This window comes from Mauremys reevesii, linkage group 3, assembly GCF_016161935.1.
Source record: "Mauremys reevesii isolate NIE-2019 linkage group 3, ASM1616193v1, whole genome shotgun sequence".
NCBI lineage: Eukaryota > Metazoa > Chordata > Testudines > Geoemydidae > Mauremys > Mauremys reevesii.
The window spans coordinates 91,406,103-91,675,655 of record NC_052625.1 but is presented as its reverse complement, the minus strand read 5'-3'; the positions used below and the strand labels follow the sequence as shown (position 1 = coordinate 91,675,655).

At 42.3% G+C, this 269,553-nt stretch overlaps 7 protein-coding genes, 2 long non-coding RNA genes and 2 other non-coding genes across 18 annotated transcripts; 6 read left to right on the top strand and 5 right to left on the bottom strand.

The window, feature by feature from the left end:
• The first annotated feature begins 2,644 nt into the window (after window positions 1-2,644).
• Window positions 2,645-17,281, top strand: ACAT2 (acetyl-CoA acetyltransferase 2). Of its 2 annotated transcripts, none has more exons than XM_039529631.1 (9): window positions 2,645-2,800; window positions 5,181-5,315; window positions 7,749-7,930; window positions 9,619-9,736; window positions 10,763-10,906; window positions 12,234-12,356; window positions 13,246-13,400; window positions 16,014-16,124; window positions 17,034-17,281. In XM_039529631.1, exons 1-9 carry the CDS (start codon window positions 2,743-2,745, stop codon window positions 17,199-17,201), a joined length of 1,194 nt encoding a protein of 397 aa, XP_039385565.1. In that variant the 5' UTR covers window positions 2,645-2,742; the 3' UTR covers window positions 17,202-17,281. The 2 variants fall into 2 exon arrangements, with proteins under 2 accessions (XP_039385565.1, XP_039385566.1); XM_039529632.1 differs by lacking the exon at window positions 2,645-2,800 and adding an exon at window positions 3,403-3,529.
• A 164-nt stretch (window positions 17,282-17,445) lies between these two features.
• TCP1 (t-complex 1) lies at window positions 17,446-33,634 on the bottom strand. Of its 2 annotated transcripts, none has more exons than XM_039529628.1 (12): window positions 33,440-33,634; window positions 31,257-31,342; window positions 28,370-28,498; window positions 26,816-26,913; window positions 26,443-26,553; window positions 24,530-24,711; window positions 22,532-22,658; window positions 21,037-21,212; window positions 20,087-20,210; window positions 18,652-18,844; window positions 18,123-18,286; window positions 17,446-17,764 (listed from the first exon to the last, which is right to left on the bottom strand). In XM_039529628.1, exons 1-12 carry the CDS (start codon window positions 33,504-33,506, stop codon window positions 17,548-17,550), a joined length of 1,674 nt encoding a protein of 557 aa, XP_039385562.1. In that variant the 5' UTR covers window positions 33,507-33,634; the 3' UTR covers window positions 17,446-17,547. The 2 variants fall into 2 exon arrangements, with proteins under 2 accessions (XP_039385562.1, XP_039385563.1); XM_039529629.1 differs by lacking the exon at window positions 33,440-33,634 and adding an exon at window positions 32,870-33,083.
• LOC120402484 lies at window positions 19,888-20,021 on the bottom strand. Its single transcript, XR_005597265.1, has one exon. It is a non-coding gene; the product is annotated as a small nucleolar RNA SNORA20 (small nucleolar RNA).
• LOC120402485 lies at window positions 31,716-31,850 on the bottom strand. The gene has a single exon (XR_005597266.1). It is a non-coding gene; the product is annotated as a small nucleolar RNA SNORA29 (small nucleolar RNA).
• Window positions 33,635-41,217: 7,583 nt separating the features above from the next.
• On the top strand, window positions 41,218-45,418 carry MRPL18 (mitochondrial ribosomal protein L18). The gene is made up of 4 exons (XM_039529633.1): window positions 41,218-41,484; window positions 42,886-43,069; window positions 44,344-44,578; window positions 44,937-45,418. The coding sequence occupies exons 1-4, from the start codon at window positions 41,418-41,420 to the stop codon at window positions 45,006-45,008; spliced, it is 558 nt and encodes a 185-aa protein (XP_039385567.1). The 5' UTR covers window positions 41,218-41,417; the 3' UTR covers window positions 45,009-45,418.
• Window positions 45,419-47,381: 1,963 nt separating this feature from the next.
• On the top strand, window positions 47,382-66,299 carry PNLDC1 (PARN like, ribonuclease domain containing 1). Of its 4 annotated transcripts, none has more exons than XM_039532207.1 (19): window positions 47,382-47,498; window positions 51,231-51,288; window positions 51,409-51,482; window positions 53,662-53,695; window positions 53,828-53,951; window positions 54,886-54,974; window positions 55,273-55,373; window positions 55,981-56,060; window positions 57,181-57,318; window positions 58,388-58,457; window positions 58,786-58,871; window positions 59,551-59,606; window positions 62,003-62,067; window positions 62,524-62,577; window positions 62,797-62,839; window positions 63,624-63,723; window positions 64,860-65,035; window positions 65,197-65,295; window positions 65,844-66,299. In XM_039532207.1, exons 2-19 carry the CDS (start codon window positions 51,239-51,241, stop codon window positions 65,914-65,916), a joined length of 1,512 nt encoding a protein of 503 aa, XP_039388141.1. In that variant the 5' UTR covers window positions 47,382-47,498; window positions 51,231-51,238; the 3' UTR covers window positions 65,917-66,299. The 4 variants fall into 4 exon arrangements, with proteins under 4 accessions (XP_039388141.1, XP_039388140.1, XP_039388139.1 ...); XM_039532206.1 differs by lacking the exon at window positions 47,382-47,498 and adding an exon at window positions 47,581-47,769 and having other exon boundaries at window positions 63,624-63,690; XM_039532205.1 differs by lacking the exon at window positions 47,382-47,498 and adding an exon at window positions 47,586-47,769.
• An 18,034-nt stretch (window positions 66,300-84,333) lies between these two features.
• Window positions 84,334-177,855, top strand: IGF2R (insulin like growth factor 2 receptor). Of its 2 annotated transcripts, none has more exons than XM_039530072.1 (48): window positions 84,334-84,514; window positions 94,524-94,657; window positions 106,764-106,888; window positions 109,131-109,229; window positions 109,779-109,905; window positions 110,993-111,113; window positions 113,472-113,586; window positions 116,439-116,601; window positions 117,090-117,270; window positions 118,611-118,714; window positions 119,231-119,398; window positions 119,751-119,888; window positions 120,345-120,488; window positions 121,727-121,861; window positions 122,364-122,514; window positions 123,337-123,514; window positions 124,290-124,405; window positions 125,026-125,188; window positions 127,834-128,013; window positions 129,235-129,336; window positions 130,277-130,378; window positions 130,990-131,167; window positions 132,969-133,136; window positions 135,854-135,997; window positions 137,238-137,416; window positions 137,871-137,958; window positions 139,525-139,734; window positions 140,674-140,804; window positions 142,620-142,717; window positions 143,912-144,048; window positions 144,842-145,032; window positions 145,811-145,937; window positions 146,499-146,621; window positions 149,742-150,004; window positions 151,092-151,298; window positions 152,611-152,754; window positions 156,222-156,383; window positions 157,058-157,265; window positions 157,758-157,904; window positions 158,465-158,699; window positions 159,870-160,006; window positions 160,967-161,081; window positions 165,608-165,754; window positions 167,467-167,651; window positions 168,713-168,899; window positions 170,147-170,302; window positions 175,474-175,543; window positions 176,068-177,855. In XM_039530072.1, exons 1-48 carry the CDS (start codon window positions 84,372-84,374, stop codon window positions 176,482-176,484), a joined length of 7,443 nt encoding a protein of 2,480 aa, XP_039386006.1. In that variant the 5' UTR covers window positions 84,334-84,371; the 3' UTR covers window positions 176,485-177,855. The 2 variants fall into 2 exon arrangements, with proteins under 2 accessions (XP_039386006.1, XP_039386007.1); XM_039530073.1 differs by having other exon boundaries at window positions 84,335-84,514; window positions 119,234-119,398.
• Window positions 177,856-180,731: 2,876 nt separating this feature from the next.
• Window positions 180,732-203,432, top strand: LOC120401405 (solute carrier family 22 member 2-like). The gene is made up of 10 exons (XM_039531365.1): window positions 180,732-181,275; window positions 190,060-190,163; window positions 191,412-191,566; window positions 194,902-195,070; window positions 196,179-196,293; window positions 196,929-197,035; window positions 199,341-199,555; window positions 200,055-200,163; window positions 202,060-202,172; window positions 203,329-203,432. Exons 1-10 carry the CDS (start codon window positions 180,859-180,861, stop codon window positions 203,430-203,432), a joined length of 1,608 nt encoding a protein of 535 aa, XP_039387299.1. The 5' UTR covers window positions 180,732-180,858.
• An 8,073-nt stretch (window positions 203,433-211,505) lies between these two features.
• Window positions 211,506-238,426, bottom strand: LOC120401468 (solute carrier family 22 member 2-like). Its single transcript, XM_039531514.1, has 11 exons — window positions 237,998-238,426; window positions 230,116-230,219; window positions 227,815-227,969; window positions 226,062-226,230; window positions 222,395-222,509; window positions 221,732-221,838; window positions 221,339-221,553; window positions 220,242-220,350; window positions 218,595-218,707; window positions 216,467-216,566; window positions 211,506-211,627 (listed from the first exon to the last, which is right to left on the bottom strand). The coding sequence occupies exons 1-11, from the start codon at window positions 238,412-238,414 to the stop codon at window positions 211,561-211,563; spliced, it is 1,671 nt and encodes a 556-aa protein (XP_039387448.1). The 5' UTR covers window positions 238,415-238,426; the 3' UTR covers window positions 211,506-211,560.
• A 1,659-nt stretch (window positions 238,427-240,085) lies between these two features.
• On the bottom strand, window positions 240,086-244,973 carry LOC120400365. Its single transcript, XR_005595776.1, has 3 exons — window positions 244,937-244,973; window positions 240,821-241,043; window positions 240,086-240,128 (listed from the first exon to the last, which is right to left on the bottom strand). It is a non-coding gene; the product is annotated as an uncharacterized LOC120400365 (long non-coding RNA).
• A 154-nt stretch (window positions 244,974-245,127) lies between these two features.
• On the top strand, window positions 245,128-254,812 carry LOC120400076. 2 transcript variants are annotated; one of them, XR_005595517.1, is made up of 4 exons: window positions 245,128-245,224; window positions 245,607-245,652; window positions 248,826-248,946; window positions 254,420-254,812. It is a non-coding gene; the product is annotated as an uncharacterized LOC120400076 (long non-coding RNA). The 2 variants fall into 2 exon arrangements; XR_005595518.1 differs by lacking the exon at window positions 254,420-254,812 and adding an exon at window positions 250,091-250,236.
• The last annotated feature ends 14,741 nt before the right edge of the window (window positions 254,813-269,553 follow it).

The following is a 269,553-nucleotide window of genomic DNA, read 5'->3' as shown; positions in this document are numbered from 1 at the left end:
TTCCCTTCACTTTCTCCAGACAAAAGCTGGTGAGAGGTACAAATATCTGGGCTACTTTAAACTAGGGATTGAAATCAGTCTCTCAGAAGCACAGTCTACCACCATCTTCCACTTGCTGTTTGAATAGTTGACTGGTCATACCTCTATGTTTGTATCATCTGAAAATAGTTTCCTGAATCATAGCAAATGTAGGCAGGCAGGGTCACTCAGAATCATAATGGGGAGAGAAACACCATTCATGTTGATGTTGTTGGGGATGAAAGGTAGAAAGCTTCCATCTATACACTCTTAACTTTTTTTAAAATTCTAGCATTGTGCACTTTGCCTGACCACCCTATGTAAACTTCCAGAAACATGCCATGATGATCTACTAATGCTTATGCCACCATTGATTCATAACCCTTTCTCTTAATTTACCTCTGGGCACTATGGGCACATGAGTTACATGAATAGCTCCTGCAGCATTTGAAAGACCAAATTATTTAAATCCCTGAATCTCTTCAACTTTTGTCATCTTGATCATAAGTACCTGCAACGTAAGATGTACAGCTGCACACATAGTCACAATAACAGCACCCACTGGAGACTTCTCAATCCCAAACTGGTACCCAGGCAGCTGACCAGTAAATATCAGAGCAGGTAGCTTCAACAGGGCAACTGGCCACTCTCTTTCCCTCAATCTTATGGTCTGGTCTTGCAGCATCACCAGAGCCATAAAAAATTGTTGTTTCTTATATTGAGGTTATGTATTTACGATTGTTTGTCCCAGGTCTTGACGACACTCTGGTCCTGCTAGTCTAGGGTTGTAGTCCAGGATCAAAAGTGGCACTCTCCCTACTGAATATTATCCTCAAGTAGTACATGGAGAAAAGTCTTCCTTAGGTAGTTGTGCATGACCATTACAACAACTGTTAACTGACTGGGCCTGGTCTACACTACAGAGATAGGTCAATGTAAGGCAGCTTACATTGACATAACTCTGTGAGCGTCTACACTAAAATATTGCTCCCCCTGATAACTCACCTACTACATTGACTTAATAACTCCACCTCCATGAGAGGCATAGCATCAATGTTGATGTAGTCAGGTTGACGCAGTGTCAGAATAGACACTGCGTTGCTTACATCTACTGTTGCTGCCTTTCAGAAGCCATCCCACACTGACAGTTAAATCGGTGCAAGCGCTTCTAGTGAGGACGCACACCACTGACACAATAGTTTGGACATGCAAAAAACATTTAATTACTGTGGTGGCTATACATCACCATAACTTAGGTCAACATAATTTTGCAGTGTAGACATATGATTGGTCTGTGGCTATCTACAGGCACTGTTGGAACACTCAGCCATCTTGCTGCAGCTGGCCCTGATGCCTCACAATTACTTTTCAATAGATATAGCAAAAATATTCTCTGCTGAGCAAAGAGTGAGAACCAAGACCCAGATCCTCAAAGGTATTTAGGCTTCTAACATCCACTGATTTCAGAGTGGAATCAGATTTCACTGTAATTTCAGTGAATGTTAGGAGCCTAAATACCTTTGTGGATCTAGGCTTGAGTATTTATAGCCACTGTTTTGAGAAAAAGACTTGGAAATTATACTAGTGCCTGGAGGCTTATTGGAGTGGCCTTTCAAATTAGGAGAATGATACCTCTTTTCCTACAATTCCCTGTGCTCCCAGGAGCCCATTCTAAATCTCCCATAGGCCACTACTTCATGGAGCTGTTTCAGGAACAGAGATTGGTACTCAAAAGCCAGTGCAATTGCAATGATATAGTGCAGTGCTGAAATGGATGCAGGCAGAATTGCATCCTAAACTGTCATTTTATCACAAACCTCATGATATTTGGTGGGTTTTTTTGGTGTTTAGCCTCAGCCCCAAGTGTCAAGTGATTATATAAGAATGTCAGCTTTCATTGGGGAGAAAAAAAGCCTAAAGCCTTTATGGCTATGGAGAAAAGCTTGAAAATGTCAACCCTAAAAGCTGAAAAAAAATAGTAGGCAAATTAAAAGAAACCACCATTTAGTATTTTTGTTTTAAATCTCATGATTTTTAACCCAACCCCATCGCCTTTGAGGGCCTGACTCATGATTATTAATACTGGAGTTGCCAATATGGCATGTTCAGGCCTATGTCACACTTAAATATAACCAAGCCAGGATTATATTTAACTGTGTATAACTGTAGCATAGATGGAGCAGGATTATGTCTCGGGTAGCAAGGCTGAAGTGCTGTCTGCAATCCAAATAGGTCCAGCCCACGCTACAGCTTTTAAGGATGGTGTCAGCAATCAGCAGCCTCCTTAGCCCTAAGTCAGTTTTATCTGTCATGCAGCCTGGCCCAGTCCTAGGAGACCATGAACTGGGCACCCCCTCAGGTGACCAGATGTCCCGATTTTATAGGGACAGTCTCGATTTTTGGCTCTTTTTCTTATATAGGCTCCTGTTACACCCCCCCCCCCCCCACCCCTTGTCCCGATTTTTCACATTTGTTGTCTGGTCACCCTAGCACCGCCTGCCCTAGGACAAACCATCTCCCTTTTGGAAAAACAGGAGAGAAGGTCACGTGGCCTGTCCTACGGCTACACTCCTCCCCCGTGTCTGTCATGTGATGCGCCTGTTTCCCTAGTCTAGCGCCTCCCTGCCAAAGGTGGGACTGGAAGAGCAGGCTCAGAGTTAGTCGGGCGGGCAAGCAGCGAGGCGGCGGGAGAGGAGCAGGGTTGGGAGTCCGGCTGTCGCCACCATGAACGCGGGAGGCTCGGAAGCGGTGGTGCTTGTTTCTGCTGCAAGAACCCCTGTCGGTAAGCGGCTCCATCGTGCGGCAGAGCCATCCCTTCCCGCTGCCCCTTGCAGAAGCTACAGGCGGCGGTGGCGGGGGAGCTGGGGCGTTGATCCAGCGGCTGCAGAGGGCAGGGGGTCCCTGTGTGCTCTTGCACGCGTGTGTGATCGCGGGGGCCTCCTTTTTCTGCACGGTTTGGGCGAGTGCATGTGTGTGCGCTCCGCTCAGAGGCTGCCGTGCAGCCCCGCGGACGCTGCTGGAAGCGGCGGGAGAGGGTCGCTTAAGGCGCTGTGCTGCTTTGTTGCCCCCTCCCACCAGCCGGGTGGGTGTGTTTCTGGGGCACGCGAGGGGTGCTGCCCGTAGGTTACGGGGTGCTTTGGGGAGCCTTGGAGACGGAGGGTGCTATAGACGTGCACTGTCCTTTGCTAGTCTTATTTCTGTGAATGCGGCTCGGGGAGAAGGCAGATGCTGCTGAGCTGCTCGCTCCCATCCTTGCCGCAGCGTAGGGCCAGCAATGTGGGCGAAGGGAGACTCCTCCCAGGCCCTGCGCTTGCCTTGCACTGATTGGACACAAGCGATAGAGCCACGCTGTAAGGAGGTTTGCTGATGGCTTCGCCGGCGTCCTCCGTGGTTGCTCTTGCTCCGATTGGGTTACGCAGGGTAGAACCATAACCGGCTGCCCGAGACGCTGTAACGTGTCTCATTCAGCAGCATCGGGGAGTCCAAAGAGGAGGAGCTGATGTGTTACTAGGTTCGTTGCATCCGGAGAAGTGGGTATTCACCCACGAAAGCTCAAGCTGCAAAAGTCTGTTAGTCTATAAGGTGCCACAGGATTCTTTGCTGCTTTTATAGGTTTGTTTTGTTTAGTGTGTGGGTTGTATTAAAGAGAATAATACAAACAATCCCTCTTCGTTTGGCCTGAGGCCAGCACTTTCTGTGGGGGAAGGTCTGTAAGGTAAACATGATGCAAAGATTCAAGGATGTGCGTAGCATGCACATAACATACCAGCCAGTATTGGAGAGGTATAAACAAAAACACTTAAAGAGAAGGACAAGGGCTTTCTCATTTCAATGAAATTCCTTCTGTGAAGGAATAAGTGGCAGTGGCGCATCTGGCCCCTGACCAGATGATTTGATAAAGGTGACTTGACCGTTATCCTCTTTGTAAAGTCCTGTTTTCTTGAAGTGTTTTATTATGCTTGTTCTAGGCTAATCTTAGACTGTTAGGTTACCCATAGCCATTTGTTTAAGGAATTGGTAAACTGAGATAAAGCGTGTCCAGTCTGTCTAGAATTTCTTTGAACACTACTTCATAAATATTTTTGATGATTTTATCCTATGTTCTCTCTGACTCCTGTACCATTATATTGTTCATAAGTAGTTTTTTGAGGGAATATTCTTTCCCCTCCAAGGTACTGATGGGAGAGGTAATACTCAAGTGTGACTAATTAATTCAAAAAACAAATCTATATTGGACAGAATAATATTAAAATACATAAAAACGGTGTATACCAGCCACCTCTCCTTCCTGTCCTGGATGGATTAATTAAAGATTTTTTCCAAATAGAATGTAAACTTCTCAGATAGTCTAATGATTTTTTTCCATCTCCTTTTTTGAGAGAGTGAGAAAATAATATAAACAAAGTAGATAGTGATTCCTAAATAGAACTAGTTGGGGTATATGTAGGGGGGATTCTAAGGACACAGTAAGGAATGATATCCTGGAAAAGTATTTTATGGTTTGCTGATATTTAGGTCAGATAGTTACATTTTAAGCTCCCCACACAGTTTTTGGCTAGATCAAATGGTGATCCTAGAAGACTTTTTTTCAGTCTGGAAATTGCATTCCTTCCTTTTTCCCCCTAAACATAGTATTCAGTTGAAATGACACTCCTGAAACCTTACTTTTCCCCCACAACTTCAGCTTCCCTCAAAGAATTAACCAAAAGAAAGGCATGATAGACTTTATGACACACCACAGCACTATACTTCTAAAGAACACTAGGCAGAATGAAACATGGGTTTAGAAAGACCCTTTAGCAGGTAAATAATTCAAATATTCTGCTGATGTACTGTGTCTTTGAAATGTAGATTAGACTAGATCAGGTAATGGCTCTAGTTGTTGAATATCACCCTTGAGTTCCTTCTGTTCTTGTGCTGCTCTGATCAATGTAAACTAGATATTTTATTTCCTGTGTTCTTTTCCTCCTGCATTGACTCTGACTTGAGAAGGAGCAAAAGGAATCCTAAAGGCAAAAACTAATTCTCTCTCTCTCAAGTCGTCAAGTGAAATCTTGGGCAATATTTTCTCAGAATCTCTTTTTTTGGAGTCCTGGCGTTCAAAAAAAAAAAATAGTAGTATGACACTGACATAAAAATCTAATTGTTTGTTTTTTATGTAGGCTCCTTTAATGGTGCCTTGTCCACAATGCATGCCCATGAACTGGGCTCTGTTGTCATTAAAGAAGTACTGAAGAGGGCAAATGTCAATCCGGAAGAAGTGTCTGAGGTGATATTTGGACAAGTCTTGACAGCAGGTATTTTTTTAATGAATTCTTCAACACTTGTACAAAAAGGCATTGGAACTAAAAGATTTTTTCCGTTAGTTTTATGATGAGAGACTATCTAGTGCAGGGGTGGCCAAACTACTGCCCACGGGCTGGATCAGCCCCTCAGGGCTTTGGATCCGGCCCATAGGATTGCCACCTCTGTGGTGCCATGGGCCCTGCGCCACTCTGGGAAGCAGCTGGCACCACATCCCTGCGGTCCCTAGGGGAGGGGGGGCAGAGAGCTCCACACTCAGCCCTTGCTTGTGGGTACCTCCCCCCAAAGCGCCCATTGGCCGGGAATGGGGAACCGCGGCCAATAGGAGCTTCAGGGGAGGTACCCACAGACAAGGGCAGCGCGTGGAGCCCTCTGCCCTGCCCTCTCCCCCCCGAGGCTGGCCCCGGTGCGTGTGGAGCTGCTCCAGGTAAGCGGCGCCGGGCTGGAGATTGAATCCCTCCTGCACCCCATATCCAAACTCCCTGCCCTGAGCCCCCTGCTGCACCCTGCATCCCAACCCTCTGCCCTAAGCCCCCTTGTACACCCACATCCCTCCTCTGCCCCAACCCCTTGCCCTGAGCCCCTTCCTGCACACTGCACACCCTCCCACACCCTGCCCCAGCCCTACATTCATGGCCCTGGATGCCAGATGTGGCCCTCGGGCCAAAAAGTTTGCCCACTCCTGATCTAGTGGAATATTGTAATTATATTTGATGGGATTTGTTCTCTGCTATACAATCAAGTCTCTATTTTACTGTTCCATTGAAATATGTGAATTTTAAAATTTTCATTTTAAGAATAGTATTGATTAATATTGTTGGAATTTAAAGACTGAAGAAAGCAGATCCTGACTTTACCCCTAACCTTCTTTCTGGACACTGTGCATAGAGCCGTAGATATCTAACTTATTTTTCTTTTTAATCCTTTTAAAGAGGAATTATCTAAGTGGGTATGTAACACTAACCACAGACTGTCACCTTTCACTATTGTAACCAGCCTCCTCTCATGTCCTTGTTAATCATTGCTTGCTATGTTGAGTCTGACTTTAACTGGAAACTCCTCAAGGCAAAGAGCTGCATTGCATCTTTCTGTAATGCACTATATACACCTGTGATGCTTTAGAAATAATCCTTGGGTTAAAATCCCATAAAGAGAAGCTTCAGATTATTTTGATTTGATGGAAATGCAGCTGTTAAAGGAGACCACTTTAATGGCTTCTTACATGGCTTTGGGTTATTTGAACTGTAAATTCTAATACACATGCCTTTATCTGTTTTCTTTAATTTAAAATAGAGCTCAATTCTTTGTCTCCTATATTATGTAATTCACTGAATGGTGTGCACACTCTTCTTTTATTAGTGACTTTTATACAAAGGAGCAGGCACTGCTTTGGCCTGGAGACATGGAGTTGAAGAATGCTTTCTTTAATATGCAGTACTTCCATTCTCACCATCAGAGGTTACAGAGCAAAGAATGAAAGCTTTTATGACTCTTGCTATATGCTTGAGCTTTTATCCATTTCCTAAGGGGTATATGGTAATATTTGGCCATTCTTAACTGTCGTGTAGAATATCCAAGAAGTTTGAGCTAGTAGTAAATAAAACGGCATATGTCTGTTTAGTTTAATAAAAAAAATAATAGTTAAGTCACACATTTGCCTGAAATCTGTAACCAATGGAAAGCAGGCTGCAAATATGAATTATTTACAGCAAATTGTGGAAGTATCTATTTTTGCAAATCTTTTACCTGTCTTTGCTACAGATAGCAAATAAAACTCATATCCAAAGATATAATCCAGTGACCAAATATAACAGACAGGACCTTTGCCATAAACTGCAACTGGTTCCCCTGACTCTTGTGTCTGTAGTATAGATAAAGCCCTCTCTGACAAAGACCGCAGCAGCGCCTGGTAGAATAGAGTTTTCTGTCTGCTCTGCTCTGCTTTGAGTTCTTCAAAGGGAATCGCAACACCAGTGCATGGGGAGAGCTTGCAACAAATCCTTATTGCACATTGTGATGGATGTGCTGTTGCTCAAATTAAGCTGTGTGTAAGGGGTCTTTAAAAAAAACAAAACAAAAACAAAAAAACTTTCCTGAGAAATCACGTTAGGCAACTACAGAATCCCACTTGGAAGAGTGCTCTTCATTTCTAACCATGAAAGTCATGTGAGCAAAACCCTCTGGTGTCAGAAAGCAGGAGAACTCCCATGAGTTATCCCATTTGTAAAAAAGACCTTATAATTTTCTTCCTCTTGTCCAATAGGAGCTCAGTTAGATAACGCCTCTTAACCGCCATTCATCGCTGGGAATGAACTCAAAATGTGTGTGTGTGTGGGGGGGAATCTCGCTGTCACTTCTCAAGAGTAGCAGAATGTATATGTTGGCCTACTTACGTTTGCATTTGTTCAGATCTGTAATTCTTGCAGGTGCTGGTCAGAATCCTGTACGGCAGGCCAGTGTTGGTGCAGGAATCCCATATGCTGTACCAGCTTGGAGCTGTCAGATGATATGTGGCTCAGGTCTGAAAGCAGTATGCTTGGGGGCTCAGTCCATATTGACAGGAGATTCCAGCATTGTGGTGGCAGGAGGCATGGAAAGCATGAGCAAGGTGAGGCAATAGTCTCTTTTGGCAATAACAAAGGGTCACTCATGACTTCAGGTTTACTATTTGATTTTAAAACTTGAATAATCTGGTAGGAAAATCTTCAAAGAGGAAATGTTTTGCACTTTTCCTTTGTTTTTTGGACAACTGGAACTCTTAATGAGCTCAACTGGAGTTGCAAGTGAGTAACAATATGGAATTAGTCTATGTATTTGTTGTCCATTTATTTTTTTTGATTTAGGTTTTTGTTTTTCCATTGCAGATTAAACTTCGTTAAAAGTTACCACTACTTTTGTAGACATCTCTTTTTTTAATACATCTATTGTATTTGTCCTCTTCCCCTAGCCAATACCTCTTTAGTGATTGTGAGGCAGAGTTGTCCTTAAATGCTTTCTTTTGAAATTTCAATACTGTCAAGAATTTCTTCTTTCATTAGTATCCTCCAACTATCCATTTGAGCAACCATTTTTTTCCCCCCTAGTGAGACTATTTCTAGATGTAATCTAGTAAACATTCATATATAATGAATGATATAAAATGAAAGTCAGGATATAGTTGTAGTGGTCCATAACTTGGATTAACCCTTTACTGAAATTCAAAATGTGATTTAGGAATTTTAGTATGACAGATCTAATAAACTGACCCTGTTATGAGGCTGCACGTGATGTGAAAATAATATTGTGTACACTATTGATGTATCTATTAAGTGTTCCTGCTTAAAATCTAGAAAGAGGAAATTCAAAGAGAGATTCACTTAAGGCCCGATCCAAAGCCCATTGTAATCAATGGGAATCTTTTCACTGACTTTGTTGGGCTCTAGATCAGACCCTTTGGGCCCAGTCCTATAACTCTTACTCACCTGAGTAATCTGATTTAAATGGGACCATCTGGAACCTTAGTGAGTAGAAATTAAACTAGTGCTGATATGAACCGTTTGATCAGAATGAATCCTTCTGAACTGAAGCTAGACTACTTGACAACCTTTTTTCTTGAGCGTTGCTATTTAGGATGATAGATACTGACAAATAGTTTTTGGTGGTGGGGATACATTTGGAGTGATTATAGAAAACATTAAGATAACTTTGTAAATTCTGATAAAATTGCTTATTTCTCTATGTCCATGCTCTGGGGGTGAATTTAGAGTGTCTCAAGTTTCTAAACTTCCTTAGTTGACAATAATTATAAATGCAATGTCTGGCTTAAACAAAGAGGGAATGGAAACGTTGGAGACAAGATTGATTGAACTTTAATGTATAGTTCAAACCTATTTTAACGTCCCTCCATCCCCATGACAGTGAATGGTTTACTCCTGGCAACAGGCAAAGGCAGTATTGCTTCTTGCTCTGCAGGAGGCCCAGGTGCAGGAGTAATCTGAAGCCTACATTTCTCATATGTGAACTGTCTGTTCTCCAAGGGCCACCAAGTGCCTTCTGCTGACTCACTTTCAGATTGAAAACCTTGGAATGAGAGAGTTCACTTAGTGGTTGGAAAAACCCCAAAACTAATGGGTGTCCCCTCCTCTGCTGGTTATTCTGGGGGTCTTTTATTCATTATACTGGAGAGGATTCCTTTTGGCCATCAGATCAAGGTCAGACTTTTTTATGAAGGGATTGGATGTGAGATGGGGCTTTGCTGGGAAGAATTAACCATACCATTTAGACTTCTAAATTTGTCTCACAATATCTTATTTACAGGCTCCTCACTTAGTACATATGCGAGCTGGAGTGAAAATGGGGGAGGCCTCATTGCAGGACAGTATGATCTGTGATGGTCTTACAGATGCATTTTACCAGTATCACATGGGTATAACAGGTAAGTATTTAGCAGTTAGACTCCAAGACTTTAAGGTCAGAAGGGACCATCATGATTTTCTAATCTGCCCTTCTGCACATTACAGGCCACAGAACCTCCTGCAGCCACTCCAATAACTCAGCCAGAGGTTATGGGCTTACTACAATTTCAAGTTACAGAGAATCCACCATTTACTCTAGTTCTGAAACGTTAATTGTAAATTAGCAAGGGTGTGGGAGTGCAGTATAAACAAATTCTGGAAACTTTAATGTATGATTTTAAATATACTTCAAGGCAATAGATATGAAGCAATAGTTAAGAAATGGACTGTATCTACAAGTTCACATTCATTTTCCCTTTTGCGAGTTACCATATTACAAAATTGACTTGGAAAGAATACTTCCTATCTGAGCTAACACAGTTAGTTGTGAGGAAAACATTTTTTGGTCTGCCGTACCTGTTTCTCTCTTCAGCATGTTGTCCCATAATACTCTATATCAGATGATAATGATATAATGCTTTGCAACAGATATCATCTAAAATTTAATCTCTGTGAATTCAAATTTTAAATTCCTTTTCCCCAAACATCTAAGTACAAGGACAGAATACTGGAGAACATGTATGAATGTGTAGGAAACAGTTATGCACTGGAAGAGGTAATTCAACCTCTGATTTTATGAAAATAGTGTATCATCTATGGTACAGTCTTTCCAGGGTACAGTTGCTGCAGAGATGTTTGAACATAACTGTTCAGAGCAATAATGAACACTTGATGATTTTGCTTGCTCAGAATTTTTTCTTTAAAGCGACTCTGCATGGAGATCAAATATGGAAATATTCAGCCCCAAAAGAATGTAGCAGAAAGTCACGAGGGAGTGAAAACAGGAGTTCAGAATGAACACTGTTCTGTAAGCTTAACTACTGACTGCTACCCCCAAACACAGTCTAATTGGCGTGCTGGAATTTTAACTTAAGATTTAGCAAACTTGCTGCTAAGAGTAAATGATCTATTTTTTTTCTTAAAACTGGCATTTTGTTTTATTTCAGCTGAAAATGTGGCCAAGCAATGGCAAGTTAGCAGAAGGGAACAAGACCAACTTGCTGTACAGTCACAGAACAAGGCAGAGTGCGCACAGAAAGCTGGCTACTTTGATAAAGAGATTGTTCCTGTTCTTGTGCCTTCTAGGAAAGGTAGGGTGGGTGGGTGTGGGTGTGGGTGTGTGTAATTAAATAAATAAAAACTGGCATTGGAATATCTGGCACTGACTGTCCATTCAAGTTAATGAATGGTGTCTTTGTGGAAAACCTATTTTACAGACAGGAGGGCTCCTCTTTTCAATCTTTAAGAAAGGGCCAGGCTTCCCCCATTGTTGATTTCTTTGAAGTGAGAGAGAGAAGGTGGAAGAACACCGATGTATGTTCAGAATTTCCAAATGTAACTCAGCAAATATATGAAATATGATTGTTACTGATCCTACAACCCCTTCTTTCTGGGTGGACCCCTGACTTCAATGGGGTTCCTGCCCACATGGAGCCAGTTGTAGAATCAGGTCCTGAGTATTATGCTAAGTTTAAAACATGTTCACACTCACCATGATGTTCAGTGCATAAACCTCCCTCACTGGTGAAAGACATAATGAAAAAACCTAGAGGGTCATTCTGTTACACCCAGTAGTTTGTGGATTTTCTCAAAGCCTGTCACATTCTTAATCTTGTTTCTTTCTTTCTTTTTTTAAAGTCTTGGGGTGCCTTTCTTTGTATAGGCAGGCCCTTTGACAGTTGACTGATTCCGGGATCCACTTTTGGGTGGGGATGGGAGGAGAGTGCCACATCTTTTGTGCTAACCTCACACTCCTTCCATTCATTAGTCTGTTGAACTCCCAGAGCATATCATAGCATTTCTTTGCACTTAATGGACTTTGTGAAATAGGTTTGGAGTTAGCTTAATGGCACGATATGTGATTACTAACTGCACAGTCAGTAAAGGGAGAAGGAAAAAGCCCAAGCTGAACCATGAAAGGTTTCTGGATAATATTAATGTGGCTTGACTCTCTCAAATTTTAAGAACCCTACAAGTATCCATTCCAAAAGAGCCAGCCTAGCAGAAAGATGGTTAGGAAATAGCAGATAGGAGAATTGCTTTTGAACAGGCAGGCAAATTTTGCAGTTGGGGCTTGTTTCAGAAAGCCCAGGTGTAAAGTAGCCATACATACTGCTACCAGCACCTGGAAAGAAATCAGCCTCTAAAGGAATAAGAGATTATGGGGCTAAAATATAAACTTGAAGTTCTTGTATATTGTTGTTATAACCCTGACAGTTATGAACTGGAAAAATTAAACACATCCCTTCCTCCCTCCTTCTTCACTCCCAGTTGTGTAAAATATTCTTGACTAGCCACTCCTTAGAAGTTACTCTCTGTAGTCTTTGTTCTAGAGGCTATTTTTGTCCATTTAGAACCCCTTTACAAATGTAAAATTGCATGGAATTGATCTCAAATTCATGTCTGACCATTTTGTAGGTCCTGTAGAAGTTAAAACAGATGAGCATCCTCGCCATGGAAGCACCTTGGAAACAGTAGCGAAGTTAAAGCCTTGCTTTCTGACCGATGGAACTGGGACAGTAACTGCAGCTAATGCCTCAGGTTTGTAGATGAGTAAAACAAAATGCAGTAGGCCAGCAATTACAAGCAGCGCAGGATTGTGTTTGCATCATATACAGTGTGTACTACTGTACAAGGAAATACAGCCCTGAGTTCAGGTGCACATGTGAGAACTTGCATATGCGTGTGTGCTTTCTCCCTGCTATACTGCTATAGTGAGATGTTGTGCAGTGGAGACTAGATTTTTGCAGCAGTGCCAGAATTCAACCCGCAACAGCCTGTCATGACATGAAGTTGTCAGTGCTTTTATTACTGACATATTTTGGCAGTGTCCACATTCCCTAGTCCCTCATATTTCTATTTCTTAGTCTAACTGTATTTAGATCATTCCTGTATTCCTCCCCTTTTCATTTCCTTATCTTGGTATTTCTGCTTGTTCCACTGTAAAATGAATTCCTCCACACTAGCCATAAATAGGAAAATAAAACACCCAACACTAAGAAGTCACCATTATCATGGAACTAAACTTTTCCATGGTGGTCTCAATGCCTTCTTCCATGCTGCCTCCTATGCTTACCATATGCTTCCAAAATCTATTCAGCACAGCCATCACCCTTTCCTTTCCACTCTCAGTAAAACCTTGCTTCCACAGCATCACTTACAGAAAGTAAACATCACATAACTCCCTAATCTGAGTAACCTTTGGCTGGCCAATGTAAACTGTCATATCGCCACCAAAACCAATGGGGCTATACTGACTTACACCAGCCTCGATATATATAACCTGTGTCCTCTCTTGCTTGTCAAGCCTATAATTTAGACTGACTCTTTAGCAGAGAGACCCATCATCTGCTTACCGAGAAGAGTCTAACACAATCACAGTTGTAGGTGTTTGAAAATAATAAACTGAAAGCAATTCATTGTTCTGCAGGTGTGAATGATGGGGCTGCAGCTGTCATTCTTATGAAGGAGTCAGAAGCTGCTAGAAGAGGTCTTGCACCTTTGGCACAAATTGTGTCTTGGGCTCAAGTGGGTTTAGACCCTTCCATCATGGGAGTAGGACCCGTCTCAGCAATAAAGAAAGCTGTAAGTAATATCAGAAGAAACATTACTGTTCACTTTGAAATACTTGTTTAAGACATGTCTCCCCTTGACTGTCCAGACTTAGTTTTTCTCAAAGAAATGCCAAAAATGTAGCACCAAACAATTCTATAATGGAGACAGTGACAAACAAGATTTAAAGGCAGGAGAATTTGTGAAGCGTTGATTCTTTTTTGCTAGGGCTAGTATCTGTATTGTTTTCAGGGACGTTTATAAATGGATCAAAAGTAGAAACAAGCCTAGTTTATGGAATGCCTCCCAATTGTCATACACAAAGCTTTATCTTAACAGTAACTCTTCTAAAGGTGAACAACAAAGGTTCTCTTTAATTGGGTTTATGGCCTTTTTTTTTTAACCTCTTAGAAATATCAGGAAAGGTAAATTTCTTTCCTGATGATTTCCTTTCTGCTAGTATAGTAGCATCTCCCACAATCGTGATACATATGGGGTATTCCCCTCCTGGCTGCTGTTTCTGGATGCAGTGTGCTTATAGCCATGTTGGTCCCAGGATATTAGAGAGACAAGGTAGATGAAGTAATATCTTAAGACAGTTCAAAGCTGTAGCACAGCCTGTGCTAGCTATGCCCCCTTTTCTGGCCTGTTGCCAGACGATTCATTCCAAAGCTGTGTAGAAACTTGTTGAGTATGACTGGTAACAGTGACTACAAAGCCAGTAACCAATATACAGTACATTACAGCCAACAAGCATAGTTATCAAAATTAAATACTGTCCCTTGCCTAGGAAGCCACCCAGGGAGGGTAGAATTGTGGGAGACACTGCTAGCAGAAAGGAAATAATCAGGGTGAGAAATTTAACATTGTGCAGTTCAGCATCTTCCACAGGTCTGATACATATGGGAAGTAGTGAGTAGTGAACAGAAATAGAGAGGGATGAGAAAAACAGAATGATATGATGAAGACCCCTCAGAGTTAACTTCCCAAAATGGCAATGCCATTACCAGAGAAAGTCCATTTCATAACAGCTGATAAAAGTGTTAATTGATGGACATGTTGCTGCCTTGCAGATTTCTGTAGTGGAAGCACAGCCCTTTCTGTGCAGTTGCAATAGGTCTTTTGGAGTGCACCTAGATGCCATCTGGAACAGGAGCACCTGATGCCTTGTTTGCCTCAATAGTGCATAGCGGGATCCATCTAGGAGGTGTTTGCATCAGAGAACTCAGGTTTTTTTTAAACATTTTCTTTTCCTTTTTGAAGCTTTTGGCCCACTTTGTAGGTGTTGCTGTTCAGCTGTGGCCATTTTGCATCTTACTTTATGCAATGCTCTCTGGATATCTCTCCCTTAATGGCCTCCCCCTCAGGATGTCACTCCCCTTGCCTGGGAGAGGGGGTTTCATCTTTGGAATTCCCTGACTTGCGCTGGAAAGGAGCTGAGCACGGGTCTTGCTTTTCTCCCTCAGGAACTTTGGACCCATTTTAAGACTTTGGGGCTGGGGGGAGACAAGGACCTGGTGCCCTTTAAGGGTTTTTCTTTCTGGTCCTGTTATGACCCAGGACTCATGCTGAGCTGCCTGGCTGAACTCATCCTTGGAGTCTCTCCCCATTCTTCATCTCCAGATCAGGCTTTTCTGTTTGTCATGGCTTCCTGGAGCAAGGGTGGGAACCCAACATGTCTGTCTGACTCAAAGCCCTGTGCCCTGGCAGTGCAAAGTTTGAATGAGAACAGGCAGAGCCCAATTCATCTTCCAAAGAGCCTGTAAGCTGCCTTCCAAATAGAACACTGCTTGGATTTAGCTCAGAGTTTGCACAACAGCTTTGCCATGCCTCAGAAGGGGCAGGGAGGTGCTGTGATACTGGCTCCAGATAGCTGAGATCACCCCACTGATCCAGGAGGGAGAAGAAAGGCTGCATGCTACTGCCTGTAAAAACAGATGTAATAAGTTGGCAAAGGTAAGTCAGGCACAAGGTGATCCATCACTTGAAGGCAGAAGATCTGACAGCAGGCCAGAAAAGGGAGCATGGGTAGCATGAGCTGTGCTACAGCTTTGAACTGTCTCTGGAGACTATAAACAGGAGGCGGACTAGCCCATCCATATCAGAATGGTGTCTGGGAGACATTGAGTTGCAGAAGATGAAGTCTGTTATTTTCCAAAGTAGATAGATCTGGGCTATACCATTCTCTTACTCTACACTTCCACTCTTTGAAAACGTACTTCTTGAGCTTCCTCTTCCAAGCTCCATTGGTACTGACTGTATGCTAGTAACCCCAGCTGTAAGCTGTTTGCCATAGTGATCTTTGTCACAGGTGGCTCCCTGAACTAACCCAGTGATCACTATGGCAAACAGCTTACAGCTGGGGTTACTGTAGAGCTACTGAAATCGTTCTCACACAACTGCCTCAAAGAGTTACATTTTGTAATCCTGTATAGGCTAGTGGATATTGGCTAACTCTTCTGTAACTCTTGCATCCTTTAGATTAATCACTAAAGTTGTAGGTAATGAGCCAAAAGTTACAGAAGAGAGTGTTAGGCCACAATAATCTCTCTAGTCAGAAACCAAAGTTGTGAGGGGACAATGGCCCTCCAAAAGCCATTAAAGTCCAGTCTCCTTGTTTCAATTATATTTAACATTATCTCCTAGGTTGATAAAGCAGGTTGGACGCTGGACCAAGTTGACTTGTTTGAAATTAATGAAGCCTTTGCATCACTAGCTGTAGTAATAGCTAAAGAACTGAAATTGAATCCAGAGAAGGTATGTAAAGGGAAAACCCAGCAATTCTTTTTATTATATGGAGAAGGGCGGTCACAAGCTGCCAGCCTCCCCCTCAAACTCCATTTTGCCTCTAGCATTCATAATGGCATTCAATACAGAAAAGCGTTTTTAATTTGTAAGGGGGGAGTTGCAGTAAGAGGCTTGCTCTGTGAAAGGAGTCACTAGTACAAGTTTGAGAACCACTGTACTAAAGCATAGTGGCCTTTAATCTTACTGTACATGAGCTTTACTGCTACAGCAGGGGATGTATGCTATCATCTTAAAGTTTGGATAGTTCTTGTAACAGTTACACTGACAGTCTACGCCTTGTGAGAATCTTTAGGTAATTCTGGTTTGCATCTGTGCCTGCACTTCAAACTCAAGTTTTTTAGGGCCTGTTTCCTTTGCAGAGGTAGCACAAGTACTCCTGTTCTTTTTGCAGATGTACTGATGTAATTCAGGGCATCATTTGAGAACTAAAGGTATTCTGCAAACCATTGTCAGAGGGGAAGTAAGACCATTAAGTATAAGGAGGGTGTTGGTTAGAACTAAAAGTGAAGTCCTCACTATTTTTGTACTAGTCAGTGTGGTCTAAACACCTGACAGTCACTGTTTTCTTTCATGTGGTGCCACATGTCCAGAAAATACCTCAAGGAAACAAAGCCTGAACTACCGGTCATTAAAACTATCTCAATTTATTGGAAGGATGTTTATTTCTTATTTGCAGTAGTGGTGGAGCCATGTTGGTCCCAGGTTATGTGAGACACAAAGTAGGCGAGGGAATCTCTTATTAGCCCCAAGTTTGTTTACCTTTCACCAACTCAAGTTAGACCATTAAATGAGTACCCTCACCTACCTTGTCTTTTTCTTATTATCCATATGACAAATAAGGCTGATTTTATTTTTCAGGTTAACATTGAAGGTGGGGCTGTTGCCCTTGGTCATCCTCTAGGTGCCTCTGGTTGTCGTATTCTTGTTACTCTTCTGTATGCACTGGAACGAACAGCTGGAAAACGTGGTGTTGCTGCTCTTTGTATAGGAGGAGGGATGGGAATAGCTATGTGCATTGAAAGATGAACAGTTTTTTTCTCACTGCTAATGTATAACAATTTATAGAGTGGTTTCAGCTTACTAATAAAACTATGGTATTAACTAAATTCACTTTGTCTAAATTGTAAAGTTACTAAAAACTATGAAGTTAGTCATTTGAAGTAATTAACTTTAGCAGGGAGGATGCGATAAATAGAATTTACAACCCTAAGCTCTACCTCTGAGCCCTGGTCTTACTGTGCTGAATGAAAAACAGAAACTTGACAGCAAGTTCTCTTGTAACTACACCCATTTTATTAACATACACACTAGGTACAATACTGGGAAGAAGTGTAAGATGAACAATTAAACAGTAACATAAATAAAAGCCAGACTAGTTCTCAAGTGCTCCAGAACGAACAGCATCTTCGTAACACCCGCCTCTATCATCTTTGCTTTCAGGATGCAACTTAATAAGATCATCAATTCGTAGAATAGTAATTGCAGCTTCTGTTGCAAATTTCAAGCTCTTTACTTTGACTACTGTAGGCTCAAACACACCAGCTTGTTTGTTATCACGAGGTTTCCCATTGATTAAATCAAGACCAATCCTGCAAGAAATGAATTAGACAAGTCTAATTTGTTGTATAGCACATAGGTGCTAGGCACTATGATAATGCACATAATTTGGCTAAAGTTAGAGCATAAACTTCTGAGGATTGCCACTATGCTTATCTGAAGGAAAATAAAGTTTCCCAGAGCAAGCTCATAGTTCCTAAATTATGGTCCATAGGAGCAGCTAAACTACACAACAGGAGAAGAATGGAAATGCAGAGAAAAGTAAATGTACACTATATTTTGTAACAGGACTTCTACACAAGCAGTCAATATTTACAAAACTCATAAATAGAGCCCTCCACTTAAATGCAACCCCTTTCACTTCTATTAATTGTTTGAATGGATACTTACCATTTCAGATTTTTACGTTCTGGGTTAACTTGAGCCTCATTGTGAAATGCTCTCAGCTTTGCAACAAGATCTGTGGCATCCTGGGCAGCATTTACTGCTAAGGTATTTGGAATAATTAAGAGAGACCTTGCAAATTCTGCAATAGCAAGCTGTTCACGTGATCCCTAAATGAGAAGGAGGAAGAGTTATTTACTTTGAAACCCATCAAGCCAATTCATGCAATACAAGAGGAAAAATACAGCCATAATTTTAGAGCACCACAGGCAGGTAGACACAATCTATACTGAGTATGAACAATATAGGGGGAAAAGAGATGTAGGGAGAGGAAGAACTGCTCTGTTCCCAGCGCTAGGTTATTTCTTAGTTGTTTTGAAGACTGAAGTTAATATTTTGGTGTATTAAAATAGTAGTTCAAGATCTGGCAGAACCAAACTCAAAGCACTTAAAAGCGAAGTTCATGCATCAGAACCACCACAACAAAAAGTTTTAGTGTTATGCAATGAAACGTTATTTTGTGAGCTGCACTTACCATGCTGGTGGCATAATTTTCAAGATATATTGAAAGTGCTGCCTCTACAGCACCACCACCTGGTACCACAGACTTAGACTCCAATACTCTTTTAACTACACAAAGAGCATCATGTAAGGATCTCTCCATTTCATCACACATGAAGTCATTGGCTCCTCGTAAAATAATTGATGCAGAAGTACGAGCCTTGGTACTGTCCAAAAACAAGGAAAAGTCAGTTAACTCATGCTTCTATCTTCATGCAGATCAGAAAAACTCTTCTGGAGAAAAAGCTTTTCATTTTTATCATCTCATTGCTTACAGCTAGGTTCCTCAAACATTTAATGTAGGATCTTACTCCTAAAGGGGTTATATTATCTCTTGCAACATCTGTAGGTAACCCTTCAGTTCACATTAACCCCTCAGACAATCCCAGATATTCTCTCCTGGCTAATGCATTTTGATTTGCTCACCCTATCAGAAAATTCTTTACCTCTCAGGAAGAAAGGCAAGGCATTTCCACACCATGGGAGTGAGGTAACGAAAACTGTCATTACCAGTCATAGAAATGCATGCATTTTAAACATACATTTACTGCCACTAGGGATTTTAGATAGCACTTTTGTTTTTTTACAGCCTCTCAATTCCTCTGCTAGATTCCTCACTACCACTCCTGGATTTCTTTATTCAACATACAAACTCAGTGCCTGTAATCTACTCAACATCCTGGAGAATGTCTTTTAGTCTCATGAAACTGAGGCCACCAGAAAACATGGGAAACAGACTAAGTGTGTAGACATGTTTTATGATGAGGCAGATCAAGGCACAAACATGTTTCCATTCACATCACTGTGGCATACCAAAATCATAAAAGGGAAAAGGAAAAATGCACTCAGTTAGGACCTGCTGCTCTTGATATTCATGTGACAATATTAATTCCTTCCATTGAATGGGTTTAAATCAGCACCAAAAGGTTATACAGAGCTAGTTTTAATCAAACTTTAGTATGCAGCATTTTCAAATCTAGGTAGTGTCAAAGACGACACAATATAACCACTCCTCTATAACTATTATTACTAGTAAAGCTGATTATAATACAGTTACACCATTCTGTCTGGATTTTCCTCTACATTTTCACACATCAGTATTTAAAAAAGTAATTTCTATAGTTCTAGATAAAGAATGTCTTTGAATAGCTTAAATCAACTACACAACAACAATAGGACAAGCTGATAGACTAACTGGTATGATTGAGAAAGATGTCCAGCCCTAGCAATGATGGTGAAACATCGGTTGTTTCATCACAAATTTACAATGGCCTTATTATACTCTATCCCACGCGTATAACTGCTCATAGCATTGAGACTGCATGGCAGTAAATAAATGGGAAGTTATAGCTTAAAGGTTTAGCAAAATAGTTTCCAAGGCATGATGTACTCTAGAAAAGTGTTCTTACTTCTTGATTAAAATCAGTTCATCATCACAAATTCTCTCTTGAACCACCTCTTCTGCCTGTCCCAGCATTGATGCCTCATAGCTTTCTTCACCTTCCAGATTAGCCAGAGACGAACAAATGATTGCTTTAAAACAAATGCAAAATTGTGAAGTTAGTGTGGAAAATACCAACTCATTGTTATTTATCAACCTCACACAACAAATGGTTTTACTTTTTACAGAGCAAAACAGAATGGTAATAGTCATCAGTACGCCTTAACATTAAGCATAAATGCAAAATTGAGCATTTCTAATCCAGCCAACAATTGAGGGAAATAAATAGGCCCTACCTTCCTTTTTAAGTCAGTTACTGTATTTTATAGTCCCCCTTAGTCTCTCTGGGTTCATTTTTACTCTATCTTTACAGCACATATTCTGTATTAATAGAAGTTTTCACACTGCTGCTAAAAACAAGCTACACACAGTTTGTTCTGCAAGGTTCTAACGAGACAAACTATCAAAATCTCTTTTATATGATCCTTAAAAGGCATTTTGGGAATGAATAATTTTATACTATAGATGGAATTTTTCTTAAAATTCACAATCACTACAGAAAGTTGGAAATTAGATTAACTAGACTTCCATAATCCCCATTTTATGGAAGTCTAGTTAACAGAGACTTCTAGATAAGATATAATGTGGTTGTGTCCCGTGGCATGACAGAGCCTTCCATATGCCAGCCAACATCTCCCCTCACTGCACATCTTCAGCAGTCACAATTTTTCAGTGGTTCCTCTTTACTTAGTGAGGTGCTCCTTGTCAGGGCATTGTAGCACCTGAATGTTTTCTATTCCAAGTATACTTCCTTATCACTCTGTATGTGGATCAGCCCAATAGTGCTCAGGGAACTGGTTGCCAACAGCTTTGGAAACACTATATATTACTGAAAGTCCACAATACATACATACATACCTCCTGCTGCTTTAGCAATGCGTTTAAGGTCCTTTTTTAAAACTCTGCGTACTGCCATTGCACCAGCATCCACAAAATATTTCAGACACATATCATCAATGCCACCAGTGGTTAGAACAACATTAGCACCTGTGGCCAGAATCTTCTGAATCCTCTCTTTAGTGATATCTGACTCTCTGCAAAAGATAACAGGCACATGTTTACTTATAACCAAAAATTATAAAAGTGGGATTAAAAATCGACTAAATAGCTAAACCATACACAAACATCTGAATAATTAGCAGTAGTGCAAAGCTAAAATTTCTAGGGAGAAAAGGAACCATCACATCAATATATGACAGGGTGGATAAAAATTGATCATTTAAAAAAAACAAATATATTTAAATACAAAAAGTATTTCTATTTTTAAAAATAAGCCTATTTGAAATGAGATTTGAAATTATGATAATCTACGTTAAAACCTAAATTTACTATAATTTAAATTTAAAAGTATTAAGGAATGTTTCCTGCCTACGTTTTAAAGAAAGTGAAACCACTGAACTCGTGGAAAACACTGGCTACACACTAGAGTCTGAAGTGCTGAATGAGCTTTTGACAGCAGTAACCCATTCCACAGGCTCAGAGAATATTTTATTCATTTCAGTTTTTTCAACAACTAGTACATTCAAAGTTAAGAAACGACTAGACGTTGAAAAATCATGAAGTCTTGTTTCCTCTCCTGACCTAGGAATAAAACTGTGTGTTGAGAGGATGAGATCTACTCATTCTAAAATACCGAAAGACTTGGTGGGCAGAAATAATCAGTTCAATTCATTAACTTCCTTTGTTTAATAAATCAGTTTTGAATTCAAAACATGTTTTGATAAAAAAATTTATTTAATGAATAAAAGACTTTACAATTCTGTTTGTGCATTTTAACTGAATTCCCGTTTCTATCCAAATGCACCAACACAAATCACATGCAAAAAAAAAAATCTTAACAAATGCATCATTCATCAGTTAAGAATCTGAATTAATGCAGGTGTAAGCTAGATATTTGCTTAAGCATACAGACACGGTGTACCCACCTGGTTATTGCCAAATATAGTGTACAGGCTATATTTTAGTGGCCACCAACCAATAAAAGAATCAATCTTTCTTTAGGAAAATAAAAAGTACAAACGTAAAACACTGTACATTAATTATTTAAATCAAAGTTTCCTATATTTGCTGATATAAATCAATCCAATCATTGATTCTAAATAATGTAACTGGTTTTTGCTTCATAATTCAATACAATTATATAGTCCAACTGAACACAGATTATCCAAATACATTTTAATCAAGTTATGATCAATGTTTTCCACCAGTATTTTATATTGAGATGTGTTATTTACCTCTGTAGTTAATTTTGTTGCCTATTACACTCTTCAAAACACCCATACACCCAGTACATAATTAAAAATACCAAAGTTAGTTTGAAAATATGCTCATTTGCTTTAAAAACCCAACATACCTCTGTCTAATCTGGTCGAGTTTCTCTGGATCTGTGATCAGCACCTGAACACCAAGCTTCATTTTTGTTTTCTGCAGACTGAAGTCAAGACAGGCAATCTTTGCATTAACTATCCTCTTGGTCATACCTATATAAAAATGGTATTTTACTCCATGTTGTTACAAGTAAATATTAATAAAAAATGCTTAATAAAATGAAAATACTTGTGATGTATTATTTTACTTTTTAGATTTCTAACACACACACAATTACCCATCTAAGGCTGTTTTTCCCCCCTGCAACTCTTTTCACAAACACACTTGGGAAAATGTTATGACAAGAACAATGAAAAGGGTAGTAAGACATTCTTCAATAGTTTGTTACATTGTTAAGCTAGAAGTTCAAGATGTATTAGTACCACAGGTAAAACTGACCCTTTGGTATCCAGTGTAATCACTATGTAAATCTACAGAGAACTCTGATGTATTTAGCAGGGCCCTACTAAGGTCCCAGCAAGGGATAAACAAACATGTTGATTTTAAACAGAGCAGAACATGTCAAAATATGGTAACCTAATTCTACGGACAGTAGCCAATTTCCTTGCTTTAACACTGTCCACCTTTGAGGCCCTGCACTGCAGTCAACTATCCTCAAGCTAAGGAGGGCGGAATGGAACTCCCTTAGGTGACATTTATTGCTGCTCACTTATTTGCTAGATAGGCTGAGCAATATAGTCAACCTCTCCACTAGCAACTTAACAGCAGCCTCTGCTGTATTCCAAACTTCATCATTGAAATGCACATTCCTTCAACACTGACTACTAAAGCCTCGCAAGTTTTACCTGCCAGTGTGATTTCTTGACATATACAAAGTGCTGCACAGTAACTGATGTAATAAACAATGATGAGACAGTCACAAAATTTAGACTTCAAAAACATGCTTTTAAAACCTTATGGGCAATAGAAATATTTCCTTGAGTCTCTCTTAAATTGCAAGTTTTTAAATAAATAGTTCACTGCAATGTATGCATTCCAAATGTAAGTTTTGTACTAGCTCCTGATAACCTGAGATCTACTAAACACTGATTAGAGCACCAGATAAGCGATTATTTCCATCATTCACATGCAAGAAAGTGACAGTGAACAGACTAAACATTTAAAAATCTATATGACCTTAGATCTCATTTAAAAAATCCTTATTGAGACAAGATTTCAAAGCCAAATACGGACTTCAGACATGAATGCAAGTTTCACTGAAGTCCTTAGTAGCAGCCCATGAGTTTCTGGGAGAATTTGGACCTCCGTGTCTGCTATTTTTCTACAGATGGGTAGTTAGAAACTGTTATTTATTTGATTTAAACTGCTAGAGTAATTTTACAAAATTTCAGAAAAACACAGCCTTCAACTGGGAACCAGGATAGTGTTTCAATGACACAAATATTTAACATGTAAATTATAAGACCATGTAAAATGGGAATAATTATCCAAGTTGTGTCAACACTGAAGTACAATGTAGCATATTAAAGCAACCACCATAATATTTCTGTTTGGGTTTTATACCGTGGTGTGTCACTGCAATACCTAAGTTCCTTTTATATAAAACACAACAGCAGAGCCCATAGACTTCACAGAGTCTGTCACTTCTCACTTTTGGGGCAAAAAAACCTCAGCTTAGGGCAGGTCTATACTTACCTGCCGGGTCGATGCGTAGCATTCAACTTCTCGGAGTTCGAACTATCGCGTCTAATCTACGCTATTCGCGTAGCTGAAGTCGCGTACCTTAGTTCGACCCCCCACCCTAGTGTAGACTAGGCCTTAGAGTAGGGTTTGGTTTTATTTAAGAATGTATTCATTTACTTATAAAAAGTTGTTTCAAGGTTGTTTTTTATTTTTCTAAACAAACAATAGTTTATTAGCCAATTCTTCACATCACTAGAAACATCCACATAAGAGCAATATTCATAAACAAACTTCAGTCATTCTGCTCACTGAAGGCATATAAAACAAAATCTGAGCTTACCTTGTGAGCCCACCACACAGTTCAGTGCATAACCATTTACAAGAATACTCTCTTTCTGGCTACGCCCATGTGCCTTCAAAACGTTAATGGAACTGATTGGATATTTGGCTTGACCCTTTTGATCTGTGAATTTAACTGCAAGCACAGCATCCACCACCATGTTGGCAAAGAAGTCACCATCACTAAAATACTGTTAAGGCTAAAATGAGCTACACAGAGACAACTAGCATAATATAAATTGACTTTAATGCTAAAAACAGCATTTATAGGCTGCCTTATATTAACATGCCTTTAAAATAATCCTTGAAGTATCTCTGAGGTAAAATTATTAATCTCATTTTACAGCTAGAAAAAACTAGGATGGGGTTTAAATGTTTTGTCCAAAGCCACACTGCAAATCAGTGGCAACGCCAGCACTAGAACTCAAGTGTTCCTGACTCCCATTCTCAAGCAAACTGTACAAAAAAAAATCCCTTTTGTTCACAGAGAATTTTACAAGTTGTTCCAGTAATTTCTTCTATTGTGTCAACAAGCAGTTAATATCTGCATATGATACCATCCACGGGCATGGCACTTAAACAGAAAGAACAAGTAATAGTTAATTATAGGCTTCTAACACTTGTATGTCTTCCTCATTTGTACGTATTCATGTGGCTTCACTCTAAACCAATGGTCCTCAATATTTTTTCATCATGCATCCCCATACCTGATCCGCCCCCTTCCCCGGGGGGAAGAGGGTAGGCCCACGGTCAGGGCCTGGAGCTGAGGTGGGGGCAGAGTGGGAGTGGGTGGTGCTCCTGCCTCACGCTCCTGTGGAGGCAGACGTGAGCCCTGCCACTCCATCACAAACGTTCCTCCATGCCCTCATAGGGGGGCATTCCCCACAGTCTGGGGGACTACTGCTCTAAACCCCGGAACATCAGTTGAGATTGACATCTGACAAGCCTCCAAGCAGATTATAAATAAATACATTAAAATTAAAGATATGACTTAAATAGAAAATATAAAATGTATTATTTGCATACAATATGACTGTTTTGGAAAGCTCAGAAGAAATGTCAAGCCCACATAACTGGATTACCAGTAAATTTTTAAGAATATCAAATTATTTCATGTTTTCACAATGATAATATATTTGCTACATACAAAACTGTTTACACAAAACTTGTGCACACACAGCCTATTTTTGCCCGCTTTATCCCAGTCAGATCAGAATCCTGAATTAGTGACCAGTTTTTCAAAAGAAACAAATGGATGTCATAAGCAAGTAACCATCACTGAACTACAGTAGGAAGACAGACTGCAAGAAGGAATGTTGCCTGGAATAATGGAGACATTCTTAGGATTAGTGTGGGTGATCATCTGCTTGAATGCTTTACAATTTTTTCTCTATCTAATGCAAAATATAAGCTATATGTTGGCTAAGGTGGAATGTGGACTGAGTCAGAGTGGGCTTCACAGGGGCAAAGCACCGGGCAGCCCCAGGAAGGAGAAATGGGTTATGTAGTAAATGGCAAAAAGAGCATTTTTTTAATCCGTTATACTAAAAAAAACAACAGGCAAACTCACCAGAGTTTTGTTTTTAAAGAAACATAAGATTGGTAAAGACAAGAAAAATTATAGGCAAGGGTCACAGCACATCATCATGTTTTCTACAACTATTAGGGGGGATGAAAACCTTTGAACAAGCAGGGTTTGGTTTAGTAAACCAGAATACACCTTTTATGCCAAGTTGATACCAAGAACAAGTTTTCACAATGGAGTTATAACTCGTAAGTGTTTATAATGAAAAAGGATAAGAACTAATAACTGCTGCCATGGGATTTAGAGTGGATACTCAAGCTCTGCGCAGTAATATCCCTCATTTTCTTAATTTTAAGATTCCAAATTATTATTACCAAGTCAAAGGATACATTCCTATGATTTTGGAGGACATTGATGTTTTAGCTGAATTAATAAGGCAGTCACGGCCAAGTTCATCTGTGTTAATGATGAGATTTTCATTGATGTAGCGAACTGCCTCCCTGTTGAATAAAAACCAACATTTCAAGAACAATTTATCTCTATTCCTTGTTAGTAGAATTTCCTACTGCGGGGACATGCAGACTAAATGCTGAGTTAGAATCAAGTTGACAAGCCACCACCACCATTTATCAGCTTAGAAAAAAAATCCTGTATTGTCAGTGATAATGAACACAGGATTAAGGTAAAATAAGTGTCCACTGGGTATAATGAAACACTAGAGTTGCAAAATACAAATATTTCCGCTGAAATAGATTATCTTACTTGCAAGCAAGACGATAGCCACCAATAACAGAGGTGGGATGAATTTTCTGCTTGACCAATTCATCTGCATTTTTCAGAAGTTCAGCAGCAATAATTACCTGTTTGAAAAGAGGAAAAAGATTCACTGAGAAAATGGGCAAGTCTTAATATTAACAGTAGTTCTTGCTCCAACGAACAAATAAGTGAAGAATATGAGAAGTTCCCCATCATTTAGATTAATTAATGAGTAAAACCATTCTAATTCTAGTTAACTCTGAACTGATTTTAGGGTTCTGATACGAGTTGTCTGGAATCAGCTGATGCTATTCCATTGATTAGTCCACCTATGTTTCAATTTTTTTCTCAGGGGTTGAGAATTAAGAACTTGTTCGACCCAGAAGCTACTCTCAAATATAACTACAAGAAGGGGAGGAATGATCATTCTCAAATTGCAGCCAGTAAGTAAAGAATAACCCTTTTCCAGAATGCAAGCCTGCTTAGAGATGCTAGTTTTTGTACAGGGTCTCCCCTCATTACTCCGGTTCAAGGAACTACTTTGTCAGGGTTCCCTCCCCACTCTGAACTCTAGGGTACAGATGTGGGGACCTGCGTGAAAGACCCCCTAAGCTTATCGCCACCAGCTTAGGTTAAAAACTCTCCCAAGGCACAAATTCTTCCTTGTCCTTGGAATGGTATCGCTGCCACCACCAAGGGAGTTAAACAAAGATTTAGAAAAAGGACCACTTGGAGTTCCTGTTTCCCCAAAATATCCCCCAAGTCCCTTCACCCTCTTTCCTGGGGAGGCTTGAGAATAATATAAGAACCAAATAGGTTAACAAGGTGGGCACAGACCAGCCCTTGGGTTTTTAGGACACTAAAAACCGATCAGGTTCTTAAAAGCAGAACTTTATTATAAAGAAAAAGTAAAAGAAGCACCTCTGTAAAATCAGGATGGAAGGTAATTTTACAGGGTAATGAGATTCAAAACACAGAGGATTCCCCTCTAGGCAAAACTTTAAAGTTACAAAAAAAAAAAAAAAAACCAAACCCCAAACACACCAACATACCACACCAGAACTAACCCTCCCTTTTAGCCTAGGGAAAATTCACAAGCTAAAATAAAAAGATAATCTAACACATTTTCTTCCTATTACTTACAATTTGTAATCTTAAATGCTTAGTTCAGGTATGGCTTTAGGAGATATATTTCCTCTGCCCTGATTCCTCGCTGACCCAGAGAGAACACACAAGAGAAACAAAACAAAAAACTTCCCCCACAGATTTGAAAGTATCATCTCCCCTTATTGGTCCTTTTGGTCAGGTGCCAACCAGGTTATTTGAGCTTCTTAACCCTTTACAGGTAAAGGAGGGATTTTATGCTACCCTTAGCTGTATGTTTATGACATGCTTCAAAGCAATTTTCACAGTTTGCACTGGGGCAGATGCATTTGAAATCTGTTGTCACATGATGAAATGGTCCAGTTTTAATCCGCACAGTGTCAGGATTTATAATGATATGCCAAAAGCTACATTTGATGACTTTCAGAATGTCTGCCTGTAAAACTTTCTACGTACCACTGAGGTGGTCCCATCTCCAACTTCTTGGTCTTGCAGTTCTGCCAGCTCACACAGAACTTTTGCAGCAGGATGTTCTACCTCCAGCAGCTTCAGAATGGTTGCACCATCATTAGTAATGGTCACATCCTAGTTTTAAAAAAACAACAAACAAAAGATTGATACTCATAATAATTTATTTTTAAACTTTATGAAACTATAAAATATGAGAAGACATTTTAATGACAATGGTGGGGAAGAATTATGCCTAGTGTAATATCATGCATATTGACCATTTACCTTAAGAGTTTACTTTGTCTTTTTAAGCCAAGTCTTCAATACTACAACCATACACATGTAATCACACGACTAATCCCCATGAACCATGTGTTGCAGGATGGGAGCCTTGGCACACAAGAATATGCATGAGCTTTTAGACAGTAGAATTCTTTATGTTATATAAATAAGAACTAAGGAAGATTTCTTAAATGTAGCTTGAATATCTTTGTCTATTTTTAACCAATCATTTTAAATACAGTTATTTACAAATCTCAGTTTAAGCTAATGTGCAATATTACCTTTTATTAATTACATAAGGCTATCTCACTTTGCCTTTCAGGACAGCACAGCAGAAAGATTTAAATCAGATTATCACCTGGTCTAAATATTTGAAAATGGGATGTGGTTCTATCTTATTACAAACATTAGCCAATGCAAATTATGTACAACAGTACCTAATTCTAACATATGTACAACAATTTAAAAACAGCATGCATGTCAAGAGCAGCAAAAATAAGTTTTATTTATTCTGTGTGCTGTTCTAAACAATGTTAGTACAAGTTGTGACTTTTCACCCTATAGAAATATGCTTATGAATGTAAATATGACATAACGGGAATATGTTTTATACTAGATATGCCATGTAACATATCTGTGCAAAGGTTATGTTGTTCTGCATGTATTCATTCTATTTGTATGACTATCATTCTTGTATCTGAAACTAGAAATATGAAATATAACTCCGAGGTCCTCTTGTAATTATGCAAAGTGTGGGAAATTAATAGTGGTTTGGAATCTTGATGGCTCCCATTAACCAGGACAATTGACTGCAGATGGCTCTGTTTACTTGCAAGCCTTCCTGTGAGTCAGGCTGGGAAGAATGAAGGCTTGGGGGTCTCACAGGACATGTGACCATGTCACCTGGTACTGGAATCCATCTTAAACCTGAGGCTTTTCCATTTAGAAGGAGTGGGGACCCAAAGAGACAAAGGATTCCCACCTTGTGCCAAAGCTATATAAGGGTGTGTGTCACAGGTTCCTTCCCTCTCATCCCTGTGCTCTCTGCTTAGGCTGGTCAAAGAAAAGGGTCCCAACGCCTCTTTCAGGTGTCTCACCTGTGTCTCGTTATTTACTGTGCTTAGTGCAATCCCAATTCGCCCAACAACAATCCTCATACTGACCCTTCCCGGGGTCTTCTCATCCTTGAGGCCACCTGCAGCCGGTAGAGAGAGAGCTGCAGTCCCCCCCATCTTCTCCCCTGGCTAGCTTCCCACTGAGCCTCTCTCTGGACTCATATCTCCTCCGTCACCAGCCCCACTGATGCCCAAGTCTGCCCTTGTTAGGGCCTGCAGCTGAGCTCCTTGCTGAGCATCTGGGTCCCCCCAGGAAAGGGGGGGGGGGGCGGCACACCTTTAGCAGGGCATCCAAGGGGTTTATACCTCTGCCCTGCCACAGGGTAGAACAGAACAAAAGGGGTTGCAGTCATGAGAAATCCCCTAGCTACTGCCTGAGCTGGAACGAAGACTGTACCAGGGGAAAGGAGTGGGCCCAGACTAGAAGGAGGCTAGTCTGTCAAAGAAGCTTATTGGAACATCTCTGAGCATGAGAGTTAGGCTTCGACTTGCGTATTTTATTTTATTTTGTTTGGTAATTTACTTTGTTCTGTCTGTTATTACTTGGAACCACTTAAATCCTACTTTTTGCATTTAATAAAATCACTTTTTACTTATTAATTAACCCAAAGTAAGTATTAATACTGGGGAGAGAAGGAGAGAGAACAGCTGTGCATCTCTCTCTATCAATATTACAGAGAGCAAACAATTTATGAGTTTCCCCTGTATAAGCTTTACACAGGGTAGAATGGATTTACTTGGGGTTTAGACCCCATTGGGAACTGGGTATCTGAGTGCTGGAGATAGGAGCACTTCTTAAGCTGTTTCAGTTAAGCCTGCAGCTTGTGGGGGATGTGGTTCAGACTTGGATCTGTGGTTGCAGCAGGCAAGTGTGTCTGGCTCAAACAAGGCAAGGTACTGAAGTCCCAAGCTGTCAGGGAAAACCGTCTGAGAGGTAGTTTAGGCATATCAGGTGGTAGTCCAAAGGGGGTTTCTGTGATCCAACCCATCACACAAGTATCCACGTGAGAAAAAAAGTTTATTGAAATGCAAACGTATTTGCATATGAGCAAGGAGTTAATTCTGTTATAAAATAAGGGAGCACATCATGGATGAAGTAACAGTTAACTATAGTTTACAATTAAGGCTTTCTTAAAAAAAAAAAGAATAAACTGAAGACAAATAGGGATGTAAATATTTAAAAAGTTAATCATTTCAATGATAAAAATTATATCGTTTAACCAGTTAACTGATTAAAGGGAGATGGGCTGGGGCTGCTCCAGCCAGCCCGCCTGGAGCAGGGGGTTAACGGTGGGTTAATGACAAAATGGAAAAAGAGGTCAAACTAACAAATGTATATTAGAGCCATGAAGCATATTCTAGATGGAAACACTTTACAAAAAAACAGACATGCCTTCAGCTGAAACAGAACAGATCACAGTACTAATTTACAGTGCAAGTTTGTTAATACGTAAGCCCTCTTCTTAAAAGTTAACATGAAAGACATGCTTACTTACACCAATATCATCCACCAACATTTTATCCAAACCAACTGGACCAAGAGAACTCTTCACAATGTTGGCAATTGAAGCTGCAGCCATAACTGTATAAATCAAGCAAAATAAAAATATATAATTATTTCTTCCCAAATATCTATTTTAAGAGCAGTATATTTTTCTGTCAGCAGATTCTTAATTTCAGGAACCTGAAATAAAACGACTCCTTATTTAGACTCCAATTCTGCAAACAAATTTGCCAATCTGCCCAGGAAAGTGGGGAAAAAAGAGGTGGCTGAGTAAGGGTCCATGACCTCACTTGATTGCACGATCTGGACCGTTGATACTACAAAATAGCAGTTTCATGACTGGAACAAGTAAGGTGTCCAAAGGATGTTGTTTTGGCTACTGAAATAACCAAAAAACTTCAGAGGTCAAAGAAATAAATGATGTCATTTGGTTGGTCATTCAGAATCTTTTCATTCTGTGTTCTGCCATTTCATATAGGAAAAAGATATTGTCAATCTTCTCCTTCAGACTTTGGCAGTATTGTCTCTATCCCATAAGCATAGCCACTCAATCTGTAAATTGAAGAAGTGGTAGTCAAATGGGAAGGGTCCAGTTTAAATCTGATCTTTCCTTTAAAGCTTTAAATGTACCAATCTCGCTCGTTTTTTGTTTCTGGAGATCAATCCTTTACAAAAAACAAAAACATTTAACTGCTATTTCCCAAATTTGCTCTTAATATCAGAGGCTTCCGTAGACTTTACTAAGATATGTACCACTTTTCTACACCTGATGTTTCTACCCACACAGCATCCATTTCAAAAGCAGCTGGTTTTTGCTCATCATGCAGGGCTCCTATAATTTATCTGAAGCACTGAGACAGATGGTACAAAGAATCTTTTTGAGGACTAAAACTTAACACTGCAGATTCCAGACTCACCAACATTTCAAAGAGATCATTACAGCTATGGGAAAGGTGAGCTAATGAGCTAGTGAAGTAGTAGGGAGCTACATCTAAGCCTGTCTTTGTCATGCACCAGGCTTGATCTAGCCCAAATGAGCTCATGCCCAGAATCTCCAAAGTTGTGGTAGTGAGCCACACCCCCACCCAATACCTTTGAGGATCTGGGACCAAAGCTTTATATGGAGCTGTATTATTTTCACACAAAACTAGTCTATCTACCCCATTGTTTAATTAACACATCTTGATTTTATACTAGCACTAAGGACCACCTACTGTTATTGGCTTATTAATTGTCAGTGACAGGATGGAGTTAAGAAAATGTCTCAACATTATTTTTGATCCTCAGACATATTAAAACAGAATCTATGCTATAGAGGGTGAGAAACTCAGTCTTCAGGCTCTTAACTTGCATATGCAACAAGCCTTAATCTTTGGAAGTCATTCATAATTTACATTCAATAACACTAATAATCTTTTGTAGGACACACACAAGACTGGTCTCATGTGGGCAAAAGCTTAAGAGTACCAATATCAAGTTTTACCCATTTGTAGCGTTAATCTTCAGTGTAACTACAAGGGCCACTTTTCACAAATTCTACCCAACCGGGAAGCAAAGCCCCGCGTGGGGGAAGCGGCTGTTCATAAGATGGTCACTATTGCTCACCGGTAGGCCAGACGTTTCAGTGACAGTAAACATTCACGGCACACGATTACCGATTTCTCGCCCATTTCCCCACAGCGAGCCGCAGTCCCGTCTGGCCCAGGCCATGACCTAGGCGGGGTAAGTCTCACACCGCTTTGCCCCGAGTCTCTCCTGCTCAAGGCGTGTCAAAAATGGCGGCCGGGGCGGTTCACGTGAACAACGAGCTCGGGTTCGCCGAGCCCCCTACAGGGAAGCGGGCTGCGAACAGCAACGCGACAAGGGCGCCCCCGCGCGAGGGCCGCCGCGGGGAAAGGAACGGGCCCGGGAACAGCCACGAGCTGCTTCTCGGCAGCCACCGCCCGGGCCGAGCTCTGAGCGCGCCAAGATGCGGCCGGGGCCGGCCCTGCCTCGTGCTCCGGCCGGGGCGGGCCCCTCCGCGGGCTCGGGCGCGTAACGATGGGGGGGGGGGTGTAAAGGGACCCGCAGACACGCGAGCTTGAGAGCCGGGGCCTGGCCCCTCCCCGAGCCCGGGATCCTCTGCTACAGGAACTCCCCGCCCCGCCCTGGGCCCCCGCTCCGTGCAGCCGTTACCGTTCTGGCCGCGGATCGCCTCCCCGGAGCTCCGCTCCCCGAACACGGCCAGCGACCCCATCTCCATCTTCCCCGCGCGCAGAGAGGCCAGACGGCGACACGCGCGCGCTGCTGCAGGAGAATCCGCCGGTGACGCCGCAAGGCTTGCTGGGAAACTGGCCCCTAACCGCAGTGTCTGATGGGGAGGGGACAGAGCAGAGCAGGGCAGGGAGGAAGGAACGGCGATGAATCATGATGACGTTAAACAGTTTTGTCCAATCCAGCAGCCCGTTACAATGCGGCCCAGAAGGTGCCTAGATTGAAGGTAGTGATTGGATTCTGAGATTAGCAATGCGTCTGCTCCCTGAGTTTCCCCCCATTCACGTTGCATGTCACAGTTATTTTTCTCCTTCCAGGAGGTTCTAGAAGGGGTGGGGGCGGGGTGCGCTCCCCTCGGAGGGGAGGGCTGGGCTAGGCACGCCCAGCGCAGGGAAGGTGGTTCCCAAACTAACCCTTTCAGACCCCCCTTTTACTAAAATGTCAAGTCTCATGAACCCCTCTTAAAAGTGAATATTTCCAGGGATTTTCCCCTTTACCTGAGTATAAATTATAAAAGCAGTGAGCTTGGACATGCAAAATTTGTTTTTGTGACATGCTTATTATGCACTATTTATTATTTATCATTACAGTGTTTTTATTACGTTATGAAAATGGCAACACTCTTCCCAGATCTCACTTCCGTAGCTTGTATCGAGGCTCCTATGTTTCATCAAGGAGCATCAGATGTGAAACAGCATGAAGGTATTTAAGAAGCCAACGCAAGGAGTTCCTTCTACACAAGCAGTCAGGTCTTGAGCAGTCCAGGCAAACAATGCAAGTTACAACAAAGCTTAAACTTGTTCTTCATAATAATTAAAAAAAAAATACTAGCTGCCTATTTAATTTTAAAAACAGCAAAAAATATCCACCTCCCTCTCCATTTCTTATAAGGAGTCTTAAAGTTTAAATCTCCTCAGTGTGATAGAGATGCTTGCTTTGATCTGCTTAGCTCTTGGAAGTCCAGGAGCTCTGGGCTGCTGGCCCTGTTCTGCCCAGGGTCCCTAGGGACAGCTCTCACTGCCTGTGACATTATTGACATACCGTAATCTGGGACCATATAGAACATGGTTGCAACCAAGGTCCTGTAGTGGCACCAAATCTTATGTAAAGGGGGTCAATATAAGGTGTCTAAGGCCAGGTTATGGGTTGCTGGTTATGATTATGCTGTCTATATGTATGTATCATTTTGTAGTTGAAGTTATGAGTATTGGCTCTATACCAGGGGTCTCAAACTCAAATGACCCCGAGGGCCGCATCACTGACACGCCCCCTTGCTGCCCCTGGCCCCACCCCCAATCCACCCCTTCCATGAGGCCCCACCCCTGCCCTGTCTCTTCTCCACCTCCTCCCCTAAGCGCGTGGCTCCCCGCTCCTCCCCCCTCCCTCCTGGCGGCCTGGCCCCGGCGGGTCCCGCTTCCCTCCCCCACCCCCCGGCCTGGCCCGGCGGGTCTCGCTTCCCTTCCCACGGCCCGGCCCGGCGGCTCCGCTTCCCACCCAGGCCCGGCCCGGCTCCGCGGCTCCCGCCCCTTACCTGAGCGCGTCTCCGGCGAGGCCTGAGCTTCGTCCCGCTCAGAGCCGCGGGGTGGGGGGGCGGGGCGGTGGGCTTCACGCCGAGCGCAGCGCGCAGCCCAGAGCTCCCAGCCCCGCCCCCTCCCCACGCAGCTCGGATCGGGGCGGGGCTCAGGCGCTCGGACGGAGACTCGGCGCTCTATGCGCCGAGGCTCCAGGAGAGGGGCGGAGGTGGGAGCCTCCGCTTTTCTCTTGGGGGCCCCTGCGGAGCCCGGGGCAAATTGCCCCCTTTGCCCCCCCCTCTGGGCGGCCCTGGGGAGCTCCGCGGGCTGCAGGGAAGAGCTCCGCGGGCCGCATGTTTGAGACCCCTGCTCTATACTGTCTGTATTTCAAATTAGTGCTGTGATTCTGGGAGACATCCCAGACAAGTTGGTGTTAGCTCTGCCTAGCCTGCTTGATGGCCCATTAAGCACCATCAGCTACACAATTGACCCATGGAGAGGAGGCAGATACGCCTTGTAACTCAGCAAAGTATGCAGGGACTTGCCCATGTGACTCCAGCCTCCATTTTGCTGTAATTTTCCACAGTAAGAACAAAGAGGTTCTTCCACCAGGAAAAGACTATATAAGGCTGATGCCTCATCTCCATCTTGTCTTCAATCCTGCTTCTTACCTCTGGAGGAACTTTGCTACAAACTGAAGCTCTGAACAAAGGACTGTTGACCCATCCCAGTGGGGGATGTACTCCAGAGACTTGATTTAAACCTGCAGTTTACTTCATCACTGCTACAAGCCTGAACTAAGAACTTTGCCATTACTGTATGTAATTGATTCCATTTAACCAATTCTAGATCTCATCTATATCTTTTTCCTTTTATGAATAAACCTTTAGATTTTAGATTCTAAAGGATTGGCAACAGTGTGATTTGTGGGTAAGATCTGATGTGTAAATTGACCTGGGTCTGGGGCTTGATTCTTTGGGATCAAGAGAACCTTTTTATTTTATTGGGGTGTTGGTTTTCATAACCATTCACCCCTAGGATGAGTGGCACTGATGGTGATACTGGGAGACTGGAGTGTCTAAGGGAATTGCTTGTGTGACTTGTGGTTAGCCAGTGGAGTGAAACCAAAGTCCTCTTTGTCTGGCTGGTTTGGTTTGCCCTCAGAGGTGGGGAAACCCCAGCCTTGGGCTGTAACTGCCCTGTTTAAGCAATTGCTCCTGAATTGGCACTCTCAGTTGGGTCCCTCCAGAACCGCACCATCACACTGCCATTAGGGATTTTTTTTCCCAAGAATCCCCAATAACATTGCGTGAACCCCCAGGGGTTCACAAACACCAGTTTAGGAACCACTGCTTCACAGGGACAAAGCCACTGCCGAGACAGCACCTCCCCTGCATGGCATGAGCGAGTTTCAGTGCCTGTCTCTGGGCGGGGCCCAGCGTGCCCCCGCCCTCATGCCACACACACAAGGGGCTGGCCCAGCAGGGCGCAGTCCCTGGGGGCTCAGTGCTGAGTGGTTTGGACGCTCTCAGTCCCACATGTTCGTGTCATTGGGCTTCACCTAACAGTGAGGAAACAAACTGCAGACTAGCTTCGCGCCCGCTGGCAGTGGGTCCCGGACCGTGGAAGCCCTAGATCTGCCAGGGCCACGCCGCCCCAGGCCCACGTTGACCCTCCAATCCCTGCCCCTTCTCCAGCGCCGGGATTGTTGGAAACTGCAAGTGTCCTCCCTGGACTTGGGAGGTTTTAACTGCAGGAAGCTAAGGTGTTGCCTTAGTAGTCATAAAACTAGCCGATGTCTTCTTGCATGTTAGCAACAAGGCACAGGGCTAATTCCCTAGTACTTGGTGTAACCTTGGAATTGAGCAGAGCGGAGCCATTATCATCTTCAAAAGTAATCCAATACAGTTTTCATAGTTTTTCAGTAGTCTGCAGCCCCACGAAACTGCATTTTAGCTTGATAACTAATTGCAAAATTAACCAAATGTACAGCACTACCCAACACTTCAGTCAACCTAAGAATAACAAGCTCCTTTAATTTTTCTTTTGTTATTAATATTAAAAAATATATATTAAATAAAGAGCCAGAAGTCATCTCTGCTTAATCTAGCCCCCCTTTGAAATTCCCGAAAATGCTGGTGGAGTCACCTTGCCTTCCTTCTCTAATTCTGGCCTTAGTGAGGTCACACACAGATCTGAGAAGGCATAATGTGCTTGGGTAAATTCTAGTTTGAACCAAGCTGTCCTGAAATGTCTGATTGTAAACTTCAAACCAGCTTTTGATTCTACCAAAGGCCACATAGAATTTCTCATTGAGTACTTTATATTTAAAAATTAGGCAATCAAGAATAATGTTCTCTATGGTGGAGCAACACTCCCATTTCTGTTCATCTTATTCTATAGTAAGATTTTCTTGATCTGCACAATCTCTGTCTGCCCCAGATATCTCTTGTATACATTTTAGATATTTCATCAGCTAAGTATCAGAGGGGTAGCCGTGTTAGTCTGGATCTGTAAAGGATAAATGGACACAAATCAGATATTAGGAATGGCAATATACAAAAACATGTAGGAGACACACAATAGCAGATTTAAAGGTAGTCATCCTGCAGCAAAAAAACTTCAGGACCAGACTTCAAAGAGAAATTGCTGAGCTCCAGTTCATCTGCAAATTTGACACCATCAGCTCAAGATTAAACAAAGACTGTGAATGGCTTGCCAACTACAGAACCAGTTTCTCCTCCCTTGGTTTTCACACCTCAACTGCTAGAACAGGGCCTCATCCTCCCTATTGAACTAACCTTGTTATCTCTAGCCTGCTTCTTGCTTGCATATATATACCTGCCCCTGGAAATTTCCACTACATGTATCCGACGAAGTGGGTATTCACCCACGAAAGCTCATGCTCCAAAATTTCTGTTAGTCTATAAGGTACCACAGGACTCTTTGCTGCTTTTTCATCTGCTAAGATAATTTCTATCTCCATTTTTAAAGATAGGATAATAAGACTTAAATGCTAGCCTGTAAGGCTAATGCTTGTAGAGTGTATAGCTGTAAACAGATTTAATGAGAAATAAAGAACTAGTGACAAGTATATACAAATCTTATTTAAATTTTTTTAAATGTAAATTGTAAAAAAATATATAGAAATTAAAAGTAACTTAAAAATTGTATCTAACCTGACCAGCCTTTCAGCAAATTCACTCAATATGAGCTGCCTACTAACTAGTAAGGAAGGAGAAATAAAAGACACGCTTTTGAGACATCCCATCCTGTGCATAGATGGTTCCCTATTGGAGAAATGGCAGGGATTCAGGAAATTTCACTTAATCCCCTTTTCCTAGAGCAGTGGTCACCAATTGGTCGATGGCTATCAACTGGTTGATCCTAGAGGATCTCCCAGTTGATAGCGATCTTTGGTGAAGAAGTGGGGCTGCCGCTAAGGCAGGCTCCCTGCCTGCCCTGTGTGGGTGGGTGGGTGGGTTGTCTTCCTCCATGTGCTGCTCCTGCCTGCAAACACTGCCCCTGCAGCTCCAGTTGGTTAGGAATGGGGAACTGTGGCCAATGGGAGCTGCAGGAGCAGAGCTTGCAGAGAAGGGCAGCACACACAGCCACACGCTCCCCACAGGGGTGTGTTGGCCCCTTCCAGGAGCAGTGTGGGGCCTGGTAGGCGAGGAGCCTGCGTTAGCAGCAGCTACGCTGCACCACAGACCACTGGAGGTAAGTGCTGCCCAGCGGGAGGCTGCAGCCTAACCCCCAGACCTGAGCCCCCTCCTGGAGCCAGTACCACAAACCCCCTCCTGCACTGCAAGCCCCAGCCATGAGCCAGTACCCCAAACCTCTTGCACCCCAACCCTGAGCCCCCTCCCAGAGCTAGCACCCCAACCCTGAGTCCCCTCCTGGAGCCAGCACACCGTTCCTCCTCCTACACCCTGTAAGCTGTTGGTCGGGGCTCAACTCTCCGGCTGGCGGGAGGGGAGCCACACCGACTCGCTTCTTGTCCCCTCTAACTGGTGGGACAGCAAGACTTCAGACGGCAAGACAACACCTCCTGTTCTCAGGCCCTCTGGATCAGGGGGCGGGGCTGAATAACAATAGTTCGAGGCAGGCCCAGGCCCTCTGGAGCAGGGGGCTGGGTGACAACAGTCAGCCTCAACAGGGCCAGGCCCTCTGGAACAGGGGGGGCTGGATAACCACAGTTCAATAGGAGCCCAGGCCCTCTGGAGCAGGGGGCTGGGTGACAGCAATCAGTCTCAATAAACCCCAGGCCCTCTGGAACAGGGGCTTGGGTAACAGCAATCAGTCTACAAGCCCAGGCCCTCTGGAGCAGGGGCTTGGGTAACAGCAATCAGTCTCAATAAACCCCAGGCCCTCTGGAGCAGGGGCTTGGGTAACAGCAATCAGTCTCAATAAGGCCCAGGCCCTCTGGAGCAGGGGCTTGGGTAACAGCAATCAGTCTCAATAAGGCCCAGGCCCTCTGGAGCAGGGGGCTGGGCCGGCAGCAGTACAAATAGGCCCAGGCCCTCTGGAGCAGGGGGCTGGGCCGGCAGCAGAACAAATAGGCCCAGGCCCTCTGGAGCAGGGGGCTGGGCCGGCAGCAGTACAAATAGGCCCAGGCCCTCTGGAGCAGGGGGCTGGGCCGGCAGCAGTACAAATAGGCCCAGGCCCTCTGGAGCAGGGGGCTGGGCCGGCAGCAGTACAAATAGGCCCAGGCCCTCTGGAGCAGGGGGCTGGGCCGGCAGCAGTACAAATAGGCCCAGGCCCTCTGGAGCAGGGGGCTGGGCCGGCAGCAGTTTACAGGGCTCAGGTCCTGGTGGCAGGAGCTGAGCAATAACAATCGCTCAAATTAGTGCAGGCGTCTGTCTGCTCTGGGGTGAGGGGGAGACTGCCACCCGCGAGTGGGGTGGCAGGGGGGACACAGGCCCACCCACTCCACTGTGTCCCAGCCCGGGGCCCTATTAGCGGCTAGCACGGCCGCTGGTCAGTGGGGTCCTGACCGAAACACACCAACATGGGCACCTAGGTGCCTATAGCCTGACCGAGGTCGGCTATCCCCGGGCTACAGTCCATCTCCCCCTCCGTGGGTACCTGCTCCTCGGTCGCCGGGAGGTCGGGCCAGTCCATCTGCATGGGCTCCTCGGGACCAGGGCTTGGGGGCAGGTCCGGCAACTCCTGCTGGAAGTCCGGTCCGGCTGCCTCCGATGGCTCCTCCGGGTAACAGCAGGGTGGAAGCGGCGGCGGCGGCTCCTCCTCGTACCGGGCGGAAGGAAGTCCAGGCGGCTGCTCCGGGTTCCGATCCCGGGGAAGTTCCGCAGGTTCCTCTTCGTACCGGGCACGGGGCAGCGGGGGCCAATCCGGATCGCCGCCTCGGGTCCTGGAGGGTTCCCAGTCCGGAGCTCCCGCCGGCACATCTGCTCGCGGCGGTGGCTGGCTCCTGACTGAGGTCTGGCGTTCTCCTTTTCTACTTCCTGTCCCGCCCCTTGACTTCCGGGGGGCGGGGACAGGAAGTGGTGACTCAGCCCAGCTGGGCTTCTGGGAGGGAGCGCCCTCTGCTGGGCAGGAGGGGAGCCACACCGACTCGCTACACACCCCAACACCCTGCCCCAGGCTCAGCCCAGAGCCCCTTCCCACACTGCAAATCCCTAGGCCCCAGCCCAGAGCTAGGGTGACCAGATGTCCCAATTTTATAGGGACAGTCATAACTTTTGGGTCTTTTTCTTATACAGGCGCCTATTACCCCCTGATCCCCATCTTGATTTTTCACATTTGCTGTCTGGTCACCCTACCCAGACCCCACCCCCTTCCCCAGCTCAGTGAAAGTGAGTTGAGGATGCGGGGGAGAGTGAGGGAGGAAGAGAAGGGGAAATGCAGTGAGCGGGGTGGAGCTTTGAGGAAGTGGTGGGGTAGATCCTAGGGTGCCCTTAAATTCAAAAAGTGATCTTGGGTGTAAAAAGGTTGGAGAACATTGTCCTAGCGCTTTGGTTTATTTCTGGCCCGGGGACTGAGGGGGTGAGCCACAGCAATCCGAGGCAGGCGCTTGTCCTCTACCACCTGCCTCCCGTGAGAGCCTACAAAGGCTAAAACCGTTCCCGGACCCCAGGAGGGAAACGCCGCTGAGCACGAGGGTTATTGGGGGCACAGCGAGCTCGGACCCACCCCGCACGCAGGCGCTGTGCACGTGGGGCGCCTGCGTCTCGCCGGGGCCGGCTGACCCCGCTTAGCTCCGCCCCCGCTGTGGAAGGGCGGCTGCCATGGGCGGCTGGCGCTGTGAGGGCGGAAGTTAGTTGTCTGCTTCCGGAGCAGCCGAGCCGGTCGGTTCAGCAAAGATGGCGGCTCCCAGGCGGCAGTGAGTGCGGGGGCCGTTTCACCGCGACTTCTGCCCGGCCACGATGGCGCTGAGGAGCCGGGGGCTGCTGCTGGGTGCCGCGGCCGGGAAGCTCCAGGGAGCCGGAAAAGGTGGTTCCCCGCGATTGCCCGCACCCGCCCCTGGTACCCCCGCGATGCTCCGCCCGCGCGGGGCTGGCCGGGCCTCGGGTGCCAGCGCGCCAGGGCCATGGGCGAGCAGCGAAACAAAGTGTCACCGACGCTCAACGCGCTGGTCCCGGTATCCCGCTCTGGGCTGCCAGGCGGACGGGAGGCTTCCCGGGGCGGCCCCTGGAGGGTGGGCGCGAGACGTTTGTTTTAGGGACTGAGCCTCTTGCACGGGTCGTGCCCCAGGCTTAGTGAGCCGACCCGCTTCAGGCCGGTCAGCTCTGGCCTGGGACAGCGCATTGGCAGGGAGCCTTTCACGGAAACACGGGTGCTTTAGGAAGATCTGTTGGTTGCAAGCTTTCCTCTGGGTTAGGGCGAACCCAGTGCTCCAGGAAAGTATTGGGAATACTCTGTGCCGGTAGGTGCTGCCTTTGGTACCAAGGCATTTAGAGGAATGCAAGAATCACCATACACAGACTAATTGTTAATCTAGTTATTTGTTGTGTTTCTGATGCCTCCCTGAACTAAATGCTTCAGAAGAAGGAGCAAGACACCCTGTAATGAGTCATAATAGTATAATTTGCCTACATGGGGAAGCTTTTCCTAGATTCTTACTGTGGTATCTGAATGCCAAGGTCTTTCCCATATGTGGTTACTGAAGATCCCAGTGGCACATTTTTATAAGAAGGAATGTTAACATTGATAGCATTGACATACCTAAATGATGCTTGTATCCCTCTTCTGAATATTCTAACTTTTGGTTCCTGCCCAACATTGTTACACAGCTGTGCACTGTCAAACAGTTACTTCACCCCAGAGCAGCTTGAATATGAATGGATAATGAAGTGATCTATGTACGCAAATCTTACTGGACCCTTCAAAATGGAGGGCACTATTCATTATAAACAGTGATCAGTTTCTATTAGAAGTTTTTCTGCATCATGAAATTATCCAGTTTTGACATTTGCAATCTGCACATACAACTGTCCAGCTAGAAATCAATATTGCAAATCAGGTTTCAACTACGTTGGCAAAGGTGTCTAGGATGTCTTTATTCAGTTACCCAGGCAGTTGCCTGGGCAATTACTTATTTTTATTAAGAATAATTTTTTAATCTTTATATAATCTTTCTGTCATTTATGCCTTTGGGTTATAGGCACAAAAAAACTGTCAACTCACTTTTGCAGACCGTAAGTGGAAATGTGGTATGCCTTCTGCATTCAAACTTACAACTCAGCCCACATATTGTGGAAAACTGTTCAGTTCCGCTAAGATTTTCACCCAAAATCTTCAGCTCACTAATTCTACATTTCAGGCTTTGTAGACTCAATCTATGTATTCTGTGTATATTCTAGTTCTTTCTTCTTTTCCTGATTTTCCCCCAAGGGCTTCGTTTCATATCTGCTGTAGCCAGCTTCAGAACCACTGAGGGTGAAGTGGACACAAAGGAAAATGAGGTTGTTGCCCCAGATTTCATCAACCGAAATCCTCGTAACTTGGAGCAGCTGGCACTAGCAAGGAAGGAACGGGGCTGGGAAACAACATGGCCCAAGAGAGAGTATTGGCATAGGTGAGTCAGAAATCTGTTAACAATAGTGCAGGCTTAACAAAATACATCTAGATTGTAACCTTAAAGTCATAACTCCCACACTACAATATTTTTATTTAGATTCAGCTGAAGATTTCACTCCATTCAGAAAACAAGATACACCTTAAAGTGTGCTGAGCACTTGCCATCTGAAAATCGGGGCCCTTAAAGATGTTCAAGTTGGGCAAGCAAAATCACTAATCGCTCCTGAGACTACAGGCCACAGTGTTTTAGTGTACCAATAAATAGAAATATTAGCAAGTTAGAATTCTCTGCTGTTGATTCCAAATGAAATAGAAAAGTTGTGAATGAGCTTTTAATTCCAGAGAAATATCTTGTTTTCTGAATAGCTCTGAAATCTTTAGATGAATATAAGTAAACATATTGTGTGGGAATTATTGCTTTAAGGTTCCACTTATAAAAGTCTGAATACCTCAGTGGACAAAAAATACTTACAAATGAGAATAACATCAGTGAAAAAAAAAACAAAACTTGCAAACTTTTGAACAAGCAATAACGTTTGCAGCCTTAAAACGTGTTTCAGAAGTTTTACTTAGAGTTCTAGTTACCTCTTCAGAGTGTCTTTTGCTTCTGGGCTCTGGTATGGAAAAAAAAAAAAGGTTCAGAATCCCGGCACCTGATATTTCCCCTAATAGTGTCCCGTAAAAGACAATATTTAGATAACAATTACTTTTAAAAATCCATGAGTCAATGTTAAGGTTGTTGTAGTGCTTTTCTTTCTACTTGATAAGTGAAAACCACAAAATGTATGATGTCCTTGACTATTTTCCTTGTTTTAAAATTTAGAAATGATGCCATAGTCACATATATTGTAACTTATCAACTTTTAGCTTTTTTTCCTAAAAGTTTTGTTTTCAGAGTTGTAAACAAATAATCGTAGAAATGTAGGGCTGGCCTCAAGAGGTCATCAAGTCCAGTCCTCTGTGCAGAGGCAGCACCAAGTAAACCTAAATTATCCCTGGCAGGTGTTTGTCCAACCTGTTCTTAAAAACTGCCAATTATGGGGATTTCACAACCTCTCTTGGAAGCCTGTTCTGGAGTTTAGCTATCCTTATAGTTAAAAAGCTTTTTCTCCTATCTAACCTACATCTCCCTTGCTGCAGAATACTGAAGCTGTCTTTCTTTCTGTGTGACAGTCTAAAATAACAAATAATTAAATGGAGTTCTTGAGCAGTGATTTGTTATTCTGTGATTAGCTTTCATGTTCCTTGATACTTATTTTTCCCCTCATCCAGACTACGGCTTGAGCGGACACAGCACTATGTGGAGGCCTTTGTTGAGCATTGCAGTGGGAATGTCATTGTCTCAGCCTCCACCCGTGAGTGGGCCATAAAGAGACATCTGTACAGTCCCAAGGGAGTGGCGGCATGTGAAAATATTGGGCGTGTGGTGGCACAACGCTGTCTGGAAGCAGGAATCAACTTTGTGACCTTTAAAGCTGTTATCCCGTGGGAATATCACTGTGACTCGGTAAGCATCCGTCTCCTTGCACTTGATTTCTTTACACAAATTTTACTGCTCTTGAACACTAAAGTGATCCTCAGGTGGCTCAAGCAATGTACCTTAACCAAGAAAGAACTACACAGTCCCCTCTTCTTTCAGCTCAGAGCCATGTGGACATCCTACCAGAGCATCTTATCTCTGACAAGCAACACCTTCTTCTGTTGTTGCAGTTCAGGGGGCCTCCATGGCTTTGCATCTCAACACTAATTTGTAGGACCCCTGTTATTCCAGTACTGGCAGATTTAATTGGTGGGGGGACGATAGGGGGGATGAAGACTACTTTAAACCTTCATATTTTACAGCTGTTTCCCTTCTTTAAAACCAGATCCAGCGATTTCAAAAGGCTGTGACAGATGGTGGTGTCGTCGTGGGTGAGCCTCGAAGAATCTATCAATAAGATGAAGACGGTGGGCAAAATTTCTTATAAAGGACTGTCAAACAACTGCTCTCATACAGGAGTGGGCAAAGAAGTAATTCAGGCCCAGAGCTGGGACAACATGGAGCATAGCATCTTATTATAATAAATAAGTGATGCTGATTTTTTTCTTTTTGTTGACTTCAACTCTAACTTGTTCAAAGATTTTAAGGCTAGAAAAAATCATTATGATCTAATCAGGCCACAATTTCACCCAGTAACTACTCCTTCAAGCCCATATCTTGTGGTTGAGCTAGATCAAGTCTAGATTTGTAGACATCCAGTTTTGATGTAAACTTCAGGTAATGGAGAATTTACCACATCCTTTGGTATATTTGTCAATGGTTAATTACACTCACTTTGTTTAAATAAAATTTAAAAAAACCCTTGCACTTTATTTCTAATATGAAGTTATGTAACTTCCAGCTATTGGATGCCTTTAATCTATCTGACAAAGATCACTACTATTTGGAATCTTCTCACCATGCAGGTACCTATAAGAACTGACTTGACATATAAGCAAAATATATTGCACTTCCCCAAACCAGTCTTGTAGCCCTTTTTAATCCTTTCCAATTCAACATCGCTTCTGATGTGTGGACACTAGAAGCAGAAAACATGTAATGATTTTCCCAGTGCTATATACAGAAGTAATTTCCCTATTTTACAGTACTTTGCTTATGCATCCAAGAATCACATTAGTCCTGTTAGCCACAGCATCCCACTGGGAGCTCATGTTCACTTGGTTATCTGTCATGATCCCTGAATCTTTTCTAGAGTCGCTGGATTACAGTCCACCATGCTGCAGGTGTGACCTGCATTTTTCTTTTTCCTAAATATGACCTTGCATTTGGCTTCATTAAAACACATGTTCAAATGAGCCCAGTTTGTCAAGTGGTCCAAGGTGCTCTGTGTAATTGACCAGTCATTTACTACTTGATGCAAAAAACAGGTGAGCTGCAAACTTTAGCGACACTGATTTTTATATTTTTCAAATCATGAATAGATAATGGAATAGTACTAGCCCAAGAAAAGATCCTGGTTAGATGCCACTAAAATGTAGCCCCTTTTGGGTGATCATTCCTCACCTTTAGAAATGTATCAAGTGTCAGTTTTAAAATCCATGGAGTAATGACTTTTAAAAATTGTTCATTATTAATTTAAACTCCTTACAGAAATGGAAATATAGCAGTTACCTTTAAAAAACTAACATAAGCATTCATAGTATATTGTGATCTATGCTATCAAACTTTAATTCTTTACTGATTATTTTCTATATTAGTCTTTCCATGATTTTCCCTAGGATCAGTGGCAGACTCACTGGCCAATAATTACCTGGGTCTTCCCATTTACCTTTTTAAAATATTAGCAAAACCTTAACTTTCTTCCAGTCCTCTGGAAAAATTAAATGAGGCCAGTGAAAGTCACCAATTGAAAGACTTTTTTTTAAAACTGATTGTAGAAGAGAGAAACCCTAAAATGCTGTAGATGTTATTTGATCTTACAACATTAGGACAAATTTATCTTCAGTTTCCTGTATACCGCATAATTTATTCTCTTCAAATTTGTATCAGTGGGGTTAGCTCCCAAAGCTAGAAGCTTTATGTGTTTCTTGCCGTAGTGTCTTCCAGCAGCTGCTATGGCTTTGGTTATGGTTTGGTGGCCTGTTTTTCACAGAAAGTTAATTTTGTATGTTTCTATCTTAAAGAAAATCCTTCAAAAGGAGGCAGACAGAATCTCTGCAGCAGCAGTATAATATACCAGCAGCTGTAAAATAATTTAGTGCCCTCTGTTGGGAGAGGTTGCTGTTGTAATGGGTTGGAAGCCTGACTTTTTGGAACCATGGCTGTGGTTGGGGAACTCCTCTTCTCTGCTCCTCTATTATTATTATATGTCAAATGAGCCACAGCATCAAACAGTTTAAATGCTGGAACAGAAAAGAGCATTTTGCAACCATGCAGTTTATAATGCCCTTACTTAGGTTCCTGGTTAAATTCCAGCTCCCTCCCTCTAGCTTTAGGAGCAAATCAGTGCTTGTCCTTTTTAGGGTGACCAGATGTCATGATTTTATAGGGACTGTCCCAATTTTGGGGTCTTTTTCTTATATAGGCTCCTATTATATTCTTTTAAATTCCTTCCCTGCCCGCACACGCTGTACAGAGAGAGACGCGGCTGGCAGTGGCACAGATTTGTATCTTTCCCCATCGCTCCCAAAGCCCTGCCCGTGAGATGGGACAGGGACAGAGGTCGAGCTCCCTGCTCCAGGGCATCTTCCCGCTTCGCGCCAGGCTCCCGGGTCAGGGGGGAGGAGACCTCGGAGCGACGCTCCTTCCCCTGCGATCGCTTCCCCGCCCGGGCATGGCAGGGGGCGGCGCCGAGCCGCCTGTGAGTGCGACGGGGGCTCCCGGCCCTGGTTCCAAGGGCGGCATCATGGAATTACCGTGCAGCCGCCGCCGCGGGCTCCCCTCGCGGGTAACGCGCCCCTGTGGAGAGCGGAGCGCAGCCCTTCAGGCGGCGGCGCGGCCCCTTTAAGAGTCGGAGGGAAAGAAGGGAGAGGACGGTGCTCACGTTACTAACCGAGCGCTGATTCGCTGCTGTTCTTGTCAATCAAACGGGCGTGCCCGTGAGGCGCTAGTTGTGACCGAGCAGCGGGCGGCAGCGGCGGGCATGGAGCTGGGGGCCGGGCAGTTCGCGCAGAGCCTGCCCCGCCTGCGGGCGCTGGTCCTGGGCTGTGACTTCCTGGGTGAGCGGCCCCGCCCGGAGCAGGGCGGCGGGACGGAGCTTCCCTGCAGCAGGGGGAGGAGAGGCGGGACCGCCCCCGCCGGCTCTGGGGCTGCCGCTGGCCTCCCCGCCGGGCTCGCTGCCCAGCGCGAAAGTGGCTGTTCACACTGGGCCCCGGGAGCCGGGCAGCCGGGTCCGCGCCCTGCGCGTGTGACAGGCCAGAGCCGAGAGCCAGTGCAGTGGCATCACCTCACCTGGTCACTTGCCTTTGGCCTATGGTGCCAAACCGTGCAGGGTGTACCCCGAGGAGCTCAGCTGCCAGATCAGGGCTTGACTAATGGATTGGTCTTTCCTGGCTTGGCCCGGCCCCCAGTTGATAAATACTGTTGTCCATTTGTCCCCTGACTTTTTCCCCAAGCCCTCTTGCATTCAGGGGTATTGTGCATTGGAACAATTTGTATGGTGGGTGCTGAGAACCATTGATGGAAACCACTTCAAGCCAGGGGCTGCAGCAGCAGTCCTAGTTCCAGCACCTATGCTTCTATTGCCAAATGTGACAAGGGAAATAGGATTTTTCCATTTCCATTGAATACTGCGGAGAGAGGCATAGACACAAAGTTGGGTCTTTTTGTGCAGTAGATATCAAGGAAAAAAACCTGGGTGCTGCTGAAGATGTGTGGTACCCTTCAGAAAGCCTATAGAGAAACCTCCTAAATACATCTAGAATGGTACAGAAGTACTGTCAAAGAGGAAGCAGAAAAGTACTAAAGCAAAACTGCCTCTTCTGCCTCTATATGCATCTAATCATTTTTTTTTTTTGGCCCTCTCTGTATTGAAAGGTAGGTAGAGCCAGTTATAATCATGTATGGAAAGGATTGCACCGTGGTAACTAATAAGAATAATTTTTATAAGACTTAAGAATTCTTTTCCCCTTCCATCCCAATTCCATTGATCTCTGCTATCTCACTTTGCCTCTTCATCATGAATGATTACAACAAGGGATTGGAAAAGGAGTTCAGTCTTAAGCTTTGTCTGCAGTATAAAAGATTTACCAGTGTAGCTATGTATCTGAGTTCTTTTGCTGGCATAGCTTATTTTGTTCAGATAACTGGTAGAGCAGAGTGTCTCAAGCTTTACTGCCATAGCTGTCAGTTAGGAATGTGAAAAAAGTCACACATGGTGAAATAACTTTTGCTGGCATGATGTCATTTGGAGAGGCAAATTAATGCCTTTAACAGCACAAGGAGTTCTTCTGCTAGCATAAACTGCATCTCTGCTGCAAGGATTTGCCAGTATAGCTATACTTTATAGTGTAGACGAGCCACCGTAGATGTTTTTTCCAGTTTTCTATATAAGACTTGAATCATCATTAGTGTGTATATCTGGGGTGGGCAAATTGCATGCTGTGGGCCAGATCCGGCCCATCAGGGCTTTGGATCCAGCCCACGAGATTGCCACCCCCGTGGTGCCGTGGGCCCCGTGCCACTCCCAGAAGTGGACAGCACCACATTAATGGCCCTAGGGAAGGGAGGTGGGTGGGAGGGCAGAGGGCTGTGTGTGCTGCCCTTGCCTGCAGGCACTGCCCTCCGCAGCGCCCATTGGCTGGGAACGGGGAACTGGGGCCGATGGGAGCTTCAGGGGAGGTACCCGCAGGTGAGGGCAGTGCATGGAGCCCTCTGCCCCCCTTTCCCCAGGGGCTGCAGGGATGTGGTGCTGGAGCAGCATGGAGGCAGGGAGCCTACCCTGGCCTCTGTGTGCACTGCTGCCACCCTGGTGCTGTTCCAGGTAAGCGGTGCTGGGCCAGAGCATGCACCCCGCACTCCTCGTGCACCCTAAACTCCTGCCCTGAGCCCCCTGCTGCACCCTGCACCTCTCATGCACCCTAAACCCCTGCCCTGAGCCCCCCTCCAGCACCCCGCACCCCATGTGCACCCTGAGCCCCAAAAAGTTTGCTTACCCTGGTGTGTATCGTATCACAGTTAGTGTACAGTGTCCCAGTAGGAAAATATGTCATGTGTTTTCTCCCACTCTCTCCTCCATTGTCCTTGAAATGTTCCCCTTTTCCCTGATCTGTAAATGAAGCACAAGTTACTTTCCATTCAGTAACCGTTAAACAGGAGGTAAGGTTGAGAGTCGAATACATATGTAACTTAAAAGTAAAAATATACAACCTTAGAAGGATGTTGTAGTTTTCTTTTTTTTAAAAAGTTCAGCATTAAGATTAAGCCTCAAATTATTGGAAAGTATGGGAATGTACAACTGAGGCATCCAAACAACTTGTACTCTGTGGTGATGCTTGGGGTGGATGGAGAGACTAGGGCCAGGTCTACACTACAAAATTTTGCAGGCAGAGCTATGTTGGTCAGAGGGGTGATGAGTTCTGATTTCTGGCCAACATATCTAGCTTAGACACAGTTATACCAGCAAAACTGGTATTTTTTTATAGTTAACTGGTATTAAATATTTATGTTGCTGGCGGGGGCTGGCATAAGCTCAGTTCTGCCAGTATAAGCTATGTTAACATTAGGGGTGTGTTGCCAGTATAGTGTACCTGTATAGCTATATCAACAAAGTGCTCCTTGTGTAGACCTAGCCTAGGAGAGTTACTTTATCCATCCATATAACATTTTAACCTCAGTTGTAACTATGGATACTAGAGTGCATTACTGTTAATTGTCCATTTCCTGTCCCTGGTCTTTGCCTCTGCTGTGCCTCCTCAGATAGACAGTGTGATTGCAATCTTTCCTGTCAGTGATTGTCACTAGTGAGGAATAGTATAGAAAATCATCTAACCAAACTACATCTCACAAGGATGTGAAAAGCGACAGGGAGTCCTGTAGCACCTTATAGACTAACAAGTAGTGGAGCATAAGCTTTCGTGGGTGAATACTCACTTTGTCAGACGCATGTCTGTTTGTGAAAGTACAGTTTCAGATTAGGAATGTATACTTCTAATTTATGTAGAGATAAGATTGTCCTATTAATATAGAAAAGACAGAAAAATCTACAATATGTATGTACTGGTATTTTAAACTGCTCCCAGAAATAAAGCTTCAATTTTGGGTGAGAACGTTAGTGAATGCCAGATGGAGAATGAGCCCAGCTTGTGTTTGCATTGCTTGGTCTTGGTGAGCTGTTGTTGGCCACAGTGGTGCTGATTAAACATACTTTTTTTCCTTTAGGCCCTAACATGCTATGCTGTCTAATGCAACTATATGTTTTAATGCTACATTCAGGGATGAGTAAACATCAAATGAACTTCCAAATTGTGAAGTACGCTCTTTGTTTTGAAGGAGTAATTCCCTACCCAACTGCTGTCTGGCTGAATAATTCCTGGGTTAAGGGGAGAAGTTGGGGGGATTTAATTTTCTTAGTACTGTGTTGGGAATTTAGATCACTCCTTTGTCCATTTGTAGTTGGTACAAAAGGCTGGAGAAAGGCAGTCACGTTTTGGGATTTTTTTTTTGTCTTCTGTCTCTACAGGGCTCGATATGGAATTCACAGGTTTACATTCAGTCTTTCCACAAGGCAAGCAGCCCAGGTAAAGATGTTACATCCAAAATGTGATCTAGTGAGTTAAAATAATGGTAGAAGTTGCTGTGAGAAAGTAAAACAGTACATCATGGGAGTATTCCCCCCACCCCTTCTGATCATTTAACAGTCTCTTCGATTCACCTGCTGAGTGGTATCTGAAGGCCAGACGGAGTGTTCAGAAGTTCACAGTCAATCAGCTCGGTGAGATCTTTTGTTCATTGTTGTCAGAAAAGATAAAATTCCACTTCTTCCTAAGTATTTACTAGCATTTCACAAACTAGTTGAATTTGGCTAACACATAGCATCTATAAAAAGCGACAGAGTCCTGTGGCACCTTCTAGACTAACAGACGTATTGGGGCATAAGTTTTTGTGGGTGAATACCCACTTCGTCAGATGAATGCCATGAAAGCTTATGCCCCAATACGTCTGTTAGTCTCTAAAGTGACACAGGATTCTTTGTCACTTTTTACAGATCCAGATTAACATGGCTACCCCTCTGATACTTGACACATAGCATCTAGTCTACTAGAGGATTGTGGGACTTTCTGGGAAGGATAAAGGTTTGCAATTCTGTTTTTGCTTGTCTGCTGTGTTTGCACTGGTTGTCCTCTGTACTAGATCCCTTTTTATTAAGGAATAATGTCATCAGCATACATACGTCTTAAGTAGTTTAAAATCAGGCTGGCTATGCAAGAATTTTCAGTCTACTTTATATTGCTGCATATTTGTTTTAAAAAACACTGTTAAGGTATCTGTCATCTTTAAAGAAAAATGTAATAGAAGTCAGTCATTCTAGGTTCTGTTCCAGACTCTGTCATTGACTTGCGGTGTGACTGTAAAGCATGAAATATAATCTTTCTGTGCCTTAATAGTCTCACCTGTTAAATGGAGGTAATACCTAGCTCACATGTTTTTGTGAGGGTTAATGTTAATAAATCACTTAGATTCTCAAATGGAAGGTACTAGAAAATATTATTTTCTCTAAGGTTAGATAATGAAATATTCTGCTTTATAAAGCTTCATTTTGTCTTCTGGCATTTTAGGTTGCTATTGTAGGGGCTTCTCATGAGGACTGAGGTATTCAGTTTGATTTGGGGGAGACAGAAATGAGGGCATATCAACTTTTTGGCGATGTCACTAAATAAAGGCCAGCTAGATTATGATCTCTGAATCTGCTACCTGTGCTGCAGAGTGTTTTGAACCAATGTAGGGATGCGAAGGAGATATTTGAACCTTCTGTGCTGAAGCCCCTGCTGGCTGAAAAGGTAGTGTTGTTCTGGAAGGAGCTTCATTTTTTTCCTCATCCATTTACACATCTGTGTAGATTGACCCAGTTAAAGCATGTTTTCACTTTGCAGTACAGGTATGTCTGTCCCTGAAGCATGTTGAAGGTGCCCTGCCAGGGGGAAAATGCACTTGTGCCTTATTTCTTTTATGACACACAGAAAACTTAAGTTTTTTTTTCTTGCTCTCTTTTTAATGTTTTTCTGCTTACTTTTTACATTAGAAATTCAGGACCTGTCTAAATTTCCTATGCTGAAAGACTCTATGATGACTCAAAAACTAGTGAAATTCTGACACCACAAGAGACTGAAAGCTGAGAAAATTAGAAGTACTAAGATATTTAGTTAGATGGTGTAATTTTTTTGGTTAACATCTGTTTAACTTCAATGACTAATATTTTGAATTAAGAATGTCTTTACTGTAGATTCAACTACCTTTTCTAGTCACACTGTGAGCTGTTAGTACGCCTCCTCCAAGGCATCTTCATCAATACCAAGGGAAAACAGGAATTGACATTTCTAATATTTAAAAACAATAGGGTAGGACCGTTCCTTTTTAGGGTGTTCAAAGGGGGAGTATGTTTCATAATGAAATTAATTAAAGTTCCAAATGCCATCTTTAAACATGGTTTGCAGGTCATCTTTAAAGTCTGAGATTATGAGAACATTTATTGTGGTCTGAGGAGATCAGTGTAGTGTTGTAACCAAGTCCCCCAACACTTTTGTAGAGTAGAAAGGCCTGTAAACCTACAGCACAGTTTGTAGCTTTCAGTAATTTTCCTCTTCTCTTCCATTGCTTAGTCTCCTTTCAGTAAGGGCTACTTCTTTCTGAAGATTAATTTGTCTTCCCATTGAGCCCTAAAATCTTATTTCTGTTTAACTATCTGGGAACCCATGTTCATGTCTTTGTAACCTGGCAGTGATCTGGAGGTTAGTAAAATTCTAGTGCAGCAGCTTTAGTAAATGACTAAAATGGCATAGCGAGGAGAACTCCCGCATCCGCTATTTAATTTTCACAATATTAGTAAACAGGAAACCGAGGAGACCCAGCTGGCCCTCAATACTAAGACTTCAGTTTGTGTTTGTTTCTTTCAGGGTTGTCTATATTTTCAAATGAAGAATCAAACAAGTAAGTAAAAATAAAGTATTCTTTCTAAATAAACTCATAGCTGTCTTTTATGACAGAGATAATGCAGTTGAGATTCCTTTGTGCAATTGTTCCTCCTGATCCTGTTTTAGACCTCTTTCTTTTTCGTTGTAGGTATGTTGCACACTCCTATAACTTCTTCCTCTTCCCCACAACATTTGGAGTCATGGACTCTGAATTCTCTTTCCAGGCATCTAGCATTCAGTTCCTGACGCATTACAGTTTTGATTATAATAAGGTACGTTCTCTGTTGTAAGTAACTAGAGCAGAGGAGGCGTGTGTAGTTATGGGGAAGTATTAAGGAAAAATATCCCCAAACTCTGCATTCCTTGTGTAAGCAGCAGCTTGCTACATTTTCAGTACAACGGCTGCTTTGAATACTTCGTTTGGGTTTGTTTTGTTATGTGTCAGTAGCAATACAGGGCTTTGGACACTGCTGTTCCATGACCAGCGGGCAGTAACCACATCTTTGGCAGTGGTTACTAAACTGAACCCCTAACTAACCCTGTGGACCCTGTACTACTGCTTCACATTGTTGCAGTTGATCACTGGGCACCTCTTTACTGTCCTGTGACACCAACCTTAGCTGCCACTGGCCATAGGGCACCTCCATGTACTTCCCATCTCCTTATCAGCAGAGGATTGCCTATCTTTACTTGTATCCCGACACAGCCAGTCTTTGAATAAATGAAGCATATGATAAGTCAGGGAGTGAAGAAAAGAGTACCCAGTTGAAACGGCTGGAGAATTTAATTAAATCAAATGTAATTAAAGAGCTGGAATTTGTCCTGCAAACCTGGATTAGAATCCTGACACTGAGTACTTTCTCTGTCAGCTCTTAAATAATCACAAATGGTCAGGACTTCAAATTTCATGCACAATCTTTCATAATTCAGGTTTTCTCCTCTCTGTACCTGTGAATCCTTTGGAATCATAAAATAAAACCTTTCCCTTCCTTTGCATATGCATACAAGTTGGGTTACTGGGGAACGTTTGACTTTTTTAGAAAATGTTGGGAAGCATTTTGAGAAAGGAGTGGGAAAAGGCCATCATATTAGAAATGGCACAGATTTCACAAATAAAGACCAATTTTGAGGGTCCCTGTCCTCATACTATTTTTCTAATTTAACACTTTAAAATCCTATGATAAACCCCTTTTCCCCCCTGTTCAGTTTCTGAAAGATGGAATCCCATATACGAATGAGGTACAGGAGAAGAAACTTCAGCAAGGTCTCTTAACTGGAAACTGGAAAGTTCGCAGGTAAAGCTCCAAAGTTCCAAAACCATTGCTCCTCTAGTGACTTCTGTTAGTATTTGACCTTTACTTTTCACTCAATTTACGCTTTATAGGAATACTGAAACTGACATAATGTCTCACTGCCATTTCTGTTCCCTTGGGGAATATATAGAATCTGGTGAACGGTCACAGGATGATGCTGTCAGTTGCTCCACAGAATGACTACAGCAGGAGGGAAGGGGGCCTCCTCTGTAAAGCAGAGTCTTGCTTGTGACTGCTTTTGCAGCTTTCTCACTTTTTTTCTTTTCTGATCTCATTTCAGCACTTTGGACAAGGATAAAGTGAAAAAGGTGATTGATGATGTGACACGCTGGGTGCCATCAGCAGAAGAGGGAGGCTCTATGGTTTTACATGATATTAGTGGTATGAAATGGGATTCCTTCCTCATTTGTGATTTCTCAGTGGCTGCAGCACCTTTTCTGAATAGATGGGGATTGCTGCTTGTTCAGCCCACTTACATAGGTGCCTGTATTGTAACACTCTTGCTTTTTCACTTTTAAAAAAAAACATACCCAGCCCACCATTGCTGCTGCCAAGCCTTCTGGCTCTGGTCATGTTTTCATCTCTGTGCTCTGTTGCTGCTTTTTCATCATTATGATGAGCTCTATTGTGGAAGGGTTTTTTTTTTCCTGGAGATTGTTTGGTATCAATGGCTGTTTCTGGAATTGAGGTGGATTTTCCAGGGCTGGGAGTAGTAAGGCTGACAGCTTTTCTTGTTCTAAGGTTTTCTGGCTCAATTTTGTGCCACTTACATTGAATATATATCTTAGTACATTTCCAAGGTATTTTTAAAAATAATTTGAAATAGGTATGACTCAAATTGTCAGCCCTTTTTTCTGGATTGTTGTATGCCATAAATATTTAATTTTTATCTTGCTTTCCACACTATTTTATTCTTCCATTGAAAAACATTCTTATTCTACCAAGCAAACTTTTCCTCACCTTTAAGTCTTTTGGTTTCTGGTCTCAGGTTTTCAGATATTTGAGGTACAGCTGATTCTGAGACAGGCACTTCCAGATGTTTGGACAGAGCCTTTTGGAGACCAGAAGGTAAGTTGGAAATGAAGCCCTTTGGAAGGTAGGACTTCAGTTTAGATATGTGTGTGCCTGTTCTTCCTGCTGTGACTCTGAAATCTTGTTTATGCTTTAATGGAAAGGTTCCTGGAAGAGGAGGGAGCTTGCAAAGGAACCGTGCCACGGGGCTGAACCAGGTTCCCTTTTCTGGGATCCTATGGGTTGGGAAGCTTTGGCTTCTGTTTCTCTCTCAATCCCAAAGCCTCCTCTTCCAGAAGGATTGCTCTTAGGCAAAGTCTGAAATGACTCAGAATTTCTAGGCTTCTCAAACCCACTCCCTCATGTGTCCACAAAAGCGAACACATGGTCTTCAGTAGTTGCTTTTTCATTGTTAAACTGTCCCTTCTATTAGCCTTGGAGACTTTCACCTGTTCTGTTGCTGGTTTGTTAGAACAGTAATATTACACAGCCTTTCTCATCTAGGTCATCAGCTTGAATCTGACATGCTGTTTATTGAATAAAAACAAGGGCTATTGGGTGACCTATTCAGGAAACAAGTGGTCTCAGTCCAGATGCCAGAGAGAAGCTTAAAAATATCACAAAAATCAATATTGCAACTAGCACTCTTATTGTTCTCAAACAGAGGCTATAGATGGGACACATTTCCTGAGCTCCCATTTCACACCTACATGTGTGCCCTCAGAGTTAGCGTTGATGCATTTTGGTGTGAGGAAACCTGCACTGCTGTTGTCCCTGCTATATCTGTTTTATGGATAGAGGGCATCTTGTTTCAGCATTGTCAATGGAATATCTATTACTAGCCCTAAGAGCACTTAAATTCCATACCTACCCACTCACATCCTGAAACAGGCAACCTATTTTATGTCCACCATCCTTCTAGCTAAGGAGGCCTGGAAGTAACTCCCTTCAGAGTTAGTTTCATTTATCTCCATTGATCGCCATTCAGTGATGGAAGAAAGACAGTCTTCACCTTCTGCATTGAAGTGCTGTCTCCACAGCCTTGGCAGTCTGAAAATTGAACCTGTTTTCAGCATTAACACCGCTACCAGACAAGCTGCTTATATTTGTGTGCGCGTGCGTGTGTGCGCGTGCGCAAGGTTATTTCTTCAGAGTTGTAATAACTCTTTTCTTGCAGGTGATGGTGAAAAAGGTGAGTCCACGGCATCGCTGGTGTCTGGAGAACTCTTCTTATGACTGCTGCCGAAAGGAGCTCGTTCTTCTCTCTGCCCGGGGTTTCACCAACCTCTTCCAGACTCTCGTTGAAGCCAAGAAGGTGACGCTCACCATCTCTTTTCCCACCTTTGGAATTCTTGGATCGTTACCATAGTAGCGGGTGGTGGTGGAGTATGCAAGATGTTTTGTATGGAGCTGAGTAAACAGATTCAAAGCAGTGAGTGGCTGCACAGACTGGCTTCATTAACCCCTTCACACTGTCAGTAAAACAAGTTAGTGTTTAAAGTGTAATTTTTGGCAAGAAAAATGGCTATTAAACATAGCAGATCTGTTAATTAAGCAGATGTGCTTTAAGTGTATTCTGTTAAAACCTTCTTACTTTATTGATCCAAAAATCAGACTTTACTGTGTTGCATTCCTGATACCCTGCAGAGCAAGCCTGCCTGCTGGAGAGCGATCTAGGCTCTGTTCTGACTCGTTCATTTCAAACAATTTGTAAAAAAATCCAAAAGTTCAGAAGTAATAAAACCTGTCACATTTCAAGACATAAGCCGCCATCTGAGAGTTAGTCAGATACATTCCTATGGGTAAGTTATTCCACTTTGACATAATTATGCATTTGCAGATTCCTCTAAAACATATGGTTCTGGCCACTGTCAGAGCCAGCACACTGCACCACGTGGACCTATGGCCTGATCAAGTATAGGAATTCCTGTGTTCCTAGCAAAATTGTTGAATAAGATCCAATTTCTTTATCCCTGGTGATGTATAGGGCAGAAAGACCCCAGCTGGGTGCTGAGATCCCAGAATAGGTTTGTAGATCTGACAACCAAAAAAAATCTCTCTGGGCCAGCTAGCCCAGACAGATTTTTAAAGGCTATAGTCTCCCCTTCCACTCTTTTCCCCCCCCTCCCCCGTTCCTCAGACCTCTTTTAAACAAAATGCTACCAATAAATGCCCCCCTCACCCTAAGGTTTAGAGAGCAAACCCAGCTGGGGATGATATTGGCCTCACTGTGATACTGTTTTAGGCCTGGCTGCTTTTGAAGAGGCTTGTATGGGTGTTACCCATGTAGTAAAGAAGTTGGGCTATTGGACATGTCTAAAGTTGGTCACTTGACCTACCTTCTGTAAGAACATGCTGATACTGTTTTATGTCTCTCCCCATAGCCAATGGTGGGACACAACATGCTCATGGACCTTCTGCATCTTCATGACAAGTTTTACAAGCCCCTCCCAGGTAGTGTAATCTTTAGCAGCATTCAAATGCTGGTGCACCTCTCCCCAAAACAGCTTTTTCAATAGTTGGGCAGAAATGCAGCACAGCACAGTGATAATCATTTACTCCGCATAGTGTGACTGGGCTGATGCTAGATAACTGCACTGTCTCTCCCACCTCTAGGGCAGGACCTGCTCCGTGCAGAATGCTCCCAGTGTACTTCTCCTGTGGGGCATAAGACCAGAAGGAAACTTTAACTTTGTATAGTCATAGAGTGCTGAGTTTCCTTTTTCTCAGTTCTGTAATATTTTTTTTCTGAATGTTTGCTTCTTTATTGTTTTTCTTTCAGAAAGCTATGAGGAGTTTAAAAAGAATATTCACAGCCTGTTTCCTGTCCTCATAGACACCAAGCATGTAACAAAATCAATCTGGAAGGTAAGATATGAAAGTTTGTTTTGGGAAATAAAACTTGCCTCACACTTAAATGGAAAGAAGGTCCTGATCACACTCTGGTTATAGAGCAGGGACCAGTTTTAAATGTTGCACTAAGGTGGTGGTCCCCAAACTTATGTCATGCCCCACCCCCCTTACTGTAATGTAATCTGTCTGCGCCTGAGCCTGGAACTGTGGCTGGGTCGTGGCTGGAAGCTGTGGCCGGAAGCCGGGGCCTCGGCTGGGGGTGGGGCTGGAGCTGGAGTGGAGCTGGGGACAGAGCATGGCTGGGTGGCACTCTCTCCCGTCCCCCATAGGGGCTGGCCTAAGCCCACCCGTGCTCCCGCAGAACGTTCTTCTGTGCCCTCAGTGGGGGGCACCCCACAATTTGGGGACTACTGCACTAAGGTATCTTGCTTCCCTGATGAAAGGACTCTGGAACTTATCCTATGTCTTCATTACCACCTTTAAATCCTCTTTCCCCTGGAGCTGTAATACTGCTTCTGCCAAGCAGGTGGGCCAGCAGTCTTTTCCCTTCTGTAGTGGTGAGTGGTGGTACCTGCACTGTTTCTATCACACAGCATGTTTTAGATGGTCTGGCTGTTTTGGTTTGTTTTCTGATCCTGTGGTTCCTTTCTTCCAAAACACCACATCAGAAATGTCTTGCCTTGTTTTCTTACAGGAATTTCAGTTTCCTCGAGCATCTAACCTCCTAGAAGTTTATGAAATCCTGTGCAGGTGAGCACTGAATTCTGGGGATTTGAGCCCTACCAGCTGGTCCATGAATCATCTTGGGAAGGGTATTTCAAAAGTCAGTCATGAAATATTTTTATATATATATTTTTTTCTTTCTTGCTGTACTGTGGGTTGAGATTGTTCAACCAGTTTCCCTCCTTTCTAATCTGGCTTTAACATCAGAGGAAGTTTTACCTATTAGACCTATAATAGTCAGTACATTGTTTAAAATTCCTCCTTTTGAATTATTCAACCAGTATTAAATTAGGATGGAAACTGGCTTACGTTCTGATGTAGAAATATATATAGCAAACTAGATCCTATGCTGAATTCTAGAGGATAGGATTGCTTAGAGGATTGATAATGGGCTCTGAAGCTTTCTACCATTATTTCCCTGATCTTGAATTTAGGCTAGGGCTGGGGTTGGCAGTAACTTAATACTATCTCACCACTGCATAGGATCTTAAGTGGAATGAGTTTGTAAGCTCAGGGCAGGTCTACACTATGGGGGAAAGTTGATCTAAGCTATGCAATTTGAGTTATGTTAGTAGGTAATTGAAATCGATGTAGCTTAGATCTACTTACCATAGGGTCCACACTACGCTATGTCGACGGGAGACACTCTCCTGTTAACTTCCCTTCCTCTTCTCATTCTGGTAGAGTACCAGAGTCGACAGGAGAGTGATCTGCGGTCGATTTAGCGGGTCTTCACTAGACCCTCTAAATCGAGCCCTGGTGGATCGATCGCCGATACACCGGTAAGTGGAGACAAGCCCTCAGCCTAGCTGAGTGAACAGGTGTCCGCTACAAATGGCACTCTTGTTAGCAGAATGGGTAGAGTGTAAGGACTGGACACTATAATACTACTCATCTATAGATGTGTTCCTTCCACAGACAAAACACCATGCCAGGATGCCATGCCATGGTGAGAGCCTTGTGTTGCTACTGTTTGTGCTGGATCTGCTCTGTGGATAAATAGAGTATATGAGTGCTCTCAAGCAGCCACCTTTTATAATACTAACCTTACTAACTTCTTTTTCATAGTGGATGTCCAGAGTCATTGGGAAGTTTTCTCTTGTTCTGGGCGACTTCAAGAATCCTAACTTTTACCCTCTTTATTGGCTTTTCCAAAAGCCCTGCATCAAGACAGCCTTCCCTCCAGAGCCAATCAGTTAGCACCTCTCCTTGGAGTAGTCTGTTTTTACTGATCCTTATTCACACTTTTGTATGCAAGTAAAACACTCTGCTGCACTTGAACATGTTCTGGGTAGGGTATACAATATCAGCATATACACCCAGAGTGAAACATGTGGGAATTTGTTTCCAGTAAGGAGAGGATGCACACGTATGCAGCTGCATGGGTCCCTATTTGCCTCTGCAGTCACTGATGTAAGGGAAGCCATTAAAGGCAGTGTGATTGGCTTGGGATATGGGCTGCTATTTTTTTTAATAGTTCAAAACAGGAGAATCCTGTTGCCCAAACTCATGTTCTCCTTGCACAGATGTTAAAGGATCTTTTTCACAACCAGAATAGGATTCTCTATGCTGCCTTCTGATGTCTCCCCTGCATATAACCGTCTTTACCAAATATGAGTTACAGTATTGGGGGCATGGAGTGAGGGAGGGAACTTCGAACTAGCCTGCCTTTAGATCTCTGTGGAAGTCTTGCCTGTTGGGCCAGTGTGTGGAGTGTGGGCGTCCACACAGCCAAATGGGCAGGGAAAACAACCAACCTTCAAAGTCTGAAGCAGCCATAGTTTTAGTTGAGATTATAATCCCTTCTGATTTTTTTGTAATCTATGGTATATGTAATATGTAAATTGGGAGCGTGGGGAGGTGTGCAGACAGCCTTCAGGATACTTGAGTCTAGGAGAGGAAGTCACAAGCACAAATCTACTTCAGCTGTATTGTGCAGGGTAGAAGGCTCCTACATTTGTTAACTCCATATACCTTGTTTCCATGCCACAAACTTGCCTGGCTCCTAATCTCTGTGTGTGGATTTATGCAGATCTCTCTGGCACAAGTTGGTACTTCTGGACTATTCCACGTGTTCTCCCCCCCCCCCCTCCTTTTTTCCTTCCAAATATCAGTCAAGAGCTAAGAATTGAAACCTCTGGGATAAGTTTTCAAAGTAGCCTGCAGGGATTTGAGCCATGTGACTTCCTTTGTTGGTGGTGAAAATTAAAGAGTTAAGTTGTTGGTTGCACTGCTTTTGTATTGTATGGCTTTATTCCTTAATGGTAGAGAAACTTCTTTTAAGAAATCTCTTTAGCAGTTGTGTTAAAAATGGAAAGCCATAGAGATTACTCTGACAGGGCAAGAGCGTTTGCTGAAAATTTCCCCCTACCCTTAGGCATAGGGGAAGAATGAAAATTTACACTTCACATTTTCTCCCACAGTGACCTAAATCCCACCAACCCCACATGTCCAGTGATTGCCCATGCAAGTGACTGTTTAAAATATGGTATGTTCTGTGCAATGAAGCAAATTTTCATTTCTGTATAAAGAGTTTTTGTTTTATTCCATGGGAATCCTAATGCAAGGCAGAAACAAAGCTGTAAGTAGCATAATGAACACGTGCAGGGGAACCTGTCCATTCACACCTTTAATGCCAGTCCTGACCTTTTATAAATGCAAGTTTGCTCTAATAAACCTTTAGATGTGATGCCATCTTTTCTTCAGCCACTGGTCTAACTGTTGCCTCCTTGGAAGTATCATTTTGAAAGCTCCTGAGGAGCAGCAGAGACTGCAGGGGTATAGGGATTCTGTGAGGGGGGGGTTAGAAATAGTAAGAAGTGCAAAGATGAGAGGAAAACTGGATAATCTGATGCTTGTTGAGAGAAGGATTATTTTGACCCAAAGTAGTTTGCACAGTGTTCTAGAGATGTTTCAATTTATTTTCCATTTTTTGGACTCTTAGCTGACAAGCAATCCCCCCATGAGGCGGCCTATGATGCATTTCTCTGCGGATCAGGTAAAACCTGACAGTTCTTAAAGGTTTAATTGTTAGAATTCAGGAATTGCTTTCCTTCCACTGAAACCATCTTCATTCAATTGTAGTTAATACAGGTACTTGTTACTTAACGATAAACTGCCAAATTATCCATATATATAATTCTTTAGAATTGAACATTTGCTTAGCTTTTGTTTCTGCACTCTTGTAATGTCACCTCTTCATTGTTCCTCCTTTTAGTTCTTTTGAAATTAGCTCACTTGCTCCTGGGCAGAATGCCATGGTGAGTGGTGTTTATGAACTTCTTTGCCTTGGGAATTACCTTGCATTCATAGCTCTTTTAGAAAATAGCTGTCAGTTTGTGATTTTTCCATTCAACAACTTTGTCCAGTTTTTGAATAAAACATTATTCAAAATGCCATTACTCCAAGTAATTAGCTTGTTATATTATAAAGAGTTTTTTGTCTCGAGGCTGAAACCTTGTTTAAAAAAAATAATCTTGAGGGGTTTAATGGCCTGGGAGGCTGGTAATGAAATTGTGCATCCTTCCTTCTTTTGGTCATTGTTTCAAATCCAGCTCAGACTGGTAGTGATCAAATGGTCTTATCATCCTACAGCAATGGGGAAACGAACTGATGGCTTTAGTCAAGTTCCTAGTGAACGTTTGTCCCCTTCCCACTGTTTGGTACACTTGTTGGCTTCTGTTGAGAATAACAAGGGTGTTATATGGGTTTTGAGCAGCGCTATCCTTGCACCAGTAGATGTGGTCTTGCCCTCTGTTATGATTGAGGTATACGGGCAGGGGGGTTCTGGGGAAGCTTGATCTGTCCTGTATGTGCTGTATCTGTTCTGTACACAGAGGAGTTCATACTTCAAGGCTGTTAATCTGTTTCCTTTTACCAGCACTGTATTCACATTCTAAATAAATAAATCCTTCGTACTTCCCCTGCTCCTGTTCCCTTAAAGGTCTGTTGTAGCTAGGAGTTCCCTAAAGCTGTAGTACTGTGCCATTTCCCTATAGTGTAGATCACTGAATATTTTTTTTTTAATTTTGTTTTCCAACATAGTGACACACTGGAGACTGGTTCCTCTTTCTCTCAGTATCTCAATGCATTAACCAAGTACCTGAACCAGGTGAATCTGATCCGAGCTGGCGTTTCAACAATCGTGAGTTTAAAGTGCATCATGTTTACCCTCATTGTATGTGAATCCCCAGATGCATAAGCTAGTAGGCTATCTGCTCATTCACATGAATGAAAGAAAATGCCAGCTGGTGTCTGGATCTTCATCTGCTGGTGACTTCTCAGTGTCAGTCCAAATAGCATTTTAAAAAAACAATTGTGCTGAATTTTTACCCATTTATATTCATTTTGTCACCAGTTACAAATGGGCTAGGGCCTTGTCTACACCACTGCTGAAGTCAAAGTAAGTTACATTGCTGCGAGGTATAAAAAAAACTACCTCCACCCCCCCCCCCAAGTAATGTACTTAATGTGCTGTCTACACTGTACTATGTTGGCAGGAGATGCTCTGCTCTTGACATAGCTTCCGCCTCTCATTGAGGTGGATTAATGACGTTGATGGGAGAGCGTTCTCCCGACTTACTGCATCTTCACCAGACCTGCTAAATTGACGCCACTGCATCAACTGCAGCAGCACCGATTTAGCGCTGTAATAAAGACAAGCCCATAGTCTTTTAACTGCAGCCAAGATGCCTCTTTCCCCATTTCAGCACCTATAACGAGATGAAAATACAGGAAGCACTCAAAGGTGCTCATTTGTATTAAAGTATCCCTACTTCCAGGCTTCTGATTCCTATAGTTTGTTAGAGGATAGGTTGTTGCCTTGGATTTTTATTTTCACATGCATTCTGGTGACTTAAATTTTGCTCTCATGGTTCATGCCCACAAGAGCCCACAGATGAAAAAATACTTCCTTGTATTCGCAGCAAAGAGTCTTGTGGCACCTTATAGACTAACAGACGTTTTGGAGCATGAGCTTTCGTGGGTGAATACCCACTTTGTGGGCATTCGACGAAGTGGGTATTCACCCACAAAAGCTCATGCTCCAAAACATCTGTTAGTCTATAAGGTGCCACAAGACTCTTTGCTGCTTTTACAGATCCAGACTAACACGGCTACCCCTCTGGTTCCTTGTATTGTACAGGTGGGTATTACTTAGTCACTCGGTCACTTTTTGCCTGTTGTGTTTAATGATCTTAAATATCACTTTTAGTATTTCCACAGTCAAATGTGGATTAAATTTGAGAGTCTCTGGCTTAATTTCACTTCTTCATTTTCCAGAATTTCTCTGGCACAGATGTCCCTACCCAACGTCCACCTCTTCTGATTGCCAGTGTTCGGGGATGGCCTGGGGTGGATGAAGAACAGATATATCAAAAGTTAAAAGCTCTGTGCAAGTTTGATGTCAGACGACTGACTGAGAACCAATTTCTGTTGCTCTCCAATAAATTTAAGGAGTAAGTGATCAAAATTCTAATTCTTCACCCTCTCATCCTCTCCCCCCCACTGTCCCTATTTGCCCTCTTGCTCCAGTCCTGCTGACTTTTAGTTAAGGGGATGCAGTAAGAGCTGCATGCAAGATGTATCTAATGTAACGCAATTATGATTTATTTCTTAGTGTCAGGCTTGTTCTGCGAGATTATAAAGCTCACTCTAATCTGCGGATTTCACTCTATCGCCACTGGAGACACTCACCGCAAGCAAACTGCTTGCTACAGTAAGTGATGATGCTCTCCTGTGCCTTCTGCTGTGAGTCAGGAATAATATTCCTTCCTGAACTAGCTTGCCCTGCATCTTTGTATGAGAAACAGTTAATTACTCTTAAGTAATGTTGCACTGTAGATCCATCATGAAAACATGTAATTCAGAAGCAGGCTTTATGCGTTGGTTTAGAATGGTCACACTGTAAATGATCTTCCACCTCTGGGTTCCAATCTTGACTTGGATTACCAAGGAAATGTTTTCTTGTGGCCATCACCAAACCATCATGCTGTCATAATTGACAGATGCTGATCTCTGAGGCCCATTACTGGAATACCCAGTGTGGGGAAGGGTAAAGCTGTATTGAAAGTTCAAATCTGGAATATTAGGGGCAATTACAGGTTAAAATTCCTATGTTTTGTTAATCCAGTAATATAGTAGTGCAGATGGAGGGAGACTATTAGCTCTGATCCAGCTCAGGGAGGAGTCTCACTTTCATAATCACCCAACTAATCCCAAATGTAAATAGCCTAATAACATTTTAACTTTCGTCCCCTTTTTTAGAATTTGTGGGATTGTGGCATCGTGGTCTCTTCTGGCCTTTGTGATTGGAGGATCTCCATGGTATGCCATGTAAAAGATTATCTTCTGGAGCAATCTCAGGGACATCTTTCCTATCTATGTGCTTGTCACCAGGATGCCTGTTGTGGTTTTTTGTTTTTTTTCTTACACTGTTAACACAGTGATGGTCAGTAAAAGGCATTTAACATTGGGTTTTTTGTTTGTTTGTTTGCGTTCAATCACAAAACAAAATCTGTGTTTAAGGAGACTCTCGGGTTTTGGGAATCAAATTTGAAGGGGAAAATCCTCCTGGTTTTTAAAATATATTTATTAAAGAAGTACTACTATACCTCTTCTTCATGTGCAAGTGGACCAGAGAATCCATTGTCTTGATGAGACTTTTATCTTGGTCCCTGTTTATTCTTCAACAACATTAATAAACCAGTTCTATTTCAAGTATTGTGTTGCCATTAAAGGCTGGTGTGCACAGGCTCATGTTGTGTTTTTTTGGAAATCGTTAAATAGAAGGAGCTACATTAACTTTAATTCCATTTCAACTGAGGGAAAGGTATTGCTGTTCACCAGATAGAACAGGATAAAACTGATGGAGAAATAATTCTGCAGGCTCCTGAAAGGTTTTCAAAGACAATAAAATAAATGTCAGGTGACTTCTGTGTGTATTTTTAAGCATATGTTAGCAAGAGAATGCCTTGACAGTAACATGTGCTACGCTGATCAGTTTTTCTGATATGGATGAGTGAGTGGGATTCAGTCCAATGACTGCTGCCCTCTACTCTGAAATTTGGTAAGCCCAACAATCGTATAAGTCTTTCAAAGGAAAACAGCCTTTATTTCTGGCCTTGGTGCCTGTGTGCCACACTGAACGATTCTCAGGGACTGGGGACACTGTTCATCACAGAGAGACCAGCTTCAGGGTTTCCTCGTCTCTTGGCACAAAACTCAACCTAAACTTGATTGGGAATTCTAGGGTACAACTCTAACCCACTTCTCCCTGGGTGTGGAAGGTCCTCACACACGAGGAAGAGTTTGTGCTGCGGAAAGTTGAAGCTGAATATGGGAGGGACTCAGCTCTGTGGGGCTCCCTCCAGCATAAGGAGCAATGGGGGTTAGGTCTCCATTGCCTAGATCCTTCCATCCATGCCTCCCCTCTGCAGGGTCAGAAGAGCACTATGTAGTTTGCTGCAGTAGGCTCTTGGGGGCAGTTCTGCAGCTGGCCCGGAGGGAAGAATTCTTCAACAAGCCAAGCACCGAGCCAGGCTCAGAGCTTCCCGTTTGAGCATAAGAACAAACTCCAAAGGCAAAGATAGACGTGGGAAGTATGTTAGCATATGGGGGTCTTTGGAAGACACTGGTTGAATGGTTTGTTAACTTATGGGTGAAAATATTCAAATCCTTCAACTAACTCCATAAAAACACACCAGGCTCCAGTGACTGAAGACATGTAGGTGTGGTATTTCTAGAAGATTACTCTGACGGTGGTGTCTGAGTGCTGAAGTGATAACAGAAAAGTAACCTTCTCCCCTTCTGTTTAGTGCAGACCTTCTCTTTCCTAGTACCTCCTCATGTCCAGAACAAACCTATAAATCAGTATAGTCAAACCATGATTGCCTTCATTAGTTTCAAGACTGCTCAGCTGTTATGCTGTAAATACAGGCCTCATACAGTATGCTATGACCAACACTTAAGTGGGTCCAGGGAAGCCATTGAGAAGAACTGGTTCCATAATAAGAGCAGTTTATACTAGAACAGGGGTTAAAAACAGATGCATAACAATATTCAGGTTACATGGGTGTAAATATCAAGTGCTGTTTGCTTACAAGCTAAATTACATGGGCTTTCAACCCCTTTACTATTGGTGTCGTGAAGAGACGTACTGTATTTTCAGGTGTGGTTTCTAAGCTCTGCCAGCAGTATATTGTACAGTCTTTTCTTATTTCTTAGGTTAGTGCTCTCATCAGGCCATTAATTTGCTTTTTGTGACACCTTAGCAGCTGAGGTTGGCTGGTGGTGGTCCTTTATGTCCTGCTGTTGGTAAATCAGTATTTATTATTTCTGTCGCAGTGGAGCCCATTGTGCTAGGAGCTCTACAAAGCAATAAAACAGTCCACCCAAGAAAGTTCGCAATTAGTTGTAGAGCTGTACCAAGTACACAGGGGTGCACTGAAGATGGTTTAGCCACATATAAGTGGTACTTTAGGCAGCAGTGAAGTAAATAAGCTACTGCTACTTTTGTAAACCTTTCTTCAGTTTTAGAGCTTTTATACTTACAGCTTCATTAATCACATTTCTCCTTTTGACAGTTATGTTATCTGACTCTTTGTTGGCTTGAGAACTTGTTTTCTTATAAATACAAAGAACAGAATGTTCAATCTGGGGGCAGATGGGCAAAAATTCCAGTTTGGGTTTTTCTGTGCCAGTATGCATCATTCTGTGCCAGTATGCATCATTCCAAGTAAATGAACAGCTTATCTGAGGCTCTGGGTACATGTCGTCAGGCCCCCCCACCCTTCTGTCCCTCCCTCCCTCCCTCTGTGAAAGCAATGGCAGACAATCGTTTTGTGCCTTTTTTCCTGGGTTACCTGTACAGATGCCATACCACGGCAAGCATGGAGCCCACTCAGCTCAACGCAGCAGTCATGAACATTGTAAACACCTTGTGCATGATCATGCAGTTTATGCTGAACCAGAACCTGCAAAACCAGGCAAGGAGGAGGCGGCAGCGCGGTGACAAGAGTGATGAGGACATGGACACACAATTCTCTCAAACCACGGGCCCCGGTTCTTTGGAGATCATGGTGTTGATGGGGCAGGTTCATGCCGTGGAACGCTGATTCTGGACCCGAGAAACAAGCACAGACTGGTGGGACCGCATAGTGTCCCCTGCCCTGAAGCGTAGACACCAAAATGAGAGCAACCCTCACAGTTGAGAAGTGAGTGGCAATAGCCCTGTGGAAGCTTGCAATGCCAGATAGCTACCAGTCAGTCGGGAATCAATTTGGAGTGGGCTGTGGGGGCTGCTGTGATGCAAGTAGCCAAAGCAATCACTGAGCTGCTGCTACCAAAGGTAGTGACTCTGGGAAATGTGCAGGTCATAGTGGATGGCTTTGCTGCAATGGGATTCCCTAACTGTGGTGGGGCGATAGATGGAACCCATATCCCTACCTTGGCACCGGAGCACCAGGACAGCCAGTACATAAACTGCAAGGGGTACTTTTCAGTGGTGCTGAAAGCACTGGTGGATCATAAGGGACATTTCACCAACTTCAACGTGGGATGGCCGGGCAGGGTTCATGACGCTCGTGTCTTCAGGAACACTAATCTGTTTAAACGGCTGCAGCAAGGGATTTACTTCCCTGACCCGAAAATAACCGTTGGGGATGTTGAAATGCCTATAGTTATCCTTGGGGACCCAGCCTACCCCTTAATGGCATGGCTCATGAAGCCATACACAGGCAGCCTGGACAGTAGTCAGGAGCTGTTCAAATATAGGCTGAGCAAGTGCAGAATGGTGGTAGAATGTGCATTTGGACATTTAAAGAGATGCTGGCACACTTTACTGACTCGCTCAGACCTCAGCCAAACCAATATTCCCATTGTTATTGCTGCTTGCTGTGTGCTCCACAATCTCTGTGAGAGTAAGGGGCAGACATTTATGGCGGGGTGGGAGGTTGAGGCAAATCGCCTGGCTGCTGATTATGCTCAGCCAGACACCAGGAGGCGCTGCACATCAGAGAAGCTTTGAAAACCAGTTTCATGACTGGCCATGCTATGGTGTGAGAGTTCTGTTTGTTTCTCCTTGATGAAAACATGCCCCCTTGATTGACTCATTCCCTGAGTCACCCACCCTCCCCCCTTCGATCACAGCTTGCTTTCAAAGAAAATAAAGTAACTATCATTTAAAAACCATGTATTCTTTATTAATTGATTATAAAAATAGGGAGAGAACTGACAAGGTAGGGGTGTGGGAGGAGGGGAGGAGGAAAGGAAGGAAAAGGCCACTTCAAAAGTTGTTGAATGACAGCCTTTTGGTTGGGCTGTCCACTGGGGTGGAGTGGGTGGGTGCACAGAGCCTCCCCCCACGCATTCTTACACGTCTGGGTGAGGAGGCTATGGAACTTGGGGAGGTGGGAGGGCAGTTATACAGAGGCTGCAGCGGCACTCTGTGATCCTGCTGCCGTTCCTGAAGCTCCACCAGACACCGGATCATGTCCGTTTGATCCTGTAGTAGCTGCAGCATTGCATCCTGCCTCCTCTGATCTTCCTGCCGCCATCTCTCATCTTGAGCGTCCCTCCTGTCCTCACGTTCATCCCTCCTGTCCTCATGTTCGTTGGCCACTTTCCTGTACTGTGATACCGTGTCCTTCCACTTATTCAAATGAGCTCTTTCACTGCAGGTCGACTGCATGATCTCAGAGAACATTTCATCTCACGTGTGTTTTTTTCACCGCCTTATTTGAGATAGCCTTCGGGACAGAGGAGGGAGGCTTGAAAAATTTGCAGCTGCGGGAGGGAAAAAAGGGAGAGAAGTATTTAAAAAGATACATTTTACAGAACGTGTATACTTTTTCACGGTGAACAGCACTATTTACATTACACAGTACATGTGATTTCGGAACAAGGTTGCATTTTGCGTCTTAATATTGAGTGCCTGTGGCTTTGGTGTTAGAGATCAGATGCGGCACCGGGCAACAGAATTTGGCTTGCATGCAGCCATGGTAAGCCTTTGTCTTTCGGCTTCTGCAACCTTCATAAAAGCAGCGCCCTCCTTTCCCATACCAAGCAAAGCCCGTTGAGTGCTGCGGTTTTTGTGTTAACATGCAGCAGCAGAAAACAAACTAACCTCCCCACCAATCCAATTCTCTTGGATGATCACTTTACCCCTCCCCCCACCACGTGGCTGGTACCAGGGAGGATTCCTGCTAGCCACACCTGAACAGCTGAGTGCCAATGCCCCGCCCCTCCCTCCCTCCCCCACTGCTTGGCTAACTGCAGGGAAGGATTTCTTTTCAGCCACAGGCAAACAGCCCCGTAGGAATGGCCACCTCTGTACCCTTAATTAAATTCCCGTATTTCAACCAGGTTACCATGAACAATATAACTCTCCTGAGGATAACACAGCGAGATAAAGAACGGATGTTGCTTCAATGCCAGCAAAAACCGGGACCATATGCTGCCAGGCTTTGTCATGCAATGATACCAGATTACTTGCTACTAGCATGGCCAGGGCCGTCCAGGGGCGGGCAAGTGGGGAAATATGTTGGAAGGGACATGTATTCAGAATATAAACATTCAAAAGCTAATCAAATATATACCAGGGTCAGGGCCACCCAGAGGGGGGGCAAGTGGGGCAATTTGCCCCGGGCCCCACAGGGGCCCACACGAGAATGTTGGAAGCTCCTCCCCGCCTCCACCATCCCCCGGCGCCTCAGCGCACTGCGTCCAGGAGCGGCCCTGGACAGAGCTAAAGCGGCGTGGCTCCAGCGGGGTCTGAGATCCTCCCGCTCAGAGCCGCATGGTAAGGGGGCGGGGCTGCGAGCTGCGACCGAGCGGCGAGAGCTCAGGTCCTGCTGAAGCCACACCGCTGTAGCGCTGTCTAGGGCCGCTCCTGGACACGGCGCCCTGAGGCTCCGGGAGAGGCGGGAGGCAGGGGTAAGCAGCATGGTAAGCAGGGCTGGAGCCGGGGGGGATAAGAGGCAGGGAGTCCTGGGGACAGCCAGGGAACAGGGAGGGGACAGATGTGGAGAATGGAGAATGGGTCACAGAGGGATTAATATTATTTACCCCTCTCTTCCACTTACTGTAAAGTGCTCCAGTTTTTCATTATCAAAGAGAGAGGGGCTGGGGAAAAGGCAAGGTTACCCTTGTATCTTCCCAGCTCCTCACCAGCATCCCTTATACCCTACCAAAAGTGCCTTATGACAACCTCCTCTCCCAGTTTTTCACTTTGAAATATGATGATCCTGCAGGGGTGGAGGATTCATGCACGGGAGTGAGCAGGGGCAGATTACAATCTGCAGTTCCACCACTTATTTTGGGCACTAATCACCAGTGAGAAATGCCATAAGAAAGAATGGAAGGGCAGGGGGCAGCTCTAGCAAATCTGGGCCCCCGTCTAAAGCCATTTGATTGGGCTCCTGGTTAAAAGGACCGAAATCCAGTGTGCAACATTGTCCCTCCCCCCGACTTCAGACTTCTCTGCCATGCCAGCTAGTGACAGGAGCTGTGAAATGTCCACGAATTGGGTCAGGAGCAGGGTGAGCAATAGGAAGTATGTTCAATAAGGACTGGTAGTGAGAAATATCTTGTACTCCACGCCCTATGGCACTAGAGTAGGAAATATCTCACTTTTATTTCAATCTCTCCTGTGCAAAGTGAGGTCTCCATGAATTCCCAGGAGACCTTAGGTTTGGCAGCATTGCCTGAACTGGCCCTGTGTGAGAAACAGATGGAGACATGTCTGTACTGGGAGGAGGTTTCCATGGAGCAGCCATGTTGAGAATTGAGAGGTGTTTATCTGTACATTCTACAATCTGGTACTGATGTCATTGCCCAAAACACCAATCAGCTACTACGTGTGCCATTTTGTGGGCTTTTTCCTGTCTGGTCACTGCAGCAGAATATCTTGTGTGCAGAGATACCCTAACAGGGGGGTTGGATAAGCAGGGCCGACTCCAGACCCCAGCGCGCCAAGTGCGCACGTGGGGCGGCATTTTAACGGGAGGGTGGCAGGCGGGTCCGGCGGAGCTTCCGCAGTCATGCCTGCGGGAGGTCCAATGGAGCCGCAGGACGACCGGACCTCCTGCAGGCATGACTGCGGCGGGTGCGCTGGTCCTGTGGCTCGTGTGGACCTCCCGCAGGCATGGCTGCGGAAGCTCCACCGTAGGCGCGGGACCAGCGGCAAGTCTGCGTCAGGTCCCGTGCAGGCGCGGGACCGGCGCCCGGCAGCACGAGTGGCGCGGCGCGCCGCCCTGCTTGGGGCGGCGGAATTTGTAGAGCCGCCCCTGTGGATAAGGGGCAGGGAGTCCCAGGGACAGTCAGGGGACAGGGAGGGGGCAGAGGTTCTGGGGGGAGGGCGGTCAGGTGATGGGGAACAGGGGGTTGGATTGTGGGCATTCTGGGGGTCTGTCAGGACTCAGCGGGGGGTGTGTTGATAGGGGTTGGGGCAGTCAGGGGACAGGGAGCAGGGGCAGTTCATTGGGGGTGGGGTCCTGGGTTGGTGGTTGGGGGGGTCTCGGGGGAGTGGTCACGGGACAAGGATCAGGATGGGTCAGGGATTCTGAGGGGGGCAGTTGGGGGGTGGGAAGTGAGTGGGGGTTGGATAGGGGGCAGGGCCAGGCTGTTTGGGGAGGCACAGCCTTCCCTACCCTAAAGCTCATTCAACAGTTTGAGGCTTGTGGACAGCTATTTAACACAAAGATCCAAGCTGTTATCTTTTCCCTTAGGGCTACCATCTCTTTCACTTCTCAAATGCCAAATTATAGTCTACATTTAATTTCAGTGCCATAGGGAGATTCATGTCAGGGGAGGGTAGCTTCATTTAAAATTAGCCACTTTAGATTAACAGTGATAGAGCCAAGGGGGAGGGATCACATGAGAAGAGCAATATCCTACACCACCTACCTCCTTCCCAACCCTACCGAGGGAGATTCCCCCTCCCCTGCATTCCCCGAGGCTCCAGAGGGGATAATTCAGTGGTTCTCAAACTTTTGTACTGGTGACCTCTTTCACATAGAAAACCTCTGAGTGCGACCTCCCCCCGTTTTAAATTAAAAACACTTTTTAATATATTTAACACTATTATAAATGCTGGAGGCAAAGCAGGGTTTGAGATGGAGGCTGACAGCTAATGACCCCCAGTAATAACCTTGTGACCCTCTGAGGGGTCCTGACCCCCAGTTTGAGACCCCCTGGGTTAATGTAATTTTAGCACCCTGTGTCCATTCACATGCATGTGCTATTTTGAGCATTTCAGTTTTCACAACATAGGCTCATCCCAGATTCTGGAACAAGCTCAAATGCTCAGTTCATGGAGTATGTACATAAGCTATACTAAAGACAAACCCACAGTAACTGTCTACAGTTTGTGAGGGACCCCATGGAGCCAGTCTCTAGGAAACAGATACATTCATGGAGGTTAAGTCCATTAATAGCTATTAGCCAGGATAGGTAAGGAATGGTGTCCCTGCCTCTGTTTGTCAGAGAGTGGAGATGGATGGCAGGAGAGAGATCACTTGATCATTACCTGTTAGGTTCACTCCCTCTGGAGCACTTGGCATTGGTCATGGCTACTGTTGGTAGACAGGATACGGCGATGGATAGACCTTTGACCTGATTCAGTATGGCCATGGGGGAAGGGATAGCTCAGTGGTTTGAGGATTGGCTTGTTAAACCTGGGGTTGTGAGTTCAATTCTTGAGTAGGCCACTCAGGGATCTGGGGCAAAAATCAGCACTTAGTCCTGCTAGTGAAAGCAGGGGGCTAGACTCAATGACCTTTCAGGGTCCCTTCCAGTTCTAGGAGATTGGTATATCTCCAATTATTATTTATTTATTCTTATGTTCTTATTTTCTAACCCAAATGAACCCAAAGTTATGGAGTCAAGTATCAGAGGGTAGCCATGTTGGTCTGGATCTGTAAAAGCAGCAAAGAGTCCTGTGGCACCTTATAGACTAACAGAAGTTTTGGCACATGAGCTTTCTTGGGTGAATACCCACTTCGTCGGATGCATGCAAAGTTATGGAGACAGATATGAAGCAAGGAAGCCAGCAGAATATCAGAAACCTGGAAAAATCTCTGACTGGATGGGCTCAGGTGTTTGGTCACAAGCCGAGGTGGTTCAAAAGTTTTGGATTTTTTTTAAGCAGAATTTTTGTATTGTTTCTTTAAACAATCAAACACAGCAAGCAGCAAATATTTGGCCACACACTTCTGAAACCCCAAATTGGCAGACTAATTTCAGCTTTTCAATTAAGAAAAACACAAATTTTGAAGGAAAAGCAGACATTGTCCGTGATTTTTTCTGCTTTTTAAAAACCCCTAGTTTTCAATCCAAAAAAAGTTTTGATGCAAAATATTTGTCCAACCCTTTAAATGAGCTTTAGTGCCTTTTAGCACTAGCTGATGCTGAGAACCAGTGATACCTTGTAAAGGTGACTTGAAAAGAAATTTTCTCAAAACTGGGTTTGTGACAAGATGCGGAAGGTTTTAAAATGTTTATTTTTCCTAGGGCCGCCGGAGGGGAGGGGGGACAACTGGGGCAATTTGCCCCAGGCCCCGCAGGGGCCCTCATGAGAATATAGTATTCTATAGTATTGCAACTTTTTTTTATGGAAGGGGCCCCTGAAATTGCTTTGCCCCAGGCCCCCTGAATCGTCTGGGCGGCCCTGACCAGGGTGAGGCAGATCTAGACAGCAAGGGCCTGAGACAAAGCCTATTGAAGTCAGTGGGCATCTTTCAGTTGAGTTCAGTGAGAGCTGGATCAGGGCCCAGCTGTGCAAGATCCAAGGTTTTAAATGAACATTAAAATAAAGGGAATTGTTTGTATTATAGTACAGATGCCTACCCTTTGGTGTAAGAATAATTCCCTTCACTGTAGGTATCCCTGGGTGAGATTCTTTTGCCTGTGTTATGCAGGAAGTCAGACTAGGTGATGCATAGATTCCACAGCCAGAAGGGACCAGTCTGATAATCAAATCTGATCTGCTGTATAACACAAGCCATAGAACTCCCCCAAAATAATTCCTTTCGAACTAGAGCGTATCATAGTGGTCCTTTCTGGCCTTAAATTTACAGAGACTGGTAAAAATTACACCAATAACAGCAAATGAGCTTTTTTTTCTTATTAAGACCAGATCAAAGGATTGATTGATTCCTATAAAGTGACCATACGAAAGGCTAAGTATTCTCACACATGTGCCTATGACTCCCAAGGAGGTTATAAAACTGTCTTCTGAGGAGTATAACATTTTCTATCATATCTAAGATACCTTTAAAATAATTATGTTTCCAGACATCTGATTGTGAGAACAAACTTCCAAAGGTAAGTCAGCAATAATTAGGTTTATAAAATACTGGGAAATATGCAATTAATACATATTTATAGTATAAAATATTATTTTTATATTGGTAGAATAAGAACTTATAAAATGTATATTCATATAATGTAATATATATTTTGTCAATATATGGCACAGTTTTTTTAAATTAACAAATTATTATGTTTGGGTATTACAACATTTTAATTTCTCAAATTTGTTGAAACAATGCAAAAAAATTATGTGAGGTGGAAATTACATGAGAAAAAAGATGGGTGGTTTGAGTGTCATGGAAAAAAAAAGGTAAAATGCCCTCTAATAGTAAACAAACTTGTTATTATTAATGTATTAATGAAAACTGAGGGAATATCAGAAACTTCACTGCTGACCACTGCTGACAATTAGCAAATACATTTAGCAAGAAGGAGTCATTCATTAAATATGTATTTTTAATCAATATTAAGGGATGCTGTTTGTGGCCAGCAGTTTGGGGTTATTAAAGGATATAACTCTTTCATCTTAAAGATATGTTTAATTTAAAATCTTATAGCAGTTCTCTTTAGAAATACCTTAGCACACCACCAGCTAATCTAAAACTGTTAAAGTATAACAGAAAGTATTCAGATAACAAGGTACAGAGAAAAATGCCAGCATTTTAAAAATTGTGTCAGAGCTACAAAAATCTTTCCCCAGTGAAAATAACAATAAAGAAGAAAATGAATACTGGCAATGAAGATATTTTCAGTCCATTAGCAATTTGTTTGTTTTTATACAATAAGCTACATTGTTAGTTCTGCTAAGGATGCTAGGGGGATTTGTGTTACATGGACTTATTGAAGCACTGTGTAAATAACAGATATTATAGTGATGGGCACTCATAAACATGAGAGATATGATTAGACAAGAATGTATTTTCAAGGCACACAGGGTGGTGCAATTGAAAACAAATGCTCATGAGTAAAACTGTACAAAAAATTGGACCTAGACAATTTCCATCCCCAAGAGATTAATAAACAATGGAATACTAGTTGCAGGCAAAATACTCTCCCTTTATTTCTGGTATACAGTATGCAGAGGAAAAAAATAAAACATATTGCCTTCATAGATTTGATGTAATACTGTCACCTTGTGGCAATACCATGATATCACATTTGTGCTATGTCTATATAGCTTTGCTTATAGCAGCGGTTCTCAAACTGTGAGTCACGACCCCAAAGTAGGACCCCTGGGGTCGCCAGGGCTGGTGTTAGACTTGCAGGGGCCCCGGGCTGAAGCCCGAGCCCCACCGTCTGGGGCTGAACCCCGAGCCCCACCACCAAGAGCCAAAGCCTGAGTCCTTGGGCTTCAGCCCTGGGTGGCAGGTGGGGTTCAGGTTACAGTCATCCCGCCTGGGGCTGAAGGCCTTGGGCTTCGGCTTTGGCCCCCACTCCCAGGGTCGTGTAGCAATTTTTTTTCTCAGATAGGGTCGTGGTGCAATTAAGTTTGAGAAACCTTGGTAGGGTACTCCACAAAGGAGCCCTTGGTCTTTGAGAAAAGCTAGGCAGTCTTAAATGACGAGTCACAGAACAAGTTACAGACCACAGATGCACCTAATTGGGCTGGGGTTCGCTTTTTGTTTGGTTGTTACTGTTACATTGTGTTGTTTTGCTTTCTTTTATTTTTACTTGGTCACCAGGAAACCAATTTTCTGAGTAACCGGTAACAACAAATTAATCTAGATTGGTCTTGCTGGGGCCAGTGAGGTTTTTCTGTGTCCAGGGGGTATACAGGAAGCTAGAAGGCTTTGATTTATAGCTTTGACTCTTAACTGTAGCTGAAGCTGGTTGCTTTGGGGAAGGAGTCTTGAGGATATGTCTTATCTATCCAGTCAAATCGAGGAGAGGATTCAGAAAGGGATATCAATCTCTCAGATGGGATGAGTAATTCTGATCTATAGCGCCTGCCTCAGGAGGAGGACAGTGTAAGGGCTAACCTGGCATTAATTCCCAGGATATTTGTGCAGCCAGGCTCTGCAGTATAAGCAGTTGTCACAAATTCAGAAGAAGATGGAGAATGTTGGAGATAATTAGAGCTGAATGAAAAGTGGAAAAACAGTTGCAAAAAAGGTAAACATTTTGAAGTTGTTTCTGTTTTGCAAGGTTCGAAATGGAAAAAAAATATTTTTAGACATTTTTGTTAAATATTTCCCCCTCAAATTTTTTAATTTTATTTTTTCAATTGTCCCTCTTTCACCCCTTTCTCCCTCCTTTCCCCTCCTTTTGCTGCTGAGTGCAATAAAATGAATGATGGTCAGATTTTTGTCTTGTCATTCATTTTTTAAATTTTTTTCCTTTCGCATCCTTCAGAACGTCTCCAACTTTAGAACAGTTACTGAGTGGCAAATGGAAAAAGTACACTTTAACTCTGCCATATGGTAACTTTTCACAACATCAACATGTTTGGAAAAGTCGTCGTCTTCTTTCTTTTTCTTCATTTTTTCCACAGCCCAGAGCGTTTTGAAAAGTTACATAGTAGTTAAAACAAATGAAAAATTAGAAAAGTGAACCTCTTCCTTCAAACCCTAGCATCATTCATTCTATGGGATTCAGTGGCTAAAAGGAATAACACATAGAATGGGGTGAAAGGTGAAACCCCCCCAAAAAACTTCCATTGACTTCCAGGGGTCCAAGATTTCACTCAGTAATGCTGTACTCATAGCTGAGAGCCTGTGCTGTCTCACGGATATGGCAGTTGGCCAGGTAATCCACCATCCATGTAGTCTCCCTCATACAACCAAAGGAATGCAAAGTAGCTGCAGAGTAAGGATGGTGATTGGTTGGGTTACTTCCACTATCACAATGACCCAGGAGTCTTGGCATGGCATAAATAGATCACATGGGTGTAATGCAAGAACTCAAAATATCTGAGTTCTTAAAAACTGGATAATAACAGATCATGAGTCCCAGTGAAGATTGATCCTGGTGATATTCTGAACAAAAAGAACTCCCAGACACGTTTATAGTTGTTTCCATGGCTTCACAGTGACTCAACAGACGTTTTAGGCTTCAGAATGACCCACAGACAAATGACAATAATAATCTTATATAGAGATTCCTTTTGGTCTCCACACTTTTCTTATTTTGTGGCCCAGTTATACCCAACTCACTGTGTTGCAAAGCTGGGTACATTGTGGCAGATAGTCTTGAAGAGATGCCTGGAGAGCTAATTTCTGACAACTCATGCAGAGGAAAGAGGAGAGATTCCTGCAACAGCTGCCACAAAGAACTTGGAGGCTCTTTTGGCTTTGGTGGGCATCAAGAAGAATAATTTCTACGATGACCCAAAGGCTTAGAGAATGGGTCTCAGGACATCAATAATACCTAGTGCTGTCTCCTGGCACAGAGGGCAAAACAGCACCCTTGTCAGCAATGTACGCAAAGTGCAGTATATAAGAATTTGCCCTGCATCAGGGCATGAGGTTAAATTCAGCAAATTTAGAAAAAGTTGATTTTACATTAGAGTTTCATTGAGCAATACCAGCTGGATTTGGAAACGTCATATTATCCTTGTAAAGGCATTGAGAGGCCTAAACCAAGGCCTGTGAAACAAGGTCATCAGACCCTGTTTGCATTCTTGTAATATTGTTTTAAACTAGTATAAAGTAGGCTAAGTGGGCATGACTGGGGAGGTACCCTTATCAGAGGTTTAGCCTTTGAAAAATACCATTACCAGGAGCAATAGAAAAGCAAAGAAGGAGAAGCAAAGTGAAGGGAAAAGTAAAAGTAAGATAAGACTAAAGGGAGAAAGAGACTAGAGAGAAAGGAGAGAGTGAGTGAGCGAAAGAAAGTGAGAGATACTGTAACAGTGACAATAGGTAGGTAGAAAGCGTGAGACTCTGTGAACGGTGACAGTGAACAATGGGATATGTGATTTTTAGAGACTAGAACTGACCGGAGAGGAATCCTATGAAGAGTTCTGTGCCTTAGAAAGGCTGGAAATAATTATTTTACTATTGTAAAGTGTTGAGAAAATTAGTGACTAAGTGTCCTAACCCCACCTGAGAAGAAACTTTCCTGAGCCATGGAGAATTTATAGTAAAAATGCCCCTTGAGACAGAGAGGGGTTTTGCTTCCTGATTTTTGAAAAGCCACAGACCAGATGTAACTGTCATGGGGAATTGAGACATCACTTTGGAAGAAAACACTTAAAAAGCAAACTATACCTGAGAGCACCTTCGCACAATGACCTAGGAAGCATGATGAGCCTGATATTGGCCATAACATCTGAGACCAGACCAGACCAGGCCTGAGGAAGGACCCCAAAGGACTTGTCCATCCATAATCTATGATATCCGGCCTCCTAGGAATCAGCCACAACCCGAAGTTTTGAACCTGAGCCCAAGATACTAGAGACAGACTAAAACCAAACTTAACCCATGCATGCCATGTCTCAGCTGCTGAAAAGGAAAAGGCAACTATTGGATTAAGTTTATGGAATATTTTTAATGTGTTACCATTTCTATAGTTTCTGACTTACTGAAAGACTGCTGAAGTGCCAATTTCATGACAGGTAAATGCTTTAATTATTATTTATACAAATGTATTTATAATGAATTATTCCATTTAATAGGGTGCCTCAAAATGATTTAAGATAGATAGATTTCAATGGGAGTATTGAATGATCCATGTGCTTAAAATAAAGCATATGTGTATTTTGTTTGCAGGCTCAGTGCCTATATCCATAGGATTCCAGCTAGCTGAAGTCAGTTATACCTTTTAATTTGATTTTAAAGGTATCAGAAATTTCAATGTATATTTAAATACTTATGTAATTTTATAACTACCTTGCTATATTTTAACCTTGATTTTGCTGGTAGGCTGATGATGCTCATGACTGCACTGCACATACAGGCACAATTTTTTTGTTTTTCTAAGGAGGGCCAGATCTTGCAAGCTGCTCTTCATGGACTTCTGTTTGCTAGGAACACCACTGACATCATTAGGGCTTTGTGCATGTGCAGGGGTCGGTGTATGTGAAACAGCTTGCAGAATTGGGAACTAGATAAGGATAAACTTCTTAATTCCTTTATTGGATTACAGCTTTGGGTTTGTCCTTTTCAGATAACATAACCTAACTGAATTGTGATAAATTCCTAGACCCTGAGCCTCCAAAGATTTACACATGTGCTTAAAAGTTAACCAAGTGAATAGTCACATTGATTTCAATGGAGTTAGTCACGTGCTTAATGTTAATCATGTGACTAGCTTCACTGAAGTCAGTTAAGCATATGCGTAAGTCTTTTCAGGTACAAGGCCCTACTCAACTTTATAATTTAAATAGTTAATCTGATCATTCAAATTAGAAGTTACAGTATGTCTGTCTGCACTGCTATTAATTCTGGCATAACTATTTGTTTTGGTAAATAAACACAGAATTTATTGATAGGTGATAACAAGTCTGCACTGCTTTGTTTAGAGTGCGAGATGTAGTAGTAAGAGTGGCTTTTTTATTTTATTTATTTATTTATTTTCTTTTGTGGTGAATTCAGCATAGCAGATACATAACTTTGCTGAAAATCTTAAAGTAAAACTCAGTATTACCTAATCATTCAAAAATCATGAGCCAGAACCTCCCCACCCCCATGAGATTGCCTTAAAAATAAAAGGTTCTGGATTTTTTTTTATTTCTCTTCTGAGCCTTTGGGTTCATGTTTCCAATCTTTTCTCCACAACCATGCTGGCTGCAAACTTGTTTAAAAACAAAACAAAACAAACAAAAACAAACAAAAACACCCAACCAACCATCTGATATTCCCACATAATCACAAAGCGCCAGAACTGGGGCTTTAACAAAAACACCAAAAATCACAAGGCTCACAATAAAATCATGAGAGTTATTAACCCTGAATCTTATAATAAGAGAAAACTGTCAAGGAAGATAACATTTAAAGTCTGACAGCTTTTACTATGCCCCTTTAATTTTATCACAGATCCTGACCAGGTATACGTAGAATGCTGTTTCATGCCTCAGTTTCTCCCTCCAGTAGTGGGACCAGAGGTGGGTGCCTTTAATCTCCCAATCCTGCCTTCATCAGTTTAGGACTCTGCTCTTGGGCTAGATTGTGATATTCTTTCTCACGTTGAATAGTGCCTTATACCATGAGTAGTCCCGGTAGGACTGCTTGTGGAGTATTGTATTATTCAATATGAACTAGGTTATTATAATCTTGCCCCTGGTTTGGAGTCCCCCTGGTCAAAATGATGCAGGATGCGAGGCAGTAGGGTTGGGGGAAAAGAGAAAACACTTTCAGTGATGTGTCTTACACATTTTATATTTCTGTTTGTTTAAATTCCTACTGGAGAGTGCTGATAACTACTGGGCAGAATTTCTTTCCATAAATGCCAGCTGTCACTCTTTGGGAGGGATAAGTCTTTAAATGTTTGTTTCCATTTTCTGGCTGTCACTCCAGAATGCTCTCCATCTAAAGTGTAGTTCAATAGCATTATAAGGTATGTCTCTATTTTTTTTCTTGTGTCCCTATTTATAACATATGCCTGGTAGTAACTGATTGTGCAAGTCAGAGTCTACTGGCTCTGCTGAGATAAACTGAGTGTAGATGGCAACAGGGGATGTCTCTTCTACTTCCCTGTGAGAAAAATGCCGTGGTGTGCAAGCCTCCACTCCGTCCCCAAGTTTGAAACAAGGTATTGTTTCTACATCATCTTGGCTTTCCTGCTGTAGTAATAATCGTTGCAGCTGTCATTTAACCACAGACTTGCTGGCAGGTCTCACCCATATGGTATTAGCTTTCAGTCTCTCCCAGTGCTGAAGAATTTTGCTATGTGTGAATTGTTTTTAATCTTTTTATTTATTTATTTAGGAAGTTCTAACAGGTTTGCAAACCGTTGCCATTTAAATATAAAAAACAAAACGATAATCATGACAACAGTGAGCTTTTGTTTACAGAAACATTATACAGGAATAAATGAGTCATCAAAAATCTCACTTAACATTTTAAAAAAATTTCCACCATTCAACTTCTCATAGCTGATCTCAATGTGTTTGGTATGTGTATGCATACTGTTTGGGTTGTGTATATGAGGGAATGCACATGTGTTTGTGTATAGATATGATGTGGGTTTGTCGTGGATGTTTGTGAGGGTAGGTGTTGGGGGATTGTGGGATGAGTTTATATGTGTAGTTGGTTGTTGGGGTGTTGAAAGTAGCAGATGAGTATGTGGGATGTTTAAAGAACAGAGTGTGAGTAAAGGCAAGGCTCTTATGGTGTGTGCATGTGTGTGAGGGACTGAGTATGTATGTCAGGGGCTGTTGGGGTGTATGGGTAGCCCTGTGGTGGCACAATAGCTGGGGTGCATGTGTAGGAGTGGGAGATGCTGGGTGTGTGTGTGCGTGTGTGGAGACTGAGGGCATGTGATTGGGGGCATGTAGGGCAGTGTAGAGGTTGAGTGTGTTACTGAGGTGTGGGAGCTGGGTGTGAGGTGTTATTAGGGTGTATGGGGGCTGAGTGCCCGGGTGAGATGTCACTGGGGTGCATGGGGAGATGCAGTGTCAGTGGGGTACATGGGGCCTGAATGCCTGGGTGAAGTGTCACTGGGCTGAATGGAGGGGTCTGTGCTGGGGTGTGTGGGGTGCTTGGTGGGGGGGGGGTGGAGTGCCCAGGTGAGGTGTCAGTGGGGTGTGGGGAGGGAGGGCCCGGGGGAGGTATCAGTGGGGTGTGTGGTAGGCAAATGCCCGGGGGTGGTGTCTGTGGGGCATGAGGGGGTGTGTGAGTGCCCAGGGGAGGAGTCATTGCAGTGTGTTTGTGTGTGTGTGTGTGTGTCTGGGGAGGTGTCAGTTGGGTGCCCAGGTGAGGTGTCAGTGGGGTGTGTGCCCGGGGGAGGTATTATTGGGGTGTGTGGGGAGATGAGTGCCCGGGGGAGGTGTCAGTGGGGTGTGTGTGGGGGTGAGTGCCCGGGGAGGTGTCAAAGGGTGCGGGCCGGGGGGGGGGGAGGTGAGTGCTGGCGGTAGAGTGACCAGATGTTCCAATTTTATAGGGACAGTCCTGATTTTTGGGTCTTTTTCTTATATAGGCTCCTGTTACCCCCCACCCACTGTCCTGATTTTTCACATTTGCTGTCTGGTCACCCTCCCTGGGGGCGTGCCTGAGGGAGGTGTCAGGAGGGTGGGGGGGCGTGACTGGGGGACGGGGGTGTCACTGGGGGAACGTGCCTGGCTGCCTGTGAGGGATCTCGGGGCGGGGGGGGGGAAGCTGGTGCGCGGGGGCGGGGTCGGACACAAGCCCCCTCACCCCCCCCCTTCGCCGGGTACCGGCGCGGCCGCGGCAGAGCCTGTCACGCCCATGACTGGTCACATGACCCGGGAGTCACATGAGCGGCCGGGGGTGGGGATCACATGACCCCCCCTTCCTCTCTATCATGTCCCAGAGGCAGCGGCGCCCGCCAGTTCCGGCTCCGCTCTGAGGCCCCCGCGCTGCACCCATGAGACGCGTCGCCCGCGGCTCGGGGCCTGCCCCGCGATGGCTCCCCGCGCCCCGCCTCCCGGCCTGGCCGCTCCTGCTTCTGCTCGCGGGGCTGCGGGGAGGCGGCGAGGCCCAGAGCCTGGACTTGGAGCCGCTGTGCAGGTGGGTTTCCTCCGCCGGGGCGGGGCTGGAGCCCCCAGCCAGCCCCGTGGCGTTAAAGGGAGAGTCCCTGAAGAGACCCCCGCTCCCCCCCCATCCCTCACTGAGCTGCAGACGCCTCTAAAGTGGCAGCGAACTGGGGGGCGAACGGGTGGCCGGAGCTGCTGGCTCCTTGCCTGTCAGATGAGGTCCTTGCCTCTCATGCTCGGTTATTTGTGTGCCCTCCCCCGCCCCCACCATTTGTGGTGTTGTGGCCAAACTCTTTCTTGTGCAATTGCCTTTTGTTTCCTTAGGCCCAGTCCTCAGGGGCCACGGCCTTTATTGCCTTCACCATCTGCCTTGTGTTGTGCCATTAAACAGCCCTGCGTTTCAGCTGTGGTGACTGCATAATGGGGGGCTTGACCCTTATGTGCAGTTTGTGACTCTGCTAGTAGAGTGCTTTGGGATCCTCCCTGATTGGTGTCTAAGGAGACTGCTGCTATGATATATACCTGTGGAGAAAGAGTGGGTAATGTTTGAGGTTACAAGATGCTTGGTCTCCTTATATTACCCTTTGTTTTTGTAGTTCTGAAGTAGGTAAAGGGGGGGGGGTGCCCAAGTCACTAAGTGACTTAGGCTCCTAAGTCCCATTTTCAAAAGTGACTTGGACACTTGAAATTTTCACCCAGATTGTTAGGGTTTGTGTCCTCTCAGAGGAGACCCTTAAATATGAGTAGTTAGCTCTGCTTTTGTGTCAGTGATCCCATTGTGCTTATTAAGTTTGGTTTTGTACTAGTATTTTTGATTAGTTTTCCTCCTCCCCATGCCTGTGCCATGGCCTGGCTGCTGCCCTCTTCCCTGGAGGTGACTGCTTTCTACTAGTTTCAAATATATCTAAATTCATTTAAGTGTGCTTGGAACGTTTGGGATCAAAGGAACTGTGTTAACATAATATATGGCTTCTGCATGCATAAATTCTCTCTCTCTGAGTCCACTCAAGCAAGTTGTTCCAGTTGCCAATTTCAGTGGGTGTCAGGCTAAACAGGGGTGAGAAAAAATAAAACTGATACTGGGTGTAGCTTAGTGTGTAGCAGCTGCTTGTGAACTAGCTTTTTTCCCCTCTGGGTTAGAGATTCAGAAGTTGAAATTTATAGGTGTCTTTGAGTCACAAATGCTTTCCAGGTGCTGGGGATGCTGGAAGTAGGAGCACTGGGAGTATGGCAGCACCTTCTGGTTTGAAGTAGGCTTCCATTACATACAGAGTTTATGGTTTTGTTCAGTGTCTTTCAGCATCCCCACTATAAACATTGTTCCAGTGCCCCTGTCTGGTGCTCTGTGTGGGTGTGGAGAGACAGTGCGGCTATACACTTTTAGTTACACAAGGATGAATGTAAAGGCTTATGCTAACCCAGAGTGTACAGTAGTATCATATTAGTATTTTGGTCCTCTCTTCTATGTACTTTCATCTCACAAATCGTTTCAATGAACAATGTAGGTAATCAGCTTCTCTGCTAGAAGTTTTGAAGATTTGTCCTGTTAACATATGTTATCATAAAACAGTTGGTCTCAGATATTTCTGCAGAAGCCAGATTATATATAAATATATATGTATATGTATACAGCTTCTCCTGTTTAAACAAGCTAGAAATACACTTAGAAATCAAAGTAATTTAAGGTGTGAAGGAGGGGTGAGTTAAAGTCTAGTTCTACTCTAAAAATCAACACTCTAAAAACTGTTTTAGTACTGATGAATTCTATGGCTTAATATACGAGTTGCACAAAAAATAACTGTAGGAATGAATTAAAATATGTTGTCGATATGAGTCTTTTAAGATGGTCAGCAAGTACACAAACTCTGCACAAGCTTACCTACTATGGGCATGTATGCAATGGATTTCTCCTTCTCAGGTGATTACTACATGTGTTCAAAAGTGCTATGGGCCTTGCTTCTCCTCTAGTCAATAATACATTTTATTTGATTATTTTCTTGCATTACAGTAGTACCTAGGGTCCTCAATCATAACAGGAGTTTGAGTCACACTAGGTACTGTACAAAGACATAACACAGACAAGCCCTGCTCCAAAGAGCTTTCAGTCTAACTACAAAAGTACCTTTTCAAAGCTATATTTCTAGGAGGAATATAGTCCAGGATTGCTTGGTTTTCATGTTATTTCAGCTCTGAATAATTCAACTACCATCACTCACAAAACAGAACTCAGAAAATGAATACACATCATTCTCTTGAAGCACACATGCACATCTTCATTTGTGTAAGATCTCCAGTAAAAGCTAAATATTTTCTTCAGCATTGGAGGGGTTATCCAGTGCTCCTGTCTTCCCCATTGGAGATGCAGCTCTATCAGCAGGAGCAGGGTCCAGCTGGCCCTACGTGCACCTGGCATCAGTGGAAACAGCAGGGGATACTAAGAGTCTTTAAAAGCAGCAAAGAATCCTGTGGCACCTTATAGACTAACAGACGTTTTCCAGCATGAGCTTTCGTGGGTGAATACCCACTTCTTTGGATGCAAGTGGTGGAAATTTCCAGGGGCAGGTTTATATATGCAAGCAAGAAGCAAGCTAGAGATAACGAGGTTAGTTCAATCAGGGAGGATGAGGCCCTGTTCTAGCAGTTGAGTGAAAACCAAGAGAGGAGAAACTGGTTCTGTAGTTGGCAAGCCATTCACGGTCTTTGTTTAATCCTGAGCTGATGGTGTCAAATTTGCAGATGAACTGGAGCTCAGCAGTTTTTCTTTGAAGTCTGGTCCTGAAGTTTTTTTGCTGCAGGATGGCCACCTTAAGATCTGCTATTGTGTGGCCAGGGAGGTTGAAGTGTTCTCCTACAGGTTTTTGTATATTGCCATTCCTAATATCTGATTTGTGTCCATTTATCCTTTTCTTTAGAGACTGTCCAGTTTGGCTGATGTACATAGCAGAGGGGCATTGCTGGCATATGATGGCGTATATTACATTGGTGGACGTGCAGGTGAATGAACCGGTGATGGTGTGGCTGATCTGGTTAGGTCCTGTGATGGTGTCGCTGGTGTAGATATGTGGGCAGAGTTGGCATCGAGGTTTGTTGCATGGATTGGTTCCTGAGCTAGAGTTACTATGGTGCGGTGTGCAGTTACTGGTGAGAATATGCTTCAGGTTGGCAGGTTGTCTGTGGCGAGGACTGGCCTGCCACCCAAGGCCTGTGAAAGTGTGGGATCATTCTCCAGGATGGGTTGTAGATCCCTGATGATGCGCTGGAGGGGTTTTAGCTGGGGACTGTATGTGATGGCCAGTGGAGTCCTGTTGGTTTCTTTCTCGGGTTTGTCTTGCAGTAGGAGGCTTCTGGGTACACGTCTGGCTCTGTTGATCTGTCTCCTTATTTCCTCGTGCGGGTACTGTAGTTTTGAGAATGCTTGGAGGAGATTTTGTAGGTGTTGGTCTCTGTCTGTGGGGTTAGAGCAGATGCGGTTGTACCTCAGTGCTTGGCTGTAGACAATGGATCTTGTGGTGTGCCCGGGATGGAAGCTGGAGGCATGAAGGTAGGCATAGTGGTCGGTAGGTTTTCGGTATAGGTAAAGAGCCTTTAAAGGGTCTGGGGCCCTGCTGCTCCAGCCACTTTCCTGCTTCCTCCCAGTGGGACTTTTGGTCACTCTTTTCATTTTTCAGATAACTTCTTTCAATTTTTAAAAGGTGAAAGTGAGGCCATGACCCCTCCCTTAAGTCAATAACCACCACCAGGAACAAGGCCACCTTTGGGCTCTGTCCTCTTATAAGAAAGGAGCCCCTGGCCCCAGCTCTGCTCCTCCAGGCTACTCTGCCATCTGCTGGTGAGGAAGCCACATTTCAGCTCTTTTTTAGTCTTGTCTGAGTAAGTACTATTCTCTTCCTCCCTCTTCTGCACTTCCCTCCCAAATCAGGTAAGAGCAACAGGGGTGTCATGACAACAGACAGATTATTTAAAGGAAACTGATGTATGATGCCACTGACACTTCCTCTTACTGGGCTCAGTCCTACTTATTATTGTTGACATTTATTATGGTTTCCACTGCTGTTATGCTGTAATGCTTCCAGAGCACCCACCACTATTCCAAGAACACACTACTCCAGCTCTCCCCATTCCCAGGACTCAGCTAGGTTAGAGCTCCAAAAGATATTCAACGGACCTGTCTTTCCCATGACATCTTGGAAATCAGACCCCCATTCCTCCACTTGGCACATCCCTTGGCAACATCTACTACTTCTCCTATCACAGTCTGAATTGGGAGGAGCTGTCCAAGGAAACAAAAGCAGAAATAAGAAACCAGATTGTAGACATTTTCGTATCTTGTTTCCTTTTTTCTCTTAGAATATTAACATACTCATCACAAACATATTGCCTTTCCTTGTATATAGCTTACTCTTATCCAATAATCCGAAGTGGCTGGCTGATAAATCACATATAATTTTTGTTGTTGCGACTTAACAGTTATGAAAATCTTGCTGTGGTAACTTGTAGTGAAAAATAGCATCTAATTGTAAGTTTAATTTAGTTCTGTCTCAATTATTATATGCTGCAGAAAAACTACTAGTACAATATAATGCTACAAACATAACTTGTAAATTTCTCGATTGCTAACTGATCCCATGATAAGGGCTTGGGTATAGCAGGTCTCTCAATCAGTTTAACTTTTGGCCAGTCTCTCTTGCTGGAACACTGGAACCATGTCTCCTTCTCACTGGTCCTATCACACCCTGTTCGGTGTTCAAAGCTGGGCAAAGTAGAAAGAACATTTTTCAAGGTAGAAAAATAGTGTATAGAACAGCCCGCCTCCAAGTCTTCACAGGCACCACAAATGTGTGCTCTGTGGTTCTCTGCTTGTTCCTGGTGCTCTGTTGGTTAGGTTGCTTGTGGAATCTAGGAGCGAAGGGAAGCTTCTTATGGAGAAACAGTCTTCCTTTCTAAATCATATTCTTTGGCTTTATAAAATTAATTTAATGGTTTCCACCAGCTGTTCTTTTTCTTTTTTCTTTTTTTTTTTCACATGTTTAGCCTTAACTGTGCGAGGTAAAAATCTTGCTTTCAGAGAGTGTCCCTTTAAGCCAGTCACCTTAAATCTGCGTGATTGTCACAAGACTTACCAGTTAAATCGTTAAGCCTACTATACTTTGGACAAGTAGAGGAAAGAGTCTCTCTCCATACCTTCAGTTTGTCTTGTGTATCTGATTGCACTCTGGATACAGTTCAAACTCTTTCCCAGTTTGTTTGCATCTTTCACACAGCAACAGAGGAGAGACAAATCCTTTTTAAGGAAAATTTATTATGAAGTCACAAAATAACCTGGGGACAGATTTAGTATTGAAAACTACTTCTAAGTAATTATTCAAAATTATTGAATTTCAAAATGATGTTTCTATACAACAAATACTTTCAGGGCAATCTTGAAGGAAAATTATCCCTCCCTCCCTCCCCATTGCAAAACAGCTTCTTCCTGGACTTTTAAAATTGTTTCTGCACTGTTATATGTTCTAGCCCCTTTCCACCTTTATATTTTCCCCTCTGCCTTCCTCCTTTCTGATGGACCTTGCCTAGACAAAAACGAGTGTGGCTTGATGAAGAGCAAGTGGCTTCTTCTGCAGCTGTAGGATGAGTCCATGTAGTTTTCATATGCTAGCTCAACCAGTACTGTGGTAACATGCAGAGAAGTGTTATTAGGCAGCTGCTCTTGTGTATAGTTAAAATAAACCTCAGGCAAAGATTCACTAAGATGGAGCAAAAGTTGTAAACCCATTGCAGTGTCCCTAACCTTAGGGGGAAAAAAATTAGTAGAATATTAATAGAATGTTGCAGTGTTTCAAATGCTTGTAGTTTTGTTTTAAAGTTAGGAAATTCAAAATTGTTGCAGTTTAAATCCAACTCCAACAACCTTAACTCTCTCCTCATAATCTCATCGCCCATGCGCTTCCAATCATAACTCTTTACTATTCTTTCAGTCTCTAAATCACAATACAGTGTACCATAACTGACAACATAATGTGTGTCAAGTCCACTCCCAACATGTGTGCCACTGACAGAACCAGAGAATGGCCTCCAGTTCACCCTCATTTGAGGAGGTATACGCTGGGAATGGGGAAATCTGATGTTCCTGGCTCTTTACAACCATGTCTTGTGACCTGGGGCAAATTCAAATAAATTAGCAGGTTTCTAAAGGGTGCTGAAATATTTAAGTAGGAGGTGCCACATGAATACAAGATATTATTCTACATATGCAAACCAGACTGATCCAAATCCATCTTGCTTTCTTAATAACATGCTTCCCTCATATCAGATCCCTTTTTACTGTTGCTTTAATGCTTTTCTGTTTGCACTGATTGAGCTTCATTCAGCTGCTGGCCCTTTAAAATTGGTTCATCTTTGTAATTGGCTTGCATGTATTCTGCTCCATAAGCCAGTGGATGTGTCATAAGATGTATGTAGCCCAAAGTGAAATGTCAAACCATAGGGGTGAGGGTTAAGATTTCCTTGCCAAATCAGTAAGTTATATAGGTTTGACATATGACATAGCTTCCGGATTTGTCATAAGAATATACTTACCATCAATGTTTGTTGAACAAAGTGACTGGCATACAAGAGCAGAGAGTGAGATTGATTGGGGTACGTTAACTGCATTCTTTCCAGTGTGGCTTTTTAAAATTTGACCGAAACTTTGCATTTCCTGCTGTTCAGATTTTTATGCTTCTTGGAAGGCTTTGGCTAGATGGAGAGATCAATTTTTGTTCTTTGATTTGTATTTATGATACAAACACATATCTCTAAGCTTTTTGTCAGGGATGGTTCATCTTTAAGCTTTTCAATTTAAAGACAACTTTTAAAAATTTAAAAAAACCTGATTCTTGTAAGATGTTTAACTGAATGACTTTTTCACAAACCATGAAAACAAAACTTCAGTCTTATTATCTTTGTTGTTGACTACATAGACACTTGTGGATTAACTTTACAATTCTTTTTAAAGCTTACTGATGTGGAACTTTTGCAGAATTTTGAACACATAGAGAATAGAGCCTCATGACCACATCAAAAAGGAGAGGCTGGTGTGGTTTGTTAGCTAGCAAGGCAATGAATACCACTTGTGATGGGCCTCTATAATTGCATGGGAGTAGATGTGTGTCTGACTTTCCAGTAGTCGTCTGTTACCACTGAGCTGTAGAGAACCAGCAGGTCATGTTATTCAGAGCAAATTCACACAGAATATTAACCAACCAGGTTCCTTCTGCTTTACCAGAACTGGTGACTGGCATTTTCAAGCTTTATTATTAGGTTGCTTACAGCATAAACTTGAGAAGACAGATCCTGCACTGACTTTCACCTTCTTGTAACCCCACTGGTCCACCTGTTCACATGGCACTGTCTATACCAGGGGTTAGGTTGGTATAACTACATGGCTCAAGGGTGTGGGTTTTTCACACCCCTGAGTGACTGACATACATATACTGATGCAAGTTTGTAGTGTAGACCTGGCCTATTAAAAAGTGCGCTCTCCTCCTACTTAACTCAGGATTAGTGACTTTCTGTCAATGCATGTTACTTGCTGTATGAAAATCTTGACACATGGAATGATTTAATAGACTGATAAGTCGTGGTTTAGGATGTCAATTTCAAATGTAACTTGAAATTAGGTGTGCATTTTTTAATAAACATATTAAATTTAATTTAGAAATCTGATTTAAATGATCTTTTTAGAAAAAAATAATTGATTTTTTTTTCTACACTAGGTGAGACTGACACAATTTTGTAAACACATTTTTTATTTCAATGGAACTGCATTTTCTGATGGAAAACTGTTCTAATTTTTTTCCAACCAGCTGTAGTCTTTTCTTTTCCTGCCCCCATGATAACTGAGGGTTAAGTCAATTTCTTCAGGGTGGTTTTTTTGTTTTTGTTTTTTTTTACTACCACTTCACTCTTTTACTTAGTTTTGCTCTGGCATTGTCTAACTCCTTTCCCTTCCTCCATTTCTTGGTGTGTGTGGGGTTTTTTTTTTTCATTAACTTTTATTCTTTGCTGCTTTTGCTTGGAGCTCTTTCTCCACCTCAGTGATAACTAATTTGTGAAATGTACCTCTACATATGGGGCTAAAGATTAGACTGTATAGAGGGAAGGGGAAATGCTATGGAGAAGATATTGAATTCCTTTTACCCATCTTCCATTGGTTTGCTAATGACACCAACTTTTCCTACCTGGTATTTAGTAACTTAAAAAGTGATCTACTGTAAGGCTTGGAGGGAAGAAAACAGGTCATGTTTGGAAAGTTGTCTAACACTTTGAGTTTGCAGATGGCTCTGATGCCTCTACACCAACCTATAAACTTTTTTCCAAGCAGCAGAGTGAAATTAAGAAAACTGGTCAACTTCTTTGCTGTTGTACAGACCCTGTGGGCAGCGGGGAAATTGACACACTGCTTATCAAGTTTTTGTGTTGCTGCCTCGGGAAAGCGAGAACTCAGGGCCTGTCTATATAGCGAGTTAGTGCACTGCAAGCTAGATATAAATCTAGAGTGCTTCTCCATGCCATGCCCTAACAGTCTGTGTGGACGCTGCTGTGGTGCACTGAAAATTCCCTAGTAAAGTTTGAAACAGCAGGTCAAACAGTAATGCAACAAGGCACTGGAGAGCTTCATAGACAAAGATGACTCAGAAACCAGCCTGAGAGTGGGACAGAGTAGCAAAACTGCTCCTCTTCTCTCTTCTTGGTCCCAACAGTCAGCCTGCAGCGTGGACCAAGAGAGCATCTTTGTGTTCTAGCTGTTTGTGGGTTTGGGGAATGATCAAAACTCCTGCCAGCTAGAGATTGGTAGAGAAGATGAGGCCCTCAAGCAGAGTCCTTGGATTGTATCTTGGTGAAAGCCCAGTAGCTGGACCAGGTTGCTGGGCTTCTTGTGGCATTGACCCTGAATTTCATTGGTAGATCTGACAGCTGTTTGATAAATGTCTCAAACCATACTGGAATTGTAAAACTGTAGAAACTGGAAAAGAGGGTAGGTGTGGGGAAGAGCTAATAGGTCACACAAGTGCTTTAATACCACCATGATCATGAAGATTGACTGTCACAGATATTTTTAATGCAAGTGCTGGTCATTCTTTTGAATGTTTATCTTAGTGCTCTGTCCAGTCTAAATTTTAAAAACCCCAAGTGAAGAAAGTGCCTCCATTTTTCTTGGCCGATGGAGCCACAAACTGATATCTCTGGGGGAAATTTTTCTCATTCTGTTTACATTGTCCCCCTAATTTTACTTCACTTTTTTCATAGCATCACTCCATTGTACCTAGCTAAATGGCTCTCCATTCACTGTATTTACTTTAAAGATGAGTATGAAACGCTGTGCCTCCTTCAATTGTTCTTTTGGTCTAGCCATACATATTAATACCCAGGTCTTTCCTTCAGAAGCATCTCTCTCAAGCCCCTGTCATTTTTCTCAAAAAGGAACAGGAGTACTTGTGGCATCTTAGAGACTAACAAATTTATCTGAGCAGTGGGCTGTAGCCCACGAAAGCTCATGCTCAAATAAATGTTAGTCTCTAAGGTAGCACAAGTACTCCTGTTCTTTTTGCAGATACAGAGTAACACAGCTTCTACTCTGAAACCTCTCATTTTTCTGGGTCACATCTGAATGATCTCTGTCAACATCTCCATAGTATTGAGTGGCCATATTTTTAAAGGAATATTCACAAGAGCTCTGTAGAGGTGAGTCTCTTATCACAAAAACAGCTGCTGAGTTGGAAGCATTTTCAGTCAGTGGTAAAGTGGCTAAATTTCTTCCTGTGTGTATGGTTCCTCTCTTTCTCCCCTCCCCACCCCAGGCCCATCCACCTAAATAACATGAAGGAATTATTGTACTGCATCAGAGATAAACTTCAGAGTTGGGATTCCAGTGTCATGGAGATTGTGGCATTATTTTCTGCTTAGCGTTGGTTAGATCTGATATTTCATGGATGGGTTTTGGGGTTTGAGTAAATGGTTGTGAAGGTATGTATTAACTGACAAGCTATTTTTTGTTTTTATTTCAGTTATACATGGGAAGCAATTGATATAGATAAACATGTGCGTTATAAAATAAATCCCTGTGGTGGCATTGAAGACTGTAATGGATCAAGTGCAGTCTGTGCATATGACCTGAATAAAAAGGTCTATCTGTCAGTAGGTAAGTTCATGTTTTGTTTCTTACTGTGTCAACATTCCAAAATATAGAGAACTTCTGGCATGTTTGCTGTAGCTTCTCTCCAGGTTTCCTAATGTATGTTAGCCATAACAATGTTTCTTAAATTACAGAATAAAATTTTAATCTGAGATTTCTACCCCGCCTACTAAATTCTTTTTCTTATGCTGGTTAACTTTTACCCAATTTACAAGAGTTTGTAGCAGCTACTCATAGCTTCCAAGGTCAGAAAGGATCACTGTCGTCTAGTCTGACTCCTGTATGATACAGGCCCTAAACTTTTTTTTTTCTAAAATTCCTTTTGAACTAGAGCAATATCTTTTTTTGGTTGTTGTTGGTGGTTTTGGTATTTGTTTTAATTGAAATCCAAACTTAGTCTCTTAAAATCCTCCTCTAAACAGGAGTAGTAACAGTATGTATTACATTGTAGTTGTTAGTGTGTCTACTTATAGGACAACGTACATTGTATATATGCTTGTTGGTTGAAGTGTGGTTTTTATGTAGAAAACTAATGCTTGGATTAGATCTATCAACAATCTCACTGGAGAAAAGTCCTTTATTATAGACCCATAGTTACCTATGTCTCACGCAAACATGGTGTCTCCTCACTACTTCTATTGCTGAAAATTATTTACTGTGAAGAAGTAATCCCACAGTATTTTAAGCTTTCTGCATGAATATTTTTGTGTCCCCTCCCTCCTTCTCCCCCCCCTTATTTGGTTCTTTGTTAAACATTGGGTAGTGATGGTGATTCGATTATTTCTCATTTATATTTGTAATCACTGTGCATTTGGTTTGATCTTGGGAAACTGACACATCTGTTTGGTGTTTGTCCCTTTTAAAAATTGTTGAGGGTGACCAGAATGCTTGGATGGGTTGTGGTTTTGTAAAACCTAAAGTAAATAAAGTCCCATATTTGGGCCTTGGCTGTTCATGCTTAGATCTGCTATCTGCACGTGTAAAACCAAAGCAAAACAGTGTGCTTCTGACTACTCTATTTTCAAGAGTTAACTGATGACACAGACTTGTATGTAATTATTTGTAACATATTTTCCCAGGATCTTTAAAATGAGAGAATAGCCAGCTTTAAAAAAAACAAAAAAAAAAAAAAACTTTTTCATGCATCTTTTCAGACTACTTAGCAACTGTGACACTTACATCTAAATTAGGCTACATATAACCTGCCAGCCTGCTTCAGTGCATGGATGGGTTCTAGGAGAAGTGATAAATCTTCAGTAAAACAATTGCTGGGCTTGGCCTACTGGACCAGAGAGCTAAATTAGATTGAAGATTTAATTTCCATGGGGTAGGAGAGAATCTATAAACTGCAAACACACTTACATTCTCAAAAGTATCAGAGGGGTTAGTTGTGGGTTTTTTAAGTGACCAGCTTGTCCTACCATAAAGGATCCGGCTTTCAGATGGAAATTCTAGGCCTTAATTCATGATTTTGTCTGTGAATAAAATGCAAACACCATCTGAAATGTCCAGTTCTCTGGAATGGCTGCTTGTACATCTTACCGTAAATTGCCAGTAGTCAAGGAATAAAATAATTTTTGGCTCCATACAGATGCCAATTTGCTTTATCTGAACACTTTGTATAACTGTAATATCCCATGTAATCTGATAGCAAACTGAATTTTGTATAAAGCCCAGGCAGCAGGCCAGCTAAATTTGTCCTACAGATGTGTCATAATTTCACATTTGGGAGAGGATCTCAAAAATGGGCCGTGTTTTGACCCTCAATTCTAACACCTTTCCCTCTTACTACTAAAAAGCAATTATTCCTTGTAAGACTGCTGTGCAGAATTTGTTAAAATGGACTTGAGTCCCTGCCCTTTATATTCCTACTGGTGAAGCCCAGGTTGTAGAGACATTACTACTAAAAGTCTGACAAGCATTTAACTTGTTGTAAAGGGTTTAGGAAGGATACCATCTGGATCTTGACAAATGACATTAATATCTTACTTGACGCAAAGCTTCAAGTGTCTTTTTTCATTGACTTATGTTAGCGTGGTAAAGGAATTACACAAGAAGTTGAACCAATTAAAAATTCCCTTTTTAAAGCCTTGTTTGTGATGTAATTCTGAACTATATCTTAAAACATCACTTTATGACTAAGGTAAAAATTTTGTAATTCAGATAATGCAGTTAAAAAAACCTCCATATGCAAAATCAAGGTTGCCTAGTTCAAAAAGCCAAGGAATGCAGAAGCAAAGGTTTCATTGTCAATGCTAACTTGACCAAGTTCCACATGGCTAATACTCTTATTCCTCTTTTATTGTGTGGCTTAAGCAAATTGTCAAAGGCATGCGATAAAAAACAGAGGATGTGCAATGTGGTTGAGTAAAGGAACTTGAACTTCTGAATTTCCTGACTACTTGTGACTCTTTAACAGTGTGTTAAGAAAAATGTCAAGCTAACAAGTTATTTTGCCTCTACTATGACTTGTTAAAAACAGAAGGTGCCTATAAGTGTTTGGAAACAAAATACAGATTTTGTTTCATTGGGTGTCTGAACCCCAGTCCTAGTTGGGTTAAACGGGGCTTAAGTAAAAGTGTGATTCATCAAGGTGTTTAAGCCATGTGCCTAACTTTAAGCTTGTGAGTAGACCCATTTCAGCAGGAATACTCACATGCTTAAAGTTACTTTTATGGTTTAAGTACATTGTTGAGTCAGAGCCAAAATTCTACTACACAAGTTCTGCAAAATGAAAAGTTTTTGTATAGTGTTCATCAAATCACTTGTACAGTGGTCAGTTAGAATAGATACACAGAAAGAAAGCTTTGACAGCAAATTGTTCCTTTCAGTTAATCGTTAGCTATTGTTTCTATTGCACAGGCCCAGGACTAGGTCTATCTGTGGATTCTAATTTTTAGTAAATCCTTTTTTTAATGTATTGCATGGTTTTAACTTGCGTCTGATCAGATGCTTGCAAAGTATAGGTTGAATATACAATCCTTGAATTTCAAAAAACCTTGAAAACCTTACTCTTGGTTTTGTGAGCACCATATGCTTACACACTCAGCAGTAACACAAATTAGTTGGAGTAGCATTAGAAGTCTGTAGGCTTTCAGTGAACAAAAAGAAAAATCAGGTAAGGCTAAAACTTCATCTTAATTTGGCCTGCTTGACCTGAGTACTCAAACACACTCTGTGTGTGCATTGTTTGAGCACCAGGGCTGTTGGTGCTAGCCAGGTGCAATGGGAGGATTGAAGACAGTTTCAGCCTTAATTCTGAACTCCCCCCTCCCCCCCCCAATATGGTGGGTTTCAAGCAGAATATTAATATTAAACTGGGGTTTCTTCTACAGAACGTAAAAGGAAAAATGTGCAATGGGATATTGGGCATATTTTGTATCAATATGTAGACATGACTAGTCTACTACATTGTGCTGAGTATACAGTAGAGGGGTACAATTTATCCAAGTAATATAGGTGCCTATCCTGGAAGGCTGCTACTCTGAGGGCATGAGCGATGCACAGTACAGTTTAATGAGACCCTAATAGGCCTCTATTCTTCTAGAGAAGATGCATATATGAACCTAGGGAGAAATTTAGGTATTCTTTTGAGTAGATGGAGGAGGAGGAGTTTGTGTCCACTGATGAGGAGCCTGTTCAAGGCATGTATGTGATTCCCCCTCCCCCCCCTTAAATTGTGGGTAAAGTTGACAGAATTTTGCAGTGCGAGGAAAGGGAAGGTGCATAGGAGGCACTTGGAGATGATATAAGCTGATGTGGAGTTATGCCAAGGTTTTAAGCTGAGGAAAAGCTACTAAGGATTTTTAGCTTTAGATTTGAAGGATGTTAACTTCTGTATTGTGTATAGGCTCTCGGGAAATGGCACACAAGAAGGAAATACAAGACACTGACTCTAGCACAGGATTTCTCAACCTGTGGCTTGGGTCCCAGAATTGGCTCACCAGAATGTTTAAGGGTTGTGTGGCAGCTCCTGTTCCACAGGGCTGGTTGGGCTCCCTGCTCCAGGCACTGTAACTTCTGGGGTCTCAGCACCACTCAGGTTTGGCCCAGCCATCCTGATGACTGGAGTCTGGGTAGGCCAAATTGGAGTAAATGGCACTGCAACCTCATGAGCCAGGTCACATCTCCACACCCACAAATTTAGCCCAATAAGGGGGCGGGGGGCGCAAACCTGACAGGTGCTGCAACCCTGGAGGTAGCAATGTCCCAAGCAGAGAGCCAAGCCCAGCCCCACAACACAGGAGCCGCCACCGTGGGGTGAGTGCCTGGCAGAATCCGACCGAAACAACCTCAGGGCAGGGCTGTACCAAGGCAGGCCATAAACTAGGGGTAGTCTATCTTTTTTTTTTTTTTTTTTTTGTGGTCAAAATCCAAATGTCTTAGCCAAGGTCCAGACTCCACGTGGGAGGGGGGGAATGTTGTGGTTCATTCAAAAGCATCTGGCATTCTGGATTTAGCCTGCGTCTGACTGCCCCTGCTGTAAACATTTACAAATAGATCCTGAGACCAAAAAGGTTGAGGACCACTGCTCTAGCATATAGCTGACTTCTTGAGGAAAATTGGTTTAATCTATATATTTAGGTCTAGTCTACACTAGAATCGCCACAGCAGTGCAGTTGTACCAATGTAGCTGCACCTCTGTAGTGCTGCTAGTGCAGATGCTGCATGCTGACAGAGAGGTCTCTTGCATCAGCAAGCATCATTACTCCACCTCTCCAAGCGGTGGTAGCTTTTCCTGCTGACATAGCGCTGTCCACATTGATGCTTAGATTGGTCTAACTTACATCACACAGGGTGGTGGCTTTTCCACGCCCCGTAGTGACATCAATTTTATGCTGAAGTAAGCGCCAGTGTGTACAAGCCTATATTCCTGAATTAAAATGAATTTGCATCCAAACCCATTTTGGGATTTAAGTGAAAACAAACATGTAAGGAGATCCTGAAACTTTCTGACAACTGTTAGCCTGAGAAGTAGGTATAGAAGCCAGGGTAAAGAAATACTGTACTGCCATATATCACTAGCAAGTCAAAAGAATGAAATGTATATACAACTTTTCCCTCCAAACTGTATTAGTTTATTTGTTTATGCCTTGTCTTGCTACACTAGCCTTTCTTCCTGACTTCACTGCAGTCTTTTTCCTTTCTTACTGTAGATTGTGATGTATCTCATTCTGCATTGTTTTCAGTCCCTTTCCCTTCTTTACTATATATTCTGCCCTATCCAATATATTGTCTCAAACTTCTCTGTCCCCTTGCAACTATCTACACATTACCATCTTCTGACCTTTCCCATCTCTATCCCGCCATATACCAACTACTTGAACCCCAAATAAGCACATCCATTTCCATTGTAGATGGGTCTTATAGTTTTCCAGACACCTAATAACAGGAGGACTAAACTCAGGCCAGCGGTCTTGCTGTTCGTGGCAATACCCAGGGTTGAAGCCAGGTTTGCGGCGCGTTTACCAAGGTGCTGTCTCTGGATCCTGCTTAAAAACTCTCTTGTAGTTTTTGACTAGCAGGAGATAAACTTGAAGACCACACCCCCATCCCTTGCTGCTGGAGGAAATAATTGCCTGTTTTCTGTTCCCTATTTCAGAATCTCTTGGCAGCAGCAAAAGGAGTGATGGTTGACTTCAATGCTGCAGTATAAGGTTTCTTGTCCTCTGTTTTAAGTCCTCCAGAATCTGGCTCTCCAGCTGTCCAGAACTTTCCCAAACTGAAGCAGAATGAAACAGACCTAAATTATCAGCGTATTGTTGCTGCTGTTTTAGTTTGGCATAGGAACAAAACCTGGCAAGACTCTGATTAGTGTTCTGTTTGCAGCATGAGCAAAGTTCTGGGAAGCAACAGTGTTCAGTTGCATGTCTGCAGATATGAGTAGAGAATTACTGGCATAGGTTAGCCTCCAAATCCGTACAGAGTACGACTCTGGTGCTTCAACGCATAAGCAGCATGGCAGTCAGTCTTCATGGCAGGCAGTCTTCAGCTTCGCATGCTTGGTGTAAGTAACGGCATCTCGGACATTGTTCTCCAAAAACACCTTGAACGCCTCCCGAGTCTCCTCGTAAAGAGACCTGAAATGCGCTTCTCAAGGCAGATGCCAATGCCGTGAAAGCTCTCTCCTGGCAACAAAGCCCGATGCCAGCTCTGTCCACATATCTAGTCAAGTGACACCATCATAGGACCTAATCACATCAGCCACGCCATTGGGGGCTCGTTGACCTGCATATCTACCAACATGAGATATGCCATCATGTGCCAGCAATGCCCCTCTGCCATATACATTGGCCAAACCGGACAGCCTCTACACAAAAGAATAAATGGACACAAATCTGACATCAGGAATCATAACATTCAAAAACCAGTGGGAGAACACTTCAACCTCTCTAACCACTCAGGCTTTGGCTACACTTGCACTTCAAAGCGCTGCCGTGGCAGCGCTTTGAAGCGCTAAGTGTAGTCAAAGCGCCAGCGCTGGGAGAGAGCTCTCCCAGCGCTGTCCGTACTCCACCTCCCTGTGGGGAATAAAGTACAGCGCTGGGAGCCGCGCTCCCAGCGCTGGGGCTTTGACCACACTGGCGCTTTGCAGCACCGCAATTTGCAGCGCTGGAGAGGGTGCGTTTTCACACCCTGCTGCAGCGCTGCAAATTTGCAAGTGTAGCCAAGGCCTCAGTGACAGACTTGAAGGTGGCAATTTTGCAACAAAAAAACTTCAAGAACAGACTCCAGAGAGAGACTGTAGAACTCGCATTAATATGCAAATTAGATACAATTAACTTAGATTTAAACAGACTGGGAATGGTTGGGTCATTACACTAATTGAAACTATTTCCCCATGTTAAGTTCTCCTCACACCTTCTATGGGTCATCTCGATTATCACTTCAATGGGTTTTTTTCTTCTCCTGCTGATAGCTCATCTCAATTGATTGGACTCTTACAGCAGTTGGTATGGGTACTTCCTCCGTTTCATGTTCTCTGTATGTATGAATATCTTCTGTCTGTGTGTTCCACTCTATGCATCCGAAGAAGTGAGCTGTAGCCCACGAAAGCTTATGCTGAAATAAATTTTAGTCTCTAAGGTGCCACAAGTACTCCTGTTCTCTTCTTGGTGAGGGTTAGAATGTTCGAGTGTAATTCTGTGCTGTTATGCCCAGCTCATAGTTTTATTGAGGAGTGAGTGCGAAAAGGTGCTTTTTCTGACTTCTGCTGCTTTGCACCATTGTATATGATAGCACATCATCAGAGCAGTGAAGGAGGAAAAAAAACTTAGAAATGGATCTCAACCATTGCTGGCATTCAGCCATGAAAGCTTCTTACTGCATGTGTGAGAAGGTTTTTTCTAAGCATTGAATAAAAATGTGATTTTTATTATGAAGAAAACTGAGCATTCACAACACAACTTGACCAAGTTTTCATATGCTCTCCAGCACATCTGTAACGTTGCAGAATTGTGTAGAAATTGCATGTCTTAAACAAAACCTGTATATGGCCTTGATTAAAAAGGGTGTTGCTGTGCCTGCCTCCATTGTATAGCACATACTGACTCATCCAGAGTTGGCATTCTGTCCGAGAACTCAGACTGTATATGCAATATGTCAGCTGAGGAAACTACAGCGGTAGTAATAGAGATGGTTATAAAAGTAGAGTTACTTCTAAATTGGAGTGACACTCATACTGTGGGTATGTCTACACTACGGGATTATTCCGATTTAACAAACAGTTTTTTAAAACAGATTGTATAAAGTCAAGTGCATGCGGCCACACTAAGCACATTAATTCAGCAGTGTGTGTTCATGTACTGAGGCTAGCCTCGATTTCCGGAGCATTGCACTGTGGGTAGCTATCCTGTAGCTATCCCATAGTTCCCGCAGTCTCCCCTGCCCATTGGAATTCTGGGTTGAGATCCCAATGCATGATGGGGCAAAAACAGTGTTGCGGGTGATTCTGGGTAAATGTCATCACTCAATCCTTCCACCATGAAAGCAACGGCAGACAATCATTTCGTGCCCTTTTTCTCTGGATTGCCCTGGCAGACGCCATAGCATGGCAACCATGGAGCCTGTTTTGCCTTTTGTCACTGTCACCGTATGTGTACTGGATGCTGCTGACAGACGCGGTACTGCAGTGCTACACAGCAGCATTCATTTGCCTTTGCAAGGTAGCAGAGACGGTTACTATCCCTATTGCACTGTTTGCAATTGGAAATTGGCGATGACGGTTATCAATCCTTTTTGTACCGTCTGCTGCTGTCATGGGTGCTCCCGGCTGGCCTTGCTGAGGTCAGCCGGGGGCACATGGACAAAAATGGGAATGACTCCTCGGGTCATTCCCTTCTTTATGTTTTGTCTAAAAATAGTCAGTCCTGCCTAGAATATGGGGCAAGTGTACTAGAGAACCAGAGAGCACAGCCGCTCCGGGTCAGAGCCCCAGAGATCCCGCAGAAATGATGATGATCTGCGTGCCATTCTAGGGGGTGCCCCTGCAACAACCCCACCTGTTGCTTCCCTCCTCCCCCAACCCTCCTAGGCTACCGTGGCAGTGTCCCCCCGTTTTGTGTGATGAAGTAATAAAGAATGCAGGAATAAGAAACACTGAGTTTTTAGTGAGATAAAATGAGGGGGAGGCAGCCTCCAGCTGCTATGATAGTCCAGGCAGGACATTAAAGGATAGTGGGGAGAGGAGCACAGCCTCCCGCTGCTATGATAGTCCAGGGAGTACAGAATCTTCTTTAGACATGGAAGGGTGGGGGGGTGCTGATGGAGCTCAGCCTCCAGCTGCTATGATAGGACGGTTACCAAGTCTTTTGTACCGTCTGCCGGGAATGACCGGGAGTCATTCCCATTTTTACACAGGCGCCCCCAGCCGACCTCACCGAGGCCAGCCAGGTGCACTCACGGGCTGATGATGACAATGGCTACCAGTCATTTTGCACCATCTGCCACCGGGAAGGGGATGCTGGTGTTCAGCGCTGCAGCACCCCGTCTACCAGCAGCATGCAGTAGACATAGGGTGACATTGAAAAAAGGCGAGAAACAATTATTTTCCTTTTTCTTTTGCGGGGGGGGGGAGAAACACCCTGGAAAATGTTTTTGACCTTTCAGGCATTGGAAGCTCAGCCAAGAATGCAAATGCTTTTCGGAGACTGCGGGGACTGTGGGATAGCTGGAGTCCTCAGTACCCCCTCCCCCCCTCCATGAGTGTCCATTTGATTCTTTGGCTTTCCGTTACGCTTGTCATGCAGCACTGTGCTGAGTCCCTGCTGTGGCCTCTGTCTATCATAGCCTGGAGATTTTTTCAAATGCTTTGTCATTTTGTCTTCTGTAATGGAGCTCTGATGGAACAGATTTGTCTCCCCATACAGCGATTAGATCCAGTATCTCCCGTATGGTCCATGCTGGAGCTCTTTTTGGATTTGGGACTGCATTGCCACCTGTGCTGATCAGAGCTCCACGCTGGGCAAACAGGAAATGAAATTCAAAAGTTCGCGGGGCTTTTCCTGTCTACCTGGCCAGTGCATCCGAGTTCAGATTGCTTTCCAGAGCGGTCACAATGGTGCACTGTGGCATACCACCCAGAGGCCAATACCATCAGATTGTGGCCACACTAACCCTAATCTGACATGGCAATACCGATTTCAGCGCTACTCCCCTCATCAGGGAGGAGTACAGAAATCGGTTTAAAGAGCTCTTTATATCGATATAAAGGGCTTCGTTGTGTGGACGGGTGCAGGGTTAATTTGGTTTAACGCTGCTAAATTTGGTTTAAATGCGTAGTGTAGACCAGACCTGTGTATCCTCTGCGTATCCTGTCACTTTATTTTTGTTTGCTTTCCTTTCATGTCAACGTTAACTGTGCATTGTAACCTTGCCTCTAGTGGGTTAGATGATTAATTGAATGCTTCTGTAGGTCACTCCTCACCACAGTATGTGGGTTCTTCGAATAGCTTTTAGGATGTTAATGTCCTAAAATTTGTCCCTGTTGCTAAATTAGCATAAACGTTTAGCTCTTCTTGTAATAGAAGTAAGGAAAAGAGAGGCCCTAAAATAGAGTGAATGTAATGTGTTAGCCGGTAAGTTTCCATTGTGATTCACACCCATTAGTTTCCATCTGTAAGGTTTGTAACCAACATAGGTTTCCTCTTCAGAGTTGTCAAGTGGGCTGGATGTGTACAGCTCACCATAATAGAGCTTGCTGGTATCTGCATCACAAATTCCACCCATCCCAGCTTATCTGCAGGCCAGGACAAAAGGGCAGAGTTTTAGCGAGCCTGGTGGTAATGCTTTCCTGCTGGCACTGGGATTTCGCACCGGGGGAGGGGGGGGAAGAGTAGGGGAGAGCATTGGCAGTGAGCAGTGTCTCAAATTCTGATACTTGGTGTTCCTGTAGTGTCACGGTTCCCTTTATCAATGTTAACCCTCTTTTTCTCTTTCCCCATCTTGTCCAAGTCATCTACAAATATTCAGAAGGTTCCCCTTGCTCCCAAAATACTTTCCTATTTGGGTGTCCTCACTTAGCTCTGTCGCTTGCCCACAGGTAGGTCTGGAGTAGGGGAAGTATGTTAGGGGAAGCCTAGCTAACTTGAACCACAACCATGTAGCTTGTTTTTGAAGGCATTAGATTACATCTCTATGAGATGAAAAATCATTGACTGGCTTGTGTTCAAACATGACCTGTTTTCCTAGTTCTGACAGGGCCTAGAAGCAGAGGGAAATAGAAAGGGAAGAGGAAGTATCATGCTGGCATTTAAAGAGCACTTGCTCCAGTGTTATAAAATTGTGCCAGGCAGGTTTTGTTTCCTAGCTGTACAAAATTAGTGTTGAACAGGAGCAGGAGGATATGCAGTCAGTGTAGTAGATGTGGATTTTAGTATAACATTTTATTCTTTTCTTAAAATTAATAGAATTATTAAAATAGGTCTGCACCAGAACATTTGTGCGGACTGAAAACTGGCACCAAGATAATTGAGGAGTAATGATTAAACAACTGTGTAGACAGCTAGTGAAGAGGTGTCTAGAAGGGTATGGTGTGGGAATGAGCCAAGCTCTCTCAAGCAGCTGCGTAGGGGGAGGAGAAATGTAAATCTTAAAATATTTGAGGGGTGCAAACATCAAAGGAGAGGAATTATTTATCGTGGTACAGAAGCATAACTTGAGGTGTTACAGTAAAAATAAGAGGATGAGTTTAGACTTAATATCAGGAAGTAGCTCCTGATAGAGAGAGAAGACTCTGGAACAGTCTCCCAAGAGGCATGGTGGAAGCCCAGTCACATGAGGTGCTTTAAAATTAGCATCTTGAGCAAAGCTGCATGGACAGATGGACTGGATCATTGATAGATTCCACCCCGCCCCGCCCCCATCCCTACCTTCTTATGGCATGTCCCCATGCGCATTCATTGTAGGCACTTGAGCCCAGATCTTCAAAGGTATTGAAGTGCCTAACTCCCAAATACCTTTGAGGATCTGGGTCTTGGCTGGTAGTGGGGGTGCTAAGTTATACTGATGCAGTGCCTAGAGGTCTCAGGTAAGCCACGGCTCCCTTGTGCTAGACCCCTGTACAAACAGAGTAAATAACAGCCCCTTCCCCAAAGAGCCTATGGCCTAAAATGCAAACAAGGGGATGGTGATGGGGAGAAGGGAGGATGGCTAACTAATAAGATGGTTTAGCACTGACTAGCTGCAAGTACAATTCTTGGCCAAAAGATTGTAGCTGTATAACAAAAGAACGCTCCTAATCAAAATGCATACGGCCTTTAAACAGACTGAGTACACTGCAGCAATATTACATTAATAAATACTACTCACAATTGCTCCAGCTGGAAAAACAAGAGGATGAATTTTAGTTTTGAAAGTTTTACCCTCACGCTTTTCAAAGTGCTTAAGTTGCTCTTGAAAAAGAGATTTAAGTTTATAAGTCACTTAAGCACTTTTGAAAATTTTTACCCTGGATCTGTCTTAATGACTTAATTTATTACTCTGTTTTAAAATTGCCATTAAATGGATTTGTATGTTGTCTTGCGTAGTACTTAAGCTTAACTACTACATATGATGTACCAAGTAGTTTATTTTTAAAGTACTGTATTATTGCAGCTCTTATCTCCTTGTTTAGGTGACTCATCTTTGAAAAGAAGTTCTAAATCACTACTTGAGTTCAACACTACAAAACCCTGTTCGCAGCAAGGCGCCCAACATGTTGTACAAAGCAACATTAACTTCCTTTGTGGGAAGACTCTGGTTAGTCTGTCATTTTTGTTTCCTTTTGGCCTTTGTGTAAGTAACTTCCAGTGACCTGAAGAGCTCTGTGTAAGCTCAAAAGCTTGTCTCACCGCAGAAAAGATAATTGCCTCACCCACCTAGTCTCTTTAACTCCCATTTAGTCAGTAAGGCTTGTGATTTTTCTAAACTTGCTTTTTGAGAAATCTGAAATATCTCAGTTTGTGACGCTACAGATGTGATTACACCAGTTCTTTGACACTCCCACGACAACGCATGCTCTCCAAGAATGTGTATTGATCTCAGATCGTGGGACATGGAAGCCGTGTGTGGTGGTGATATTAAACGAACAGCTATCTTGAGTCATGTGTTTTGCTAGAGCTAGTCAATGACTTTTTTTTCTGGTTCTTTAATGCTTTCAAATGGATTTCAGTATAGTATTTTCACAAATTGTGTAATAAAATACTTTTATAAAAGTCGTCAGTGTACAGAGCACCTGAAAGCTCTTATTTAAGTGTCAGCTTGAGTAAACTGTGGACTTAAAAATAGATGTCATAGAATAAAATGTGACCAGCTTCTATTCTTATGAGCTAATATGTCTTTCAAACCAGTGTTTAGGTTTGTAAAGTCCTTTTTATTTTAATGTAGTGTATTCTGATAATTGCTAGAAATCAGAAATAAATATTGCATTGATCAGAAAACAAACCTAGGCCTCTGACTAATCCCTCTTTGGGACAGCTTCATGCAAGTTTTTAAAACTTTAGTACAAATGTAAAATTCTAGTTTAAAAGGTTTTAGTTTCTGATACTTGATGTCTCCAGACTCACACATCCCAAACTCCTTACTAGCTGTCGCGATCAGAGCTTGGAGTTCTGTAAATACTTATACCAAGGACCCAAATACTTCAGGAAGTGATGCTGTTGGCAATGATAACGTTATTACACACCTTTTTGGAAAGCAGGGTAACTTAAATCATTATGTGAAGTGCCAGTACATCAAAGTGTTTTGTTTTTTTAAAGTTTCACACTCCACATGTGACAAATTGAAGAGAGAGGGTGCAGACAGAAGCTCAGAGATCCTTTTGCCCTTTCTACATTACTGTTTCCTAGTGACAAGAAAATCTTCTACAAACTGTTATTTGTAAACTGTAAGAGCCAGTGTGGTCAGCGCATGACTTCGCTAGAACTAGTTAGACAGTTCACATGATTAGGACACCGCCAACTCGTCTCAATCTTTAACAAAACTATCTTCTATTGATATTGGCAGGCACAACTTTTTAAAAAAACACTTCTTGACAAGGATGTGTGTATGTACTAGTGTGTGGTGGGGACTAATGTAGGCAGGGCTTAGAGATCTTTTACCGCTTCCTTTCCATCCTTCATCTGGAAATGGAAAGCTTGCTCTGCCTGTGATATTCATAGGTAAATAGATATAGTTTCCAGGGCTGTCCAGCCCTGTCTATGTTAAGCACACCTTAAAGTACTAGACTGACTTAACAATAAGTTATGGTTATTGCACTGTTAAACTGATTGTGTGTTTGGGCATGAAAAGCTTGAATCTGAACCAGGCCTATCAAAACTAGTTTTTCCTTTACAGGAGAGATCCCTTGTTGGTATATGGTTGGAGATGAGATTAGTTTCTCTGGCCTTAATTGGTAATTGGCTTGTGGGATAAATGGCAGGCAAAAAGTACCTACCTATAGATGCTAAGGTATGGAGTCCTACATTAAAAATGCCTTGTCTTGCTAAAACATAAATCATGGGGACCAGAGACCTGCTTTTCACAATTGCTGAGTACCTGCTGTCCCTACTGACTTCAGCTGAAGTTGTGGGCACTCAGCCTTTCTGAAAATAAAGTCCATAGTTTTGGCCTGTAAAATGTAGCACAAATTGTACACATTGAGAATGAGGTGTTACTTTTGGGGGCTCATGCACACAGTGTGCTATATGTCATGTCTGAAGGGACAACTAGGGCTTTCCTGGTGTGTGGTTTTTGGCAGTATGCCTCTGTCTGTGCTTTCTAACAGCTTTCCTTAGTAATCACTAAACTTGCCATTCATTTACTGGGCAGGTCATCGTTTCTGAGTGCTATCCATGCCATTCATATTGTCAAGAGAATTTGGATGATTGCCTCTTTTTTTTTAAAAAAAAAATCACTTCAGTTTTGTTGATACTGACTTCTTAAACTTTTTAGTTTTTGATTTCTTAGCTTTCAGTTTATAACTATAAAGTAACTATTGGTTTCATGATCTTTTTTTAAATAGGGAACCCCAGAACTTGTTACTGCAACTGAGTGTGTGCACTATTTCGAATGGAGGACTTCTGTTGCTTGCAAGAAAGACTCATTTAAAGCCAAGAAAGAGGTAATATTCATAGACCATGCATGCATAAAGTGACATCACCAATTTTGCACTGTTCAGTTAGAAGGAATGGAATAGTAGGTCAGATAGTACTCTTGGTTTTTTACGGCATACCTTCAGTTAGAAAACTATTGTTCAGTCTTAAACTATAACAACTTTTGGCACAAGTAGCAATTTATACTTCACAAAAAGCTTTGTCAACTTTTTTGAAATGAAAATTCACCTTTCAAAAATTATCAATATCCTGTTAAACAAATTCTTTGTTAATAGCTTTAGTTAACGAAGATGTGACTTTTGCTTTCGGCACCTCTGCACAGCAAAACTAGAGTGGAGGGTTTTCACTGTTGCTTGTGCAGTCGCCAACACTGTCAACATTTTGCCTTCAGTGGGGAGCCCAGTGTTTTTTATGGAATTATTTTGACTTCTGGGCAAACCTTTCCACTGCTAGATTTTATAAAAATCAGTTGTCTTTGGAAAAAGTATTTCATGTCCTATGATATCTCTAACTAGCATGGTATGGACTTTACATGGAACTAACGTGTAACTTTCTAGGTACCATGCTACGTTTTTGATGATTTGAAGAAACATGACTTGAATCCACTGATCAAGACTTCAGGAGGCTACTTGGTGGATGACTCGGATGAGGATTCCTTGTATATCAACGTCTGTAGAGACATAGGTCTGAACCTCTGTGTACAGTATATGTATCTAAATTGTATGAATTATGGCAGTACTTACTAATGCCTCTAGTAAAGGCTGCCTGGTTTTATTTCCTGTTAAATCCTGCTTTTAGGAGTTTATAACTCTATTGTTTTAATCCATCTTTGATTTCAAATGTGGCTTTGAAGGCAGCTTCCCTAGAGCAGTCTTCCAGAACTGTTGAGCTATTTAAAGAACATTGTCCTTTTGGATGGCAAAATGGTTGTCTTAAAATAGTACAATCCAATCTGAGGCTCCTGTGCTGAGACTGGCAACAAAGGTATCAGTTGTAGTTGGTCTCTTGTTGCTGTCATCTGTCCAGTGGGATTCATGTTTCTTATGCCAGAGTGATAGCTAGCGATTATAGCTCAGTGCGGGCTCCAGTTCAGCCAAGCACTTGACTATACTTAACTTTAAGCATGAGTAATCTGATTGAAATAATGTGCTTAAAGCAGGGGCGAGCAAACTGTCGGCCCACGATATTACCACACCTGTAGCGCCGCGGGCCCTGTGCTGCTCCTGGAAGTGGCAGGCACCACGTCCCTGTGGCTCCTTGTGGGTGGAAACTACAGCTAGTGTTCTAACCCCAGTTGCTTTGAAGTAACCTATAAAATAGGCTAGGTGAACATACTGTTTAAAATTCCATAATTGGATTTTCTTCACATCTAGAATACTACTCAGTGGTGGAAAGAAAAAGCTATTAGAATGAGAATTGGAAGTTTCTAGCGTCAGAGGGTTTTTTGTTTTAAGTTAGATGACCTCTTTTCAGCTAGAAATAGTGGAAGTGTGTGTTTTATCTCTTTCATGGCTTCAGATGCTTCAGCAATCTTTTTTTTGCTAATTTTAGCTTGCCAAAAATAAAACCATTTGAGTTCAAACTACACTTTTGGAAGCTTTAGTGTGAGACTTTTAAACCCTCCCTCAAACTTATGAGCTGTAAAGGGGTTTAGAAAGAGCTGTTTCAGTCTAATGTAACTAAATTGTACCTAATCTGGTCATAGATGATACTTTTTCTTAGCGCTGCAACAAAAACTTCATTTGGGTGATGTCTGGTATTCTCTTAACAGGAAGCTCAAGTAGCGAAACCAGAAGTTGCCCTGTGGGTAGTGCTGCATGCTTGTTAAGTGAAGGCCATGCTTTTGATGTTGGCAGTCCTCAAGAACAGCTGAAACTGCGTGACAAAGACAGGTACTTTTGGTTATACTTTTATGTCTGAAAATCTCATGTATATATTTATAAGGGCTCCCTTTTGTGTTTCTGAACAAAACATTGTTCATTATTTGGCATGCATGCGCGCGCACACACACACCTGTGTTTCATGGTAATGAGTATTGTGTATATATTTTAATATATTTAATTACCAAAAGAAAGATAAAATTGGAAGGTGGCATCTTTTTTGTAGACAGGCATGAGGAGACTAGGTTTTTAATCTGTTATCATTTCCCTAGTTTAAATTTCTAATTTGTTTTTTTTAAACCGCATGGGCACGCTTTACGTTATGAAAAGTTCTGGAAGATGAGGCAACTACCTAGTTTTTAAGAATAAGCTGAAATTATTGGTGTCACTCTCTGGTGGCATTGGACGGGATGCCCCAAACAAAGGACTGAGTTCTAATTCCAGCTGTTCCAGGGACCTGCTGCATGTCCCTGGGAAAATCATTTGGCCTCTGTCTCACTTTACTTATCTGTTTAAAAACAAAACTTTATCTCACACGGGTGTAACAAGGGTTAGAGTTGAATGCTGCCCTTATGCATTTGTGTTAGCTGCCTCTTGGCTTCTGGGTATAGTAGAAGGTATTGGCTGTGACGCTAAGTTGTCTAGTATCTGCCAGCCTGAGACCCCCTTCTCTCCTTGTGTGAGACTGCCACAGCTGAATGAGTAGAGGCTCTAAACTTCCTTGGTATTCAGTAGAGAAGTCCCAGGAGGATGTTCTCCAAGGCGGCCTCTCAACTTTGGAATTAATTGGGTTGGTCTGAAATGGCCCGATTTCGGTGGTGGGGAGAGTCAGATGAGTGTATAGATTTTTATTTGGATGGGGTGGTATTGATTTTTTTTTTTTTTTTGGTGGCAACACAAGGGCTGACATTTTGTTTTTGAGCACTAGCTTCTTTTATGGCCCCTTTTTGAGCTTATTCTTCTCTTGTTGCCTATGGGGAGCACTGCTTACCCATCCATTCTTACAACACTAGCTCTTTGATACCCTGCCAAATGCATGTTGCCAGTGAGACTACAGAGCAAACCAGGTTACTGTGAATGAGACCAGGGGCTGGAACCCAGATTATATGGAAGCCAGTTAAAATAAGTCAGTTGGTGATATTGATTGGCCTTATTGACTAGCTTGAATAAATATGTTTTGGCTTTTCTGCACAGGGTGACAATTCAAAAAATTGTTGCCAAAAATATTAACATAGGCCTCTTAGACTGAGAATTAAGAATGTCTGCCTGTACTAGTTCTCCTGTTAACTGGAAAGCTCCTGCCACAAGATTGATATACAGGAAAGAAAACGGTATTCTCGTCTTTATGATTGTAAGCTTGTGCATGTTACAAGTACAAATATATCCACATAGCTGAAAGAATATGGTGACCTACAAAAAGTTTTTTTTTTTTTAAAAGCTGGGCTCGTGACCCTTTGTTTTGTGATGTATACAGAATGCCTAAAAGGTGGCTTTCCCTGCCTTTGTTGGAGGACTTTCTGAGTCTTTGGGAGGTGTATTGGCACTTGTATCTTAAATCAAGGACCTGGGAACAGCGCTGTTGAATTTTTAGTGAAGCCTTCCTCTCAGTGGTTTGAGCATTGGCCTGCTAAACCCAGGTTGTGAGTTCAATCCTTGAAGGGGCCATTTAGGGATCTGGGGCAAAAATCTGTCTCTGGATTGGTCCTGCTTTGAGCAGGAGGTTGGTCTAGATGACCTCCCGAGGTCCCTTCCAACCCGATAATCTATGATTCAAAAGATTGTCTAACATCAATGACTTGTCTAAAGACACACAATACAGAGTTTTAAACTGACTAAAATTCATTCCTTTCATCTGCTCTAAAATCCATTCCCTTTATCCATGCCCTTTCACTGTCCTGGCTCTTGTAATTCCACCATTTCCCTAGTTCGGGGATCGGCAACCTATGGCACGTGTGCCAAAGACAGCACGCGAGTCGATTTTTTTTTTTTTTTTTTTTTTTTTAATGGCACACTGCGGCCTGCTGGGAAAATGGGGTGTACAATGGGAAGTGTCAAGCTACTTAATTAAGTAGTGCTGTCAGCTCTGCCTGTCAGAGTTTTGGGACAAGGGGGAAAATAAGGCTGAAGATTCTTATCGTAACTAAGCACAAAAGGCAGAAGCTTTTCTTTATCCCCCCGCCCCTGCACGTCCTCTATTAAAGATAGAATTTAATATTTTTAAAATGCCTCTCCCAGGGTCTCTGGGTAAATTGCAAGTGTCCCACCCTTGGTATTAGCTAGCTAGCTTTCCCATGTAGTACACTTTGTATTTATTTTATAGTTGGAATTTTTTCCTGGCTTTCCATTTGTTGTGTTTGGTTTTTTTGTTAGGCTTGTACTGAGTTATGAGAAAATATACAGTGAAGAAGAGAAGCCAAATTTCTGTCAAGGTCATAATCCAGCAGTGACTATTACTTTTGTGTGCCCATCAAAGAGAAGAGGAGAGGTAATTGATCATTAATGCAGTCTAACAAAGTTTATTCTCACTTAACTCCTCTGCTTCAGCCTCTACTTTACTGAGAGCAGAAACCTAGTATGTGCTTTCCTGTTGGGGTCATGAAGCTTATTAATGTTTGAGATCCTCAGGTGCAAAGTATTAATACTCATTTCAGTATTAGTGGTTGGGTTTTTGTTTTTTTTATAGAACTAAATATTTTCAGAGATAAAACTCTAACTAGGAATACAAATTAGAGAAGGTTGGTGAGCTCCCAGCTCTGTGTAGCTTGAAAGCTTGTCTCTTTCACCAACAGAAGTTGGTCCAGTAAAAGATATTACCTCATCTGCCTTTTCTCTCTAATATCTTGGGAGTAATATGGCTACAATAACACTGCAAAAAAATCCTAGGAATACAAATGTTTTAAGGCTATCTCTTAAAGAATCTCTTCTTACTTTGGGTGACAACTGCTCTCTTCTGAATTTCAAATTGTGTTGAGATCGTTAGACCCTAGCATTGGGGTGGAAATGGATAGTCCTCTCTAGAGTAGATCATTATTCCTAGGCAAGAAGTTCTGATTGCTAATAAGTGCTGTTCTCCAACCTGATTTGTTTGACATGCTTCAAGTCTTTGTTCTGTGTAACTTGGTTCCATTTAAATCTGACCATTTGTCTTTCATCTGCTATTGTACCATGCCTTTAATCCACAAGTGTCATGTGCTTTCTTTAAATGATCTCTAATTAGTTTTTAAAGCAGAATCAACCTTGTGTGCTAGATGTCCTATCTGGCATAATTGAATGTTATGCAAGAGCTGAGAACTTTAACATATCTAGCAACATCCATTTGTTCCAGCTCACATAATGGCATGTGATCAGGGCTGGTGTAAGGATGTTTCGTGGCCTAGGCGAAACTTCCACCTTGCGCCCCCTCCCTGAGGCGACCCCCTTGCGGCAGCTCCTGAGGGCCTCCCCGCCCCAGCTCACCCCTGCTCTGTGCACGAGCACCCCGAGCACGCCGTCGCTGCTTCACTTCTCCCACCTCCCAGGCTTGCGGCGCCAATCAGCTTAGGTGCCGCAAGCCTAGAAGGCGGGAGAAGTGAAGCAGCCATGGCGTGCTCGGGGTGCTCGTGCACGGAGCAGGGGTGAGCTGGGGCGGGGAGTTCCCGTGTGCCGCCCCCCCCCTTACTTGCTGTAGGCAGCCTTCTCCGCGCTCCTCTGCCCCAGCTCCCTCTGCCTAAATGCTGGAGGCATCCGGGGCGGCTGAAGATCCGGCCGCCATGGTCGCTGCCGAAGAAAATGGCACCCCCCAAATCCCAGTGTGGTCGCCTAAATGGTTGCACCAGCCCTGCATGTGATCTTGGCAGCAAGACACTCTTTTAAAACCAGCCTGAAATTAACATTGCCGACACTTTCTCTGTATAACCTGTTACATTTACATGTTTTGGACTGACCTATTGTCCCTTTCCTGACCTAGATGGCTGTCTACACTTCAGCCAGATCACTCTTTAAAACTGATTTGAATAAAGATTTTTTCCCCCATTCATTTTAAAATTCTCTACATTTACGTAGCAGCCATGATACAGGCAGACTTACTAATTCCACCTTTGCCTTCCCAATCTTCCCATGCCTGGCCAGTGTTTGTACACTTGAATATTAATTGGGAAGCAAAACTATTAAATGTAGACTTATGAATGAAAATATTTCTTACAGGCTTTCTTTCCACTAAAACACATTCAGAATTTAAAGAGGTCTGTTCTAACCACATTTTCCTTCTGATTAAGGCATAAGGATTTAAATCTGATTATTGAATTACCTTCATCTTTATAAGGAGATAGTGATATTCTGATACAGCAAATAAGTTTCCCAGAAGTTTTAATGAGAGGGCAAGTTGGGGTGGGAGGGAGGCAAGAGGAGAGAACTCTATAGTAAAAATCATTTACCAAAGTACTTTTTTGGGGGGGAGGTGAAAAAGTTTTTGGGGGAGGAGAGAGGGTGAATCCTGTGTAACTCAATGTCTTATTCAGAGTAGTGTCCTCATTCTTTTATTCTTTTGAACTCTTATCCCCTATTAACAAGTAGAGAGTAGTCTAAGCATATGATTTGCAATTATAATCCTGGCTCTGATAGTCTCATTTTGGGCAAACCATAGGTAACAGTTGGAATTGCATTACCAGTCTCTTAAGGGTGGTGATTAGTGCTTCTAACGTGCTTTGAAGAAGAAAACTGTTATGAAGTGTTTTTAAAGCTGTAGAAGGTCTTTTACCAATGTTAGCTGCATTAAGTCAACTCTTAATAGTGATGATTTATTCACTTATTCTTGTAAAATTGCTATACTATTATAACCTTTCAGGAGATTAGTCTTATGCGGTACCTTTATTTTAGACACAAAAAGACCAACATTTTGGAGTCTGGTACCAAGAATCCTCTTTAGGCATCTAAATAAGCAACTAGATCCATATTTACCCTATCGTAAGCACTAGATTTGAGAAGGTTGGTCACTTTTTTTTGGGTGAAGAACAAAGATACTGCACACAAATTTTATATAGATTAAATATACAAATCAAGATGAGAAACTTGCATAATATGCAGGAGTCTTTATTCTTTAATTTTTCTTTAGTCTTTCTTTTTAAAAAAATTTGCTCTTAAATTTCCAAAAGCATGGACTCACTTTGCTGGAAACGTGACTTTCACCTAAATCGATGAGGAGCGGAATGGTAAGAAGGGGTGTTAGGTATACCCATCTTCCATCTGAGGTTTTTGTGTCAAATAAAAATCTTTTTTTATTCAAACAAACAAACAAAAAAACCAACAAAACTTTGGTCTTATTTTTATTTACAACTTTAATCATGTTCATTTCCATATCAGCGCACAGGTCCCAAACTCACTGCCAAGCTCAAATGCCGGTATGAAATTGAATGGGTCACTGAATATGCCTGTCACAGGGATTACTTGGAAAGTAGAAACTGTAGTCTGACCAGTGAACAGCATGATGTCTCCATTGACTTGACACCGCTCACTCAACAACCAAGTAAGTTCCTTATTTTTCTTTAACAGAGAAGGGAGTGAATTCCCTAGACCAAAACTGAAGCTTGGGATAGCATCCTGTATAGAGCGTTTGGGCAGGGGCGGCTCTAGACATTTTGCTGCCCCAAGCACGGCAGCATGCTGCGGGGGGCGCTCTGCCGCTCGCCAGTCCCACGGCTCCGGTAGACCTCCCGCAGGCGTGGCTGTGGACGGTCCACTGGAGCCGCGGGACCAGTGGACCCTCCGCAGGCATGCTGCCGAAGGCACCCTGTCTGCCGCCCTCCCGGCAGAGTGCCCCCCACAACATGCCGCCCCAAGCATGTGCTTGGCGTGCTGGGGCCTGAAGCCGCCCCTGCGTTTGGGACTGAAATTCGGTGATACAAATGCTTCTAGTCTTTTATTCCAGTACCTGTTCAGGGTTGTTTCTTTTCTTGGAACCCTTTTAAAGAAAACAGCTGCCACCTTACTCATTTTCTTTCCCTGTTTCCTTAGGCTATGTCACACCATACGTGGCTAAAGATGAAAAAGAAGAGTATTACTATTACTTAAATATTTGTGGGAAAACCAGTGCAGGCAACTGCAAGGATGACACTGGATCTGTTTCATCTTGCCAAGTAAAGATTCAGGATCACCAGAAAAAAGTGGCAGGAAAATTTAAGAACCAAACCCTCAGGTTTGTAAAGGCATCTGAGCTACACCTTCAGATAGGTCACTGAAAGAGAGAAGGGGTAAACATTTTGATAGAAACTCTGAGACTTTTTTGTATATAGAAACTGGTTTTTTTGTAAAAGGTACAGAATACAGTAGGAGGATGAATAATTAAAGCAATCTCTAACAAATCCATTTGGATTTTGTGAGGTTAAAAAGCATGGTAATGCTTTGGCAGAGCCGTGCTTGCAAGCACCATGGCAGCCGTGAAGCACCAGGGGCACTAAGATGGCCCACAAGAGGCGGGAGTACTAAAAAGTACTTCTCTCCTGTTTGATGTCTAGACTTTCTAGCTGCTGCTCTTGAGTTGCCTCACTGAGTTTTGCTGGTAACATTACATCAGAATCCTGTTGGAGCCAGGCTATAGAGAGTAATGAACCTGCTAGGGTTTCTTACTCTATTGCATGCTTTTGCCAAGTTAAACATATCTTGTACTTCTGTCATGTAAAATTTGCATTGTTTAGAATTGCAAACCCATACAATGAAGCAAGTTCTCTACATCAGCATATTCTTTACTGAAGCACTTCTAAGCTAGTCTGGACGCAGTATTTGCAAAACAGCCTCTTTTAGATGATTTGATATACAGGGAGTGCCTCTTAGCCTTGTTGTTTAGAACATACCCTCTTGACTTTTTTTCTGGGTGGGACACTCTGAGGAACGACTTTCTCCCCATTCAAGAACAGAAATGCGAATTAACTTTTGCATGAAAATATTTTCATGCCAGCTAGATTAAAAAGTGAAGCTATGGTCTTCCAATAAAGGGAGTATTGGAGACTCAGGAGATCCTAAATGAAAACCATGGTCATCTTAGAAAAAAAATTAATTTCTAGTAGAAACATCCAAGGAAAAACATTCAGATTTTGTTCAGAAAATGTATAATTGATGCAAGATGAAATCCCATGCCATGTAGATTGATGGAGAGAAGTTGGGGCCTGAGTCTCCACTTATCTGTGCTTCATGTAGTCATTTATAGCTGTGCAAACTGGGTGTAAAACACTATAAATCAGAAAAGTAACTGCACAAGGTGGCGAATTGGGCCTTAGTGTTAATCTTAATTGGGAAGGTGTTACAACAGAATTTCTCAATTATGGTTGACAAATCCCAAGGAAAAAGCAATTAGAATATTCTCAATTTGATGGGAAAACTCAGTTGCTATGCTGAGTAACCATTTCTTCCCCTAGAAGGAATGAACCAGTTGTCAGTTGCATGAATTGGGCCTCCATTAGGTGGGACAAATAACATGGTCATGCCTGGTGGTAATGTTTTTCAAAGGTTAACTTAACGCATTGGGATTTTTTTTATCAGGTACTCTGATGGGGATCTCACGCTAACATACCCAGATGGAGATGAATGTAGCTCTGGCTTTCAACGAATGACTGTCATAAATTTTGAGTGCAATGAGACTGCAGGTGAGCATATGGATTAGTTAATTTACAGGGCTGTTTGTAGCCTTTGTATATGCTTTTGAACTAGTGGAACTACTCCCTTGTGTCCAAGAGCCAGGTGGTTATGAGCCAGCGTGGTTGTATCTAATTTCTTATCTGTTGGCTAGGGGTAATTCTCTAGTTTAAGTACTTCAGCATCATAGACTAGCTTCTGTTGAGAATAATTGCACTGTTGTTCTTGACTACTATGGTAGATGCTAAAGAAATTTTCAAACAGCTAGAGAGCAGTTGTCTTTGGTTTTAAAGCACTAACTTTATTTTTAATGTTCAGCCACCAAAGGGTCTGTTTCTTCATTATTGTTTTCATGGTCTGCAGTTAATTCTGTGGCTGATGCTGTAGTACGTCTTGCTGCCCTGGAATTACAGCTTTTGTAATGTTTCTGCTGTGACGTGGATGTGAAAGGCACAAATGCCATTACCAGATTTCCCCTGTACCCCTTAGCTTGAAACGTAATTGTCTTCCTGGCTTTCTAATCCTATAAGATAACGAAGGAAAAGGGGCCCCAGTGTTCACTGGGGAGGTGGACTGCACATATTTCTTCACCTGGGATACTAAATACGCCTGTGTTCAGGAGAAGGAAGATCTCCTTTGCGGAGTTGCTGATAAGAAGAAACGATATGATTTGTCACCTCTGATTCGCAGTTCAGGTACAGCAGCAGAAATAAACGACTTGTTTTTTCTACGAACTAGTTTCAATTTATCGTGAAACCATGTGCTATTTTCTTAATTGATACTTCTCCATTGTGAGCATCATCTTAGCTTTTTCATAGGTTCTTAATCTTCTCATTTGAGTATATTAGTGTTCAATTTCCTTTTATGAAAAAAATCTCAAAGAATTGAATGCCTTCTAAAAGTGCAGCCTCTATCAGTCTCCACTCGAGGTCACTTTATTTGCAGCTGTGGTTTTTAAACATCTCTTCATATTGTGGATGTGTTTGGGAGCTCAGGTTGTTAGACAAGACTGTGTGTTATATCCAAAATAAAATCTCTTGTTCCCAGAGTCAGCGCAGAATTGGGAAGCTGTGAACAGCAGTCCTGTCGAAGCAAACAAACGCTTTTTCATCAATGTCTGTCATAAAGTACTTAAGAAAGGAGCAGCTGTTGTCTGCTCAGACGATGCAGCTGTTTGCTCTGTTGGTGAGTGCACAACTTTGAAACAAGTGTGGGTGTGAAATATGGCTTATAAAGATACCCAACACTTCGAGACTGATTTTGTAATAATTCTGAGGGTCACAAAAAATGGGCGTGCATGGGGCTGGAGGAGAGAATGGGGATTAAGTGCTGCCTTGTGCCCAAAAAAAGGCCTAGGAAAAACAGCATATACGTACTTGGATTTCTCGTTAACGAGAAATCATTCTTGGCTAATATTGTACATTTCACTTTGTTTCCAGGCCTTGTGACAATGCTTTAAGGTGTAAAACAGTAAAACTGCCATAATCATGCAAAACAGAAATTTCTCAGAGCTGTTTTTACTCCCCTCCATCCCCCTGTAATATTTAGATACTGGCTTCAGCTCTTTTCCAGCTCGGGGAAATCACAAAATAGTCATTAAAGTAAGCTTGCTTTTTTCTCTTCTTTCCCTCCTACTCCCAGATAAAAATAACAAGCCTAAAAATCTAGGAATGGTCATGTCTTCTCTCAAAGTTGGAGAGAGGATTCAGCTTACTTATTCAAATGGAGACAGCTGTGGGAATAACAAGATGATCAAAACTGTCATAACCCTTGTGTGCAAGCCAGGTGAGAATGTTGACACCCATTTGTTTTCTAAGCTTTTTATAATGAAAGATAAAAGTGGAAATGGTTTAAAAACCATTAAAGCCCTTTGGCAAAACCTTTTCTAAAATACAACTTTTAATGAAATCTGGCGACCTGCTAGATCTAGTGACAGAACTGCTAAATTGGCAGCACTGGATGGGAGACAGACATGAGGAGGTGAGAGCTGCAGAGGTGGGGAAGGAATAGGATTAACTGTGGGAATGAGGAAGATGCCAAGGGGAACTGGGATTAAGCAGGGAGGAGGGCAAGGGAGAGAACAAGTGGGTGTTGGGGTAGAGAGAGAGTAGGGGAGACTTTGGGGATGAGGGCAGAGGGATGTTGGGGCTAGGGCCACAGTGGAGACTGGGACTGAGGGTGTGGGGATATTGGTTATCAGGGAAGAATAGGTGGCTCTGTAACTGGTGGTGGAGAGGGTTCAGGGAGTTGTGGTCAGCAGGAGGAGTGGCAGTGGAGGGAGCCTGGATAGCAGGCAAATGGGCTCTGTGAAGATTGGCTGAAGGGTCCCCGCTCCCTCGGAGGGGATCTGTGTGGCTTTTCTGGTGGGGAGGCAGTGCTGGGCTGCTCCTGGCAGCTGGCCTTCGAGAGCTTGGCTGCAGGGTATTTGTCCAGAATGGGCTGTGCAGTGCAGCCCTTACCCTCCCCACTCAGGGGTTTTCTGTATCTGGAGGGGCAGATCCTGGTGTGAGGGGCTCAGGCTGGCTGGAAGGTGCCTAGTGAGAGTCAAAGGAGAGATGGAGGCTGAGCAGGGTCTGAACTCTGGGATGGGAGGGGGTCCTCCAGGCCCCAGAAGTTCTAAGGCCCAGGCAGAGGGATTGCAGAGTGACACAGCTTTGACTCTTACTACTTTTCCCTATAACGGACCTGTATCCTGTCCATGTATCCTAGATTTAGCAAAGGAGAAATAGAATTACAATTTAAAACAAATTATGTGGGGGAGAATCTTTAATCCAGTGTTTGTTTTTTTTGTTGTTTTTTTTTGAAGAGGCACTGTAAGTCATGGGGATATATTGTCCAAAAAAAGTACCCTTTTTAATTTGCCAGCTTCTGTATTCAATGGGAACAGGGAACTGATAGCTCAGCCATCTGAAAGGTTTGTCTGTTTCAGGCTATTTGCTACTAAGCTTGGCAGAAGGGGCTTGAAAACAAATGACAATTCAGCTCCATGCTGTCCTCTTTTTTGTTGTTTTTTTTAATGCCAGGTGACCTAGAAAGTGCTCCTGTCTTTAACTTGGAGAGTGATGAGTGTTTGTATGTGTTTGAGTGGTATACAGCTGCTGCCTGTGTCTTGTCTAAGACTGAAGGAGACAACTGCAGAGTCTCTGATGCTCAGGCAGGTATGTACCCAACTCCCACAGAGGCTGGATTTTGAGGGTTTTGTCAGTGGAGAAATCTAAGCTTATGTGGACTTTCATATTTGACAGCCTATTCTACATTTAATTGTGTGTTTTTAAAATGCCTAAAATGATTATGGTATGTATATTCACTCTCTTGCATTTGACGCTTGAGCTACGAAACTAGGCATGTGGAAATGGCTGTTAGGTGCATGACTAGCTATATGCATCTGCAAATATTCCACTTGCTTTTGCAATCATACATTTAATTTAGCCAGGCATCTGACTTTGAGAATCAGATCCTATTCATTCTTGACAGTAGTAAAATGTACTTGACAGTTGTGCAAAAGAAATAAGAGTTCTTAACAGAGCATTCAGATTAGATGAAAAGACCTGTAAAATGTGTAGGCCAAGGGCTTTCAGAAAGATGAGACAAGGAAAAAAACTGAAAACAAATCTGAATATACTGAACAAGTGTGGTGGTCTTTCATTTGCTTCTCACTAGGATTTTCTTTTGACTTGTCACCATTAACCAAGAAAAGCGGCAGCTATGTCATTAACTCAACCGATTATGACTTCTACATAAATATTTGTAGCAGTGTGCCAGAGGAACACTGTCAGCTAAAATCATCAGCAGCATGTCAAGTGGCAAAAAGGCAAGTATCTTCAGTCTTGTATAATCTCTAGTACTTGGTCAGTTGTTGTACATAGTGCATTAGGTGCCTGTCTCTAGATGTGGTCATGCAGTAACTAGCTTGCTAAAGTTAATTATGAAGTCCTGTAATTCTTTCAAACTTACTGGTAAAGGAGCGCTAAGCAATATGTAAAAAAGTCTCACTTCACAGCTCCCACTTGAGGGAGGCAGGGGGAACCCTTGGAGACTTTAGTTATGAGAGTTATACTTTAATTTCACTTAAAGAACAGTTCTGTTCTGCAAAGCGATTGTAAAAATAGCACTTTATTATTCAATAAATGTTTTGATGGACCAAATTCTGTCCTCACTGAAAATGGCTAGGTTGGATAGGTGTGACCGAGGCCAGAATTTGGCTTGTAGAGTGGTTATGTATGTGTTTTTGTGAGAGCCCAGTTATGCTGCTAGACTCTAGGTTCAGTTTGCAGGACTAAAAGTGGGATAAAATCATCCCCTCTACTTGTAAATGGGGAGGAATTGCTCTGGAAGCCATAAAGATACAATAAACCTGGATCCCGTCCCCCCTTGCCACATATAGTCACTTTCAAAGAAGACCTCCACTTCAAAGAATAAGGGTATTACTCTCCATATACTAATGCTAATGTGGCTCAGAACTAGCATTTTGAAAACTTGGTTTCCCTCCAAGGCTTGTTAGATTTACATCAGTTATTTACTCTGTGTGGGTGCACACACCCTAGCTTTTAAGTTGTGTCTTATGAGTTCAGTTAGCATTTGATTTAAATAAGTTCTTTTCTTTTCAAGCTATATGTGTTTTTTGCCTTTTTAGCAAGGAACATACCTGGAGTCTAGGAGAACCCAGTTCCAAACTTTCCTATTATGATGGAATGATTCAGTTGACCTACAAAAACGGTACGACCTACAACAATGAAAAGAAAACACAGCGATCTACCCTTATAACTTTCCTTTGTGATTATGAAGCTGGAATAGGTCAGCCTGAATACCAGGTAAGAACTTCCAAATGACCAAGAGGTCATGGGTGGAAACCCCTACATTTCAAGGATCTCTGATTCTCAGCTGCATTGTGTCTGTGTGAAACCTGTGTTTTTTTTTTAAAAAAAAAAGTCCAACTCCCAGCAGCTGCAGTGGGGATTCTGATAAAAGGCATTTTGAATTATTGCAGAGCATCTGCCTCTAGCTACAGTCATAATCTTGAGAGCTGCAAAGTTTTTTTCTTTTTTTTTTTTGGTCTGGCATTCTGAGCAACAGCAGGGTGTTTGCCCTGATCTGGCTAATTTCCAGCTTGAATAATTATGTTTTGCTTCTGCGCCAAACAACTGTGGTTATTAGCGCTGCACCCATACCTTATATTCTTCTGTAGTTTCCTTTGGATAAAAGTAGAGTTGGCCATTGTGGATCTGAGGAGGCTGCATCCCAGTGACTGAAGCTATATGCAGGAGTAACTTGTTAAAGTGCTGTGGAATCCGGTGGCATGAAAGATGCTAAATTAATGAAGAGATTAAGTTTTGATAACTGAACTGGGGGAAAATACACAATGGAGAGGATGACAACAGACAGGAGAGCTACAGAAATCGGCAAGCTGTGGATCCCAAGTTTTTGCAACCTAAGAGCATAGGTTGGATATTCCCCATGTATAAGGGAACAGGCCCATTTTACCCAAGTTAAAAGGCATATCAGTTCATAATATTCTTAGAAGCCATAGCATTCTGACCTATTCTGCAGTCTATTTGTGACTGTCTTCCTATGATTCTGGTAACTTAGGTAGAAGACAATTACACATACAACTTTAAATGGTACACTAAATATGCCTGTCCTGAGATGCCATTGGAATGTGTTGTGACTGATCCCAACACCATGGAACAGTACGATTTATCAAGGTAAGAGAAGTAAATAGAGTTGTAACCTGAAGAACAAAACCTGCATGTAAAAACAAATGTCCTATCTAGCAAAGTCTCACTGTAAATTAATTTGGTGTCTGCTACTTAGACAACATTAGAAACCAGTGATCATCCTTGACAATCTTGAATTGTAAAGGACTAGCAAAAATGAAGGAAAAAGCATATCCCTATTTTTAGGAGACACACTGCTGTGCCAGTCATAGTTGTAAATTGATTAGTATCCTGCATTGTATTGTGTGGTGTGGGGTTTTTTTTTGTCTGACTTTGATAGCAAAAATGGTTGTGCAATCAGAGCTTTGTCTCTGTTTTGTAGTCTGCAAACAAGCACAGAAAGGTGCAGTTAACTTAAACATTCTGCAGCCAAAAATTTATAACTTTGTTACCTTGTTTACTTCTGATTGTTGCAATGATAATAGCAAATAAGGGAGACACTATATTTGCTGCTTCTGAACTAGTTGTTGCATAGGTTTTTTTTTTTTGAAGAATTGATTTAGCTTGCCTCTTGCCACTTCACAAATTATAATCTCTAGTTCTCTCCATTTCTAAGAGGAACGTGTATTGTAATTTAAGAATATAAATATTTAACTTTGGCAATTCAGTTTATCAAAATCCGAAGATAGAGGTGAAAACTGGTATGCCATGGACGACTCTGAACCAAATGAGCGCAGGAAGTATTACATAAATGTCTGCCGCCCTCTGGTTCCTGTTGCAGGGTGTGATCGATATGCTTCAGGCTGTCAGATGAAGTTTGAAAAAGATGATGTGAGTATCACTTCCACCCCTAGCACCAAAAGTTAGTGCATCAAATGTTATGTATAGATCAAAGATCCATTTTAAGTGCCTTCTGATTGTAGGAGGGTAAAAATAATGGCCTGTGGGACCATAAGCATTTGCACAATCACTAGCAGGTCTTTCAGTAGGACTGTGCTTTGTAGTTTAGTAGCTCCAGTAGTTAAGGGTCAAACTTGCCCTCACAATCCTGTAAATCTGGTATTACTCCAGATTTACAGAAGAGCAAAATTCTACCTTTTAAAACCACACAGTCGCCTGAGGGCTGGCCATACTATAACCATCAGTCTCCCATTCCTGTCGCTCCCCAGTCACTTATCTTTCCTTGTGCACCTTATTGATTTGCAGCCAAAATCTGCATTGCATATTGTGAGGGTGGATAGTCTTATGCCTTAAAGGGCATAAACAGGTAGGTCAAGAAACTCTGGCCTCTTTCTTCCTCTTCCATGGGAGCAGAATCTCAAGATTCTTCCCCCTCCCAATCTAAATCTCACGGGCTTTTGTAAGTAGGCGCCTTTGAGATTTTGGTCCACTCTTAAACTCTTCGGTTTATTTAACCAAAAAATAGTAGCAAAAAGAAAAAGGTTGGGGAGCCTGGTGTTGGTATGGTGACAGTGCAGCCAATGTCACAGAAGAGTCTCTGGAGCATGTGTATCTGCAATCCACTGCAGGAACAAACAGCAACAGCAGGAACATACCAGAAAGAGCGAGGAGAGGTCCCCATCCACAGATTTGTCAATCACTCTCCTGCTTCCTGTTAAACTGTCAAATTTAACAGATTTCTGCTTCACATCTGCATCGTGAAGCAATTAACATGCCACGGAGCTTGTACCCACTCTGGTGCAAGTTCTCAGGCCAGCTCCTACACAAACTGAGAGCCTCTTAAAATACTTTAACATGCTATTCACTCATCCACAGCCTTTGTTTGGTCTTACTTTCTACATTAGAGTGAACTGTGGTAGAGAAGGGCGTGAGAGTAAAAGCAAACCACAGCCTCTCCTTCTGAGCTGTTTCCTGGCAACCTGGGCTCTGATACTGCTATTTTGTTAGCTTTTTCCTGGGTAGACATACCCTTAGTCCAGTGGTCCCCAACGTGGTGCCCGCAGGTGCCATGGCACTCACCGGGGCATTTATGTGCGCCTGCCTAATATCCAGCAGGGGAGAGAAGCCGTGGCCCGGCACCTGACGGGGACAGAGAACTCCGGTGCTGTGGGCGCTGGTAATCTCTGTCCTCGCAGCTTCTCTACGGCTTCTTTCTTCTCTCTGGATTCATATATTATGTTGTTTTTGTATTATTTAATGTACAAATACAAAATAAGCCTTGAAAAATTGGTGGTGGTGGCCACACTCTTCTGAAAACATGAATGGCCACAAAAAGGTTGGGGACCACAGCCTTAGTCTCTCTGTGCCTCAGTTCACCACCTGGGAATAGGGAGAATTTCCTAAGTCACAGGGGTGTAGACAATAAAATCCATGACTGATTGTGAGGTGCTCAAATTTGATGGTGATGAGGGCAATACAAGTACCTAGATTGAGTGGGGAAAGTTTTTGTGTAGCTGTATATCTGGAAAAATGTATATCTGAAAGTCTATGACTGACTGATGGAGACAGATGGCATTCCTTTTGTGAAGAGCTGCATTAGTTCTCTGCAGTTCTAAGAGTAAGAAATGGACACTGTTGGCTAAATCAGTAATCTATCCATTTCCAGAGCCTCACATTTGGATTTGCCTTGGTTGCAAATGGAAATGAGTTTGGTAGTTACTGCCCCCTGGTTGGTGGGTGGATGTTCCCATCAGTTGACATACACAATTGGCAATCTCTGTGCAGTGTGAGTCGGTTAGTAGAAACACCCTTGCTGCTTTGCATCAAGATGGAGTTACAGTAAGGAAACATGCATAATAGTCCATTATCATCAGCCATTCACTTCCCTGGACATCAGAACTGCAGAGGATTGTTATTGTTGGTCCTGATGACACATTGCATACCCAAAAATCTACTTTGGCTCTATCCTAAGGAAACCTAGCCTGTCACTTATTGGAAATGCCCTGAAGTCCATGACTGCTTGGTCTCTCACAAGAGCAGTACAAACTGCAGAAGCATCAAATGTGAGATGAAAGCTTTTACAAACTCTCTCTCTCTAAATCAGTGGCACCCAAATTCTGAGTCACGTACAATCCTTCTTAAAAGCTTGTTCAGTCTATTTACTTCACCACATCAAGTTCACGTATGACAGATGGTGATACCCCCCTGCTCTAAATCTTTTTGCTGAGCTGTAGTTAACTGACAAACAGAGATTGTTGCCTCTAAAGGTTTTGGGTAACCTCTTAGACACCTTCCTGTAAACCAATACTTAATAGATAGAATTGATCTTGCTTTGATGGGACTGTTGAATGTCAAGATAATTTGAGGGATGGGGGGAAGGTAGATTTCTTAACCTCTCAGTTGCTGTTTCACAATTAACTGCATCTTTAAAACAAGGATATTGCGGAATGTCACTTTGGCACAGCAAATAACTCTGAGTATAGCTGAAAAGAGGAAGCTTGATTTTAGTTTATTTACTTTTGAGAAGCAAGCGCTGTTTCATTGACATCCTTTTTTTTTCCCCCCCTTCATTCTAGGATTCCTTTTCTGAAACCACTTCTATTAGTAACCTGGGGATTGCTAGCAAAGGCCTAGTAATTGAAGGACATGGTCGAGTCCTTCTAACCTATACAAATGGTTCTGAGTGCATCGATGCTGATGAGAAGAGGACGTCCTATACAACCATAATCCATTTTACTTGCTCCAAGGGCACTCTTGTAAGGATGGAAATGCTTTTAGTAGTCTCCTCACTGTACTAATGTTTTCTGAGGCTTTGTATGGGGTACAGAAGCAGTGTCATACTGGAGACATGTTGAAGACTGAATAGTGATTTCTCCCCCCTTCCCCCCCCCCAATCACTGTAGTGCTTCAGTGATGTGTGTGTGTGTGTGTGTGTGTGTATATAGAGTTGACTTGCATTAAGTCTTGTTTTTTTTTAATTTGGCTAACAAACAACAAAAAACTCCCTAACATTTGAGAAGTTAATGGTCTGATCTGGAGGCCATATTTAAGACTGGCTGTCATCTGACCCTGATACTCATGAGGATTTACATGTGTAACTCTACTAGTCTTAAATTATACATACATATTGTGAGTTCTCTAATGTGACCATAGGGAGAGGATAGATTCAAAATGAGGAAACCTATGTACTTTATAAGGCAACCAGACTTAAGTTTCACTGTCTCTATGCTTTGTCATGTATGTATAACTGTTTCCCATTTGTTTATATCAAAACTACAATTACCTAACTCCACATAAGCAAGGGAATTCAGATTTAAGGTGGAAAGCCTGGAATAATACTTGTTGCTGCTGAAATATTGCATGACTCTGAGATGAGTGCATAACATCATGCTCAGAATCTTCGTGCAAGGAACATAGGATATATTTGTGTGGATTTTAGCACTTACTTAGCACTGCTTTGCTTTTGCGGGTAAGATGGACCTATAACATTCGATCACAGTAAACTTCTGAGTATTTCTTATCTGAAATAGTTAAACTAACCCTCTAATGCTTCATGGCTCTATTTACCCAATATTCCATAACAGTAACTGCTTGCTTACCATAATGGACTATATGCTAAGTCCTGAAATTTATGGAAAAATACAATTTTAATTGGATTAGATAAGTGTATAAGTAGGACTTTTTGTTGTTAATACAGGTCTTTAATACAATTAACTATTCAGTCTAAAGTGTAGGCACCCTACATAGTGAAAGTCTTGAACTCTTGGCTGAGAAAAAAGTACAACAAAGTGCATGTGCAGTAACATGATTTTTTTTTTTAAAGCCAGATTCTCAATCAACTGAGAATTTGCCCCTGAACTCTTATTAAAATAGCAAATTGCCAAGAATTAGTAGTTTTGACATAAGGTGAAACACCAATGCGCTTTAAATTAGTCTTTTTAATTTTATCTTGTTCTCTTTGCAATTTGAATTTTCAGAATAGCAGCCCCAGGTTTCTTGATAATCGAGAATGTGTTGTCACCTTTCTGTGGGAAACAGAAGCTGCTTGTCCAGTCACAACAACAAAAGATGAAACTCAGGTGAGAGTGGGGAGGGCTATTTTGTAGCCATTAAAAATTGTTCTTCATGCTCTGTTACTTGTTGTTGTCCCTTTTTTCCTCACATTGTCTCCTGCAAAACTAGTTTTACCAAAGTAGTTTTTAAAGTTAATCCAGAGCTACTGAAAGGGAACAGACTTAGAATACTCACAAGTGAAGTCCTCTGTTAAGTGATCAATAGAGCAGGTACATCATGAGAAGCAGTAGTAGGGCCATTTGGGAAAATTGCCTTAATATACTAGAATGTTGACCTAGAAAAACCACTTCTGGAGATAGGGCAACTTACTTGCTATGATCATTGAATTGTTTGCTCCCCTGCGGAGACCACCAACTGTATTGTATCTGTCTAGGGATTTATGCTCAGCTCATCACAGCTGCATCTGGATTTATAAATACCTGTAGGGAGATCAGACTGATTTCACACTGGCAATTGAATAACCCTCAGACTTTTATGCACATCCTGGATTGGATCTAAATTAGTGGCCATATTGCAAAACATCTGCATGTCCTTCTATAATTTCATTGATGCATTCTCTTCTCCCTCATTTAGTTCTCCTTAATTGACTTTTCAGACTTGCTTTATAGAGCATTATGTTCAGTTGTACCAGTATACCAGTGGTGCGTGCTTTCTTGGGTAGCTTCACAAACAGTAAATGGGCAGCTGTTCTTGCTCCACACTAAAGAATACAAATGTGGTGTTACTGCTATTAGTCAGTCTAAATTAAATCTCAGTTAGCCCTTGCCCAAATTACGTTGTACCTATCTTGGTCATTAAGCATATTTGTAAAGGTTCAATTTTTTAAAAGCTAAGTATGTAACTTCTCTTTAAAAATTTAAAAAAAATTCCAAGTTTATCTGCAGGTCCCTGCTTAAAATAACTAACCTCTTCCTTCCCCTCTCAACCCCACCTAATTTTTTTCAGTCCTGCTCTGTGAGAGAGCCAAACAGTGGCTTTTTGTTCAACATGCAACCGCTAGCTTCAGAAAAAGGCTATAGAACCAGCGGAATTGGGAAGACATTTATGGTACTTTTTTAAATTTTTTTTATTTTATTTTTTTAAATGTACAAACTGCAGCTAGCCAAAGCTGCGTTCATGCCCTCTGGTTTTAGTTGGTAAAGTGGAAAGTTTGACTACTGATCCTGTCCTTTGTGCCAGTATCCTTATGGGTCAGCCAGGCAATACCCTACTTTGGGAGAGGAGTTAAAGGCAGTTAAGTAGTATTTTCAGTGGCTGGTGAGAAGAAATTTTGAGGAAAGAGTCAAACTGACAACTAGTACACCTCAAAAGTAACTTTAAAGTTATCTTTCTGATGCTGATAAAATTATAAAACAGGTGTAGTTTTTGCTGTATTTCTGGCTATACTACACTGTATGCTCCATTTTCTTTTGGATGGTGGTGGGGAGTCATAAATGGAGAAACTACCCTCTCTGTACTGATGTCAACATACATAAAGGAAGTAAGCAAGAACCAGGGTGAGTGCAGAAATGGGGGATTTAATTATCCTGTATCGAAAGCGTCTGCTGCTTTTGGCCCACAGGAGGACTATGTTCTGATGTTGCTTTTTATGTGGGAATGATTCTCAACATTAATTCTTCAGGCAAGTTAACATTATTCACATTTTAATTTTTTTTTAGTTAAATATTTGTGGACCAGCACCAGATTGTGGTGATGGTGGTGACGGAAAACCAGCTGGTGGATGTGAAGTAGAAGGTCTAAATTCAGTGAGGATAGTGGGATTGGACAAAACCCTCTCTCTGTCCTCGGAAGGATTTCTAACTCTTACCTATAGAGGCAATTTTGAAGTAAAATCAGGTGAGTTCAAAATCCTGTGCTACAGTTTCAGTGAATTGGCATTTGCTTTAGCTCTATGGTAGTGTTTTCATTCCCAGGCCCTGCTATTTGTGCACAAAATCTATCTGATAAATTCCGTATTTAAAGCTGTCTGAAAAACCCAAATTAATTTCTACAAAAAGTTCAAAGGAAATGGGAATTTTTCATTCTGCAGAAAAGCTGAGTTAAGACTCTCTCTCAATTTTTCTGTGAAACAAATGTGTTTAAAATTTTCATAGTTTATTGAAACCAAATGTTTTGGGTTTAAGTTTACTTTCTTTTTCTCAGGTTTCAGAGTAGCAGCCGTGTTAGTCTGTATCCGCAAAAAAAAAAAAAAAAAAAAAAAAAAAAAAAACTTAACTGTTTAAAGACTAAAAAATTTATTTTTACATGCTAAAGCTCATACAAATCAGAGGAAACATCCCCTCCTCTCTGCGCTCTCCCCTGCCCCCCACATACACACACTGGAAGAGTGGGAAGGGGCATGGGGAAAAACCAAAATGAAATAGTTTCAATTTGAAACTAAAATCAAGTTATGATCACTTTGGGCTTTTTTTTTGGCAAAACAGTGGCTGAATTCAATTATCCACAAGTTTTCAATTTGTTTGACAAACAGCTTTTCAAACACTTTGATCAGTAACTTTTAATTAGCTCTAGGTGGCATACTGTCTTGAATGACTGCTCCTATTTCTTATCAAGACTAACTTTCTGAAGCTGAAACATGCTAAGGAAACTGTTCACTTGTATGTCTGAATGTACTCAGTTTCTGGGTTCCAAGCTGGGAGACATGGAGTTTATTGGGAAGGGAATGTGGCCGTTTGAGAATGGAGCACTGGACAGGAAGGGTTGATGTACAGTCTGAAAACTAAGCATAATGCTTAAATGATACTCCATAGATTGAAGATCTGTCACCATGACAGTTAGCACCAAACATACTGTTGCTGGGTGCCATAGAAAATGGACAACCTGAAATTATGAAGAGTAACTGGAAAGTTGATATCTAACATCACAATGTCAGAAATACTAAGTAAAGCTCAAGCTTCTTGGCACTGCTTCTTAAGGCCCTATGTAACTTAGGTTCTCTCTTTGTCTGATTTAGTGTGTCTTCTGGTCTCCCTTCATGCCCAACCTACTGCACTCAGCAATGCCAGACTTGAGACTCTATTTGTTCTGTTTTTGCTTGGAAGTTATTCCATTGGGATAGGTCAAAAGAGTACTGCAGTTTCTGATGCTATAATTGTTTCCTTAATGTCTGAGCCAAGATCCTTGACTTTGCCTAGAAATCAGAGCTCACTTTTTCATGGATAACCTGTCAGCAACCATGGCAACAATATCCCATGCCTGAACAGTGATGGGGGCGTGTATATGTATGGGCTGCTTTTTTTTGTGGTCAAGGGTTCAAGAGCACAGTTCTTACTGGGCATACTCATTTCTGAAATCAGCCTCAGCAGCCTGTGATTTGTTATGCTTCCTATGACAAGTCGGTTTAAACTGGGGTGTGTTTTGTTTTTGTTTTTGACTCTAATTGGCAGTTGAATAATTCCGGCTCAGCTCCTCTAAACGCTCCCTGTTTGGAAGTTTTGTTTTGTAATTCTAAACACTGCAGACAACAAGGTAGAATTTTTCTGACCAATATTAAGGTTTACAGTTTGATTTAATGCAACAAATGGATATGTTGAGTTAGTAGAGTGACTGTTAGAGTGCTCATTTTTCTTTATTCTGAGATTAGAAAACAAATCTCATTTGCACCCAACAATAGATCATGTGCTGTATTTTCACACAGGAGCATCTGACACTTTTACAGTGACTTTCATCTGCAATGACTCGTACCCTGGAGAACTTAAATTTGTGGATGAAGAAATAAACAGTGCAGCGGGCATCCATAATACTTTCTTTGAGTTTCATACAGCCTTAGCCTGTTCCCCTGCTCCAGTAGACTGCCAGGTTACTGGTAAGTACACTGTGGGGAGGTGTTCTATGAAATGCATATCAGGGAGGTGAGGGTAACTGAATGAAAGGTAAAGCTTTCTGTGGAGATGGTTGAAAGTTTGAAGTAGGGTCAAAAATGTCATTGTCTTCAGGATAAGCGTTTAGATGAACTCTTCTAACTCTTGTTAGCACTAGTTTTGATTCTTTTATAAAAATGAGCTCAAAAATGTAATGATTACAGTTTATAAATAAGTATGTAAAAACATGTGGGTAGGTGACTCATGGAGGGCTAAACTGCAGTTATTTAATGGTGCATATTAATTATTGTTTCCTAATGTAGCACTCTTTTTTTTCCTAACATTTTAAAAGTTAGATGTGTATTTGATCAGTAATCTACATCTGAGTCACATGTTGCACTGTTTTCCCTAGTGGCTTGGCTCATTACCACTCTGTTTTGTCACATGTAAACCCTACCGATAACTTCTTTGCACCTGCAGAATGTGCTGCAGCACATCTTGTTAGGAGGCTGCTAAAGAAGCAAATATTGATAGCGATGATTGTTAGTGAAAGTGGGGAATTTGGGTTTCCAGGGGTGCTTTATCTGATATGTTATGTGGTTGCTGTTTGTATTTTTAAGTATTTGTTAGAAATGCCCAGAGTACTGACATTGGTGATGCTGCTTATTTAGATAAATAAAACGACTTGTTCCTTATCTCAGTATGATGAAGCTGCAAATCTTTCCGGATTTTATGACTATGAATGACTTGGAAACCATGTGGTAGCTTTTTGTTTTTTGGTGTCTTAAGCTGGGATTGTCCTCAAAACGGTGTTTAACTAAAATACTTCATTTACGTGGCTGAGTAGTACCTAAAAGGAGGCGGCTCTCTTCACAACTGTTAACACCATTAGAAGCCTGAAAATGGAAGGTTCCTCTGTTGCATGCTAGTAGTGTCTCATGTTCCTAGGCTACTAGACTTTCCCTCTTCTAAGACGACTGCATAAAAGCCTTAGTTTTAGGAGAAAGCTAGGATCTAATTGACTTTGCAAATAGATATATATGAAATTTTGACCCTACCAAGCTTGATAGCTGCCATTTGCAACCACTCTATTCTTTAGTCTGCACTGGAAAGAGTCAGCTGTCTGGTCATTTGCATGTGTCTGTATGTCATGCAGCTAGGTCTGAATAATATTATTAGTCATCCCGAATTAGAGGAAGTCGACAATCTCAGTTTGTATTGATTGGCCATAGCATAGCTCCAAAGATCAGTTGGGGAAGAATAACACTTACTGCGTTAACCACAGGACCATTTGCCTCGTTGTGCTGGTTGAACTGCACGTTATTGCTGTAGCTGGTGATCTGCTTCCCACTATGCAATGTGGTTCTTCTCAAAGTCATGGACCCCCCCCCCCACCATCAGTGTGGTCAGTTGCCAGTCACTCGAAGATCATCTGTCTGAAATACTCACTTTGTGCAGACCCTGTTTCAGCTTCTTTTGAAGCATTTCATCCACCCTCCACTTAGTTATCAGAGCTTAATTCAGAATACAGAATTTGTTTTGATTGATAGGTTTCAGGCATACAACTTACATAACCAGTCCATCAGAGTGTCCATATCAGTTGGATGCAAAGCAAATAACTCTTGATACCAACTGAACCAGCTTTTGCCAAGACTTCCACATTGGATGCCTGGACCTACCATTTGATGCCCAGCTGTCATTGTAGGTGTTGCAAATAGAAACTGTCAAGATTTTTTTTTTAAATGTGCTTTTCGTAATTGGTCCATGTTTCACACCTGTAGAGCATTAATCCTTATACCCATAGAACTGTGAGAACAGCATTATGCCCTTTGATTTGTCTGTAGACAGATTCTATGTTACTTCCAGTTTCAGTGGTAAGTGACCACATGCAGCAGTATTAGGTCTATATACTGTTCATTTGGAAGGCTGTGCCATGGGGGAAAAAAATTTGCTTGGGGAAAAATATCAAAACATTTTCATTGAGAACTGTATGTACAACATTTGAGCCCAGTGAGATCCTGATCCTGTTTGGGTGCCACCTCAGTTTAGATAGCTTAAAAACATGCTCCACCAAGTGTACTTAATTTAGGAGTGGGTTCTTGTCTCTTTTCCGTAGTGTACCACATTAACAACAAATGGGAGAGGAAAGGTTCAGAAGTCTATTTCATAACATTCCTCTGACAATTACCTCAATGCTTGCATGGAAAACTAAGGGAAATTAATACATTTTCTAGCTGTCCATACATGTATTAGAGAGATGAAGTGGGTGAGATAATCTATTGGACCAACTTCTGTTGGCGAGACACACAAGCTTTCCAGCTTACACACAGATGACCTGAAGAAGAACTTTGTGTAAGCTGGAAAGCTTGTGTGTCTCGCCAACAGAAGTTGGTCCACTAAAAGATACTACCTCACCCACTTTGTCTCTCTTATGTCCTGGGACCAACACGGCTACAGCAACACTGCATGCAGTTCGGTATAACAGAGCCAGTCTTTTTTTTGGCTGGCCAGCTAGCTTTTCATAAACCTTCTGCAGGGGTCCTATGGATCAGTTTGGCAACTGCTGCCTTAATTAATAAATTCATATTGGTAACGAGACTTAGTATGTATTGAGGAGCCATCTAACCTTGTAACAAGAACATGGCAAAGAAGGTCAGGTTTTTTTAATATACAGTACCATATATGTCCCCTCAATTTATTGTACATCCCAAATACATTTCAGATGCAGCTGGAAATGAGTATGATCTAAGTCTCTTGAGCAAAGAGGGAGAGCCCTGGATTGCTGTAGATACTTCAAAAGATGCAAAAACAAGAACTTTCTATTTGAATGTTTGCAAGCCTCTACCTTATGTGCCCGGATGCCCTGGTAAGCTGACAGTGGTGCATTAAAATGCTCTCTTCCTAGCTTGTGGTTTATGACTTAAGTACCAATTTGAGTAATTTTTATGAAGTAAAGAATTGATATTTAACTCTTTCTGTGTGTTTATTTTAGGATTGAACCAGTTTGCTGTTAGTACATGCTATAGCAAAGGTGGTAGCCATAAATACATTTAAAAAAAAAAAAGCCCCTTCTGTTTATCTTAATGTGGTAAGACAACTTGCTGGAAACACAATCATGAATAAATAAACTTAGCAAGGTGCATTTTCAGTCTAACAAAACAAAGTAAAGTTCTAAATAAAATGTGCTGTCAGCTTCAGATGAACTGGTGACACTTCTTATATAGCTGATCCCTGACCAGTTCGCTCATTATGAGCTACTGCATATTTTGACCCACTCCTTCTTTTTTTCTTCTTTCTTTTTTTTTTTTTAATTACCATATATACTCGATCATAAGCCGGTTTGTTTATAAGCCGACCCCCCCACCCCCAGGAGGATAAGTAAAAATGGAATTTTTTTATATCCTGTTGATAAGCCGACCCTATAATTCAGGGATCAGCAAACTTTGGCTCCCAGGCCATCAGGATAAGCCGCTGGTGGGCAGAGATGGTTTGTTTGCTTTGAGCGTCCACAGGCAGGGAGGTAAACCTAAGTAAATAAAGTGTCCTGGCGCGCCAGCTGCTTACCCTGATGGGCTGGAACAGCAACTGGTGGGGAAATCTTTTTGGAGGGGTGGGGGAGAAGCTGGGAGTCAGGGGAATAACCCCTGTGACCACCCCTCACATGACCCCACCCCTAGCCAGAGACCCCCACACACTCCCCATCTCATCCCATCCCTTCCCACCTTATCTGGGGAGGGCCAGGGGAGGATGTCTCTGACCTGGCCGAGGCCTGCTCCAGCGGGCCGGGCCAGGCCCGGCAGCCTGGCCGAGGCCTGCTCCAGCGGGCCGGGCCAGGCCGGGCAGCGCGGCTGCTTCGGAGACTCTGGGCCCCCCCCTCTTCCCTTCTGGCTCTGCTGGCAGTGCTGCCTCTCCTTGCTCCCTCTGCTGGGGGGAGGGTCTGTGTCCCACCTCTCCCTCTCTATACCCATTCATAAGCTGACCCCCATCTCAGGTGCTTCCCTTTTTTTTTTTTACTAAAACAAAATTCAGCTTATGAATAAGTACATAAGTGGAGTTTTCTGTAATGAAAATGCAACATGCTGACATAAAATTTCCTATTCCTGCAGGTGGTGCAATAGGATCTTGTGTGAAATCTGCTGATAAAGGCCAGAACCTTGGTGTTATTCAGATAAGTCCTCAAGCTGCTACCGATGGGTCTCTTAGTATTATTTACTTGAATGGTGACACATGCAAAGATAAACAGCGCTATTCTACACGTATCCTCTTTGAGTGTGATCAGACCCTAGTAAGTGTGTGTTGATTTTTATATAAAATTCAAATCCTAGTAATAGATCAGTCTTATGGCATGTAACAAAATGTATTTTTCTCCATTCCAGAAAAAAAACATAACTGGGGCCTCTAAATTTTGCTTAACAGTGTTTTTCAGTGTACTCTAATAACAGAAAAGGGAAAATAACATTTTCATTGGTTTTTATTGAATAAAGTTTTATGCTGTGCAATACTAGACTCCCCATTATTACACAATGAAAGTGGCTTTGTTCAGGGACCTGATTAATAGGATTAAAAGTACTGGCATTAGATGTGAGTCTGCTAGAATTCAATCTTCATGAGTTAGACATACACTTTGATTTTGTTTGTTTATAAAATGCATTTATCTTCTCCCCTCTCACAGTTTACCCAGAAAGACAAACCTTTAAATATTAGAATTGGTGATTACTCCCCATGTGTTTGTATTGTAGGGCTCACCTATGTTTCAGCATGAGGATGGTTGTGAATTTGTGTTTATCTGGAGAACCCTGGCAGCCTGTCCTGTCCATAGAGCAGAAGGTAAAAAAAGTCTCAACTGGAATTAAATATGAAATGTGATCTTATTCCTTAATATTACAACAGTTTTGTACACAATGCTTTTGTGAAAATACTTGTGTAATTGCTCTTTCATACACACAATCTCAGAGCACTAAAGGCTCATCTTGGTTATGAAGAGAAAGCTTTTAGTATCTGAAAAATCCACTGACCTGTGATGGTGGCAAAGAAACAAGTTGTGTACTTTCGTGAAGCACAGTGTACCATAAAAGTTACAAAGTGTAACCCTCGGGTAGGGTGTGGCAGCACAGGTGTCGGACTCAGGCTCATAAACTTAGCCGTCATGCTGGTGGGGGCTGGGTACATTTTTATTTCAAGCTCTAATGTTAAATGTCATGGCTTCCAAAGAAGCCTTCTGGTAACTTCTGTGTGCCATTGTGATCCTGAACTTAGTTTTTCTCTGTTTAAATTGTCAGTGATGTATAAGCAAAAATCAGAACTTTTGTTATAAAAGTACTCTGAATCATTATTATTACTCTTGATGATGCTGTAGGATCAGTACTGCTGCAAAGGCCAATCCCATTAAAATTACCTTTATTTGGGTCCTAGTAAGCTTGGTGGCATGTGGAGGGAATAGCTCGAAATATAGGGTGATGATTCTGAACACACAGGTGTCTTGGTTTGATTAAAATCTGTGTTTAAAAACATGGCACAAGAACCTTAGCTGGTGTAAATCAGTGTACTTCCATCCATTGAAGGCAGTGAAGCTGTACTGACTTACACCAGCTTAGGGTTTGGCTCTTCAAGTTGCAGTTTAACCCACAACTACTCTAGTTCTTACATTTAAGTAAAGCTGTGATATATAGATAGTTTTATGTAAGTGTACATTATGATGTCTGAACATAGGTCTGATCTGCAGTGGCAGTTCCTGAGTCGTCTTAGTCCACTATTGTCACCTGATGCTTAGAGAAAGGTGTAAGAGTGCTACACTAGACGGAAGTGGGATAAGCTGCCCATCCAAAACTGCTCTCCTCCTTGCTACCTTATTACTCATTCTCTATTTGCAGATCGTTAATAAATAAAGGTCCTGGACCTGGCACTCCTCTGCTTTTAACCTTTTGGCATGATGAAAGTTGACTAATCCTGCTCTGTCCTGCTTCCTAGACAGTTTTTGATCCATGGCCATATTTTGCCTCATGAGTCTATTTTTGAATACTGCTTTAAAACAGTGAATATAATTTTTTTTTAATCTAACAATTTTAAGAGGTTATTTAAAAAATTGTTGAGCTTTCCTCTTAATTGTCACTAAAAGCTAAATAAAAGAGTGAAACTCTTAAGTGGCTTCTCATGTGTTGCTTTAACTGAAGTGGCCTTCCAATAAAGTTTGGAGCAAAATTTACTCTAGGGTTCTTAGGAGTGATGGTCAGGAGGCTGCCTAATAAGCACTGTCATTTGTGCAGGTTTGACTCTGCAGCTGTGAGTATGTATAACTCACTCAGAGAGAGAGTGAGTGAGTATATTGCATAGCTTGTGTTTAGCTGTGTTAACAGAAGGCTTAAATTGCAAATACATTTAACTTTTGATTTAAAGGAGATAACTGTCAAGTGAAAGATCCAAGGTACAGTTTTGTGTATGATCTGAGGCCTCTTTCTGGGAAGGAGAAGAAAGTGAGTACAGATGAATACGACTACTATTTCAGAGTCTGTGAGAGAATAACGGAACCGTGCCGTCAGGCGAATCATATGAGCAATGTGTCGTCATGCCAAGTAAAGAAGCAAGACCACTCTGTTAAAGTAGCAGGTATAGTAGTACTTGGATTTATTGAGAGGAGTTGGGAGGGGGTTGCTGTGTCACTCTAGAAGTGTGAGTGCAGCTTTTCAGTGCCACTGTGCATCTCCAGGAGGTAAAGAACCACTGCCAAGCAGATCTTAATACAAAATAGTAAAACATCATTTAAGGAGCAGCTCCTACTTCTGTGTTCCCTAAAATGGCTTCTGTATAACTAGAAGCTGTCCTTACCATCTCTTTCTGACTCTAATCAAATGCCCCATATCTAGTTGTCAGCTTTGAATAAGTCCTGTACTGCCACTCAACTGTAGGGTACAGACTACAGTGAATCAGTAGCTCGGGTTGGGAGTGACTGAGGGCACTGTATCTGCTGGCGTGGCTTTCTATGAATCTTCACTGGCTAATGCACAAGTGTCAATGACAGGCTGTGGGGGAGCAGAGTCCCTTGTCTTACTGGAGGCTGTTTGTAATGTGGTGCTTTGAGGGGAGTTAAGAGGCAGATGAGGTGGCTACGTCGGCTGGCAAATGGAGGACTGTGGCTTCAGCGAAAATGTCAGGATGATTTCAGAGTGGAGAGAAGAACCTGTGCACGTTCTGTAGTCTAACAGGCAATGATGGTAAAGACACTGCAGAAGAGCACACGAAGCCTCTGACTGTATGGCAGTCTTTCTGCATAGAAATTTTCTTTTCTTTTCTTTCACAGCTAAGATTTAGTTATTCGATGTAGCTAAAAAACCTAATATCACCAGAAACCTGTAACTTCTATGTCATGATCTGAGACAGTATTGGCAGAAATGTATACTTGCTGTCCCTTACCTAGTTCTTGTGGCCCTGCTGGCAGAAGTATTGACTAGAACTATGCAGATGTACTGGATTAGCTTTCTATAGTTGGATTCAAATAGTAATTTGCTTCTATTTATTTCAACTGTTTTTTTCTATCTAATTTAAAAGGTTTATATACTGAGAAGCTGACCTTTGAACATGGATTAATAAAAATCAACTATACCAGTGGGGAAAGATGCCACAAAATATATGAACGCTCAACTGCCATATTTTTTTACTGTGATCACAACACTCTGGAGGTTAGTATATCTTTTGTACACTGAGAAGTCTTTGGGAGCTGCAGAAAAAATAGTTTCTGAAATTATCCTTATGAGTTTCCCTTACACTTGTCTCCCCAGCCCTCCGAGTATGGTAACTATGCATCTTGTTAAAGGAGGATTACACTTTTCTTGAAACAACACCTCTCACTGCCTCCCTCCCCCCCATTCCTGACTGAGTTAAATTATTTTGTTCTCCTCAGTTGTGGGATAATGTGGCTAGATAGAAAATGCATCAGCAGCTAAATGAAGGGCACCCTGAGGTGACATCTGGATGTCTGCCTGGCATGATGTGGGGACCTCAGGGAAATCTCTAGCACCATTCCTCTTACTGGAGAATTACTATGAGTACAGAAGCTGAATCATGAGCTCTGAACTGGCTTTTAAAGGAGACTGGAAAAGGATCTTTCCTTATAAGGGAATAATTTGATTTTTTTTTAAAGTGTAAAACGCATGGTGTGAGGATGAGTAGCTTGTCCTACAGAAGAACAGGGCATTCTTTTTATTCTTCTGTTACACGTTAACTGAGATTATATATAATGTTTTTTATAACAAACATACCTTCTAAGTGAATTATTAGAAGGTACAGAATTCTAGGAAATATGTTCACCTTGATCATGTTAATCTTGCCCCTACAGACAGTGGTAGATTCCACCTTTTTAAGTCTGCCTGATCTTAGAGTGTGCTTGAAGCTCAGGGGCGGCTCCAGGCCCCAGCATGCCAAGCATGTGCTTGGGGCGGCATGCCGCGGGGGGTGCTCTGCTGGTCGCTGGTAGGGCGGCAGGCGGCTCCGGTGGACCTCCCGCAGGTGTGCCTGCAGGAGGTCCACCAAAGCCTTGGGACCAGCGGACCCTCCAGCGGACCAGCGCAGGCAGGAGGTCCACTGGAGCTGCCTGCCGCCCTCCCGGATACCGGCAGAGCGCCCCACGCGGTACGCCACCCTGCTTGGGGCGGCGAAATGTCTAGAGCTGCCCCTGTTGAAGCCAAGTTTTGAAACAAACGCTTCCAGAAGAGCTACATTGCAGAGCATGAATAACTTCCTGGAATATACTCGTCTGAGGATTAGGCCTCTTAGTTTGGAAGAAATGTATTGCTGCACTGCCATGTTCCTAAAAGCCCCAACTTTCCGAAGCCAGGACTGCTTTTTTTTTTTTATGGCCATATTGGCACTTCCAGTTCTGCCACCCCCAATGAACCAAATCTGTCCCCTCATAAATGCAATTAATTTACATCTTCACAGGGCAGTTTCTGTAGCCCTCAATATCATCTTGAAGGTGAAGGTAGCCCTCCTTCTCCTGATCCCTCTGCTCCTTTTCCCCTAGCCCATACTCTGAAAGGACCAGTGGCTATGGGGTTGCTCTGCTTGCCTACTCCCATTTTGGAGGGAACTGGGCAGAAGCTAGCAGTTTTTTCCACTCTGATCCCTCTTTTTTTTTTTTTCCCCTCTTTTCCTTCCTGGTTAAAGGAACAGTGGCCCTTACGCTGCTCTGCTATTCCTCCCTCCCTACAATCTTCTAGAAGAGCCAGTGGTTCTTGACCCTTTCCTGTGGGTAACATTTATACATGCCCTTGATGAATGGCTTTTTTTTCTGAGCTCTGGTCGTGTATACACCACTTTAGGATTAGTAACATGTGAAGGTATCCTCTGCATTCAGCTGTATAATGTTAGATCTCTGATTGGTGTCTTGTCTAACTGCACTAATGTTTGAAAGCCAAATGAGGAAGTAGAGGAAATTTTGTTCACTGCTGTATTTAGAGATGTGAAATATAAACTTCTCTGCTTCTATTTTTTTTCAGCCAGTGTTTCTAAAAGAAACTCCCGATTGTACCTACCTGTTTGAATGGCACACCCAATATGCCTGTCCACCCTTTCAATCTATAGAGTGCTCCTACAAGTAAGCCGTGCTTCCCTCTGACCTAAACTGCTGTTACTGTGCTGGTGGTGACTTGTGCCCATTCAGGAGACATTGTATTCAGCACGAGCGGCTATGATCACAGCTATTATTTTTCTCTCGTTGATAACGTGATCCAGTGTGAATTTGCGATGGGTTAAATTGTAACGCGTATAACCAATGCACAAGTGCAAAAGTAATTCTCTGGGAAAACAAACTTAAGCTTATGAACTAATTTTGTATGTAGGAATAGACTGCTTTTGGGAAGTAGGGGAGGTTTTACAGTTTAGTGCCAAAACAGACATTGTTAGACTGGGCAGGGGAGGAAGCAGAAAGAGGCCAGAGATAATGTGAAACTGTTGATGTTGGGTTTCTGAACCATTGAAAAGGAGGAGTATGTGTGATGGAAACTAGAACCTAATGATTGAGTTTGCTGTTTGTGTGTGTTGAAATATAATTGACCACCAGCGCGTGCTCTCTCTGACCCTCATAGAAGCAAGATGACTTGTGAGGCTTTCCCAGTAAAACATTTTTGAATAGTTCTCTAGGTCAGTTTCACAGAGCTATTAAGGCCAGAAGAGACCAGAACTCAGACTAGAGGATCTAATTAATGTATATCAGGGTTCATGAAGTTCCACCCAGATACACCTAGAGTAAGCCCAGAGACTTTAATTAGACTAAAGCATTTAATCCTCAGAAGACTAAACTGTGTGCCACAGGCAGGGAACAGGGGAGACTGAGGTCCCCAAGAGCCAGAGGTCTCTGCAGTGTCAGGGAATTGATTAGGTGAGAGACCCAGATGGTCTTAGCATGTTAACCATACCCTGTGCTTCAGAGGAAGAGAGGAAAACAAATCCCCAGTGCCCCAGCCCATCTCACCTGGGGAGATAACTCCTTCTTGACCCCAAATCTGGCAATCACTGTGCTTTGAGTAAGATACGCCAGCTAGGGACCTAGATAGAGGATTCTCTGTAACATTGGTCCACCCAATCTAATGGCTGCTCTTGGCAAACCTATGAGGTGTGAGACCTGCTGAGATGCTGCTAATAGAAACCTACTGTTGGTGCAGGAGTTCCAGACACTTCCTGCATGTAGCATTTTCCCATGAATCAGTGCAGAATTGCTGATCCAGCGTGGTGGTCTGCTTTTGGAGGTGGCTTTGATTCATCTAAATGTAAAACTGTTTGTTTAATGCAGAGACGACAAAGGAAACTCATTTGATCTGTCACCTCTGACACGGCATAGAGAAAACTGGGAAGCTATTCCACTGTCTGGCTCAACACAAAAATACTATATTAATGTCTGCCAGTCCTTAGTGCTACATGCAGGGGCAGGTAAGAGCAAGAGAAATACATATTTAAATGCCATTGGTAGGTATGGGATGAAAATAGGAGAGACTGCCCTGTCTCCTCTCCCCACTGCGCTAACAACAAAGCAAAAGATCACCAGGCAGAGCTGTGGCTTGTGGGCAGCAGAGCGAAGGCCAACGCTTAGGGTCAGTTTCGTTGTAACCAGTGGTGGAGTTCCCCAGCAGCTCTTTTCTTTACCTCCACCACCTCGCCTTTCTTCACTACTTTGTAGCTCTTCCCCCTTTATTCTATATCTGCCATAGATCTTGGGGGTGGGCGAGATGGCACAGAAGCCCCATCACTGGAGGAGGGTGACGTTTTGAGGAGGTTGCTTCTCTCTAGCCCCACAGAGCTGATCTTAGATTCTTGGCCAGGTGTCTAGGGGCAGGTATTCTGGCAGCTGATCTGTGCAGTAGCAGACCTCCCTTCTAGCAGCTACAGCTGTGGCTGGTTCCTCCTGCTGCTGCATGACCCTGTGAGTGGGAGGTGAAGCTGTATAAAAGAAGCAAAGAGCCCTTGAGGATGAGTGTCCCAAGTGACTAAGTGTCCAAAATTAACACAATCCGTTCTTTTCAAGACCGAGGTCAGCCATTTAAAGTGACGGTTAAGCTAAGCATTTCTTTTAAAGTGATGTTGGTGAGTAGCATAGCACTTTGCCGATAGGGTATATGTGGAAGAATCCCTTGTTTTTGTAAACATGCTTTCTAAACTGTTGGGACAGCTGGTGATGGAGTCATAGAGAGCAAATGTCACATTTCTGCATTTGTCTCTTGTCTAGGGTCTTGTCCATCAGATGCGGCTGCCTGTTTAGTGGATGGTTCCAAATATATAAGTCTAGGTGAGGTTGCGGATGGACCGCGATGGGAAAATGGCATTTCTATTCTAAAGTATGTAAATGGGGAGCCATGTCCAGACAAAATTCGCAAGAGGACAACAATAATACGCCTCAAGTGTGATGAAAGCAGAGTTGTAAGTATGGTACTGCCAGTAGGGTTTTATCTTGCTGTGACGTATCCACTTTTTCTGCGAAGGAAAAATATTCACCACTATTTTGGGGTGGGGCAAAAACCCTTTTGGTGCAATTGGATTGGAGCTAGCTGTGGGATCTAAGTAAGGAGTTGAGCTCCTGATCTGAGACTCCTAGAATTTGAGTGACTGACCAGAAAGGTCTTTTTCATGTCTAATATGCCTGCTAGTGCAGTTACTCTCTCTAGTACGTAGTCCTGCATTTTCTCTAACTTTCAGATATACCCAGTGGTGGAGTTTCCATTACTTGCTGTGGGAAAGTATTACACAGCTGAAATAACCTTACTACTTAAAGAATCCCGTTCCTCCTGCCCTGATACGTGGGCTAAATGTTCCTTTTTAATTTATCTTGTTGCACAAATATATATGCCACCCTCTGTGTTCACACCCTGAAAGTATTTATTTACAGATTGTTACCTGGCTCTCACCTTTTTAGTCATCACAGCCCACTCTCACAAGCTGAGTTCTTTAACTCTCCTTATTGCCATCCCTCCTGCCCATCATCACTTCTGTTGCTGTTACTCTGAACTTCTTCTGTCTTGTCAGTATAAAATGACCAGAACAGAATATAGGAGTCTAGGTGCTTTCCCAACAGAGTGGGACTAGGTAGATTTGGCCTAAGTGGTAAATGTTATAAGGATAGTCTGTCACATTTAAATGTTTGCTGTACCTGTGTGAAGATACTTTCATTTTTCTCTTTCAAATCTTCTGTGTTTTTCAGGAGTCTAAACCAGAATTAGTAACTGCTATTGAAGAATGTGAATATACTTTCTTATGGTTCACTGCTGCTGCATGTCCTCTGAAAATAAATGTGCAAAATGACTGCAGAGTAACCAACCCTGCTACAGGTAAGGGACACGTGACAACTTTATGCACATGGCATCAGTGTGTTCCAGATGTTAGAGGAGTTGGAAACCGTATTGCATTTGTACTCTCTGATAGCTGTAATTGCTGGTAACAATGAACGAGGAGAATGGGAGGTCCCTGAACCGTGGTTGGCTTGCCCTCGTTCTGCCAGATGTGGCATGAGAACTCTGAAGTGCTGGGAGATGAGGGTTGTTGTCATTCACCTTCTCCAGAGGGGAACTGTTTTGAGGCAGGTTGGAGAAATATGGTGTAAAAGAACTACCATTTCAGCCTCTTGGAGATACTTGGTCTATCATGAATGCTACTGGCAGACCTTGAACAGATTGTTGCCTCAGAAAATTACAGCATCGGATTCCTCTTAAGTAGCTTAAAAGGCAAATAATTGTCAAAACTGGTTGGTGCCTATAGGGCATCCTGTGGAGTCGGGAATGCTGGGCTGTGATTCTTAAGCATCTCTTTAAAAAGCCATTGTTTGTTTTTGACTCAATTTTATTTATTTTGATTCTGCAAAAGGAATAAATTCTTCCTTGTTCTCCCTGCAGGCCATCTCTTTGACCTGAATTCTTTAAAGAGAGAGTCTGGCTACAGAATCTATGATAGCAAGAAAAGAACGCTTCAGTTGAATGTTTGTAATGAAGCTAAAAGCCCATGTGGTAATGGGGTTGGTAAGGTGTCTTTTTTGTTTGTTTGCTTTTCCTGAATTTGCCTTCTGTGCTTGTAAATAGTATGCCACAACACTAACAATAGATCAGTCAGTGAAACTGTTCGCCAAAAGAAAAACCTGGTTTTCCTCACAGTATTAAACACCAAAACATACAAGTGGGCAAGACATAATGGAATATAATGCACGGATACGTGGGGTGATAGAGGTAGCCTGGTTGGGGCTCACTAGTGCAAAATACTTTAAAATCATCAGAAATGTAACATGTTAGGAATGGAGTTAGAAATGAACAACATTTGTCCTGGACAAGTGAGTGGTGTTGCTCAGTACCTGTCTGAACAGAAGCCCTTCTCTCTGGACCAGGGAGACAGGCCCGTAGGTTTGGCTGCAAGCAGGGAATAGGGCTAGTCCTTTTGAATTCTTCAGACTTCTCAGCCTCTGGGCATGTGCAGACAGCATGCTGTGGGTCTCTGCTTTGGGGCAAGACTTGGGAATTCGCGTTGAGCACTCTGTCTTAAAAGAACAAAAAACAAAACACTTGGCACTTGGAACAAAAATCAGGGAAAGAGATGGTTCCTAGAAGATGGAAATCTGCTTCTTTTTAGGAAAACTAAACACCCCCCCCCATTACTTATAAACAGCTGATTGCAAAACTGACCAAAAACACTGCAAATAACAAGCAGCAGAGACTCCATTAAATTATTCTAGGTTGTGGAGTGACATGCAACAGTCACCAATATAATCACTTAAGTTTATTCAGCCAAACTATTTAAGGAGCAGCTGTGACTCCTTCATTTCAATTCAGTGAAACTTTAACTTGACAAGTTATACAAGTGCTGCCAAACTGTAAGAAGGACCCCTTGGATATGTGTTGTCACCCTTCTTCTAACAACCTCAAACTGCACTCAAATTTAAGGAAATAAATATGAGTTCAGACCTGTATGTTAGGAAACCAGTTACAAGGCATAGTGGCTATCATTAGACAGAAGAGCACTTTTGCTAGTGCATTTAGTTATGCCCGGGGGAATTCTGTGCCAAAAAAAACCTCTTGCACAATATTTTCAAATTCTACAAAATTCAGCATATTTTATTTGTCAAAATAATACAATATAATCACACCAGTTTCAATTATTTTTGCTCATTTATTTCAACATACCTGCCAGCAAGTATGTCTGTAACAATACAGACAGCAAAAGAGATTCAGGAAATGTCTTTTGATAAATAGATTCCTTACTAGGCATATTAATACAGAACTCTGAGTAATAATTGATTTATACGACAATACAGAACTGTATTTTCCGCACCCCTCAGAAGCAGTGCAAAGGCTTGGGGGCATCAGGGTAATGGAGGGGCTGAGGGAGAGTGAAGTAAATTGCTGGGAAGGAGCCTGGGTGTGAACTTCAAGGGTTGTTTGGTATGGGGAAAAGTATGGAACAGTTGTGGGGTGGGGGGGTAAGAGACAGGGAGGGATTCTTAGGGAGCTTCCCCCATGCAGACCCTGGCTGGCCCCTAGACTCTCCCATTCAGTCAGGCATATCTGCCCCTGTCCCCTTGTGTGTCTGTGCCCTCACCCAACCACACTCTGACCCTATGTAGCTCCTCCCCTCCCCCATCACCATGTGTCTATGCACCTCCCTCCCTCTGTGGCTCCACTCCCATTCAGCCTCTGCCCCAGTCTGTCCTCCCCCCATTACTCCTTATGAGCCCCTGTCTGACACGCCCCCCTCCAACACCCCACAGACCCTGTCTCCTGGCCTGACAAGCGCTGGGAAGACAGCTCTCTCTTCCCTTGCTGCTGGGAGCTGCAACTTTGGTCTGTTGCCACAGTGCCCTCTGGTGGGGGAAAAAGGCGAGACTACTTCAACATTTTGACAGAAGCTTTTTTCTACATGGAAAAAATAGAAATCTGCAGGGTTCATTAAATATGCACACACGCAGTAGTACAAAATTCCCTCAGGAGTAATTTAGTATAAATGTAGTCTACACCAGGTACTAATCCCATCTCTAAATCAGACTTCCAGTGGTGACCTGTTAAGAGGATGTTTAATAAATCTTTATGTAGCAGATTAATCTGGTCTAGACTGACACACAATGTTCTCCCATATTAAGTGTCCCCTACTGTAGTAGGTAAAGCGTTATCTGCCATGTAGTAAAACTGAACCTACTAACAGGCCTTGGAAGCCCATGGCAGGCAACGTTTAAGATTTAGTGTAGAAACACTTGCACTGTTGATGCAACAAAGCTGTGGGATTCTAGCTGGGGTGAAGGAATTAGAACTCTCCTCTCTCAAACAATCTTTAGTCGATGACACGCAAACTGCTCTTTTAGACTTGAAAAGAGAACCAACACTGATGGTCCACACTTCACTGATCCATTTATGGCTAAGTATCACAGCGTGTCTGGTATGATGTCCTCTGCTACTCTGTGTGGCCCCATATTCTGACCCATAGTGGCTGCAATAGTACCCCTGTCAGAGTTCTTACAGTCTACCAGTTAAATGTGTAATTCCACAAAGGACGACAGTTAATATCATCGCTTCAAATGTTGTCTGCCTGTAACTGCTTTGAGTAATTTATAGTGATCTCTCTAATATAAAGAGATATTAATACCCAAAGGGCTGAACACCCATCAAATGGGCAAGTAACCTACCTTATTTCATCTTAGACAAAAAGTCCATTTCTAGTGTTTCAGGGGCTAATGTTCTTTGCACCCTTATAATTTAAAAGAAACAAATGGCTAGTTCTGAATGTTTGCGGGTGGATGAGGAATGGGTGGCCCGGACTAGGAGTAGCTATATTAAAATTTTGCCTGTTACCTTTCATCTTGACTGAATGTTCTACAGCCCCCACTCCCTTTTGATGCTTGTAAAATGTTGATATTTAAGCATAGCGTGCAAGTAGTTGATACCATATTGAGGTGGTTGTTTCTTTAAATTGGAAAAATTAAAAATTTTAAACCTTGTTTAGGGGGAAAAAGTAGTAATTCAAAACGCTTTTAGTCCTAGTTTAAGACCACCGGAGGGTTTAAGGAACAATCGTAAATTACCACACAATTACACAGTACGGTCAGATTATTCATTTTCTTTCCTAGGCAATAACTTTTGTCCCCATTTTACTTAATTTAGGTGCCTGCATTATTGGTGGTCAGAAGCCAATTAATGCTGGAAGGCTGAGTAAAATGTTGATCTATGAGGATCAGCTGTTGAAGCTTGTCTACTTGGGGGGAGATCCGTGTCCTGCAAACGCTGAATTGAAATACACAAGCTATTTTAGCTTTGTGTGCAAGTCTGATGCTGGAGCTGGTAGCCAACCTGTGCTTTTGTCCTTTGATGAGCAGACATGCACCCATTACTTTTCTTGGCATACTACTTTAGCCTGTGAGGAGGAGGTAAGAGAATCAACAAGTCTCTCTCTTTATGAAACAGAAACCACAGACACAGTACAGTGGAAAAACCATTCTGCTTCTTGTTAACGTCGTCTTGATGTGGCAAAAGTGGTGGTCTTTAAATTCTACATTTCAAGGGAAAGGTTCCATCTTGTATTGTACCCTAACTTATAAAGAAGTTCATAGCAGAAGTGTCTTTTTTTAGCAGTTAGTATAATTTGTGTTACAGTAAAAGGTACAAGTCTGCTACCAGGTAGTACTTGTAATCAAAGGATTTCTAGTTTTGGTACTTACTGACCCATCTGAGAGTACTCTTAACAAGAACAGAAAGGGCATTTTCAGATGTTAACCTCTGAATTAATGTGACACGCTTTGATAGCTTGTGAGATAACTCATTTCACTATTGAGTATCTTTGTCTTGAAGGATATGCCATAGCTGAAATAGAAATTATGGACCTGATGCAGGAATTTCACGGTGAGGCTCTATGGCCTGTTACGCAGATAAGGTTAGGTGATCATAATGGTCCTTTCTGGCCTTAGAAGTCTGACGTATTTTACAGTTGCTTTTCTCCTAGCTACCATTCAAAAACCCAAAACTTTCATATGATTTATGAGAAACGTAGACACTCTCAGATTCCCTTGGTGCCAGAAAGTATAAACATGATTGTACAATGGAAAAAAAAATTACTGGATTGTAATTAAATGGCTTAAATGCTGTACTTGAAGTATACTCCCATGACTGATTTCGAGATTGCTACTGAGTTTGCTGACCCTTTTGAGACATTTTTATGGCTATCTACACTAAAATTACACACCAATTCTTCATTTCTCTCTTCCTTAGTGGCGAATCTGGGCCCGAAGTCATAAACATTAAATAAGAAAATCCCATTTCCTCTAACAAATATAAATTATGTAGATTACTGTCAATAGCTAAGCAAAGAGCAACAAATGCAGTTTTACTTAGAGGCTCTCCAAATTGAATTCGAAATTTAATCTCACTTGAAATTAACTCTCTGGCCAGAGGGAGAAAGGGAAGTATCATTGTATAATAGACAGTTCCCATAAAGGCATCACATTTATTTTCCAACAGGTGAAATGCTCAGTGCTGAATGGAAGCTCGGTTATTGACCTCTCCCCTCTGATCCATCGAACTGGTTATTATGAGGCATTTGACGATTTAACTGACCAGACTCCAGATTTCTATATTAACATCTGTGAGCCTCTGAATCCAATCGCAGATGTCAACTGCCCACCTGGAGCGGCTGTCTGCATGGATCCTGTTAATGGACCCCCCATAGTAAGTATGGTGTAACTATTAGCACTAAAATATTTTGAGGTCAGAGTTACAGGATAACTCCTTCATTGAATAACACCTCTTACCCCGATGAAACTGGTCTAATTATGAGTTTTTGGAGGAAAGGTTGATTAAAACTACATCTGCAAAATCCTGCCCCATCGCACCATTTGTCACTTCTCTCCAAACTGTGTCCGCATCTCGTATCACCATGGCTATCCTCTGAGTTGGAAAGATCCACTGCCATTGCAGACTTCGGTCTCCTGTGATATATACCGGCAGCTCACACTAGGATAGACCCAGAACATTAGCCAAACGTGTCTCATTCATGGTTTATATTTAGCAGTACCTACTAGTGTTTGGATTGGTGAGCAGAAAGCTTCTAAGTAGTCACCTATATATGGTGGAGAAAAGATGCTAGCCATAAAATTAATAGTGTCCTAAATATGAAGCTGTATGTGTCCCAATGTGTAGTGAAATGTAATTACAGGTGAATATCTCCAAAACCTTATGTGAACGTTTGACTACCAGATATCTTGGCTTGCAAAGCGACAGTTGAAGGTGAAATTGGATTTGAAGGTGATGGTAACTCACCACCATAAGGAAGGTTGCTAGGGATGTTGACGTTTTCTCTTGCTGAATCTTAATGAAGATTGGTATCAGAGGGGTAGCCGTGTTAGTCTGGATCTGTAAAAGCAGCAAAGAATCCTGTGGCACCTTATAGACTAACAGACGTTTTGCAGCATGAGCTTTCGTGGGTGAATACCCACTTCAACCCATGCATCCGACGAAGTGGGTATTCACCCACGAAAGCTCATGCTGCAAAACGTCTGTTAGTCTATAAGGTGCCACAGGATTCTTTGCTTTTAGTGAAGATTAACTTACAAAAATGTGCATCAAGAGTCAAAGGCTGTGAGCAAGTGAAACTAGTATTTTAAATGTCAACATTTCTTTATATGTGAGACTTTGGATGCTTCCATGTTGGCTAATAAGAAACCCATTCGTTACTTGAAAACAGCACTCTTTCATGGGCTAATGACACATCTTGCACACAAGATGTGAAATTTGGTTGGTTTATTATGTGCTGTTTTTTCAAGCTTACCCATCATTTATCATAGTGAGTGGTCATCTTCTGTTTTAAGATCTAATCAGAGTACATCCAAGGAGAGCAGTTGTTATAAGGCATGATTTTCAGAGGTGTTCAGTACCTCTGGTCTCACTTAAGTCAATGGAAGATGCAGCTACTTGGCTTATCTGAAAACTGGGCTGTAGTATTTAATATGCCATTACTAATCAGTGGTTTTTGCTTGTTCAGGATATTGGTCGCATCACTGGACCTCCAAAAATAAATCCCGCAGTAAATGAAGTTTATATCACTTTTAACAGTACAACCCCTTGTGAAGCAGACAAAATGTTCAGCTCTCTTATTGTGTTCCATTGTAAAAGAGGAACAAGTCTGGTAAGAAACTTTTTTTTTTGAACATTTTATAGTGAAAATACAGATTTGTTTAGTGTAGGAAAAGGAACAATAGTAAGTGTATTGCAGAATGGGAAGTAACCAATGAGAGTGTAAACTTTGCACGTCCCTAGTGAATTTCTTTTTTAAACTCCAACCAAAACTAGTAAGGAAAAAAATTGAGTAGTTCATGGAAAGACAGCAAGCATGTTTTGCTTCAGAAGATAGTTTCCATTTTATGCCCTGAAAGAAAATTAGTCCTTTGTTCAGTTATTTTAAGATGCATATTTTTAGGCAGGTGGCAAATTATGCAAACTGCAAGCTATCTGAGACTTTGAGTTAATTAGTTTAGTGGTAGCTTATTGTTAACATTAAACTTCCTCTTAATACTGTCTCTGATCAGCCTTAGCCCTGTACCAAAAGGAAGGAATGGAATTTTTTTGCCTCGTGGAGGAAAATGTTAGAATTTATTTGAATGTTTCCTTTGTACCCAGTGTGCCATTTTCCCTGATTTAAAGACCAAAGATACCTTGTTATGAAATGTTAAAGCTGCCTGGTTAAGCACTCAAGACAGGAAATGTAATAAATCTTAAATGTTCTTCTAATGTAGGTGTTTGGTTACAATTAAAAATACACATTTTATATAAATACCAGAGCTGTCAATCGGACGAGTTAACTGCGATTAACTCAAAAAAATTAATTCTTGCACTTAGAACAATAGAATACCAATTTGAAATTTATTAAACTTTTTTGAATGTTTTTGTACATTTTCAATATTGATTTCAATTACAACACAGAATACAAAGCATACCATGCACACTTTTATATCGTTATAGTTGATTGCAAATATGCACCTAAAAATGATAAACAAAAGAAATAGTATTTTTCAATTCACTTCATACAAGTACTGAAATGCAGTCTCTTTATCGTGAAAGTGTAACGTACAAATGCAGATTTTTTTTTTGGTTACATAACTGCACTCAAAAACAAAAGTGTAAAACTTTAGAGCCTACAAGTCCACTCAGTCCTCCTTCTGCCAATCACGAAGACAAAGTTTGTTTATATTGATGGGAAGATACTGCTGCCTGCTTCTTATTTACAATGTCACCTGAAAGTGAGAACAGGCGTTTGCATGGCATTTTTGTAGCCAGCGTTGCAAGGTGTTTACATGCCAGATATCTATGCTAAACATTTGTATGCCCCTTCATGCTTGAGCCACCATTCCAGAGGACATGCGTCCATACTGATGATGATTCTTAAAAAAATAAATAAATAAATTAAGTAATAAAAAAAGCATCAATTAAATTTGTGACTGTACTCCTTTGTTGGGAGAATTGTCTCCTGCTCTGTTTTACCCGCATTCTGCATATATTTCATGTTATAGCAGTCTCAGATTATGACCCAGCACGTTTGTTTTAAGAACACTTTCACAGCAGATTTGACAAAATGCAAAGAAGATACCAATATGAGATTTCTAAAAATAGCTACAGCATTCGACCCAAGGTTTAAGAATCTGAATCCCTGTCCAAAATCTGAGAGGGACGAGATGTGGAGCATGCTTTCAGAAGTCTTAAGAGTGTAACAAACCACCAAAAAAGAAAATCAACCTTCTGCTGGTGGCATCTGACTCAGATAAGAACATGAATCAGTCTGCACTGCTTTGGATCGTTATCAGCAGAATCCATCAGCATGGAAACTTGTCCTCTGGAATGGTGGATGAAGCATGAAGGGACAGATGAATCTTTAGTGCATCTGACACGTAAATATCTTGTGACACCAGCTACAACAGTGGCATCCAAACGCCTGTTCTCACTTTCAGGTGACATTGTAAACAAGAAGCAGGCAGCATTACCGCCTGCAAATTATAACCAACCTTGTTTGTCTGAGTGATTGGCTGGCCAAGAAGTAGGACTGAGTGGACTTGTAGGCTCTAAAGTTTTACATTGTTTTATTTTTGAATGTAGGTTTTTTAACGTAATTCTACATTTGAAAGTTCAACTTTCATGATAGAGATGGCACTACAGTACTTGTATGAGGTGAATTGAGAGTCTATTTTTTACAGTGCAAATATTTGTAACCAAAAATGAATATAAAGTGAGCACTGTACACATTAATTTCACTTACAACACAGAATACAATGTTTGAAAATGTAGTGAACATTCAAAAATTATTGAAAATAAGTGGTATTCAATTGTTTAACAGCGCGACTAACCACAATTAATTTTTTAAATCGCTTGATAGCACTAATAAAGACTAAAGCTGGTCAGAAAAACATTGACAGATTTTTCTGTCAAAATGCTTTTTTTGAAACTGTCTTTTGTTTAGGGGCAAAAGTGAAAAGTTCCAAAAATGTCAAAATGAGACATTTCAGCATTATCGGAACACTTCAATTTTTTGTTTTGAAAATACTTTCTCTTACATTCTATTAATAAATAGTTTATTAGAATATAAAACAAATTATGGCAATTAGAAGACAAGAAGTAACAGTAAAGATCAAACTCAAAGAACGAGAACGAGTGGGAATATGTGCGCCTTGGAGGACTAGTATTGAAGAATGGGAATTGTGAAGATGCCAGAAAATGAAGAATCAGACTTGCTACTACAGCATTCAGAAAACTCTGCAAGGGTAAAAACATTTCAATAAATACGAAAATGAGTGTACGTGAGAACTATCATGCCGATACTGCTGTACAGGTCGAAAAGGTGGAGTATGAGGAAAGCTGAGGAATGAAAGATTTTGACTGCAGAAATGAACTGGCTGAGGGAAATACTGAGAGGTTCAAGGCAGTGAGGGGAAAAAAAATGATTAGGGCAAGAAATAACGCTGTTACAGACGAATCAAGAAAAACTACGATTTGGATACAAGTCAAGAATAGACCCGGAAAGGATGCAATGCACAGCTATCCACACCAGAGTGCAAGGAACCAAGAAGGCGCTGGATAGATACAGCGAAGAATGGTGTAGAACAGAGCTTCACAACTTCATTCAGAACCTAGGACATGACAAAGTGGTGAGAGACTTCATTCAGCCCTATTGTTGCTGTTGAGGTGACAGGTAGGATTTGAAGAATATAAAACAAAAGTCAGTCTCTAAACAAAACTTAAACTTAAAAAAACCACCCTGAATTTTCCTTTGGAGAATTTTCAAATTTTCCATTTTTTGTTCTGATATGAAATGAAGCCAAAATTTGGAATCTCAAAATACTTTGCAAAACAGCATTTCTGTCTTCCACATGCTCTAGAAAGGCATGAAAATGGATGATATGATAGAACAATTTATGACTGTGGCATTTTGTACTGGTTGTAGTCCTGAGCCAAGGAGTTAGTAAAAACAACCCTGCCATCAGGAGTCTCCTTTTTTCCTCTTCCTTTCCTCCTCTCCTACCCCCCGCCACCCTCCACCCCTATTAACTAGAAATAATCAAACCTACACAGAGTTCATTGTAATGCTTTTGCTATGTTCTGTAACAGGGCAATCCAAAGATGATACGAAAATCTGACTGCAGTTTCGTTTTCGAGTGGGCCACTCCTCTAGTGTGTCCCGATAAAGTGAACATGCTGGGCTGCTCTGTGACTGATGAGCAGTTAAACTACACTTTTAACTTGTCCAGCCTTTCTGGAAGCTCGTATAAGGTAACGTTAACACAGTGTTGGGGCTGCTGTTCTCAGTAGTGGGGGAATAGCATGCGTTGAAACCAAAGCAGTAATAGTCATTTGAATAAGCCAGGCGAGCTGAAGAAATCAAGATGAAGAGGCATGTGCATTACGTTTCTGTGCCATCTCCAAGAGCCACTGGCATGAAGTTGTGGTGCTCTTCCAGACTGCAGCCCTATGGTGGAGACACAATGACGTACTAATAGCTCTAGTCCTTCTCTCATAAAATGCTTAATACTAGACTTGCAAAGTTCTGCTTCTCGGGGGTATTCCTCCCCCACCCCACCCCCAGTGAGGAAGCATCGTTAACTTTTCCGTTATTAGGCATTGTAATTTAAAAAAAAATGGATACTTTGTGCACAGGCCAATCAATATTCATAAAAGCTCCTGGATGCTACAGTAATGTAATCGAATTTTGCAAGGCTGACCTATTAATATGGCTCAGTACAATAAAACTTTAAATTGTAGGGTATATTTCTTCCCTATGGTCTTCAAATGATTTTCTGTAAAATAATGTCCAATCCCTGTCATCTAAACTTTTTACAAGACTTCAAGTATATAAAGGACTTGGGTAATTCTCAGAGTATTGACTGTTAGCTCTAGAGTGTTGTTTTTATCTTTGATATAAGATTCCCTTTTCGATGCCTCTACAGGTATCTTCTGGATCCAACAGTTACCACATTGGGGTGTGTGCTGAAGTAGCAGATGTGCCCCAGGGAAAATGTGTAGATGGGGCAGTGTGCCTGGTCTCTGAAAACAGTGCTGCTTCATTTGGAATCATAAAGGGAATGAAAATGGATTACAGGCATCAGGATGAAACTGTCATTCTGCAGTATACTGGGGGTGATCGGTGCCCTCCAGGTGAGATCCTGTAACTAGCTATAGATAATTTTATATAAAAAATGGTCTGGTCCCATTAGGACACGGAACAGCCAAAAAACTGCCAGGAAAAAACAGTTTAGAAATAGGAAGATGTAATCCTGGCTCTTGTATAATTAATAGCTTTAAAAACATAATGTTGGTTTATATTTATGATCTACTGCTGACCTCTGCAAAGAAGTTATTTACCTATGCTCAATACTGCCTTTGCTGCATATGTCAGTTTGAAGTGGCTCAATGAAGGCCCTAGCTGTTGGCCCAGAAAGTTAAACTGTGTATCTCTTTGCAGTGTCATCTTTGATTGCATTTAGACTTGATGTTTCTGTATTTGTGCCTGAATGCTGGGCTGATGGATTTTTAAAACAGAACAGAGTAATATATAGGAGAATTATAAACTGCTTTTGATTTATTGCCTGTCATTATACATGGTAACTACAGAGCATATGTCTCAAGGGGTGTTGCCTCCATTTACAGTGACTGAAAAAGGTGAGCTTTGTGTATTCCCCTTCAAATACAAAGGCAAGCGCTATGAGGATTGTATTGTGGACGAAGAAAAACGGCGCTGGTGTGCCACGACTAATGACTATGACAAAGATGGAAAACGAGGATTTTGTGGAAATGGTTAGTAAGAACTTCATTTACCAGAGAGATGAAATGATGTTGTGCATGTCCATTGGGCCTGATTCTCAGTTAAACCAAAGCTCTTTTTACATGGCTCTTGCACTATAAGGATGATAGTGTGTGGTTTTCCCTTCCTCCCCTCCAATACTGCTGTTGTGTGGGTAAAAGTCCTTTATGAGGAGAAACTGTAACATTAGAAAACATCATGCGATTTAAAAAAACACCCTAATGTCATAAAATGGTGAAAACTATTTTACCTACTAAAAGTTGATCTTTCCATTAAGCTGGAGATGGTGTTTTTTTTTTTTTAAAGTAGAATTTAATCAGCCTAATGTAGTAAAGTAATGGTACATCAAAGTGATTGTGTTCTGCCTATTACGTGAATCTAGCTAATGTAGCTGGGCTAGAAACAAAAATTCATATTTCTTTAATGAGAAGCTATGCTTGATTTAGAACGGTTCTCAACTACTGGCTAGAGTAATAATTATTACGCTGCACAGTCCACACGTACATTACATTACCTCTGTTTTTTTTCTCTCCATTAATGTATCTCCACATAGCAACTGGGAATCGAGAAGCTACTATTATTTTCAAGTGTGATGACAATGCTGGGAATGGGAACCCTCAGCTCCTGAGTGAGACACTTGGCTGTGCTGTCACCTTTGAATGGAAAACACAGTTTGTTTGTCCTCCAAAGAAGATGGAGTGCAAGTTCATCCGACAGCACAAAACCTACGATTTAAGAGTGCTCTCCTCACTGACAGGATCGTGGCTCTTTAACTATAATGGGATCGTGTGAGTGGTTCTTCTCTCCTTCCCCCTCCCCCCCCCCCGGATGACTTTAATCCTTTTTACACAGCAGTTTGTGCATCAATGGATTGAGATTGAGTTACGTGGTGGGTATATGGAGGGGTGTATGTTGGCTTTTCAGTATTTGATAGTCCATATTTGGTAGTTGGTTTGAATTAACTTTTCTCCAGATCGCAGCCTTTCATGAAGTTTAGGGAACTTGTGACTTCACTGAAGACTGTAATCCTGTGCATTTTAGAAATTGAAAGCTGTAATGAAAGGAGCCTGATTATCCAACTAACTGGGGAAAGTCACTCTTCGCAAATGGGTACCTTTGCACAGGGTGGATTAAAAACAATGGCATTTTAAAACAAACATCAGATTTTTTTTAAAATATAGCGTCCATGAATATTCACTTTAATGAGTTAAAGGGAATATCTTTATCTTAACCTCAAAAAGATGAGCTGATTAAATCAAGTTTTATAAATATGACATATGGCCTGCCCTAAATATATCTGCCGCTTTCAGTCTTGACAGGAGTGAATGCCAGTGTTTACTTTTCCAACTTGAATTGAGAAAGTTGGAACTTTGTTTTTCTTTTCCATTCTATGAATAAAGTAAAAGTGGAGAGGATGAGATGTACTAGTTCTAAAAAGTTGAAAAACATTGTTACCAGAAACAGTCTCTTCGATTAACTACAATTAATTCTTTCTTTGTTTAATAAAGCAGTTAATTTTAATGCAAAACACATTTTTTATAAACGTGTGACTTTATGAATCCAGCACTTTTAAGGTTCTGTTTTTTAACTAACAATTTCATAATGCTTTCTCTCTGCATTTTAATTGAACTCCAATTTTCTTCCAAATGTAGCTTGACATGAGTAAAAAATTGATCTAGTAAATTGTTAGAGAACAGTGAATGACACATCTTAAAATAAGAATCAGATCAGTTGATTTGGAAATGCAATAAAAAAATCTGAAGTTTGACTCATCTGTGTTTGCCCAAACAGATTCAGATAGCTCTTATGTAATGAGGCATGTAAAAATGAGCACTCAGTGGTTATGTAAACTAAGCAACAATAAACATTTCTGAATACAGAATAATTCATGATGCTTAATCCTTTTCTTGTTCCTGTTCATTTGGCATAAATACTTTTTTTCTTTTCTCCTATGATAGGTATTACATGAACCTGTGTCAGAGAGTAAACAATGGACCCACAGACTGCCCTGAAAGAGCCGCTATTTGCAGCAAAAGTCAAAATGGGGCTGTTCGGGTTCTGGGAGTCGTACATACGCAGAAGCTGAATGTGATAGGTTCAGTAATCCTTTTGAATCCTTATTTCAATAGCTGCAAAATCAGTATTTTTATTGGGAGGATCTAGTGGTCCTGCTCAAACTCTCTTGCATAAAGACTTCAGTAAATACATCTGTTGCATGTTAATCAAGCTTTTTATCTTAAATGGCAGTAATAGTTTATTGACCCATGCTTTTAAAAACTCTTCCAAAATTCCATCTAAAACAGAGTAACATTTAGGCTGTGATAATGGCCAAAGGAAGTAAAATTAGTTATAGCTGAGCTTCTCTGAGGCCATTTTTTAGGAAAAATCCCAACTTTGCTCTCAAGAACCCAGCACTGGGACATGTCCAGGTGTTCTTCTCACTTTAATAGAATGTTTGATCGTGTTGCTTTTTTAAACAAGGATTCTTGTTTAAAATGCTAGTTAAAGGAAACTAGATAGTGACAGTTTTAGAAATTGCAAGAAAAATTATTCTGCTGCAATGCTTTGGTTTAAAGAATCTTTCCTCTTGTCTTCCAAAACTGCACCTGCAGCTAACTTTTAAATCTCGTGTTTTGTAAAGATTGGAAAGAAATCTAACCAGTAGGGGAAAAAATAATGCACTTATACTCACTGCCTTGCTTGCAAAAATCGGTTTTTCATTTGTTATTTGACAATGTGTGGGCTATATTAAAATGGAACTAGCTAGGCAAATTAGCCATCTCTTTAAAGGAGACAACACATTTGTAACTGCAGTGTTTCTTTTGGGAGGCATGGGGGAAACTGTATGGTAAGGATGGTTGGAATGATTTAAATTTTAGCTTTTGTACCAATGTAACAAGATGCAGTTTGACCTCTGGGCCCATCAAAACATTGGGATTAGGTATTTAGATTATCTAAAATGGCAGTAGTATTTTATAACCACAGTCACAAGCAAAGTTGTATTTAAAGGATTACAGAACACAAAGAACTGAGTCTCTCAATGATTGTTTTTCAGATGATAAAGTCCTTGTTAGTTACTCAGGTGGACATGAATGTAAAAAAAACAAGAAAGCAACAACTATTATAGAACTGAAATGTGCAGAAACAATTGGTGAGCCCAGGCTACATAGGTGAGTAATAAGACTTTTGATTATGTTAACCGGACCTTCTTGGTTCAGTCAACCAGAAAGATAGAGGGATTGCGGAAACAGCTTTGTTCTGCTGTAAGGATGCAGTACTAAATGCACAAAAACCAAACTCTTGGCTTAAGAACTTAGAATGTTAACTTTGCTCTGCTATAGCACCTCTCATCCAAGAATCTCAGTGCTTTAGGAACATAGTCTCCCTCACTTTTGTGAGGTTGGTACTATGCCCATTTTATGGAGGGGTTAAGACCCAGATTTTTACTGTTATTACTTCGCTCACTGTTTCAATGCCTGTGTCTCATTTTCAAAAGTGACTTAGTGTTCACAATGTTTAATTGAGGTGGAACAGTGCGTAGACACCTTTAAAAACACTGCTCTACAGCCAAAATGCTTCTGAAATAAATGTAGTCTAACTTTACTAATTCTGGATCACTGAGAACGAAAATGATGCTTAAAATTGTTGATTGGCTCTAGTTTTCAAGATATGCTATTGGGTCAGTATATACGACCCTTGACTTGGGAATAGCGGAGGATAAGTGAGTTATAAAAGGAAGGGATCTCAATTTAAAACAGAAATGACTAAAATACATCTTTGACTGGATCTATGAATAAATCTGACTGGATTTGGACAGTACTTGCTTTTTAGGCAAAACCATGAATGATGCAATCTGAAGCTGGTATTGCGTCATACATGATATGAATTGCATCATGTTATTCCTAGAAGTCATGGATGATGCAATCATAACGAAGCTTACATCACTCTGCTGAACAAATTGCCCTATATCAGCTCTAGAAATCATACAGTGTCGTGCTCTTATTTGTCAGTGTTTGATTTTGCAAAGGGACACATTTCTGTTTAGCCAAAGTGAGCAGAGATGCCTCGTGCTTGTGTGAACAGTGCAGATAACGTCTGCTGTGTTTGTGGTGAAGTGACTTTTGCATCACAGAAGCGCAGTATAACCACTATGGTTAAGAAAGCCTATCCCCTTTATTTTGGCTGCAAAATTGGAGATCAGGACAAGAGGTGGGCCCCACACATATGCTGCAACACTTGTGCAACAAATCTTCGCCAGTGGTTGAACAGGAAAAGGAAATCTATGCCTTTTGCAGTGCCAATGATTTGGAGAGAGCCAACAGATCATACCAGCAATTGTTACTTCTGCATGGTGCCTCCAGTTGGGAAAGGTGTGTCAAAGAAGAAAAAGTGGACTGTGCATTATCCAAATATTCCATCAGCTATACGCCCAGTACCCCACGGAGAAGGACTGCCGGTTCCTGATGCACCAGAATCATTCTCACTTGAGTCAGACGAGGAAGAGGATGAAACTTCTGGTCCTGAACCATCAATGTCATTGGACCCACATTTTCTCCCATCCTCCTCCTCTGAACCACGCCTCATAACACAAGGTGAACTGAATGACCTTGTCAGGGATTTGGAACTACCCAAGAGTAAGGCAGAGCTGTTGGGCTCCAGACTACAGCAGTGGAATCTCCTGGCAGGTGATGTTAGGGTTTCCATGTTCTGTGACCGTCAAAAGGATCTTGTCCCATTCTTCTTCATGGAAGGTCATCTTGTAGCCTGCAACAACATCGATGGTGTGATGGCAGCCCTCAACATCGTTCACGATCCAGATGAGTGGAGACTGTTCATTGATTCATCGAAGACGAGTCTTAAAGCTGTTTTACTGCGTAATGGCAATGTTTTGCCATCAATTCCAGTTGGTCATGCAGTCCATATGAAGGATATGACATATGACAGTATGAAACAACTTTTGAGGTGCATAAACTATGACCAACATCAGTGGCAGCTTTGTGGCGATTTGAAGGTTGTTGCTCTCTTGCTTGGTCTGCAGACTGGATACACAAAGTACTGCTGTTTTCTCTGCGAATGGGATAGTCGTGCAAGAGATTCCCACTACATCAAGAAAGATTGGCCACTCCGACGGTCATTGGAGCCTGGGAGGAAAAGTGTTCAGCATCCACCACTTGTTGAATCAAGGAAGATTTTGTTACCACCCTTACACATCAAGCTGGGTCTGATGAAGAACTTTTGTCAAGGCCATTGACAAAACACAAGCAGCTTTCAAGTACCTCTGTGGAAAATTTCCAAGGTTAAGTGAAGCTAAGATAAAGGAAGGTGTCTTTGTTGGTCCTCAGATTCGTGAACTTCTTCGAGATGATACATTTGACCATGCACTGCGTGGCAAGGAAAAGACGGCATGGAAAGCCTTCCAGTTAGTGGCAATAAATTTTCTCTGAAACAACAAGGCAGACAACTACAGGTTGTTGGTGGAAAACCTCCTCAAGGCATACAAAAGCCTTGGTGGCAACATGTCACTAAAGATACATTTTTTTGCACTCTCATCTAGATTTTTTTTTCCACCGAACTGCGGAGCAGTGAGTGACGAGCACGGCGAGCGATTTCACCAGGACATTGCAACAATGGAGAAACGCTATCAGGGCAAATGGAGCCCATCAATGCTTGCAGACTATTGCTGGACAGTGACAAGAGATGCTCCATTTAATGAATACAAGAGACAAGCCAAGAAGCGCCGAGTAGACACTGAATAGGACTAAACTATGTACATAATAGTTTTTTGCCTTTTTGTTTCATAATAAATTTTATTTATATAACCCTTTTGCTGATTTTTAAAGTGTTACATAAACAGGACAGGTGAAATATTATCATGTAAAGCAACCATAAACACATGAAAAGACCTAGGTTTACAATTTATGATTAAAACTCTATCTACACAATATACATAGACATAAAATGTAAAAACTTTAACTTAGAAATAGTAGCCAATCAGTTGTTTTAATTGTCATATTTGAATTTAGCACAGCAAAATACATAATAAATAGCACATTTTATCTCTGAAGCAGACGACTTCTCAAAAATTGTAGACCAGTGAAATCTGGGCCTAGGTTATTTGACCAAGGTAATACAGTGAGACGATGGTAGTGCTGGGGATCGGAGCCATAGGTTCTAACTTGCAGTTTCTGCTCAGACCTCAAAACAGAGTCAGTTACTGTTAAATAAAAAAAATTGAACAAAATAGATTTCCAAACTTTATCTAGGTGCCAAGTTTTGGAAATTTTGCCAGTTAAATCAATTTTCAGCCCAATTACCCAACCTCTCTCCAGATCTGTAACTATACATTTTTCTCTTCTGCTTGAAAAGATTAGTTGGCATCCCTCTTATTGTCCTGATCCTCCACGTTGTTCTCTGGCATTAGCACCTTGTGGAGAGCCAAAACAACAGTCACATGAGGATGCTAGAAGAAAAAATGCTAGCAGTGGGACAAACAGCTGCCTGCTCTACTCACATGTTAAAAGTAAATGCAGAAAGTTCTGAATAAATGTGCACTTTGTGCTGCTTGTCAGCGATCTGTAAATTCCAAGTAAAGGAACTGGATCTCTGCCCTGGAATAGCAAATGTATAGCCTGATTTTACCCTAGTCTCTAGAAAGCCATTTAAAAATCACACAGACGTCAGTGTGTGTAATCACACGGAACACATTCTCAATCTGTGTTTACCAGATTGGAGGCTTTTGGACTCTTTCCACTTGTTCATTTTCATAAACGGCAATTCCATTCAGTATTTATTTTATTGTGTGGGCTAAAATCTTGGCATTCCCTTCAAACTGATAAAGATGTGATAGCATAACAGGAAAGAATCAGTTGTTGAGGTGGGTGTGGCTACAGTATATCCATTATCTTTTAGATGTTTGTTCTCTCTAGATTTATCAAATTATATCAGTTTCAAGGTTTTTATAGCTATCAATTGTCATTACTAACGAGGTTTTGGAGAGAATGTGTTGCCTAACTGCGGGTTTCTTTAATCTGTTACTTTAACTTGTGTTTTGTGTGTGCAATAGTAAAGGCTGACAAAACTCTATGCATAAAAATTCTCATTTAATGAGCTATAATCTCTGAACACCTCCCCTGAGCACTGAATATGTTTGGAGCCAAACTTTATGGTTCAGCTCTGTCTGGGAATCAAATGTCCCCCTGGAGCAATAGGAAAACTGAGCAGAAGAGCCAGGGACTGTAACTTGACCAGCCATGTTGGTTGTCCAAGATCAATGAAATGCAAAATGTAAACCTTCCGAAGGAAACCAGACTGTTGGGTTAGTTTGACTTTGCATTTAAATCTCAAATGCAGCATGTGCCATTGGGAACTTTAAGCAGCTGTTGTTGGGGTGTTTTTTTTTCTTTTTTACTTTACCTTTGTGGTTTCAGAAATTACCTGTTGTTGGACTTCTGAATCCATTGACCTAGGAAGCAGTTCAGTAAGGCTGGTAGAACAGTGATCTTGATCTAGGTCATCAGTTTATGCAAGAAATAAGCACAGATATTAAGCTTCTACCTGCTGAACCAATAGGCTACACCATGTTGAAAGTCATGAGTATCTTCCCCTCCTTCTTTCCCCTGATCAGTTATATTCTTTTCAGACTAGCAAGCATGTCACTCAAATACGACTTGTTACTGCTTTCCTATGTATTTGGTAGGATTGATGAAGAAAACTGTACATACTATATCACATGGGGAACTCGAGCAGCTTGTGCTGTGAAGCCGCAAGAAGTGGAGATAGTGAATGGGATGGTTATTAATCCTACAACTGGGAAAAAATTCAGCCTGGGTGACATTTATTACAAGTAAGTAAAATCATGTTCCTGTAGTGTGCTGAATTTGGCTACTAAAACCATACCACTTTGACTGCTATGGGCTGTCTTAGATGTGCCTAGCTTTGGAGCACACATGCTAAGGAACTTTCTGTAACTCACCAGCTGTGTGCAAACTACTGACTCTGGGCCTGATCCTGGAACGTGCTGAGTGCTTTCTCTTCCTGTTGAAGTCAATCGGTGTTGAGGATGTTCTGTGTATCTCAATGTATTCAGCACCCCTCAGAGTCAGGCCCTTTTTAAAACCAGATATCAAGAGTTCATCTAGTGTGTGCAAAACTCTCTCTCAAGATGATAAAAAGGGACAACAATCCCCTGATCTTGCCCAGTGTTTGTTCCCTCAGCCACTGTGTCAGACTCTTACTACACCATTATGGTGACTTTGGTTTTTTATGTAGCACCCTTTTTGTACTCCAGTAATGATACATTCACAGCTTCCCAGGCCAGAAAAGACCATTCTGCTGATGATAGTCTGACCTCCTGCAGGACACAGGCCATAGAACTTCCCCAAAATAATTCATAGAGTGGATCTTTTAAAAAGACCTCCAAAGACATCCAAACTTGCCAGTAAGGGAGAATTGCTTGCAAGTTCTGAGGTAAGAAGTTTGGTGACCATGGTGCAAAGCTTTAACTGTGGAGAGGCATAACATTGAGTCACTGGTTGAAATGGGAAACCTTAAAAACAAGAGGCTCAGGGAAGGGAGGAATGTTAGACCTCAAGACTGACTCGTGTGTGTGTGTGTGTGTGTGTGTCCACAACCAGTAAAACTACAGAAGCAACTGCTTAGAGCAGGTTTACAACATGCTCAAAAAAGGCAATGAAGTAAACAATGCAGGGTGTGTGGCATGGCGATTATAGCCTCATAATTCAAGGGTGTGTTGGGAAAGCAAGGCAATGAAGAATTGCTTATCCGAGTCACAGACCAGCAACACGCACTAAAGAGAATAGGAGTGGCAGAGCCATGCAAAAGCACTGGTACGTCTATTCACATGGCAGCCCTGCCATGTTCAGTTATTCTACTGTCTAATGGCATTGAACGAGGCAGGGCAGGGGACAGATAGGTAGAAAATAGTTCTTTATTCCAAAACAGACTTGGAAAGGTAACTGGGCATGGGTTTGTTCAAAAATCAATTTCGAGGCCGAAGAGGAGTACTGGAACAAACATCCTTTTTTAAACTTTGACTCTCTCTCCAGTAATGTCAATAGATACAATTATAAAATGTACACATTGCAAGTGGTTGGTAGCCATTACTCTTGACCTGCTGGATTTGGTGTCAGCAGTGCCAGGATATTCCCACAGTTACTGATCAGGCAGAATGCAGAATTTTATGACTAACACTTCAGCCCAGGCCACTTATGATCCTAAATCCATAGTTAGGCCTCAAAATAAGTGGGCTGATCACCCATAAATCCCACTGAAGCCAATGGCAGCTGCAGGTGTTCAGTATCTTTTTTGAGAATCAGGCCACTTACCTTTTGGTGCCTCCATGTGGATTTGGGAGCTAACTTGTAGGTACCAAGGATTGAACTTTTTTTCCAATATCTGTCCTTTCTGACTGTAGAATATAAGAAACGTGCTTGGAAATCTGCTAAAATCAGGTTGCTGCTGATGTTGCAATATTTGTTCTTGCCTATAATTATGAGAGAAATATGGACTTTACTACAAAGTTGCTTTTGCTTTCAGATTATACCAAGCATCTGGTGATATACGGACAAATGGTGACACATATGTGTATGAAATCCAACTTTCTGCTATAACAGACTCTGCGCACCCACAGTGCTCTGGAGCCAAAGTATGCCAGATTAAAACTACTAGTACCTACGTTAGGAAAGTTGGCTCTTCCGATAAAGCTAAATATTATGTTCAAGGTAAGTCCTTACTGACTAGAATTGTCTACACTTGGAACCTTTCTGTGAGTTACTTCCTAGAATGTGAGACTTCTGCTTTTACTATTGTTTGTACTAGTATATTCCTGTTAAGGCTGCTGGAATTTATCTTCCTGCTTCCGTCTTTCCATTCTTACTTGTCAGTTTGAATGCAGGAGTGGCAAAGCGGAGGCAGAAATGACTGACTTTCCTTATAGGAAGAAGATATTGGTGGAGTGATGGGGGGGGAAAACAAGACCTTCTCTTCTTCTCACCATCCCCTTTTGCATGTATGCTCTATAAGTAATAGATTGTACCGTCTGGCATCCCAGAAAAGGGTTTAATAAAGCTCAGATGGGCTCTTCAGTGTAAAACATCGCATACAAGACTTAATGTTAGTTATGGCAGGACCCTTCACATCCCCTGCAGATACAAAACTTGCCTGAATAGTATTAAAGTGAATGTCTCTCTCCTGGCTACAAGACCTCCTCTATTAGTCAATACTGCCAAACAGGCCATGACACACAGGACAAAATACCAAGACACAGACTCTCTCTCAGTTTTCGTGGAGATGGTTATTGGTATCACTGCTTACTAAATCTCTTTACATTGTGTATTGCTTTCCCAAAACCTTGAATAGCAGATGGCATTCAGTGAATGTCATTGGTGCAAACTGTTTCATGTTCTCCAGAATTCAGAAAAACGTTATCAAACTGCATATTGGATTTAATATTTGTCAATGAACATGAGTATAACACTAAATGAACTTCTAACACCCAGTAAAGAGTTTTTGTAAAAAGTAGGCAAAATATTAGTAATTCTAGAAGGGCTCTATAATATATATATATTCCTGCCTGATAGCCCAAGTATAACACTTTTAAAAATGGATGCTGTGAGTAATCATAACCTAAACATTGCAGAAGTAAATTTAGACAGACATTCTGAAATAACACACTTTTTCTCTTGCTCTCTCCTCAGTAAAAATGTAGCACATTTAATAGACCATTTGTAAGGATCTAGTGCCTGTGCAATGTTTTATGAAATCTTCTCACTTTTCTTTGTAGATGATGACTTGAATGTTGTGTTTTCATCTGATTCAGCCTGTGGTAAAGATAAATCAAAATTCGTCTCCTCAACGATTTTATTCCACTGCAATTTACAGGCAAAGGAAGGCATCCCTGAGTTCCTTCATGAGACAGCAGACTGCCAATATTTGTTTACCTGGTACACGTCTGCAGTCTGTCCATTAGAGTAAGTAACTTCTTTATTCTCCCAAAGTAACATGCAGTTCTTGTTAGCAGTTATCTACTAGAAGGTTATTTTGCCTTCCAGCATTATCTACAGTAGTTGTGGCAAGGAAAATGCAGCTAAGAATCTAGTAAAAGGAGCATCTAATGCTTGAGAGGAGTGAGTGGATACAATTTGAATGATTAATAAATGGAGGAACATTGATTCCACTTGCCAGCTAAATGATCATCTTGTACTAAGATTATTTCAGGTCAAGGTTGTTTAATATTTGCACTGAAACAAATTGAAAAGAGACCTCAATTAAAATATACTTCTCCCCATTCACTCAGTTTGTTTCCAGCCAACAACTGCTTCTCTGGTTACTGAGAGGAGTAGCCTAAGGCATATCTCCCATTAAGAAATGGTCTTAACTTAAAAAGAGAGCTCTCCGTAGTCATGTATCCAGTGTGTGGAAATGAATAGCTAGGTTTCTTCCACACTGCAAATGGTTGTCACCTTTACCTGCCCACTTCTTTATGCCAGAACTTTCTCTGCTGGAGTGGACAATATTTATTTGTATTGCGGTAGTGCCTAGGCATCCCAGTCACAGACCAGTGCCCAGTTATGCAGAATATTGTACAAACACAACAAAAAGATGGTCCCTGCCTCAGAGCTTACAACCCAAGTATAAGATAAGATTCAACAAGTGGATACAGACAGTTGGGAGAGTACAAGGTAACAATAAGACAATACTGATTGGCACAATAGGTTGTGGTCTCAAAGGTAAGATGTATAGCTGAATCCAGGTGCTGTTACAGCTTGTTGAAAGACAAATTGTGTTCACCTGCTATAACTTGCTGGGGTGCTGTGGATTCATAGCTAGATCCTACATTGGTTTTGGGTTCAGCTTTTTTATTCTTTAAATATTTAAAACTGTTGCCATGAATTCTACTTGTTAATAACTATGTGCTAATAAATGTGTAATGTTTTACGGAACTGTCCTTTTAACTAATAATTCTGTATTTGGTTGCAGACTCAAATGACCCTCTTCTTCCTATTTCTTTGGTTTAGAATAAACTAGATCACTTGTGTATTAAACAGAAAGGCACTAAACCTTCTCTCTTCAGCTTCTATATAAGAGTCTGACCAGAGCTGGCATTACATCTCTGCTGAATTTGTTTGATCCACTGTTTCTAATCAACATTTCCTCAGACTGTTATACACAACCAGGCAGAGTGTCCTCTTAACCATGTCTCCTTTGTTGCCTACAGAAGTTCTGAGAGCAAAGAGGGCCAGTCTGACCAGGGAACGCAAAATTTCAAAGGCCTTTCGGGAAGAAGCCAAGCTGTTGGGGCTGTGCTGAGTGTCCTCCTGGTGGTTCTCACAGCGTGTCTGTTGATCTTGTTGCTTTACAAAAAAGAGAGGAGGTAAGGGAGGCTAATAGGAAAATGTTTCCTTGTGTTGTGTAAGGTGATTCAGTTAAAGGGATGGTGACCACTTGAAATCTAGTCAGTTTCTCAGAATGCGTTAAAAGTATTTACAGGTACACAAATGGGAGAAACTGGCTGACTAATCTGTTCAGTTATTGTACTCTTAAGTGTTACACGTAACAATAACTGGGTAGTGGGGTACTCAGGCAATTGACTTTTTTTAAGTTGATGGTGTCTCTAAGCATAACTCAAGAATTTCCCCTGGTTCAACTTGATACAGCAGAGAACAAATACATGAGCTAATGCTATCATGATTAACACTATGTTAAGCACTGGAGTAAATGTTGTTTGCTCTTCCCCAGGTGAATGTTCTGCTAGCAATTTTGTTAGATTTGAGGAGGCAGAGGAGTTTCATAGATTCTAGGACTGAAAGGGACCTCGAGAGGTCATCGAGTCCAGTCCCCTGCCCTCATAGCAGGACCAAATACTGTCTAGACCGTTGCTGATAGACATTTATCTAACCTACTTTTAAATATCTCCAGAGATGGAGGTTCCACAACCTCCCTAGGCAATTTATTCCAGTGTTTAACCACCCTGACAGTTAGGAACTTTTTCCTAATGTCTAACCTAAACCTCCCTTGCTGCAGTTTAAGCCCATTGCTGCTTCTATCCTTAGAGGCTAAGGTGAACAAGTTTTCTCCCTCCTCCTTATGACACCCTTTTAGATACCTGAAAACTTCTATCATGTCCCCTCTCAGTCTTCTCTTTTTCCAAACTAAACAAACCCAATTCTTTCAGCCTTCCTTCATAGGTCATGTTCTCTAGACCTTTAGTCATTCTTGTTGCTCTTCTCTGGACCCTCTCCAATTTCTCCACATCTTTCTTGAAATGCAGTGCCCAGAACTGGACACAATACTCCAGTTGAGGCCTAACCAGCGCAGAGTAGAGCGGAGGAATGACTTCTCGTGTCTTGCTCACAACACACCTGTTAATGCATCTCAGAATCACGTTTGCTTTTTTTGCAACAGCATCACACTGACTCATATTTAGCTTGTGGTCCATTATAACCCCTAGATCCCTTTCTGCCGTACTCCTTGCTAGACAGTCTCTTCCCATTCTGTATATGTGAAACTGATTGTTCCTTCCTAAGTGGAGCACTTTGCATTTGTCTTTGTTAAACTTCATCCCATCTACTTCAGACCATTTCTCCAATTTGTCCAGGTCATTTTGAATTATGACCCTGTTCTCCAAAGCAGTTGCAATTCCTCCCAGTTTGGTATCATCTGCAAACTTAAGCGTACTTTCTATGCCAATATCTAAGTCGTTGATGAAGATATTGAACAGAGCCAGTCCCAAAACAGACCCCTGTAGAACCCCACTTGTTATACCTTTCCAGCAGGATTGGGAACCATTAATAATTACTCTCTGAGTATGGTTATCCAGCCAGTTATGCACCCACCTTATAGTAGCTCCATCTAAATTGTATTTGCCTAGTTTATCGATAAGAATATCATGCGAGACCGTATCAAATGCCTTACTAAAGTCTAGGTATACCACATCCACCGCTTCTCCCTTCTCCACAAGACTCGTTATCCTATCAAAGAAAGCTATAAGATTGGTTTGACATGATTTGTTCTTTACAAATCCATGCTGGCTATTCCCTATCACCTTACCACCTTCCAAGTGTTTGCAGATTTCCTTAATTACTTGCTCCATTATCTTCCCTGGCACAGAAGTTAAACTAACTGGTGTGTAGTTTCCTGGGTTGTTTTCATTTCCCTTTTTATAGATGGGCACTATATTTGCCCTTTTCCAGTCTTCTGGAATCTCTCCCGTCTCCCATGATTTTCCAAAGATAATAGCTAGAGGCTCAGATACCTCCTCTATTAGCTCCTTGAGTATTCTAGGATGCATTTCATCAGGCCCTGGTGACTTGCAGGCATCTAACTTTTCTAAGTGATTTTTAACTTATTCTTTATTTTATCTTCTAAACCTTCCCCTTTCCCGTTAGCACTCACTATGTTAGGCATTCCTTCAGACTTCTCAGTGAAAACTGAAACAAAGAAGCCATTAAGCATCTCTGCTATTTCCAAGTTTTCTGTTACTGTTTCTCCCTCCTCACTGAGCAGTGGGCCTACCCTGTCCTTGGTCTTCCTCTTGCTTCTAATGTATTGAAAAAGTCATCTTGTTTCCCTTTATTCCCGTAGCTAGTTTGAGCTCATTTTGTGCCTTTGCCTTTTTAATCTTGCCCCTGCATTCCTGTGTTTGCCTATATTCATCCTTTGTCCTAGTTTCCATTTTTAATATGACTCCTTATTTTTTAGATCATGCAAGATCTCATGGTTAAGCCAAGCTGGTCTTTTGTCACATTTTCTATCTTTCCTACCCAGCGGAATAGCTTGCTTTTGGGCCCTTAATAGTGTCCCTTTGAAAAACTGCCAACTCTCCTCAGTTGTTTTTCCCCTCAGTCTTGATTCCCATGGGACCTTACCTATCAGCTCTCTGAGCTTACCAAAATCCACCTTCCTGAAATCCACTGTCTCTATTTTGCTGTACTCCCTTCTACCCTTCCTTAGAATTGCGAACTCTATGATTTCATGATCGCTTTCACCCAAGCTGCCTTCTACTTTCAAATTCTCAACGAGTTCCTCCATATTTGTTAAAATCACGTTTAGAACAGCTTCCCCCCTAGTAGCTTTTTCAACCTTCTGAAATAAAAAGTCATCTGCAATGCAGTCCAAGAACTTATTGGATAGTCTGTGCCCTGCAGTGTTGTTTTCCCAATATATATCTGGATAATTGAAGTCCCCCATCACCACCAAATCTTGGGCTTTGGATGATTTTGTTAGTTGTTTAAAAAAAGCCTCATCCACCTCTTCCACCTGGTTAGGTGGCCTGTGGTAGACTCCTAGCACGACATCACCCTTGTTTTTTACCCCTTTTAGCCTAACCCAGAGACTCTCAACACTTCCATCTCCTATGTCCATCTCCACCTCAGTCCAAGTGTGTACATTTTTAATATATAAGGCAACACCTCCTCCCTTTTTCCCCTGTCTATCCTTCCTGAGCAAGCTGTACCCATCCACACCAACATTCCAATCGTGTATTATCCCACCAAGTTTCAGCGATGCCAACAATGTCATAGTTGTATTTATTAGCACTTCCAGTTCTTCCTGCTTATTACCCATACTTCTCGCATTTGTATATAGGCATCTAAGATACTGGTTTGATCTTACCTCCCAATTTTGCCCTGACCCTCCTTTCTCTCTGCCATTATAGCCCACACTCCCTCCTATTTCTGACCCATCTCCCAGGTCTCCATGTTCCCCACTTACCTGTGGGCTTTGCTCACCTGTCCCCGTTGAACCTAGTTTAAAGCCCTCCTCACTAGGTTAGCCAGTCTGTGTCCAAATAGGGCCTTTCCCCTCCTCGAAAGGTGAACGCCATCTCTGCCTAGCAGTCCTTCTTGGAATAGCATCCCGTGGTCGAGGAAGCCAAAGCCCTCCTGGCGACACCATCTTTGCAGCCAGGCATTCACCTCCATGATGCATCTGTCTCTGCCTGGGCCCCTACCTTTGACAGGAAGAATCGATGAGAATACCACCTGCGCTCCAAACTCCTTCACCCGTACTCCCAGAGCCCTGTAGTCACTCTTGATCCGCTCAGTGTCACACCTCGCAGTATCATTTGTGCCCACATGGATGAGTAGCATGGGGTAGTAGTCAGAGGGCTGGATAATCCTCAACAATGCCTCTGTAACATTTCGGATACGGGCCCCCGGCAGGCAGCATACCTCCCGAGATGAAATGTCAGGGCAACAGATGGGCGCCTCCGTTCCCCTCAGCAGAGAGTCTCCGACACCACTACCCTACGTTTCCTATTCGCAGTGGTGGCAGCAGACCTCCCAGCCTTAAGGGTACGAGGCTTCTCCTCCTTTACTGTAGGGGGTGATTCCTTCTCTCCTGTATCAAGAGCATAACGGTTACCTATTACCATGGCAGGAGGGTTTGGAGCAGGGGTGGAGCACTGACCGCTGCCAGAAGTAACCAGCTGCCAGTGTCCACCCTGAGCCATCTCCTCCTCCACCAGTGGTGTGTCAGCAGTCCTGTGTATTGGGACAGCTACCTCATCTGTCTCCACATGGACACTGTCCAGGAATTGCTTGTGGATTCGGATGCTCCTCAACCTAGCCACCTCCTCCTGTAGCTCTCCCACCTGCTGCTTGAGAGATTCCACCAGTAGACACCTTTCACATGGGATCTCCCACCCCCACCCGATATCAGTAAGTGGAAATTGCAAGTTACAGTCCCTGCAAAACCACACCAGGATCTGGGTAGAAGCATCCATGCTCAGGCGCTCTGTCTGGCTACCGGCGCAGGTGGAGGAGACAGAAGCAGAGCTGGCATAGGTGTTGCGGGTCTTCCTAACCATCGTAGGCCTCCCTCTGTCAAACTCCCTCTCAAACTCCCCTGTCTGCTCTGCTCCCCTGGTCGTTCTGCCTCTGGCTTTTAAAGCCTGCTTGCCTAGGTCAGTCCCTCCCCCTCGTGAGTCTCACTAGGGAAGGCCAATCAAAGCCAATCAAGGGAACAAGGTCAGGCACTCAGTCCCAACTGCCACAGCAGCTGTAACTGAAACTGAAGTCACCTGAAATCAGAATCACAATTAAAATTCAAATAGTCAAGCACACCAACAGCTAGTACTCTCACCTGGTAGCCTGTTCAGCAGCGGGATCTCTTGCTCTCCCTCTCAAACTCCTGTGTCTGCAGTCCCCTGTGCACTCTGCTGGCAATTTTGTTACAGATTTGAGAAGGCAGAGGAGTTCCAGAACATTTATTGGTGACGTGGTAGAGAGGGAGTGGTGTGATTGACTACCTCCAGATACTAGAATTGAGTCTTCAGTGCTAGCAATTAGAATAGTCTTGGACCAAATGTTTTTCTCTGATATACCAGTGTAACCCATTCAGTTAATGGACTTGGAAAGGTGCATGTGAGAAGAGTATTGGATCTCTTCTCTTGACTGGAAACTGAGCAGATTTCCCACAGACTGGCAGAAGAGAGTGAAAATTAAGGGGTTTGGTATTGCTGATCACTCTTTTTTTCTCTAGAACGATAAATAGGGATCTAATACTGTAAGATGAACATTATTTTTTTAAAAATTTTTGTTTTAGAGAAACTGTGATACACAAGATAACCAACTGCTGCAGAAGATCACCAAACGTTTCCTATAAATATACAAAGGTACTACTTATAGTTGTGATGACCTCTGAGGTTCTGTTTTTTAAATGATTTTCCAAATTAGTAATATGTAGCTGCTTCTACTCACAATTACTTTAAATGAATTTAAACTAACTCTGTGACTATCGGCGAGCTGGTTGGCTGGCTGAGACTAAATCTGGAAGTAGATGGAGGGAAAGAACAGAACAGTTTCAGTCCTCACAGATGGGAGGAAAGGAGAGAGAGGATTAAGGGAAATGCTGAGGAGTGATCAACAAATAGGAGGCAAACTGGGAAAGTACAGAGCCAGAGAAGATGAGACTAATGTGGAATAGTGCTCGGAATGTAAAAGGCAGCATAGAGAGATCAAAGTATTAGTGCACTAACACGGTATTTTGTGCTATCTGCTTATCAGTGGAAGATGGTAAATCAAAGTGCAGGATGGGGCTGTTGGTGGTTCTCAGGTGATGGATTTCGGGAGACCGTAAAGGGTGCTTGTGAGAGCCTATCAAATATTATTCAGTAACTTTACCATCTTCATACTGTAGATAAACACCGAAGAAGAAGCTAATGAGAATGAAACTGAGTGGCTTATGGAGGAAATTGCAGCACCAAATCAGAGACCAGGAAAAGGAGGACAAGAAAATGGTCACATCACTACCACATCTGTTAAATCAGAAGTCTTGACATCTCTCCATGTGGATGACCTGGACAGTGAGGATGAAGTTCTAACTGTCCCAGATGTGAAGATTCATTCAACTAGAGGGGTGCAATCCAGAGGGTTGGACCAGAACAGGCACCAGCAAAAAAAGCCATTTAGCCTTGGAAGTGATGCCAAGACCAACTTGCTGAATGGAGGGAAGGATAGGAAAACAAAACCTAACCCAGGCCAACAGAAGACACAGAATTCTACTAATACCCTATCGTTCCACGATGATAGTGATGAGGACTTGTTGAATGTTTAAATAGCCCCTCTTGTGCCTGATTAAATAAATATAGATAGATATATATATATATATATATATATATATATGGTGTGACAACAAAACACTTCCAACCAAATATGAAGACTTTAGCCTGAGATTTCTTCTGAATTTTGCCTTTGACAAGAAAACATTCAAAAGGGAAGAAAAAAAGATCAATCCTGGTTGTTTACAATGATCTGTTCAGTAATGATTGGACTTCCAGCATCCAGTTGGCTGAGTTATGTTGGTTCTCTCTTTTTTTTCTCTCTCTCTCTCCCCCTCTCTAGCCAGGATTTTCCTCTTTTTAAACCTTCAGCACAGGCACAACATGTTACAAAATTGTTTCAAAGGGCAGGATTAAATCTGAATTATGCCCCGTCACTTGAGATTCAAGATATTTGACTACTAGCATTTTAACTCTCTCTCTCCTTGTATTTATTGACTCTCACTACTCAGGTTTGCTGAATAATAGCAACATGTTCTTCCTGCCGGCAGGGTATTATTCTATAGATTCACACATCATATGAGAAGGAAAATAAAAGTAACTTTTTGTTTGGGGTGGTTTGATGTAAATGTTGGAACTGGTCTAATTTATCCTGTAAATTTGAATACTCCATTCTAATTTAAACAGTTAATTGATTTAAAGCCATTTACTGAAAGGTACAAGTCTGTTAGCTTAAGTCTGAAATGGTGGTGGTTCTTTGCATGATATTTTTGGTACTGGTCACATGACTTATTTCATCAGTATTTGCTTAAACAGCTGGCAGGCACCCAAAGCTTTCCCTTGAGTGCAGACGGGACTAGAATTTGTGCATGCCCAGACTTAACTGGATTGTTCAAGGTCATGGGTGCAGAATTCCTAGAATGCCATATTCACAGACCTGTTATATCTGTCATCTTAAAAAGCCCAAGACCTAGAGAAGCCTTAATTTGCAAAACAGGTATTGTTTTTGGTACTAATTGCATAAAATATGGTGGGCCCACATTTTTCAGTAGTACCTCAGATCCAGGTCTTGTGTTATCCTGAGGCCAATGGTCACTGAATTACAATGTTGCCAGAACTTAATGGAGGTGATAGCAATCTTCCTGTAGCAGTCTGCTCCTCTCAGTGTTTTCTGAATTATCTTATGGGCGATAATATGGTTTCATATACGTGTACAGGTACTTCTTGGTCAGAATTTTTGAAACTCTTCCTTGTACCTTTTTGGTTGGCTTATTTGGTTTCAACACTGGTTTCTTCATTTTATAAAACATTTTCCATTTTGAATCAAATTTAGTGTAATATAAATGATTCAGCAATTTCAATAAAAGATAAATTAAATGGACATTCCAAATGATTTCCATATGTATTAAAATAAGTGCTGAAATTTTTCTTGCTTACATTTTTTTTTTTAAATAGTGTTTGACAACCTGAAAGTCTCTTTCCAAATTTCCTGCTGGAAACAGTTAATATTTCTGATTGCAAAGCTAAAGATGCAACTTAAGATGTCTCACCACAGCCATTTGAATTTATAAGCAGATTTCAAATAATGGATTTTCTTTTTCAGACTTCGGGTTCTCCCCTAGATTCTGTATGGATAACTATGCGTAACCAATAAAACCATAACATAGGTGTATTCTATAAAGCTGTGTTAAATGTAAGGAAGTGTCAGCATTCCAAACACTTTTAGATCTAGAAAGAAAATTGGTGTAAGGCCAATTCTTGGGAGGAAATAGATTCTGGAAATGAGATGCACATTGTTAACAGCAAGGGTAGTTAGTCTATTCGAACATTTTACCAAGGGATATGGTGGATTCTCCATTATTCAGTCTTCAAGACTGGATATTTCTAAAAGATGTATTCTCTAGTTCCACCACATGTTGGAGTGGACTGTATGAATTACTGGATGGCCTGTTATGCAGGAAGTCAGACTAAATCATTTTAATGATTCCAACTGACCGTAATCTACTAATCAGAGTTTACCTGTGAATATTAAGTGAGTCCTATTTAAAGCTGCATCAGTAAATAGGCCCTCAGACTCTAAGCTGTAAATTCTAGAAATACACTGTTAAACACATAGGTAAAGCAGAGTTAAGGGTTTGGTTTAAATGACTAATCCAGAAGCTGCTGCGCCTCCCTGCACAGTTCCTAAACTGTGCAGTGGATTGGTCTTCGATCTTGTGTGTCACTTCAAAACCCACCTCTTGGAGAAGTGGAGTTAACGAAGAGAGCCTCTTTCTTTTTCTTTTTTTTTCTTTTTTTTTTTGTGGTCTGGATTGATTGAGCATTTGTTTATTTTAGGATTTTACACTGACGCCTGTCACCTTAGTTTGGGCGCCTTCCATGTAAAATCAGTGGTGCACTTCTTGCAGTCTCTTCTCCCTTTTGGGGATGATAACTCTAGCTGGGATAAGGGGTATTGGGTGTGGGTTTGGTTTTTTCTTTTTTCCAAGAGTAGACTTAAAATGCTGCAGCTCAGCATTTTCCACAATTCTGATCCATGTGGTCTGTTCCCCTCCTGTCTGCAGTTTTGGAGGCAGTTGAAAGCTGTTGCATAGCCACCCTCTTGTTCGGCTTGCTCCAGGATCGTATGCCTCCACGGCAACAGTCAAGCACGGTTCACTTTGCTCCTGACTCATCTTTGTCAGCCTTTATTTTTGTGTGTTGTTGGGCAGTAGCAAGCAGCTTTCCTTTATTCCTCCTCTCCCTCTCCTGGATCTGGTAAAGAGCAGTGGGGTGGTCTCAGCTACCTGGAGTCAATACTGCAGCTCCTCCCTGAGAGACTCCGCTGACCCCTGCAGGCATGGCAGAGCAACTTCACAAATACCGAGCTAAATCCAAGCAGTGTTCTGTGAGGTAGCTTTTACAGGTTCTTTAGAGGCTGAATGTGCCCTGCTCCTTCTCAGTCTGCCAACCATTGCACTGCTAGGGCATGGGTCTCTAAGTTGGACAGGCATGTTCGGTGTCCCCGTTGCCCCCAAGAAGTTGTGACTCCAACACAGAAAAGCCTGATCAGGAGATCCCAAAGCAGATTGAGGAGACTCCACAAATAGAGAACTTCATCCAGCCCCGGGGTTAGTCCTAGGGCAGAAGAGGATTAGGAAGACCATATCCCTTAGGCATCTCAGGGCCCCACAAAGCCCTAAAATGGGTCCCCAGTTCCCTGGAGAGAGAGGCAGAGCTTATATCAAGCTCTTTCCTGGTTTGAATCAAGGAGTTCCAGCAATGAGCCCTGGGCAGGGGGAGTGGGACCTGAAGGGGACCATCCTGAGGGAGATCTATCCAGAGGGCTCAAGGCCCTGCATAAAGCAGGCTGCAAAAGACCACTCCTGACAACAGCTAGGCAGCAATGCTTGTAAAGTAGGCCACCCCCCCCCACCACAGAGAAGCTGGAGTGGGGGAGGGGAATAGGGACAAAAACCCTAAGATCTGTCTTCTGACAAACTCCTTTTCTACTGAGGAAGGGGCGCTCTCATCTTCAGGCTTTGAGAAGTACATGGAGGGGAAAAATGCTACAAAGGTTTTTCCTGAAATCTTTTAAAGCCTTGTGCAAAAAAGTTCTATCCACAATCTAGATCAACCCTGAGCAGGTGCTGGAGGACAAGCCCAAAGGCAAATACCTGTCTCTAAATCCTCACCTGTGACAGCAATCCCCCTGCACCCATCCTGTGAGGAAGTGGTGAGAAAAGAATGGGGAAACCCCTGATGAGGGTAAATACAAAAACAGGCATCCGCCTACAAGCCTTTTTAAAGCATATATTTCTACCCCACTACAAAGCTCAGCTTCAAAGGTGAGAGCTGTTTTTTTTCCTTTTCTCTATTGAACCACATTTTAAATATCCCCTGCAAAGCCTGTTCCTGACAGGCTCTATTCAAGAGTCTGCTGCCTAGCAATGGCAACCTTTAAATTTTTCATTCTCACACCCATGCTAATAAATTTATTAAGTTAGAAATATTGTTGAGTACCCTACCTAAATCAAGGTAATAAGGCACAAGCGAGGGAAGGATACCTTTCAAAGTACCTTAATAAGGATCTGGGTAATTAATGACAAATGACTTTTTTTTTATTAGCCCTGTTAATTTTTTTGTGAGCAAACAACTTGTCCCTCCTACCCGACTTGCTGCCCACCCGAAGAAGAAGAATCTATTTTAGGGGATCTGGTGGGGGTCAAATAGCAATTCCCCATGCTTCACGGGTGAGCCTAGGCTTGATTTCAAATTTAACTTAAAAAATAAAGCTTGCAATACACAGCTTAATAATTTATAAAGTAGCTCTTTGACTTTTGGTCAAATGTTTTATTGCTACTTAAGCAGCTTTGCTGCCAACAAAATATATAGCAGTGTTGGGAAGAGAAACCAGGTTAGTTACTATAAGTGAGTTGCCATATGCAAAAATGCCAACCTTGGATGACATTCTAGAGCATATTGGGGAATTTGGCTTGTTCCAGAAGCAAGTCTTTTTTGTCTTATGCTTCACGTCTGCTGCCTTCCCACCTATTTACATGGGTGTCATCTTCCTGGGGTTCACTCCTGAACACCGCTGTCTCAGTCCTGGAGTTGCTGAGTTGAGCAGCCGATGTGGCTGGAGTCTAGCAGAGGAGCTGAATTACACCGTTCCAGAGCAGGGGAGACATGGGGAGTCTTTCTCTAGTCAGTGCAGGAGGTACGACATGGACTGGAACACAACTGGCCTCAGCTGCATAAACCCCTTAGAAAACTTCACTGGTTATGGCAACAGGAGCAGTATCCCTCTTACCCCCTGTCAAGATGGCTGGGTTTACGATTCTTCAGGATCATCCATCGTGACTGAGGTAAAAATGAATATTTTCCTCTTCCTCCCCATTCCCCGGGTTACCAACTAGTTGAGGGCAGACAAAGGTTTAAATTTAACAGAAGTGATTTTATTAAAGAGGAGACTCCGCATAATGGAATATATTGACTACTCCGGTCTGTTTGATTGCATAACCTGTTTTTTGTTCTGAAGTGCTGTATAGAATTGTTTGCGCGGTTGATAGGCTCTTGCGTTCAACCAGGGAGCTACCTACACTTTACAAATAGGTAAATGGATCCTTGTGTAAATTGAGCTCAATCTTATGTAAAGCTTTTAATTGCATGAGCACTCCCATGGAAGAGTGCATACATGCCCCTCAAACTTGAAATGGAAACCAAGAGTACCACATAAGATGTCATGTGTGCAATGAGTTCCACACAAGTGGATTCCTACACCCACACAGTGCTCACTGTAGGATCGGGGCCTAAATCTTATAGTTTTTGAGGGGGAAAAAATTTAAGATCTATCCTTGACAAATGTGAAACACCTTTTAAGTTCATTAGGTTGGATAAAAGATGATGAGATTAAATGGCTACGTATAGGAAAAAGATAATGCACAATCCCTCTGAAAGACACTATTTATTAGTCAACCAAACTGGAAATAAATCACAGACAATGTAGGCATATATTATAAAATAACCACTACTTCCAAGGAGGTCAGACTAAACGATCATAATGGTCCCTTCTGACCTTAAAGTCTGACTCTGAATGGGCACCTGGCCAAAAGAGCCAATGGAAAGGCTTGAACTTTTTAAAATTGGGGAAAAAACTTGCCCATTGTCAGTCTCTGGTGGCTCTCTAGGAGAGAAGGGACAAAGTAGCTATGCTGTAAAAGCTTGGACCAAGTATGAAAAATCATCAAATCATACCTAGAAACTACTCATTTAAAACCCCTGATATGTACGGTAAGTAGATTGGGAAATGTCTATGAAGACGCTATTAGGTTTATCTTTGTTTATTTCTTTATGGCTTGTGGACTCCTCTGTGCTAACCCCAAATGCTTTTTGTTTTTCTTGTAATCTTTAAGCTTGACTTCGAGAATAAAACTTTCTTTGATGTTTAATTGTTATGAGGGTTTTTTAAATCTAGCAATAATTTCAGCTTTTAAATGTATTTTCTTTCTTTTTGTTTTAATAAAATTTACCCTTTTTAAGAACAAGATTGGATTTTGTCCTAAAGGTTTGTGCACATGTTTAATTAGCTGGTGGCAACAGCTGATTTCCTTTGTTTTCTTTCTCAGCTCTTCCCGGGAGGGGAAGAAGTAGTGGGGGAGAGGGCTTAAGGGTACCCCACAGGAAGGAATTCCCAAGTGTGCCTTCCTGGTCTTTCAAAGGGGTTTTTGCACTTGGGTGGTGGCAGCATCTACACATCAAGGTCAGAGAAAAGCTGTAATCCTAAAAGACTAATACAAGCCTGGAGTGGCCAGTATTAATTTTTAGAATCCTTGTGGGTCCCCACCTTCTGCACTCGAAGTGCCAGAGTGGAAAATCAGCCTTGACAGAGTCAGTGGAGAGACTGGAGCACATGTTTAGGTACTATGAGCACATTAAGCTGCGGAGGAGGCAGGCAGCTGAATTTGGCCTGTGCATTGTTTCTCCGTTCAACATCATATACAGTGATGACATTTATAGGCGACAAATGGATGGATCATTGTGGCCAGGTCCTTGTCCAGGAGAAAGAGGGTGGAGTGTCCTTGTGAGCTGGAAGTGGAAGAAGGCTTCTTTTGTCACTGATGCTATCTGGTCATATCCACACAATGATAAGTCAAATGGAACCCCAAGGCTTTGTGCCACTTTGACCATTGGGTGGATCAGAGTCAAGGCCTTGGTTCTTCTGGGCATTTCATCATTCCAAGTAGCAACACTTTTTGGTCTTGTCCAGGCTGAGTTTAAGGCAGCTGCCCTTCATTCCAGGAGCTGATCTCATAGGCATTTTGACCTCTTGGTAGTGTGGTATTGTTTGTGTCAGTAGAAAATGACAGTGGAGAGTTATCGGCATATTGTTAGGGCTCCATGGCCATCTCTCCAAGTGGTCTCATGTATAAGTTGGAATTGTGGGGTCCCAGGGGGAGAGCTCTTGAGGAAGAGGAATAGTTACCCATCATCACTCTCTGAGCTGTGCTGGAGGGGAATAATTGAAGCTATTGTAATACTGTGCCATCTAGTCCCATTACATCAGGTAGGCAGGTGAACATGTAATCACTGCTGTTAGGGAAATGTCCTACTTTGCTGAAATTGAAGAGGTGGTACTTTTTAGAATCCTTGTAACTGCAGACAATATGTCCTCCTTCGCTCCTTGTATGGCAATCTGATCTATGTGAGTGGGCTCCCGGGCCTCTGACTGCAGTGGGACTCTGCGCAGGGATCAGATGGTGGGATGAGGGCACATTGCTACAAAGACAAATGTCACCTGTTGAAATGCAGTTGATAAGAATGAACGAACTAAAAGAAATAGAAGGATTTACTGCCTGGATTAGACTAATGATTGAGCTACTTGAAGAGAATTGGATTTAGTGGGATACAATGTTTTAAAAATACAATTTTTGTAGCAATAAAACATATGAACCATAAGGGGGGGAAACAAAGGGTGGTTTTTTCCTTTTTTTAAAAAATTGGAAACTTCCTTCCCTTTAGATATTCAGAAAATCTCCACATCTTAACTGTGGATACTTTTTGATTTCTGACACTAATTTTCCTCTGCTTAGAGGAATTCTCTTCATATGAACACTACACAAAAGTGTGTGTATTCTTCAGATTCCAGTATATTGACAACAATTTTGTAAATTTACTGATGAAAAACATTGTTTCCATTTTTTACTTGTAAAATTGTTCTGAAACCTTGTTCATTAAAGGTTTTGGTTTGTGGCAGTTGCCAGTAAAAACAACTCTAGTCACTTATTACAGCCAAGACAAACTTTAACTGCTGTACAATATGTCAGTTCAGCTTGGACGTTGGAACTGCTTTTAATTTGACAAAAACTAGCAACTTGATCCAGATGGCTGTTTCCTATGAGACATTCCACCCCTTGCACTGAGGACAGGCAGAATCAACCTCATCTTAACATTTCACCCACAATCCAGCACTTCTCATAGTCTCTGACCTTCTCCTTCCCTTGTCTTTCTCATTAGCTTCCTGGTGCCATCCTGTTTTTCTTTCCATCCCCTTTTCTTTCTCCTCCCGGCTTTTGCTGCTCCCCTGATTTCCAGGTTCAGGGTTTCAGTGTGGCTAGTGCTGCACAGGGCTCCTCATGTTATCTTTTTCCACGATGCTTCCCTCAGAAGTGACCATCTGTACGCGCCTCCTCTGGAGCAGGCACCAACCAGCCCAATTGCTGCTGCTGATTTTAGTGAGTGATAGTGCTGTTGTACGTTCCCATTGACGGGGTGCCAGGCCCAGGGACCCACGTCAAGCCACACTGCCTTTGTGGTTCCCCACATTCCTGTTCCTGGCAGCAAACTCAAGGGCCCATATAGAAACCGTTCCTAGAGGGGATCCTTTATTTAAGGCCCTGCACACATAGATGCAACTGTGTTTAGTAACCAGTTTGTGCCATTCTCACCTGACAACAAACATGGCTGAGTTGTATCCACACAAACTCTTGGCACAACATAACTACATGCCAGACAAGGTAGCGTATCCACACTGTCTGTGTTGACATTGGTGCATTCTGGGAAAACATGGCTAGCTTTCCCGTAGCACCTCTGCAGGAGATTGAGCACCTAGAGAATCTATAGATAGAGCAGCAGCAGGTGGGGGCTGGTCTGACCAACCACACAGGGTATGTCTACACTGCAAATAAAAACCTGCAGCTGTCCCATCCCAGCTGACTCAAGCTCCCGGGGCTCAGGCTGCGAGGCTGTTTAATTGCAGTGTAGACCTCTGTGCTTGGATTGCAGCCTGAGCTCTGGGACTTCCCACTTTGCAGGGTCCGAAAGCCCAGGATCCAGGCCGAGCCCAGAAGTCTACACTGCAGTTAAACAGCTTTGCAGCCCAAGCCCCAGGAGCCTCAGTCAGCTGGCACGTGCCTGCCACAGGCGTCTAATTGCAGAGTAGACATACCCACAGAGAGCTGGAAAGAAAGAGGGCCAGCTAAAGCAGTTAGCACCCTCATGGCCATGCGCGTGTATCTCCACAGCAAAATAACAGGAAGATAATCACATGCCAGTCTAGACCTATCTCAAGGGCGAAACAGTGCAACTGCCACAGTTTCTAACAATGTTCACGACACAGTGTGTAGACACACATGTTACGCTAACAGGTTACACGCTTGTTAAAAGTTGTCGACAAGGTCTAAAACGGGAAATTGGTGCTTAATGCCTATAACAGTTCAGTTATAAAATGTGTGGAGGCTAAACTGCTGAAGGACAGTGTATCTGAAATAACTAGGGCTGTCGATTAACTGATGCAATTAACTAAAAAAAAATCGTGATTATAAAAGTTAATTGCGATTAATTGTGGTTTTAATCGCACTGTTAATAGAATACCAATTGAAATTTATTAAATATTTTGGATTTTTCTATATTTTCATATATACTGTATTCTGTTATAACTGAAATCAGTTTATTTTTTATTACAAATTAGCACTGTAAAAATTATAAAAAATAGTATTTTTCAATTCACCTCATACAAGTACTGTAGTGCAATCTTTGTCATTAAAGTGCAACTTACAAATATAGATTTTTTGTTACAGAACTGCACTCAAAACCAAAACAACGTAAAACTTCAGAGCCTACAAGTACACTCAGTCCTATTTCTTTTTCAGCCAATTGCTAAGAGAAACAAGTTTGTCTACATTTACAGGAGATACTGCTGCCCTCTTCTTATTTACGTCACCAGAAAGTGAGAGCAGGCATTTGCATGGCACTTTTGTAGCCAGCACTACAAGTTATTTATATATTTAAAATGTGTTAATTAAATTTGTGACTGAACTCCTTGGGGGAGAATTGTATGTCCCTTACTCTATTTTACCCACATTCAGCCATATATTCAGGGGCGGCTCTGTTTTTTGCTGCCCCAAGCACGGCAGTCAGGCGGTCTTCGGCGGCATGCAGATTTGGCGGACTTTCTATGGGTGATCTGATGGTCCCGCGCCTTCAGTACCTTCCGCTGAATTGCTGCCGAAGCAGAGGTGGACCTCCTGCAGAAATGCCGCTGAAGCCTGCCTGACTCCCGCCCTCACGGCGACCGCCACACCGCTCCCCCATGGCTTGCTGCCCCAGGCACGTGCTTGCTGCGCAGGTGCCTGGAGCCGCCCCTGCATATATTTCATGTTATAGCAGTCTCGGAAGATGACCCAGCACATGTTGTTGTTCATTTTAAGAACACTTTCACTACAGATTTCACAAACACAAAAGTTACCAATATGAGATTTCTAAAAATAGCTACAGCATTTGACCCAAGGTTTAAGAATCTGAAGTGCCTTCCAAAATCAGAGAGGAACAAGGTGTGGAACATGCTTTTGGCTGTCTTAAAAGAGCAACACTCTGATGCAGAAACTACAGAACTTGAACCACCAAAAAAGAAAACCAACCTTCTGCTGGTGACATCTGACTCAGATGATGAAAATGAACATGCGTTGGTCTGCACTGCTTTGGATTGTTATAGAGCAGAATCCATCATCAGCATGGACACATGTCCCCTGGAATGGTGGTTGAAGCATGAAGGGACATATGAATCTTTAACACATCTGGTACGTAAATATCTTGCGACGCCGGCTACAACAGCGCTATGCAAATGCCTGTGCTCGTTTTCAGGTGACATTGTAAAAAAAGAAGCAGGCAGCATTATTTCCTGGAAATGTAAACAAATTTGTGTGTCTGAATGATTGGCTGAACAAGAAGTAGGACTGAGTGGATTTGGCTCTAAAATTTTACATTGTTTTATTTTTGAATAAACAATTGTTTTGTTTTATGCAGGCTTTCTTGGTACATAATTCTACATTTGTAAGTTCAACTTTCATGATAGAGAGTACTACAGTACTTGTATTAGGTGAATTGAAAAATGCTATTTCTTTTTACGGTGCAAATACTTGTAATGAAAATAAATATAAAGTGAGCACTGTACACTTTATTCTGTGTTGTAATTGAAATATATTTAAAAAATTAATCGCATTGTTAAACAAGAGAAGAATACCATTTATTTAAATATTTTGGATGTTTTCTACATTTTCAATCACTTGACAGGCTTAGAAATAACAGGTGCATATTCGGCAATATTATGTGCTTTGTGGAAAAACCCGTTCATAGGTATATGCTAAATGATAAAAGTTGTACTAATTTTTAGTGAGTAAGAAAATTGTCTTAAGGGACCTTGTCAGATTAAATTTAGCCCAAAACATCTTGCTTGTTTTTTTTTAAAAAGCATCTAAAATAAAAGCTTTCCATTATTTTATTTTAAAGTGTCTAAGGATAAATCTTTGTATTGGGATGGATGCAAGTATCCAAATGACAGGAGGTAATGTTGGTGAGGGAATGACCCATGATAAGCCTCTTAGGATGACTAGTGTGAAGTCAACAGGCATTGCAGGTGTTTGGCTTTTCTGAAAATCAAACCACTTATTTAAGTGTCTAAATGTGGATTTGGTTGTGTGAAGTTCAACAGTCAATTCTGAACATTTTGCCCTAAATGTGCCTTGTGTTGAAGAGCTCTGTACACACAGACAGGTTCTCTCTGTTGCCTCACTTTCTCTTATAAATAATAATTTCTGAGCATTTTACCTTCATATTTACTATCATCTGCAACAGACTTTTTGTTAACTTGTAATTATTTGTATTGTCTCTATAGCAGCAGCTGAAGGACAAAGGAAAAACGTAGGCCCAGTGAGCCAAGGTTTACAAAAGTGACTGTTGATCCTGGATGTCTCAATGACCCCTTTACAGGTCAAAGCAGGTGCTCACAACTGTTTGAAAATTGGGGTCTTCTGAGGCATCTCAAGTTGGGACTCAAAAACTGAGATGCCACGATCAATCCCTTTTGGAAATCTTGACCAAACTAGGAACACTTTTCTACTTGCATTAAATTTGTTAAAGATCTTGCATTGAATAGCTTTTCAGAGCCTGTCAAAACATTTCTATAACGGTGTAAATCTGCATTATAAAAGGTTTCCACAGATAGAACTATAGTCCTTACTTTTAGCCTTTTTTTAAAGTAAACAAAAATTCAGTTAAAAATCCTGTACTCCTTGTCAATCATTATTATAGGTCTGTTAGACTTTGCTTCCAGATTACTTATGTATCTGTTAGGCATTTGGAGCAGTCAGGTGCCTCAGTGTTATTGCAGAGTCAGCTCTCTTGCATCACATAGGAGTTCCGCTGTCAATTTTAAAGCAAAGTGAGGTCCCGGTGAAGGTGCGCTGTCAATATATACTTTATTCCATTGGAATCGCCGCTACTGGCAAGAACTAGATTAATTGCCTCCTGCAGCGCTGAGTCCAACACTTCTTCATAGAAGGAGAAACAGACAAAATTTTTGTTTTAAAAAACAGCCAATAGTGACTTTCTTCACCTTAAACATTTCTTATATTTAAATATCTTTGAAAAAAATAGGAGGTTCTCAGCAACTGGCCTGCTGCCAGTCGGACGGGGAGAGCCTCCCTGCTGTGGAGTCAGAATGGGCACCCCAGTCTGAAGTTCTTTTTAGAGGGTTTGGATAAGGATCCCCATTTTTGTCCACAACTTCTAGCATGGTTGCAACAAGGGTCCTAGCTCCTTCCTTTCAGCCCTCGCTTGGCTGTCCAGCAATGGACCTGGAAAAAAGTCACAGGTAACACAGGAGCAGCACCAGGCTTTGTCCTATGCTAATCCCTATAACCAGAAATACAGCGGAACAGGAGTAAACACATCTTGGTGTGCGGATTAAAAATACATAGCTTTAACTATCCTAACCCCAGCAGGAAGGAAAGGGATATACAGCCAGATATACGTCCTTTAACTGTGCGTGCCCCTCCCCCCCAACATAACCAATATTTCTTTATGAAACATTTTCTAAAACTATGCTCAAAACCCAAGAATGAGTAGCCAATATCTAACAGGGTTGATTCTGGATAGCATTTGGATAGGTACAATCCTGCTTTGGCTCTCCAAAGCCCCCCAGTGTCTTGAAGACTCTGTGTTCAGGCCTAGCAAGCTCTGAGGACCTCTCTTCTTGGGCTTCTTACAGCAAATTCAAACTGTTCCTGCTCGGAGTGCATAGTATTTTAAGGCAGCTGCTCTCAAACTGTAGCCCAGCAGAGGTCACGTGGTGTTTGCTGCTTTTTATAGCCATCTAGAATCTTCATTGCAAAGAAAATTCTACATCCTGTTAGAGGAGCTGAATCGTGGCTGGGACCATAGCTGCCAGCCCCCAGTGGAAACTGCCAAAGGGACCAGAGTTGCCTGCATGTCTATGTCCAAGGAGGTAGTGATTAACTACGATTATACAGTGCCTAGCACAAAAGAGTCCTAATCCTGGTTGGGGCTTTTGGGTGATATTCTAATACTGAGCAACAAGTGTGGTTCCCCCACCCCCCCATCCATATCTCCCTAGTCATATACGATTAGATGCATGGGAAATAGAGGTGATATCAGCAGAATTATCCAGGGGCCTGGTCTTGTATTGCTATGTCTCTAACCACTTCTGGGACTCTGGGATGCTTAAAATGCAGGATCAACCCTGGAATAGAATGTTTTAATAAGGCTAAAGTGGTTGTTGGTATCAGCCAGTTTCTAGATTTAAGGAGTGGCTATATTCACTGAGTTTCCCGTCTAACTGTGATGTGCCTCTTCAGTTTAACCTGGTGTGTGAGGACTCCTGGAAGGTGGATCTCTTTCAGTCCTGCGTGAATGCTGGCTTTTTTTTGGGCTCGATATTCATCGGCTACATAGCAGACAGGTATGTGTGGGATATTAAAACATAGCTGATATCCCTAATCAATGTTTAGCAGTTAAAAATAAACAAATGTAGAGGAAAGTCCATCTGACTAACAGCATGCTCATGCGCCTTTCGATGAATGAACACCCTTAAGTCTCGCAGTCTTAAAAAAAATATCAAAGACTTTGAGATTTCTATGAGTTTTTGTAGCTGCGGATCTTTCCTGATCCCGCAAGTTTCCTCCCTGCAGTGCTCATGTGCTCTTCAGTATATTTTACAGTGATAACGTGCAAAAAACCCAGACACCATTTATGAACATACTGATTGTTAACAAAAGCCAGGAAACTCTGAGTTGGAGTTGTCATTCTGTCTTTCTGTGGTATGAATTGCAATTTTGATATGAAAACATCCTGTTTCCTTTTGTTAAAGGTTTGCTTATCAAGAAATAATAGTCGGAGCTTGCCAAATAGATACAATATCAATGCAGATACGAGACCTGAGTGATTTTTCATAACTGCAGCACTGTGTTCAGAACTAGGGTATGAAGTCATTGTAGACTCCCATTGAGATTAAGGATATACCACTGGCTCTGGGTACAGGAAGGGCACGTCATGTTATAAACCATTAGAACCATTTTTCCAGTCACTGGAAAAAGATGTGCCCACATTCCTAACAATGTATTCCCCTCCACCCATCCCTCCACTCCCCCTCCAAATTGCTTTGCATTGCAAGCTCTACAGGCCTCCTCATGTGAGTTCTCTACATGTGAAACTTCGATTCATGTCAATGGAAGATTTGAACTTGCATGGTTTGCAAGATCGGGCCCTTTGTATGTAAATTAGTTACTCCTAATCCTCACATTATATAGGTACTTCAAAAGAAACTGCAGAGTAATTATATTCATCTGCAGGTATCTTTCCTCCATATTTAATAACACAGACTGTTCCAAAAATAGACAGGAAGGGATACCTTTATCAGCTATACGTATTAATGTGGGCCTATTGCTCACCTATCATTTGGGATACTTGGTTTCATCCAAACTGCTCAATAGCATTTATGGAATTACAAAGCAATGGAGAAGTTAACCCAAATGGTGGGTGAGCACTAGGCCCCCATTAACACCATATAAATGTAGTTCTATAATAATTAATATGGGATGATTCTTCCAATAGACAAATGTTTGGATTTTCTAAATGCTACATGGAGTTTAACAGTTTACGGTATGTGTCTGTATTTTGATCTTGTACTTGTAATTCTTTTCCCATGCAGGTTTGGCCGTAAACTTTGCCTTATAGTGACAATCCTTGTAAGTGCCACCTCTGGAGTTCTTGTGGCCTTCGCACCAAGCTACCTTTGGATGGTGATCTTTCGCTTCCTACAAGGACTGGTCAGCAAGGGCAGCTGGACAGCAGGCTACATCCTGAGTAAGACTGGTGCTTTCCCTGGCAGTAATATTGGTAATGGGAGATGAAGGGAAAACTGGCAATTCATTGGACTAAATGCGAACTGGAAAGCAGAAAAGGGCCCTTTGCTGCTTTTTGAAAGTATATATGACTTGCTCAGAGATTGTTTCCCCCCTGCTTATTAGCCTACATTAGAGAGATCAGTTTCTTTCTCTCCTCAGATTCCAATGTCTTTGGAAGATCAGAATTGTGATGTCAAATGAGGCTGTTACCTGAGATGCAGTTCCCAGTCCCCAGTAGCAAGAGAGGGAAGGGTGCAGCAGCTTGGTGTGACATCACTGTTCAGGCTCCAGTGCTCTCTAAACAGAGTGAAAGGAGGGCTGTGAGGAAGCAAACAACTTTGAGGAATCTTTATACACAAAGGAGCAGTAAATGGCAAACCCAGGCTTTACATCGTAAACAATAACTCAAGTACAGTAGATACCTACCAAGAAAAAGGCAGACGTTGTTTTGGCGCTCTTTGATAGTGCATGCTCATTTGAATGGAAAATGTATCTCAGGGTGGGAAGGCAATAAAGAGGTCACATGCAGAGCCAGATTAACCCATTGCTGGGTTCTAGGCAAACATACACTTCTGGGCCCCAACTTCTAATGTGAATCACAGCAAACAGTCGTAAGGTACACTCGCCATGGCCAGGCTGTGGATCTGCTGGACCGGCTGCTTGTCCTGCTGCTGCTTGTGGCACTACTCACCAGGACAGGGGTGGATGGGCCAAACCTGAGCAGTGCTGCAACCCCATGCGCCAGGTTGCAATGCCACCCACTCAAATGAGTGGGCAGGTCTACATTAGAAGAGCTACATTGGCGCAGCTGCATCAATGCAGCAGTAGCGCATCTGGGGAAGACACTGTATTCCGACAGGAGACCGTTCTCCTGGCAGCATAATTACTCCACCTCTGTGAGAGCCGGAAGCTGTCAGTGGGACAGTGTCTCCTGCTAACAGCGCCAGTGCAGACAGTGCTTAAGTCGATCTAACTTGCATTGTTTGGGGGGGGTATCTTTCTCACACTCCTGAGTGACGTAAATTAGATTGACTTTAGAGGTAGTGTAGACTTGCCCAGTGAATTTTTTTCCATTTGTGCAAAAATCTGCATTGGTTAAAAAAAACCCATCACCTCCTCCCCAAATTTGGGTTCTGGACATATGCCTCATTTGCCTGTGTGTTGTTAATCCAGCCCTGCTCAACTAGTGACAGTGTCACTCTGATTATATCACTCTACACTGATCCAGCATTAGTTTGGTTTTTTTGTTTATATCAGTGGTACCCAATGCAGTGTCCATGGGTGCCATGGCGCCCGCCAGGGCATTTATGTGCGCCCACTTAGTGCCCAGCAGGGGAGAGAAGCCGTGGCCCTGCACCTGCCGGGGACAGAGAACTCCGGGGCTGCAGACTGCGGGCACCGGTGTTCTGTCTCTAGTAGGTGCAGGGTTGCAGTTTCTCTCTGGCTTCTCCGGGGCTGCAGGCTGCGGGCGCCGGTGTTCTCTGTCCCCTGTCCCCGGCAGGTGCCGGGCCATGGCTTCTCTCCAGCGTGAAGCTGCGGCCCCGCCCCTGCTGGGGACAGCAAACTCCGGGGCTGCAGGTGCCGCTGTTCTCGGTCCCCAGCAGGCGCGGGGCTGCGGCTTAAGCCGGAGAGAAGCCACAGCCCCGCGCCTGCCAGGGACAGAGAACTCCAGGGCTGCAGGCTTCATTCTATGTTAAAGTAAGAATAATAAATATATTTGGATCAGTAGTTCAACAATGTTTTACTTTTTTAAAATAAATAAGATGAAAACTGTTTATGATATTTATTTCGTAAAAACTCCTTAATTTTTCTTACAGGTAGATAAAGAGCAATTGCTGAATAATTTAATACCTTTTTACATGTAAAATTACCCTTTTTATCTTATGGATTCATCTATCATGTAATAATAAATATGATGATTTTTGTATTATTGTACAAATACAAAATAAACCTTGAAAAATTGTTGGCGCCCACCATACTCTTCTGAAAACTTGAATGTTCTACTGGCCACAAAAAGGTTGGGGACCACTGGTTTATATGGTCTGTTAAATATAGTTTGCTGTTGCCCAAGGTGCTAAAGGTGCCATTAGGGATCCCTTAGGTGTTGCAGAATTTAGGTTTTGTTTTTAAAATATAAACTTTTCTCCTTTACAGTTGCAAAGAAAATCTTTCAAATGCTACACGGCTTAAGCATTCTGTCTTCCTGAATCTGTAAAGTGGACAGTTTTTAAACAATAGCTCTGAGTGGTGTGAACTGCCTCATTCACATCAGTGGAGTGTTAACTCTGAAGGTGACAGAAACTGAAATGCCAACCTTTTAAACTATTATACTGCTAAACATTGTAGCAGAAACATTGAGCTAATGTAGTTATCCAGAAGTTTGAGATGAAGAAAACTTAATGCATCAACCAGTCCATTTTGCATGTGTGTATATATGTATATATATAAAAAATATATTAAAAAAAATTCATTCTAGTGATTTGAGTATTAAATCCACTATTGGAACAGCTTCCCCCCCCTCCATTTCACATCAGTCATACAATGAAGGATTATTACCTCATTGCACAATATGATCCTTCAGTTATATATTATGGGAACTTTATTTAGGATAGTGTTGTACTGTACAGTAAAATATCCCATGTAAATTTTGGTGATCGTGTTTCACTTAAGCATGGAATGCTATAACAGAAAATAAGATTTAAGCACAGTACAGTCAGGAAGAACATAATTACTGACCTCAATGATCTAATAAAAATAAAATTTCATAAGCAAATTAAGCTTGGTCTACAAATATCAAAGGATTTGTATTAAGATTTTATGCAAAAATCTAGAACGGGTCGGCAACCTTTCAGCAGTGGTGTGCTGAGTCTTCATTTATTCACTCTAATTTAGGTTTTTGCATGCTGGTAATACTTTTTAATGTTTTAGAAGGTCTCTTTCTATAAGTCTATAATATATAACTAAACTATTGTTCTATGTAAAGTAAATAAGGCTTTAAAAGTGTTTAAGAAGCTTCATTTAAAATTAAATTAAAATGCAGAGCCCCCTGGACCGGTGGCCAGGACCCAGGCAGTGTGAGTGCCACTGAAAATCAGCTCGCGTGCCGCCTTTGGCACACGTGCCATAGGTTGCCTACCTCTGATCTAGAATTTTTAAGGAATGTTCTTCAGGGAATTAGTGTTTGCCTCCAGACTCCCTGAAAAGAATCTATACCTCCTGAAATGCTTGAAACCCCTTGTTTCTGGAGTAGGGTTTCTTGGTTCTTCTATCAGTTTTCCTTCTGGTTTTGAACAGTCACAGAAGTTGTTGGTCCAAGCCATAGGAAGACAGTGGGAATTCTCTATCAAGCGGCCTTTACAGTTGGACTTCTCCTGTTCGATGGTGTTGCTTATGCTATTCCTCACTGGAGATGGTTGCAGCTTACTGTTACTCTACCATGCTTCCTCCTCTTGCTCTATTACTGGTAAGCACTTTCATTTACCTCAACAGAAGATTTAAAATGGTATTTCCCTCCAGTCAAGAGAGGATCAAGAGCTGTGGGAGAATGTCATATACTGATTGCATGCACATTACTCTGGTTAATGCAAACAGCAGATCTACACCAACTAAGAGTGGGAATAGTCTCTTTTAATGTTCAATCCTTGGTTGTATTATAGCATACACATCTTGTCTAATGTATTCTTAGGAATCAAACTTCTGTTATGTTATGCTGTTAGTGGATTATTTTTAAAAGAAAATTGGATGTAAAATTTGACACAAGAAATTGAATTTTATATATGCATCAACTGAACATTTGTTTAAAGGGAAATTTATTAAATAATTTAAGGCCGTAATTTGACTGACATCACTTTGAAATGGTGGTTAATTAGTGGTCATTGTCCAGTGGCTAAGTATTTTTATTTAAAGTGGTTTGTTGTACAGAATTTTTTAAAAATTACACTATATTTTGTGGCACAACCAAAAGTAATAGGTTCCTCTTTAGTAGATCATTTTGATGTATTGTTTAAAAGAATTAACTTGTCATTTTGGTTTCACTCTTTTTTCTTTTTATGAGCACTTGGGTCGTGAAGAGTCGTCTGCCCAGAGTGGGGATTATGGGGGATAGAGTTTTGTTTTCTTCCTATATCTATTTTTGTGAGTTTTATTTAACATGAGTAAATGGAGTGAGAGTTCCTGTGCTTTTAGAGAGGGTCTGTCTGTCTCTGTCTCTGTCTCTGTCTCTCTCTCTCTCTCTCTCTCTCTCTCTCTCGTGTCTGGTGATGGTATAATTGGAAAATGGCTCCTCATGAGGAGTCATCAGATGGGTAAATTGAGCGAGTGGTATGAATGTTCTTATAGCAAAGTTTTCATATTATTTATTGTTTTATCATGACTGTGTTCATCTCCAGTAAAACTGAGCTACTGCCAAGGCTGCTCCTCCAACTTCATCTTGCAGCACGGCAAACTGTTTTCTTGAAAAGCTGAAAATAGTGTCATTGTGTTCAACAGAAGTACTGTCTCCATAGCTTGGATTCAGTGTGGATGCACCATTTTGTTTTCTGTATGGCAGCATCTGCTTGCTTGAATTACAGGTGTCTGCCTGAGTCTCCAAGGTGGCTGATATCTCAGAAGCAAAATGACAAGGCCATGAAGATTGTGGACTATATTGCCAAAAAGAATGGGAAAAAGCTGCCTGCCCATTTTCAGGTGCGCTTGAGGTTTTCTGCTTGTAGGTGAACATTCTAAAAGTGTTTTCTATGATGCTTTCCACCTGAGGAGTTCTACATGCTGGTAAATATCAAAGTTAACCTCTCAGTCCCAGCTGGATAACTATTATTCCCCATTGCACATATAAGGAAGCTGGTGCAAGGACAGATTCAGACGCTTGCCCCATGTCATGCGGGAGGTTTGAAACAAGGCCAGGAATATACCCCAGGTGTCAGTGCTGTGCCAAGGTTCTTGTGTATTCCAGAGCTGAAACATTTTGCACTGCAATGCTGCTGACTCATGACCTGTTCAGCTAAGACTAAAGAAAAAGGAAACTTATTTAGAATCCTGGAGAAATTACTTAAGAAACACCAAATCAAATAGTTAAGGAACAGCTAAAACTGTTGAAGTTAAAGAATTCCCTCATTATCATTGTGATCCTTCTCCTCCCTATCCCATGCAATAATCACAATGGAATGTGCATTTCCCAGGAAGCGCTTATGTATTGTATTAAGTAACATATCTAATATGACTTACAGAATGTCACGAGCCCCTCCCTCCCTGTTTGCTTTAACATAATCAATTTCTCTCACCCAGTTTAGCCCTTAATTAACAATGCACTGGTTCTTCTGTAGAATATTAACCTTGAAGAGGAAGATGTGGAAAATCTGAGTCCTTCATTCATGGACCTTGTCAGGACACCTCAGATGCGGAAACACACATTCATTTTGATGTATAACTGGTAAGTCTTAAGACAACTTTAATTTTTTTATTACAAAGCATTAAAGTTCCAGTTTTGTCTTACCCCCATTTCCTGCACTCAGAACTCAGTTTTTTCATGCTCCAGACTTTCTTCCTCCTTTGTCTTCCTGTACTGCTGGGGAGGTTTCTCGGTTACTCTCAGTCCTGTCGGGAGATCACGGGAACAGTACAAGCTAGCATTCTTAACTGTGGTTTTAGTTTAGCTCCATTGCCATGATGACCTCATGTGTCTGGTCACCAATGGATGAATTATTGGGCCACAAGAGGACTTCTCTACACACAGATGTTACACTTGGTCCCCACTCCGTCAGTTTAAGAGCACGTTATGTCTATATAGACAAGTGCTTCAGTCAACTGTAATGAGGCAAAAACTGGTATCAATTACCCCCAAATTGGATAGAGGTAAGAACTGGGATGGCCTAAATTGGTGCAGGCTCAATCAGGTGGGTAACTGTTGGCTGCAATGTACTAGCTCAACTGGCTCAATGTCAGGTCTGATAGTTGCGCCCTATGCCCCCAGTGTGACCCCCCCCATGGTATCTGCCATACCCAGAGATGTCTCCCTATCCCAGGCCTGACTTTAGCCAGGGGATGGGGAGCTATTGGAGAAAGTGTGATGGAGGGAGTTGCTGTGAAGTGGGAAGTAACCAAGGAATACCGTGCAGGAGGGGTCCCTCATCTGAGGACTGAGGTTCACTGGCTGAAGGAGCCATCTCGCCTGAATCAATGTAAAGCAACCGTGGTGTGGACACATTCAATTTTTTTTTATAATGGAGATATACCTATCTCCTAGAACTGGAAGGGACCCTGAAGGATCATCGAGTCCAGCCCCCTGCCTTCACTAGCAGGACCAAGTACTGATTTTGCCCCAGATCCCTAAGTGCAGGGACAGCTCCAGGCACCAGCATGCCAAGCACATGCCTGGGGCGGCAAGTCACGGGGGGCGCTCTGCCGGTCGCCGCGAGGGCGGCAGGCAGATTGCCTTCGGTGGCATGCCTGCGGAGGGTCCGCTGGTCCCACGGCTTCGGCAGACCTCCTGCAAGCTGCTGCCGAATCTGCAGGACCGGGGACCTCCTGCAGGCAAGCCACCGAAGGCAGCCTGCCTGCCGTGCTTGGGGCAGCAAAATACATAGAGCTGCCCCTGCCTAAGTGGTCCCCTCAAGGATTGAACTCACAACCCTGGGTTTAGCAGGTCAATGCTCAAACCACTGAGCTATCCCTGGTGGTGGAACTATTGATGTAAAGCCAAAGTGGTATAGACAAAATCAAAGTGACTCCATCGGCTTTGCCTGTAGCCCATAGTCACCAATCAGCTTCTAGGAATCTCTGTAGATCTGCTGGTGCTGATCCCTAAGCACAGACAAATCCATGTTGCCATGACAGAATTTCCTAGTCTTAGAGCTGTTTATGTGGTGTGCTACTGTGCAGCAAGCCAGAGTGTGACAGTACAGTGCACCAGCTTTCCATGCAGTAACTCGCCATGTGGACACTGCTACAGTGCAGTGAAAGACTTGCGCTAAGCCATGCTCCTGGCCTTTCAGCGCACTGTAGTAGTTCCCCGTGGGATGTTACTGCATGGCAAGCTGAAGTGTTGTAGATTCACACCCTGGGTCTCCACACAGTAACTCGTCATGCGGACAAGCTCTTAACATCTTCCTTATATGAAACAGTTGTTGGTAAATTTATCTTTTAAGGCAAGATGAGAATGTTAATACAAGCATTTGACCAGGAGAATTTGCCTACCTTCTGAACTCACTCCCCAGATGCATGGTCAATTTGTTCTCAACTAAGAGCTCTTTTCAACCATACAAGCTGTTAAGAGGAGTAATTTAGAAAACTCATTGCTCGTTCAACTGCCCATCTGAGTCTCCATTATGTCTGATGGTGAGCATGCAGAGGGCAGAATGGGCTCTTGACAAAGGACTATATTCCTTCAGTGATCATAAGCCCATAATTATAACTCAGAGCTAGAAGTATGAGTAGGCTGAAAGCTTTTTTAGCCTTAGTCTACGATACCATTAATATTGCATACCTGATTTATATTCAACACTTAGTTCCTGACCTACCACATTATTTTATGGGCTGTAAACTCTACCTCTAGTTTCTGCTTTCCAGAATTAATTGCTACTGTTCTCTCAGGCTTTCGTCTACACTGAGTAAATTAGAGCTGAAGTTGGTTTCATTGACCTAATTGTGGTTCAGAAAGTTTGTGCTTTCCAAGAGGAAATGGGGCTCTGTTCTTTGACTAAATCTCTTAAGAAGAATGGGCTCTGTTTTCTGCCTAGGTTGGCCAGCTCTCTTCTGTACCAAGGGCTCATCATGCACATGGCAATGGCTGGTGAGAACATGTATCTGGATTTCTTCTATTCTGCCCTTGTTGAATTTCCAGCTGCCTTCATTATCCTTCTCACAATCAATCGCATTGGCCGTCGCTATCCCTGGGCTGTGGCAACTCTGGTGGCAGGGGCTGCCTGTCTCATTATGGCTTTAATCCCCGAGGGTGAGTTGTCAGAGGTTTCAGTAGTTTACCGTCTCAGTGTTACCTCTTGGGGACCTCATTAATCTGTCTTGCTATAGTCTAGGTTTGAACGTTTGCAAAAGCACATCTGTGATTGTAGCCTGTGACCCTGACAGGTGCTGGAGATTTTCCTTACACCCCTGGCTCCCGCCCCTCAGAAGTGAGATGGAGTAAATGAAAGTCTACATTTTTGCAGACATCAGAATTAATAGGAAATATCTTGGGGGGAAATAGGGTACTGTACATAACTTTGCGAATCACATTTAACAATAACCTACGTGGTGCTGATTGTTTTAATCTGCTGCTTTGTGCAATTAAACAATAGCAGTTCCTCCGAACTAATACAATTCAAGTACTACAGGATTATTGGATTCCACTGAAAATAACATTGTTTCATTAGATAACCCCAGCCCACCCAATCACCACTGGCCCCAAAAACCTCCAGAAAACATTGCAAGTGAAATAACTGTTTCCTCTGCAGATATCCACTGGCTAAAAATGACTGTAGGTTGCATTGGGAGAATGGGAATTACAGTGACTTTCGAAATGGTTTGCTTTGTAAACACTGAACTGTACCCAACCTTTTTGAGGTGAGTGCATTGTCTGGGGCCAGCACGATGTGAAAGGCAGCTATTGAAACTGACGGATATGTTGTATTTTATATTGACTTAATGATTAGTACAGAAATGCTCCAGAATTATAGACCTATTGATATCTAAAGAACATTATGCAAATGGATCACTTAGAAAATTGAATAAAAGACAAGTTAATGCAGGAACAGAATATTCCTTTACAACTTCTCACTATACATTGTACTGCAAATGGAACGTGCAGAGCTGGATTAAAGCAAGATTCTTGTCCTTCAAATCCAGAGGTCGAAAGGGGCTAGAGACAATAATGAATCAGTGAGAAATGGAGAGTCTCTTGGGGGTCTGGGAGAGCAGGAAGATAGAAGTAGCATAAAAGAGTGTATTTGAGGAGGGGAGCAGAATTGAGGAGGACTGGGAAGAATCTGGGCTGGTTGAAGTTTTGGAAGCCCCAATGTGTTGGTGGATTGGGGCACCTTTTGGTATTAAAGGGAAGTGATGAATTCTCCATCCCTTGAAGTCTTCAAATCAAGACTGGATGCATTTCTGGAGATATTCTTTAGCCAAACACAAATTACTGGGCTCAACACAGCGGTAACTGGATGAAATTTAAGAGCCAGTGATATACAAAGTAGATGATCTAATGGTCTTGTCTTAAAATCTATGAAGCTATTAATCTACCCCTAAGCACTGGCTTTGTCTAGCAGTTTTATAAGAGGATTTTAGGTGCATGCATTCATCACTTAAAAAAAAAAATAAAAAGACCCTAAAAGAATCTAAATTTAGCCCATATTATCTAGAAACTGCTAGATTCCCATACACTCATTTGAAACCTGTATAAAGATCATTCTGCCTATAAGCTCTACTTAGGAAGCTACTGAAGGCTTTCTTGTTTGTTTTTTTATGGGCATATACATTAGGCGGACCTTTGAACATCTCCCTACATTGAAAATATTAGCTACATTATTTTAAATAACTGTCAAAGTTCTGTTCTATCTGATGGGAGGTTCTAATAGGACACTCTGAGCCTGATTCTCTGCTACATTGAAGTTTATTATTAATCATGTTTATTACAGTGGTGCTTAAGGGCCAATCAAGAGTAGAACCCCAGTGTGCTAGGCACTCTACAAACACAGAGCAGTAGATGGTCCCTGTCCTGAAAAGTTTACGATCTAAACAGAGGATAGAAACAGTGGGTGGGAAGGGTAACTTCATGATATTTTTATGTTGGGGGGCGGGGGAATCAGCTAAATGGGAAGGGAAGTGGGGGAGGGAGGGCAGAACAGATCAGAAGAAAATAAGGAGGGGCAGGTGCTGAGTGAAACTGAGACAGACAGTGAGGGATGGGGGGGTGAGGTTGGTGTAGACAACCAATCAGCACAAGGCAGAGAGCCCACACGAAACTGTAGAAAGTTCTCTGAATCTCAGAGAATCACTTACTCACACTTATGCAAAATAGGAGTAAACCTTCCCATGCCTCTTGGTAGGGTTATAGTCTCGTGCTACACAGGTGTGAATGACTTCATGAGGAGCAAGGCAGGAGAGACTCAGGACTTGATTCTATTTTGGAATTTTATTATGGTTAGGCTGCTGAGACCGCAGCCTATTGTGTTGACCAATAGTCTAATTGTTTCCTTGTACTCCCCCCATCTGTTGTCTCATGCTTAGATTGTAAACTCTTTGGGGCAGGGATGTTTGTTCTGTTTATACAGTGTCTGGTGCAATGGAGTCCAGGTTCATGCCTGGGCTTTGAGGCACTGCACTAATGCAAATAGTTAATCATCACAATTTTATGGCAGGATGTATTCCGTACCAGCTCAGTGTTTTGATCAACTCTGCTCCAGCTACAGAACTTTTTCAGACCAATATAATGCAATAATTGTTTTGCTGTTAAATCAGGAACCTTGGTGTAATGGTCTGCTCTTCCTTTTGTGATGTTGGTGGGATACTAGCCCCGTTCATTGTCTACAGGCTGGCAGAGATCTGGCATGAGCTGCCACTTATAGTTTTTGGTAAGTATTTTCTTACCTTCTTGTGGAGTGTTCCTCAGGTGTATTAACCATGTCTCAATTGTCATGACAAACAAATCTGAGAAACTGATTTCAAATCTAGGAGAGAAATATTTTTTTCCCTTCACAAAACCTTCAACTCATAATAAACTAATAGTTCACTTCTGAGTTGTGTATGTTAGTCAGTCTGCTTCCATATTATATTTATGGTTTCTTATGTGCTTTTTTTTTAAAAAAGCTGCAAACTAGCAAATGTTGCTTTAACAAATTGAAGAGGATTGTGACATTTACCAAAATTCAGATCACATCTCAGTTTGTTGACAATATTCATGAGAGTCATTTCCTTACTTCTGTGGTTTGGTCTCTGTCTTGAGACAAGATATTGTAATTTCAAATGGTGCCTGTCAGGTATATTTTATGGATTATTAAGGATGTTGCAGACTTCAGTCTTATCAATGTTCTCTTTTTTGGCCAGACAACCATGTAATCGTCTTTTAAAAAGGCTATAGACTAGTAAGCAGCCTTCTTCAAAACAGGCTGAAACTTCCTGGAGATTAGTCAATCTAAACTTTAGGCCAGATACTGCAAAATTCCAGTCTTTGGGCTAGTGCGTTATTGCTAGAAGACTATCTTTGAAGGCAATACATTATTTTTAATAAAGAACATATTTATATTATTTACAAGGGACTTCATAATACATACATTTTAGACTGGGGCTTATGAAGTTGGTGACCAGGAACTTAATGAGTGAGAGATGAACTGTAATTTTGAAAATCTTGTTCTCATGGTGACGAGAAATCCAGTACATTTCATCTCATACAAACATACCAACTGCCATTTGTCAAATAAGCCTTTCCAACCTGATAGATACCATTATAGTCCGTAGCTTATAATTAAATGTTACTACCTATAATTATCTCAGTAATGCTGCAATGAGACCCCTGAAAAGCTGTGAACTTACCTTGTGTGCAAAAATTCTGTATACTATTATATAGACCAAATTTTAGCCCTTTGTTGTGTGTTTAAAAATACAATCTCCTCTACAAACTTTGTTGCTTTAATTAAATTCAGCAATTATTATTGCAGCCAGATGGCATCAAATGTATCACATGATGTGTGTTGGGTTCTAACTTGGTCTTCTCGTGTGTTTAATTTGCAGCTGTGGTTGGTTTAATTGCTGGTGGATTGGTGTTGCTGCTGCCTGAAACCAAAGGGAAAACATTGCCTGAGACTATTGAAGATGTAGAAAACTTGCATAGGTGAGTCAGGCGGCACATTCAGATTGTTCGAGCTGTTCATCTTTTGAAAAGGAAAGACTAAAAGAAAAAGCTACAGTGTAAATGTACATCCAGTGGCTGTCATTGAAATTATCATGGCATTTGTGGCATAGTTACTGCAGTGTACTTCTGAGTTCTAGGTATACAAATGCTATGTAGATGGTAGCAAAGCTCATTTTGCATTGAGAATGTAACTGTAGTGTATAATTGTGACCACTGTATTCCTGGTGTTCAATGGCCTTATGAAAAATGTTCAATTTTGACACCTCCAGCAGGTGCACCCATCCTGTCTCTCCTCCCAACACACCACAAAATCACATGAAATTATTTTTATTTTTTTTTGCACTTTTATTCCAATGGTGATTTTTTCCTAGGACTGGGAAGAAAAACAGGTAGATGGACATTGTGTTCTTAAAACAAAACAAAACACCATGCTGCTTCTAATAATTCCTTATTAAAGCTTATAAGAAATAGTTCTACCCATATTTAATGTTTATAAATACTGTAAATGTTAAAATAGTGTGATCTATCTACACGTGACTGATGGCAAGATTGTGACCTGGAATTTGCATTATGTACCCTCTCACTCCCTTGCAATGGCTACGCTGATCATGGGTAGCAGCACAGGAAGGAGAGCAGCCTCCATGGGGCTTTTGCATCCCAACCTGGTGCAAGGGGACAGGATGGAGTAGAGAGTAGGAGCCAGGGCTCTAGCCCTCGAATTTGCTGATGAGTGTAGTTATGCCGGCATGCCAGGGGAAGGATTTTGTGCCAGGTATGGGTCTGGCACAGGGTATAGTTGGGGAAAGGGGTAGGCAGGTTGTAACGCTGATCATTTTACTCAAAACCTTTTCCCTCCCAGAGCTATTTTGGGGTTGGCTGACTATCTGCTCTGTCTCCAGAGCACAGCGTGTTAATTTAGGAACTTTCGGCTTCGGTTTGTTGCACTGGGAAAACTCTACTTGCCAGGAACCTGAGAACAACAAACATGGGCCATTGGTTGGACTTTGGATAGTAACATCAGTCTCTCAAACTCGTTGCATGACTTGACTGAGCAAATGCTGTTTGGGCGCGTCGGTGGAGGCTTTTTTTCCCGCCCTATAGAATAGAAAAAGATGAGTCCTTACCAGCCACTGAATGCAGTGATGTCAGGCAGCAATGTTTGTTGAGAGGGGTAGCAAATGTCAAGAGGAATAGACAGCTCATTTTCACAACATCAGAAGTCAGTGACCAGAAGTGCATATGAGGTTAGATGACCATTGAACCCATGGTGACATCTTAAGAATCAAATTAAATTTACTATACAAGGCACCTATATGAAGTAACAAACAGTATGTGGTAAAACTAATATCTGCAGCTTAGCCTGTAAGCTATGCAATGCGCTATGTTATTGCTGAATATGTCTCTTCATATAGGCAGAGTACCTTAGCAAATTACCTAAGCACATGCCTAATGTTAAGTACATGAGTAGTCCCATTGCAATCAATGGGGCTACACACAGGCTAAAAGTTAGGCTTATGCTTGTGTACCTTAGATAAAGCATTAAGTCAACAGTTGGTAGTATGTGCTTGATCATCCAACAAGAACAAAAAAACTGCAGGATATTCATCTCAAGGGAATTACAAACTGTGATGTTGAAGTTGAAAATTTTACCCAACAGCCAATATGCTAGTTCAAGTGTCTAAGTGATTTAGGAGCATAAAACCCATTTTCAAAAGTGACTTAGGCACTTAAGAGCCAAATTCCAATTAGTGTCTTACTCCAAACTGCCTAAATCACTTTTGAAAATGAGACTAAAACACTTCTGAAAATGTTACCATTTTATTTAGCTGGTCACTAGTGTTCTATGTTCCTGGGTATTGCATGTTCTTTTCTCACTTCATCATTGTCCTGATTCCCTTTTTGTTTTTGCTTCATCTTTGCAGGCAAGAAAATCCTAGGGAGAAAATTATCTACCTCCACGTGCAAACGCAGGAAGTTGCACACTCCAAATGTGATCGGTCTTTGGCACAATAATACAAAGAGTTTTTTTTAAATAACACACACCATAGAACCTTGATTCCTTTTATGCACCTCTGATCCCTGGTTCCACATACTTAAGATTTTTTTCTGCTTCATTGTCCAAAAGGCACAGAAAGTTACCAAGTACCTTCTTCCCTCTTACCATATTATAGTGTATTTACATTTTAGGACAGTAGTTTTGAAACTTTTGGTTGCCAGTCACGCAGACAACACATGCATCTATTCAGATACTTGCAATGCCATCATCTCTGTAGTATCTGAGTACTTATTAATACAGAGATTACTTTAGGGTATATCTACACGGCAGTGAAACCCCAGGGTTAGTAGAACTTGAGTCAGCTGACCCATGTTAGAGAACCCTGGACTTGAAAGTCTACACTGGTTGATTAATAATCCTACATTAAGATTTTTCTGGGGTTGAACCTGGGCTCTGGCATCCACACTGCAGCACACTTACCCAAATCAAACTAACCATATCCCAAAGTCCCTAGTGCCCTCCTGAAATGTGGCCACTCTAGCCCTTTGACTGTGATGCACCGTGGGCAAACTTTACTGACCACCCTGCATGCTACAGAAAGTTTGAACAGCTCACCAACGCAACCTGCCAAGCAGTCATTTTGATCTTTGTGCTCCCAGCTACTGGAGCCAGCAAGATGGAGGAGGTGCCTTTTGACAAGCTTCTCCTTTTGTCTTCACTCCTGTGTCAGGAAAGGGGCAGAACTTTCATGAGGTGCTTTTCAGTGGTGTTTTCTGACCCACCAAAGGTACCTGATGGATAATGGATTTCATGATGGAGCAGGAGGAGGCGGAGGAAGAAGAGTACCCTGTCTTGGCAGACCTGCAGTGGCAAATGCTCCTTAGTATAATCAGCATATTTGTTGATGCCCCCTATGTACACTGGTGCTTCTGGCATAGCCTGGTGGGATCACATCATTATGCAGATCTGGAATGACCAGCAGTGGGTCCGGCTTGCTCCTACCCTCCAATGTAGATGAGGGCACCCTTGCTGGTCCAGAAGCAGGTTGCTATAACCATCTGGAAGCTGGCTACCCCAGACTCTACCGATCTGTTGCCAACCAGTTTGGTGTTGGGAAGATGACTGTGAGTAAAGTGCCTCAGGAACCACCACCACTAGTCAGGTGTGTCGTTTGCCCCAAGGTGGCAGGAACTAAAGATAATCCTGAGGTAATTGCTGGCTTTGAGAGAATGGAGGTTCCGAACTGCACTGAGGCTATTAACTAACCATTATCCAAGACCTCCACCTCCAGCCCACAACTCCAGTCCAGTTTAGATTTCTCGTCTCAACTCTCACTACATCCCTTTGGAAGCCCCATTCATTTCCTTTTCCCATTCTAGTCTCCCTGTTGGTCACTCCTTACTCCTTACTGAGTGTGTCCTGCTCATTCCATCTGCACAGCAACCACCTTCTCCATAAGACCGATAGTCACTAGAAGTGAACCGTTCAGACACCTCTCCAGAGTGCCCCATCATCACAGTGTCTGTCTTCGATTCCAAGCACTTTGGGGCAGGGGTGGTTTTCATTCTGAATCTTGTAGCGAGCCAAGCACACTGCTGGCACTAAATAGTTAATAACAACAAGCCAGGTGAGAAGAGGTTGCAGCTGAGCCTGAAGATTCCTGCTAAACTCCTTCTGGGCCTGGTGGAATTTGTGGTGTAACCTTGTCCCAGAGGAGTTGGCAATTGATGAAGTACAATGAGCTTGTTCTTGGTTTAGATTTGACTGAACTGCAATTAATTTTGAGATGTGTTATGAGTCCATCTAGGAGAAACCATGCCACCAACCTAACAAACCTGGTAACCCAGAAGTTTTCTAGTTTATTAATTTATCTAATGAGCACACATAGAAAAGCTGTGTTGCAAACAAAATGAAGAAGACATGCAATGAGAACAGTTGAGTCTGAGAGGAATAAATCAGAGTGCAAAGACCAAATGTAAAAATTCCTTCCAGGATTTGAATGTCTATAAATACAGCTGTGTTGTAATAAAAAGCTGCATAGTACAGGTTCAGCATACGTAACTTCTTGGGGGTGACCTAGCAGTTCTAAGAATATTTACTTCCAGTCACAATTTCATGAGTGTGAAGGCAAAAGCATTTTCTGTAGTTCTGTGCTCACACCCACCCAAATAATATATCTGCCCTTGGGATGTGGAAAGTCAGTATCTGTAATTGTATGCAATACAAAACCTGTCCCAGTTACAAGTGGCTTTATCTGCAGCATTGCTTTCCTGGTATCCAGCAAGCCTTTCTGGTCCAGGCTGGATTGTGACAAAATGACAGTTCTCACTACGAATTCAGTGGGTTTCTTTTGTGGTGTTTTGGAATTTGACTTAAACAATCTGAATTTCCCCTTGAAGTGAACAATGAATTCAACACCCTGATCTTTAGTTATACTTGGAACTAGGATCCTGTTGCAGATATGCTGATTGCATTGGTACTTTGAGCAGAACTGGGCCATCAGCGTGCAGAACAATGAGGTGTGTATGTCAGGGTATATAGTGTAGTTGTAGCCATGTTGGTCCCAGAATATTAGAGACACAAGGTGGGTGAGGTAATATCTTTGATTGGACCAGCTTCTGTGGTGAGAGAGACAAGCTTTTGAACCACACAAAGCTCTGAGAGACCCAAAGAAGAGCTCTGTGTCAGTTTGAAAGCTTGTCTCTCTCACCAACAGAAGTTGGTCCAATCAAAGATATTACCTCACCCACCTTGTCTTTCCATGTCATGGTATCACCGCCAATCCATTGGCTAAAGTCAGCAGGAAGACATCTTGTAATTACTGGTGTCTTCACGTTATCAGCAGTTAATGGAAATGAAAAGAGACTTTTCATAACCCCTTATCTCGTCAAAACCACTACGTAAGGACTTTTATCTCCTTCTCAGACACTACATAAGGACAGTAAGGAGAAGGAGATAAAAGTCCTCATGTTTCCGCGCATAAGCAGCCTCTAATAAATGGGAGTTAGGAAGAAACTGCTTCTGTAGGCCACAGGCCAGTTATTCCATACTGCTACTGCAAGGTTTCTCCCACTTCCCTTTGCAACATCTGGTGCCAACCAATGTCTGAGAGAGGCTATTGGACAAGATGGATCACCACCTGATCCAGTCTGGCAATCCTGTCTGTCTAAGTAGTTTAAAACCTGGAGTGACTATTTCATGCCCCTTAGTTCATATACATTACAAAATGTTTGGTGTTTTTCAGCCAGGAAAAGGAATTTTAATGACCCTTTATGGATGAGAGATTCCATTTGTAGAGGGGGAGTTTAACAATGTTTAATAACTGCTCTTCTAATTGCTCTTGGTCAGACTGTTTTGCTAAATATAAGAGTTTAATAATCCTTTTAAAGCCCCTCGCCTCCAACACGTTTATAATATTTTGAAAGGAGTATGTTCAAAGGGCTGGGAGATAGACCTGGAATGTGAGAAGGAACGGGGGTAATCAAAAGCCCTAAACTGCAGAAGAAAGTAATGTGGAGTAGGATAATATTGGAGTGAACAGTGAATGTGGGCAGACCTGGGTGGAGGAAAGTGGAGATGGCAGAAGGTCAGAGGCATGGAGATGGGCAAAGAAGAAAGCAGAATAAATGTGTGCTGCCTCATTCAGCGCTTCCTACCTCTAGTTACAAGCCCATTTTTTTGTTGTTCAGCTAGACTAACTGAAAACTAGATGCACGCAGGAAGCATTTGAATCTGTACTGGTATATTTCTTCATGCTGCATATTGTGAATTGAAGCAGCCCTTCAGCCGTACTAGAAAGGCAGTGGCTAAAATCCAGGTATTCCCCTCTGCCCCCAGTATCCGAATCCTGCACTTTTATCATTGCCAGTCCCAGGATTTGGGGAAACTGGGTGCAAGAGCAAGGAGGAGGATGTTCGAATCTCTGTAATCTCCTCCCCAGCTGCTGGCTCTGGTGTGAAGTCTTCTCTGGGTCTCCTAGCACTAGGGGGCAGCAGAGGCCAGGCTTCTTCAGTTCCCCTTCTAAAGGAGGAGGCAGGACATTTTTTCTGTCTAGGTTTTCATGTTGCCCTCTGGGTAATGTGGGGAATGAAGAAGTGCTAGAAACCTTCCCTGGGTCTCTTCTAGAAGCAGGGAATAAGCCAGTTCCAGACTCATCTGGATTCCCTCTCCTGACCTAATGCAAGGGGGGAAGTTCAGACTCAATTCACTGCAGACTTGGGAGTTGGGATTCTCTTGATGGGACCCCCAACTCCAAGGTAATGGACCGTTTCATCACAGACTTACCCATAAGAGAAGGCAAGCAAACCTTGCCCACCTGTGTGTCACATTGCTGCACCTGCGCTGCCTTGCAGGGAAATCCTGGAAACAAAATAAACCTGATTGTGCAATCCTGGTGTAATGCAGCATCGCGGTAAGGCTGTGTGATTGCAGCTGTGGGCCAGCCCCTACAAAGAGCCCAAGAACTCTACCTCTGCAGAGAGCTGGTGATTATCCTGGAGCTAAATGCTGGAGACATTTGTCTAGTGATGATGTATGTGGATATGAACTCCCTGTGGCAGGAGAAGCGGGATTTGATTGGCGGGTGTGGCATGGATGATAGTAACATAACTGCCGCTAGACCTGAAGATTCCCCATGTTGTAACAGAGCGTCCCTGTCTGCATGGGAGATAATTGTTTTTAAGACTAAGTGAACACTAGCAGCATGTATACTCCAGTCCTAGGGCAGGTACCAGTGCAAACATTAGATGGCTTCTAAAGACTCTCCTTGCCTTTGTTTAAACTTTCTATTTGTTGTCTACAGAGGATGTTTTAAATCCTTTTAACATGGATGTGCTGGGCGGGGGCCTCGTTTGCTCAAACTTTTTTGATGACGAGATATTTCTTGAATAGCCCTTTTCCTGAAGAACAGTAAGTGCTCGCACATGGTGTGGGTGAAGAACAATGCTGGTTTTTTGTTTGGTTGTTTATTTTTTTTGGTCTGAGTCACACATCCCTTCGGGCTTAAATTGTGGCTCGGAGTTGGGAGCGATCAGAAGGGAAACACCCATGTGAGATGATGGATGTGATCAGAACCATGTACAGAAGGAGAGCAATGCTTGGCTTTACAGTACCAGGGTGTATGGGGGATCCTTCCAGCTCAGAAGCCCTAGTGCCATGATTTTCCAACTAGAGATCTTTTGTGGCCCATCTCTCTCCTAGTCCTGATCTCACAGCTCCCCTGTGGTACCTATAGTGCAGGATTATGTGCAACAGTAATATTAGGAAAGTAAAGAGGCTAGATGAGCATGAACTTTCTTTAATGCAATGGGAACGGCTTCTTGGTACCATCCACCCATCCCCATCTCGTGTCTGTCTCCTCTCTTGAACTGGATGCTTTTACATTGGTCAGTAACAACTCACCAGTTTTCCTGCAGCCTCTCCTCTGCTCTGTTCTCTCCACTTTACACTTTGGGTCTGTGTATTCCTGTTTGCCCTCCAATTTTTGTGTTCCCTGCATAGTTGATCCTGGTGGGATTTCTAGGCAATAAAGGCTTGAGGATACCATGCAGGACTCGGAGAGCTGTTTATTTTTGTAATAGTTGGCCTACAAATAGCCTCTGGAAACCCTAAGGCCATGTCTACACTAGGGAGTTTACAGCAGTACTGGTGTAGCTGCACTGCTGTAAGATCACTCATGTAGCCGCTCTATGCCGATGGGGGAGAGCTCTCCCGCCACCGTAATGCAACCACCTCTGAGCAGCAGTAGCTATGGCAGCAGGAGATTGCACGCTGCCACTTATGCTGGTGAAATGTATGTCACTCGGGGGAGGGCTGTGTTTTTTCACACCCCTGAGCGACATAAATGTTGCCAGTGTAAGTGGTAGTGAAGCCACGGTTTAAGTGTCCTGGACTGAGCTACAGCTAGTAGTAATGATCAGTGGTGGAAGGCAGATGTGTGTCACAGATGCAACTCTGAGAATGATAACCAGTGGTCTGTTGTCCTAAGGACGTGTAGCAAGTATTAAAGCAGAATAAAGACATGATGACAGTAGATGGTTTATATCATATAAATGTTCTGTTCTCAGTCTATTATTGCGCCATCAAAAGCAGGCCCTGGGAGAAGCAGCTCTTTAACTTAATTTGGTGCAACTTCTGTTGTTAAAACATGCAGGTAAACCACTTCTTTTTTGCGCCTTTTTTGTCTGTGGAAACAAAACAGAAAAGGCATTTGGGGGGAATAAGGAAAAGAACATGTGCTACCCCAAGGAACAAAAAGAATAACTAGCTAAAAAGATGCGTATCTTCTACTCTGATTAAATTAAATGAAAAACTAGTTTGTGGTTGGCAAATTAAAAAAAATGAATCTTTTAAATCTTTTCCAGACAAACAGAGGAACTAACCTGCAAAGGAATCAGATTACTCTAAGGCCCCATTGCATTCTCTATTTCATAGCAAAATACTGATCTCTTTTTATAAGAAACAACCAAGTGCTATTCATTTAAAGGACTGTAAGTTTGCACCAAGTTGTAAAGAATGTATTCAAACTACCCAGCTATGCTAGTACATCTTTTTCCACACTCCGCTGTGACTGCTTTGGAGTACACATTGTATGCAATTAAATATGGATTGGTGGAGAAAACTGTTTTAACAGTGATTTGTGATACAAGCCAACAAAATGCAGGAAATGCCAACTGAGGACTGACATGCAGCACAAATGCCAGAGTTATCAATAGTGTGTTGGCCTTTACTTTCTGGTTTTCCTCCATTTTGCTGGTGTTACAACCAAACTTTTGTTTAATTTAAGCAGTATTTTGTGTTTGAGAAAAATAATTCCCTAGGCCATTTTTATAAAGCATAGATTTTTATCTAGAGTTCTGTCTGAGCAAAAATACATGCAAGTAGAATGGATTTTTTGTTTTGTCTGTTATATTTTTTTTAACAGGGTGATTTAACATTGGAACAAGCAGCCAAAGGTTGTGGTGAGTCTTCATCTCTTGAGGCCTTCAAGACTAGATGCCTTTTCTGGAAGATCTGCTTTAGCCAAACACAAGTTACTGGGCTCAATAGAGAAGTAACTGAATGAAATTCCATGGCCTCTGATACACAGGGCCTCAGACTTGATGATCGAATGGTCCTGTCTTTTCATAAAATTTATGAAAAATAATCATGATAAAAAGTAGCTCCAGCTACTGAGAAACTACTAACTTTGTTTCCACATATATATAGCGTGCGCACGCTCTCTCATATTTTGTGATACAGCATGGCCAGAGGGCAGAAGGAGAGGGTTAGAAGGGAGCCTTATTCCCTGTAAGGGGAAGAAAGTTTGCTATAGATTAACTAGAGCACCTGAAGCCAATCACATGATAACCCCTGCTTCAATCAGACAGTGTGGGAGTAGGAGCAGAAAGGATTGGTGCTGGAGCAGAGAACAGTTTGAAGGGAAGCAGAGGACAGTTTGGAGAAGTGCTGTGGTGGGCTAAAGTCCTAGACCCTAGGTAAGGGGCACCTGGCTTGTGCAGAGGGAGGGCAGGAAGCCCCCCACAAGCTGAAGGGCAGGAGAGGGAAGTAGCCCAGGGGAAGGAACCGTCAGTTCAAGTGGTTCACCATTATCCTCAGGGCCCCTGGGCTGGGACCTGGAGTAGAGGACAGGCCCAGGTCCCTCCCTCTCCACTCCACTCCTCTAGGACACTAGTGGGGCAATTAATATTCCAATTTAGGGGCAAGAAATGGCGCCCTGAACCTCCCCCACCCCAAAGAAGCGCAAGACCCATCATAATAGTGCTGGCAATTTGCCACAATATATATATAGAGAGAGCGCTCTCTCTCTCTCTCATATATATAAAAAAATACACATACACACACACACGAAGTTAAAAGAGCATTCAGGTTGCAAAGTTAACCACTCAAAATTTAGGAAATGCCAGGCTTAAATTTGCCTGTGGAACCTTAATTTGGCCCCTTGTGCCTATGCATTGAGAGTTTTTTTTTTTAATTACATGATCACATACTAATTTGTTTAGAGACATTGTTATCCTTTATGTGGACAATCACTAGAAAGTGATGAGTCACACGCTTTGCCAGCAGGTTTTACAGATATTTGCTGAGAGCGAAGGAATGGTGAGACCTGGGAATCTTGGGTTCCATCCAGCCTCCGGAAGGCACAGACTTTTCTGCCAAGTCCCCCCTCCCTCCCCATGTGATCCCTTCAGCCTCTTATGCTCTAGCCTGCCCCGTGCCAGTCCTATGTTTCCCACCCTTGACTCCTTGCTCCAGTTCCATTCTCCTCACCTAGCTAATCTGAGTTTACGTTCTTTAGGCTTCTCATCCAAGTTCCAGTCTGTGTGCCCAGTACATCCTAGTTTCACCTCTCCTGACCCGCCCCGCCCCACCCCCCTTGCCCAGCTAATCCCAGTCTCCCCACCCAACTTCTAAACCAATATGCCTCGCTCCCCCATACTGGCTCCAATAGCCCTCCACATATTCTCCATCCACACTGACTCCCACTCCCTATTTCCCTACTCTTGGGCTACTTGTCTAATCTCGTGTCCTTCCCCTGATTCCTTGGCCCAGCCAGGCCCAGGTTTCCTCTGACTCCTCATCAGGTCTCTCTCCTGACCACCTTCTCTTCACCCCTGCTGTTTTTCAGTCCCAGTCACCCTGCCCATCCAGTCTGTCTTCCACCCATTTACTGGCTCCCAGTCCCTCTAGACTCCACTTCCAGCCTGTCTCCTTGCTCAGCTAGTCTCCCCTGCCAAGTTTCCTTGTCCTAATCTACAGCCCCTGCTTTTGTTCAGTCTGAATCTGTTTTTATCTGGCTTTTGTCCCCTCTGCATTTGAATCTGACACCACCTTGAGCAGTGGGTCACTGAGAGCACAGGAAAGTCAGGCTCGTTACTCTCAGTTCAGGTGCTTGGGCCTGGCACAGCCCACAGCAGCTCAGAGTTGCAAGTGCAGGGGAAGTCCTGCTCGGCCCTAGGCTGGAGCATGCCCAGTGCAAACCGAATCTTTGGGGCATTTACTTGAGAGTCTCAAGAGAGCATGTGCAAACTGCAGTTCTTCAGACTTATAATTTGGCCAAATTTGGGTAGATTTGCCTAGGAATAGCACATGGTCTGTCCCTGACACACAGGCCACTACCCAATTCCTTTCTCCAAAGCATGGGGATGATGGAGCTTTTTAAAGAGAGGGCACATGAATTTTTGATCGGGGCAAATTAATGTTCCCCCTAGCTTTCATTCTTGGAAATGGCTGAATCATTTCTCCCCAAAGTTTAGCCTGAGGCATGGAAAATTAAAGTCTGCACTGTTAAAATTTGGCCAAGTTAAAAACTAAAACTAGAGTCTGGAAACCCCAGTAATAGGCAACCCTAACTATCCCAGTTTCCTACTTCAGAGATGTGCTGACATTGCCATTTAATCATCATGGCGTATGAATAGCTTCTTGGAGGGTCAAATTCACCACTGTCCCCTTGTTCTTTCTCCTTATTCTCTTCTTTCCCCATCAGCCACAGCTGTGACTAAATTAAAGTGTATCACACCACATTCTCAGCTGATGTCAATAGAGCTATGCCAGTTTACAGCAGCTGAGAAACTGGCCCATAGGGTTTAAAAAGAGAGGGCGCATGCACATGTGCTGGATGAAAACCACACTGTATTTATTTGCTCACATTGGCTTCAGCCCTGCTTGTTCTTTTTTTAATGAGCTGTCTGTGAGCATTTGAGCAACTATTTTATTTGCACAAATGCATCTAAAAAGTGGAAAACACATTGTAAACCTGCTCTACTACACTGATGACCCATTTGAAGTTGGTATCCATTAGTATTCTGACTGGAAAGGATATGTCAAGCAGTGCCTAAGCTATATCCAATATAATTAGGGACAGTTTTCCCAAAACTCCTTGCCTTGCATGAGGGCAATTAAATAAGCCAAACAAGAACCTGACTTTACCTTGCACAGCTATGACCTCAGCTTGAGGGTAGTTTCCCAGTCACTGAACAAAATGAGATGTAAACTCTGAACCCAGCCAATGTATCTTACAATAGCCTAGATTTTTTTCCCCCAGGAATGCTGCCTTTGCATCTTTTATGTAACTTTTTTTCAGTTGGTAGAAAAGGTGAATCAGCTGCCAAAACTCACTGCCAAGGTTCTTTCCTACTACAAAGACCCTGCACTGAATTAAGCTGTAGGTTCAAAAGTCACCTCTAGTTCTTTGCTCTTCCCTTTTATCCGTGACAGCTGCTATTGCTGTCACATTGAAGACTTCATTCCACATACCTACAGATGAAAGTTTGCTGCCTCTCAGTATGTAATGCACGTGCCTGTATTGAACAGCCAACATCAAGGTCGCAGCTTTTCAAATTCCATGTAAAACAAACTTCCTTTCAGCTATATACTTGTGTACAGCTCGATTAGATCATGCAGTATAGCAGTGATACTGCTATCCAAAGGCCAGCTCACGACCTCTATTATTTGTTCTTGGATTCCTGGTAGGCAGGAAGTACGGTAGTGCTTTGCAACTGCACCAACAAACATTCTGAAACTAACACGATGCTTGGTAGAGAGACGGGGGTGGCAACGCAAAATGATCTGAACCATAAATTGGACCATTGGGGAAAACAAAAACAGATGCCAGTATTTTGGAGTTGTGAAATACTGTATCATTGTGACTCCTGATGTGGGTTTGGTATGACATGTTACACTTAACAAACAAACCAGCCAAAACCACTACGAATTTACTGGAATACTTAGGAATAAGGATTCCACCCTCTTCACATTTTTGTTAAAACAAGTCTAAAAATAGCAATGACATTTAGAGCCTGGATTAAATAAAATGGTACAACTTAAAATCTGCTATCTTGCCACCCCAGTAGAAAAACTGTGCATTAGTCTTTTCAGGTATTACATTGTGACTTTAGGTTTCTGTGCCTGCAAAGTAGACCAACAACAGATCCTTCCAGGGATGTACAATAAAATGGTGTTCTGAGGGAGATTTTGTTAATAAGGTTTGACACACATTTCTCTTAGGCTGCATGGTACTGTACCTGTGCATGTTTTCAGCATCTTCTATAGTCTCAGGCAAAGTTTTCCCTTTGGTCTCAGGTAGGAGCAGAACCAGTCCACCATCAATTAAACCAACCACAGCTTGGAACAAAGATCACGCAAAAGGGTTAAATTTGATACAAAATACATAGTGAGCATGACATGGTTTAATATTCATTTGCAGCAATGATTATGAATTTGAGGCAAAGCTGCCTCTGCTGAATGAATAAGTTGTTCCATTTTTTCAGTAGGCTCTGCTCTTATTACTGAGGCCCTTCTGAGATGAGACAAGAGAGGGTGGGCCACTCTCTCAGATGTGGCTTAGCCCCTGCACCACTCAGAGGGCACAAAGGAGCTAGATTCTGGCTCCAACATGCCAACTGAGACTTCCCCTGGTGAAGCTCCTGTGCCACCGGCTGCCTCTTCCCCACTTGTTGGCAGAGGATGTGAACTTGGGAAGGGAAGGGATGGCACTCTGCTACATCAGTCCTCCACTGGGGCCTGACCCCTTCGGGACCATATGCCTGTGGTGAAAGCCTAACCTAATTTAGCTGGTGTATCTAACATATTGCAATCATCTCAAACAAAATTCCAACATTGAGTCCACAGTGAAAGAACATTAGGTGATACAAGTCATTTCTAAGCCATGACATTTAGTGAATCTTTCTATCATGAGAACAACAGGGAAAAATATGGTGTATCTCCTAGTGCACAATATTGTCTACTAGGAAAGTTCTCTTACAAAATTAGTGAATGAGGAGATTTCACTCCAACTGCATCCCTTTGCCTGGGCAATCTGTTCCCTCCCTCCCACAACCACACATCCTAAATCCTTCAAACCACCCACTTTCCGTGAAGTATTGCAGAGTCTCATCTGTTGCTGCAGACGCTATCTGTTAAATGTTCCATGAGCTGAATACACCTTCAACATTGTTGCTTGGGTACTAGGGAAATATAGTGCCTTCCATAGCTGTATCTAGGGGTTGGAGTCCTTTGGAGAATCATCACTGGCTTCTGTGGGGAGTAGGCTGTGGTGAGTTGGCTGTTTCCCTCATCCAAGGACTCATGGAAGCAACTGGCCAGTATTCATAGACAGCCCAGTAGGCCAAGAGGTAAGGAAGCATGGTCAAATGGTTAGGATGCTAACCATAGGGGGGAGGGATAGCTCAGTGGTTTGAGCATTGGCCTGCTACACCCAGGGTTGTGAGTTCAATCCTTGAGGAGGCCACTTAGGGATCAGGGGCAAAAATTGGTCCTTCTAGTGAAGGCAGGGGGCTGGACTTGATGACCTTTCAAGGTCCCTTCCAGTTCTAGGAGATTGATATATCTTCACTTATTACTTTTTATTACCTTTAACCTGGCATGCGGGAGACCAAGATTCAATTCCTTGCTCTGCCACAGACTTTCTACCTTGCATAAATCACTTGGGGAAGTGTCCCTTTCTGTCCACACTTCTAAAAGGATGTTGTTAAATTGGAGTGGGTTCTAAAAGGGGCTACGAGTGTGATTCGAGGTCTGGAAAAATCTGTCCTCTGAGCTACACTGAATAAACTCAGCTCCTTTTAGTCTAATGGAAAAAGTTAAGAGATGACTCACTAGTTCATGGTCTCCAAGTACCTACATGGGGAAGAGATTTCTGATGGTAGTGTGCTCTTTATCAGTCAAAAGCATGCCATGAGCCAGTGGATGGAAGCTGAAGCTAGAAAAATTCAGACTAGGAATAAGATTGAAAAAAATTAGGTTGAGGGCAATTAACCATGGGAGCAATTTACCTAGGACATGGTAAATACAGAAACAAGGTGGGTGAGGTAATATTGTTTGTTAGACAACTTCTGTGGGTGAGAGAGAAACTTTTGAGCTTACACAGAGCTGCTCTTCAGGTCAGTGAAAGTCAGTGTCACTGTTCTGTAAAAGGTTGAACAGATTGTGCATCGGTAACTGAGTACATTTCTCAGACCTGGAGAAGAGCTTTGTGTAAGCTTGAAAGCTTGTCTCTCTCTCGCCAACAGAAATTGGTCCAATAAAAGATATCCTCTCACCCACCTTGTCTCTTTAATATGCTGGGACCAATGTGGCTACAACAACCCTGCATATAGTAAATACAGTCACTCTACAATACAGAACTCTTACCAAAAACTACAAGTGGCAGTTCATGCCAGATCTCTGCCAGTCTGTAGACAATGAATGGAGTTATGATCCCACCAATATCACACATGGAAGAACAGACAAGTACTCCCAGGTTCCTAGAAAATACATGTACATGAAATGTTCCCCCATTATTAATTTGTTTAAAAAGAATTCTGCAGCTATTCACTTAAACATTTTTAGCAATGCACACAGAAGAATAGGCAAACCATTCCTGTTAACAATACTAGGAGGGATGTGTCTAATCTCTTGCATATTGCAATGGAAATGTCCCCACTGGGCTATATTGAGAACAACAGTAGGTACTACAGAGATGTCGAAAAGAACCTAGGAATTGGTCTGTGCACTAGGCATTGGTCTGAAACATGGTCTTATTTAACATCTTCATTAATGATCTGGGAAGAGAGGATAAATATCTTGTTAATGAAATTCACAGATAATATACATTGGGAAAGGTTGCAAACATTGGTGAGGAAATAAAAATAATAAAAAGGAACTTTAAAAAGTCCACTTCTGACTGGGCTAATAATAACCAAGAGTAATAGGATGCATTTGATTAAAAAAATGGGTGAAATGTCAGGCAAATCTTCCAGTGAGATGTACTAGAAAATGCAAGTGTTCCTTAGGTATTGCAATGGAAGCCCCATCATTTTGGAGATATAAATCTAGACTGGATAAAGCACTAGAAAAAGCACTATAAGGAATAATCCTGTATTGGTAAAGAGATGGACAAAAATGTCCTGTAGGTTTTCTGTTCTTCATTTGTATAATACCTTCATTTAGTCAGGTTTTTTTGGAGGGAAGGGGAAAAGGATGAGGCCAGAGGAGGCATTTAAATGATTTGTACCATACGCTTCAGCAACCTGCCACCATTAGTCTGTGGCTCTGTCGTCCATTGTAGTGTAAGCTGAGAGAGAAGGAGGCGAGAGCAGAGAACAGAGCCTGGGTCTCTTATGGCACCATGACATGCCAGGTGCAGGTTATCTGGGCTGCTGTTCACATTGCTTGAAATTGGTTTTTAGGTGTATTTTGTAAATACAAAAGCACTTTGTTCAGGCACTACATGGCCAGCAGCTTCCCCTACTGTAGCAACAGCCAGCCAGCCTCCGTTGGCAATCCCCAGGCCCCAATCACTTTCTCCTGGCTTGCTTCCACTAGATCTCTGTTGCTGCAGCTTTTTCACTCTTCATTGGCTCCTTTTTCATCAGCTTCTGGGGGAAGCCTTTCAGCATCACCACAGCTACAAGCCTGAATCAGTCTTAAAATCAGCCAGCACCAAGTGTGTTTCACTGTCCCTGGCCGACATGCTAAATATCCATCTATCGAGTGATTATTCTCAAATCCAGTCCTGTGTTTTGTGGTATCTGAAACAACTTTTGCAGTGAATGTTCTGCATCAAGCTCTGCTCCATTGGGCCATGCAATGTATTTGGATAGGTTAAAGGTGGCCCACAGTGCTGTTTAATTTTTAATTAAACTTCTGTCATTTGATAGACATGCTGTTGTGTTTTTTCTAATGTGCAGTCTGTGGCTCTAACATGTTTCTGTGATACCCTTGAATCAGTAAATAGAGACACTCTGCACTCTTACCCATTACATTTTATACTGGATTACCAGAAGACGGTGCACCCACCTGAGAAATGTTGGGTACAATTCTGCATTCACTAGGCAAACCATTTCATAGCACATGGTAATTCCCATTCTGCCCAAGCAAGCTGCAGTAACTTTTAACCAATAGATATCTGGAAGGAAGTCACACGTTAGAGTTACAAAGGTGGCTGGTTTCTTCTGATCATGTCATAAAAGAGTGTGAAAGATTGCATTTGGTAAATACCATGCAGCACAGGAATCCCACGGGGGAGCTACGAATGGGTTCTCCTTTCACCCCATATCAGTTTGCAATACTAATACTTCAGAGTTTTTTAAGCATTTTAGATTTGTCAGTGTGCTGTACACTCACAAAGTAGCTGACCCCCACAACACTCCTGGGTGGTAAGGTAAGCAGTGAGCTCTTCGTTTCCCTATTTGTAAAATGAAAGCAGCAAAGATAATCGCTTGCCCAAGGGCCACATACACACAGAACTAAGATTAGAACGCAGGATTTCCTAGCTCTAGCCACAACTCTAATTGATTAGAGTACATCACCTCCTTGTATAAACCAGGAAGTGTCCGATCGCTGTTTTAAAATGAGTTTGGTCTGCCAGCTGAGCTCAGTTTTTGGGCTGTATGTAAAAGTTTGAGGAAGATATATTATGTATTAAATCCTAAGTGACTGGTGCACCTGAGACTATACGTGTAAAAGAGCATATTAAAATTCGTAAGATCCTGGGGTCTGTCACTGGGATTGTCCATCAGGTTAGATGTGTACCAGTTTTGTGTGTGTGCAAATACAAAATATGGGGTGTACAAAGACATGTCTGGCCAAAATAGCGTGTTTGTGAACTTGCATGTGTAAATTTACAGGCTGAGTTGATGCCATCTGGGAAATTTAGCCCATTATCTGCCCCCTTTTTTCAGCACTTGCATTATAAAAAGCTCTTAGAGAGGGGGGAATTGATTGGTAATTTTTATCTTCACCAACGCTTGTGGGAAAATACCTGTAATTTGTTCCCATTGAATTGCAACACTGATGTGGACTATAATAGCAAAAGTGGTCTTTTCAGTTCTCCAGAACACTCTCACTCTCTCAGGGGTGACGGTGACAGACTAACAAAAGCTTGAGTAACTCACCGTCTGGGATGAAAGCTGTAATAAGGCAAGCAGCCCCTGCCACCAGATTTGCTGCAGCCCAGGGATAGCGACGGCCAATGCGATCAATTGTGAGTATGAGTATGAGGGCGGCTGGAAATTCAACCAGAGCAGAATAGAAGAAATCCAGATAAATGTTCCCACCAGCAATCCCCATGTGCATGATGAGCCCCTGGTACAGAACAGAGCTTGTGAACCTAGGCAGAGAGCAGAGCCCAATTCAAGCCAAGTTTGCAAAGGGATAGATTGGCAGTGATTCTTAATTCTTTGACTAGTCAAGGGCCATATGGGGAAAACAGAGCCAAAGTAACTATGTGGGGGATGATGGGGGGTGGTCTAATGCTTTGAAATGAAAACCGTGTTACCCTCCCTTACCAAGTGTACATCAGAATGAGTGTATGTTTCCTTATCTGAGGTGTTCTGACCAAGTCTAGAAATGAAGGGCTCAGCTTTTCCCCATCTTCCTCTTCAGGGTTGAGACTCTAGGAAAGAACCAGAGGGACATTAAGGAAGAGGTTAGGGGGTGAGAGTCTTCGGAGTTTGGCCTTGTTTATTTTCATTGGATCAACGTAAGTATCATTTCTGGAATTTTTCATTTACCAATTAAGAGTTGTCTGTAAAATTACCAAAAACTGAGGGGAAGAGTGGACACTTAAACAGCCCACCCTTTCCCCCAGCTGTCTGTCTGTACCAAAGCCACCTCATTAAATGAAGCAACATTTCTTTTTTAAAAACAATAAATGAATAAAAGATACTTTGGAATTTTCATTCAGATGTGATCTGGTTGGTTGAATACTGCTTGATACTTCATAAGAGGAAGAACTCATTTTGGCTATTGGAATATTTATAGGAGTCTCCATTCATATAAGTGTGTTTTAATATCCAAGGCTTTCACAAAAGAAAACCACTCAACTCCACTTTGCAGATTTGCAGCACTTCGGCTTGTCAGTTTGCTCTCTGCTCCGGATTCAGAGCAATCCTAAATATATAGCATTGTTTGCTTGTAATTACACACCCAGGAAAAAAATACATGATCACCTGTAAAGAGGGAGGCACCTTTTTCCCATTTCCTTTGGCAATACGGTTAATAATTTTCATGGCTTTGTCATTTTTCTGTTGAGCTATCAGCCACCTTGGTGACTCTGGCAGACACCTGCAACACAAGCAACCAGGCACAGGTATGTGGAAACAAAATATGTCACTGTAACACTGTGTATTCAAACCAAATTGAGTTTCTGTTGATAGGACATTAAGGGGTACAGGACACCCATAACTCCAGCTGAAGCCATGGGGGGTGAGGATGCTTAGCTACTCTCAGGTTCATCATTTCCAAGGCCACAAGAGATCATCATGATCATTTACTCTGTCCTCTTGTATAACACAGGCCAGAGAACTCCCCCAAAATAATTCCTAGAGCATATCTTTTAGAAAAATCTTCAATCTTGATTTAAAAATTGCTAGTGATGGAGAATCCCCCACAATCCTTGGTAAATTGTTCCTGTGATTAATTATCTCACTGTTTTAAAAAAAAATTGCATTTCTTTTCCAGTCTGAATTTGTTTAGTTTTAACTTCCTTCCATTGGATCTGTGTAGATTGAAGAGCCTATTGTTAAATATTTGTTCCCCACATAGGTACTTATAAACTGTGCTAGTCACTCCTCAACAAAGAGAAGGCTAAGCTAAACAGAGACACGCAAGGAGCTCAATCAGTATAAAGCAGGTTTTCTAAACCTTTCCCATGGCTCTTCTCTGAACCCTCTCCAATTTATCAACATTCTTGCAGATTGTGGACATCAGAACTAGACACGTATTCCATCAGTGGTCAGGCCAATGCTAAATATGGAGGTAAAATAAACTTTCTATTCTTACCTGAGTCTTCTGTTTATGATGACATCATTTGGCTTTTGGGAAAAAAACCCAGTTTGCTATATTTTGAAATAATGTAAAAAAATTCTGTCCATAAAATATGAGAAGGGGTTGACATTTTTCTAGATTGTGAAATTGTGATGAAACTTTTTGCTGAAATTCTGACAAAATAGTCAACAAAATGTTTGCAGATTTGTTGTCTTTATTGTTTGCCATTTTAAACCAATAGAATCATAAAAATGTTGGGCTGGAAGGGACCTCTGCAGGTCATCTAATGAAACCCTGAACTGAGGCAGGACCAAGTGTACCTACTCCATCCTAGACAGGGGTATGTCTAATCTGTTCTTAAAAACCTCCAGTGATGAGGATTCAACAACCTCCCTTGGAAGCCTATTCCAGTGCTTAACTACCCTTATAGTTAGAAAGTTTTTTTCCTAAATCTGACCTAAATCTCCCTTGCTGCAGATTAAACCCATGACTTCTTGCCCTACCTTCAGTGGACATGGACAACAACGGATCATCGTCCTCCTAATAACATATTTGTTTAAGAACTGGTTGGACAAACACATGTCAAGGATGGTCTAGGTCAGGAGTTCTCAAACTGGGGGTCGGGACCCCTCAGGGGGCCGTGAGGTTATTACATAGGGGGTCACGAGCTGTCAACCGCCACCCCAAATCCCGCTTTTCCTCCAGCATTTATAATGGTGTTAAAAACATTTTTATGTTTTTAATTTATAAGGGGGAGTCACACTCAGAGGTTTGCTATGTGAAAGGGGTCCCCAGTACAAAAGTTTGAGAGCCACTGCTCTAGGTTTACTTGATCCTACCCCAGCAAAAGGGGCTGGACTTGAGGACCTCTAGAGATCCCTTCCAGCCCTACATTTCTATGATTCACTTTGAAGGAAGCTATCAGATTACCCGCCCCTGTCACTCTTCTTTTCTCAAGACTAAACATGACCAGTTTTTTAGTCTTTTCTCATAGGTTAGGTTTTCTAAACCTTTTCTCATTTATGTAGCTCTACTCTGTACTGTCCTGAGTTTATCCACATCTTTCCTAAAGTTTGGCCCCAAACTGGACACAGTACTCCACTGAGGCCTCACCAGTGCTGCACAGAGTGGGACAATGACCTCTCGTGTCTTATATATGACAGTCCTGTTAATAACTCCCCCAAATTGTATTCGCCTTTTTCTCATCCGCATCACATTGTTGACATATATTCAATTTGTGATCCACTATAACCCCCAGATCCTTTTCAGTACTACTACTTCATAGCCAGGGATTCCCCATTTTGTATTTGTGCATTTGATTTTCCCCTCCTGAGTGGAGTACTTTGCACTTGTCTTTACTGAATTTCATCTTGTTGATTTCAGACAAATTCTCCAATTTATTAAGGTTGTCTTCAGTTCTAATCCTGTCCTTCAAAATGATAGCACCCCTCCTCCCCCAGTTTGATGTCATCTTCCAATTTTATAAGTATACTCTCCACTCCATTATCCAAGTTGTTAATTAAAATATTGAATAGTACTAATAAATATGCTCTTAAACTAAATGAGTAATTTTTTAAAAGTTACAAATCACCGTCCTCATCTTTCCCACTGCTTAAAGACACCCATGTTTCAAATGTTAAATCTCACTGCTAGAGATGGGTCAAGAGAGAGCCCCTGGAACTCTGTGCATGGGGTAATAGTGGGTGGTGGGGAGTTCAAGCCCAGATGTGCTATAGAATTTTGCAGCTGGCCCCTAGCTCTCTAATGGATCAAACTGAAGCCTCTAGATTTGGGAAAAAAAACAAGTCTGGAAGGAGTGGGATGACATGCAAAATTCAGACCTGGATTAGAATCCCAACCCCATCTCTAAATAAGGCTAGAATAGTGACCTAGTGGCTAATGTTTTATTATTGCCATTCTGGGGCTGAATGTACAGAGGAGGTGCTGGAGATGCAGCACTCTTGCTATGGATGATAGAATGGAATAGAGTGTCTTACATTGTTAGGTAACAACCTCTTCACTCATTAACAACACTGAGTGCTAGATTGACCATAACACTGCATTCAAGATATGGTAGATTTTTTTGTGCGGAATATTCTAAAATTTCAGGCTAGCTATCTAATCGAGTGCAAAGTAGAGCTAATGGAAAAAGGGAATTTCCATCCCCCGGGAACCTCCAATATCTCAACATTTCTTTTCATCCTGAATCAGGAAGAAAAGTCAAAATATGAAAACTTTTTGCAGAACAAGTTCCAAAAAATTTAAATTCAGAAAAGTTGAGACATTCTGTTCTGGGTCAGGTTGACATTAGTGTGTGTGTCTGCTTCAGACACTGGGATGCCTTATGTGAGTTGTTCTGGGTCTTTAATGCCCGCATTATCTCCTATAGGCTGTGCACCCTGGTTGAACTACATCTGCTATGATGCAAGGTGGTCTTTTTCTGTGACTGATTCTTATGGGATTCTCATGACATACTGCAATGGCTCAGCGGCAGAGAGAGACTGCCATGCACCAAGGGAGATATAGTCCAGTTGGAGAGCCAGGGCATGAGAGGCATTAAACTACAAATCCCATGAATCAACGCAGTGGCTTTGGTAGACACAGAAGTTAATGTCGACCTGACATGAGACAGAAGGTTTCATTTGGATTGTTCTATTGGAAAGTTCTGCAGAAATTGACCCTTTCCTGTGGAAATTTTTAATCCTGGTGAAACCCCATTTTTTAATGGCAAAATGTTGCAGCTGAAACCTTTTGACTAGCCCTAACAGTAAACTAACGTAGTCAAAAGGAGCTCAAACTAAAATCTCCATTTTGTATTTTTGCTCTTAGGTGAAATATAAATTTGCTTACCAGTAATAGAGCAAGAAGAAAAAGTTTGGCAGAGTAACAGTGAGCTGCAGCCATCTCCAGTGAGGAATCATATAAGCAATAGCAGAGAGTACGAGGAGTCCAACAGTAAAGGCTACTTGGTAAACAATTCCTACTGTCCTTCTATAGCTTAAGCCAACAAATTCTGTGACTAAAAAGATAACACAAATCAAGGTAGAAAAAAATCAGTGATAAATCAATTTAGAGATTGGAGAACCTAGATCCCCTAATTTAAAACCATTAAAAATTTTATAGATTCTAGAATTTATGATCTTGTAAAATTTCTGTCCTATCTAGAAGCCTTTAAACTGAGTTCTCTTCAATGAAGTAGAGTAACTATTTATTTAAAAATCAAATTCTACAAATTCGTCATGTTTCATGAACAGAAATACATAGAATTTTTGAAAAGTTTGGATGTTACTAAACCACAGTAAATTTCTAACAGTGATTTTGGTATCTAAATATTTTTTTTTAAATGAATACCACTAAGTGGAAAATGGCAGTAGATTTGAGGGGGAGAGGACGGGGAGGAGGTAGAGAACTTATAATTGATGTTTCTTGAGAATGTAGTTTAATAAAGTATAAAACATTGTTGATGTCTGTTTATGTGGACTTGTATTAGAAGCTGTTCAGTATCATTACTGTGTGCATATTTAATTTTTAGATTTCTTTTTTTCAGAAAGGGCTTAGTAGTATGTTCTCATTTTGAGATTACATATGAAAGAAGAGTATTTATTGTGTCAGAGTTAAGGGCGTTGAGTTGTGATGAAATATGCATTTCTTTGTACTTGGTGTGAACAGGTGAAATCTTGTCCTCATTGAAGTGAAGGGGAGTTTTGCCATTGACATCAATAGGGCCAGGATTTCACCCATTAACATGTTATGTGGACAAGGGATGTGTTTACCTATTTGTTTCTTGCATTTAAGTGCTTTGGTTTTCTAAATGTAAAAAGGAAGTCTAATATTGTCATGCGGTAACCTTACCTTGTCTGGAAGTAAGTTGTTTTTTTTTTTTTTTTTTATAAGGTCTCAAGTCATGGAACCACAAAAAGTCTGGGGAACAAACTTCAATTTGGACATGACACTACTCACTACCTTTTGAGGCCAGCCCCACTCCGTCTGTACGCTATGTGTACACTGCAGCGGAGGGCGTGCCTCCTAGCCTGGGTAGACAGATGTGCTTGAGCTAGCGTGCTAAAAATAATAGTGTGGACGTTATGACATGGCCATTGATGCAGGCGAGGCACCTAAATAGAAGCCCACCCAACCCCTTCAGTCCATACTTAGGTGACTAGCCCTGGATCTTCCTGGGCTCACTCCCAGCTGTAGGCATATCCTTAAAATTTAACCTGCCTTTGACAGCGTTTCCAATTAATCCATGTCCCTATATGGGTGTTTATTTGAACATATGCTTGTTAATGTGGGAAGGCACAGTATTTTCCCAAACTGTCTTCTTCCAATATGTGTAGCTTCTCAAAGACTTAGGGAAGAATGGCAAGTTTTTAGATCTAAAAATCCTGATATTGTCTGATCTGAAAAGGAAATGTGATTTTGACCTAAATCTTGGTTTTGAGCGTAGAATGCAGTTTTTCAATGAATAAAATGAGCTTCATTTTTCAGTGTGTTACCCAGTGAGCTAATTCCTTACATTCAGCTGTATTAAAACAAATCTGGTCAGCCCTACTTCTACACTGGGGCTTTATTCCCCCTGGGTGGTAATTGCAATCTGTCTTACTCAGTATGTAGCCTGTTAACCAGCCCCCCTTGCTGACCAGTCCTTGTATGAAACGATAGATCAGCATCCACGTGTAGCTTGGTGCAAAGGCCACGAGAACTCCAGAAATGGAATTGACAAGGATTGTAATTAACAGGCATAATTTACGACCAAACCTGCAGAGAAACAAATGTATCTGTGATCATGACATGGATTACATTGTGCAAAACATAACTGAAGAGCAAATTTTCACCTGGCTGAGTCATGCTGGTTGCAAAGCAATACTTTTTGAATTCATTCTATTGAAAGATCTGTTGTTTTCTTCTCCCAAGTTTTGTTCAGAGCAGTTTCTCATGTACATACAGTTTAACCTTGTACTGTAACACCTGGAGTCCTCATCTAAAGAGAGAATTGCTGATAGAACCATCCATTCATTTTGCTAGGGAAAGAACACTGAGAAATGCTTGTCTGGCCTGTTCCTGTAGCACCCACAGCATTTTGGTTAATTTCCCACTCATTTTATAGGGTACCCCCTCCTGTGCCCATATATGTGCATAATAATCGAGAGGGGAGAAAACCAAGCCACTGCTGTGCATTTTTAGATATTCTCAAAGTCTAAGTCGTGTGATGTATAGCGGACAGTAGCTATAGTTCCCTGGGTTGCACAGAGTAAGCAAGAATTTTGCAGAAGTGATGGCTCTTTTCTGGGGTACATGTTGACTTGGGGATTTTAAAAGGAGGAAAGTACGTGCCGCAATCATTGTTCAACTCCGCTGGCTTCACAGCTGGTCTCAGCTGGGTGAGCAAATGCCAGGCAGCCAGATGTGACATCCTAATCCTGGGGCTGGTTTGTCTGCTGGGGCTGGGTGCTGTTCTAGTTTACACTGGCTGGCTATGGCCTCCAACGGTCCAGCTGTCAATTGGCATAGCCAGAGCACAGAATGCTCCGTCCATGCTTCCCCTCGCCCACAACTTGCCCTCTACACTGAGAGCTGCAGCCAGGGGAGTTTCACAGAGGAGCCAGCTATTCCAGCTCTATGCCTGCTGGGGATTCCCAGCAGGCATGGAGTCTCCGTCCTTATCTCTCCTTTACTCATATGATTTTCCCCCTGCTTTTAATGAAGACAGGAATTGCTTTGTGGTTCCCTCCACCAAGATTTTCCATTTACAGTGATCATGGCGAGTTCTTACAGACTCCTTTCACCCATGTGTTTGCACGTTTTCTTACCACGAACACTTACTGACCTGGCTAATGGGCTCTGGAAACATCCTGCGGTGGCTGTCTGACTTGCGCTACATTGATCCGTAGTTCCTCTTCTATGCTACAGTAGTTTCTCCATTGACCTATGCAGTGACCCTAATTTTTGCCTCATTCCAGTCATCCTTCCCCAGCTATAGTGCTCAGAAATTTCATCTTGGGCCTGCAGTTGTCTCTCCATTGGTATCATAGTGGCTCCACTGATATTCAAAAGCAAATGTTTCCAAAAGAAACAGGCTTATTACAATGCTGGAAAGACATTTTGGTTTGGTTTAATGGAGAACTATTTATTTATTTGATTTATAAAAATGCACCACCAGTCAAAACTCTGCATCCCAGTACAATAAATGTACACTAACAAAAATAGCAGAGTGACAAATGACAGCTAAAGTAAATTTATTCTTTCCACTCAATAACATCAGCGGCTCAAGTCACTCAGATGCCCCCTTCCATCAACTCCCACGTAAACAGGCCATTTTGAACTATGTCCTAAGGGTCAGCCAAGAGGGCTTTGCAAAGCCAACAGAAAATTCCAGACTCAAGGTCCATCTCCTAAGAATGCTCTAGGGGCCTTCAGCGTTCCAGATCTAAACTGCAGGGGCAAATTAGGAGTACTATAGCTGATCCCAAACACTGCATAAGAGAAGAGGTGGTCTTTATGGTAGCCAGGGTACAAAACACATAAGACTTTACAGATCAAAATGAGCACCTTGGATTTTGCCCAGAAACCAGCTGAGTCTATGAATAGGTCTAATATACTCCTTTGAACTAACACCTCTAAGAAGTCTTATTTTGCACTAACCGAAGCTTCTAAATGGCAGTTGCAGTGATCCACCCGCTCTTCCGCTCCTGGCTTCTGGGATATGACATTTTTACAGAGCCACTGATCAGAACCATATATTTTAGGAAATAAGATGTTTCAGCCACCAGGAACTACTCCATTCTAAGTGACTGAGTGATCTTTTGAATTAGATTCAGTGCGTACATTTACCCCTTCAATCATATGTGTTGTTTAAAAATATGAATGTTAAATACCCAAAGTGAATGTTTCATCCCTCACGTACCTGTCTGCTACGTAGCCAATGCTTATGGAGCCAATAAAAAATCCAATGTTCACACAAGACTGAAAGAGATCCAGCTTCCAGGAGTCCTCACACACCAGGTTAAACTGCAGAGGCACATCAGTGTTAGAACAGGGAGAACAGACACTCCACAACATTAGACATGGCCCAGCCATTTTGAGATATGATGAAACACACACACGCAGAACATTTTCCAGAAATGAAATGACCTAATTCTTTTGACCATCATAGCTGAAATACATTTTGCCCAATTTGCCTCAATTTCCAGAAAAATACTACCCTAGTTAAGGGTGAGGGGTCCAAGCAGGGACACATTCATACTGGAGATGAATGCATGGCTGTGCAGACAGTGTCAACAGGAGGGCTTGGCATCCTGCACCCTTGGGAGGCTATTCCAGGATGGAGGTGTGCTGGGGAGAGACGGACTCCACCTCACTAAGAAGGGGAGGAGCATCTTTGCAAACTGTCTCACCAACCTAGTGAGGAGAGCTTTAAACTAGGTTCAAAGGGGATAGATGACAAAGGCCTACAGGTAAGCATAAAAAAAAGTGACTTTAACAGAGGGCTAGTGGTTTGGGAGGACAAAGTTAGTATTGGGTCGTAAGAGCAACAAGAGAGATCAGTGTGGAAAATCTGCTCAATATCTTAGATATCTATACACAAATGCAAGGAACATGGGGAATACATAGGACGAACTGGAAATATTAGTACATTAGCTAAATAATGACAACTGGCATCACAGAGGCTTGGTGGGATAAACCTTGTGACTGGAATATTGGTCTTGTAGAGTGATATAGCTTGTTCTGGAAGTTCTGGCAGGAAAAAAGGGAGAAGCTGTTGCATTATACATCAAGAATATATACACTTGCTCTGAGGTCCAGAAGGAGGTGAGAGCCAGACCAGTTGAAAATCTCTGGGTAGGGATAAAAAGAGGAAAAAATAGGGGTGATGTCATGGTAGGAGTCTACTAGAGACCACTGAATCAGGAAAATTAGGTGGATGAGGCATTTCTAGAACAAACAGAAAAATCCAAACCAGAAGATCTGGTAGTAATCGGGGACTTTAACTACGCAGATATCTGTTGGAAAAGTAATCTTGCAAAATTTCTAATAAGTTCTTGAAATGTATTGGGGACAACATTCTGTTTCAGAAAGCTGAGGATGTAACCAGTGGGACAGCCATTTTAGTTTTGATTCTGACTAACTGGGAGGAATTGGTGGAAATCTGAAGGTGGAAGGTGACTGTGAAATTATAGATTTCAGGATTCTAAGAAAGGAAGGAGTGAGAGCAGCAGAGTCTAACAAACTCAGAAAACTGGTAGGTAAGGTCCCATGGAAAGAAAATCTAAGGGATAAAGTCATTCAGGAGAGCTGGCAGTTTCTCAAGGAGACAATATCAAAGGCACAACTTCAGTGTGATCTATCCTGATGCAAAGGAAAGATTGGAATAACAGTAAGAGGCTAATATGGCTTCTGCAGGAGCTCTTTAGTGACCTGAAAATCAAAAAGGAATCTTACAAAAAGTGGAAGCATGGATGAATTTCTAAGGAGAAATACAAAAGAACAGCACAAATGTGTTGGGACAAAGTCAGAAAAGGCTAAAGCAAAAAATGAGTTAAGTCTAGCAAGGGACATAAAAGGCAACAAGAAAAGTTCTTTAAATATACTATGAGTAAAAGACAAAGGCAAAGGACGGTGTAGATGCTCTACTTAGTGGGAAAGGAGAGCTAATAACTGATGACGTCAAGAAAGCTGAGGTGTTCAATGCCTATTTTACTTCAGTCTTCACTAAAAAAGGCTAATGGTGACCAGATACTCATCACAATTAATATTAATTATGTGGGGAAGGAGTGCAAGCCAAAATAGGGAAAGAACAGGTTAAAGAGTATTTAGATAAGTTAGATATATTCAAGTCAGCAGGGCCTGATGGAAATCCATCCTAGGGTACTTCCGGAACTAGCTGAAGCCATATCAGAACCATTGGCAATTTTCTTTGAGAACTCCAGGAGGATGGGTGAGGTCTCAGAGGACTGGAGAAGGACAAACATTGTATCTATCTTCAAAAAAGGGAACAAAGGGGACCTGGGGAATTATAGACCAGTCATCCAAATTTCGGTACCTGGAAAGATACCAGAACAATTTTTTAAACAATCAATTTGTACGCACTGAGAGGATAATAGGGTTATAAGGAATAGTCAGAATGGGTTTAAGAACAAATCATGTCAAACCAACCTAATTTCTTTCCTTGATAGGGTTACTGGCTTAGTGGATGGGAGGAAGCAGAACATGTGCTATATCTTGATTTTAGTAAGGCTTTTGTCAGCCCCATATGACATTCCATATGCAAACTAGGGAAATGTGGTCTAGATGGAATTATGGTAAGGTCAGTGCACAACTGGCTGAAAGACCATATTTAAAGAATAGTTGTCAATGGTTTGCTGTCAAACTGGGAAGATGTATCTAGTTGGGTCCAGCATAGGGAGTCAGTCCTGGGTCATGTACTATTCAATATCTTCATTAATGACTTAGATAATGGAAACGTACACTTATAAAATTTGCAGATGACATCAAGTTGGGAGGGGTAGCAAGTACTTTGGAGGACAGGATTAGAATTCAAAACAACCTTGACAAATTATAGAATTGATCAGAAATCAAGATGAAATTCAATAAAGAAAATGCAATGTACTTCACTTACGAAGGAAAACTTGAGTGCACAAGTACAAAATAGGGAATAACTGGCTAGGGGGTAATACTGCAGAAAAGGATCTGTGGGTTATAATGGATCACAAATTGAATGAGTCAACAATGTGATGCAGTTGTGAAAAAGGCTAATATGTTTTGGGGGTGTATTAAGAGGAGTGTTTCATGTGAGACTCCAGAGGTAATTGTCCTGCTCTACTTGGCACTGGTGAGGCCTCAGCTGGAGTCCTGTGTCCAGTTCTGGGTGCCACCCTTTAGGAAAGATGTGAATAAATTAGAGAGAGTCCAGAGGAGAGCTACACAAATGATAAAAGGTTTAGAAAACCTGACCTATGGGGAAAAGGTTAAAGAAATTGATCATGTTTAGTTTTGAGAAAAGAAAACTGAGAGGCTGAAGGACATAAGTCTTCAAATTTGTTACTGGCGGTTATAAAGAAGACTGTCTCAATTGTTCTCTGTATCCACTGAAGGTAGGACAGGAAGTAATGGGCTTAATCTGCAGCAAGGGAGATTTAGGAAAAACTTTCTAACTATACGGGTAGTTAAGCTCTGGAATAGGCTTCCAAGGGAGATTGTGGCATTCCCATCATTGAAGGTTTTTAAGAACAGATTATACAAACATTTCTCAGGGGTGGTCTAGGTTCACTTGGTCTTGCCTTACCACAGCGGGCTGGACTTGATGACTTCTCAAGGTCCCTTCCAGCCCTAAATTTCTGTGATTTCTATTATTTCTCTGAATATCACATAATTACTTCCCGGGATGAGGGTGTAGGGAGAAAGAGGAGGGAATCTTAAGAAAATTAATCTGCCTGTAATTTTGGATAAATTTGGAAAAACGCTTGAATATTTATCAGTTTATCTTGCCAAACCTCTAGACTTTGTGGTTTGTTCACCGCAATTTATCTAGCAACTGAAACTGTGTGATGCTGCAGAGATGTTACTCGGATTTATTCTTGTCTATATGTAGTGACTCTGCGTGGAGGAAGTGTCCATCAGTTCTGGCTTGAAGTTAGGCATTTATGGCTTTGATTTAGGAGTACATTACATTTTCTGGCTGCAGCCATATAATCTGTGGTATCACCCAGATGCCTTTCATTAGTTTTAGATTGGCTTGTAGGGCTAGGCAGCCCCATGGGGGTTTGCACGGCTGCTGGATGCTAGGAGGGTTGCCCAATGCAGCTTTCAGCAGCAGGTAAAGATATTTTCAAGCTCTGAGCTCCTGAACTGAGCTTTAACCCGGCAGCTGTGAAGAGAGTAATGTCTGTAGGGGCATCCATGGGCCACTGGCTATGGGTTCATATTTGCTGCTTAATAGAGTCTTTAGGTGTGATACAGTGGGCCCTGCCAGAGCGAAGCAGAGCAACCTGCTCTCCAGCTTCTAATTAGCACTGGCACAAAGCCCAGCAGCAGAGTTTACTTCGCTTTTATTCACAGCAAACATGTACTCTGTAACTTCGCTGTGACTCACTGAGCAACGGAAACATAGGGTATATCTATACAGCTCACAGCATCCCACACCTGGCCAGCGGGACTCATGCCAGTGCCCCAAAAATAGCTGTGTGTAGACAGAGCTTTTAAGTTGTGGCCAAGACTGGTCTCCCATCAGTGGTCTCTCTGGAAAGCATTTAATGTTGAATACTGAATGTTTAATACTGTATTACAGGCACAATTTTACTCTCATTGAAGTCAATGGCAAAACAGGAAAAGGACCAGGTATTAGGTGGGGGATGTCCTTATTTTCTGCTCCCCACCCTTAGAACACTTAGTCCATATAATTTTATCCTAGCTAATGTAAGAGCAGATATTGTTCTTGCCCATGTCTAACCTTTTCTTAAGTTCCTAGGCTCTTTGCCTCAATAACATCCTATGGCCATGAGTTCCACAGATTCCACTTTATCCAACGTTTAACTCGTTTCCTTTTATTCCTATGTGTTGGTGTTTAATTCAATAGTATTTTCTCATATTCTCATTTAAGAGAAGGGGAAAAGCATGCACTAAGACCTCTTACCATTCCCCATTGCTTTATAGTATCCATCACATCTGCTTTTTCTCATCTTCCATCCAAATTAAATCATTGTAATCTCTTTAGTCTCTCCCTCTGTGATATACACCCTCCCCACATGCTCCGAATCATTTCTCTGGATCTTTGCCTCTTTCAAGGCAGGATTACCTAAAGGGAACGCAACATCAATGCAGATCAAGCTGGCATTATAATAGTGTGTGGACTATTGTTAGTCTCCTTCTTTATACTACTTGCTGTCTGATTGGCTTTCTGGAGTTCACAGCACAAATTCAACTCTCAGCATATACCTTCAACATATTTGTCTACATTAATAGTGACAATATCAAGCTCTTATGTAGCATTTTTCATCATTAGATCTCGAAATGCTTTACACAGGAGATAAAGTATATCCTCCATCTTACAGCTGGGGAAACTGAGGCATTGTGAGGGGAAAGTGACTTGTCCACTGTCACACGACAGGCCAGTGGCTGAGCTGGGAATAGAACCCAGATCTACTGTTCCCAGTCCAGTGTTCTACCCACTGGGCAATACTGCCTTCTACTACACTAATGCCTACATCATATTGTAGAGCAATTTCAACTAATCACAATCCAGCACTGTGTATAAACAGGGCTAACAGGACACAATCAGGTTAAAATAATATTTAAACAAAATTCCTTTCTTATGTTGCTAACACCTCACAAAGCATTTAAAAATATTCAATTTACTTTTCAACACTCATGCTATTGGTTTATTTTTGCATTCCTCTCCATCGGTTTCACTTTTATTTCTAGGAATATTGACTATGTAACAATTACAACTGTGCATGTACTTGGGGGAACGCCCACCAGACAGTAAGCAATTAGCCTGGATGGGTCATTAAGAAGGACAATAGTATCTTCAAAGTTCTAATCTTCCATCTTCCTGAGAAGCTTCCTGGGATGCTGCTTTGACACTACAAGGTCATGTGTTCAAGTCACCTGGTACAGGGTTCCACCTTGAGTTGGTATTTTTCCACTGGAAGGGGATGGGATAGGAAACAAAAGATTCCTGCCATATGTAAAACATATTTAAGGCTGGAGAGTGAGGTAATCAGGGCTCTTCTTCACTGCCTCCCTGCTCAGGAAGGAAGACTGCTGAAAACACCTGAAGAAACAAAGGAACTAAGCTGGGGGAGACAGGGACTGAGTCCAGGTAAGAAAGGACAGCCTGTAAAAGGAATCCCAGAAGATTTAAGCTGCAAACAGTGCAGTTTACCATCAAGAAACTCTGCAACCTGCTTGAAACAACATATAGGGTGAGAAATTATTATTTGTGGCAAGTATTCCTTAGTGTATTAAGCTTAGTTGGGTGTTTGTTTTATTTGCTCAATAATCTGCTTTGATCTGTTTGCTATTCCTTATAAACACTTAAAATTTACCCTGGTGTAGTTAATAAACTTGTTTCTTGTTTATTCAAAACTCAGTTTATGTAATTTATAACGGGGGGGGGGCAGGGGTGGGCAAAAGCTGTGCATATCTTCCTCCACATTGAGGGAGGGGGTTATTTTCATGAGCTTAATTCTATAAAGATCTCTGTACAGTGCAAGGCCATATAATTTTGGGTTTACACTCCAGAGGATGTATCCACGGGAGCACTGGGCAATCCCCTAGCTGAGTCTCCCACAGAGAGCTGGTCACAGACTCTCTGAGATTCTACAGCGAGGTGTTTCCCTACCAGTGTGTGTGCTGGAAGGGGGCTTGGGAGCCTGACACAGGAGCACAAAGTGTGTGTGGGGGACTCAGGCTAGTGGGACAGGTGGGCTCAGTGGGACCCCAGCACATCAGGTGGCACTCTGGAAAGGGGGGTCCAACCCGTCACAGACAGCCTGGTTGGTGAAGGGGTTTCCTTGCATTTGATGAACATTCCATGCCTCTCTCTGGATACTGCTAAACCATCTTTTCCAGTTATTACTTTTATCTCTGGTTTGTAGAATCTTCTGAAAAACATTTTTGTTGCCTTTGGAATATACTAGATTGCAGCAAATGGACAGTACAGTAGGTTAAAAAATTTTCCTGGAAGAGGATACCCCTGGGTTCACCTTAAAAGGTCTTCACGGCTCCTTCCCTCTTACAACTTGCTCACTTTGGAAACTGCTCACGACACATGATCACTTACAGGCTGGATTCTCATCTTGAAGAATGGAGCAGGGGAGGCATCTATGTTAACCAGAGCCAGTTAAACTACCCATTGCAAATTAGTTATGTGACAAATGTAGCCTTTGTCTCTGTTTGCAGATCTTTTTTACCTTGTCCCCATTATCTATTACTGTATTTGTTATATGTAAATATTTTCCAATTTGACCAAATTTCCAATTTTTTCTTCATTGTGTCTTTGACGTTGTTTATTATTCATGTGCGAGATCAGTCAGCTAGGTCATGTGTAAAGCCCTTCATTTCCAGCTTTTATTTTGTTTAAAATGTCTTGGGAATTTATTAGTGTTGGAAAAAATGGGTGAAAATTAGTGCAAAAAACTAGCTTTGCAGTTTTCTGAGTAAATATTGTGGGTAAATATCACCGTTTATTTTTAAAAAAATATTTATTTATTTATTTCTTTCCCCGTTTATTTTTAAAAAAAAGTTAAAAACCCATTTTGTTCTGAAATGTAGTTGGACACAGCTTTTTGTTTTCATCTATTTTAGCATGAAAAGCAGTTCACTAACTTGTATTTGCTTTAAATGCTGCTAACTTTTCACGCTATCTGTAAAGCAGGCCTGTGCATGGATGACTGAAACATTTAAACAAGAGAATAGCAAATGATGAAATGTGCATAATCATTTGTATGGAAATTGATGAAACTTTCAGGATTTGTGAACATTTTTATGAATAAACTTCCAGTCTTCTGACTATTCCTGAAAAACTAGTAACATGACCCTGCAAATAATAGCACAGTGTACTTACTATTTTTCCCCACAAATATATTCATAGATCACTTTTTGTACTCTTCAACCAGATCTAGTGTTAGCATTCTTACTGGGAATTATACTCAATCTATGCACATGCTGAGGTGAGACTATTAGCTGGCATACGTGTTTCCTCCTTCAGAAAATTACTATTTGGGATTTTTCCAGTTTGCAAATACCTGGGTAACCATGGGCCGTTGCTCCTTGTTTAAGTTTCTTACCTCAGTCACGATGGATGATCCTGAAGAATCGTAAACCCAGCCATCCTGACAGGAGGTAAGAGGGATACTGCTCCTGTTGCCATAACCGGTGAAGTTTTCTAAGGGGTTTATGCAGCTGAGGCCAGTTGTGTTCCAGTCCATGTCGTATCTCCTGCACTGACTAGAGAAAGACTCCCCATGTCTCCCCTGCTCTGGAACGGTGTAATTCAGCTCCTCTGCTAGACTCCAGCCACATTGGCTGCTCAACTCAGCAACTCCAGGACTGAGACAGCGGTGTTCAGGAGTGAACCCCAGGAAGACGACACCCACGTAAATAGGGGTGAAGGAGGCTGACAGCAGGCATAAGACAAAAAAGGCTCGCTTCTGGAACAAGTCAAATTCCCCAATATGCTCTAGAATGTCATCCAAGGTTGGCATTTTTGCATATAGCAACTCACTTAAAATAAGTAACTGGGCTGCTCTTCACAGCATTGCTCTGCATGTAGCTGGAAGCAGAGCTGTTTAAATAACTGCAGGATACTTGACCAAAAGTCAAATAGTTAATTCACCTTGTGAATTGACAAACCATGCGTTGCAACCTTCATTTCTCAAGCGTTGTTTCAAATCAAGCTTTGATTCTTGTGTGACGCAAACTCTGCTGTTGGTTGTTAGCTTGTTTTGTGTGTTACGGGCTTGGAGGATTATGCTTGGTGTTTTACATAGCATCTGTTGATTTGTTAGTATATGATATAGGCTAGATAATTATTCCTCTGTTATGAGTCCAGAAGCATTATAAGTGCACATTGTGTTCTTCATTGTTCATAGGGGCCTGAGATTTTTATACCCTCAAGTATAACAGATTCTAGCCCCTATGTGCTGTGCTGGCTGTGTATACAGACCACATTTCCAGATTTTTAAAGGTATTTAGCCAGCTAAAGATGCAGATAGATGCCTAGTGGGATTTTCCAAAGCACCTAGGTACCTAACCATTGGGAGTGTTGTGCCTGGGTGCTTTGGGAAATCCCACTAGGCACCTATCTGCATCTTTAGGTGGCTAAATAGCTTCACAAATCTGGCCCAATGGCACCAGGGAAACTTCCTCAGAGCCTCCAGTACAGGGTGTGCTAATGGTGGGAGAGATGGCTGAGGAATGGCCACAGCATAAAGTAGCTATTCTATACTGCAGAGCAGCCCATAGGGGCCAAAGGTCCATAAATTAGAGCAACACCTCTGGCTGTTCTAACATATGCTGGGGGCTGTACTAATCTCCAGAGCGAACAGAATTTGGGGCATGCAATGTTGGCCTTAAAAACCTCCTTTTTTTCCCCCTTCCTCCTGGGCTGTGCTTTATTTCCTGCACCTCCTGGGAGGCTTAGCTCAGAGACTAGCCCTAAACCATGTTAAACAGAATGTATACACATGAGTAGATGTCATGGAGCCTGATTATACAATGCTAACATCTGGGCTTATGCTAAAGCTATAAAGAAATCTCAATGTTCCCTTTAGTCTCTTCTGTCTTTTGAGATCATTCATGTTGTGCTCCTGTTCTATGCTGAGATTCTAAGGCCAGAAGGGACCATTGTGATGATCTAGTCTGATCTCCTGAATAGCACAGGCTATTGAACTTCCCCCAAATAATTCCTAGTGCAGATCTTTTAGAAAAGCATCCGGTCTTGATTTAAAAATTGTCAGTGATGGAGAATCCACCATGACCCTTGGTAAATTGTTCCATTCATTAATTACTCTCATTGTTAAAAATGTATCCCTTATTTCAAGTCCGAATTTGTTTAGGTTCAGATTCCACCCATTGGGTCATCTTATACCTTTCTCTGCTAGACTGAAGAGTCTATTAAATATTTGTTCCCCAAGTAGATATTTATAATTGCAATCAAGTCACCCCTTAACCTTCCCTTTGTTAAGCTAAGTAGATTGAGCTTCTTGAGACTATCACTATAAACCATGTTTTCTAATCCTGTAATCATTCACCATCCATGGACACTACCTTGCAAGTCACAAATATGGGCACTATTTTGAAATTAACAATTTCTATATGGCATAATAAAAGATCAGATTTTTCCTATTCACAGGGAGCTTTTAAACTATTTATAGCCCAGACTATTGCATGTCAAAGTCAGGAGATGAGTGATGCCACCTGTAAGAGAGTGAGAGATGACCTTAAGTGCTATTCGCATGCACTTTTCAGTAACTGTGTCCACCAGCAAACATCCTTTTAAGTTTACACCTGTTACCCACTTATTTATATTTAAAGCCAATACTGAAACAAACCAAAATAAATACAAGGGCAGGTGCATAAATGCATCTTGGAAATGCACTCTGTCCTCCTTTTCTCCTCTGGGTATGTCCTAGCATGACCCCATGCTGGAAGGGTGACCAGATGTCCCGATTTTATAGCGACAGTCCCAATATCTGGGGCCTTTTCTTATATAGGCTCCTATTACCTCCCCATCCTGATTTTTCACAGTTGCTGTCTGGTCACCCCGCATACTGGGAACTGCAAGTGGGGGAGCAATATAGGGCTGTTCCACTGCCCCTGTGCCACAGGAGAATCCTCCCTGTGCCAGGTGTATCCCCTAGGGATAGATCAGCAGGGTTTGTGGTCCCTATATGCTGGCAGACTGGCCCACAGGGAAGCCCAGAATCTGGGCCTAAAATATTAAACAGGAAGATTTGGAGTCATCTGAAGGTCAGCTATTTGTTGACTGTCTAGCCATAGACTCAAAAGCATGTGTTAGAGGTGGAAAACCCTGTCACTTTAGTCATTATAAAGCTGCATTGCATTAGCCCTTGCTTAGTTCTCCTGTAAGCCATGGTTCCCATCCACACCTGGGACTAGTCTGTTACAAAGCCCTTCTGTGGGTCTGGTCTGCCTGTGCCCCCTGTGTGTTCTGGCCCAGTCTGATCAGGCTCCCATCCGCCAGGTCAGTTCTGTCTCCTTGTGGTGTAACTTGTACTTCGGCTGGGTTTTTTCAGTTCCGTCACTGACCCATAGCTCTAGCCAGTCCTCCCCGTGGTGCAGAGCTAAGGTCTGTGTTCTCTCTGATGCTTACTGAGGGGATATAAGGTGAAAGAATCAGGAACACCCATTTGAGTGGAGAGTTACTATCTCTCTTACCAGAAGACTATATTGCCCTACTGCAGTAGGTTAATTAAAGCAGGTGTCTATTGAGACACTTTTACTGTGTATAATCAGTAATCTCTTTAGTTTGTAAAAGTAATGTATTATCACGCCTGCTATGAAATATGTCAACACTCCAAAAGCTGAGTTAAGTGTTCCTGTACGCTGAACTCCTGGAGCCTCTGATACATGTTTATAGTCTTTTTAAGGGCTCTTCATTTAATACTTAAATAAAGTTACAACTAACAACCTGCTCTAGAAAATGGATTGTAGTTCACAATACAGATCCAAGCCAATAATATAATAATGTTTTGTACTTAAACAGTGGCAGTTTTTATCCATAGATCTCAAAGCATTTTCTAAAAATGGGTGAGTATAGTGCTCATTTTCCAGGGATAGGGAATCTGAGTAAAAAAAGAGCTTAAGTGACTTGCCCAAAGTGTCACAGATGGGAATAGAAACCAGGGGCTAGAGTCACAAAAGGACTTACCCACCTAACTGTCCCAGGACAAGACATGAATCGGGGGCCGAGAGGCATTCCTCTGCCTAATGTGCTTAGGGGGCCTGATCTGGTCAGCATGCTGAGAGCTTACCTACTGAATTGGGCCCCTCTAAACAAGCGGATACAAAATGGCCAGGCAAGGTGGGGAGAGGGACCTCCCTTATAACTTTTAGGCCAGTGGTTATTAGGGCATTCACTCTTGCTCAAGTCCCCATTCCACCTGGTGGGAGGGAGAGGAAAGGGATCTGAACAAGGATCTCTCACATGAGTGCACTAACCACTGGGCTATGGCATATTTTGATCTGGGGGCTCTCTCAGTTTCTCCAGTCAAAGCTGTTCCACTGTGACTAACTGAAAAAGTCATTGGGCCAGAGAGCAAGTGAGCACGAGACTGGCGCTGTAGTCTGGTGGTTAGCACACTCCTGTGGGAGACCCAGGGGCCAGTCCCCTGGTTCCAAAAGACTTGAAGGTGGCAATTTTGCAACAGAAAAGCTTCAAAAACAGACTCCAACGAGAAACTGCTGAACTTGAATTAATATGCAAACTAGATACCATTTAATTTTGGCTTGAATAGAGACTGGGAGTGGCTGGGTCATTACACAAATTGAATCTATTTCCCCGTGTTAAGTATCCTCACACCTTTTTGTCACTTGTCTGAAATGGGCCATCTTGATTATCACTGCAAAACTTTTTTTCCTCCTGCTGATAATAGCGCATCTTAATTAATTAGCCTCTTAGAGTTGGTTGGGCAACTTCCACCTTTTCAGGTTCTCTGTATGTGTATATATCTTCTCACAGTATGTTCCATTCTATGCAACTGATGAAGTCGGCTGTAACCCACAAAAGCTTATACTCAAATAAATTTGTTAGTCTCTAAGGTGCCACACGTACTCCTATTCTTTTTGTTCCATATGCATATACCCTATTTTATCTTAATGCTTGCAAGAATAACGCTGCTGCTGCTATCAATAACTGAGAGTTCTGGGCAGGGCCGCCCAGAGGATTCTGGGGGCCCGGGGTCTTCGGCGGCGGGGGGCCCTTCTGTTCCGGGACCCGCCGCCGAAGTGCCCCGAAGACCCGCGGCGGGAGCCCCCCGCCGCCGAATTACCGCCAAAGCGGGACCCGCCGCCGACGTGCAGCCCGGTCTTCGGCGGTAATTCGGCTGCGGGGGGGCCCCCCGCCGCGGGTCTTCAGGGCACTTCGGCGGCGGGTCCCAGAAGGGAAGGGCCCCCCACCGCCGAAGACCGGGCTGCACGTCGGCGGTGCTTCAGCGGTAATTCGCCAGCGGGGGGTCCTTCCGCCCTGGAGCAGAAGGACCCCCCGCCGGCGGAGACCGGGAGCGAAGAAGCTCCTGCGCCCTCTTGCCCCGCCCCCTCTGGGCAGCCCTGACCCTATCCACCCCCCCTCAGAACACCCACAATCCAACCCCCCCAGTCCCTGCCCCCTCCCCCAACCTCTGCCCTGACTGTCTCCAGGGCTCCCTGCCCTTTAGCCAAACCTCCCCGGCCCCAGCCTCTTACCCCCGGCTCCCTCCTCACGCGCAGCCTCGGCTGAACAGCCGCAGCGTGTCTCCGGCGGGGCCTGAGCTCCGTCCCGCTCAGAGCCGCGTGGGGAGGGGGCGGGGCTGGGAGCTCCGGGCCCAGCGGAGGGATCAGAGCTCAGGCCGAAGCTCCCAGCCCCGACCCCTGATGGCGCGGGGCAGGGCTCAGGGGCCCCGGCTGAGACACGCCGCTTGATGTGCTAAGGATCCAGGAGAGGGGCGGAGGCGGGAGCCTCCGCTGTTCTCTTGGGGGCCCCTGCGGAGCCCGGGGCCTGGGGCAAATTGCCCCCTTTGCCCCCCCCCCTCTGGGCGGCCCTGGTTCTGGGCACAGGGTGGTTGGTTAAGACCTCATCACACTCATACAATGCCACTTAAAACCCCATTGGATCTTAGCATGCCTGAAGGTAAACACGGCCTTCAAAGAATGACAATATGCAGAGTTTTCCATTCGCCGATCTCTGAACAAATTGTTCAGGCTCAGAAGTTGCCTTTTTATAAATTTGTTCTTTTACTGTCCACTCAATATTTATTTATGGCATTTTATAGCAGAAGAGAGTAAATTTTGCAGTTATGAAAATTAATTAATAGAATGTGACCTAAGAGAATAAACAGTAACTCTGTAGGAGATTTTTCCATCCCCAGCAAAATAAAAATAAAATTGTTATTTTAAACTGAAGATACACTGGAACTAAAACCCTTGGATCTGTGCAGCTTGAGCTCATCTTGGTATTAAATAATAAACACACTATGGCTTTGTGCAATGCAAAAATTGTAATGCATAAGTATAACAAGTTCTCCAGTACTGTAAAAGTCACAATACCCTGTCCCTGCTGTGAAGATCTTACAGTTATAACATGAGACATATAGTTGACTGGAATATACTGGGAAGCCCAGAGGAGAGAATAATTGGGACTTTACAAAACTATAGCTTTTATGATTGACCAATAAACATTTCTGTGTTTACATAGCTGTATATTTATGAATAGGTACTGTAATTAGTGTGTGATATTGTAAGGGAAAAAACAAAATGGGATATTGGAAGGAAGGGAAATTGGATCTGATCTGAAGCAGGACTGGTAACATCCAAGTGTTTGTATATCAGTTATTATCAAGGAGTGTTGATAATTAATTGTTGTGGGCAGAAGATAGAAAAAGAGATCAGCTATAATCAACTGTTATTTTATAGTGCCAACAGTGTCCTAGGTGCTTCACAGAAGATATGTCCCAGGCCAATCCTGCAACTTCATGTGCATGGGCAGACAACTATACCTGTTCCGAAGCCCATTAACTTCAATGGGAATCTGCATGGGAGCAGCAGGTCACCCACCCAGGAGTAGTTACAGGACTGGGACCGAGAAGATTGATTTGATAGGCAAGTGAGAATATAATGAATAGCGGGACGTTGAGAGGCAAGGTAGGCAATGGGGTGAAGCTATGTTACATGGGTCCTCAGTTTAGGCACAGCTACAGCTTGATGGTTCAAATGTATGTATTTATTTTTGACACAAGGGTAAAGATGCTCTTCTTGCATAGATGATGCTGCAGACGCAGGGCATTTATGTATGTTTCGAAAGAGAAGAGGGTAGAGGATTGTTAAACGGATTCCAGGCAGACTAAAAACAAGTGGCCACATGGAAGAAGGCACAGAAATATTAATGAGAAGAAAAGCCACAAGGGATATCAAGGCTGACATAACTGGTACAGCACAGAGGACTGGTGAGGGGAATGCAAAAAGACACTCTGGCCCTGATTTAGCAAAGCACTTAAGCAGGTGCTACTTACGTCCATCCCTTTTCAGCAACACTGGTAAGCACACTGTGACATACCAGGGGCAAAAGCCAGACTAGTGGGGGCTGTGTCACCCCTGCCCTGTAAGCTGGGAGTGCCCTTTACAATGCCTTGCTGCTATAGCAACCTGGACTGCTCACAAACAGCCTCCAGCATGTAAGTCACTCCCAGCTATGTCTGTGTGTGCTTCAGCCAGACAGCTGCACCTTGGCTTTTGCCAGCCTGGGTTATACTGCAGGGTGACCCCAACACACCTCTAGTCCCAGATCATCCCTCAGAAATGTATGTTCTGTACTGCCCAGCCTTTTCCTGGACAGTACAAATATATTAAATCCATTATTCCTTTAAGGGAATAATATACCATCTTATTTTAAATAGAGAATCCAGACATTCCAATTTAAATACACTGGATAAGATAAAACAGTAAAACAAGTTTGTTAACTACAAAGAGGTTTTAAGTGAGTATAATTGGTGAGGCACAAAAGTCAGAAATGATTACAAGGAAAAAAAACCCATAAAACGCTATTTGAGCCTAATTTAATGAACTGTATTAGCTTCAGAGCAAAGTTTTCTCACCGTATGCTTTCAGCAGTCATACTGACCAAACTCTTTAAGTCAGGTCCCAGCCCCCAAAGTCCAACAGCTACGTCCTTTATCTTTTCAGGTGCAGAGAATGCAATCGGCAGGAAGAGAGAGGAGGATGCTTTGGGGTGTGTGCCCCTTCTTTTTATAGCCCTGTCCCACCTTTGAGAAGCATTTCCAGCTGGGAGCAAAGCAACAAGCAGTCTGTGTGGAAGGAAACTCCACGCTGTTTCTTTGGCTACACTTGCATTTCAAAGCGCTGCGCTGCAGCGCTGCGCCGCAGCGCGCGCTAAGTCAGTCAGCCGCAGCGCTGGGGAGAAAAAAGAAAACTCTCCCGTCCCACTCAGCTCCCGTGGGAATAACGGCGCTGGGAGCGCCGCTGGCGGCGCTGCTGGGCTGGGGGCTTTGTAGCACTGGGCGCTGCGCAGCACTGCATGCTGCTGCAGCAGCTGCAGTGCTGCTGCTTTGCTGCTGCGCTGCAAGATGTAGATTTTTGCCCCGGCCCCCTTTCCTGCCAAAGAATGGCCATTTAGCAGGTCCATCAGCTGTGTTTACACCTGGCTGAGGGATCAACTTGCCCTTTGTCTCTTAGGAGCTGGTTTGGCCAGTCCCTGGATTTATCTGGAAAACATACTTTTAGTCATGATCTCATTATGTTTATAACTTCACATATAATGCTGTTATGTGCATTTTGCCATGCCATTATTGATCAACAAATTATGAGTTTTTTAAGTGGTACTTCACAAGGCATATCCTGTACAAACATTATTACATTAGTGTGCAGGGTGTGAACACAAGGCTATATTCTGTCACAACATGCTTAACATTGAGCATGTGCATAAACTATATTAAAGTTGGTGGTATTTATTCACATGCTTAAAGTTAATCACATGTTTAAGCACTTTAGTAAATAAGAATGGCTTGGTGAATCAGGGTCTCTATCAGAGATGTTAAGGGCAAGCGTAGATTTCCCAGAGTCTCATAAAAGGTTATTTAACATTATGGCATTTGACGATAACAAGAGAGAATTCACGTTGAATGTCTTTACTCAGATGATTCGTACAAGTTCTTTTGGCTTCTAGGGTAAGAATCATATTTGCACTTCTGTAGAAGTAGTAAAGTATCCAACCCTTTTTATTTTTTCTTCAATCTTGAATTGTTTTTATTTGGCAGGCGGAGATAGCTTTGTTTAGCAGGCTGATAAGCAGTAGCCCATCATTTTTTTTCTAAATAAAAGACATTGTGAAGCAGGTAAAATCTGGTCTTGTGAGGAGTAACTAGTAATGAATCCCTGCGGAAAATTCAGAGAAAATCTGTCCTCCCTCCAAGTTTCTGGTATGATTTTTCAGGACTCAAAAGAATCTGAAGAAACCGATTCAGTATGGTCCATTCATTTTTATTGTTGGGCAAGTTAGTAGCAATAGTGCACCTGTGAGGATACCGGCTTTTGTTTGACTGTGACTCAGGCTCTCGTTACAAAGGGTCATTGCACTGCAATGCTGCAGCAGAGAAGCAATCAGATGACCCACCTTCAGTAAATTGATGTTCAAGGATTTTTGGCAAAAATGCTCTGTGAAGGGGTGGGGGCACTTGAGCTCTCATGATTGAACTGCCTTTTATACGCCTGGTTCAACTCTCATTAAAGTCCAGGGAAGACTTGTGTGGATTTCAAAGGGATTTGGGTCAGGCCATGTTTCTTTTTGTTGTCACAGTAACTTTGTCCTTGGTCCTTGACACTCAGTGAAGTGCGCAGCTGTCTGCTGGGCCTTAGGGCCTGCTCTGATTCCAGTTGAAGTCAACGGGTGTTTTTTCCAGTAACTTCAAGGGTAGTATGATCAAATTCCTTGCAACGTGCTAAGCAAAACCATCTGTGAACTTTTTGTGTAGTTTTGCCCTTGCAGCACAGATTCTGTATACGTTTGCCAAGATGAATTGCTTGCTGGTACCTAAATCCAATTAGAATTTCCCTCTGCAATTAGCTTAATTGGAAAGCTAGCAGCAGGCCAATTTTTTTCTTTCAGTTGAGGGTTTGTTTTGAAAAGGTAGTAAATATCAGGCGGATGGGAAGGAACAAAATTTCAATGCTACCTTTGAACATCTCTTGGTACTTGTTTTTGTTTGCTCCTTTCTAGCATTATCTTTTCTTTTCAGTGATTTGTTCTGTGTTTTTCCCACTCAACTGTCTTCCAATCTTTATTTACCCTCAGCAGCTTGTGTGGGTAGCACTGCCAATACAAGAAGTGTAATGCCAAAGTGTGAGGGTTTGTGTTAATAAAATACATTTTAATGATGCTTAAAAATAACAGATTTACTCTGCATAACCATCTGAGTGGTGAGATTTGCTCTTTAAAGGGGGACTTGTGTATTGGAGCAATCTTGAAATGAGAGAGAGCTGTATTTTGTCAGTGTTTTTCAACATTCTCTTTACTATTATTATATCAGATAGCTGTGCCGTAAGGAGGGCTTTCTTCACAACCTATAGAGAAACCACAGAGTCCGAGCCTACAAACCTGTATTCCTATGAGAAGTATCCATTGACCCTTATGGAGATACTTGGGTGAATAAGGAATACTCATCTGGGATAGGGCTTGCAGGCGTGGGGCCATAATCCTGTATTCATGTCTGTCACCACTGACAGATTATGCCATAAAGCCAACTGAAACTGCAAAGGGAGAGAGAGATTGAGGATGTAATCTCAGCAAGGACCTTGGGGTTAACACCCCAGCTCTTATAAGAGATGCCACGGGAACTTAAATATCAAGCAAGCAGTACCTTAATTTTTGATGGCTGGTACAGTTACAGCATGATAGTTCAGGGAATGATGAAACGAGGGAAAAGATGGGCTTTACATTTTTAAACAAAAATACTATTGCCGTGGTAATATTGGACCATGTCCTGCAAACCCCTTACTCACACATGTAGTCCTTACTCCCTTTAATCCTATTGACTTCAATGGGACTACTCAGGTGAGTAATAGTTTTCAGGATTCTGCCTTTAATTTTCCAAGCCAATGAGAACAATTCTGAGAATGTGGATAAAGTGAGTAGATTAGATTTTGTTCTGATACATTTGTACATTCCCTCCCCATCCCATTTTAAAAAGGCATTGTGGGTCAGCAATTTTTTTCCCTTGCAAAAGCCTATGGATGGGCATGCATGAAAACTTCTCAATAATCAGTTTCTGCCCCACGGAAGGCAGACATATCAGGGGGTGGCACATGACCCAAAAGATAATGGCAAACATAGGCTGTCTGGGACATCCTCTGTTATTATATGACCCATTGTGACCTATTTTATTTCAGAACTGGTGAGAAGACATTCCATGAAGTGTAAAAGGAGAGAGGGTAGTGTCCCCAGTGTCTCGCTGTAGAGCTTTTTTTTACCTCTTTGAACTAGTCTCTTTTCGAAATGGAAGAGTCAGAGGTAAGCCTGGCTGATTGTGAGACCATGAGTGGGAGGAACAAGGCCTTTGTGCTTTGTACTGGTAAGATACCAATAGTGAGGAAATTATTTTCATGATGGGAGTGGACCAGCATCTTTGAATACTTTAGCTGGGCTCAGGGGCTTTCAGAACAGGGAAGGAGGTGGCACCAGGAATGCTGAGACCGATCATCATTAACAACTCAGCATTTGTCAACACTTACTAGACAGTATGAGAGTATTTCCCTCCAGGCTTAGAATCGGAGAGATCTAGTTGGCAAATACTGAAATTCTAATGGCTCCTTCTCTAACATTTACAGCTACTGGTAGCTGATGGAGGTTCTCAGACAGCAAAAGCTTATATTTTGGAGTACAAAATCATGAGCTCTAATCCTGATAATACGTCTTCTATATGCAGTTTAGCTGCTGAGTGTGTTTGTGTTTGTCCATGCATCTTTATAATTTCTCAAGCCATAATTTTGAATCTCTTGACTTGTTGATTTGAGTCATAACCTTAATGCTATTTTAATGTATTTTTGTGTTTATAACCTACAAGGTTTGTTATAACAAGTATTTGTATAAGGCCTGTTGTTTTTTCTACAATAACTATATTTTAAGCCTGGTTTCATGAGAACCAAACTTTATTGGAACCTAGACACACAGGAGGAATAACAAAGAGAGGAAACATCTGGTAAGAGGGATATCAAGTGGGAGAAAACATCTGTTGCACTGAGTTTGGACAGGGTCGAGACAGCTAGATTCATGTAAGAGTCCAGCCAGGGTCCCCTCCCTGCACCATTATCTAGTCAGATCTACTTTATTATGTTTCAGATAACGGAGTGTGCAGTCCAACTGAACAATTTGACAATAATGCTGTGCGCAAATCTAAACAAATCTGTCACTCACAATGCAGAGAAAATATTATTCTTTCCCAGAACTCTAAACTCTGATCTTATCAAGAATGTAAAGTAACAATTGTGTGTGTTCCCAGATAATTTCAAGGCATAAAAATTAAGATAAATTTGACTGGACCATTCTTAGGAGCTGATATAAAGTGCAAAGAAATCTTGTCAGAGGATAGACGGCAAAATAAAATTTCTTCTTAACTTCCCTCTTTTCTTTGATTTGCTTTTGCTTTGGTTTTCAGATACAGCAAAGAACTATCTGATCAACTATTTCCTTCAATGAAGAAGGGGAAATAATGTTTAAAATTAAAAGGGAAAATAATGACCCCAGATCTACTCAATAAACCAGCCACATAGCAAAACAAACATGCTCACCGATGTTGAAGTAGAAGGCTGTGTAAAAAGGTTGTAGAAGACAGAAAATTTCCTGTTCCAGGCCTTCTGTTAGTCTCTGTAACTCTTCCGGAGACACAGAAATTCCATTAGCTACATGGCTTGTATTGTTGAAAAGGGTCCCTATTGAACTAAATGTTGAGAGATTACTGTTAACCATGTTGGACTGCAATAGAAGGTTCTGTGGGCACTAGGCAGTAACTCTGGAAGCTAAATGTACAGTTTGGGACCTGATCTGAATGAGAAGCTGGAAGGGGAAATGAGGATATCTAGACAATTAAAATGCCAGATGATTCCTGTTCAAGTCTGAGCAGTCGGTAACTTTAAAACTATTATATTGCCCTCTGCACTAGTAAACAGGTATCAGTGCTAATTCACAGCATCCCATAATCTGTACATGAATGTGATGGCCAATTTGTGAATGCCTTAACTTTGTCTCTGTCAGCAACTGAGTCATGGACAGCCTGACCCAGTGGCTGGAGCAAGAGTCCAGCCTACAAGTTAGAGTTGAATTCAGACAGGGAGGTCCAGGAGTTAAGCCAAGGGTTGTAGCCAGGTGTCTGAAAGCCAGAGCCAGAGGGTTAACTGGAGTCGCAGTCAGAAGGTGTAACAGGGAGTCAGAAACTAAAACCTGAGCTGAAGACTTAACCAGAGACACAGTCAGAAGGCAGAGCCGAGGGTCTGAGCCAGGAGTCAGAAGTCAGGAAGAAGCTGGGGGCTGGGGTGGGAGTAGGTACAGGCTGGGGCTGGAGAAAGGCTGGAGACAGTGAAGGCAGGGAGAGGACCAAGTGCAGCTCTGGTGTAGGAATACATTGAGCATGAGCAGCCCCTGGACTGCTGCTGCTGAGTGTAAGTATAGCCTGCTGTCTCCTTCAGCCAATCAGTGGCTCAGTCAGACAGCTTCGATCAGGGCCATCTGTTCATTAGGTTGCCAGGGGACTGGCTCTGCTTCAGGCTAGGTCCCTGACAGTAGTTTTCACTCTCCTCCTCCTGCTTCAAAGGTGCCTCCTAGGGTCCATGTGACCAGGTTTCAGGGAGTATTTCTGATGGAAGGTATATAGGAGTTCTAGAGCATGGAAGTTTTCTACCGGTTCTCATGGTCACTCTTTCAGTCCATAGTCCTCCCAAACCACCAGATAACAGAGTTTGTCTTAAACTTGCTTGGAGTCCAGGATGTCCCTGACTTCATACCCTTCTTGACTCTGGACATTGAATGGAGGTGGTGGTGGAGCAGAGGGGCCAGGAAAGGGATTCTCCATGCAAGGTTCCAGAAGGGACACATGGAAAGCAATTGGAGCCTAAATGCTACAGGATGAGACGAAACTTATTTAGAATTCTAGCATAAAATGGGCAAACTAGAGTGCCTTGTATTAAGTGAGGTTATTGATATAATAGGCATCACAGAAACTTGATGGAATGAGGATAATCAATAGGACACAGTAATACCAGGGTACAAAATATATCGGAGGGACAGAACAGATCTTGCTGGTGGGGGGGTGGCACTATATGTGAAAGAAAGCATAGAATCAAATTAAGTAAAAATCTTAAATGAACCAAACTGTACCATAGAATCTCTATGGATAGTAATTCCATGCTTGAATAACAAGAAAATAGCAGTAGGGATATATTACAGACCTGATGAGGATTGGGATAGTGACTGTGAAATGCTCAGGGAGATTCGAGAGGCTATTAAAATAAACTCAATAATAATGGGGGATTTCAACTATCCCCATATTGACGGGGTACATGTCACCTTAGGACGGGATGCAGAGATAAAGTTTCATGACACCTTAAATGACTGCTTCTTGGAGTATCTAGTCCAGGAACCCAAAGGGGAGAGGCAATTCTTGAGTTAGTCCTGAGTGGAGCACAGGATCAGGTCCAAGAGGTGAATAGAGCTGGTCCACTTGGTAATAGTGACCATAATATAATTAAATTTTACATCCCTGTGGCAGGGAAAACGCCACAGTGGCCCAACACGGTAGCATTTAATTTCAGAAAGGGGAACTACACAAAAATGAGGAGGTTAGTTAAGCAGAAATGAAAAGGTACAGCACCAAAAATAAAATCCCTGCTAGCTCCATGGAAACTTTTTAAAGATATCATAATAGAGGCTCAACTTAAATGTATACCCCAAATTAAAAAACATAGTAAGAAAACCAAAAAAAAGAGCCACCGTGGCTAAACAACAAAGTAAAAGAAGCAGCGAGAGGCAAAAAGGCATCCTTTAAAAAGTGGAAGTTAATTCCTAATGAAGAAAATAGAAAGGAGCATAAACTCTGGCAAATGAAGTGTAAAAATATAATTAGGAAGGCCAAAAAAGAATTTGAAGAACAGCTAGCCAACGACTCAAACAGTAATAGAGCAAAAACATTTTTAAGTACATCAGAAGCAGCAAGCCTGCTAAACAACCATTGGGACCATAGGATGACTGAGATGCTAAAGAAGCACTCAAGGATGATAAGGCCATTGTGGAGAAACTAAATGAATTCTTTGCATTGGTCTTCATGGTTGAAGATGTGAGGGAGATTCCCAAACCTGAGCCATTCTTTTTAGGTGACAAATCTGAGGAACTGTCCCAGATTGAGGTGTCATTAGAGGTGGTTTTGGAACAAATTGATAAACTAAACAGTAATAAATCACCAGGACCAGATGGTATTCACCCAAGAGTTCTGAAGGAACTCAAATATGAAATTGCAGAACTACTAACTGTAGTTTATAACCTATCATTTAAATCAGCTTCTGTACCAAATGACTGGAGGATAGCCAATGTGATGCCAATTTTTAAAAAGACTCCAGAGGTGACCCCAGCAATTAGAGGCCAATAAGCCTGACTTCAGTATCAGGCAAACTGGTTGAATCTATAGTAAAGAATAAAATTGTGAGACACATAGATGAACATAATTTGTTGGGGAATAGTCAACATGGAAAGGGAAATCATGCTTCACCAATTTACTAGAATTCTTTGAGGAGGCCAACAAGCATGTGGACAATGGGGATCCAGTGGATATAGTGTATTTAGATTTTCAGAAAGCCTTTAACAAGGTCCCTCACCAAAGGCTCTTAAGCAAAGTAAGATGTCCTGGGATAAGAGGGAAGGTTCTCTCATGGATTGGTAAGTGGTTAAAGATAGGAAACAAAGGGTAGGAATAAATGGTCAGTTTTCAGAATGGAGAGAGGTAAATAGTGGTGTCCCCTAGGGACCTGTACTGGGCCCAGCCCTATTCAACATATTCAAACATGATCTGGAAAAAGGGGTAAACTGTGAGGTGGCAAAATTTGCAGATGATACAAAACTACTCAAGATAGTTAAGTCCCAGGCAGACAGCGAAGAGCTACAAAAGGATCTCTCAAAACTGGACAACAAAATGGAAGATGAAATTCAATGTCGATAAATGCAAAGTAATGCACACTGGAAAACATAATCCCAACTATACATATAAAATGATGGGGTCTAAATTAGCTGTTACCACTCAAGAAAGAGATCTTGGAGTCATTGTGGATAGTTCTCTGAAAACATCCACTCAAACATCCATGCATCCGACGAAGTAGGTATTCACTCACGAAAGCTCATGCTCCAATATGTCTGTTACTCTATAAGGTGCCACAGGACTCTTTACTGCATCCACTCAATGTGCAGCGGCAGTCAAAAAAGCGAACAGAATGTTGGGAATCATTAAGAAGGGGATAGATAAGAAGACAAAGTATCATATTGGCTCTATGTAAATCCATGGTATGCCCGCATCTTGAATACTGCATGCAGATGTGGTTGTCCAGTCTCAAAAAAGATGTATTGGACTTGGAAAAGGTTTAGAAAGGGCACCAAAAATGATTAGGGGTATGGAATGGCTGCCTTATGAGGAGAGATTAATACATGCAGTCAACTTGTGGAACTCTGCCAGAGGATGTTGTGAAGGCCAAGATTATAACAGGGTTCAAAAAAGAACTAGATAAATTTATGAAGGATAGGTCCATTAATGGTGTCCTTAGCCTCTGTTTGCCAGAAGCTGGGAATGGATGACAGGGGATGGATCACTTGATGATTACCTGTTCTGGTCATTCCCTCTGGGGCACCTGGCACTGGCCACTGTTGGAAGACAGGATACTGGGCTTGATGGACCTTTGGACTGACCCAGTATGGCCATTTTTATGTTCTTATGTCTGTGTTTTTCTAACAGTACACCTCCCAACATTCCCAGTAGCTAAAGCAGGACAGATGCTGACCCCAGGGATGGGGAGCAGAAACAGGACAGAGAGTTGCAGAGCAACTCACCCTGCAGTGGAGGATCTTGTCTCCTCAGAGACAGAAGCTGCATTTTCTATCTTTGGTCTCTTCTTTCCCCTCTTGCATATGTTTGTCTTGTTTTTTGCTCTTAGGAAATGGGACCAGACTTTAACTGGAGCAACAATGACCGTTCCAGCCTAGCTCAGCTAACTACTTCTCTTTGCCCCCAAAAGGGCAGTAATGACCATCTGTAATACCATCTAAAAGACTGTCAGATGAGGTGGTGGGTCCTTCTAAAATCTTCCTCTAGTTAGAGAAAGGGAACAAGGCTGTTGTTAAAATGAAAGACTTCCTTCCTACTTTATATTTCAAATGCTTTAACTGTTTTTCTGTATCTTTTAATGAAAAGTTAAAAAGATTGGAATGATGTGTTTGTCATGGTACTAAGCGGGCTGAAGTCTCTGTACACCAAACCCCGAACCTTGTAATGCTGAACAGTGACAGAGTTATATTGGCACCTTCAGGCCCATATATTCCGTAACTTAGTTATATGCAGAATGTGTCTTTTGCAACAAATTAAAATTGCCTGGCTTTGCATTTCGTTATCAACTAGAAACTTGGCCCAGGGGCGTGGTTTGGGTGCAAGGAAGGATTTATGCTTTTTGGGTAGAATCCAATGGAAACTCAGTTTACAAACCCAAGGTATTTAAGATCCAGGGTTTTGGTTTGGGCCTTTATAAAGATGTAACCCTTCTGCCAGGTGGACACAGCAGTGACAAGGGCGGGGTTCAATATCTACGGTTTCTTTTTAACAATACAACACAGAACTGGTTCAAGCCCCTACCTAGTAACCTAGGAAAATTACACACCACCCCCTAGGTATCTCCAAGAGGCAATACTTGCCCTCTCGCAAGCACTGAGTCTGTGTAGGAAAAAAAACTTAGTAAAAAGGGGAAAGTCCCCCAGCATTAATTTGGGAAAATGCCACAAGCATAATTCAGAAGCTTATGATCATGAGCAAAACACCCACCTCAAAGCACATTGGGCAATGTCCTTTGCCTCAAGTTCTCAACTTGTTTGTTAGACTTTCTAATCACAAGTTCCTTCTAACAAAAGTTATTTCCTCCCCTCTTCTTCCACTGCCCTCCACTCACAGTTGCTGTCCTTGGTCAGCAAAGACCCAGAGTTCAGAGGTGGTTTCACATGAGTTCACAATCCACTTTGGGGGCGGGAGGGAAGAAAAGCACCAAGCAATGCCTCAGCTGCCACTTGTCTATCTGCTCGCTCCACCATTGGCACTGCTCCATCAGGTGCTCACTCCAACACTGGCTTCTCTACAGCAACCTCTGGGTTGTCTTGAAGTCCCACCACTTAATGCAGCTCTCTGTGATTTCAGCTATTTAGTAAGGGAGCCTCAGGCTGGGCAGTCTCTTTCACCAGAGACACGGTCCTGTAACAGACCTAATGCTTAGGCCTGGTTATCAGTGATTTCGGCTTTAGCGAGCCACAACAAAAAACTCAACTGTGTCTTACCCAGCTCTGTCATGATGCATTGGAGGAAGGGTCAAATGGTGTCTAGAACTATTGGGCAGAGCCTACACCATTAGATAAAAACACTGTCTCCCCCCTGCCCACCCTTCCACTGGCCTTTGGCACCCTGGCCTTCTGCTTAGCAAAAGCAGCACAGAGCATGCCAAGCACAGTTCTGCTCCCCTTGATTCACGCAACAAAGATAACACTTTGTTATTGGGCACAGGTGTAATAAAATGACTCCCAATCCAACACTGGCTAAAGTGATCATTTGGGCAAGGCAGCTCCATCATGCTGTGCACCTAGGTAGAGTGGGTGTGTCTATGCAAATAAAGTCAGTTCCTGGTGCCTTCTCCCCCAGTTCATCACTAGATGTCAGGGGAGAGCTCATTGAGACCCTGCTTACATCAATTTGCTGTGTCTCCATGAAAAAGGCAGTATGATATTACACATATTTTGGTCTGAGAATTTTGGGGCTGTGGGATATATTTTGCTATAGGAACTATATTAAGATCTTTGACAAGGTGAAACTTGACTAGATGTGCACAGCTAGGATGAAGGGGAAGGTCTAGGTTGGATGTTAGGAAACACTATTTCACTAGGAGGGTGGTGAAGCACTGGAATGGGTTACCTAGGGAGGTGGTGGAATCTCCATTCTTAGAGGTTTTTAAGGCCTGGCTTGACAAAACCTTGGCTGGGATGTTTAGTTGGTGTTGGTCCTGCTTTGAGCAGAGGCTTGGACTAGATGACCTCCTGAGGTCTCTTCCAACCGTAATATTCTATGACTCTATGATTCTAGGAATAATTCTGTTGGTTCACATCCTGCAAATCATGCTGATTGTCACTATTGTGGTTTCTCCTTTGACTCATGCCCACTGTTCTTCCTACTATAGCTGTTTCCTCTTTGGCCTCAATAATACTAGGGACTAGCTTCTGGCAATAAAATATATGTATTCAAGGCTGCCTTGTAACATGTTCGCTTCTGCCTGAATGCAGGGCCAGTGCTACCATTTAGGCAACCTAGGCAGTCGCCTACGGCACAGGGATTTGGGAGGTGCCATTTTCTTCGGCAGCGACCACAGCGGCCGGATCTTCGGCCGCCCTGGTTGCGGCCAGCATTTAGGTGGAGGGAGCTGGGGCAGGGGGGCGCGGGGAGGGCGGCCTGCAGCAAGTAAGAGGGGGGGGGCGAAGCGGCATGCAGGGGAACTCCCTACCCCAGCTCACCCCTGCCCAGTCTCCTCCCCGAGCACGCCGTGGCTGCTTCACTTCTCCCGCCTCCCAGGCTTGCGGTGCCTAAGCTGATTGGTGCCGCAAGCCTGGGAGGTGGGAGAAGTGACGCAGCGACGGAGTGCTCGGGGTGCTCGTGCGTGGAGCAGAGGTGAGCTGGGGTGGGGGGGTGCCTCAGGGTGGGGGGTGGAGAGCTGCTACAAGGGGGGTGCCTCTGGGCGGAGGGGGGGGGCTCCCATGGAGGGGGGGGGCGCAAGGTGGAAGTTTCACCTAGGGCGCGAAACATCTTTGCACCGGCCCTGCCTGAATGAGTAAACAAACCTCGGGTCTCTAGAGTAGGCAGGTTTAAAAGCAAGGCCTTAGGATTCTATTATTCCAGGACATTAGGGGCATGAACTCCAAATGGAATATAAGAGATAATACATGGGAAAAAAAATCTGTTTGAATATGCACACGCTTCCTTCATATGTCTCGATGAATTCCCCCCATTCAGATTAACTCAACACTCTTTTGTCTCATGTTCTTTTCATTGCTAAATGAGACTTTTTGAAATATCCTTTTTCATTTCTATGTATTTAGTAGAGCTGGTTGAAATTTTCCAAATTTTGATTTTTACAATAAAAAAAATTCAACAGCATTTCAAAGTTGGATTAAAAAAGGCTGAAAATTGTCAAAAAAAAAAAAAGTGCCCATCCTTCAACCAGCTCTAGAATTTAGCATTTGTGAAAGGTGCCAAATTGAGAGTGGTGATGACTGAGGGCCTCTCTCTTTCTCTACAGAATACCTATAGCACAGACTGCAGTATGTACATGCTTGCTCATCCTCTCTTGATAGATCTGGCAACTAGTGACAGCTTTGGTGGTGGTTTGGGTATAGTGGACACCTGCTTACTAGGAACTGGATTGAGATCACAAAACAGCCATCAGATGTGGTCGCTACCAATCATCAGTTTAACCTAGTGATTAATAGGTGAATGATTCCAAATTCCTGAGCCATCCAGCCTTGCTTTAAAAACTAACCTTATTCTTTGTGAAGTAATATTGATAATTTACCTGGACAATGGTTCAACATGCCAGAAAACAAACATAGTGAAGCGAGAACACAATACTGTAGATCCTTTCTAAACTTTGCTTCAGATCTTGGCACTGTATAGGCTATCACGACTCTCAGCTACAGCAGTCTGACTGCAAGCTTCTAACGTAAGAATGGCCATACTGGGTCAGACCAAAGATCCATCTAGCCCAGTATCCTGTCTTCCAATGGTGGCCAATACCAGGTGCTTCAGAGGGAATGAACAGAACAGGTAAACATCAACTGATTCATCCTCTGTTGCCCATTCCCAGCTTCTGGCAAACAAAGGCTAGAAACACCATCTCTGCCCATCTTGGCTAATAGCCATTGTTGGACCTATCCTCCATGAACTTACCTAGTTCTTTTTTGAACCCTGTTATAGTCTTGGCCTTCACAACATCCTCTGGCAAGGAGTTCCATGGGTTGACTGTGTGTTGTGTGGAAAAAATACTTTCTTTTGTTTGTTTTAAACCTGCTTCCTATTCATTTCTAGGCCTCATTATGTAGATCACAAGGTCAGTCCTGCTGGATTGATGGCTTTTTGGACTAAGGGAGTAATAGAGGAAGAATTTCTCAATATTGTGCATAATATTTTTTAAAAGTGTGGGTTTTTACAGCAGAAAGTAGATTGAAAGGGTCATCCTAAGAGGAGATAAATTGGGGCAGACTAGGATAAATTGACAATGTGACATGGTGTGATGGGCCTTGTGGGGTGGGGGAAACCAAGGAACAAACCTCCTCTGATATAGAAGTATAGAGAAGAGGGTCAACTGGGAAGTGTACAGGCTTTAAGAAGATTAAACTAAATATTTAATGGATTAAATATTAATAACCCAGTGTCACAAAACAATGCATAGTGTTTTGGTGGCTTCCACCAGAGAAAAGGTAATGTAGTGTAGTGACTGTTTTGGAACAAATTGCTCATTTTAACATTAGAGTTTAAAGAAAGAGAGCGATTCTGTCCTCTGAACATTCACATTTGTTGTGGGCTGTTCCTTCCCTGACTCATCAGAATGTGGGTTACTAGCAATATTTTCTAAGTTACATTTTCAATAAATAGATAAATTAAATGAAATAAAAATCTGTAAAGAGGTATTAGATTTACAGGGCTACGTCGTATCTTTAAGCTCTGACCTATGTTGGGGAGAGGATTAGCATGCAATGGTGAGCAACAGCTGTGCAGCCGTGGGAGCCTGACAGACAGAATTCTTCTGGGGGGGTGGAACTTGGGAGCACACACCAAGAGCTCTGACACCTGTGCATCCCCATTGCTGGGGCTGGGCAGGCCAGCATAGCTTTGGCCACAAACCCCTTTGAGAAGTGTGGCAAGGCCAGCAGCCTTGGACTCCGGCAGTCCTTCAATATGCAGAGCACAGGGGTGTTGATTGTGCCTAGTCCTGGTGCGGGGGCACAAAGAAAGGGAAATTCTTTGTTCCATCTACCTTTTTATGTACTTGAGATCAGTCACAATCTGGCCCACAATAGGAAATGGGGATAGTTATCTGAAGGGTTACACTGGTGCCAACATTAATGTGTAGTGCTAGTGCTCATGCAGAAGTTATACAATAACTATATATTATTAAATAAGCCAAAATGAATGCATTTTTCTTTTCTTCAATCATCCTTTAATTAAAATAAAGCATGAACTAATCCCCCAAATGCCCCTTTAATAGTCCTCATCTTTGAGAAAGGGAGATGGCTCATTCTTCCAGGAAGCTGACTGTGAGTCTAGCATCTACTTGTTCTCAGAGAGTGGTCCACTCCATTTTTAAATCTAAGCTTGGGGATTTAAATATACAGATCTTAAAACAAAAGACATGTGGAACCAGTTCTTCCCTTCCAGGGGGGTGGATGGGATGAAAAGTTGGTGGACCGGTGGGAAGGGCACAGAAAGTGAAGTGCCATCTCTGAGGCATTGTCCTAAGCTTCCCATGACCTTGCAGAAATGCCCTGACATTTAAGAGATTGGGCTCCATGGAGATTTGTGGGATCAGCCATTCTCCATGACACCAATCCCTATCTGACCCCATAATCCACATGGATCAGGCAGTATTAATTCCCAGAGAGTCTCCACCATGGATGCTACTGCACAGCTGCAAAGACTTAGCCAGTGACTCCACAACTCCTCCTAGTCCCATGCTGCCAGGGGAAGTTGGCGCCTGACTAACAGTGCATGGAAGGGCAGTCCCTTGACCTGGTGCTTTTTGATTCCAGACATCTAGGGGTTTCCTTCTCCACTGACTATCAGGATCTACCATGTTAGGAAGCTGCACTCCCTCCCTTCGTTGAGCCTCTCCCACCTCACATGGCAAATGCCAGGAAGCCAACCACTTCATTTCATTTCAGAGTGTTCTGGTTTCTATGCTCTCCTTCCATTAGCTTCTCTGTCAAGGGGAGATCTAGCCTGTAGATGCTAAAGAACAAAAACACTGAAAATGCACTAACAATATAGGATTGTCCCCTGTGGTATATTTGTTTTTGCCCAGTCAGTTTCAAATAACATTAGGATTTCCATGTATTCACTAGTGTGATTATTTCACAATACATTAGACTTGAATGGTAGGCCATTTAAATAAATATTCAGCATACATTGTCCTTTGTTCAGGTTCATCCAATTGTTCATACTCTCATTCTCTTGCAGCAATTTAAACAGTTCTTTCCCCTCCTCGGATTTTACATGCTCCAAAATCCAAATATTTATAGATGGATAATTCTTCTGGGCCCCATCTCAACCACCCTTTCATGTTTAATCCATGTGCACAGATTTAGATCTTTGAATTTTTTTGTAAGATCAGTAATATTTTTAAGGGAAAAAACTCCACCCAATTAAACAGGTTGATGAGAAACAAAGCAGATTAGATGCTTGGTTCATGAACAGATAACACAGACAGCTAGCAGAATGACCTGGTGGAAGTGAATAGGCCTGCACACCTATTAATAAGTCATGCTAGTCAAGAAAGGGGTGAGTAGCTGAGAGGTTAAAAAAAATCTCTAGATTAGTACAATGTGATTGGAGCAAAGAACACAATGTAATGACAGAGGGAAAAGACAAAAACAAGGTTTGCTGTAAATAGAGCTTCCAAAACTCAGAGTATGGAGATAAAGACTGACTAGTTCCCATCCATCCAGTATGAGCTGGACTTTTGCTGTTGTACTAAAAAATCCCTCAGGCTTCTGCTGTTATACTAAGATTGTTCCAGCTCTCTGTCTCTGTGCCAGGTTATGTATAGCCATTTCTTTATTCTTTTCCAATTACCAGAAACAGGATTTTGCTGAGACCAAATATACTGTGTGGCATTTCCCCCGGTTTGAAATTGATTGGCTAGGTCTCATTACATCTGGATTCTTAAAGCTATTTTAGACACCAAATTTTATTTATTGAAATATCCTCTTTCCTTCTTTTAGCTTAGATATTTAGCACAGAAGGAAGTTATTTGATGTTAGTAGGACAGTGGTGATACGAGTGAATCACATTATCTGTGTGTGATTGATGTATGAAATCCTGTGATTTTGCCATTTTTGTTCCATTAATTATTGTCATCTCCAGAAATTTCAAGATGCCTCAAAACTAGAAATCAGGAAATACTCGAGAGAGAGAGCCCATAGAGGAGGCTTGATGGGAATACTAAATAACTCAATAGGCACCACATAAGCAATAAAATGGTACAGTATTAAATAGAGAAGACATACTAGACTTTCTGCAAATATGTTTACAATATGTAAAGCTCTAAATAGTTAGGGAAACAAACTACGTATGAGTAAGCTTCAAAAGTTTCCACTCTGGTATGGTTTAGATATTCCTTTATTGTACATACATTTTGTGATTGCAACATTGGGCTGGAATCTTTCACCCACACCCTTGCTCGTGGTACTTTGTCACGTTTGTTTCCAATCCAGTGGAATTGAGGCATGCAAGTACAAGTGCAGAAATAGAAAAAACAATGAACGAAAATGCTAACCAAACTTTTCAAGCCTCGTGGGGGTGAGCGGGTGTTGATTCACATCTGGCTGAGGAAGTTGCCATTCTTGTTTTATGGAAACTGGTTCACCTCTTCCTAGAAACAACCCTACTCATGCCGTTATGAGCAATGTTCTAGAATATACGGTTGAAGCTTGATTATCCCAACTCCAGATGACCAAAACTCCTGGTTAGCCAACCTCAGATCATGTGCCCTCAGTTTGCTGCTCTTCTGTCTGAAGAGGAAGGTCGGGAGCAGGGCTGCCTCTCATTTGGTTTCTTCAAAGCTGATAAGTTAAAGGGGAGAGTTAAGAGAGGAGGTCAAAAGACCTGTCCTCTTCTCCCCTTCCTGTTCCTCTTCAGTCACTGGCCTTGGGGAATCTAGCAAGCTCAGGCAATTCCTGTTCCTGTGTCAGCTAGCTGGCTCCCATGTTTCACTGAAACCCTAATTAGCTATAGTTTTCAGGTGTCCCTAAGACTATGGGACAAGTGAAGTTCTACACCAACTGAGTGAAGTAAAAATGACAGTGGGAGGGGGAGGGAAGTGGCACTGACAGTCTGTGCCTATGACCAACCACTGGCCACGGGCAGTAAATTAGCTGGAGGAGCAGCCCTGGGGGTGGGGTCTAGCTGTATCTCAACCCTAGCCCTGAGATGGGAGATGGATTCCACCCCATACTTCATGCATTTCACCTGCATCAAGCCCAGGTTATAGGGTTTTATGCAGGGGAAGCAAATTTCATCCTATAGGACATGGTTACTGTTCTCTTCTTTTTCCCTCCTCTAGGTTCTGCTTCTTTACTCTCTTCTGTTTTTCTTTTTCTTCTCTGCTGCTCCACTCCTGCTTTCTCCTCTCCTGTTTTCAGCCGTTGTCCTAGCAACAAGCACAGATCCCCCCCTCCCCCCGATCCTTGTACTCAGAGGTTCCTAGTATTCACATTTATTTATGTCTGTACTTGGAAACAGGGAGATAAAAATAGCCTAATGACAGTGGAAAAGTTATAGAGGAAAATATAGTGCAGTGTGGTGCTTTTTCTTGTGGCCAAAAGGTGGAAACCCTGAGGATGGAAAGGAACATTTCCCATGTCTCAGAGTTAGCTACAATTTGTTAGATTGACCCTGAGGCATGGGAAATGTGCGATTTCATTGAGTGGTGTTGCCACCTTTTGGAAAGGAGAGAAAAAGGCAGGAAGAAAAATGGAGCGAGATCAAAGGAAAAAATGAAAGTGGAAGATGGAAGGAAGAAGAAAAATGAACAAAAAAGTAGAGAAAGCAAGAAAGAGATCATGGTACTTGCCAAACTGGCTCAGACGGAGGCCCTTCAAGGCCATTATCCTGTCTCTGAGACTGGCCAGACCAGGTGCTTCAGGGGAAGGTGTACGAAATCCTGCAATAGGCAGATGTGGGATAATCTGGATCCGTACACCTCATCCTCACCCCTAATAATAAGATACTGGTTTAACGCTGATGCATGAGGTTTTATATCTCTTCAAAACTGTTTTGTTGGCATTAACAATCATAACTCCACATACCCTCAGTGGTAAATGCTTGGTAAATGTCTAGTGTCCCTAGGACCAGCATCAAGGTGAGTGCAACATGTCAAGGTGAGCTGCAGTTATGTTCCTGGGTTTAAAATATTTTGGTGGCAGCAAGAGAAACTGAAAGGAGAACCAAATAATCATAAATGATATTTTAACGCAACACTTTTAATGCAGAAAATGTGGACTAGTATTATTATTATTATTATTATTGTTTATATAGTATTGAAAGTGAGTTCGGTGCTTAACAGGCCTATAGCAAACAAGGGGCCTGAAACTTGTCTTATCATTTAAACGTGCAAAGTGCTGGCAAGTCAGAATTCTCCATTTGTTTACATCAGTAGTAGATCTCTGGCAGAGGTGTAAATAGCAACCCAGAGAACAGAGCAATGGAGCCTCAGGCCCACAGTTTTGGTCAGGAGGAATTTACAATCTAAATGATAATTGTATTTATTCCGGCCAGATAGTTTCACAATATAAATGATTATACAGATTGGGTGATGCCCATAGGCTTCTGGGAACTGAACAATGCAACCCTCCCTCATCCTTGTGCTAGGCTGGACTGTACAGACAATTATAATCTTGCTGGGATGTAACAATGGAGCTGCAAAAAGTCCAGGATAAAAGAAGAATGGTTGTAAATCTAAACTGATCATCTGTGTAATCAGCTGCATGGTGGGATGAGATGGCACACTGTATTTGATCTTTGCATGAATTGCTCCCACAGACAGTTTGCTGGAACAATATAGTTTTCATCCTGCCTCTTAACTGGCTGTGACATTTGGGTTCCTAAAGAGAGTTCCAAACCCAGCAATACTCATGTTTGTAATTAATTAATTTGTAATTCTGAATATACCCCCTTCCATCACTGCTGCTGTCACTGTTCCTCCCCTCCTACTGCTGCCATACCACTCCTTCCCCTCACCCTTTAATTTCCCTTACCCACGTCTTCAAGTTATTCTCTCACTTTGTTTACACCTCAGCCCATTTTTTGTCTGTCCATCTCTCTCTCTCATCTCTCACCTCCTCTATGTCCTTCTGGACCTCAAAGAGCATCAGTTTGTGCTGCATACATGCAATTAATTTCCCGAAATACTGGTTTGACTCAGGACTGGCACCGGCCCTAAGACAATTTCAGAGAGCTGGAAAACATACGGTAACTATAAATGGCCATGATTTTTTGGTTCTGGGAAGCGTTCTGTTCATACATATTAGGCAAATAAGTTTTGCAGGGACATCAGACATGGCATGAATTAGTCTTCCAGTTCTGGATACAGTTCAAAACCTCTAACAAATCCCAACTTAAAATAAGTTTTGAGGTCTCACAAGCACAACACTAGGAGGGAGGGATGGATAGCTTGGTGGTTTGAGCATTGGTCTGCTAAACCCAGGGTTATGTGTTCAATCCTCGAGGGGGCCACTTAGGGATCTGGGGCAAAAATCAGTACTTGGTCCTGCTAGTGAAAGCAGGGGGCTGGACTCAATGACCTTTCAAGGTCCCTTCCAGTTCTAGGAGATAGGGATATCTCCATTATAAAAACACAGCAGCATCCCAGGCCTGAATTAGAAGAGGCAGGTTCAGTGTTGAACTGGAAAAGCAGAGTTGTGCCAGGGAGCTTGCCTAGTGCCTGCTGTTGCTATGGCTAGGTCTATGCTGGGGGCGGGGGGGCAATGCCCAGTTCATGTAGACATATGCATGTGAGCTAGCGCACTAAAAATAGTAGCGTGTAGCCATGGTAGCATGGAGTAGCTGCCCCGAGTACAACCTGCCTGGAGCCCGTGGGCACATACATGGGGCAGTTAGCTGCTGACCCTACCCGTGCCACCACTGCTATGCTATTGTTTTTAGTGCACTAGTGTGAGTATATCCATGAAAGCTGGGACTCACACCTCTAGCTCCAAATGTAGCTGTAGCCTTTGATTCATTCTAGCCAGTGCTTTTCTTCCCCCACTTTCACCTAAACAAAAATAACACATATGTTTCCGATTTTAAATTGGAGCTCTTCAGAGCTGTAAATGATATTTCAGAGCTTTGTTTCTTCACCCCTTTTTTAGAAGTTCTGAGCACCAGCGGTGGGGAAGGATTATTATCCCTGGTTTTAGAAAGTGGCCCAAATCAAAACCGTGGATCCGTACACCTCCCAAACTTTGAATCTAGGTATGAACTTTGCAGCTGAACATCTCTCAGCTTTATTTGATGGGAAAGGAAAGCATGGCACACCTGGATTGAGCCGTTTGAATTAGTCAGTGGCAGAGCTAGGAATAAAATCCAGTGATCCTGATTCCCAGTCCGGTCCTTAAACCACTGGCAGAGGGACCCAGACCTTATATTTACCCATTGGCTGTGTCTTTGGAGAGGGGCTCTTTGACTACATGCATCTCCATTACTATATGAAGCTAGTTCAAGTGGCCTTATTTTCCCCTCTGGCTGCATCCCTGTCCCCTTCCTTTACTTGGCACAGCGAGCATTTCCCTCTTTCTCCGGACCAGTTAGATCAGCTTTGTACTTTATACAGTGATGACTGTTCCAGCAGCAAATGCACTTCTCAACACCAGCATTACTAGCCAATAAATTCTTCCAAAACAATCTCCCAGAAATCAAATGTCAATTTGAAACTTTGATATCCAAACTAACACTGGAGTTCTAGAATAATACTAATGCACACTGCCTGCATCTGTGATTTGATTATTTAAAATTCCTTTATCAACACTCAACCTCACAACACCAGTGGTGTAAGCAAGTATTAATACGTCATTTTTAGATGGCTAAATGGAAGTCTAGAGAGATATTAAGGAATTGTGGTCACTTGGGCCTCATCTACACTAGAGTATTGAACCGGCTATATTTAACCAGGTAAAGAACAAATGGTTCAGCGCATCCTCACTGAAACATGTTAAGAACACCTGCAGGTCTGTCCTGTGTCCACGCTACCACTAAACCTTTTCAGCCACAGTGTCCTCCAGGTTCTTATCCAACAGTTCATGGCACTGCATTCTGGGAGATTGCACTAGGGCACTAAAATGTTGAAGGCTGGAAGAACTGATGTTCCAATCTGGAGCACTTTCATTTGCGGAAGAGAGGTGTTTCACAATTGTTCGAGGGGAAACAAATGTCACTTTACATGGTAAATTTCTCTAGTATAGACAAGGACATAATGAGTGATTAATAGGACAGACCCATGAGTTTTGACTCCCAGGCCTGTACCCCAACCACTAGCCTGCATTTTCTCCCTTTGCTCTCACCACATAGCTCCAATTCAAGAAGGCTTTTTGAGTTAATGGGCTGGATCCGCTGACCAATTAAAAGTTGGCAAATTAAAACTGATCAAAGGAAATATTTTTTCAGATAACACATGATTAGACTAGAGCCCCAAACTCATTGCAACTTGAAGTCGTCAAAGTCAAAAACTTAGCAAGAATCAAAAAGGGATAAGGTTAACAAGAATAGCCAGAGTTGTCATAGTTGATGGGAACAAAGGTTTTAGAAGGTGATGTGTCTTGTGCTCTCTATACAACATATGCAGTATAAAGGAACCATGTGGGCAAGGTGAGGTCCAAATAGCCATGTTTACTAATCATATATAACCTGGACCACCTGGCTACACACACACACACACACACACTGCTGCTCTGGCAGAGTTCTGGTGGAACACAGAGGACAGTGAGGGCCACTAGTGGGCTCACAAACTATTTAAAGGGATGTTACCCTATTCCTGTACACTACAGAAGGGATATTAAACCTCATGCTTCAGGCCATAAGCCAATTTCTAACAAAGATCAGAAGGAAATATAATGTCTTCAGGAAATTACCCCACATCTAACTACTGTGAGGTGCTTACACCCTCCTCTTAAGTGTCTGGTGCTGCCCATTGTCAGCGACAGGACACTGTACTAGATGGACTGTTGGTCTGATCCAGTATGGCAATTCCTTTGGTCTTATGTTCTTAATTCCAGTGATTTTCACCAGCTGAAGCTCTGCCCCAATATGTCTAATTTCCAGGTGCCCCCTTTATCTGCAGTATTATTGTAATATAAATTAAGCCTATTTGTCTCATATGGTAATTTGACCCATTGGTGCTGCTGTTCCTATTGTTCCCATTATTCTTGGTTATTATGAGCTGAGACAAAATGGCTACTAAATTTCACAGCACAAAGCCTCTTCTTAGAAAATACACTGCTGGTCATCCCTCTGTACAGGAGTGAGGCAAACTCCCTTTATTGGTGGGTCTAGTGTAGGGCTGGGTGAAATTTTTCAGCGAAATGTTTTGGTTTGATATTTTCCAAATGAAATGTTTTGATATTCTGTTTCCAAATTTCGTTTAATTTTATTTTTAAAAGATAGTTAAGAACAAAAACGATTTAGTGAAAAGAAATGTTTCATTCAACCCCAAGCGATTTTTTTGGCTCTCTAATTTGCTATAAATGTTTCTGTTTGACCCAAAATGATTTATTTTTCAAAACTGCTGGCAACTGAAAAAGCTGTTACATGCCCAGCTCTAGTTTAGTGCCGTTACAGAGTCTGCCTATGTTTCTTGGTTTTTACCGTCCGACTTTTGGCTTGACCAGGACAACTGGGGGACTCAAGTGATGACATCTCAAAATTATGTGTTGGGAGCTGTGTTCACATGGATGGGAACTGAGCTTGCCAACCGAACACAAGCACTGTTCTGTAACAACTTCCAGATACAGAGTCTAGCTGATAGAAGGGATGATGGTTAGAAGAAATGTTTGTCTTTTAGATTCCTCAGGGTTGTTTTTTTTTAAATCTGACAGTTGGTGGGGCTTTGCTAAACTAAGTCTTTTTTCATTTCATATTTGAGTGGTCATATTTTAAATGCAGATTTTATCACAAAGGAGTGAAATTATAAGAAGCTTGGAATTTGGGTTGAATTCAGCTAAGCATGGCCCTCTCAGCCACTGATTGACCTGAGAAAAGTTCTCCTCCCTGATCATTGAGATTTTCAGGGATAAGCCCTCTTTTTTTTGGACTCTTTAGTTTTATTGGCTTCACAGATAACTCTGATGGCAAAAAAACCCCACCCACTTTTGTCTGCAACCGGCCAGAAGATTGCACCACACCACGTCAGACACAGACCTGCCCACAGTGAGCCTGCATTCATGCCCTCCCGGTTTCATTATTTTGCAACTCACAAGTCATCATGAGCACATCACCTCAGATCTGTGCTTCCTCCCAGGGCACCATTTCAAGTTGTCTGTACTGATATTCAAAGCCCTCCATGGGATTGGACCTAGCTAACTAAAAGATTGCTTCTATCTCCACAACCATAACATTCCATCAATGACAACAATGACCAGCTCACACCTCAGCTGCTGGAACAGGGCCTCATCCTCCCTGATTGATCTAACCTCGTTATCTCTAGCTTGCTTCTTGCTTGTTTATATATACACCTGCCCCTGGAAATTTCCACTGCTTGCATCCGAAGAAGTGGGTATTCACCCACGAAAGCTCATGCTGCAAAACGTCTGTTAGTCTATAAGGTGCCACAGGATTCTTTGCTGCTTCAACAATGACCAGCAAGAAACAGGTAATTGCCAAAGACAGAACTGCCCTGGGAACTGGACCTCGACTTATTCCTGTAAAGAGATAAGAATGGCCACAAATCTCACCATTTTCAGAATTCTAAATGCAAACCCCATCCTTTCTGTGGCTTACATTGCCCTCTGGAAGTGCCACCCAGCCCACTTTGATCTCTGGCCCCCACAAGTTCCTGGCCCTTTATCAACTAACTAAATGTATAGCTC

Bases quoted from the DNA above. Each gene is read 5' to 3' on its own strand.
- ACAT2 (XM_039529631.1), top strand. From the start codon at position 2,743: ATGAACGCGGGAGGCTCGGAAGCGGTGGTGCTTGTTTCTGCTGCAAGA. The intron at 10,907-12,233 runs GTAGGGTGGGTG...ACCATTTTGTAG, and splicing joins TCTTGTGCCTTCTAGGAAAG to GTCCTGTAGAAGTTAAAACA. The intron at 13,401-16,013 runs GTAAGTAATATC...ATTATCTCCTAG, and splicing joins TCTCAGCAATAAAGAAAGCT to GTTGATAAAGCAGGTTGGAC.
- PNLDC1 (XM_039532205.1), top strand. From the start codon at position 47,694: ATGGAGCTGGGGGCCGGGCAGTTCGCGCAGAGCCTGCCCCGCCTGCGG. The intron at 51,483-53,661 runs GTGAGATCTTTT...TGTTTCTTTCAG, and splicing joins GTTCACAGTCAATCAGCTCG to GGTTGTCTATATTTTCAAAT. The intron at 65,296-65,843 runs GTAAGTGATGAT...CCCCTTTTTTAG, and splicing joins CAAGCAAACTGCTTGCTACA to AATTTGTGGGATTGTGGCAT.
- IGF2R (XM_039530072.1), top strand. From the start codon at position 84,372: ATGAGACGCGTCGCCCGCGGCTCGGGGCCTGCCCCGCGATGGCTCCCC. The intron at 121,862-122,363 runs GTATGTACCCAA...GCTTCTCACTAG, and splicing joins AGTCTCTGATGCTCAGGCAG to GATTTTCTTTTGACTTGTCA. The intron at 137,417-137,870 runs GTAAGTGTGTGT...TTTGTATTGTAG, and splicing joins TTGAGTGTGATCAGACCCTA to GGCTCACCTATGTTTCAGCA.
- LOC120401468 (XM_039531514.1), bottom strand. From the start codon at position 238,414: ATGCCAACCTTGGATGACATTCTAGAGCATATTGGGGAATTTGACTTG. The intron at 221,839-222,394 runs GTGATCATGTAT...GTTCTTTCCTAG, and splicing joins AGGTGCCTCCCTCTTTACAG to AGTCTCAACCCTGAAGAGGA. The intron at 221,554-221,731 runs GTAAGGGAGGGT...CTCTCTGCCTAG, and splicing joins CTCATTCTGATGTACACTTG to GTTCACAAGCTCTGTTCTGT.
- LOC120401405 (XM_039531365.1), top strand. From the start codon at position 180,859: ATGCCAACCTTGGATGACATTCTAGAGCATATTGGGGAATTTGGCTTG. The intron at 181,276-190,059 runs GTAAAAATGAAT...GTGCCTCTTCAG, and splicing joins GATCATCCATCGTGACTGAG to TTTAACCTGGTGTGTGAGGA. The intron at 190,164-191,411 runs GTATGTGTGGGA...TTTCCCATGCAG, and splicing joins ATCGGCTACATAGCAGACAG to GTTTGGCCGTAAACTTTGCC.
- TCP1 (XM_039529628.1), bottom strand. From the start codon at position 33,506: ATGGAGATGGGGTCGCTGGCCGTGTTCGGGGAGCGGAGCTCCGGGGAG. The intron at 21,213-22,531 runs GTATGTTGGGTT...TATCTTTTGCAG, and splicing joins CTCGACCAGATTAGACAGAG to AGAGTCAGATATCACTAAAG. The intron at 18,845-20,086 runs GTAAGAACACTT...GTTTTTGGACAG, and splicing joins GAACTGATTTTAATCAAGAA to TACCAAGGCTCGTACTTCTG.
- MRPL18 (XM_039529633.1), top strand. From the start codon at position 41,418: ATGGCGCTGAGGAGCCGGGGGCTGCTGCTGGGTGCCGCGGCCGGGAAG. The intron at 41,485-42,885 runs GTGGTTCCCCGC...TTTTCCCCCAAG, and splicing joins GCTCCAGGGAGCCGGAAAAG to GGCTTCGTTTCATATCTGCT. The intron at 44,579-44,936 runs GTAAGCATCCGT...CTTTAAAACCAG, and splicing joins GGGAATATCACTGTGACTCG to ATCCAGCGATTTCAAAAGGC.